The following is a 288,358-nucleotide window of genomic DNA, read 5'->3' as shown; positions in this document are numbered from 1 at the left end:
CTTCCCCAGGCCAGTCTATATTCAACTTTTCAACTACACTAGTGATCACCGCAAGCAGCTCTTTATATGCTTGAGAGCTGCTGTCGGTTTTTGGTGCAATGGCACCCTCTACCGACTCCTCGGAGTCAGCGAGGGTGTTTTGGCTTTCCATAGGGGAAGGAGGAGTTGCGACGCGAGTTCCATAGTCAGGCGGAGAGCCGGACCCGGAAAACAGAGCAAGAGATAGAGCAGATAGAGCTCGTCTCCGACTCCTCTTCCAGATCCATACGAGAACCCCAGGACCTTAGCCGGCTGGCTGCCTCGGCAGCGGCTGGCCCAGATCCGCGAGGCCCTGAAACCCAACTCCCTTCGGACAAGAAGAGCGAGCCAAGAGCGTAGCTGCCTAATTGTGAAATGTTCACAATGCTGACAGTCAGACCCCTTGAGGGCTGCTGTAGCATGCTCCATGCCAAAACACTTCACACAGAAAGCGTAACCATCTCCTCCCGTGATGAAACAGGAGCAAGGCGGAACACACTTTCTGAAATCTTTCTCACTCATTATTTCCCTCTCTTTCTTTTCTTTTTTCTAAAAAGGGATAGAAAAGTTTAGAGATTTTGAGAAAATATAGAGTAGAAATGAAGCATTTTTTTGTCACAGAAACAACAGACATGCAGTCTCGCTGAAGATAATAAGGCTGGCGGTGTCGTTCACAGGTGCCATATATATATCATGCGACGCGCTTAATTGCCACGTCACCTGATCATGGCAGACCTATAAGTAGAGGCATGATTTTACACAAGCTACAGATACTGGTCACGCACGCAAGGGCGCTCCCATACTGTTATTCTAAATGCAACATCGAAGTTCCCTTTGAAAGGGAACAAGCCAGAGCTAAAACATGAAACAAAGAAACAAGGCACTTGGGAAACACAGCTCGGACAGACAGACATCCATTTTCTGTACTGCTTATCAACATAGAAACTTAGAAACGCCACAATATAAATAGATAAACTAATAATGGTCTAACCGCATACAGGTGAACACAATGGACAACAAACCAATGAAAGGACAGGGGCAGAGACAGGACCAAAACCAAAACAAAGGCATATGTTAAAATAAACGAAAGCACATGGAAAATGAATGCTGTAAGCGCTTATAGTACTAAACCTCCTGATATCTCCAAATCTGGATACAATCTTGAAACACAAGATACATATATAAAATGGTGTACATGAGCTCTAGAAACACTTTTGGTGAAATTTATATAATGAGATACAAGTACATATAATTTTAAACAAATTCCAGTCAATATGTTAGTAGCAGAGATAACCAGCTAGCTGATAGAACTTATAATACATGCATTTTCTGTCTTCTCTGTCTATTTTCTTAGGATTCCAGCCAGACAAGCACCTCTCCCAATACATTATAGCATAACACCTGGTCCATGATCATCTTTTGCAACACTAGAAGATGATTGTCAAGTGTTATGAGCTAGGACACGGTGTAGAAATAACTGATTGGCTCACATATCTGGCATAACAAATGTGCATTGTTGACATAAACACGCCCTTGAGGGTTATCATTGAGGTTTCACATTTATATTGGCTAATTCCTTGTCTCTATGGCAGCCATAAATTTACTTCTGCTTTTTAATTAGTCTTACACATTTGATTGATTGTATTAATCATAAGATGTTTCACACATAATGACATGTCAACTGCCTAATACACATTTAATTGCCACAAATGAATGATTTGTTATTATTTGTTGTGGATAAAACGTGTTGGTCTGGTGTTTTAGTTAGTATTTAAATAATTTTTCTTTTTTTATATATTAAAGTGGGGTAATATAATATCTCAGAAACATCCACATCAACATCCTAGCCTGTAAGTAATGGGACAGGATTTTAAGCTTGTGTTTGAAATAGTGTTATATGTATTAGTTAAATAAGCTGTGAGTCAGATACATGGTTAGTAATTGATCAGCTTTCTGATTACTTCTGTTTATTTATATATAATTGCAGGAAAAATGTTTTTATTTATTTAATTGTTTTGTGCTTTAAGTGCACCATCCCTCTGCAGATATGTATTCCTTTCCATGATTTTTGATATTGGCATTAATTAATACACTTTAATTAAATCCATCCATGTTCTGTACCCTGCATGTATCCTACACAGGGTTGCAGGGAGCCTGGAGCCTATCCCCAGGGAGCTCAGGGAACAAGGTGAGGGACACCCTGGATGGGGTGCCAACACATCGCAGGGCACAATCACACACACACACACACACACAATGGGCTATACACACCCGTTCACATACTCCGGACAATTTAGAGATGCCAATTAGCCCATGTTTTTGGACTGCAGGAAGAAACCGGAGTATCCAGAGGAAATCCCAGAAGCACGGACAGAACAGGGTGGAGGCATGAATCAAACCCCCCAACCCTGGAGGTGCAAGGCAAACATGCTAACCACTTATCCACTGTGCCTCCTTACTGCGATTAAATCTCTAATCTTGACTAAGTTTTGTTCTGTGTGAAAGGCTATTGTTTTTTAATGTTTCTTGGTCCTGGTATTGAGGATGGCATTATTTGTGTTTTATTCAGTAAATAAGATAATGAATCTATTGTGGAATTCAGGTGTGTTCATACAGACATGTAAATATACAGTATCGTAATTAAATGAGAAAATCCACCATGAAATCCACCTTTTGTATATTTTTTTTTTTTGTTTATAATCAATATGTAATGAAAAGATTAAATTCTTTTCTTTGCATACCCCAGCATGGTAAGAGATTGGGGTCAGAGCAGAGAGTCAGCCATGTTACAATGCCCCTGGAGCAGAAAGGGTTAAGGGCCTTGCTCAAGGGCCCAACAGTGGCAGTTTGACAGCACTGGGGCTTGAACCCCCAACCTTCCTATCAGTAATGTTACGCCACGGCCAGCAGAGGGCACTGCGGTCCAACTGCTGACTGGTCACGTGACTCTTTTGTTTTCGTTCACTTCCCGCTTGGACACTGAGTTAGGTTTGAGCATGTCTCTGATTTGCCACAGGTGCCCATGGTTTGAGTTAATTAGGTTTGTTAGTTAAACCCCCGTGTGACTGTGCACACCGCGCAGTATTATAGTTGGTTTAGTTCGCCAAGTGAAGGAAGTATACCAGTATGTGCTAATGTGTAGCATGCTAGCGGTCGTAGCTAGGGGACCAGAGTGTGTAGAGTCAGTAGAGACCGTGCTCCCTGTGTTTGTTTATTTGTTTCTGGTTTAAGTAATAAAGACTGTGACCTGCACCTGCATCCGCCTCCAGTCTCGTTCCGTGACAAGTAACCCAGAGCCTTAACTGCCAAGCCACCACTGCCCCCATCTTGTGCTGTTAGTGGTGCCCTTGATAGCCCCATCTATACCAAACGCTTGTGATGCAGCAGTGCTTTAGTTCTTTATTCTTTGCAGCTCTCATCACCCCTTTACCTGTACACAACGCTCAAAGAGATCGGCTACCAAAACTTTAACTTTCATGCTAATACTTCCATCCTTGACCAACCCCACTGTGGTTGTCATCTCATAGATCGCTATTTAGCCAAACCACAGTGCAGCTTTACAAATGGTGAAGAAAGAGCTATTTGCACAATTCTGCATACATGACCTTATAGACAACAGGGGGTTAGTGTCCCACTGGGATAGGAGAGAGAGAGAGAGAGAGAGAGAGAGAGAGAGTACCGCTAAATTTGCTGCCTAAGGGTTCCAACTTGCAAACACTTTTCTGTTGCTCCACTTAGGAAACACATCGTCACTTATCATTATTACCATTGGTGTGTGAGTGTGTGTGTTAATGGGTGAATGAGAACCAGTGTAAACTGCTGTGGAACCACTAAGGTTAAAAAAACGCTATATAAGTGCATACCAACTATACAGCATCAATCAACAAATTACCAGTAGCTACTGTACATATAGCTCATGTGTTTGTAGATCAGTTAGACCACTTCTGGAAAAGTGCTGCCTAAATTTCAATCTATGTAATGTAAATATATCCCACTGAAAGGTGGTACCCATTTTAATTATATGTGATGTAGTTCGCTATAAAACATCTTCTTGGGTAATCGTTCATCAGACACGCTCACAACATGGCCAGCCCATCTTAGTTGTGCTTTGCAAAGCATGGTGTGGATGCTTGACATCTTGGACTGTAGAAAGACATTGGTGTGTGTAACTTTGTCCTGCCATCTTATCTTCAACAGTTTCCGCATACAGTTCAGGTGGAAGTGGTTCAGTTTTTTCTCATGGTGACTGTAGACAGTCCAGGTCTCAGAAGCATAGAGAACAGTGGACAGGACGACCGCCGAAGAGACTTTCAGTTTGGTATCAGTCTTGATGCCCCTTCGATTCCAAACATTAGATTGAAGCCTTCCAAATATTGCAGTGGCTCTACCGATTCTAGTGTTCACTTCCTCATCAATGTTTGCTGTCTTTGATAGGGTGCTGCTGAGGTATGTAAACCTGTTAATGTTATTGAGCTTCTGGTTCATGCAAAGTTCATGCATGCTGCCGAGAATAGATTCATGCATTGTTGCATGCCTGCTTGCGTTCCTGAGTTGAGGGCACAGTCATCAGCAAATAGGAAGTCATGAATGGTCTCCACTTGGACCTTGGTTTTGGTTCAAAACCTCCTCAGATTGAATAGCCTTTCATCAAAATGATAACGCAAGTCCATCCCGATATTATTATCTCTGAAGGCATCAATCAGCATGGCAGAAAACATAAGGTCATATGTCAAATGTCAAATGTCTTAGTAAGAGCCACAAATACAGTGTAGAGCTGGACATTCTGTTCTTGACACTTTTCTTGTAGATGTCTGGTGGCAAATATCATGTCAGCAGTACCTCGTTCCTTCCTGAAGCCACACTGACTTTCCGGCAAGAGGCCCTGGTCAAGGTGCTGTGTGAGTCTGCTGAGAAGTATTGTAGCGAGGACCTTTCCTGCAACACAGAGCAAAGTGATTTCTTTGTGGTTGTCACAAGATTGGTGATTTCCCTTACGCTTGTAGAGATGAATAATGGACACATCTTTGAAATCTTGGAGGATGCATTTCTGCTTCCTCGTCTCGCAGAACATCTTAGTAAGCTTCTTAATTAACTTGGTCCCACCAGATTTTTATATTTCTGCTGGAATGGAGTCAGCTGCAGGAGCCCTATGGTTGGAGAGCAGTTGAATGGCCTTTTGAGTCTCCAGTACTGTCGGGGGCAGTTGGGGGTTTATTGCCTCATCTTTGATTGAAGAGGGTCTGTTGAGGATATCAGCAAAGTGCTCTGCCCAACGTTGAAGGATTTTCTCCTTGTCAGTGAGCAAAATACTGCCATCTGGACTCAAGAGAGGGGCTGAACCAGATGCGATTGGGCTATACACAGCCCGAACGGCATTGTAGAAGTTCCTCATATCGTGGCTGTCGGCAAACGCCTGGATCTCATCGGCTTTCTGGCCCAGCCATGTGTCCTGCATCTTGTGTAGCTTCCTCTGTACAGTCTGACGTATCTTGGTGAAGGCAACTTTTTTAGCTGTAGACTTGGGGTCACGATTGTAGGCACAATGGAGACTGTGTTTTTCATCCAACAATGCCTTGATTTTGACACAGTTTTGGTCAAACCAGTATTGCGGTGATACCCAACAGGTCATGTGCAGTGGAGTACACCAGCTGTTTGAAGGCTGCACAGCTCGACTCTACATCAGCGTTTGTTCCAGTGGCTTCCAACTTACATGCCAATGCATCAGCAAGTGATTGTTGGATGCTGCTCTCGTTCAGTCTGGAAATGTTTAGGCACTTTGAGACCATGATGCCTTGTGGACGTCTGGTTGGCCGAATCCTGAGGTTCATCTTTGAGATGAGCAGTCTGTGGTGTGTCCAGCAGTTTGCGCCACACATAGTCTTGGCCACACGAACATCCTGTCTGTATTTCCTGCGGACTATTATGTAGTCAATTTGATGCCAGGGCTTTGAGCGGGGTTGCATCCAACTTGTTCTGTTGCGTTTTGGCAGGCGGAACACAGTGTTAGATATCAGGAGATCATCTGCTGCACATTTCCTCAAGAGCAGATGTTCATTGCTGTTACAGCTACCAATGCCATGTCTGCCGAACAGTCCATTCCACACCACATAATCAGTGACAATTCTGGTGTTGAAATCGCCTAAGATCAACTTGTCTGACTTTGGTATTGTAACAATAAGCTCTTCCAGGTCTTGGTAGAATTTGTCCTTGATGTCTTCTGGGTTCGTCATTGTTGGTGTGTAAGCACTAATGAGTGTGGCTTGCTTTTTCCCAAACAAGGGTATATTCAGCACCATCAGTTGGTCATTGGATAGCTTATTCAGCAGCTTTGTCTGCACAACAAATCCAACTCCCGACTTGCAGCCTTTGTCTGTTCTTCGCCCACTCCAGAAGAAGTTGTACGCTGATCCAACTTCAGTCAGCTGTCCTTCCTCTGCCATTCAGGTCTCACTTACGGCTGCTATATCAATCTTGTAGCGAGCAAGATCCTTCGCAATTAAGGCAGTTCTCCTTTCGGGTCTGTCAGCATCTCTATGATCCATGAGAGTGCGTGTGTTCCACGCTCCAAGAGTGAGTGGAATGTGTTTCGTGTTTCAACTGCATAAGTGAGATTCCCACCAACCGTGGTGAGCTGGTCAGGATTGGTGAAGCAGGCTTTTTTTAGGGCACCTTGTCTAGCCCTTTCCTCAGTCTATGGAGGTAAACAGCTCTATCCTAAAAAAAAGACTTCTCAGTCACTCAGGTGGCTGATGAAAACCACTGCCGCTTCAGATCAGTGGAAGATGATCCTATGGCATGAGCTGCCTACATGCAGGTTCACCACTGCGGCCGCCAGTGTATGCAGACCTGCTCTTTCACAGATAGCCCATCACTGCAGGACTTGGGTTGAGGGGATGGATGATGACATAGGCGACTTGCGAGTAAATTGAATTAAAGTGAGGAAGAGTTGCGCATCGTCAGCATCACTCTCTCATCCAGGCTCCATTGCTCCAGTGGCAAGACATGGTCAAGATGACTGGAACGGAAGGTGGTACTCATTTTAATTATATTACAGTATGTGTGAGTCACTGATAAGGTATTTATTTACTTTTTTATTTTCACGTCAAATCTTATTGAAACCCCTTGATATAGAGTCTTCTTTCATCTTAGTGAGCACTGGTAAGCACATCCAATGCACTGACACTAAATCAATAACTAATCACCTACAGTTGAGTCGTTTTTGGTTTTGGTTAACCTCAGAGTGAACCTTTTCAGAAACTTGTAATGCTGACAGGAGAAAAAATAGTCCTCCCCACCTTCCAGTTCAAGTGTTTTATAAAAAAGTTCCAGCTATATGCTGAACTAATGTGTGTGTGTGTGTGTGTGTGTGTGTGTGTGTGGGAGAGAGAGAGAATCTCCAGCTTACAGATACTAGAAAGAAAAAAAAAAAAAAACCCTCATAGTATCATGTGACTAAAGATAAACAGTCTGCTGTCATGGCAAATTTTAAAGCATATTAATCACACTTTAGGTTGAGGCTGTTCTATGAAAGATAATGACATTGAAAGCAAAGTTTCTGTTCGGAATTTGAAGTGCTGGTCACTGTGACCAGGAATGATTCGGTGTAGCAGACAAACGAGTATAATAAGTATAATATGTCAAAAGTTAATTACTTCTGCTGCAAAAAAAAATAAAATAAATAAAAACAATTTTTAGGGCTACAAGAATGACACCATTGTGTAAAATTAATTAACATTTAATGAAAGCTGTTTTTGCATACAGTCAACATTTAAATAAACATAAATAAAGTAGTCAACCGGCCTAGAACAAGAAAACTTTGATACATTATGAAATGTCTGCAAATAACATTTATTTAAATCTTTGTTTTAACTAGGTACCTTGCAACCCATATTCTCAAACGCATAACTTTTCTGGTTCCTGGACAAGGATCACATGTATCTTTGACCTCAACATGTTCCTCTCTCTCTCTCTCTCTCTCTCTCTCTCTCTCTCTCTCTCTCTCTCTCTCTCTCTCTCCTGCTCTCTCTCTCTCTCTCTCTCTCTCTCTCTCTCTCTCTCTCTCTCTCATTTATTTCGAAATTGATGCATGCAACACTTTCCAAAAAAGTTGGGACAGGGGCAATTTAGGACTAACAGAGATGTGTCAAGTTGAAATAAGAAGGTGATGTGAAACAGGTGTGGCAATTGTCTACAGTAATTATAGTATATAAGGAGCCTCCAGAAAAGTCCTAGTCCTTCAAGAGCAAGGATGGGCTGAGGCTCGCCAATCTGCCAACAGATGCGTCAGCAAATAATCCAACACTTTGAGAACAACTTTCCCCAAAGACAAATCAGTAGGATTTTTTTCAATTTCTACAGTGCACAAAATAATTAAAAGATGCAAGGAATCCAGTCAAATCTCAGTGCATAAAGGCAAAGCCAAACACCACTTCTGAAAGTGTGTGATCTCCGATCCCTCTGACTTCACTGTCTTGAAAACCATTATGATTCTGTAATGATTCTGACATGGGCTCTGGAATACTTTGGTAAACCTTTGTCTGTCAACACCATTCGCCATTGCATCCACAGATGCAAGTTAAGGCTTTACTATGCAAAGCAGAAACCATACATCAACACTGTCCAGAAGTGCCGCCGACTTCTCTAGGCTTGGTCTCATCTGAGATAGCACAGTGGAATCATGGTTTGTGGTCCAACAAGTCAACATTTAAAATAGTTTTTGGACAAAACAGCCGTTGTGTTCTCCGGGCCAAAGAGGAAAAGGACCATCCAAGATGTTATCAGCATCAGGTCCAAAAGCCAGCATCTGTCATGGTTTGAGGGTGTGTCAGTGCCCATGGCATGGGCAACTTACAAATCTGTGAGGGCACCATTAATGCAGAAAGAGATATTCACATTTTGCAGCAACACATGCTGCCATCCAGAGCAGGACTACACCAAACCACATTCTGACCAGATTACAAGCGCATGGTTGCGTAAGCAGAGAGTGCGGGTGCTAGCATGTCCTGGCTGCAGTCTTGACCTGTCTCCAACTGAGAATGTGTGGTGCATTATGAAATGTAAAATAAGGCAGTGAAGGCCCCATACAGTTGTGCAGCTGAAGAAATGCATAATGGATGAATGGGGGAAAATTATGTTTGATAAAGTTAACCAGCTGGTGTCTTCATTGCCAAAACGTTTATATGTGTGTGTGTGTATATATATATATATATATATATATATATATATATATATATATATATATATATATATATATATATACTACTGTTCATTGAGGGAACCATAAATGCCAACATGTACTGTGACATACTGAAGCAGAGCATGATAAGTATGCAGTATTCCAGCATGATAACGACCCCAAACACACCTCCAAGACGACCACTGCCTTGCTAAAGACGCTGAGGGTGAAGGTGATGGACTGGCCAAGCATGTCTCCTGACCTAAACCCTATTGAGCATCTGTGGGGCATCCTCAAACGGAAGGTGGAGGAGCACAATGTCTCTAATAACCACCAGCTCCGTGATATTGTAATGGAGTAGTGGAATAGGACTCCAGTGGCAACCTGTGAAGATCTGGTGAACTCTATACCCAAGGGGGTTAAGGCAGTGTTTGAAAATAATGGTGGCCACACAAAATATTGTCACTTTAGGCCCAATTTGGACATTTTCACTTAGGGGTGTACTCACTTTTGTTGCCAGCGGTTTAGACATTAATGGCTGTGTGTTGAGTTATTTTGAGGGGACAGCAAATTTACACTGTTACACAAGCTGTACACTCACTACTTTACATTGTAGCAAAGTGTCATTTCTTCAGTGTTGTCACATGAAAAGTTATAATGAAATATTTACAAAAATGTGAGGGGTGTACTCACTTTTGTGAGATACTGTATATGTATGTATGTATGTGTATATATATATATATATATATATATATATATATATATATATATATATATATATATACACTTGGCCACCTTCCAAGTTGTCATCGTCGACCTCTAGAGTACCCTGAGCCGCTGAACCCCCTGGGTTCAAATTTGAGGCCAAGCTTGAAGAAGGCTGTAAGACTTCCTCGACCACCACAAAATCTGGCTCAGAAGTCTCACGCCATACCACAGTGACAGGTGGTCTACCTAAGGGTGGTTTTATCTTACTCCTTGGCCTAGGAATGGGCACGGCACCCGGACCCATTTAACTGCCCCCCTCCAAAGGTTCCACCATGTAAGTAGTTCCTAACACATCTACAACCCTGTATAAAAGCAGACCCCAGAGATCTTGAATCTTATTCCGGCATGCAGGCCGATGGCACAAGTACACTAATTCTCCTACACCAACATGGGGACAAAAAGTTTTTTTTAATTCTGTCAGGTCACCCTCTCCTGAGCTTTTTGCTCTGAGTACTCCCTAGCCATTTCATGGGCGTACTTTAGTCTCTCTTGATGAACAGTCAACCAGTCCCGCCTCCCCTCTGAGACCTCCTCCCTACCCAACAACGCATCTATGGGCAGATGTGGCTGAACCTCAAAGAGTAAATAATAAGGAGAAAACCCTGTGGTGGCATGCGGAGTCACATTATAGGCGTGGACTACTTCGGGCAAGTACTCTGGCCAACAGCGTTTCTTTTCTGGAGACACTGTGCATAACAGGTTGTGCAGGGTTCGGATGTAGAGTTCACATTGGGCATTTCGCTGAGGCCTATAAGGAGTCGTACAAGTCTTTTTCACCCCATATGGTCTGCACAGTTCAGCAATAATCTCGCTTTCAAAGTTTCTGCCTTGATGCAGCCGTTCTGGGACTCCGTACTTCATAAACCACTCTTTCTACAAAAATTTTTCTGCAGTGTCTGCCTTCTGATCTTTTGTGGGAATGCCTGTGTGAATTTTGTAAACACATTGGTAACAACGAGAACATTTTCACGGCCGTCAGAAGCAGGCTCTAGGTCTGTGAAATCCACTGCAATCACCTCTAGAGGCCTGGAAGCTAGAAATGCTCTCACAGGGGCACGTACTTTGGGTTGAGGCATTTTTGTGAGGATGCAACGCTGGCAGTTCTTTACCCATTCCTCCACATCTTCATAAAGGCCAACCCAAAAACACCTCTGCTTCAGCAAACTCATGGTGTGTTCAATGCCCTGATGCCCCACACCATCGTGCACACTACTCAACACTTGTTCTTTCAAGCATTCTGGTAGCAACAGCTGCCAGCAGCCCCCATCAGAAGAGTCAGGTACAAGCCGATACAACAACCCTTCCCTTTCTCTTATGAGGTCCCAATGCTTCAAAAGACGCTTCACTGGCCCAGCTAAGGTCTTCCTTACCTGAAGAACTGGTCTTTTCTTACTATACCAAAACCTGCTGAATTCTCTGATAACTGGGTCATTTTTCTGAAACTCAACCAGCTGTTCTTTGGTATAACCGGGAAGCGTAGGAGTGTTACCTTGAACGTTAGTGATAGCTTCTTCACCAGCCTCAAATGCACTCACCTGCCTCAATCGACAACACTCAACACCTTTCAATGCAAGATCAGGTTCCAAGATTGCCCCTCTACTAACCACACTACAAATTGCTACACACTCATCTCAGTCAGCATCAGGATCAGGCTCAGGCTCCCCTGCAAACTCCTGCCTAGACAAAGCATCAGCGGCAGCGTTACTCCGGCCCGGCCTGTATTTCACTTCAAAATTAAAAACGGCTAGCTGCGCTGCCCATCTCTGTTCGATGGCTCCTAGTTTAGCAGTCTACAAGTGACAGAGAGGATTATTATCCGTGATCACTTCAAACCTAGACCCAAGTAAGTAGCCCCGAAATTTCTCGACTATGGCCCACTTAAGGGCCAGTAGCTCCAATTTCATTCTACTGTAGTTGCGGTCATTTCTCTCATCATTGCATAACCTCCTGCTTGCATATGCAATGACCCTCTTCTCATAACCTTGCATTTGGTACAGGATAGCTCCTAAACCATTCTGGCTTGCATTCATTTCAAGGATGAAAGGACAGGTAAAATCAGCAAACCCTAGTACAGGGGCTGTTGTAAGCTTCTCCTTCAACTGGTTGAATGCACTGTGACATTCAGATGACCAACGGGTAATAAAGTGGCGGTTACCTTTCATACACCTGCCTTCACGCAAGCAAGCATTCACCAGGTCATGCAAGGGTCCAGCAATCTTCAAGAAACCCTTGATAAACTTCCTATAGTAGCTACTCACCGCAATGACCTCAACTCTTTAACAGAATCAGGAGTCTTCCACTCACTGACAGCAGTGACCTTGATCGGATCAGGTGCAATCCCCTCTGCTGACACCTGATGAACAAGAAATCTTACCGCCTCCTGGAGAAAATGACATTTCCCCAGCTTGACCTTTAAACCGGTCTCAGCCAACCATTTCAACACCATCTCCAATCTTTCCAAGTGTTCCTCAAACGTCTGTGAGAACACCAGAATATCGTCCAAGTACACTATCAACACTTGAAAGATCAAATCACTCATGATGGCTTGCATGAGCCACTGAAAAGTAGATGGCCCGTTACATATCCTAAATGGCATCCTCTGATACTCAAATAAACCAAAAGGTGTAGTAAAAGCTGTCTTGGCCCTATCTCTCTCTCACCGCAATCTGATGGTACGCCAAGTCAGTGGTTGAAAAGGACTTAACTTCCCTGAGGGCATCAAAACTCTTGTCAATTCTGGGTAAAGGAAATGCATCACACCTCATTTAAGCATTGAGCTTCCTGTAATCCACACATAACCTTAGTGCGCCATCAGCTTTGCGCACTAGCACCATTGGAGAGGCTTAAGCACTGACACTCTCCTGAATAACACCCTTCTTCAACAACCTAGCAATGTGCTCTCTAACCTCCTGATACTGGTTAGGGGGAATTCTCCTGTATGGCTGGTTCACAGGTATGTCATCAGTCAGATGTATCTCATGTCAAACCTTGTCGGTATAACCCAAATCCTCGTCCTTTCAACTGGACCCGCTGTTCAGGCGTGCCTCCCATACTGACCTGGTCAAAAAGCAACTTGACCGGAGACTTAAAACCGTGATTTGCACCTATCGTGACCTGCTCTGTGTCTGCAGAAATCCTCTGAAACCTCACCTCCCAGGATGCATCCACACTGGAGCTGACTACCGCAGACAACACTCCCAGGCGGGCCCTAGGCTGAAGCCAAAGGTCTTCCTGTGACAGGTTAAGCACCCTTACTGGGCACACAGGTAGCTCAGACGTGACTAAAGTAGGCATTACAATCAAACTTTCTGGTAAAGGCGTATTCGCTGATTCTAATAACCATATAGAACCATTCCGCTTTCCTACTTCCACACTCAACCATAACTGTAGCTGCAGTCCAAGTAGGCACATGCTCCGCAGTCTTACCTGCGACTCGAGCAAAGGACACCCGTTTGACTAACTAAACTGACTGTGCCTGCTGGAAAGCTGTCCTCCTGTTTGAATCAAGTTGACCGTTTAAAGTGGTATCAAATTCAGCATATACTATCATATACTATCACACATGGTTACACACACACACACACACACTATATATATATATATATATATATATATATATATATATATATATATATATATATAGAGAGAGAGAGAGAGAGAGAGAGAGAGAGAGAGAGAGAGGGGATTCAACCGCATGGCCAACTATTAAAATAAAAGCAAAAGCATATGCAGGCAAGTCAGAGCCTGAACGCATCTAAAGGGTAATAATGACCACATCCTCACCAGTGAAGAACCCAAGAAGAAATAAAAGGACCACTAGCAATCCAAGCAAATGGATATGACAAATTATTGTTCTCACAAAATCCCCTGAGGAAGCTCAGCCTCTACCACTTCACTGAACCCTCAGCTGCTCTTGACACAGAGCTAGTGCATGTGAGCACCTAGAGAACAGTGCAACAACTCTTCACAGATCCAAAGCATGGTGAAAAGACACCTCTTGCATCTACTGTCATACTTCTACTTCACATTTCTTGCTGATAATACCCCCACTTGAGTGTATTAAGGGCGTAACATGATGCCACTATCTGTATCTGTTCAGTGCACCAAAATATATGTCTGTATTTGGATTTAAAACAGAAGTGAGTGTGCTCTAAATAGGATTTTGTTTTTATGTGAAACCTGGAAATAAACCCATTGATTCTGGGGAAGCACTTTTTTTTTATTTTCACTCACAAAATATAACCACAAACCTTTGAAAATCTTTCTATATAATGTAACTAAGTAAGCTAGGGAGTTATCTTTCAAAACAACATTGTCTTTCCCAAATCAGGGAACTGCTTTTTTTTATATATGTATAGTTGACAACAATAGCCACCTAATAATATTTGAGCAGATTTGCTTCAGTTGTTAGGTTTGTTAATTTCACAAAAGATCAGGAAAGTTTGTTGGACATGGTATCAGAATTTCCTACAAAGCTGGCATGCAGTGCTGCTGCTAAGGGGTCCAGATTTTCTAGAGTATAATTTATAAAAAGTGAAGAACTGTGAAAAACATACACAATGAATGTACAAGTATTTTTTTGTGATTAAATTGTTTTTTATGCTACCCTGTACCCAGTGCATGGTTTGCGTTGCCTATAAATAAAAGTATATTTCCTTTACAAATTTCATGTCAGTCAGTACAGTATAAAGGAGGTCTGTATAGTAGTGTTTAGCAGCAAACTACTGAATTTAGACAAAAACAAGAAAGTAGTAGTGAGCCTCGCATTCATTATCTATTGATTAGTAGACTCATGCATGACTGCAATGTAGGCCCATCTGAAAGTATTCCAATTTATTATTATTTAGTGGAGAAAGAATCTTTGACCCCACAGCTCTTGGCTAATGATACCACAAAAATATATTAATTTTGGGCCAGGACAGGTACCTTTGACCACACTATATATCACAAACATGAATTGGCAGGAAAAAAAAAAAAACAACTAACTTTTTTTTTAACCAAACACAAACCAACATGTATCCATGTTTTATACACCATATCTTTGAGTGTGCATTTCCATATGTCTGTTATCATCAAGTATTGGCAGCATGTCTAACCTGAAAAAATAAACTTCCTCTCACTTTAATTAGGAACAGCTGCTGCTGTCTGTCAGAGCAAATAATCTTTATAATGATTATGTGAATGTTATGCTACAGTATGGTTCCTTTTATTTTTGCTAGTAATGCACATTATTTATTTGGAAGATGTGTGCATGTGGGCTGTTGTGCAATAAAAGTCTTAATGTAAATGTTGCCTTGGGTATTGTACATAATATATTGCACATGCAAAAATAAATGCACTGCAAACATTGAATAAGCTGCAACATTTTTTTTTTTTTTGCAGTCCTTGTAGGAAACATATACAAACAGATGCTTTGTCCTCTTCATGACACACTGTGAATCTGTGTGAAGCTATCCTGGTTCCGTTATGGCTGCACCAGTCAGTTCAGTCCCTTTCTAACACATCTCTGTACTTTTCATTGTGATCATTAAAAAATATATTTCACAACTGAGGCTCAAAAGAAAGTGCTTACTAAATGCTGAATACATTTATCCGTGTTATGTGGTGGTCACACCATACTTGGCTCATTATTTGCCTCTTGTTCTACTTCTTTTCACTTCACACCACCAAGGCAGTTTCCTTCTGCCACTAATGGATATTTTCCATTTGTTCATTTTCTTCCTAAATACTAATAAACAAAGTCATCACCTTTTTGGATTTGTCATCATGTGTACCACCTATAAAAGGCCCCCACCATGTCCTGCATTTCCTTTTTCCCATTCTTGTCTTGATGAGCAGTTGAGTAGTACTTCAGTACAAGCAGTGGATTCAAGAAGTGTAATGCAATAATCCTTTGATTTTTGCTAATCTTTTTATTGTTAAATTCTGCAGCATCAGTTAGAGTGTGTAGAGTTGCACCATAGGTGATGGTTGAGGTGGATGAACAAGCTCTATTAGTATTCCACACCTTTTACCTCTAAGAGCTGCATACCGGTTGGGGTCACAATACTATACATGTGCAGTCAACACCATGGGATTGATTAATCCACAAGAAGGTGGTTCAGTTCATTATGAACACCTATAGAAGAGCAGAAGTTGATCTGTATTTTTGACAACAGACAGCCAAATCACCAACCAATGTGGTTGATTGACAGGACAGAGACATGGACTTTGGGCCAGGATGTACTGGTGCCCAATTGACCAAATCTTTTCCACCACTGACAGTAATAAGAATGAGACTGCGGTGCATTCAACAGATTATGCAACAAGTGTTGCTGTTATCCCCATTGTGGCTAAACAAACCCTGGTTCCAGCAGTTGTTGACATTACTATGGGGTTTATAATTCTCATTACCGAGTCAACTAGCAGCATCTCTTTCTAGGTCTACCTTAAAGTACATGGGGCAGGTTTGCTGACAGCACATAAACAGGACTAAACTTTTCTGAACTATGTCTCTAAAACAGTGCAAAACAGTGATACCACAGTGGGAGCTTGTGCAACTTGCTATATGAATCTATGGAAGATGCAGACATAAAGTGGCTGTTGTTTAAGGCATTTTTTTTTACTGTGGCCATTAGGTGAATTGTACGGGTTATTGGTGAAGACACAGTCTCTATAGGTCACACTCAGCTGTCCTACCAAAAATGTGGACACCTGACCATCACACTCAAATGTATTCCCCAAACTGTTGCCACAAAGTTGAAAGCACACAATTGTCTAGATCGTCTTTGTATGCTGTAGATTTAAGATTTCACTTCAGTGGAATTAAGATGCCCAAAACTGTTCCAGCATGACAATTCTGCTGTGCAGAAAATAAGCTCCATGAAGACATGGTTTGCCAAGGTTGGAAATGAAGAACTCCAGTGTCCTGCACAGAGCTCTGACCACAAGCCAGCTGAACACCTTTGGGATGAACCAGAAAACTGGCTGTGTGCCAGGCCTCCTCACCTGACATCAGTGAATGTGTAGAAATTCCCACATGTTCCAAAATCTAGTGGAAAGCCTTCTCACAAGAGTGAAGGATGTTATAGCAAGAAAGCGGGGAAAAGAATGTTCAACAAGCACATATAGGCTCGATGGTCAGGTGTCCACATACAGTACTTTTGGCCATGTAGTGTATCAAGGCCACAAAATGGGCCCAGTTGTACAGGGAAGGCTCTAAATTGCTATGTAGAAGTGACTGCCAGCAGTGGCTGTCATCAAACAACTATGTGTGTGTTTTTTGAATGCAACATAAAGTGGCTCAACTCTTTAAATTCAGGTAATTGAGTCCACTCTATATATTCAGGTAATTAGGCGGTTGTGCAGGCATACTTTAACACAGGTTAAGAGCTACCTTCTTCCATTAAATGCCATTACCTACTTGCAAACATTTGTGAGGTGGGACCATGGAGTTCACTGTATAACCTTGGCAGTTATTACAGACTAAATTTTGTTTTATTTCAAACCATGTGCTCTGTGGTGAGTTTGACATCCACACCTTCAACAGTATACATCATCAAGACTCTGAGTGATTCTTATCCTCAAAATATAATAAACAACAAATGAGAAATTCTTATCATCTATATAGAAGAGTACCTATCCATACAGAAGGAATTCTCACCCTCAATAAAAAGCAGTATTTACACTTTGAGTAATTCTGAATCTCACTAAAGAATGGCATTTGCACTATTTATGAATGCTATCTGATACTGTCTGGCAGATGTGTTATGTGAAGAATTAATACATATCCTCCAAGTGTTCTGAAAAAACTGCCCTGGCGGTTGGGAATGAATGTAACTAAGGTTTGTATAACTGTATGGAGGAACTATCTGGGTCACTCAAGTTAATGAGAATGGCCATAAGGGGTCCTTTTATACATGAAGTCATAGTCACTGTCATACGGTGATGACTTCATTAGTACTCAACAAAGAAATGTGCAAATAGTAAAACTTAAATTACAAAGGAAACCAAACTACCACACTCCACTCTGTCATAGAAACAGTTCATGTTCCATATTCCATTGGCCCATGATTCCAATGTTCATTTTCTGATCTAGTTAACTAACGTTGACCAGAGGTGGATTTACTCCAGTGCAAGTAAAACTACTTATAAAAATAATTACTCAAGTAACCCTTGTCCTGGGTGTCCCCCACCTTGTGCCCAGAGTTCCATGAGATAGGCTCCAGGCTTCTGTTGTGGATAAAAATGTCATAAAATAAACATGAGGGAGACCTAGTATCCAGTAAAGGGGAGAAGAAGAAAAGACGGGCACCAAGACACACAGAAACGGTATTAGGCGGATATTGACAAATTGGATTTACACTTTAAAGATCTTTAAGAGTACTACACTATAGTTTATTAGTCGAAGAGTCAAAAAGAAGTATAAGAGCTGAGGAGTGCTAACACACAGCGTACTAAGAGCAGAGGTGGGTAGAGTAGCCAAAAATTTTACTCAAATACAATAAAACTACTTATAAAAATAATTACTCAAATAACAGTAAAAGTAATAATGTTAATGATGACTTGAATAAGAGTAATAAAATATCCAATGTGAAGACTTGAGTAGAAAGTTACTAGTTACTTCGGATCTGGTGAAAATGAAGGGAAAATCCTAAATCTCAGACTACTGTACATGGAGAACTGTAAGTCACACCTTTCCTTGAAAGTCTGTCTTATATCCCAGCATATCCCAGTCTTTGTTGGGTACAATAACAAACAACTTTTTCTCACACACTCCAAAGAACAAAAATTTTCCCAGCAGTTGACTGTCTTTATTTTTACAACATATTAACAACAAAAACTTGTCAGCATCTGCATTTGAACAAGTGTGTGTAGAGAGAGAGTGTTTGTGTATGTTAGTATGTTAGTACATCAGACCACTGCAGCATTTCACGAGACTTCATTATATGTAATATAAAATAATGAATAAAACTATATATATATATATATATATATATATATATATATATATATATATATATATATATATATATATATATATATATTCATTCATTGACATTTAACAGTAACGGGGGAACACCACTGACTGTAGTGGAGTAAAAGTAAATTTCTGTGATTAAAAATGAACTTGAGTAAGTTTACAAGTATGGCCAGTTAAACCTACTCTTAAAAGAACATTTTTTTTTCAAATCAAGTAAATGTAATGAAGTAAATGTAGTGTTGATACCCACCACTGCTATGCAGTAATCGCTTATACATCCATCTATCCATCCATCCATCTTCTATACCGCTTACCTCTTCAGGGTCATGGGAAAACCTGGAGCCTATCCCAGGGAGCATCGGGCACAAGGCAGGGTACACCCTGGACAGGGTGTCCATCCAACGCAGGGCACAATCACATACACGCTCACACACCCATTCATACAGTACGGACACTTTGGACATGCCAATCAGCCTACCATGCATGTCTTTGGACTGGGGGAGGAAACCGGAGTACCCGGAGGAAACCCCTGCAGCACGGGGAGAACATGCAAACTCCACACACACAGGGCCACGGTGGGAATCGAACCCCTGGAGATGTGAGGCGAACGTGCTAACCACTAAGCCACCGGGAGCCCTCATTGCTTATACAGTATATTTTAAATTTATTTGGATGGAGATCTTTAAGAATCTAAAGCTAATGTTCCAATTATTGATTACAATTTTCACAAAAAGGCTGTGAAGGCTCATATTAGCAAGCAAAAATAGGTTATCTGGGACAGATACGATTAATGGGTTTGGTGAGTGAGGGTTCTGCAATATTCTTGCAACTGCTCCCTTTGAGCTATAGAGTTAATGCCTAATTGCATATACTGAAGATTCATACATAAATTCAATAAATAGTGTCACTATATAACTACTACTACACCTGTTTGTATGGTTATGTGCAGCCATATTTGTTCAAATCATAATGTATAAAAGTAAAACATGAAAATATTTGCAGAATATTTGTACAAGAATTCAATCTCAGGGGAGTAAACATGAACTTGAACATCACTCATATCCTTCTATTTGAGGTTGTACTAGAGTGAAGATCAGAGCAAGTCAACAGACAAAACATACAGTGCCACAAAGAAAATCTGAAGCACCAACAGGAAGCCTGAGGCACATTTGATAGTTGATGACAATGGAATAATGCAAAAATTCCCAACCCTGGTCCTAGACCCCCTGGAGGATATTTATAAGTTTATCCTGCTCCCAGCACACTTGAATCTAATCTAATCTAATCTAATCTATTGTAAACTAACCTATCAACTAATTTTCAGTCTGCCCTGAATTGAAGATAAAAGAGAACAAGGGCAAGGGGAATACAAGGACCAGGGATGGGAAGCTGTGGAATAATGGGTTGTCTTGGTTGTGAGGTGGTAAGTGGAGGGAATATGGTGGTCCACAATAGAAGCTAGAATTATCAGCCGGTAACACAAAGGATAGTAGTGTAACAAAAGCCTGGATGTAAGAAACTATATTAACAAACATACGCTGGCTTTCCAAAGTATTATGTTTGAATGTTTTTAAATACAGTACTTCTGTCCATTTAGTAAAATGGCTACCCCTTTTGATTTTGAACACAATTCGAAAATAATATCAAAATTCTCCACAGCTTTAATGTGCATAACCAGTATATTGAATCCTGGAGGTGAAATACAAAGGATTCAATTTCCATCGTAATAGCATCACATTGCTTCATCATCCTAATGTATATTGTGACATTTATTCCTTCAGAAAATCTCTCTCTCTCTCTCTCTCTCTCTCTCTCTCTCTCTCTCTCTCACTCACACACACACACACACACACACACACACACACACACACACACACACACTTTTCTTACGAAATTGGCTATGTGCTTGTGCTGCTTCTCAGGGTTTTCAGAAACACATTTATTAGATGCTGAGAATAGAGCAATTGGAGCCCTTTCAATCAAGTCCTTATAATGGCTTCCTCAAATATAACCAAGTTATTCAGCACACATATTTTAAACCAGTTCCATTCGAAATTTGTATTGATTTATGATATGACATTTTATACAAATTAAGTTTCAGGAAAAGCTACAGTAGGACGCTAAGCCAGCTCAACTGCAAAAACCTTAGCCATTTTTAATTTTAAATATAAGATTTCTTGTGGAAATTCTTGCAAATTTTCAGCCAGGTCACTGTTGATTCAGTTTTTGCTCCTAGAATTTTTTCCCCCCAGAATTACATGCTCAAATATACTCTATCTATGCTAAGATGGGGAAGACGAAAATAGATCATTACTGCTGGTAACAACTGTTTAGGTTATCTAAAGCAATTCAGTCATATCTTATGTCTATCATGGTTGAAAAGACCAACAAAGGGAACTTGTAATGAGAACTTGTAACTTGTAATAAAGTGTAATGAGAATCAACTTTTTGCCTTCTTTTTATAGACCAACAATTTTTCAAAGAGTACTTTCCATCAAGTGCCAAAGTAGCAAGCTTCTTGTTCAATACATTTTTTTAAAAAATTAAATATTATGCTTTTAGGATAATGCTTTCCATTTAAAGAATTGCACAAAAGCTTGGCCACATAATCCACTCTGTGCCATATTAAGGTGTAAAATTGAACTAGCAGAACTGCAACCTATCAGCACCTACAATCATGGCCTGCTTAAATAGTCCAATACAGAGACTCTGGTTTTAAAGCCTTGCTTTATTCCAGGCATTCTATCACTGCCTTGTTCTTTTTCTGCCATGTATTTTATACACCAATCAGCCATAACATTAAAACCACTGACAGGTAAAGTGAATAACATTGATTATCTCATCACAATGGCACCTGTGAAGGGGTGGTATAAGTTAGGCAGCAAGTGAACAGTCAGTTCTTGTGTTGGAAGCATCTAAAATGGGCAAGCCTAAGAATCTGACTGACTTTGACAAGGGCCAAGATAGAAAGGTGTCAGAACACACAGTGCATCACAGCTTGCTGCATATGCGGCTGTATAGCTGCAGACCAGTTAGAATGCCCATACTGATATCTGTCCACAACTAAAAGTGCTTACAATCAGCACGTGAACATCAGAATTGGACCACGGAGCCAGATACCACAACACAACTTTAGAGGTCTTGTGGAGTCCATGACTCAATGGTTCAGAGCAGCAAAAGGGGGACCTACACAATATTAGGCAGGTGGTTTTAATGTTATAGCTGATTGTTGCATATTGCCTTCTGATAGCCTTCCAGACTTCTGCTTATCTTCTTGTTTCTAGACATAGCTGTATTGATGGTCTTGCCCTGTCAACCTAATTTCTGGATGTAACAATCTGCAAGTGAGAGAGGGGAATGAACACACACTGACCCTGATCTTATGGACATTGAAAACAAGTAATGCATCTGCATTCCTGATCAGTTGCAGGGGCAGAACTGCCAGCAGCAAGCTGCAGTAGTCCAGTCTCAAAAGCACCAAAGCAGCCTATGTGGATAGAAATGCCCAGATCCTGTTGACTTTGTTAAAGAGAAATTTGCATGACTATGTCAGTTTAGTTATGTGAGGCGAGTTGTTCAGGACTACCCCAAAGTTGGGTGCAGAGATCAAAAGATATTGACATGGGGATGCAGGGATGTACAGCAGTTCAGTGTTTCTGAGTTTTTAGATTCAGCTGATGACAAATGTCTGCCATACATGCTAAGATCCCTTCAGAAACATGCATGTCTGAGTGTGGAAAGGAGAGGCTGAGTTGAGTATCATCAGCATATGTTCACTTCATTCTGCATGCAAATAAATTCTCATGCACAGATTATTATTTTGCATGTGTTAAGTTTTTTAGGGTCTGTGTGGTTTGGAAATAGAACATAAGATTTTCAATAAGTTGGGATTTTCTGAAAGAACAAAGAAGTGCAAGACAGTTTGTGTGTGTGTGTGTGTGTGTGTGTGTGTGAGTGTGTGAGTGTGTGTGTGTGATTTTGTTTTCCCTTAGGCTGGCTTCCTGAAAAAAACATTAACCAATAAGTTAGCTAATAAGGCAAATGCAGAAGTCTCACTTATCTAGCCCCATCAGCAAAAATGTTGATGACTGTTGCTTGAAGCTCATTTTTCTCAGCAAAGAATTACCCATGTGCAAGAAGCCTCTGAAAAAAAAAAAAGGAATAATCTGAAATCTCCTTCCATCATCACCATCACTGCACTGCTGCACTTTGGACAATAAACTTCCCACGCTGCAGGTGTGCTGACTTCATTTGCCATCCCCCCCCCCCCCCCCCCCCCCCCTGACATCACATAGCCACTGCAGAAATAGAAGAAGAAAACCAAATAAATCATAAATTCTTTTTAGCTCTGTCTGAATCAGCTCTGTACTGGTCATATATTTCAATAGCTTGTAAATTGGGCATTATTCTGGCATCATTCAGAAGAAAAACTAATAGCTTTTGCAGCCAGAAGTTGGGAAAGGGCTAGAGTAAGGTGTGATATCAGAACGTACTCAGCAGATAATGTAATACAAATTACATGCTATTTTCTGCCATTTTCTCTCCATTCTGTCCTTGGGCATTTGGCGAATTCTTAGATATCCATGCAAAAATATAAGGACTCAGCAGTCTTCAGTTTTAATAACACAGAAGTTCGACAGTCCCTAATGAGTCATATTCAATGCATATGAAAAAATTACAAGGAATCTCGTTTACACAGATGCAAAATTAATTTGTAATATGCAGACAGTTACAGATGGTGCAAACCACACACATACACACACACACATACACACACACATACACACACACACACAGGCATTGTTTGATGTTTTAATAAGCACCTGAGTGATTGCAGACTGAATTCCCTGTACGCCTGGGCAGAATTAGTTCATTAGTCACTCCATTTGATTTCTTCGTCCCCTTTTCACTAGAGAGAGAGAGAGAGAGAGAGAGAGAGAGAGAGAGAGAGAGAGAGAGAGAGAGAGAGAGTAAAAGACAGGGAGCGGGAGATAGAGAGAAGACACCTGTCACAAAACACTTAGCATTCAACTGTAATGCCAAGCTTATTTCCTTTTATTGTTCAGTACTTGATATTGGTGCTATGGTCACAAATGCTGTGATTACTTGCACACAAACCAAATCCTTCTAATGGTGTTCATTTAAATCATAGATGAGCTTGTTAATGAGGGTGTATGAATAAGGCCGTGGTCCATTCTGACACAATCATCACTATGACACTTACTGCAAAGGCTATGTGCTCCACATATCAGTGCTGGGGTTTAGATAAACCCTACAAATGTCTTCTGAGTACATTCTCCCCTCCAAGTCCCCTCTGTATCACTTCAAGATAATAATTCCTAATAACGATAATAAGAATTACTTACATTTATATAGCGCTTTTCTAGGCACTCAAAGCGCTTTATATAGTGGGGGGAGGAAATCTCCTCAACCACCACCAGTGTGTAGCATCCACCTGGATGATGCGACGGCAGCCATAGTGTGCCAGAACGCTCACCACACACCAGCTAATGGTGGAGAGGAAAGGGAAGTGATGTAGCCAATTCAGGGATGGGGATTAATAGGGGGCCATGATAGAGAAGGGCCAATGGGGGAATTTCACCAGGACACCGGGGTTATACACCAACTCTTTATAAGAGGTGTCCTGGGATTATTAATGTAAAAAAAACAAAAACAAAAAAATGTATGTGTATTAATTAAAATATGCATGTATGGCCAAAAAAAATCCAATCACAACCCCAACTATGTTTCGCTCTGTACCCATTCTGCATATTAAAATGCACATTAAAGTGCACCTCCAGCTGCCTTTTTTTCCCTATCAAACCCTTGTGTTCAAATGGCTGCTGGACATCTTGACGTAGTGAATGGGAAGGGCGGTCCTTCACAAAAAGACAAGTCATTTTATTTAGTTTTAGGAAGATGATGTACATATATGTCCAAAGGTTTGTGACACCTGACCATCACACCCATATGTGTTTGCTGAACATCCTATTCTAGATTTAGTCCCCCCCCCCCCCCCCATTGCTGTTATATTAACCTCTACTCTTCTCTACTCTAGTGAGCTCAGGCACTAATGTTGGGCGAGGAAACTGTTACAGAGTCAGCATTCCAGTTTATCCCAAAGGTGTTCAGTGGGGCTGAGGTCAGAGCTTCATGCATGCCACTTGAGTTCTTTAATCCAGCATTGGAAAACTATGTCTTCATGAAGCTTGCATTGTGCACAGGTGCAGTGTCATGCTGGAACAGGTTTGGGCATCTTAGTTAGAGTGAATGCCATACTGTATATCTTAATAAGAAGCAACATGGAGTTCACTGTGCATCTTTGCCAGATTTTATAAACTGAATGTTACTTCACTGCTATTTATGATCTGTGGAGCGTTTGACTAAACCTCACCATCAGTAGAATATAGTATTATGTTTAATTGGGGGTCAAAGTTCAAGCTTTATTCTGTAGAAAAAGCTACCAGGTGCATGATTTTCCTGCATAATTGGTCTACTTTTGAATATGTAAATCTGGTCACACAGATCTGGCAGGAAGATCTGTCAGGAACACATTCCTCAGTTTTCATCATATCTGTTAGATGAGTTCTGACTATGCAATTTGCTTTATGCAGTTTGATTAATAACTGGTGTTACTGAAAAGGCAGCTGCATACAGGGATGAAAGGTGGCAGCAAAACTACGACTGCTCTTTACAGGCCTCATCTTTCTGAAAGAAAATAGCCCATTATGTGTGGCCCTAGCTGTATTGTTGACACAAAGACTATTACAGAAAGCATACCTGTTTGCATCATGGTTTTCGTATCACTTTCATATCACCAGGGTAAAACTGTATTAAAAAAGCAATATTATTTTTTGCTTTACTGTATATACTGCTGTATTTCCTAAATACTACTGCATTTACTGTATTTACTATATATATATATATATATATATATATATATATATATATATATATATATATATATATATATATATATATATATATATATATATATATATTTAATATATAAACTGTAGTAAGAATACAAAGAACCCATTTTTTGTTTTCTTTACTGTAGCCTGCCAGTCATAACATAACATTGCTGCATATGGGCCACAGACCAGTCAGAGTGCCCATGTTGACCCCTGTCCACCTACAAAAGTGCCAACACCGGACATGTGAGCATCAGAACATGGAGCAATGGAAGAAGGTGACCTGGTCTGATGAATCATGTTTTCTTTTACATCATGTGGACAGCTAGGTATATGTGTGTTGCTTACCTGGGGAAGAGATGGCAACAGGATGCACTATGGTAAGAAGGCAAGCCGGCGAGTGTAGTTTGATGCTCTAGGAAATGTTCTTCTGGGAAACCTTGGGTCCTGGCATTCATGTGGATCTTACTTTGACACGTACCACCAAACTAAACATTGCTGCAGACCAAGTACACCTCTTCATGGCAGTGGTATTCCCTAATGGCAGTGGCCTCTTTCAGCAGGATAATGCACCTTGCCACACTACAAAAATTGTTCATGGTTTGAGGAAATTGTTCATGAATGATACGATCTGGCCTCCAAATTCCCCAATTCTCGATCCAATCGAGCATATTTAGGATGTGCTGGACAAACAAGTCAGATCCATGTATGCCCCACCTCACAACTTACAGGACTTACTAACATCTTGGTGCCAGATACCACAGCACACCTTCAGAGGTCTTGTGGAGTTTATACCTCAAAGGGTCAGAGTTGTTTTGGTGGCACAAGGGAGACCTACATAATATTAGGCAGGTGGTTTTAAAGTTATGGTTGATCGGTGTATAACTAATCACATTTTCCAGGTTTGACTGAACGCGCGGTTGAGTTAACTAGCTATAATATTTTTTAAAACCCAACTAATCCACAGGTGCATGAATTGGCTAATTCATTATTTCGACTTTTTTTAAGCTCTCTTCCTGGAACAGACCTATGCTCGCTAGTGAAAATAGCTTTTAGTCCTCCACATGCACTGTGTAAAAGGGATGCAGATAATTATGTGAACAGTGTTGCTCACATAACAGCTGTGTGTACATGCAGGCATATTTATGGGTCACGGGACTTTAGAATGCAGTTGGGCTTTGTGTCTTGACTCAGCATTCATGGGGTGCTTGATTCCTTCAGTATCTTAAAATAGTTTTAAAAAGCATATACTGTTTTTTTTTTTTTTTAATCATATGTTCTCTACCAAAGTACACCACTGTTGTGAAAAAAATATAAGGTTCTTCAGATTAATGTTACTGGCTCTGGGTTACTGATCAGGAGGTTGGGGTTCATGCCCCAGCTCTCCCATGCTACCACTGTTGGGCTCTTGAGCAAGGCCATTAACCCTATCTGCTCCAGTGGTGCCCAACTTCCAAGCAAGCTGGGATATGTGTAGAAAAGCATTTCACTATGTTGGAATGTATATGTGAAAAATAAAGGTTTCTGTTTTTTCTACTGTAAGTCATTGTGTAAGCATATAATTGAATTTATCATAATATGAATTATAAATGTAAAACAAAACTAATTTGCATTCAGTTTATACTAATTTGAATATGATGCAGAAAGATATTACTTTGGGCTGGGCCTTATCAAGGTCAAGGTAAATTTGGTTTCAGTCAGCCCTGCATAAAAAGTGCAGGAACATGGGTTGTTCAGTTCAGCTCCTTGTGGGACAAAGCCTAGAATGTGTGTACTGGTCAGCGATGCATGGCTAACCGGGGATACATCTGATATGCAGAGTGACCCACCCTAGTGACAGCTTCCCACAGTGTGTGTCTGATTAAGGTAGCTCATTGTGAGTGTGGATTCTTATCTGGACAGCTCAGAAGCCTGGAGGCAGTATACAGAAACTCATGTTTATTCTACTGACAGAGGGATGAGTTGAGCATGCACTGTGGTTCTAGTACTGAAATTACTTTATTTTCCTGAGGTGGTATAGGTCGTATTGAGCAGAACAAGCCATTGCTACATTGTATGCTTTCAGGAAGTATTTTCTAGTTTCCTGTTTACACAAGCCTGATAGAAGTCTGTGGTCAGAAGGTGGATGGTGAGTGAATGCTTGTGCGAGTGTGTGTGTGTGTGTGTGTGTGTGTGTGTGTGTGTGTGTGTCCAAATCACGAACAGTCCAAACATCTTCCAGTTTATCATTTAACAGTTAACAGTTCAGTTTAAGGCATTCATTTATATTGGTGTTTAGGCATCACTTTTTCATCCCTTCTCCCACCGTGGGACGGATTAAGGATGCCGGATTTTCTTTAGTTTTAGATATTCAATCACAAAAGCCATTAAAAATCTCATTTGGTATATGAAATCAATTCACCATGCCATATTCATTATTTATGATACATGGGTTCTAATTTACAGTTTCATTGAACAAAAGTGCAACAATACAATAATAAATTAAACACGTATTCATAATTCTCATATTTGCATTCTTTGTCTGTTATTACATGAGAGGCAATTGCAACTGGCGGTGATATTAGCTGGGAGGGCAAAGCGATCAATACAGTAGCTCAGCAATTAAACTTTTAAGGTCAACCAATACATTATATCCCAAGATCTCATTGCTGAATAATAATAATAATAATAATAATAATAATAATAATAATAATAATAATAATAATAATAAATCAATGTACAAAGTAACATGCAGTAGTGCATTACAGCTATAATAAACACGGAGGCAGTCGTGTTTTTTTTTTAAAGAAAACTTTCATCAACCCCTCACACTGAGCCTGATGAATGTGTAAATAATTCAAACAAATAAATAAGAAAAAAGGTAGATACAGTCATTAATACATTCATTCATTCATTCATTTTGCTTAAGTACCTTCTTTATCCCAATATGGGTCACGGTGGATATGGACCCCATATAAGGAATACTGGGCAGAAGGCAGGAACAAACCCTGGCTTGGATGTCAGTTAATTTGCAGGACATACAGTAGTTTATGAGATTTAAATATTATAGCTATACTACTAATAAATTAGTGCAACTAAATACATTTTTTATTGTCTGCTGAAAAGGATTTTACTGTATCCAGAAATTGTGTTAAATGTCAGAGTTTTATTTCAAAAGGCCAGTATCGCAATACAGCACACAAACGGCATGTAACACAGTGTGCAAACAATGCTTAACCTGTGACTGTCCACCATGTTGTCTAATCATATCTTTTACTTTATTGTAAGGCAGATTTGATTGGGACATCTCCAGAATGCAAGGAGGAAGGAGCAGCCATGGGACCCAGGCTTAAAGGTTGATAGCATCGTTACATTTATATTCAGAGAGAGAGAGAGAGAGAGAGGCCAAAGTAATTTCACACAGATTACACCCCACCCTCTGACACCCCTGTTGAACAAGACTGATAAATACAAAAGATTTGTTTCTATGTGCACAAAGGGAAATAATAACAAACTTATGAACAACCCTATAGATATCCCATGTACACAGAGAAAAAAAACAAGTTGTTAGGGAAGCTGTATTCAAGAGGCTTCATTTCATGAAGCAGAAGAGGCATTTAGGATTTCTAGCTTTCCCTGCTCCCGAACACACCTGATCCATCTTATGGCGAGCTGGACAATTAGCCCATTAGTTTAATCAGAAGTGTTTCAAGAAGAGAAAAAAAAAAAACTTCTGAGAAGCAGTCTTCACTTTTCTTACGAAGCCATAAATTTTCTCTACATGAACTAAATAATATGAAAAAATGGATAGATGGGGTCAAAGAGCCAAAGATAGATGGGGTCAAATTAAAGGCATTTGTTATTTTGTTTAACATTCATAGAAATATCCAAAATAAAAATGATCACTTGGCCTAAATTTGATAGGTTGTACCAGTGTTGGTCTAGCACATAAGGGGGAAGGGGGACAGAGTTAATTAACCCCTTAATTGTCATCCATCCATCTTCTACCTCTTACTCCTTTCCAAGGTCACGGGGAACCTGGAGCCTATCCCAGGGAGCATCGGGCACAACGCAGGGTACACCCTGGACAGGGTGCCAAGCCATCGCAGGGCACACTCACATACACATTCACACACCCATTCATGCACTACGGACACTTTGGACATGCCAATCAGCGTACCATGCATGTCTTTGGACTAGGGGAGGAAACCGGAGTACCCGGAGGAAACCTCCACAGCACGGGGAGAACATGCAAACTCTGCACATACATGGACCCGGCGGGACTCAAACCCCTTGGAGGTGTGAGGCGAACGTGCTAACCACTAAGACACCGTGCACCCTTCAAGTGTATTGTATATTTGGGAAATGCTAGGGGTGTCATTAATTTTCTCAATCTATGGCGTTACATTTTTGCATCAGGACTGTTTAAACTGATAGAACATGTGAGAAATACAATGATAATTAATCGTTTATACCGATGAAAAAAAAAGTTGGTATTTTAACTGCTACAAATAAAAAAATGTAAAATTTTCGAATAAATTAAACACAGTTCTAAAAATCTTTTTACACAAACTACAGGCACGTGTTGTACTTCAGTCTCTTCCAACTTCAGAATGTGTGGCCAGAGTGGGCAGTCACACTGACTCACAAAATCCCAGTGCCTGGCAAATTCACAAGGAGGTGGTTCAGCTCATTTGGAACACATATCTGTTTGTGAATAGTTACACAAAACATGGCCTTAGTATCACGAGCTTCCATCTCGGATTAATTCTTAATCCAGCTAAAACCTTTCAATTCTAAGGTCATAAACTTGCTATCCATTGCAGATAATTGAGAAAGCAGATGTTTTGGGCTCAGTTGGCCAAATCTACATGTGCATACTTTTCTGTTATGGATGAAACTGCAGTGTGTCTGACAGATTCTGCAACCAATGTTGTTGATAGCCCCATTCTGACTGAACAGGCCATGGTTGTGTTTGTTGTTAATGTTAGTAACAGGCCATTTATGTCCATCAGAGCAGACCTGCTGTTCCAGATGCAAGAGTCACTGGCACATCAGACCACACACCACACACTTCACAGAAGGTCAGGCACACTCTTATGAGTGTACGTACATGCTCCATATACATGGCAGTTGTAATTGGGCAAGTGAAAAAGTTTTCGGCTTTGGAATTTCTGAAACCTCTCTCTACTCTCTGTGTCTTTCTCTGGATCTACCGTAAAAGTCTACAGAACATCATCATCTGTACATCAGAGACTTTTTGATGGTATGGATGGTTTAATCTATTGGGTAAAGGAAGTGACTGTACAAGCATACCTGAATTCAGGAAAAGAGGCTAAATCTTCCATTAAACGGCATTTGATGCATTCTATGACTACTTCCAGCAGCTCTAAGAGGAGTGTCACATCACTTACAGACTTTTGTGAAGCAGAGATATGGAGCCTTCTTCAGACTGAATGGTGTTTCTTCATGCTCAATGTGCTCTGTGGTAAGTTTGAGTGATTTTCACCCTCACAAGAGTACAGTTCCAGGACAGTATGAACAATTTTTATTTTCAATAAAGACAGTTTGAACGATTGTTATCCTCAGTGAAGAACAATATCAACCCCTTCTGCATTTTTAACCTCAAAGGAGATGAATATCAGCCTTTTGAGAAATTCTTTATCCTCAATAGAGAGCAGTGTTGTTTTGATTCTCATCCTCAATTGTGATCACCACCTTGAATAATTATCATTCTCTACAAAGTACAGTATCTAAGCACTATTTATGAGCAGAGTTGGGTGTAATGCTACAAAGTAACATGCTATGGTAATCTAATTACTTTTTCTGATAACACAGTAATGTAACGCATTACATTTATTTATTTTCATTTAGCAGACGCTTTTATCCAAAGCGACTTGCAAAGGAAATACAAGCAAAAATGAGGAAATACTAGCAATAATACATTTATGTAATTTGATTACTGATGTCAATAAAATTACATTATTTGCATTGTAAATTTATTGTTAAGAAAGCAATATTAAATAAAATGCATTTTAAAATAAAACTTATTAACAAAACTTAGACTGGAAGTGTTGCGCCTCAACCGCAAAGTGGACGTCCACGAACATCCACTGATGAAGGCACAACTGATGTAGTGCTAGCAAACATAATCCACTATGTATAGAGACTTTTTGGACACCTTTTAGACATCTCCACAAAGGAAATACAAGTCTAGTTTTACTCTTTTAGACTCATAGACATCTCCACAAAGGAGACAATATTTTGGCACAAAGATGACAAATTTGCCTAATTGAGGGTTTTTGTTGTTTTTGTTGTTAGCTTATCTAACTGGTGCACTAACTACAGTGTGTTTCATGTTTCCCCCCTATGTTTCAATTTTTTATTAATTTATGGTTACGATAAATAAATAATATTCACTCTAATATTAGCGGCCTCTTTTATTCACACACTCTGCTGTTTGATATATTAGTGTAGTATGAGGGATTGTGAAGTAATGTAATACATTTACTTTATGTTAAATGACACCACAAAAAAATTTTTTATTTGTGGCGATCATAAATATTTACTTGCCACTATACTCTTTGCCTTCAGTGTTTGCTCTTTTTGTTGTGCTCACCTCCAAACCAGGGTAATAGTAGGGAAAAGTAGATGGTAGATGTTGTGTATCATTTTACTTTAAAAGGACCATTAATGAAAAATGCACTATAATGCACGCCTGTCTAGATTTCTGCAACTCTTGATTTGTGTATCCCTGCCTGTAAAGTGCTGCCATTAGTCATTCTGAAATTGGTATGTTTGACAAGAGTTCTACATGTTAAAATACATTTGTAGTTAATGGAAAATGTAGACACTTGTACTGTTAGTGTTGTGTGATTGAACTAATTCTCCCCTAAACTATAGAATACAAGGAAGGAAAGAAGGAAGGATTATTGTTCTGTATGTATGTATGTATGTATGTGTATATATATTCGTATTTTCTTCAGAAGTATTTCCTTCAGACCATTGTTATGATGAATGTGAGGTTCTTACACCTACACTGGTACAGTCAGAGGGAGTACTGCAAAAGCAGTGTTCTTTAAGGAATTATGTTCCTTAGGGAAACATGTCTACTACCAGATTTTGACATCAAGCTGAACATTATTGACCTGCTGGTGGACAGTAGCAGTAAGAAGAAAAGTGGCATGCATTGGCTGTAACTATATGTAAGTGAAAACCAAACACTATTATTAAGAATGGGCACATAATTCTGTGAAAACTCCTCAGGCATGCTTTCATATTCTAGAGCACATATTCTATAATGACTGTGAAACAGACATTGATGGTCTACCACCTATGTGACAGACTACGATTTCTGTGATATCATAATTGTCCCAACAAATTGTCCCACTCTAAACAAAAATAACTTTCAAAGTCAACTTTATTAATATAATGCACAGTGAAATTTGGAATTGAGTGCTACATACTTAAAATAAAAAAGACACTGATATTTAGTTAAGTGAAGACAAGAGACAACAAAAGTAAAATGCACAAAGATTATCCCTAGACGCATTGGACCACATTGATCAAGCTGGACACAAATGTAAATCATTTGTAGGAGCATTTATAGAAGAAATTTTATATCCATGAAAAGTCTATATTTTTGGAAAAAACAAAATCATAATCTACTTGTGCTCCCGAATGTGTGTAAATTGTGCTCCATTTTCATTTCAAACCATTGTCTTTTCACCTCACTTAACTTGCATTTAAATCAGTGTTGGGGGAGCTACTTTGAAACTACTCACAGTTTGAAGTAGCTAAGTTATAGTCAAGTTACCCTGTAAAAAAAAAGTAGTTAGCTATACCAGGGGTTCCCAAACTTTTCCAGGGCAAGGCCCCCCAAATGGAATTAACATTTGACCCCTTTTGCAAGATGTCTTTAAAACATAAAAAATACAGACCTCTGAATATACCCCCCCCCCTTTTTTTTAATGAATCATTATATCTTACGTCTTTACATTACATTACATTAGGAATTGATTGTGTGTGTGTGTGTGTGTGTGTGTGTGTGTGTGTGTGTGTGTGTGTGTGTGCGTGCTTGTTGAGAGTGAGAATTTATTTTTCACAACAAATTGCTGAGGCCCCCTGGGCGCCCCCTGGAGGCCCCCAGGGGGCCGCGGCCCGCACTTTGAAAACCACTTAGCTATCCTACAAGTAATTTAAAAAAGTAGCTAACTACATTGAAACTATACAATTTTTAGTGTGTCATGAATGTGAATCAGCTTATGAAAAACTATTAGTTTGCATAAAGAAATTAAACACAGTTTAAAAATAATTCAGAACAATTACGAATTTATAATGTGCTAATTAGGCTACTTATCAATTTAACATGACAATCATGTTCACTTCTATATGCGTTCTTAAATTTGTGCTTGAACTCTTGGACGTTGTATTATAATCTAAGTATTGGTCAAAGTATTTTAATGTTTGGTTTACAAAAATTACATATGAAGGTGTAAGATTTATTATTTGACTCCATGAGGTATATGAAAGTCGACAAATAAGGCCATTGGTTTACTCATTATCAGAATCAGTCGCCATCCACTGGTCCATCATGGATAATAAGGATGTGTGTCGAACTTGAATGATTGATAGTTCCGAACGGCCAATAATAATACATGCAACAATAAATTATTATTATGATTATTATTGTTATTATTATTATTATTATTATTATTATTATTATCATCATGTTTTTTTTAACACTGATTAATTAATGAATCATGGAAATAATAATAAATAATAAATAAGTTAAGACAGGAACTTTTTATCTTGCTGCTCCCTTAAATGAGATGTTAAGAAGTACAAACTCATAATATAGACTCAGAAAATAAAATAAATCTCTCAGCATGCACTGATAAACATTGAATTATTTTATTTTATTTTATTTGTAAGTAAATGTAAACATCAGAGATTAAACTCCAGAGCTAATTTGTTATGGTATTATCATTTACCCGCCACATACAGTACATCACGTAACAAACTGTGGTTGGTCACTTTACATGTCTATCAGATTGTCTCTTCCTGTCCATGAGGACTGTTAAAATTGGACAAAAAAACGTAACATTTGGTCATGCTCCATCGCTCCTATATATTTGGAAAAGCTACACTATATTTAAAGTAGCACAGCTACTGTCACACTACAGAAAAATGTAATTAAGTTAGTAGTATCGCGACACTATCTCTTGGTGAGTAGTCAGCTACTCACCAAGAGATTTTGCACTTTAAGTTGGTATTACATTGTTTGTTGTTGTTGTTGTTGTTGTTATTTATTTATTTTTTAAATAGGCTTCAATGTGAGTCAAAATAATTTTCACTTCTACCTTCGAGAAAGCCTATTTTTGCCTTTTGCTCATCATTTCTGCTGTGTGAGCTTTGCATTTTATGGAGTTTTGTGGGCATCACCAAATGTAAATCAGCTGTGCTGTGCATGCGTCTGGAATTTTCATGTGTTTGGTGTTCATCCACGTACACACGCAAATACAAAGAAAATAAGCTTTTGTAAATCCAGAATGAATTTTTAGCTTGGTTTGGCTTATGCAAACATTTACACACAACCTTTGTTTGTGTAAAGAATAGTCTGTGGAGGTAGTCTTTATAGCTTTGAATCCTTGTGCAAATCTAGTTCAAGTAGAGGGATAATACCACAAACAATCAAACAAACAAACAAAAAAAACATTAGAAATGGCCATAATACAGTAGTGCAAATGCACACAAAAGGTGCAAAAAGTAACTGGGTGGTGCAAAATGACTTATGTCCTGTTAGGTACAACAGACCACTAATAACAGTTATATGAGCTTATATTGCTTGATTCCTTGTGTGGAGAAGAGTTCAGCAGTCTCACCGTTTGGGTAAAGGTGTTTGATAGTATGTTTGCAGGCCGTGAGTGGTTCTGTAATGCTTTCCAGATGGCAGGGGGTACAGAGAGACCATGGTTTGGGTCAGCGTTATCCTTTATAATCCTCTGTGGCCTCTTCAGACCTCTCCTCTCTCCAATGCTTTTGATGTCTGTGATCGCAATACCAATGATGGTCTCAGAGGCTTTAATCACCCATTGCAAAGCCTTACGGTCACTAGCTGTGCAGTTGCCATGCCTGCAATGCTAGATATCCGGATGCTTTCTATAGCGGCTCTGTGAATTTTGTGAGAATGTGATGTGTCCTAGGGGAACTGTAGACCAAATCCACCTCTTTGGTCTAAAGTAAATACAGACAAGTATTAGTATTGGGGCTCAGGGCCCACAGAAACACAGAATGACAGAATAACTTAGGATGGACCAAGAGAAAAGATAGAAGCTGAATTCAAAATGTATTGTTATATGTGGCCTTTCTTCTCCTTTATATTACCAGAACAGTGGTATACTCTCTAACTCTTTGAAAGTGCCTATGGTGTGACTAGGCATAGTTTAATATGTGAATGTCAAACATACTTTAAGTCAATACAGTTTGTCATGGGTGAAAAATTATAGGTGCAATGGAAATGTCTGTAAAGAAGTAATATAGGAACACAAGGTTTGTTCAAGAAAATTGACATTTTTTACATACAGTATCACATCCAGTGGCTCAATGGTTAAAGGATCTGGATTACTGATCAGAAGGTCAGGAGTTCAAAACCCAGCACTGTCAAGCTACCACAGTTGGGCCCTTGGGAAAGGCCCTTAACCCTCCTTTGTATAAATCAGATAAATGTAAGTTGTTCTTGCCAAATGCCGTAAATGTATATCCCATTATATCTTGAAAATGAAACCAATAGGATTTAAGGGGCGTATTTACCTGAATAAGTAAATCTTCTTCAAACGTTTTATGAGCAATGGTTTTCAAAATCCCTAACAAACAACCCAGCAGTTAAAATTCACACTGAATGGATTCTTGAAGCGTCAACGAGAGTCATTTTCAGAAGAGGTGGGTACTCCTGGTAAAGCCTCATATACAGCGGCAGCTTGTGACCATAGATTTTGGTAGGGCAGGACATCATTAATAGTGGCATAGCCTCAAAATATTAGTCGAGAGGCCATCACACTTTATTTGTGCTATAGGCTACTATCTGGTGAGTTTTTAAAGTAACCCCATAACAGGCAGTTGATAACATATAGTCATCCAGCATACAGGCTAGCAGCCCATTTTAATACAAACATTTCTTCAATTGTATTCGATACAACAGGTGTATTTACATCAGGCACACACAGGGTTGCCAGGTTTCAGTACAATTTCCAGCAAATTTCCTCAAAAAACAACACACAAAAGATTTTGGGCATTCAAAAAGGCTTTTTCTCAGCCTTAGGAAAGACGGTCACCATGGTGCACACACATTTCTAATGTGTGGACATTATTCCACTACTCCACTCCATATCCCAGACAATCCTTTCATTAACTGTCCTGTTTAACTGGTCCTCCTCCAGTGAAAATGTTCACAGAGCACACATGGGGCTGCAATGGCACTTTTTTAACCTTAATGGTTCCAAAGCACTTTATACTTTTTTCACTCACTCACTCACACACACCAATGGTAGCAGAGCTGTCATGCAAGGCGCTAACTTGCCATCGGGAGCAACTTGGGGTTCAGTGTCTTGCCCAAGGACACTTCAGCATGTGGGCCGGGAATTGAACTGCCAACCCTACGATTAGTGGACAACTCACTCCATCACCTGAGCCACAGCTGCCCTCCTATTTCCTACCCCAATGGGTCCCTGTTAACACTTGTTGCCCACTACGTGCAATAATAATTCTACAGAGCTAAATCAGGCAGTCAGCATGCTGTAACACAACTGAACCTCTAGAAAGATGATCAAATCAATTGAATGCCAGCTTATATCTGTCAAATAGCAAAAGGTGATTCAATTCTTGGTACTAAAAAGAGGTAATTCAGCAAAATTTTAAATTTAGTTGTGAACGAGGATTTCATTATTTTAGAATAAAAAAATGTTGAATGGCAGATATACTGTATATGTTGGGGCTCTGTTGTTATGGATGAGCCACAACTGCTCACAATTACAACAGATTGCTGCTATCAACTTAAATGGAATGTTCTTGCCCATGATGCAAAGGTTACTATTTGAGGTTTAATGAGTGCAATAGAAGTTATTACATCTTCAAGGACTGAGTCGTGCTATGATGCTACTGTTTCTTCTGCCTCAACCTCATCCTACAGCTGTTCACAGTGGTGGCACATTATTGTACCTTATGGGGCAGCTGTGGCTCAGGTGGTAGAGTGGGTTGTCCACCATTCATAGGGTTGGTGATTCGATTCACGGTTCACATGACTCCACATGCCAAAGTGTCCTTGGGCAAGACACTGAACCCCAAGTTAGCACCTTGCATGCAACCATTGCTACCACTGGTGTGTGTGAGTGTGTGAATGAGAACCAGTGTAAAGTGCTTTGTAGAACCGCTAAGGTTAAAAAAGCACTATGTAAGTGCAGAGCATTACCTAGAACTGGAACATGTTATCAACTGTATGAGATTCTTCTACATCGTAATCAAGTGTTGCCATGTTCTTTCCCTCTTCCAAGTATTTGCTTTTTCTTCATTGCATTTTTTCCAAGATACCTTGTTTTGCAGCTCTACACCACCAAGATTTTAGGACCAACAATTTTAAGACACACCATATTTATATGTATGCAACCTAACATTTGAAAGCGATAATAGCTCATGACATGACGACAACTAATGGATATCATCTCCTGTATTTTTATTTGATTATTCTATAGCATACTGAAGTTGCAGCTAAAGTAACAATGAATATAATGAACTATTAAATGTGAAAGCAATTATAAGCTGAAGCAAAGTGAAAGCAATGAATGAACAAACCAAATAATAAATTTACTACATAGATATGTGCAGAAACTGGAACATTTTCTAGCACAAAGCTTCAGGCAGCATTAATGAAACTAATCATATAGAATGATGACATTTACTGCTCTTTATGCTGCCTAAAGGCATTGCAGTCCATATAACTATTTATGCTTCAATCTGAATTATTTTAAGAATGAATTTCATATACACTGAGTTGTCACTTTATTACATAAATCCAACATTTAGGTCCACTATATAGCTGTGTCACCCATCTGTGTCATGTCACAGCAAACCAGACTACAGTTCCCATCCTGCACTGTGGCCTACAAACATGGACATGGACTACACTTCCCACACACACACATGTTCACCTTCTCCAGACCACTAGTCAAACACACCTGTTCCCAATCACACGCACAATCACACCACACTTTAAAAGAGACTGCTCATTCACGATGTGTTTGTGAAGTAATATGTGCAGTTGCCATTGTCTCTGTCATTTAACAAGTGGTTACCTTGTATTTACTCCTGGTTTTCTTGTTTCTGGTTACTCGTCTTTGATTTTTGCCTTGCCTCGTTTATGCTTGTATGTTGATTGCCTGACTCCTGCCTGTTATTTCGACCATGCCTCTATCTTACAATTTGGATGTATCTGCATATCTCTCTTCAATAAAGCTCAACTGCGATTGCATCCATCCTAAACCTCATTTCGTGACAATGTGTCATTTGTCGCAATCTTTTTTCTTTTTATTTATTTATTTACTTTTTTGCTGTATTGCAACATCAAATTTAAGCATATCAGAATGGGTGACTCAATACAGAAAAAAATGACTCACTGCAGGAAAAACATTGATGTCCTCAGAATTATTTCAATATAAAAAAATCTAAAAATGGCTTATCAAGTATTCACTTAATAATATGAAGTATTCACCCCTCAATGTGTATAGTCTTTTTGCAGCAACTACAGCATTGCATTGTCTCAGATGTGTCTCTATGAGCTTTGCACATTTTGATCTTGGCATTTTTGTCCATTCCTCAATGCAAATTTTCTTCAACTCTGCCAAATTCTCTCCAAATTAGATGGAACTCTCCAAATTTGATGGAGAATATTAGTGGACAGCAGTTTTCAGGTCATGCTTCTGATTTTCAATGAATTATGTCTGGGCTTTGACATTCTTTTATTCCTGTCATGGCCCCCCAGGGACAATTTCTTGTTTGGCTTAGAGGGCACCCTGACTGCCATTGCAGAACTACTTCTTCTGTTGTCCCCCTCGATTTTGTGTCTAATCATACCCATGTGTTTGTTATTTTCCAAGCTTGATTAGTGCTCTATTTAAGTTCCTTGGTTTTTCTCTTCAGTTGCTTGGGCATTGCATCAAGTCAGGTTATGTTTGTGTTTCTGAGGGCTCACAGTTGTTATTGGTCAGTTTAATGCATGGTTTGTTTTTATTTAGTGCTTTCTTAGGGTTTTAGTAAGTTTCTGATAGCCCTGGGGGGAATTCCAGAAAGCAGCGTTAACTTACTGTCACATAAACCCTGAACTCTCAGTTGATTAACCCAAACCTTGCTTGCTCGGAGTATGTTGGCTCCAGAACACTGGTTAAGAGTTAGTTCAATCAATCTCCAAATGTTAACTTGGTGTTAATGCGTGGGCATGGTGAGTACATAAAGACATTATCAATGGATCGCTAATTTCAGGAGTCACCATGGAAACTCAGGGTGAAAAGCAAGCTGCATACTTCAGCGAAGCAGAGATAGAGGTTTTAATGTATGCTTATGAGGAATATAAGCCATTTATACAAAAAAGTAACACTGCTACATTGGATGGAGTTGGCTTGGAAGAAAGTCATGGATTGAGGAACTTATAAGTTTATAAATATCTGGAAAGTTTCCTTTCGTTATGATGCTAAATTAAACATTGATCCTATTAGACCCATTACACAACATTTAATAGATATGCCTTTTACTTTTAGCCCTCCATCAATTTCTTAACATTTTACTGCTAATAATATAATAGGCTTTATATTTTATCAGGTGCAATCCTTCTGGACCGATAAGAACTTGGAGCCAAGTCAAAATGAAAAAAGATTTCATAAACTTCCTAAAATGTAAACTAACTAATTGGCCCAACCTTCTATAATAACTTTTCTCTAGGTTCTATATATAGCCACAGGAAGAAGGCAGAGGTCCATAAAATTGGTGGGGGACCCACTCACTCTGGCTGAGGAGCTGGCACTGTCCCTTGATCAAAGGAGCAGTTCATCAGTCAGCTACCACATGACATAAATGGCATGGTAAAATGTATGTGCATCATATTAGTACTTTAGGACTTGTGGTGTGTGTGTGTGTGTGTGTGTGTGTGTGTGTGTTTTTTTTTAAATGTTTCCAGTGCTTTTAAGTGATTTATCCTTAAACAATCAAGATGACAAACTCTGCCATTATCTAAAAAAGGAATTTTAAAATGATTCTTAATTGGCAATGTTTAACTTGTGTATTATGCATGTTTATTTTACTTCATATGACATGTACTGTAATCTTAACTGTAGTACCCTTACAAGATGTTCAATATGTCTTTGCATATTGGGTGTAATTGTTTGAAAATGTACATGAGTTCATATTCTTACAGTTGCTGATGGACACACTGTATTAATTGACCCTCCTGCAACAGCATATCCCGCCACAGTTGAAAGTGATTATTGTCTTCAGATATTGTTTCTGTTTGCTAGACCAAACATCATTTGCAATTTGCACTGTAGAATGAAGTTGAAGAGCTTACCTCTGCTGTGATAGAGGTACAAAATGAAGATGCTGGGAGGCCCACAGTGGTTTAACATATAATGCATTCCTTTTTTTTTTTTTTTTTTTTTAAAAAGTGATTTATTAAAACTTTGTCATTGTCCCCTTAAAGATTATGGCAATTCCTGTACAGATGAGGTTCCATCTACCTCCACACTTTACACTGAATCTTTGCAGTGTAAAAAATGGTTTGCAGTTGTCCTGATAACTTTTTTGATCTGTGTATGTATTAGACATCTATAACATCAATTATATTGAATTATAATTCTGTCTTCCTGCAATGGAGCTGTATAAAGTCCATGTTTAAAGGCAAATTAGAAAAAGTGACATCGATGAACCTTGTACAGCTTCAAATAGAGGGGAAAAAAAAGGTGAACATAAAAAAGGCTAGGCTTGAAATTCAATTGTTGAAGCACTGGTTAAAGGTGGACACAATTTTTTTTGCCTACTGATTATTATTCTGTCAATTATTGTTGAATGGTAAAGCTATGAATTCAAATGTGTTTTTCAATTACTAAAAATAAAGGAACAATGAACCTCAACTGTTCACTTTGTGCATAAGTCATTTAATTAGAAATGATGTGGGCAGATCACATCTTGTAACACCCTGCAATCTCGTTGGTTCACTGGGGGTTCCTCTTGTCATCTTCATCAATGGTTCGTCATGGTTTATGGACGGGGAACTGCACAAAATTGTGTAGGAACCATTTGCGTGCAAGGTGTACTGTATGAATGGCCCTGCACACCGTTGCCTTTTCCACATGTTGCCCACATTACACAGAAACATTTGATATAATCCGTGCTTCCTCGTCCACTGGATCTTCTTCAAAAGTGCACGCTATGCTCTGTCAGCTCTCTGAAACAAACTAACCCTGGAACAACCTGCTCCAGAGCAGGATATGTTTGGCGAGTAAGTTGCTATTATAATTGCATACCCTGAAAGTTACCTCCGTTTTTGGAACCGAAAGTTGGGGTTATCCATTCACTCTGAGTAAACTTACCCAGGTAAGTCACATAACCTGCTTTCTGGAATACCTCTCTGGTATCTAGAATGTTTATTACTTGTTTGTTTTCCTGAACCTGTTCCTTGTGCCTGTCTTCAGTAAAAAGTTCTGCATATGCATCTGTCTCCCAGGACTCATTTAATGACTGAATGCTCCAGCCACTCATGGATGCAACAGAACTTCAGTGCTGGGTTGGGAGTGGATTTAGGCTCTTGAGGCGAGGCAGGGATACCTTAAAAGCCCATTCACCAACAGGAAAGACATTTTGGGGCAGTGGGATAGACTGGACTAGCAGAGGATTTGAGCTCTGAGCTGGAGGCTCTCCGCTACCATCCCACCCCTCCCCCATCCCCTCATCAGCTGAGGTAGTTGCTCAACTTCTGTGTTAACCTGGAGATGTCGCTCAGCTTCTGGGTTCCACTGAGGACATCGCTTGGCTTCCGTGTTCTACTGAGGATGTCGCGCTGCCTCAGTGTTCACTTGAGGACATCGATCTGATTCATGGTCCTGTTACGGTCATTACCCCCTTGCTCTTCCCAGCTCGCGTACTTGCCCTCCCACCCACCCCTATCGATAGCACAGCGCTGCTCCCTTGTTCAGCTGGGGAACTCACTCCTCTCCCTTGTTTGGCTGTGGATGTCATGCCGCCTCCTTGTTTTGTTGTCATCACTACCCTCTCTGGCCTCGGTGTGGTCGTCGCTCCCCATTCGGCCTTGCTATCATTGTTGCTCCCCCTCAGGCCTCACTGCGGTCTGGTGACTGGTGCGGTCAGGATTGGTGGCGTTTCAGGAGCCATGTCTTAAGAGGGGTGGGGGGTTCTGTTGTGGCACCAAGGACAATTCCATCAGGGCACCCTCACTGCCATTGCAAAACAACTTTTGTTGTCTCCCTCCATTTAGTGTCTAACCGTACCCATGTTTATTTTCCTTGCTTAATTAGTGCTCTATTTAAGTTCCCTGGTATTTCTCCTCAGTTGCTGGAGTATTGCACCATATATATCTATATATAACAGTGGTAATGATATTTTGATGTGCTTAGTGGACTGATAAATCAGATTTTTTTTAAAAAATATGTAAGGATGTGTATAGATAGGAAAAATAAAACAGGAAAAAAAAAAGATCTTGTAAACAATATACTGCATATTGTTACAAATATGTATTGTCATTTTGATGATTTTGATAGCTAATCAGTAATCACAATGTGTCACCTACAGTATACATTTTAAATATAATTATAAATAATTATATATTAGGGAAGTAAATGAATACAAATGCTTAATTTAGATTAAACAGATAAAGTTCTAAACACATATACAGAAATACAGATACAAACAGGAGGAATTATAACACCTTGGGTACACCTGGGTGACTAGAAACAGGAAATTGTTCAACCATGACTTCCTGTTTCATAGGGGTATAGAAATGAGGTAACACATAGACCAAGAAATATAGCTGTGATGCGCAGCAAAAGGTTGTTGAGCTTCACAAAATGAGAAGTGGCTATAAGAAAATAGTACAAGCATTGAAAATGCCCATTTCCACCATCAGGGCAATAATTAAGAAGTTCCAATCAACTGGAAATGTTATGAATCAACCTCAAATTGGACATGTGTCTATATTGTGTCAACGTACTGTGAAGAGGATGGTTTGAGTGGCCAAAAAATCTCCAAGGATCACAGCTGGAAAATTGCAGAAGTTAGTTGCCCCTTGGCATCAAAAAGTCTCCAAAACTGCAATGAAAATTCACATACATCACCACAAGTAGTTTGGCAAGGTTTAAAAAAAAAACACATCCACTCTCATCCAAAAACCGTCTTCAGTTTGCCAGACACTACTGGAACTTCAAATGGGATCAGGTTCTATGGTCAGATGAAACCAAAATAGAGTTTTTTGGCAAACAGAGAGAGGTAGTCATATGGAAAAGTACCTCATGCCCACAGTTAAATATGGTGGCGGCTCTTTACTGTTTGGGGATGTTTTTCTGCCAGAGGACCTGGACATTTTGTTAGGATTCATGACATCAAATGGGCCATGGTTGGATCTTCCAGTAGGACAATAATCCAAATCACACATCATATTCAATACAAAAATGGTTTACTGACCACAAAATCAAGGTCCTGCCATAGTCATCCCAATCCCCTGAGTTGAAACCCATAAAAAAACCTGTGGGGTGAACTGAAGGAGAGTCCACTAGCGTGGACCTCAAAATTTGAAGGATCTGGGCAGATTCTATATGGAAAAATGGTCTCAGATCCCTTGCCATGTATTCTCCAACCTCATCAGGCATTACAGGAGAAGACTCAGCTGTTATCTTGGTGGGAGGTAGCACAAAGTATTGACTAAAAGGGTGCCTATATTTAACACATTATTTTGGCACCTAAACCAGAAGAGTCAGGGAAAAGGCAATGAGAACACATGGAAAAAACACTATAAAGGAAGGAGATGAGGTAAAATTAGGAGTATGACAACAGCAGCTAAACCATTAAAGACTGAAAATGCAGAGTTTATATTGGGGCAATCTTTACGGAAAACATAAAACAGGTGTGAGTGATAAGGGAGGCACACAACAAGCTCATGTTATTTGTTGGGGCTGCTGGGAACTGTTGTTCATGGAGGCCATTTTGTAGACAAAACCAGCACCAATGTGGCATGGTTCTACTCTACGTGTACTGGATTCTCTTGGTCTAGCTGTAAATAGAATAAAAATATACATTATTTGCAAGGTTGAAAAACTAATTTTGTACAAAGTTTATCATTGTTAAGGTAAGACAGTAAAAATTGTTCCTTCAATTAAGCTTAGGCTATATGACTAGTAGAATAACGATGAGAAAGATCAGGCTTTACAATGAGGATTTACAACAAGCATATAATTATATCTGGAAAACATATGTTATTTGCTAAAAACAATTACAGCAAACAACAGTTTATTTTGAGGCATATTCTATCCCCACATTTTTTGCACAAAATGTTGCATCTTTTCTGAATTGGAAAAAACAAATGGTTCCCTGGCCAAAACCACCTCCTCAGAACTGTCAGCATCACAGGCCTCCTGTAGGGACCTCTTCTTGTCTTCCTCTTCAATCTCTGGATTCGAAATATGTAAAACCCAGATACATGTAAATGTGCAGTGTGGAAAAATACATTTCTAGTTCTCAGTAATGCAGTAACATTATAGCCATATAAGATCTTCAGTGATGTAAGCAATCAACAAAACCTATACTAAACTATAATAATAATAATAATTAATAATTTAATAAAAATAAATCATTTTTGGCAGCTTGTAAATAGAGATAGGGTACATTATTAAATGACAGAGAGCAGTTAATAACGTTCTTATTGTGCAGTTTATAAGATAAGATTCCAGAATTATAATAAGATTCAGTTTTTGTCTGTAGAATCAGATTTCCAAGTCAGTTATACATCATTTTGTCTTTGCTTCACTACCAATGACAAGTTTTCTATCTTCTATCTAAATATTTTTTCTATCTAAAGCTATTCATCCAGTCAATAATGTTAGATCGTGGTTGTCCAATCTTATCATCAAAGGGCTGGTGTGGATGCAGGTTTTCATTTCAACCAAGCAGAAGCTACACCGGAGACTATTGAAAGCAAATATCAACTGATTAAACATGTGTAATCAGGTGTGGCTCCTGGTTGATTGTTATGAAAACCTGCACCCATACCAGCCCTTCGCAGATAAGACTAGACACCCCTGTTCTAGATAGACAGGTTACCAGCTTATCAACAATGTTCCTTATGTTAAATGTTAGCAAGAATTATAACTTAGAATCAGTGACAAACATAGATTAAGACAACTACTTGCTGTGCTGTCTGCCATCTTTGTTTAAAATGTACACTTATATCTTCATCCCTGCACTGTAGTGACTTACAATGCAGGGATGTAGATTGTATATGGCAGTGCAGCGCTGCAATGGATGGTGTTGCTCTTTTCCCCTCGACTTCATAGTAGCATTTCTTCTTGATAGTGTCTGAGTCAGGTGACCTTCACTTCATTGTTCAGCATCTCATTTGAGTTCTGCTTCCATGAATCCTGGCCAAGTCAATGTCAAGTGGTTATGCTGGCTTTTATACTGTGTTTCAAGGGTGACTGCTGGTCTGTCTATGTAGCAACTTTCAACCCAGACCCAGAATTAAAATCTTCAGTTTGTTCTATTTCAGTCTGGAGAATCATTGTAAGAATTTTGGTATGGTACCACTTAGAAACCATAAAGATGGCTATGAATGTTCTTCCTTGGATAGACTTAGGACTTCAATTGCTATGAACAGTTTTGTCCCCATCATTGAACAGTTGATAACTTCAACACAATAGACTTTAAGTTAAAACTACTTAAATGGATTCAGAAATGAAACTCTGATGCTCATACTATTAAAGGTTCTCATAAGCTTATAAGTTCCTGTTTACACAATTAGCACTTTTTGACTATATAGTATATAGTTATAGAACAGAAATGTTCTATAACCGCACTATCCGGTGTCACCCAGATGAGGATGGATTCCCTTTTGAGTCTGGTTTGTCTCAAGGTGCTTTCCTCAGGGAGTTTTTCCTTGCCACTGTTGTCTCTGGCTTGCTTATTAAGGATAAATTTTGAAATCTAAAATTTATATCCAGAATTTATATACTTCAGTAAAGCTGCTTTGTGACAATGGCCATTGTTAAAAGCACTATACAAATAAAATTTTATTGAACTGAATGGTCCTCTACTGGTTAGTCTTCATGAGGCATTTCACACAGATTCAGTATTGTTGGTTGTGCAACACTGTGGGAAGCAGCAAAATAGGTAACTATCCTGTCATTTTACTGTCTATGCACTGCTTAAAATGTTTGTAATATTTAACCCTCCAATTCTTCCTTCTCTCCTGTAATGGAGAGCTGACACAATGATAACATTTTGTATTACACAACACTGATTTAAATGACAGACTTCTTACTTCCCACCTAACACCATGTACAGTACAATGTTATCATGTTTCTCATAAGTAAGTTTCAGTGAAACTAAAAGGACACCTGAGTTACAACTACACCTGCAAAGTGAAACAATTTTAACATCACAGGGGTCAATTGTACCAATAATTTAAGTGGTCAATACAACTTAGAAACTCTGTAAATTTACATGAATATCCAGAGAATTACTGTTATACCTTTCCGATTATGTGTGATATACCACTGAGAGTAGCTTGGAAAATATTATGTATTTACAAAAGATCATTGGACATTTATTATTCGCATGTGGAGAAGCACACACAGACCAATAGTGCTGAGTAATGGTGCAGAGTTCATAATTTCTTTTTGCTTTTTTCCCCATTTTTCCCCATTTCATTGTTTTTTAAATTTTATTTTACTGTACTATGATATATGGTTACTATGGTTTAACCATAATTCAAAAAAGAAAGTTTAAAGTTTAAGATATCTTCATACAGTATGATCTGTTTCAACTGCACTTTAATCATATGAGGGTGGGAATTAATGTCTGCCACTTTCCGGTCACCCTTCACTGCTCTTTCCCAAATGTTACAGTTGTGCCGCAGATCACAGACATGCCTTCTCAGAGTCTTGTAGTGTAACAGTTGTGTAGTGACAATGGCACACAACCGCACAAATTTCAGTTTTTTTAAATGCAAGAAAAAAAGCAGCAGCAGGGGGAGCAAGAAGGCTTGTTGCCATCACAGGTAACATAGATGGAGCCAAGTACAAGCAAATTATTGAGGAGTACCTATTCCAGTTAGCCAGAAATCTGCATTTTGGGTGAAAATATGCATTCCAACAGGACAACTAGCCAATGCACTTGGGGAAAATTATGAAGGAACGGCTTGGAAAAAAATAATGTCAAAGCCCAGACGTAATTCAATTGAAAATTAGAAACATGACCTGAAAATTGCTTTCCACTAATGAGTTGGAGAAAATTTGCATTGATGAATGAAAGAAAATGCCAAAACCAAAATGTGCAAAGACACATCTGAGACAACTCTGTGCTGTAATTGCTGCAAAAAGGACAATTCACACTGAGGAGTGAATATCTAATATTATTAAGTGAATACTTAATAAGCAGTTTTTAGATTTTTTAGATTGCAGTAATTCTGAGGGCATCTAGTGAGTCACGTCAAAAGGAGCAGGGAAAAATCCCATCCAGATATGCTTAAATTTGATGCTGCAATACAACAAAAAGAGAAATAATCATGGGGCAGGGCTTTGGGGGTGATTAATACTTTTTATAGGCACTGAATGTCACTCAGATTTACACTGAACAGAGGACACAGTGGTTTAGTGGTTAGCACGTTTGCCTCGCACCTCCAGGGATAGGGATTTGATTCCCACCTCTGCCCTGTGTGTGTGGAGTTTGCATGTTCTCACTGTGTTTCAGGGGTTTCCTCTGAGTACTCATGTTTCTTCCCCCGTCCAAAAACATGCGTTGTAGGATGATTGGCATTTCCAAATTGTCCGTGGTGTGTGAATGTGTGTGATTGTGCCCTCCAATGGATTGGCACCCCATCCAGGGTGTCCCCCTCATTGTGCCACTTGTTCCCTGGGATAGGCTCCAAGCTCTTGTGCAACCCTGTGTAGGATAAACAGGAAAATGGATGGATTTACCCTGAACTACCTATAATGTCTTCAAACGTAGAATTACCCCACTTCTCACTCATCATTTTCATGATTTGGTAAGCACCCACTAAAATTCTCATTCTCTGTATTTTCCTTAGTAAATGAATCTTAAGCCAAAATATACCATTTAAATAGTAGATACTTGATTCTCTTAACTCATACAATATATTTTTTTAGATGTTCATTTTATGCTTATATATTCAGACCAAACCAAGAACCCTGAATGTGTTAGAATGGCCCAGTCAAAACTTAGACCTCAGTTCGATCTGTGACAGGACATGAAAATTGCTGTTCACCAACGATGTTCATCCAATCTGATAGAGCTTGAGCAATTTTGCCAAGAAGAATGGGCAAAAATATCAGGATCCAGGTGTGCAAAGCTGACAGAGAAATCAGTCTCCACTCTGCTCCACTCACTCCCTCTTTTCATCACTCCATTTACAGTCCCTCACTCTATTAAAGTTAGATATTGTAAAAAGTACCAAAAAAAAAAACAAAAAAAAAAACAGACCAGTATCAGAAAATGGTTAGCCTTAGTGTATTGTAGAAAGCCCTGATGAAGGACAAAAGGACCTAAAGAGCAATTTCACGATTTTTTTTTTTAAACATGACTTTAATCACTTTTATTTTTATCCTTACTGAGTTTAAACAAAAGTAATGTTCTCTTACTAGTGCATTTTATTAAAAAGCTCAGGGTCTGCTATCAGACATGAGAATGCATTGCGATGTCAACTCATACTGCACACGGGGCTTATTTCATTCCCACAGTGTCAAAATGCATCTTTGCACTTGTCTATCTGACACAAACACATTTGTCTACCCCTTACTACTCCGAGAACACTGAAGATCAAGCTGCACAAATAGTTTTGCCTATAGTTTAAGAGGTCAAGAAATGGAAAAATTCTAACTGGTAAGCTATAAATAAAAAACAGAGAAAACAGTGGGGATTTTAAAATCTAATTTCTATTGCATTATTGACTACAAAGACAGCTGATGTATTTGTCTTCATTTAAGTTATTGCAAAGCCATGGGTTCTTAATTCATTGGGGGTTTTGTTGTTGTTGTTAATTTTATGTTTTTATAGTTTTCTATGTTTGCTTTGTCCTGAATGAGTCATACCTAACCCAGAAGTATGATTCGCCATAAAGTGTCAAGTAAAACTTCAAATACAGTGAACATCAACAACACAAGTAATTCTTCCAGAAATGGAGCCATAGTCTTTATGTGCAGGTCAAGCTTTTCAATTCATTTGCTTGTGGCTCATTTATTTTATGTGCTTATTCAGTAACTCATTCATTCAATTCACAATAACAATTTGAATTAATTCATGCATTGGTGAGTAAAGCTTCATTTGCTGTGCTTTCTCACAGTAGTAGTGAAATATACCACACAAATTGTTTGGATACCACTGGCATTATTTTGGCTGAATTGACTATACTTTCTTATTATAATACTTTGGAGAGGCATGTTGGCACAACAGAACTTTTTGTTCAGACAGCGGATGTACTTAACAGTCCATTATGCAAGTAGTCCACTGCCCATGTCTATTGGTACCTGGATTATCATTCTCCTCACAGTTTGGTTGTGTCTGAACCAAGCAGGCTAAGAAAGGATATCTGCAGGAGAGCAGGAACATTTCAATGCCACCGATGAGCATGTATAAATTCATTAATTCATTCAAGTTTTTACTCAGTTATTTACTCAGTTATACTGAGTTATTACTCAGACATCAGATTATAAAGATTTCTAGATTATTAAAATGCTGCTAAAATACTGGTAATGAAAGTGATGATGATGATGATTATTATTATTATTATTATTATTATTATTATTTTTATTAGGTCAAGCCCTGAAGGGGAGAAGGCATATCATTACAAAACTCAGTTTGTGTCTTTGGGACGATTCTCTGAAGGGACTCAGATTTGGCATAATGCTAAAATGATAATGCTATTTCTAAAAATGGTAATAGCTATTGATTCCTTTTGCCTACTCTCATGAGACTTGTCAAGATAGATTTGGTGGTTCATGCCGAGAACAATGATACCAGTTATGGTATGGTCAAGCAAACTTCCTGTCCACTATTTTTAAATGTTTTGAAAACATGCTTTTTCTAACCCCTCCTAGACCGTTTGTCTGATTTGCATGAATATTGGCTTGGATCATCTAGATGCACTCATGACAAAAAAAAAAAATTCACAGAATTTTGATAAACCGTACTGTTTTCGAATGGTGCTTCAACGAATTTGAAGAACGCACAAAATTGAACTTGAGGCTGTATCTCTACAACGCGTTGAGGGCTTGTGACGAAACTTGGTATGTGTTATCATCATTAGGCCCTGAGTTTAACTGCAAGGTTTCGGCACACTGTCCCCTACTAACCAGGAGTTAGCAAAAATGGATTTTTTGGCTTATAACTCTTGAACACTTACCTGCATGTAACCATCATGCCCAGATGCTACCTGAACCGTTTCAGAACAGCACCAGATACTGGACAAAATTTTTAAGAAGTAGCTATTTTTAGTTATTTTTAAAGTACATGTTTTCTTTAGGATTGAAAGTTGACTTTTTCTAACTCTTCATACACTGTTCATCGGACTCTAATGAAAAACATGTCACAAAGCTTCTTTTGCTGCTCATGGTGCCAATAATTGGCTTGACCCCGGTATTGCTGCTTGCAGTTATATGTATTATTATTATTATTATTATTATTATTATTATTATTATTATTATCATCATCATCATTTCAATTATGTGCCTTTCCAAATCATGTCCAATCAACTGAATTTACCACAGGTGGACTCCAATCAAGTTGTAGAAACATCTCAAGGATGATCAGTGGAAACAGGATGCACCTGAGCTCAATTTTGAGTGTCATGGCAAAAGCTGTGAATACTTATGTACATGTACTTTTTTGTTTTTTATTTTTAATAAATTTGCAAAGATTTAAAAAAAACTACTTTCACGTTGTCATTATGGGGTATTGATTGTAGAATTTTGAGGAAAATAATGAATTTAATCCCTTTTGGAATAAGGCTGTAACATAACAAAATGTGGAAAAAGTGAAGCGCTGTGAATACTTTCCGGATGCACTGTACATGAGCTCACAGACACTCACAGTCAATGTCGCACTATTCAAAAAGGGAGAGACACATGCTATCCCAACCAGCCAGAGAATAGGGCCACAATACAAAGATTTTTACTCATATAGCCCCCTCAAAACTATTGGAGTGGCATTAATTTGTTTGTGCCTGACACCAAAGACATTTGGTTTTGACATAAAAAGATAGAGAGTTTAGAGAGTTTGACATGCGATGAAAGTTTAGGATTTCAGCATTTATTTCCTGGTGTTTACATCTAGATGTGTTAAACAACATAAAACATAAAACCTTTTGTATCAGACCCCCCAATTTATAGGTGAGCAAAAGTATAGCACATAATAGTTGGTTGCATATCCCTTGCTTGCAATAACTGCATCAAGCCTGTGACACAGTGACATCACCAAACTGTTGGTTTCTTCTTTGTGATGCTTTTCCAGGCTTTTACTGCTGCCTCCTTCAGTTGTTGTTAGTTTTGGGGGGTTCTCCCATCAGTCTCCTCTTCCATCCCAACATAAGACACACTTACTGTATATTCACACACTATGGACAATTTAGAGATGCCAACCAGCATACAACCTGTGTCTTTGGACTGGGGGAGGAAACCAGAGTACCCATCAGAACACACGCACTCCACACACACAGGGCAGAGATGGGAATCAAACCCCCAACCATGGATGTGCGAGGCACACATATCTTATTAAAAATATTATAGCTTGTCCCATTAGGGCTATGAAATAGAATGGGAAAATTTTTCATGTCATTATATTTTCCCTTATTTTGAAAATAATATTTCTAATATTTAATGTGGTCAACATTGACAAGAGAGGTTTGGAAACGCCCCTCTTATTATTATATAAGCACAGAGGATATTAGTAATGGTACTATACAACATAGGCACACTGTTTGCACTTATAATTTGGGTTTGTTCAGCAGTTGCAGAGTTGTTCAGCAGTTGCAGAGTATTTCTAAATTAGACCAATTTTGCATAAAATCTGGCAAACCTATGTCTCACTGTCCTGTTTGCTTTTCTTCCACTAAGAATGCTTATAGGGTGAGCATAGGGCAGCATGATTCTGGTCCCAATGGGCTTCTATTAACCCTTGTTGTAGTTTTTGTCATTACGTGATCATTAGGTGCAAATAATAACGCTATGGTGTTAAATGGGGCAGTGATCTAGAAAGATGACCAAATCAAAAGAACATCAGCCTACAGTGAAATAGCAACATTATTTAAAATAACCATTGGTCACTCAGAAGAGGTTATCAGTAATTTTGCTAGTGACCCGAGGTATGTAATAGTATACATATATTATTCTGCACAACAACACTGAATCTCTCACGTCTCAATAAGTGCAATTCATCTTTATCACTAAAGGTGGGAATTTTTGATAAACAATGATGTAATGCGTCACTTATAATTAATTTTGACATAAAACAATCATTGTAAAACTTGACATGGCTCAGCCGTTTACTGCACAAGTACATAACATAATCAAATGTTAGCATTGTTGGTGGATATGATGATGAAGCTGTCAGCGAACAAAATATTGATTTTGACAATGATGAAAATGATGGTTTTGAGAGTAATGAATGGAATATTGTAAATATATAAATAAATATTGTATTGATTTTTATTTTTTTTATGGTGACTGAAATTATTTGATGGAAATGTTACAGTGCTTTGACTGTTTTAGTGCCTGAATTATCAGTCCATAATGTTCACATTGTATATTTATTGCATCTGTTAAATGTCAAATAAAATGTCAAAATATAATGAAATATGTGTTATTTTATTATTTTGTACTAGTTTTATATTATTGGTGCAGTTTAGAGATCCATCCGTGTTAGATAAACATTCCAGGGTAGCTATATGTAATAATAATTGGTGAAACATTTATGCATTTAAGGGTTAACAAATAGAGAGTCTTATTAGTTTTCAGGAACATAATGTAAAATCATAAAACAAAATTATTAAACTTTTTTTATTAAAATGAGAGAAAGATATTTCAGGATTTTTTCAAATTTGTTTTGCAACAGCAGGAAGCAGGCCGTTTGAAGTTGTTTTCTTAATGTCTAATAATTTGGACTATCAACAGGATCCAGCTTTTCCAGCTTCAGAAGCACTTTGTTTGCACAGCGGATGGATTTTACTGCAAAATGTCCAGTTTCACTAAAGATTTTGTGTGCATGCTGACAGACCCCCAACCTGCATTGTTATTAAAATGTTATGCATAGTATATTTTTTTTTAATGAAATTAAATAAACAGAAAGAGAGGGAGACAGTAAGAGAGTGACTGACAGATAGAGAGAGAGCATTAGGCGTCAGAAGTCCCCGTCAGCTTAATTAGGGCATGGCTGGCAGAACTGTCACACCCTGCAGTGCCATGAAGAAAACTGCAGTCCTTGACAATCTTCTCAACTTTCTTCCCTCCCTCCCTCTACCTAGACTCCCACAGAGCACATTTAAATATTGTACTGTACTTTTTGTTCCACCCCTGTTGATGACTTTACAGCCCATAGTCTGCTCTGATCTTTTTTCCTCCTCTGGCTTACATTCTGTCCTTTTCAGTGTCTTTTCAATGCACTTGAGTTTAAATTCTATGTGCAACACACCCATATCAGTCAAATAGCTTGGAAGGTTTATCCCTAATCTGAGTCTGAAGGGACAGTTACTTGTATTCAGAGACAAGCTTAGTTACACATGTGCTTAACTTGTTTTTTGGGAGTTCCATTCACATTATGCAAATCACCTGAGTGTGGTTCATGCCAGCATGGTTGCCAGACCTTTCTTAAGTATATATATTTGATGCGGGGTTTTTTTTCCAATAGTACTTAAACCACTGCCTTTAAATGCATGCACTTGCCTTTATCCCGAAAAAAAAATTATATAGTATAACATACAGTGTGATGGAAAAGTATTTGAATGATTTGTTCTGGTTTTGTGTATATCTCATATTAATTGTTTCAGAAATTAAAATAAAAACGAAGATAAAACAAAGATAACTGAGTAAACACAAAATACAGTTTTTAAATGATAATTATTTACTGAATCAAAAAAAGTTATCCAATACTACCTGGCCCTGTGTGAAAATGTATTTGCCCCTGTAGTTACTAATTTCCCAAATCCATGAAACTGCATTCATAATGGGGTTCAGTTGGACTAGACACAATTAGACCTGATTACTGCAAACCGTGTTCAATCAAATCAACACTTAAATAGAACTTTTTCAACAGCATGAAGTTGGTTAAAAGGTCTTATCCAGTAACACACTATGCCAAATTTGAAAGAAATGACAGAAATTATGAGGAAGAAGGTGACTGAAATACATCAGTCTGGGAAGGGTTACAAACCTATTTCAAAGGCCTCTCTTACATTAATCAAGTTCACTGTTCATGACTCCACTATCAGAAAAACACTTGGCCAAATGGCATCCATGGAAGAGTGGTGAGGTGAAAACCACTGCTAACCCAGAAGAACATTAAGGCTTGTTTGAATTTTGCCAAAACATGCCTTGATGATCCTCAAACTTTTTTGTAGAATGTTCTGTGGATTGATGAGTTGAAAGTGGAACTGTTTGGAAGACAGGGGTTCCATTACAACTGGCGTAACCCAAACACAGAAATCATACCTATGGTCAAGTATGGTGGTGGAAGTGTGATGGTGTGGGGATGCTTTGCTGCTTCAGGGCCTGGGCAACTTGCAATAATTGAGAAATTGGAAACATGAATTCTGCTCTCTACCAGAAAATAATAAAGGAGAACTTTCTGGTATTCAGTCGGTAAGTTGAAACTCAAGTGCAACTGGATTATGTAGCAAGACAATGATCCAAAGCATAGGAATAAGTCCTAGAAGTAAGTGAAAGACTTACTCCAGTTATCAGAAGCATTTGTTTGCAGCTATTGCTGCTAAAGGTGGCACAACCAGATTTTAAGTTTAAGGGGTGATAGGTGTTGGATAATTTTTTTGCTTTGATAAAATAAAATAAAAACTGTATTGTGTGTTTTCTCAGGTTGCCTTTGTTTTATGTTGTATTTTGTTTGAAGATCAAAAACTATTTAGTATGAGATATATAAAAGAAATCAGAGAAATTCACAGCACTGTAAAAACAAGAGCCAATTTAAAAATCCACCTAATGGCATGTTTCTGGAAGGCAGGAGGAAACCCATGCAGATATGGGGAGGTCAAAACATAAATTTCAGCATTATAAGTAATGTGTGGTTGTCACGATCTCGGCTGCAGATGGCGCTGTGGCGGCGACGTGCACGGAGAGCCGGAGGGCGCGCGTGCACGAACCAGAACGCTCGTGGATTGCGTATGAACCATGGAGACTTTGTTTACAATGGACACGTGCGTTTGTTTCTGTTCTGTCTCCTCCTTGTTTAGTAGTTTTGTGTTTAGTACCTCGATTATAGCTTTTCCAGTTTAGACTGTGAGCCCTGTTTGTTAAGTTCTGGTTGTAAATAAAGACATTCATCTGCAATTGCTTCCGCATCAAGTCTGTTACGTAAGAGAGGTTATACTGAATCAAACTGTCAGACAGTGGCAATGTACTAAATACTGCTCCTCGCTCTAGTTGCTATCATGCAAGAAAAATGGGCTTAAATCCAAGGTCAGAATCTCACATATTAGAGACATGCCTCTGTTTTACATAAACTCCACCACACATATGCAATTCTTGCACAAATGTCTGAATAGCGGTTAAGCTTGGAGTTATGTCTGAGGACAGAATAACATATACACAAAATTTCATGTATTAAATTCTCCTGTGTGTGTGACTCAAATTTGAATATGGCCTATACCATATGGAATGGTGGGAGGGGTGAAAAGAAAAGTTGGGTTTGAAAAAGGGTATACATAATTGAATAGTAATCAACCAGAACCTATACACAAATTGTACATATACTTACAAATTATAAGTAAATTACAATAGGGTTTTTTTTTTTTTTTGTAATCGCTTTTTGTAAATTTGCACAATTATTACCACATTCAATCATATTCCTGAGGATCAGGTTATTCTTTAGCTGATATATTATTACATATTTTGGCAAAGGCATTGTCTCTGACATTTCACAGATATTTAAATTTTAAGATAAAATACACGTTATAACATATATTTATAATATCCTAAAATTGTTTTAAAATTCTGAGAATTTCTGTGAATAACAGTGAAAGCATTACCTTTGTCAAAAGCAATCTCTCTCTTAATAGATCCCTTATAATTTCATTCCTTATACTCATCAAACACTGATTCTTTTTGGATTAGTGTAAAATGTGCAGTCATTGTGGATAAACAGAATATTTTATAAGTAAATTGAACTATATTGTATGAGTTTAGTTGCAATAGAAGTATGACATTACACAGAGTTCCATCAGTGTCATTATAGTCACCAACCTAACAATAACCAGTAAAAGAGCCATTCAGAGTTGACATGGACCAGGGCAAAAAGTCAATAGTATGCATAGGGAGCGGACTGGCCTATAAAATTATGTGATCTATTTCACTGAGTAAATGTGTGCAGCCAGGAAGAAATGCCACCTTGGCTAGTGCCTCTGTCTGGATATTCTTATGTGAATTGATTTGCTGGTCACAGATTATTGGAGACCCAAAAGAGTAACATGTAGGGTGTAGGGTCAGTTGTAACATCTCAATTCCTTATGTCTGTGGGAGATATATTTTTGTAAATTATTTTGTAATTCAGTAAATAACTTGTTAAGTAAAGAACTAGAAAGGCCTAATTTATTTATCTTATATTGAAATTGTATGTAAAACTTAAATAAAAATTAAATTCTTAATGGCTGATTATCTTCATACTCACATACATACAGTATGTTGATCACCAGTAATGTGCAAAGTCATTCCTGACCCATTCGTATGTAGTGATGCCCCAAAAAATCCATAAAAGTTTAAATGCACAGATACCTGGAGGCACAAAATGAACAATCAAGGCTGAATGGCAGAAGTGGAAGTTATTTTGACTCACTTCTATGCCACTAAAAATCTTTCATAATATATTATTAATAATAAAAATGAGTGCAACATTTTTCGTCATCTGAGGCTTTTATTTACAGCTGATGTCTATTAGCAGACAGACCAGCCTGTCCACCGTTTATACGGCACCATTTATGATTTATCATAATTGGATGATTAGTTTTATTTTACCTAATTGATGGATTTGTGTTGGCTCACTTTCCATATATATATTTTTATATTCTTTAATAAATTCCAAGAATATGAAATGACTTTTTTTCACAAAATGTTCTTGATGGTACTCTTAATCCCTGACCTAATGGACCTAGAGAGATTCCAAAGCACTTTTATAAGTTGCTCTGGATAAGGGCGTCTGCTAAATGCTGTAAATTAAAAAAATATAAGCAATTTAATCTTGGCAGTATATTACATATATAAAAGTGCAGTAATCCATGCAAATTATATGATTTGAAGTCGAACAAGTTGAAGTTTACATTAGTTAGCCTTCTTATGTATACATTCACACACACTGAGGAGCATGAGTAGGTTATGAACATTTTTCCGAATTTAAGGGATTTTCATAAATCCCTTAAATCCGGCTTGATAAATGAGGCCTAATGAAATACTTTCTTTGCTAAAACATATTCTTAAATGGCTGCAGAAATGTTGTGCACCGCATGACATGCAAATGAATAGCAACTGATATTGTCTTCATCCGTCTTCATCCTTCAGCCATTTTTCAAGTAAGTGGAATCTCTTTTATGAGAGATATCGTATTGTATTGAGATTTTAACACTAACTAAACAGTGATTATAACTGACTAATTTTGATTCCGTTCACATACAAAATGAAGACATAATTCAAAATGTTTTACAGATTAGCAAAATTACTCTCAGACTTCAAATCTGACTTTTCTTTTTTTTTCCCACTGTTCTTTTGCAGGCTTCTGATGCTAGGATGTTGCTGACCATGTGCAGAGTGAGTGTCCCCACTGTTGCTTATTGCTGATTGGAACAATTACACTGCATACACAATTATTAGGCAAGTCAGTATTATGATTTGATCATTATTTCTATGCATATTATCCAACTCTAAACCATATAAACCTGAATGCTAACTGGGTATAAGTATTTTCAGATGAAGTTTAATTGTTTAATGAGGCAGGGTGTGGCTTAAAGTGATTATCACTCTGTGTAAGGTGTGCATATTATTAGGCGGCTTCTCTACTTCAGGAAAATAGCCCATGAAGAGATTTAACTGTGTTAAGAGATTTAACAATGTTCTCTGTTAGACAGAATAAATCCCTTTGTGGGAGACTATTTGCTTTGCAACTTTGCAGATCTCATGCATGCACAAACAGATACATTATACACTAATGAAACATGAAAACATCATATGACTCCTTTAAGCTTGAAATATAAATATATGGAGAAACTCACCAACACCAAGTCACTACTAGCTAAAATGAGTTGTCTAGTTCAGTAAATTCTCAACTGGGTTATGGATACAAACTTCACACAGGGCTGACCATGATTTGTTATTTCACTAACATCCATGAGAAGATGAAAAAAATGCATTACCAGTTCGGAAGGAAAAAAAAGATCAAACTTCATCAGTCCTCAATCTATCTTCCACTTATAGTGTATCAGATTTCTTCACTCTCTCACTCCTGTTTGCTTTGTGTTCTCTCTCTCTCTCTCTCTCTCTCTCTCTCTCTCTCTCTCTCTCTCTCTCTCTGTGGCTATTTGTAGGAGTTAGACTTGTTTCATGCCTGAAGTTGGAGCATAATGACATTTAACATATCTGAGCTGGCATATGATGTATGCATACAAATTTCCTGCCAATTCTGTCTGACACCCCAACACAGCGCTGACTGTGAATTACTATTACAGAACTGTCAGAACAACTCACAACAGCTCAAGAACGTCAGATAATAAAAGTATATTTTAAGTATCTTTTCCTCCCCTGACATGATTATAATCCTCAATAATCATGTTTCTTTTATCCATTTTTATGCACTCTACCTTGAACACACACACACACACACACACACACACACACACACACACACACAGTTCCTCTAACTTTTCCAATAACATTAATACTTAGCCAATAACCCCCTCCTTCATATCACTCAAATGAATACAATAGTTGGAAATAATTCACCTACCACAACACTAGAAGCTATTGTTTGTTGCAAGAGATGATGTCTCAAGTTAAAAGGAAAGAACTTCCTCAAAGGTACCACAATTACATATCAAGTCTATATTATTTTCGGAGCATCAGATGGACCTCCAGCAGTTACTTTGTCATGCCACATTTGGATGGGGCCAGTGTATACTACGGACATCACCTTCACTAATTTATAAGCTTCTGCAGTATTTCTTCTGACTAATGAAGGCATACATTAATGCCATTTCTTCATTAGGACCTACATTCAAAATTATATATGGAAACCTGCATTTGACCAAAACCCTAAGATTATACTTACAGTGCCTTCCACTAATATTGGCACCCTTGGTAAATATGAGCAAAGAAGGCTGTGAAAAAACTATTTGTTCAGAATATTCACAAAAATACCCTGCTCTCATGGATATCAAACAATTGTAAACAAAACATCTGGGTTACGCATGTAAACCTGTTCCCTGAGAAGGGAACGAGACGTTGCATTTAGCATAACACTATGGGGAGCGCCCAGGCGAGTGACCGGCATCTGAAGCTTGTGTGAAATCATGCCTATTTCTAGGCCTGACTTGATCAGGTGATGTGGCAATTAAGCGCGTCGCGTAATATATATATGGCACCTGTGAACATGCCGTCAGCCTCTATTATCTAAAGTGAAGACACAATTCATAGGCCTACCCCGGTATGACAAAGCTATGCAATGTCTCGTTCCCTTCTCAGGGAACAGGGTAACCCAGACGTTCCCTTTCAAAGGGAACTCCATGTTGCGTTTAGCATAACACTATGGGAACGAAAATACCCACTCTGTCATACAGAGGGTACGGCCTGTTCAAAAAGACCCAAGTCCAAGGGTCACTGCAAGACACTCGAGCCCAGGGTGGAATGAATATCCAGGCGTAATATCAAATGAATGTGTGTGGCATAGACCACCATGCAACAGCACACACATCTTGTAAGGATACCCTGTTGGACAAAGCCTTCAAGGAGGCGACATTCCTAGTGGAATGAGCCCTTATGCCCAGAGGCGTAGCGAGACCACACGCCTCATAAGCGATAGAGATTGCTTCCACTATCCAATTAAAGATGGGCTGCTTTGACCCAGAATCACCTCTACTGTCGACGCCAAGCAGACCAGCAGCTACTCCGACTTACGCTACTGGCCGGAGAGGTGGACGTAAGTACAGAGAGCCCTTACTGGACACAGAAGGTGCATTCTCATTTGTTCCGGTGTGAGGAACAAAGGAGGGCAGAAAGCCTGCAACACCACAGGTTGTGCAGCAGATGTAGGCACTTTAGGAATATAATCTAGCCGAGGATACAGGAAGGCCTTGGCTCATCCAGGGGTAAAGTCAAGGCAGGAAAGGGCAACAGAGACAACTTGTAGATCTCCTACTCGCTTGAGAGATGTCAGGACCACCAGAAGAGCTACCTTTAGAGTCAGAACCTTCTCAGAGGCTGACTCTAAGGGCTCAAATGGGGCACCTGACAGACCTTCCAGGACCACAGAAATGTCCCAGGAAGGTATGCACGGCCTGCAGATGGGCCTCAGCCGCCTGACAAAATGCATAAACCTCAAAGTTAGAGGATGTTGCCCCACAGAGGCTCCATCAACAGGGGCATGGCTGGCCAAAATGGCAGCCATGTAAACCCTGATTGTAGAAGAAGCCCACCCCGCTGAGAAACATCCTTGTAAGAACTCCAGGACTGTAGCTATTGCGCAGTTCACTGGGTCTAGCTGGCATTCCTCACACCACAAAACAAAAAGCCGTCCCTCGAGCGCATACAATTTCCTTGTGGATGGTGCTCTAGGGTTCAACGTGACCAGAATCTATGAGCTGGTGCCCCTCAGGGGCCAGACCCACAGTTTCCATAGTTCTGGCCGATGGTGATAAATCAGCTATCTGACTTGAAACAGTAGATTCCTGTGGATGGGAATCTCCCAAGGAGTGCCATCTAGCAGGGATATTATCTCTGAGAACCATATTCAAGCTGGCCAATAAGGTGCTACTAGCAGCAGATGTAGACTGTCTTGGCAAACTCTCGCTAGAACTTGTGGGAGCAGGGTGATCGGGGGAAAAGCGTACAGATGTGACCTCGGCCACATGTGCACCATGGCGTCCAGCCCTGATTGTGCGGCAGGAGTGAGTGCAAACCACAGCGGGCAATGTGTTGTCTCCTCGGAGGTGAACACACGCAGTGCTGACAACTGTGGTGAGCACACCTCTGAACCGGGGGGTCGAGCTCTAAACTGGACCCGGTAACCCTTTTCTACGGTAGACAGAACCCATGGAGACACATTTGGCAGTAGTTTCCACACTACCAGACGGTCTTTTAGTGATGTTAACTATTCCACATTCGATTGGAGGTAAAGCATCAGATTTTCGTTGCCCTGTGACAGCTCGCTGACCAGAGAACACTGAAAGCTAGGGACAGCCTTGACTAGGAGAGGCCCTACAGTAGCACTGGGGGCTAACTGCCCTAACAACCTCATGTCCCGTGATACGTCCCTCCATGGCCCGTCAGGACTGCTCTTCTTTGACTGCTTGGCCTTTATGACCATTCTCAGATCAGGCCTAGTAGCAGGCTGCGACTGTGGCAGCCCAGTTCCCCTGGCTGTCTGCAGGGGTTGGTGGGCTGCCATAGTCGCCTTCTGTGTCTCCCTCGCACTAGCGCTGGCCCGGGCTCCACTCGTGGATGCCTAGGTGAACTCGACACAACAGGGAAGGAACTGGCTGAATTCCGCCATATGTCGAGCTCACTCAGCAGGTCTGCTTGGTAGGCCTGCAACACTGTCATTGTCTGCAGTGACCCACAAGCAAGACTACTACTGCATAGGCCTTGTCCACCTATGCCACGGAGGCTTGGATGGCAAAGTCGGCTCCCCTAATTACCTGTTGTCGATGGAGAGCGGTAGCTCGCAGGCACCTCTTCCACCTTTAGCATAGCTAAATAGCCAAGCTGTTCATTCCCCACAATGGCCGAATAATCCAACATCATGGGGTTATAAATATGGCTTATGCATGGTTTTCCCACAGAAGCCTTATATTTTGTCATGCACTTCAGGAAAAAAGGGGAGTTTTCTGCAGTGCGAGGGATTTACTTTCACTGGGGAGAAAAAAGCTCATCCAACCTTCAAGCAGCTCAGAGAGGAATTATTACTATTATTTTTGAGTGTGGTTTTTTTTTTTTGTATTTTTTTTTTTTTTGGCTTTCCATAGCGGATGGAGGAGTCGTGATGCAAGCTCCAAAATCCAGTAGAGAGCCGGACCCGGAAGAAAGAGCAAGAGATAGAGCAGCACTCGTCTCCGATTCCTCTTTCGGATCCATAAGAGATTCCCCGGACCTGAGATGGCTAGCTGCCTCGGCAGCGGATGGCCCAGAACCGCGAGGCTCTGAAACACAACTCGCAAGAGCGAGTTGCGAGCAGAGCTGCCTAATGTATGCGTTAAAATGCGCAGTCAGACAACTCTCGAGGGCTGCCATCCCCTAGGCACTTCACACAGAAAGTGTGCACTCCTCCCTGAGATGACACGGGAGCAAGGCGTAATATACTTCCTGAATTCTCTCACTCATATTTTCATCTCTCGCTCATTCTTTTTTTTCTGCTCTTTTATTTTAAGGCATAGAAAAGATAGAGAGGAAATATAGCATCTTTTTGTTTCTTTACACAAACAACCGACATGCAGTCTCACTGAAGATAATAAAGCTGTTCACGGTTCACAGGTGCCATATATATTTCACGTAACGCACTTAATTGCCAGGTTACCTGATCATGGAAGGCCTATAAATAGGTATGATTTTACACAAGCTTTAGATGCCGTTCGTGCACAAGGGCGCTCCCCATAGTGTTATGCTAAACGCAATGTGGAATTCTCTTTGAAAGGAACACGGGTTTCAAATGGGATCGGGTTCTATGATCAGATGAAAACAACATACAGCTTTTTGGCAATAAAAACCTTGAGGTGGTTTTGGTGCACACAGAGAGGTAGCCATATAGAAAAGTACCCCATGCGCATGGTTAAAAATATGATGGTGGCTCTTTAATGTTTTGGGGCAGTTTTTCTGCCATAAGACCTGGAAAAAAATTTTTAGGATACATGGCATCATGGACTTTCTCAAATATCAACAGATATTAAATGAAAATCTGACGGTCTCTGCCAGAAAGCTTAAAATGGGCCATGGTTGGATATTCCAGGAGGACAATGATCCAAACATACATCAGAATCAACACAAAAATGGTTTACTGACCACAGAATCAAGGTCCTGCCATAGCCATCCAGGTCCCCTGACTTGAAAGCCATAGAAAACATGTGGGGTGAACTGAAGAGGAGAGTCCACCAGCGTGGACCTTGAAATTTGACGGATCTGGCGAGTTTCTTTTGGAGGAATGGTCTCAGATCCTTTGCCATGTATTCTCCAACTTCATCAGGCATTATAGGAGAAGACTCAGAGCTGTTATCTTGGCAAAGGGGGGTAGTACAAAGTATTGACAAAAAGGGTGCCAATAATTGTTGCACACCTATATTTAACAAAGATTGTTTTTGGATAAACCTGTGTTTTGTTTGCAATTGTTTAATATCCATGAGAGCAGAGTGTTTTTATGATTTTTTTTTTCCGTTTACATTTATTTATTTAGCAGATGCTTTTATCCAAAGTGTCTTACAAATGAGTAAATACAAGCAAAGGCATATATCAAGTACCAAACAAGATTTTTAATTGAGTTCTAGAGAAACAAAGTGCACAGTGTAGAGGGGTAAGAGCCAGTGTAAGTGCATAATATATTATTATTATAAATTTTTATATATATAAGGGCGAAAGGGGCAAGTTAAGGGTTAGTTAAGTGGTCACAGAAGAGGTGCATCTTTAGCCATTTTTTTTTAAGACAGTGACAGATTCTGCTCTCCGGATTGAGGTTGGAAGTTCATTCCACCATTGAGGGACAGTCAGTTTGAAGTTTCTGGAGAGGGACCTCATACCTTGCTGAGTAGGCACTACCAGGCATCAGTCGTTAACCGATCGCAGGTGCATGAGGGAAAATAAACCTCAATAAGAGTGTTGAGGTAGGAGGGTGCTGTTCCAGACAAGGTCTTGTGTGTGAGCATCAAGGCCTTGAATTTGATGCGGGCAGCTACAGGAAGCCAGTGGAGGGAGATGAAGACAGGTGTGACATGGGTTATTTTGAGCTGGCTGAAGACAAGGTGTGTTACTGTATTCTGAATCATCTGAATGGTTTTGATGGAGCTGACTCGGAGGCCCCAGAGTCATGCGTTGCAATAGTTCAGTTTTCAGATAACAAGAACCTGGACTAGTAGTTGTGTAACCTGTTCAGTGATATAGGGTCTGATTTTCTTGCTGTTGTACAGAATGAACATACAGGATCATGCAGTTGTTGAAATGTGGTCTGTAAAGGTCAAGTTGTCATCAAAAGTCACCCCAAGGTTTCTGACTGTCCTGGTTGGCTTGAGTGTGGTTGAGCCAAGCTGTATGGTGAGGTTGTGGTTGATTTAGGGGCAAGCAAGAATGACAAGAAGCTCAGTTTTTGCCAAGTTGAGCTTAAGTTGGCATTCCCTCATCCAGTTTGAGGTGTCAGACAGGCAGGCGGAGATGCGTGCTAAGACAGATAATCAGGTTGGAATGACAAATACAGCTGGGTGTCATCAACATAGCAGTGATATGACAAGCCATGAGACTCAATCACAGGCCCCAGAGATATAGTATAAATAAAACAAAGTGCATAAATTATCCACAATGGGGAAAAATGCATAACATTTTAAATGCTGAAACAGTGGGAATCTCCCATCGAATAGATTTCCAAAACAGGTTAATTGCTTAGTACTTATATTTTTAAACTGTGAGTCTGTTGGGTCATATTGATATGTGGAACAGATGGCAGTGGGATGGAGGTGAGGAAATTGTCAAAGTTTAGGATTCTAAATAGTTTCATGACATTGATCTTCAGAATATTATTATTTATTAATGTGAAGAGAAAATATGGTTAATGAAATTGAGAGGACAGTCAGTGTAATCTTTGTTATCATCTCTTTCTCTCTGTGTGGAAAAAATATTAATGTCATCAAAAATAAGCATATACTTGCTTTTGTCCATATTTATTCTTAGCCTGCTTTCACAGCTACTAGTTAATACATGCTTTCTTGTGTGAAACCATCTTTTTTAATCGCTAATCATTTAACGGGCAGATAAACACTCTGGTCAGTGAGCAATAATAGCCCTATTACAGTATGTACACATGAGCAAATTGAAGTCAATGATTGCCTAGCTTTGCTTTGATCACCTTCTTTTGCTTGAAGAAAGTGGCACTTTATGGACTATGGATAAATGTGGCCTCATTAGAAGTTGAATTCACAAATACTTAGACAGATGTTCCACTCAGAACTCCAACATTTTTATTTTCCTACCTCACTGTTTGAGTTTAGTCAAACCAAAGAGAAGAGGAGCTCCTTATTCTCAATGGTTTGTCTTTCTGAGGCTGCATGGTTGAGGACAGCTTAGCACAGACAACATTAAACCGCAAATACAGAGTTATAAAGAAGATTAAACACCATAATCACATTTTACCTTAGTAGCATTTCAGGTATTTGGAATAGGTTAGTCTCATTTATTGGATTGAGGACCTCTGTGGATACAATAGAGTGAACCCATGTTTGTTGGAGGTGTTATACATGAACATATAAACTTTTACATCTTCTAGGTGAACATATATTCGTCAAAGATTATGAATGATCAGGCTCCTGATTAAAGTTTACTAGCATTACTGGTATACTGTACTTGGTAAAAGTTTGGAAATCATGCACAAAAGTATTTGATTGTGACCTTCCCCTCCTTTTCCCCTACATCTCTGTGTTCTGTCATTCAGACTAATCTCACCTGGGACTTCATGGTTCATAAACAAGCACAAAACTATTTCCCCTTAACACTGGCAGGAGGAGATATTGGGAAGCAGAGGGAGTGATGACAGATGCTCTGTCGAATGGTGCCAGACAGCAGAAGAGAGAGCATAACAGAATAAGGGTACCTTTCCTATCCTCAAATCACAAGACCCAGTCACTATTTATCCCTACTGTGTCACTGACTTCTACAAAAAACAAAGGAAACATGGTCTAGTTCAGACTGATTTTGAGTTTACAAAGGGCAGTCAATATATATGAATGACATGCCCATAGACCTACTACAATCTCCATCCTCCAAGTTTGTGTCCCTTGTGTATTTGATGCATCTCTTTTATAAGGCAAAAGCCTTATAAAAAATGGTTTATGTACACCTGTAATTGTCACGACATCTCTCAGTGGACGGCACCTCATCACCTGATGTGAAATCCCAGCAAGACTGGCCTGGATATCCAGCTATCATTGTCTGACTCTGACATTGTATGACATTGTTGGACTACTGCAGCTAGCTCCTGCTACCACCAGACCCCTGCAACTGATCTAGAATGCATCTGCATGGCTTTTGTTCAGTCTCCCTAAGTTCTCCCACATAAGCCTATTGTTGCATTCCCTCCACTGGTTCCCTGCAGCTGCCTACATCCAGTTTAAAACACTGATGCTTGCCTGCAAAGCTAAATATGGACACCTATCTACCTGCAATCACTCATCAAACCCTTGCCATGTTCACTTCTAACCACAAGCACAACTAAAGCCACCATCACTCAAAACACAAGAAGACATGCCTCAAGACTCATCTCTGTACTGGAACTCAGGTGATGGAATGAAATTCCCCTGGCTGTCCAAACAGCTGAGTCATTGGCTGTCTTCAAACAAAGACTGAAGACTTACCTGATCACTAACCTTTATGCTGTGTCTACACTCTTCTTTAAGTCACTCTGCTAAATGTTCTAAATGTAAATGTACCCACAATTCTCTCAGCAACCACAAGAGGGCATCTTCACCAGAGTTCTGAATACGCTGCACACCTATTTATATTTCAAACTGCCTGTTAGATAGGACTCGCTGCGAAGTCTTGCCACTGTATTTTAGTTGTGCATGTCTGAGCCTTGGATCTCTTGGAACTCTCTCCTTTGCATGACATGTTTTTGAACCTGCTTGAACTATTTGTTCCCTTTTGCCCCTATAGTGTTTGATCTTTTCCTGGATTATTCTACAATGAATCTGCCTTTCCTCTGATGTTCCTGTTTACTGGTAAACTGATTTTTGAACTGTTGGATTTTAGCTGCTACTTTTATTTATTTTATTTTTTTTTTTTAAACTCAGCAACTTTTTCCCCTGTACACTCTATTAAACTACATATTGCAATTTAACTTGAACTGACAATGAGCATTATGTCTTTTATTTCTACCAACCAGGCAGCCTAGAAATAAATTCTTCTGTCTGTCTTCTGTCTACTTCTATGTTTATAATTTGGCCTATTTATCAACAATACTCATCTCATTACTGCTAGATAGGAGGGTAAATGAAGAACATAAGCACTATTGAAGCCAATCACACTCAATTCCCCCATTCAATCACTGGCTCCAATTGTGTTTACCATTAAATAATAAATAACAACTGGCAGGCATGGAGCTCTGGGAAAATTGGATCAACTCTTGTGTGACTGCAAAATGGAAGCATTTTCTTTCTTCTATTGATTCTGGATTTGGATCCAGTTATGTGTTGGGCAGTAAACAGTCCATGAGGATCAAATAGGATTTCTGCATTTTAATAATTCCGGCACTTCTTTATGAAACGTTCAAATAGATGTATGTTAAAAGAAATGCTTTATACTCTCCATAAATAATATGGTCACTCAAATAACAATTTACCTACAGTACATGGAGCATTTATGTAAGTTAAAATTTATAGAGGCTTAAATATGAACAGATTCCCAAATATTGTGTTATGAAGAGTATTAAAAAGCGTATGTGGAAGTTAAACATGTTTGGGAAATAGTCTGAAGGTTCTGCCTCTTAAGCGATTTCCCGAATATTGATTTTCAAATTAATTTGCTGAGGGAATCTTTCCCCTTTCATTTGCTACTACGTTTTCTCCCACCACTTATTCTGTGCTTCTGCATTTGCTTGAGGGGGATGTTTTGTTGTTGTTTTTTAGAGCAAACAGATACAATTCCTCCTGGAGCTACCTTGGATCCTTCTTCAGGAAGTGACAGGAACATGCATCAAATAAAAAGACAACTCCCAATTTGAAGCGATCAAAACATTGTAAATATTTTAAACATGGCTCTGACTCTGACCTTATTCAGTAAGGTTGCGTTCAAGATGTTCAGCTACTGTCTCTGTCATTAACAGCAGTTTTATCTATCCGATAAGTTGCGCCTGGCACCTGTCTGATAGAGAATGTGGCATTAGAGGTGCACATCCAGACTGTACAAAAGGTTAGAGGTTTTATAGACAGCAAACCCTTGACTAAGGCATTAGAGATGCTAAGGCCTACCCATAGGACTATGACTTCTCACCTATTTGTGTGTCCAACACGTTTGTCCACTCACTGAGATGCTTGAAAATGAAATACGGCCTGAGATGACATGAGAGAGAAACTTTTAGAGGTTGATAAGCCTGTTGAAAGTGCTTTGGTTATAAGAGACTCTATTATACAATGTGAAATTGTGTAATAGGGCAGGACATTGCAGGTAATCTTAGGGTGCTTGCCAAGTGCTGGATTTCCTAGATATTTATTCATGTGGGTGCTAACAATTTATATCAATACAGTGCCCTCCACTAATATTGGCACCCTTGGTAAATATGAGAAAAGAAGGCTGTGGAAAATTGTCTTCATTGTTTAACCTTTTGATCATTTGTTCAGAAAATTCACAAAAATACTCAGCTCTCATGGATATCAAACAATTGCAAACAAAACACAGGTTTATCAAAAAAAATAAATAAATTGTTAAATATATAGGTATGCAACAATTATTGGCACCCCTTTAGTCAATACTTTGTACTACATCTTTTTGCCAAGATATCAGCTCGGAGTCTTCTCCTATAGTGTCTGATGAGGTTGGATAATACATGGCAAGGGATCTGAGACCGTTCCTCTATACAGGATCTCTTCAGATCCTTCATATTTTTATGTCCACACTAGTGGACTCTCCTCTTCAGCTCACCCAACAGGTTTTCTATGGGTTTCCAGTCAGGGGACTGGGATGGCCATGGCAGGACCTTGATTTTGTAGTCAGCAAAACATTTTTGTGTTGATTTTGATGTATGTTTTGGATCATTGTCCTGCTGGAAGACCCAACTATAGACCATTTTAAACTTTGAGGCATAGGCAGTCAGGTTTTCATTTAATATCTGTTGATATTTCATAGAGTCCATGATGCCATGTATCCTAACAAAATGTCCAGGTCCTCTGGCAACAAAACAGCCTAAAATATCAAAGAGGCACCACCATATTAACCATGGGCATGAGGTACTTTTCCATTTGGTTACCTCTCTGTGTTCACCAAAACCACCTATGAAAAACAGCTCTATTTTGGTTTCATCTGACTATATAACCCAATCCCCTTTGAAGCTCCAGTAGTGTCTGAACACGCTTGAGTTTGTTTTTAGATGAGCGCAGAGGATTTTGTTGTGAAACGCTTCCAACCAACTTGTGGTGATGTAGGTGACAGATTGTAGTTTTGGAGACTTTCTGGCCCCAAGACAAAACTTCTGCAATTCTCCAGCTGTGATCCTTGGAGATTTTTTGGCCACTTGAACCATACTCTTCACAGTGCGTTGAGACAATATAGACACACATCCAATTCCAGGTTGTTTCATAACATTTCCAGTTTACTGGAACTTCTTAATTATTGCCCTGATGGTGGCAATGGGCATTTTCAGTGCTTGTGCTATTTTTTTATAGCCACTTTCCATTTTGTGAAGCTCAACAACCTTGTGCCGCAAATCACGGCTATGTTCCGTGGTCTTACCCCATTGTTATGAATGACTAAGGGAATTTGGCCTATGTGTTATAGAATAATAAAAAATAATCTAATAAACTATCATTGATTTCAGATGCAATAGAGGCAACATTGAGGAACCTCATTATTGGAACATAAACTACAACTAACTCCATTCATTCCCCCTCTCAGAGGAGAATGGTATGAAATGCTTTTCCAAGACCTGCCATTTTGGAGATCTTCTGAACCAGTCATCTAGCCATCACAATTTGGCCCATGTCAGTGTCGCTAAGATCCTTACGCTTGCCCATTTTCCCTGCTTCCAACACTTCAACTTCAAGAACTGACTGTTCACTTGCTGCCTAATATATCACACCCCTTGATAGGGGCCACTGTAATGAGATTATCAGTGTTATTCACTTCACCTGTCAGTGGTTTTAATGTTATGACTGATCAGTGTATAATGTATTTCTGTGCAGTGTCATCACAGATTATGACTTTTTCACTTTAATTTAAAAATGTCAAATACAAAGGCACTACCTTCACAGTTTGCCTAGTATGTGACTCACTATACTTCCTTATGTTCAGTTCTGTAAAGAAAAATGTCAGAAAATTAAACTTATATTAGAAATCAAGAAAACATATCCTATCCTGATACCTCCTTGAATTCCTTCTGAAGGATGCACTGATTCTCTACCGAGTATCTGCATCAGGGCCAATATTAGAACAAAATCTTGGACCAGGATAAGATTTCTATTGTCTAATACAATCCAATGATGAATTTCATAGAGATTTCATTGCATCCTGCTTTCCTTACACCTCCTTTTCGAAGTGAATTTTCTAGTATAATTGTGGCACATGACAGGAACTGTTGAGCACAAAGGCAAATCTGTGGCTTACAGGAGATCAGGCATTCTCGTAGGCCTGAACTATCAGTGACATACAGACAAAAGATTGGAAGTTTGCCAAAGCTTGTCATGCCATCCCCAGTCAGACATTTAATGCAGCATTGTCGTCTGCCAGTTATGTTTTTTTATCAGTGTCCTTCCGCATTCATCCCTCCCATGGGCTCTTACTTTAAACAGATGATAATGAAACATTCTGGGTTTAAATCCAATCAAACATTATAACAGAGGAAGGATTTCTCCCATTCTACAGCTGGTATATCAGGATGTTCAGTCATTTTAATTCACCATCTTTCTACTTTATCCAGTGTTGAAAATTGCTCATGTTTTATTTGCTCTTAAGAACTTCACATGAACATGCATGCATTAGTCTGAGCATACATTTTCTTTCAACAAAATGGGGTACTGCTGTATTACTGTTTGAGATTGAAATGAGGGTGCAACCATTATCCTAAATGTGGCTGAGATACAATGTTAAGGATAAGAGGCAGGAAGGGAGATATTTTAACAAGCATGAGTACTGCAAATTTTGCAGTGAACTCCTACATCTCTTTAGAAAGCAATTTGGGAAGCTAAAATAGATTAAACAACCAGGAATGCAGGCTTAATTTATTTTAAGTTTATTGATAACACTTTACTGTAAGGTCCACAAATTAGCAATATATTAATACTTAAGTAATACTTTCATAATGAGGAATTACTACATGCACTTATACAATCCCAATTCCAAAAAAGTTGGAACGCTGTGTAAAATCTAAATAAATAAAAATAAAAACGGTATGAATTGATTGGCCAATCTCATGAACCCATATGTTATTCACAATAAAACATAGAAAACATATAAAATGTTTAAACTGAGGAAATGTAGCATTGTAAGAAAAAAAAAGAAGGTAATTTTGAATTTGATGGCCACAACACATCTCAGAAAAGTTGGGACAGGGGCAACAAAAGACTGGAAAAGTAAGTTACTACAAAGAAACAGCTGGAGGAACATTTGGCAACTAATTAGGTTAATTGGCAACAGGTCAGTAACATGACTGGGTATAAAAAGAGTATCTTAGAGAGGCAGAGTCAATCAGAAGTAAATATGGGATGGAATCTGGATGGAAGCATATGTTGCTCAAAACCTTTATATACCTTTCAGCATTGATGGTGACTTTCCAGATGTGCAAGCTGCCCATTCCAAAGGCACTAATGCACCCCCATACCATTAGAGATGCAGGCTTTTGAACTGAACACTGATAAAAAGCTGGATGGTCCCTCTCCTCTTCCATCTGTATTTATTTACATTAATTTAAATTTTACACAGCATCCCAACATTTTTGGAATGGTGGTTGTACTTAGCACATCAGTACATACAAAATACAAAATACAAAATGTATACATTAACAGCCAACCGAGTCATACTATATATTTATGAATAGCCATTAGTAATAGTAATAGTTAACATATTGTTAACACATAATATTAGTTAATATCATGACTTGTGCAGTATTACTAGAGATCATTTACATTGTCTTTTTGCGTGCAATCTAGATTAACTAAAACTTTACACTTTGTAAGTTCGCAAAGTCAACACCAAAAACAAATTGCTTTTCAATCACATGATCCTGATCAAACTTCTTTATGATTTATAATTCGTGAATTGGCATCACTGATGATGACTGAGGAGGTATACAGAAATGGATTATATGTTTCATACCACAGGTGAAAATTTTTAACAATATGCATATTTCAGTTTTATTTATATATATACTTTATATATATATATATATATATATATATATATATATATATATATATATATATATATATATATATATATAATATATATATATCCTTTGTTCGGATTTAATATAGAATTGAGTGTTCTGGCAAGAGTCTCAAACTTCAAGTATAGCCTACACTCACTGGCTATTTTATTAGGAATACGTCTACACCTGCTCATTCATGCAGTTAGTTCGCCTAAACTGGATAGCTGAAGATTGGAAATATATAACACCTTTTTTTTTTCAAGTCTTTAATCTTTAAGTTTCAGTGAAGCTGTGACTACTGTAGAACCGATTTCTGTTCTTGGCTAATTGGATCACATCCGTCTCAGTGTTCCTTGTGTGTGTGTGTGTTCTGAGATGGTTTTCTACTCAGCACATTTGTAAAGAGTGGTTATTTGAGTTATCATATCCTTCCTCTCAACTCAAACCATTCTTGTCTGACCTCTGTCATCAAGATGTTTCTTGCTACAGAACTTCAACTCTGGATGCTTTTTGCTTTTTGTGGAAACAGTCTAGAGACTGTTTTATGTGTAAACCGAAGAGATCAGCAATTCTGATATACTCAAAGCAACCTGTCTGGCACCAGTAACTGATATCACATTTTCCCCCATTCTGATGTTTGATGTAACTAAAGCTTTTAACCCGTATCTGCCTGATTTTACGCATTGTACTGCTGCCATCAGCTTTATTTGTTTCCATACAGACGTTTTATAATGTAAATGATCTTTATTAATATTGCCAGATGTCAGAATGTTAATAAACACAGTAAGTTAATAAGATGTTACTTAACTACTTAACTATTACTATTACTAATGGTTATCCATATAGTGTTTGACCATTATTTCATGATGCACTAAGGATTATTGAATGTATTAATTCATCATTATGAAAGCATTAGTTAAGCATTTGTAAATTGCATATTTGTGGACTTTATAGTAAAGTGTTGCCAGTTTTTTTTAAATCCAAAAATCAAAAACTACTAAAAAACCTACTGCATCTTTTCACAAGATTGCAAGGGCTATTCTGAATAGGGCTATAGAGAGTCACCAACAGCACCTGATCATCTGATAAATCATTCCCAACAAATCTTTATATTTGCAAATATTTATCCAAAGAGAGGGCACCAAGGAACAATAACTATATTACAGGTGTATCTCCACTTTCACATTTTAATATTAATCTCAGTCCAAACACCGGTATCGTCAGCATTCCATTAGTATCTTATTTCCACAATATGTAGCCGTTAGGAGTCATCCATGAGGCAATTTAATGAAACTGTGCTGTAATACTTTGTTGCAATTTAAGCATTTAGAACTTGGCCCATTATGTTTAATGGCAGGACTCAGTCCTCGGTATCTTGGCAAAGTGAGCTAACATGATGCATTATATTTTATACACAGAACCTGGGTCTGATTTTACAGCTAAGCATTTAGGAAAAAGAATAACATACTTTGCCATCTTTTTGCTATTTGCTATAGTGGTGAATTTACTGCAAAAGGAATAAAATATGCCAGCCTTCCAACTTAAGAGATCTTTTTTTACTCTAGATGGTCATGCTCAGATATATTTCTCTGATTAAAATGTGGTCCACATCAGCCAGAAAATGACATAGCACAGAAAGTTAAATCTTTTTTTTTTCTTTTACTTTTTTTGTAAGAATACTGAAGAAGACTGAACTATAAAATTTTAAATTGTGCCCACTGACTTAAACTACAGAGGCATATATATGTAGTTATCTGGGGAAATCAATTATACCTCAAAGCAAAAGGAAAATAAAATATTTATAACAATAAAGATTTTATTAAACTTATAGTACAGGGTGAGATTTGCTTTGTCAAATCAATACAAAATATCTCTCTTTTTTCACCTTAAAAAACTTTGAATAAAGAAAGCTTTAAAGATCTGTGTTTAGTATTTCAGAGCAGTCTGAAAGCAGAATGACCAGAGTGTATTTGTCTTTCAGTCCAGCTTGAATTGTACCATTTTATAGCTAATTTAGCCGTTCCAAGAAAAGTGTTGCACTACTCATTGTGCATGAAATGTCCGTTCTAAACTTCGGGATGTGGTGCACCAAATGCTCCAAACATTCATTAATAAAGTTGGTGATGCTTTTCATTCAAGTTGCCTATTTAACAAATTATTTAACATTAACAAAGTAAATAAGTTCAGTAAATATATTTAGAACATTTCTAAACAAGATGTAAGTAATTGTTTGATCAATTATTAATGATTATTTGTCAATGCAAGTGTATTTCTGGCATTAAATCCCCCCTCTCAACATGTGATGTGCTCTCAATTGTTTTGTTTATATTGATTATGTGCATTTTGTTTTGATTTTGAGAGTTGTCTCTGACTATCCTTTCATTGGAGTGTTACTCAATTGTGTCCATGTGTTATGTATTTAGTCTTTGATTAGGTTGTCTTTATATAACCTGTTGTGTCTTTGTCTAGTTACGAAGTCTTGTTCATTATTAAATGTTCATTACTGGACTGTGTTTGTTTCCTTTGTTCCTGGTTTCCATCTTTCTAGTTTTTCTGTATTTTGAAACATGCCTGATTTCTTGTGTTTGAATATTTATATTTCTGTGATGACCCTACCTGCATGTGTATTGATTCCTCCTAATCATATCCTGCCTCAACTCACCACACTTTACAATGTAAAGACCTTTTAAACAAAGAAAATGGTGCCCTACAATGGTCTGTCATCCATTCCCACCCAGGGTGTATTCCTGCCTTATACCCAGTGTTCCCAGGATAGACTCCGGATTAAATGTTTAACGAAAGTGAGTGAGTAAGGTTGAAGTTCATGGTTTATTAATGTTAACTAATGCAGTAAATGATTGTTAAGGGAAACATAATGTAAAGTGTTACCCATGTTTCTGTTCAAAAAGTACTATTTTATACAGTTGTGTTCATAAATTTACATACCCCTTGCAGAATCTGCAAAATGTTAATAATTATAAATAAATAAATAAACAGAGTGATCATTCAAATTGCATTTAGTTTTTTTTTTTAATTAGTTATGCCCTGAATAAGCTATTTCACATAACAGATGTTTACATATAGTCCACAAGACACAATAATAGTTGAAATTCACAAATGAACCAGTTCAAAAGTTTACATACACTTGATTCTTAATACTGTGTGTTGTTACCTGGATGATCAATGACTGTATTTTTTTTTATGTTTTATGATAGTTGTTCATGAGTCCCTTGTTTGTCTTGAGCAGTTAAACTGCCCACTGTTCTTCAGAAAAACTCCTGACAAAAATCCTACATTGGGTTCCTGAGTTAAACCTTAAAAAATGTGTTTTATTGCCTTTTATTTCATGTCATACTATACTAAAAACATGACTGTTTGCATGGGTAAGAAAATGAAACTACGGATTGCTGTAATACATCAGCATACGGCCTTAACTTCAGGATTAAGAAAGATAGCTCAATAAATTCAACTCAATATGGCCACAAAATTATAAGAACTGAACTAAAGTCTCCAAAGTGTGACAGATAAAACAGTTTGTGACAGATTTTATAATGATAGAATCCTTACTGACTAGCTTAGTTAAAAAAAAAAAACTCAGGTAAAGAGTACAGTGGCAGATGTTTAGAATTGGAGCTCAAATCCCATTGTTGTGAGAAATAAGAAGCTGAGAGTATCTCATACAAAAACCTATTCTCTCTTTGAAATGCTGAGCAAGCAATTACCAGAGCTAAGTGACTAGTAAGCCACCATATTGCATTACAATACACCATATTGCTGCTTATGCATGTGTAAAACCTATTTTCACACACACACACACACACACACACACACACACACACACACACACACACACACACACACACACACACACACACACACATACAGTCCATATATTTTTCATTTATAGCTAAGTAGTAGATGTGGCCTTGTTCTTTGATAAATTAATGTCTTAATCATGATACTTCTCACTCAGACATCTGAATGTACAACCCTTGGCAAACATTATGGAATCACCATACTTAGAGAATGTTCACCTTGCTTTTGAAAATTCGTAGCAAATAAACAAATCACAGATATGACATAAAACAAGTTTTGCTTTGTGAAATATACCTCAAACAAATTACATGAAATTATTTTCTTTAATGGCATTTTTTTTTCCAGATCAAGTAGAGCTAAATTAAATCACCTTGTGATAGACATTTCTAAAACAGATACAAGCACAAGTCTTAAAATGCAAATTAGTCTGCAGTTAAAAGAGAGTGCTTACAGACCATAACCTTGGACTTTTTGAAAGGAAACATGGCCCCAACAAGAGAGTTGTCAATTGAAATCGGCTGAATGAAATGGGTAGAGAAAAGGCTAATGCTGTAAATGTAAATGAGCCAAAGTCATCAGTTATTATTAAATAAGGACTAATTATGTATAGATGAAATATCCTCATCTTGTCTCATTTGCATATTTGTACAAACTTACATAAGCCAATTTGCATGAAAAGTTCAGCATGGTTAGAGCAACCAGGTGAAATTGCTCTTGAAAGTCAGAAATTATACAGAAACTGTAAAAAAAAAAAAATAAAAAAATAAAAAAAAAAACAAGACCTACTGAAATATACAGACTTGTGTGTGTATGCATAGGTGAAAGTGTAAACATAAAACCATCAATGGCTATTAGAATAAAAAAGATGAATGCGGTTACTAAAAAACAGCAAGGAGTGAGGAATGTAAGTCAGGAAAATTGGTGCTGAAAAGGGGATCAGCTCTGTTGGCATTTCAGTTCTAAATGAGACAAGCATCTCAATCTGCAATTCCGTGCAAACATGTGGAGCAGTGATGGCTTAAAAAAAAAAAAAAAAAACTACATGTAGTGCCCTATGTAGCCCTACGTACTTAATTATGTTATTACCTAATTAGAGAGTGGCAAATTCAGTTCAGGTATTAAAAATTAACTCATGTAATAACCTTCCAAACAGTATTTGCTTCACAATCTTTTGTCAAATTTTATTGATGACCTGTGGCATATGATTCTGAGGTACATTCCAGAAAAAAAAATATTATTATTACTATTATTATTACTATAAAATAGTCAAACATATTGTTTTGGGGACATTCTCAAAGCAGTCCTGAGTATGCTACAGTAAGGATTTTTAGACAGTGGACTAGTTGTTATCATCTTTTAAGAAAAATATTATAGCATACATTGTATTACAAAAATATTATACAGTATAATATTAAAGCAATAAGAACCCCCAGCCACACATGACAGATATTATTATTATTATTATTAGTAGTAGTAGTAGTAGTAGTAGTAATAGTAGTAGTAGTAGTAGTATTGTTGTTGTTGTTGTTGTTGTTGTTGTTGTTGTTGATCAATTATGCCTGTACATTCTATTTGCTCTCACATCCAAGTGGGGTCCATAAATCTGAGCCTATGAGTGAAAATTCTTCTGTTCTGCATTATTTTCTAACTTAATACAACATTTTTTTTTATTATGTTATCAGCAATATCTTGAATGAAAATTAGAATCTTAGACTTTTTTTTATTTCAGAATTTCTTAGTATTTGGCATGTCTCTCTTTTGCTTTAATGACAGCATGTATTCAAACTGGTATAGACTCCACAAGTTTGGAAACCTGACGATCCTGACAATGTTAGATCAAATCTTTCTGTGTCATCTGAACATGTGCTTCAACAGAAAAGATTAGACTCAAGGAAAAGCAATTTTTTTTAAACATATCACAAATAGTGACCTAGAAATCGTGCATAATATTGAATATTCAAGATATTGAGCATTTCCTTTCATTGTATTAAATATTCCAACATTCTAGGACTTTTATAATATATATATATATATATATATATATATATATATATATATATATATATATATATATATATATATATATATATATATATATATATATATATATCTTTTTTTATGGAAGAAAAATCCCAGATTTTCAGTCTCATCTCAGACTTTTGGATGCCATTGTATGTCTTTCTTCAAACTAGTAAAGTGTATGAAGCATTGGGAAAGTATGAAGAGGGTGAAGTCTTTTTCCACTTTTACTGTTTACTATTTTACCTTTACAGTTTTGCTCTTGACTCACCATTAGCCAAATTAGACAGATATGAGACAGCATCAAAACATGTTTGTATATGTATAAATATGTATAAACATATAATGTCCTGATCATACTCTTTCTTACAGGTGTATTAAAAAAACTAGTTTGAATCCAGAGTATTTTCTGTTTGTTATTCTGCTCTTTTATTCACCAGTCTCAAAATGTCAGTTCTAATTTTATTAGAGTGGTCTCCTCTGTAAAAGAAAGCTAGCTGTCAAAGATTTTATTTGAAGATTAACAGAAACTGTGTTTGAATTTGATTGCAAATGGCTTGTGTACCCCCATGAAAAAGGATGCATGAAAAGAAGAAGAATAAGTTTCTGCCATGATTAAAACAACTGCTACATAACATAACTCGTTATATAACAAAAAAGAGACTATGAGACTATGCCTGAGATACGACATAACAGTTTAGTTTACTGGAGTAGCAGATTAAGCTTAAATTTGCAGACATTTTTAGCATGAATGACTGAAGAGTCACAAGAAGGCTCCATTATCGGTGGTGACATGTGATCCCATTAGAGCAGAAAGCCAAGGTGCTACATTTTCTTTCCCATTCATGCTAGAGAATCTGGCACATAAAGTCAGCCCTCATCTCCCATCTCTTCTCCATTACCTGCATTGTCAGAGACGCACCAGCGTTGTTTGCTTCCCTTTCAAAATATTCTGCCTGATTGATGGACAGGTAGGGCAGAAGCGACAGAAGAAAAAAAAAATGCCTCATGTGCAGGAAAAGACAGAGAAAGCATAATATGCAAGTATACATATTGATGTCTATCAATAGGTACTGACATATTCCAATATTCATAAGGTATGTTTTTTTTGTGCGTCGTGGGTATGCCAGTTTCTTGGCGTAATTGCATCTGCTAGGTAATAAACTAAAATGACAAAGGCAGCACATATATCATGTCTGTATTTTCCCTCCATCGCTCCTTGTCTAATTCTAGACTCTCCCGTCCTCTCCATGCGCGAGAGTTTTCATATTTCATTAATGAAGAACTTGGAGATGGGAGGGACTCAGGGTTCCTCTAATGGCAAGAAATATCAAAGGAGTAATAAATCTTACACCATAGTTAGCTGAGGCGGTGAGAAAATAAATGCACATCTAACATGAAGACCAGAGTGGAAGCAAAGTGTAAAGAAGGACAAGACAGGTATATAGGCCAGAGGACAATGAGTGGGAGTGGGTGGGAGGACAGAGTCGGGAATACATTGGAGCTGCTGATGAAATATTGAGAATGAAGTCTTATATTAAATAAATAAATAAATAAATAAATAGCAATGTATGCTTGGTTACCATACATTACACGTGGCTCATCTGGGAGACAATTTCACTACAAGTTTTCTCCTAATGAAGACACTGTTCTAGAACTACAATTGATTTGAGAAAAGTGAAGCTCTGAAATCAATACAGAAACCCAATATCTGCAATTAGGAGGCTGTGCAGTCATTTCAGGTAAGGATGCTTGCAAGCATAGGTGCATAATGAAAATTCTGGCCTTTCTGACATCAAGTAGATTACTGTATTCATTAGAGTTTATAGATTAATGCTATATACAAAACTCATTTAGAGCAACATGTCCAGATTAAATAGACTGTTCAAAATTTTAAGAGCTATATTTTCAGTGTATTTATTTATTTATTTATTTATTTATTTATTTATTTATTTATTGCATGAATTTTCCCAAATTGCTATCTCACTTCAACTGAATACAATTAGAGTTCACTTGAAAGTATACTATGACCAACTCTCTCTATCAGGCAGTCTCAAATCAGTTGTTCTGCTGCACACCCGAGTACGATTGCCATGTTCTCACCAGCCCTAATGAACCGCACAGAGGGGGTAAACACACCAAAGTTTGATTCAACCTCATTAAAAGCTTTATAATATATTTGAAAATACCCTTAATTTCCATTCAAACATTTAGAGCATTATGTCATAAATACATTAATTTTATCATACGCTAATAAAAATAGGCTCATTCCGATTTTTTAGGTAAGCATCATACGGTGACAAAACAGACATAATTAGTACCATAAGTTTAGGTCACATTATAAAGGCCTCCAAAGGATGTGCCTAAAGCTGATTGATAAGTAGAAGGAGTATAGGTGAAAAGAGGGTGGTTTTGTGTAAAGAATATTTCCAATGGCAGACATGTGGAAACTATTCCATGTTTATGACAGCCTGGGAAAATCTGACAGATGCTGCTGCTGAATTTGGGCAAACATAGAAAAGATTTTTATTTTTATTTATTTATTTTTTTAATCCAGGTTTTCCCTTTTTTTCTAGTTTGACACCTCTACTTAGGAAATCATAAATATACACTCAAAATCCACTTTAGTAGGTACACCTGTACATTCATGTAATAATTCAATCAGCCAATCATGTGGCATCAGTGCAATTACGTAATAAATTAATTTATACATTACCTAATAAAATATGAGAAGTTTAGTGCACAGAATGAGCTGAATTAATGAGTGGTTATTTCAGCATCGATCTAAGAGTGAACAGAGATCTGTTGAGTGTATCAAGAGTGACTTTTACCTTGGGTGGTAAGACTAGAGAGACTGATATGGATGGTGCTGATGATAAAAATGATTACACATTTCCCATTGTAAATGTATAATACTTTATGAGGATGATTTTTTTTTTAAATTATAGTGTCACTAATGTGTTATATACCCATATGTAGTAGATTATGTAACATTTGTACAGGTGGGAGGGTTTTAAGAACCATGAATAATTCTCCAGGAAAGAAAAGAAATGTGCATCACAGTCTGTTGCATAGTCAAATGGACCAGCACTTGACCCCGTAAAACTAAAGTTTGGAGGAGGTTCAGAGTACAAGTGTTAATCCTCTGGTGCCAGCCAAGCAATCAATAATGGTTGCTATCAGGGCCTGCAGCATCGAAAGCTCAGCTGGCAGTCATCGGTTTAAATCGTCCTTCTTATTCATCTTAGTTAACAGTGATAGGATCTCGAGTGCTGAGCCAGTAGCTGGAGAACCTGCATGATATATCACTTATAACCGCATAATACGATTAAAGAATCAACAAGATTGGTGGGAATGGGGGATAATATCTAATTAATGCCTGTAATTGGTGAAAACACCAAGATGTCTGCTAAGGGAGCAGTGAGTGATTTTCCCCCATGGTTCACTTTATCAAGGATTTGAAAGAACTATGATGGTATTTGGTCCAGACCAGGTCTTGCACAGATAGAAAATAATGTTTTTGATCTATGGTAAGTTTGAGGAGTCAAAACAACTTGGAGTGTCCACACTGAAGTGGACATTGGGGTTCGCTCATACTGTTTCTAGGCAACAGAAGTGCATGTCTCTTATAACAGCCACAAATACCCATGCATGCCTGAACTTGATAGTGTCATATCCTCCCCTATGTCCCTCTATTTAGTTATTTTTTTCAATTGGTCAGTGTTCTCATTTTTCCCCTTTTGTCCTGTTTTAAAATTCCTTAAATTTATTTCAAGCTTATTGGACTGTCATCCAATGTGTCAAACGTATCCTTGTCTGGAGTCCTGTATGGACATAACAAGCTGTTGTATTGAATGATATACAGTATGCTTACATGTATCAAGCAAGCAATTTTTTTTTAAATTCACAAAAGTACACAAATCTGCCTCAATATGTGACATGATGTGTGTTCTGAGATGCTTTTCATCTTAGCACAGTTGTAAAAAGTGGTTATTTGATTAGATCCCAGTAAGTCAGCACTTTCTGAAATACATAATTCATAATAAATAAATAACTATGGCATGAATAACCATGCATCGGTAAGTCCATCCATCCATCCATCTTCTACCGCTTACTCCTTCTTCAGGGTCGCGTGGGAACCTGGAGCCTATTCCAGGGAGCATTAGGCACAAGGCGGAAACTGAAACTGAAACTGACATCCAGAAGACATAGTAAGATCAGGATCATTGTTCTTGTTTCAACAGTGCTTTGCAAGTGCTGATGTTTCACTAACAGTGAAATATGACATGAAACCATTTCTTTGTATGTCCATGGTTTGACCATAAAAAAACAGTGACTAACAGATACTACTGTGAGATAGAGCTTATGCTTACTTGCACAGAAGTGTTCTAATATGTACACAAAGGGGAAAAAAAGATTGCTGTTGTCAAATAAAACACAAGCAAAAATGTAGCTGTCAGGCGTGATGCATGAGTGGATTATGGGTGTTAACCTTTTCGTTTATTCATGAGGCCTACAGCATGCACAGTTTATTCACTGCCTACAGCTTCATGAAAAATTCAATAATAAAGGGCTTGCCAGAGCGAGGCTTCAAATGAGCACACAAGTCAGCACACATTCACGAAGTGGTCTCTCAGTTGTGAGAATCACATTTATTCACATAATGCGAAGACAAATGTAAGCCTATAATTGGCATGTCCACACGATAGAGAATATCAAAACATTCACAACATGTATTTGAATGCTAGAGAACGCTGCATTCAACTGACACTTTCATTCCACCCACCAACATTGCGACAGGTTGGCAGGATAACCCCTCTGCGGCTATCAAACCATTTCCTTCAGCTCTAATATCACAATGACACTGCTGTTAGCCTGGGGTTGCTCCCGAACTCACAAACACTCAAAGCCCTTGTCCGCAGTGACAGCTATTCAAAACAAAATCTCCAGTGGCAATTTAGGTAATTTCGAGCAATTTTCTTAGTGGTGTCATTATAGCTCTGCTTTGGGTTATGATGGTAATGTTGTTGCCAACACTCTGCATCTCCATTAAGACTTGTATCAAGGGCAAGTAGTATATTATATGCTATATATATATATATATATATATATATATATATATATATATATATATATATATATATATATATATATATATATATATTGCTGTACACTCCTAGGCTTGTTTGTGTAGTTTGTTCACATTATTCTGGCTGTTTTTTCCCCTTTGGTGTGTAACTCCTGCTATAACATAATTAATTCTCATTATTATGCCCTCCTTTAAGGAGCACTGAGCACTTCCTGCATTATTACCATACTGCAGTGAGAGAGGAGGGTAAGGAAGAGTAGAAGGATTGGTTGTGGGACAGCGTTCTCAATGTTTGTTCTGAGTAATTAGCCAGAGAAACATGGCGAATGATTTTGCAGAACTACATTCTTCAGCATTGTTTAACAGATGGTCTGTGGCTATGCTCAGAGGTCTGAATGAAGTGGAGAGAACATGCATTCGTGTGTGGAGAGAACATGCATTTGTGTGTTAAAAAATAATTAGTACCACTGGCTAGCGTGAGATAAGTTTGGTTCTAAAGGCATTCTTGCAGGGAAACATGAAATGTGAGAAGAAATGCTGACATAGGCAGGGAGCAGTCTATTATGGATATTTTTAAAATATACAGTATAAATGAAATATAACAGATGCTCATCTCTTTCCTCAAGTTAAGAAACAATAATGTATAATGCTGTTGGTACTTTAGGGCAAAAATCTGAAATTATGTCCTTAAATCTCCTAATATTGGGTGGCAAAGAGGTTACCATTGGTGCTTCACAGCATGGCCCATGGTTCAGTCCTGAATATCCTAGTATTTGCATGGAATATTTATTTTCATGATTGACATGCTCTTGCATAGGAATATAGACTGAAATATAGAGTGAATAAATTGTTGAAAGGATATGCTGTAGTGGCTAGATTAACTATAATGGTGTTCAACATGGAGACTCGGAGGCAGGGTGAGAATCCACGTGCAGAAGGTTTAATACAGATCAAAACAAACAGAATTAATTCACAATCCATATATCAGTGGTGGTTAAAATGGAGGTTAAAATGCTAGCGGTCAGAGTAATCAACGCCAGATGGTAATCCAAGAGACAAATCCAGGAAAAAGAGCAAAGGTCATACAAATGAACCCAATACTAAATAACAAAATGATTGGTAAGGCTTCATGCTGAACGAATGTCCATGAGCTGTTTGCATAATGGTGACCCTGGAGCATGACCTCGTTGGACAGAGAGGGGAGATGTCCTGAGTGCTTGTCACAGGTAGTTGATTTTGGCAGTTGATTTTTTTCCCATGATTTCAGGAATTAAAGCATAAAAATTAATAGGTGGTCAACATTGATTGATAGTTGTTCATCAATGACATTATGATGTTACCTTTAGTGTCTGTAGGGAAAAAAAGTATATGTATTATTATTACAAAAAATAGTCAGGGGTCCAAACAGAAATGCAATTTTATTGATTTAATAATGTACTGAAATAAAAATAAATAAAAAAAACATTAAACAACAGAAGAGCATGCCTCTGAGGAAGAAAAAGTTCCCTACTTCAATATAAGCCTTAAAACTATAATGGTTTAATTTTAGCTTCTCAAAAATTATTCGATTATATATTTCTTTATTAAAGTCCTTCAAGCCTTTGAATAATTATTGATTTTGTTATATTGTTATTCCACCTGCCCTTTCACTTTTAATGTATTAAATTAATATATAAATAAAAAGGCTTTATCTGAAAATAAATCAAACTAAATTAAATTTAAAAAAACGAAGAAGAAACGAAGCACAAACAAATGTGATTATTTGTGGTGAATTTTGAGCATGTGTGTGTGTGTGTGGGGGGGGGGGGGGTTAGAGGGGGGGGGGGCTTTGAACGACCTCAGAATGACCTGTAAATATTCTTTTAAAATCTAAAAAACCAAAGCAGCACAAACGAGTGAGACTATTTTGCTAACGTTTTGCATTGGGTACAGGGTCAACTTCATGCAGGTAAAAAAATATATATATACAGACAATCCAACCCCAGATGATGTAAACAACAAAATACAAAATAAGTATCATTCAATCTCTAAATGTTCAAAGAAACAATGATATTTTGACATCACTACTATGGGGACAGTCAAATGGTTAATATCCTGTGAATTAAATTAAACCTGTGAGCATACAGCAATATCTTACTCAGACATGTTAATTATGGTTGTAAAGACATTCCTGTAGAAATACATATTTTTTGGTTTTATGATTTTTCAATGTATACTGTATGTTTAATTGTTATCTTATCCATACTAAAATCCCCTCCCCCAATTTCCTAATTGGAGCATGTGCCCATCTCATATTAAAAATTATTAATAACATAAAACACATAATAATAATAAGAATAAGAATAAGAAGAAGAAGAAGAAGAAGAAGAAGAAGAAGAAGAATAGAAAATGGAGGCTTTAGGGCCGAAAACATAATAGGACGCCTCAGGTCAACAGTTTTGAATACAGGTTTAATGACATTTTGGTTGCAAATGTTTCTTCAAAACAATGAGCTCCACTTCAATAATAAAGCCTGGGCTTTCTGTTATATTTCACATTTAAATGATTAGACCTTGAATCTGAGCTGAATTTGTTAAAAGTAATTAAGTCACAAATATGAAAACTGTTGTGTCACCAATGTAGAATTAAACATCATAGTATAATTAATCAATATTGCATAAGCAAGAGTTATACTGAATATCAGCATGGCTGTAATTCGGTGTAGGCACAAAGCTGCAGGGTGAGTGCCATAGTTAATCACAGCCATGCTGATATTCAGTATAACCACACTTATGCTTGTGCGATACTGCTTTCATAAAACAGCTCAATAAACAACAAATTAATATAGTGTATGTGACTTTCGGACACAATGTGGCCAAATTGTCTGCTTAATTTTTGCTCCATGAACAGAAATAAATCCCACTTTCCCACTCACTTTATAGCATGTCTACGTTTATAGCTAGTTCATAATGATTTGTACACTCCTGTTAAAGGTGCTTCTGGTTGGGCTCCCTTCTTTCTTGGGTCATTCCATCTCTAGTGGTCCAATAATTGTAAAGTTGGTTGTTCGTCCGCTTTTTTTTTTTTTTTTTTTTGAGTGATTACCTTTATGTATTGTCATTTCAAAATCACCAAACTTGGTTTAACTGCGATGGCCATCTTTGTGTCAAGGCACACAACACATTTTGGTTATACAGCTGTTTACAGAAACCACAATATCTCAGGTCAGTATGGTCCTGACTCCTTGGAACAACAACTGACCTCTAGAGTACATTACAAGGTACGTGGACATTTAAACATTTTTGTACATTATTGTTCCTTAGACTTAGAACTTAAGTCCAAATATAATGCTAAAGATTGCACAGCATTCCACATTTAGGGTCAATTTATAATGGGAAGGGTTTGAGTCTCAGTCTTAATTTTTTTTAGGAGGCAGGGGAGAAAGTGCAATTGTTTTAAATTTCCCTCACTTACAGGTAATTTTCACAGAAATAAGTCCTCTATAGTAGCATTTTGCTATAAAAATTGTGACTTTGAGATTAGGGGTAACCTCTGCAGGATAGTGGACCTTGAGGGTGAGATTTGAAGAACCAGCCTGATCTATCATGTTGGTACAGGTGTACAGCTAGTATGCATGAATAGATTTTATCCAAATATGGAATTACAGTGATCAGTTGGGTGTTTTACAAGTGAACAGTGTCATAAACAGAGCTATGGGATGTTTCCCCAGTGATAAAAGCAGTAAGTGACTTCTGAGCTGTAATCAATTACTTTTGCTTTTATCACAGGAGAGACAACACCACACCTCTGTTTATGACACTGTTCATTCGTAAAACAACCAGCTGAACACTGCAATTCCATATTTGGACCCAATCTATTCACGCATACCAACTGTACATCTGTACCAACATGATAGCATTACCAGGGCAGTGGTTAAGATGTTGGACTACTGATCAGAAGGCTGTAAGTTCAAATCCCAGCACTGCCAAGCTTCCACTGCTGGGACCTTGTGCAAGGCCCTTAACCCTCAACTGCTCAGTTGTATGAATAAAATAAATGTAAGTCTCTCTGGATAAGGGTGTCTGCCAAATGCCATAGATGTAAATGATAGATCAGGGTTCACTCAAGGTCCGCTGTCCTGCAGAGTTTACCTCCAATCTCAAACTCACAACTCTTACACTTTAATGCTACTAGTGGAAAATAGGTGCTGTGCACATTTACACAGTGTCTCGGAATGTAATTCTGTTTAACAGTGAGGAAGAAATACAAAGCCCCCATGTCGGGTGAAGTGATTAACCATTGGCTTTGTTAAAACACAGCCTTGCCAATCAGGCTGTCCTTTATCTTCACAACTTCATCAGCATGTTATTGTTGCACAAACACGATGCTTTCTCTTCAAAGAAAAATTAGATGAATAATTAAAGATAATGAATACTTTCACTCTTGTTTTCCATGGTTATGGAGGGGCAATCTGAATTTGAGGCTTAAATGAATCATCACAAGTTCTGACTTGGGAAGTATCTAGAAGCAATGCATTATAAGTTTGAAGAATTTAAGTTTGCTGATGCATACACTTGCCAAATTCTGGTCATTAAAGTGTTGTTAAGGCTGTTTTTGTTTTTTAATTCCTTTTATGCATCAAGAGTAGGGTTATATACCAAGGTAGAAATTATAACACATGAAATGGTTTTATATTCAATGGTTTTCAGTGGTTCAATGGTTTTTTGCTGACTGATTTTTGATGACTCTTTATTTAGTTATTCAGTTCCTCGTGTTAAGTTTGAGAGGATCGTGCATGAACTAAAAGTTTCTCTCTGCATGTTAGTTACATGGACACTCAAAGGTTAGTTATTATTACTTTTTTTTCCCCCTCAACATCTGGAATGATACTTCATAGACAATTCAGTTGTTCTGGTACCTCAATAGCTTTTTTTTGTTTGTTTGTTTGTTTTTTGGGGGTGGGGTTATTTCTTATGTACATGTAAGGGCATAATACATAAGACAGTAGTATGCTTAGGACTAAAACTTTTGCCACTGCAGACTATGAATTGAGTAATATTCACTGAGTTGAGTAATTTTTTTTTTTTTAATGTTCACTTCTAAAGTCAGAATACACATGAATGAAAAAAGAAAACTTAATGAGAGTATGAACTTTTAATGTCCATATTACTAAATATTTGTGCCCATTATTAGGCTAATTTTATTTGATATTTTATTGTGGATATTTTATGTTTATTGTGTTAATTCTATGTTAAATATATAATGTAATAATCTATAAGCATGTGTGCTAGATTAGTGCACTGGTAATGTCCTTGGTGGAGTACACCAACAACTGGGGTTTGATCCTCAGCTCAGGGAGAGTTTAATTTTATTCAGGGAATTGATATATATGAACAAATCATGTGTGATGTACAAAAAATAAGTATGTTACTGTAACTGAATTGAATCATGTGGAAGCGATGTACGCATTTGAATTAAGTAAATTCAATGAGCTTTTTTTGTTTAATAGTGAAAATTTAAATCTAAGAAAGTGCAAAAATTTCCATTGGCAAGAAAGGACAAAATGTCATTCAGTGAACACTACTTTGAGGAAGGACATTCATATTTACACATACATATACGATTTGAATTTCTACACTGATAAAAAAAAAAATGCTCAATTATTGAACACTCTCAATTGAGCTGAGGCTTGAACCCCAAATGCTGGTATACTGCACCTAGCACATTACTGCTACTCTATTTTAGCACATATTGTACCTGTACAACGTGGCTCGATCATGCTTAATTTGTATAATTGAATCTTTGAAATTCGAAACTTTTTTAAATTAGGTTTAGCATAGGTTTTGATGAGAAATGTCATATTTTTATGTAAACCACACGTAACCATACATAATATTTTTTCTTAAATCTAACCAACCACACATTCCATTTCTTAGTGTACTATATGTTCAGCTAGAGTATGCTGTTCCATGTGCCACCTGGGGGTTATTGTTTGAAGCACAACAAATGAATTTAAATTCTAAGAAGCAAGCCTGCAAGGTGCCGCATGATCACATGTGATGAATCACGTGAAACTGCATGAAAAAAACGTGCATTCTTAAAAGCCACATCTGTATCTATCTACTAAAGGCATCCAATTCACCTATATAGTGTATTTTCCTTTTCTCTTGTATGCCCCCTGCTAGTGGATCATTTTATAAGTTGGAATGCCAAGGAAAAAACTGATAGACTTTCAAACACACTTTGCCTTCTTGCAAGAGACACATTCAAAACCAATGGATCATAATGTAATTCACAGGAAATGCCTGGACCAGATGTTCTACTCAAAAGTGCAAAGTTAGGCCAATAAACTTGATATGATGATCACTAAAAAGATTCTATTCTCTCCCTCATTTGTGCTGTCAAACCACTCATGCAGAAACCTTATTTTGTCTGCTACTTTGTATAACAACCCTGTTTTCTCATCCAATATTTATGCACCTAATTGGCACAATGCAAATTCTGTTGACAATCTAGTCACTCCTCTCTCACATCATAAATCTCATTATGGGTAGGGACTTTATCTGTGCTCTTCGTCCTAATTTAGATAATCCATCCTCCCACTCTCCTGGTATCTAAGCTCTTATTTACTTTCTGGACATACTGTATTATGTATGACCAGTTTGATGATTGGCAAATTTTCCATCCTAATACCATGCAGTATTCTGTTTTTCTCACCTGTACACCATTTCTACTCTCGTATTGATTATTTTTCCCTTTTTACACTGTGACTGCTTTTGTGGAAACATTGTTATTTCTGACCATGCTACTCTCTCATTGTCTCTCTAACCAAAAAGCCTGCTACACTGAAAACTTGGAGATTCTTCTCCCTTCTTCTTTCAGACAGAGTATTCTCTATCACTCGCTTGCCAGAGTGGTTTTCTGCACATCAATATTACCCCTAGCATATTCCCTTCGTCTATGAGAATCCCTTAAAGCTTATGTTCAAAGTCAAAGTCATGTTATATCTTCTTTCATCTTTTCAGAATCAGCAGCACAGACCTAGACTTTCTGAGACTGAAATTGAAATCCTGCAACCTTATACATTCCATGCCACCATGCCTGAGCCAGTGATTTTTTTAAACAGTGAAGTGCTCTTCATTCCGAATTTACTTTATTCTCTGCAAGACAGGCTGAGCACACACAGTACTCTCAGTTTAAAATGTAACTTTTGTGTCGGCCAATCAGAATGCAGGATTCACCTGTTAAAATTTTAGCCCTGACCCTTGACTAATCAGATGTCAACAAATGCTAAGCAGCATTTTAACAAGAATTTCTACCTTCCTCTATTCAGTGTATCAGTGTATGGGTTTTAAATGAAATCCTGATGTCTTGACCTATGTGAGTTCACCAGGGTTACCAGCGTTGAGAGGTGGGGCTGGGGGTTACAGTGTTTCCGCGGGTCCTTATAAGGCCTTAAAATGTCTTAAATTCCTTAATGTAAAAATAAGGCCTTAATTAGCATTACAATGTCTTAAATTCACATTTCAACGGTCTTAAAAATGCAACAGAACCAACACCATGAAGCAGATTTAGATTTTATTTTGGCGTGTTGCTGTTTGAAATGGTAAACCAGTGTGACTGTGTTGCACTCAGAGTGTGTGCGGCTCATCAGTGTTTTAGAGCGGCTCGGTTCACAGTAACTGCTGCTCCACACCAACTCCATCTCTGTCTGTGCTGTGAGTTTGAATCACTTTTAATGTGCATTTAGACACAACATGCGCCAGATTCACTTTGGTTTTACGTTAGCATAATCTCAAACATTTTTGTGGGCAGAGGTTTACAGAATTTCACCTGATTGGTAATGAGAAGTGAATAAAAAAACAACCTGTTGCAACAAAAAGGAGGTCTTCCTGTGGTTTACTGACAAAATAAAAGCCATAAGGTCTAACGCATAAAAGTGAATTAAATCAGAAATATATTACTATTGTTATATTACTATTTGTACCCCCAAATAAAAATGTATTATTATATCAGTGCAATAGTAATATTACAAAATAGCAAGGGGTTTTATATATATATATATATATATATATATTAATCACTACTTGTTACATTACACTGGCATTAAATTACAAACTAAAATATACTAGTAAACACTGCTTTGAGGGGGTTTCTAAAACAGCTGCTGAGGGAGTGATGGTAAATTTCACATCTTTTTCTCTTCTGACTGCCGTAATCCATTTCTCCATAGTTGTTTTTTTTCTTTTCCCCTCTCTTGGAATGTCATGGACAGGAAATACTGTTTTTTTTTCTTTCACTGTTGGAGCAAATGGTAATGCATTTTGCAGTTTTCTATGGTCTCCCATATACCTCTATAGAAGTTTACCCTGCTATAGTTTACTTAATGTAGATGTAGTGTACTTAACTTAGATGCATATGCATGAACACAATGAAGTGACGTGCAGGTCTTAAATTTTTTGCAAATGTCTTGAATATGCTACTAAAGAGTATTACATTTGAAGTGCTGATACCTGCAGATACCCTGGGTTATTGGGAACTAAATAGATAATAAAGTACTTCAGTTTGGAACGCTTAGGTAATGCATAGGTAGGCTAGCTACATCATCACATCAGATTATGAGCACTCTAGTCTGACATGAGAATCAAAGATCAAGAAAGATGGGGCATGATAGGACAGGGATGATCTTGCATTTCAGGTCAGGTGAGTAAAACAGTTACCTTTTGTTTTGTTTTGGGTTTTTTAAATAAATGAATGAACAAACATAAACAATATTTTCACTGTTCTGCCATATACTACCTATTTATTTTTATTTATTTATTTATTTATTTATTTATTTTATTTTATTTATTTATTTATTTATTTATTTATTTATTTTGGGGGGGGGGGGGGGGGGGGGGAGTTTCACGTCTTTTTGTGCTTATTCTTTTTTTTTTTTTTATGGGCTGGAAATTGTCCTGACACCTGGAAATCCTACAGTTCACATCCCTGGCTGCAGGAACGTGGATTAAAACTAATGATTTGTAATTATATCAGTCCTGATCCTATTTCCTGGTCATGTCTAGTGTCATTTTAACACATGTTTCATAATGAACATACATTAGGAAATAGCATTTACAGAATATGGTTTTATATTCTGCTGTATGTGAGGTGTGAGGACAGACAAAACAAGTAGAATGCCTTTATTTGACACATTCTTTACAGTACAGTAAAATTATTTTCTTTAGAGATCCCAACTTGTTAGTCAGAGTAACAGTGTCAGCTATGATACAACACCACTGCAGCAAATACTTTAGGGATAGGGGCCTTGCTCAAGGGTCCAATAGGAGCAGCTTGGCAGTGCCAATGCTTGAACCCCTGACCTTGTAGGCAATAACCCAGAACCTTAACTATTTAGCCACCACAATCACAGGAGCTAGACCTAAAAGGCAACTCCCTGTTTCCTAAAGTTCTCATCTCACCTTCTAGGATTTATTTTTAAAATACAGAATTCATCCAAGATAAGACAGATTAGTTCACTGTGCCTTATGTCTATAGCCACATTCAAATTCTAATCCTGAGAGATCTCCCCCATAAGGAGAATTGCTAACCAAGTACTGCTTTCTTCTCCTCCTCAAAAAAATAATGCTTGGTCCCCAGTTGGCTATCCTGCTCAGTGGTAACACGGTAAGTTGAAAGTTCCGCTCATGGGTATAAAGATTGCAGCTTCTAAATTCTGAGGGTTCAATCTGTCTCCCACATACTGCATTTGGGAGGCTTCCATCAATCTCCCACACTACTGCTTGGTGGAGACACGATTCCATCTGTCTCTATTGCCATTCCTCCTACATCCTACGCTTGCTTTGGGTCAGTTTATCCAGTGGTCTTCTAAGTTTTTCATTTATTTGTACTCTACCGTATTCTGTTAATTTCTGTGTATCACAAATGATGTAAATGTACATGCACTGTCAATACATGTGTATCTATGATGCCACTTATTCAAAATAACTATAATAATAGTCCAATATATTACAGCCTTCAGAACATTAAAAATAAAATCCCCATAAAATATTCAAGTAACAATGTAACATTGTTAGCTAAATCTAACATGATAAAAAAGAACTACTTGTGCCTATAGCACTGTATTTGTTTAATACTGCTTGTTTGAAAATTATACACTATAAATCTAGTGGAAGGCTTTTCACTAGATTTTGGAGCATGGCTGTGGGGATTTGTAATCATTCAGCCACAGGAGCATTAGTGAGGTCAGGCACTGATGTAGGGTGAGGAGGCCTGGGGTACAGTCAGTGTTCCAGTTCATCCCAAAGGTGTTCAGTGGGGTTGAGGTCAGGGTTCTGTGCAGGACACTTGAGTTCTTCCACTACAACCTTGGCAAACCATGTCTTCATGGATCTCACTTTGTGCACAGGGACATGCTGTCAAGCTAGAACAGGTTTGTTCCTCTGAGTTCCAGTGAAGGGAAATTGTAATGCTACAGCATAAAAATAATTGTGTGCTTTCACACAGTTTGGAGTAGAACCACATATGGGTATGATGGTCAGGTGTCTACATACTTTTGGGCATATAGCATGGTATTATGTTACTAAATATTACCATAAACTTAATAATGTCATAATATTAACAATAATTAGTCACTATGTTGGCCTTTTAAAATGTTGTATAGGGTAGGGTTAATAAATATTCTAAAGTCCAGTCTCAATTAATTTCTCAATGTAAATCTCGTCAAGATCAATGTCAATTTGGCAGCATTTGCCCTCAGCCAACCGCTGCATAATACAGAGCACCACTATTCCCCCTTCCTTGTTCTGAAAAATGACCATAGACGTTGTACCACAGACACCAGGTAGAGTGAGAAAGAACAAATTTGTATAATATTATGCATTGAATATTAAATTCCCAATTACCAAACAAACAATGACTAAATATATCAAATGAATGAATCGGGCAGTGAGTCATGGCACATGCCATCTTGCTCAAAACCTGACAGCGACTCATTTTACATAGAGTGCATTAATCAAAACCAATTTGGGGGCAGAACTAGCTTATGAATGGCTATTGGCAAAAAAAAAATAATAATAAAATAATTAAAAATTTGACAAAATAAAAATCCACAACAAATTTTTTGACCAGACATTCATATTGCTGATTTTCTTTTATCTTTGGTAGGAAATCCTGCACTCTTGGAACCCTTATATGAACTTTTATTCTAAATTATTTTAGCTTATTTAGGCTATTACAGTATAAAAGTGTACCGTATATCAATAATTTACAATGCAAATGAGTCATCCATTCACAAATATCTGCTATGAAAATGTAGGTACCACACTATAGTAAAGTAATTAATATGTTTACATATTGTTCCTTACAAAATTGGTTAACAAATCATGATTCCTATTTCATAAAGATGAAATATGATTTTATTACACCACTCAGTCTTTTTGGGTAAGAGTCTATCAGTGTGGCATATCTTGATTTGCAAATATTTTTCCACTCTTTTTTGCAACAACATTGTAGATCCATGAAATTGTAAGGGCATCTCCTGTGCACAGCCTGCTTCTGGTCACCCCACAGATTTTTTTCTTGGATTCAGGTCTAGGCTAGGCCATCCAAAAACATTTATTAAGCCATTCCTGTGTTGATTTGGATGTGTGGTTTGGGTCATTGTTATACAGAATGGTGAAATTCCTTTTCATCTTCAGCTTACTAGCAGACACCTGAATGTTTTGCACTAAAACTGACTGGTATTAGTAACTATTCATGATTCACTCCACCTTGATAAAAGCCCCAGTTCTGGCTGAAGAAAAGCAGCCCTAAAGTATGATGCAGCCACCACCATGGGTCTGGTGTTCTTTTGTTGATGTGCATTTTTTTTTTTTGCACCAAACACCTTTTGGAATTATAGAATTATTAGACATTTTTTAATTGGTTTCATCAGACCACACAACATTTTGCAACATGGGTTGGAGTGATTTAGTTGAGCTTGGATGATTTTTTGTGAGAAAAGGGCTTCTGTCTAGCCACCTTACCCCATAGCCCAGACATGTGAAGAATATGAGAGATTGTTGTCATATGCAGAGAGTAATCAGTACTTGTCAGATATTCCTACAGCTCCTTTAATGTTGCTGTTGGTCTCTTGGAAACCTCCCTAGTAAATGTCTGTCTGATATTTGGAGGGATCTCCTTTTCTTGCTAGTGTGACTGTGATGCTCCATTTTCTCCACTTGTTGATGATGGCCATCATGGTGTTACATGGTAAATACAACTTTTTAAATTTTTTTTTATACCCCTCTCCTGATCAATACCTTTCAACAATTGAGATACTGTACATGCTTTGTATAAGCTCTTTGCAGACCATGGCTTCGGCAGTCAGATGAAACTAAGAAAATCTGAAGAAAATCCTACAGAAACAGCTTCATTTGGGGTTATTCAGAATAATTTCATGGATGACAGCTGTATGATAATTAGTTTTGAACATGAGACTGAATGTGATTGGTTTGTTCTGTACACAGCTACATCGACAATTATAAAAGGGTGTGCACACTTATTCAACCATAACCATAACATTATTGTACCTTTTTTATTTTACTATTTTTCCCTAAAATGAGTGTTATTCACTTAATGTTTATGCGTTGTAATTTCACATTGACTGTGGGAAAAGTTCTGATATGATTTATATTGGTTTAATTTATTTACATAACAAAAATGTGCCATTTTAACAGGGGTATGTAGACTTTTTATATCCATTGTATAAAGGGGAGAAATAGAAATGTAGACACTGGAATGACAGGAAACCTGATATATGTAATATGACCACAAGATCAGCATTAACCTAATTAGAAAGCAATCATGAATTCAAGTTCACTTGGACTTAATGAAAATATAAACTGTGTATTTTTCAAAATCACTTTTAGTTGGATAAAAGTTTGAACTGTTATAAAGGTACAAGCAAGCAGCAGTAAATCTGATCATCCATTTTTAACTAATTCACCAAGGCAGCATTATCCCGACACCAATTAGAAAAGGCTCAATCAAACATGTCCATTTGCAATTGTATTTCCCTGACTACCTTTGGCAAAAATTATTGAATCATCACACTTAGAGGATGCTCACCCAGCTTTTTTACTTTGTAGCAAATAAACAAATCACAGATATGACACAAAACTATTTATGTTTAATAGCTGAACATACTTAAGCAAATTAAATTAAATAATTTTAATTAATGGCTTTTTTTTCCAGATTACATAGAGGAAAAAGATATGGAATCACCTTATAATTTGCATTTCTAAAACAAGTCTAAAAATGCAAATTAGTCCGCAGTTAAAAGAGAGTGCTTACTTAAAAGAGAGACCTTAAATGAGCTGTTGGACTTGGCTAATTGAAAGGAAACATTGCCAAAACAAGTGAGTTGTCACTTGAAACAATGGAAAGGATTATAAAACTCCTTCAAGAAGGAAATCGTACATGGAGTGTGGCAATAGATGCTGGTCTTTCCCAGTCAGCAGTGTCTAAAAGTTGTTGCAATTATAAACAAAATGGGAAGGTTATAAAAGGAAAACATACAGGTATACCAAAAGATGGCAAATGTCACAATAGAAAACAAAAGCAATATGCCTTTTAAAATAGAAAATGCACAGCAAAACAAATGAAAAACAAATGGGTGGAAACAGCAGTCAATGTTTGTGACAGAACTGTAAGATATCAGCTGAATGAAATGGGATTTACATACAGAAAAGCCAAATGAAAACCAGCACTAACAACTAAACAGAAGAAAACAAGGTTACGGTGGGTTAAAGAGAAGCAATCATGGAGTGTGTATGATTGGATGAAAGTGATCTGTATTGACCAAGGAGATGATGCTGGAACTTTTGTCTGGTGCCATTCTAATGAAACATATAAAGATGACTGCCTGAAGAAAACAATCAAACTTCCCCACTCATTTATGATATGGGGTCACATGTCAGGTAAAGGACCAGGGGAGACTTCAACAGTCAATGCACAGGGGTACACTGAAATTTTGGACACGTTTCTCATTCCATCAATAGAAAATAGGTTTGGTGATGAAGTCATTCTTCAGGATGATAATGCATCTGGCCACAGAGCAAAGAGTGTTAAAGACTTTCTTCAGGATAGCATATGAGCTCAAAGACATGGCCAGTAAACAGTCTGGATCTCAATCCGATTGAAAATTTATGGTGGTAATTTTTTTTTTTAAATTGATCCATGACAAGGCTCGATCCTGCAAAGCTGATCTATCAAATGCTTTTGAGAAAGTTGGAACCAGCTTGATGGAGAATGTTGTTTTTCATTAGTGAACTCCATGCCTCAAAGACAAAACGCCAGAGGAGAAGCAACAAATAACTAATTGTCTTTTTTTTTTGTTGTTGTTGTTGATAATTCCATAATTTTTTTTCTCAACACTGAGTGATTCCATATTTTTTTCCTGTACTTGATCTGGAAACATACCATTAATTAAAATTATTTCATTTTATTTGAGGTATGTTTCACAAAGCCAGAATGTTCAACTATTAAACAAAAATTGTTTTGTGTCATATCTGTGATTTCTTTATTTGCTACAAAAAAGTGTCGTAATTCCATAATTTTTGCCAGGGGTAGTATGAGTGTGCATATTTTTCCCAAATGCGTATTTGTGGTGTTTGCATTTTAGTGCTCCAACTCAGCCAAAAATAAAGCATCAATTACTTTTGCATTTTCCCTGTAGCTTTGCCAATCAGATACTGTAGGTGAGACTTTTGAAGGGACATTGCATGTTTCCGAGGGAGTGACATCTGAATAAAAAGTGCAGATAGCTGATAGTCCCACATTCTTCTCACTGCTGTCAGGTCTATATTTTTACCTGCTGTAATGGGCTACTTTTGGGTTGATTTTTTTTATTTATTTAACACAGGCAGGAGGTTCAGTCATGCAAAAAAATAAATAAAAAATAGGTACGCTGGATAGTTTACTCCACTAGTACAAAAAGTCTTTTCTATTATGCATTGTTATGTATTATTTTGTTCTGTTTGTGCCTTTCTTTGCTCCTACTTCTCTTTACTACATGTTTAGGATATGCCACAAGGGACCCAGATCCGACTTGGGGATTGGCAGATTGTGAACGACATCATAGCATTAGAAGAATAAAAAGGGAGAATTTTGGAGACAATGGCAGCATATTTGAGCCCATCCAGCTATACCCAAGCTTCGTTCTTTGACTATGCTTTGCACTGTATAATACAGAATTATGCTAGATTTTGCTAAATATTATATTTTTAAAAAATAATATTTACATTATTCATTATTTAGCTGCTCCTCACCTTGATGGCAATTCTTAAGCAGCAAGCTTCTTTTTCTAGATGTTTCATTACATTTGCATCAAAACAACAAATCTGGTGACTGGTCTTTTTGATATATGTCATGGCCTTGTTTTTATAGATGAACAAAAAGGCTCAGAACAGCATGTATGCATGTTGTGGTTATAACTACAATGTAGTGAACTGTCAGGTGACATGGTGGAAATATTAGAGGTATTCCAACTACAATAAATTGAATATGTAAAACAGAAACTGCTGATTATTTTTACTTTATCAGTTCATTGCATTGTGTGTCATTGAATTGGTTTAGTCATTCTCATAGCTATACTTCATTGATGCCAATAAATATAAATATTAAATCATAATAAAAGGCCATTTTAGAACACTGCCCTTTAAACTATATTTAGGAAAACTGTGTTTGATGCATCATCCATTTTGTACCACTTTCCCTAAGATACTTCCTTTACTGTCTTCCCACTCTGTCTCACCTCTGCAGGTCATGTTCTCAGAAAAGAATTTATTACACCATTGTGAGCTGTTAAAGCTCAATATAATGACCCATTGTGATGGAGGGGGAAAAATGCAAGGCCTGCACGGAAAGCAGACCTTTATTTATTAAAGGTAAATGCTACTGTAGATAGTCAAGCAAGCAACTTGAAGCAAATGAAATAAGGAGGTTGAAAATGGACAGATCAGTAGTTTATATATATATATATATATATATATATATATATATATATATATATATATATATATAAGTGTATACAAGTAGGCATTCTGATCATTACTGTTGCTTGTGTTACAAACGCAAGCTGTTGTTCAGTACAGAAGTTAATGATATGCATTGCTGTTGGGATGATTCAAACATTGTATTATTATTTTATTTACTGCAATACAGGTAACTACTGTATCAAGCACTAAGACAAAAGAGTGAGCAATGGACTGAGCATACAATCACATAATATCATGCTTTGAAGCCCTCTGGCATCACACCATGCTACATATTGCTCACTTTTCTTTTCTTTTCTTTTTTATTTTTTTACCATCATCACTAGTGGCACCATTATTTATTGAAAATGAATTTAAACAGTAACACTTTATTTTACAGTGCAGTACAGTCTCTTGCATTATATTCACCCATGTTGAAATTTTCCTGCATTTCATAGCATTACATTGTGGAACAGAAATTACTTATTTGGGATTATGTATCATAATAATTATGGGACCCATGGCACAGTAGTTAGCATTGCCATGTCACAGCTCCCAGTTTGATCCTGAGTTTCAGGTTACTGACTGTGTAGAGTGTCGCATGTTCTTCTCATGTCCATGTGGGTTTCTTCCAGGTTCTTCAGTTTCCTCCCACCTCCCAATCTGCATCCATATGGATTGGCTAAGATAAATTGCCCCTAGGTGTGAATGTGTGTGTGCACACACCTTGAGATGGACTGGCACTCCATACAGGGCATATTTCCACCTTGTGCCCAGTATTCCTAGGATGGGCTCCAGATCCACCATGGTCCTGACCAGGATAAAAAAATTCATAACTATTGATACAAATGAATTTGGATTATAAGTTATGAAGGACTTCATTTTTGTAGGCAGTTAGATATTACAAATTGGCATTCATAAAATTCATAATAAATTAAGGTAATATGCAAAGGAATGTGATTAATGGGTTTGGTAGTTGGGCAAAAAAAAAAAAAAAAGAACATGAGATTTGTAATTACTTGGAAAATGTAAATAAAAATGATTGACAAGTTATCATTTTTTAATTGCACTTCCTTAAAATGCACTTTGTCTCCTAAAAAAAAACTATTACTTAAGCATTTTCTACATTTTCAAACCTCTTATGTTATCATATGTTCAATCACAATTGCCATTCAAAAATGTAATGAAAGTAGCTTGTCTGTGAAATATGCTAATATATGTTGACAGTAATAATTCGCCTCCCTCCCTTTCTCCCACCCCTCTAAATTTGTCATACTCACAAGTCACCCTCTAACAAGCATTATGCAAATTTTCAGAAAGAGAATGAAGCAGCACAAACTGAAAGTGGGTATAACTTTTGTGCCAGTAACACTGACTTATTTCGACTAATTAAGGGAAGATGCTAATTAATTGAAGATGTTCTTCCCTTTCCACTTCCACTGCTGTCATTGTGCTTATCTTTTCTTTGTTTCACACATGTCAAAAGGTTCTCTGTATGCCTGCTGTTCTATATGTGTGCTCAGTCTAAAACCCAACCTCCCATCTGAAAGTTTTTAACTTCTCTTTTTCTATCTGTCAATCAACTGCTCAAATGTCAAGATTAAATTGCCATAAAATAAAATAATCCTGTCATTGTTGGGGTAAGAGAAAAACAGGCAGCATTCCATGTGATGAACAGTTGCTTGTTTTAGACAAGCAAAACAAGGGTGGGGGTTGTGGGGGGGGGGGGGGGGGTCACAGTGGCTTAAGCAGAAAGTATGCTTCACTTTTTACCCATATGGTAGGAACAGTGTACAGTACACATGACAAAAATTTCATCATCAGTGCATACTGTACGCACACCGCCCGATTTTTCTAACCACGCAATTTTTCTAGGTCGCACATGTGAATTAAATTCTTTTGAACTATTTAGTTGTTCCACAAGGTGCCAACAGTGGCCCGGGGTCATTGATTCTAAAGGAATAAACAGAAGAGATGGAAACGAGGGCAGGTTTGTAAATTCTAGCCTTAAAGTTTATAAGGATTTGTATATGGGTGCTAATCGTGGCGAGAGACTGCCCAAGCATTGTTCTTCATGTTGTTGTGATTCTTCTTTGTTGTCATCCTTCACACCAAAAGACCTGCTTTACTGCTCTGTACTGACTCTTGTAGGCCAGGAGGGGTAGTGCAATTTGTCATAATGCACATTTGTTCACCACCTGTGTAAGCATACGTGTCAAATGGGGTATAATTTGAAAAGCTAGAGTACGTGTAAAAAAAATTGTGCACTGCGTTCAACCAATTGCAGTGCACAATCACACACACATTCACACACTTCGGACAATTTGGATGTGCCAATCAGCAATTTGGACAAAAAGGCCCCTTATGATTCTGTGTAGGATAAGGTATGGAAATGGATGTATGGATGGATGATTTAATTAGGAAAACATTATTTATTCAATAGTATTTATAATAGTAAATATCAAAGTGGCCATCATCAACACTTCATTAAGATTTATGGATTACTCATTGCTTAAGAAACAAACAGGTAAGTAACATACTTTTTACTTCTGGAGTAAATTTTCACAATTTGTGAGAATGAACATTATGAGGACAACAAGTCTCTTTGGGTGAAAGTGGAAGCTTAAAAGAGACTGGAAACTGCTACATTTGCATTGTTAAGGTGATACATGTTTGTAGGCCAGGGATTTTCAAACTAGGGGTCGTGACCCCACATGGGGGCAAATTAACTTTAGAAATATAGAAGACAGATTTTGTGTGCTAATATTTTGAAATGTTACTGGGAGTCACACTCAAAGAAGCCACGTTTCATTAACATGAGCTATTTTAGTCTTTTTTCCACTATCCTAACACACTGCACTAGTGTAGTTCAGCAAAAAAGGACAAATTTCCCAATCCATCTACTGCTGCTGAACAAAGTAGCAGTGTTCCAAGAAGGCAGTAGTAGCTCAGTGGTTAAGATGTTGGGGTACTAGTAAGATAGTCATGAGTACAAATCCCACCATCGCCAAGCTACCACTGTTAGGCCCTTCAGAAAAGCCTTTAATCTTCAACTGCTCAGATGAATAAATGTAAGTCACTCTGGTCTGCCAAATGCCATAAATGTAAATTTGTCCCACATCACACAGGTATGTATTATTGAGTACTAATACTAATCGGGTTTCCTATTACAGTTAGTGTTTGAATTCTGAAAACCTCTCATGTCACTTTCTGTTTTGTGTACCAACCTTCTGGATTTTCTAGATTAGTAAATACATATGAAAGTAAGGTCAGAGTTTTCAATTTGAGACGCAACCCCTAACAACAGTCACAACGACATTGGAAAGTTGTAAACAGAAACAGGGCTTGTCTGTGTGTTTAATATTGCTGTGCATGAAATCGCTAAACATTTGACATTTTTTTTTATGTTTTGGCTCTGATTACTGCTGCTCATATTACCGCTGCTTCTGAACATGCATGCAAAATCACACATCAAGCATAAACATGTTGCGTCAGCCTGTATCATATACCACACTGGTGTGGATTTTCCTATAACCTCTCTCTACTGCACTGGTACTGTAAGTCAGTGCAGGGAATAGTTCCTTTTTTTCCTCTTTGGTTTTTGCTTGGGTTTTACAAAATATATGGTGGTCAAGGCATGGGGTCACAGAAAATTGGAGTCATTGCCCATAAACTAGGCCTTTGGCAGAAAAAATGAGAAAAGGAAAGTTATTACATGAATTTCTAATTATCTTTTCAAGTTTTGACATGCAGAAATTTAAAAGGCTATTTTGGGAACATTGTGCTCAATTAACAGCATCTCAGGCATCAGGCAGTGGTGGAGCATGTGTTCCTATTCCAAGCCATGTGAGACTACAATACAGGATCCTGTCATTTTGTGCTGAACATTTTACCAAAAATATTACCTGTGGTATTCAATGAGGTCACGCTTTTTTATTTTAATCCATGTAAAGGCTGACCTCAAGCATCATTCTGTAGGTTCTGAATGTGCAAAACCAACTCGTAAGATAGATGTAGTAACAGATGCATTTCTAACACTATTTGGTTGATGATCTGGTTTGGTTCCTGTTTTTGTTTTCTTTTGAGTAATTCAATTCCACTTCATTGTTTCCTTTTCATTTGTGTGATTCCTCATGCTTTTGGTTATGTTAGCAAAAATGAGCCATGAGGAAACAAAAAATGTTCTTTTTCTGCTGACTCCATCTGGAGAGTTAGTGATGTATTAATGGCATGGCTTCTGTATAAATTTACATTGCCAATGCTACAAAGCCACTAAGCCACTAACAAATGTCGCCACAACCACCCCCTAGCCCATCTGGCCATGCAGTCATGCAATCAATCAGTCAGTCAATCAATCATTCAATCAATGTTTATTTATAAAGCCCATTTAAATACAACCGAGGTCGACCAAAGTACTGTACAGTGAATAAAAGGAATAAATTAAGACAGAGAGAAAAGAAAAATAAAGACAAAATAAACAAACAATAAAGGTCATGAATATAAAAGACTCCAAAGTAATAATATAGTTAAGGGATGTTAAAAGCCAGGGAAATAAATGGAGCATGCCTGAAATAAAGAGGAAGTTATTCCAAAGTTTCAGACCAGCAGTAGCGAGGGCACAATCACCTTGATTTTTAAGTTTGGCTCTAGGGACGGTGAGTAGGTGATGGTCACATGATCTTAAGGTTCGAGAAGGAATACATATGGGAGCAATAAGTCAGTTAAGAATTGAGTTGCCAGATTATTGAAGGGTTTGTAGATAAATAATAAGATTTTAAAGTCAATGCTATACTTTACAGGGAGGCAGTGCAAGGAGATTAGAATGGGTATAATATGGTCAAATTTGCGCTTCCCTTTGAGAAGTTGACAGCTGCATTTTTTACTAGCTGCAGACGAGAAATGGAGGACTAAGAGACACCATAATACATCGAGCTACAGTAATCTAGCGGAGATGTTACAGCCATGGATTATTGTTTCAAAGTTCCTCGTGGATAAAAAGGGCTTAAATTTAGAAAGAAGGTGAAGGTGACTTAAAAACCACAGTTATCTGTTTGTCAAATTTTAGGTTGCAAATAGTACGCCCAGGTTTCTGGCACACTGCATATTATGAGGAAAGAAAGCATAGATTGTACTCAAAAATGCTGTTTTCCTTAGGGCCAAAGAAAAAGAGTCCAGCCTTCTTTTTGTTAAGGTTTAAGAAATTCCTTGAAAGACATAGTTTAAGTTCAAATAGGTAATCTAACAGTGGCTGAAGTGAGTTTTTATTGTTACGGTATAAGGGAAGATAGATTTGGGTATCGTTGGCATATAAATGAAAGGACACTCCACGGCTATCAAAAATAGAGACCAAGGGGAGCATATACAGGGAAAACAAATACTTGGGAAAAACAAGAGGTATGCTGGAATAAGAATGATGTCCCAGATGGACAGTTAACCACCTGTTTAACAAATAGGAGCGAAACCATTTTAATGCAGTGCCACGAAGACCCACACATGTCTCCAGGTGTATGTCATGGTCAACCAAATCAAATGCAGCGCTTAGATCTAAGAGGATCTAATAGCCATGGATTTCCCTGTATGAGTCATAAGAAGGATGTCATTTGAAACTCTTAAAAGAGCAGGTTCAGAGCTATATAACGGTTTAAAACCTGATTGGAAAACTTCATGGATAGAATTATTTGACAAGAAAGATTATTATTGAAGCAGTGTAACTTTCTCTGTGATTTATGAAATAAAAAGCAGATTTGAGAAAATTAGAGCGGGCTATAGGATCATTTGATCCTACGGTGACACTTTGGCATGTTTAAGACAAGAAGGAACAGTACCAGTGTATAAACACTTATTGATTATTAATAACAGACCCAGGCCAACCGCATCCATAATTTTTTTTTTAATAAATACGGTGGAATAATGTCCTGCGGACATGGTGTGGGCTTAAGATTATCAACATTTTCCTTACAGGAATGCAGACTAACAGGCTCAAACACAGACCATGTAGAGGAGTATAAAGGACCATCAGGTAAAATATATCCAGTATGAGATCTTATAGCCGTGATTTTATTTGTGAAGAACTTCCCAAAGCTTTCACAAAGAGATGTAGAAGTCTCAGGAAAGAGTTTTACAGGAGGATTTAACACAGAGTCAATGGTGGAATAAAGAAATTGAGGTTTCTGACAGTTTCTGGTAATCAGTTCAGAGAGGTATTTGCACTACGCTGCCTTAGCTGCCTCTGGAACATAGTGAGAGAATTTCTCATGATTTCATATGAAACCTGAAGCATGGCAAGAACATGCAATCTCTGTGAACAGGGCTGAGGCGGGAATTGAACCCCAACCCCAGAGGTGCAAGGCAAACGTTCCAACCATTATTTTTTACTTAATATTTCATTATTTCAGTATATTTATTGAATATTACCATAGTATTAGTATTTAAACTTAGTATTACCATATACTGTTTCCCAGATCGTAAGTAAGACAGAAGTTGCTTTAGTAGAATTCAGCTACACATATACAATATATGGCCAAAAGTATGTGGATACCTGACATCCAATTATAAAACTATGGGCGTTAATATGGAGTTAGTCCTCCCTTTGCTGTTATAACAGCTTCTGCTCAATTTTGGACAGTGGCTGTGGGGATTTGCAAGAGGTTGGGCATTGATGTTCAGCAAGAAGGCTTGGTGCAAAGATATTTCAAATTCATTCCAAAGGTGTTCAGTGGGGTTAAGGTCAGGGTTCTGTGCAGGCCACTCATGTTCTTGCACTCCAACCATGGTAAACCCTGTGTTTAGGGCTTTTGCTTTGTGCACAGGGGCACTGTCATGCTGTAACAGGTTTTGGATAGGACACATAGAGCATACAAAGACATCCTAGACAATTGGGTGTTTTCAACCATGTGGCATATGCGTCGGGTCAGGTGTTCACATACTTTTGGCCATAAAGTATACATTTAAACTTTGATCATTTACGTTCATTTTGACCTTTTGAATTTATGTAATTATAGCTTATGTTTGATTACTGTAAAGGGAATATTCAATAGATTTGTCATAGTAATCTCAAAATAATGAGATGCAGTAATATGTTGAAATAATGAGAAAACAGCATGGTAAGTCAAAATAATGATATCTTGAAATTATGTTATCAATCCACTATAAGGAAATACATTCTCCTCCAAAAGTACTTGAACAGCAAGGCCAATTATACTGTTTTCACTATACACTGAAGACATTTGGGTTTGAGATCAAAAGTTGAATATGAAACAGTAGATCAGAATTTCAGCTTTCATTTCCTGATATTTACATCTAGATGTGTTAAACAACTTAAAACATGGCATCTTTGGTGTCAGACCACCCAGTTTTTAGGCAAGCAAAAGTACAGGAATAGTCTGAAAGTAAATTAAAGTAAATTCCACTTAATATTTGATTGCATATCCCTTGCTCGCAATAACTACAAGAAGCTGGTGACCCACTGACATCACCAACCTGTTGCATTTTTATTTTGTGTTGTTTTTGCAGGCTGATACTGAATTTTTTTTCAGTTCTTTGTTTTAGGGGGTTTCATCCTTCAGTCTTCCCTTCAGGAGGTGAAATGCCTGGTGATTGACTTGGCCCATCTAAAACCTTTCAGTTTTTCCCCTTGATGAAGTCCGTTGACGTGTTGGCAGTGCTTTTTGGATCCTTGTCTTGCTGCATGATGAAGTTCCTCCCAATTAGATTGGATGCATTTCTCTGTAAATTGGAAGACAGATTATTTCTGTAGACTTCTGAATTCATTCTGCTGCTACCATCATGAATACCATGATCAATAAAGATTAATGAAGCAGTCATGTTCTAGAAGAAGTCATGCAAGCCCAAACCATGAAGCTACCTCCACCATGCTTGACTGATGAGCTTGTATGTTTTGGATCATGAGCAGATCCTTTTTTTCCCACACTTTGGCCTTTCCGTCACTTTGGTAGAGGTTAATCTTGGTTCCAGTACTTTTAAGGCTCATCTCTGTATTTCTTTACAATATGGTTTTCTGATTCTTACTGCTCATGAGTGGTTTGCACTCGAAGTTGAATGGTGGATTGCGATATCTTCACCCCTACCCTGTGAAGGATGTTGGTGATGTCACTAACTGATGTTTTTGAGATTTTCTTCACAGCTCTCACAATGATTCTGTCATCAACTGCTGTTGTTTTCCTTGGCCTGTTCCATGTCTGGAGGGTTCAAATAAAATGTGCCATGTTCTAAGTTGTTTAACAATCTGAAATTCTGATCCCTCGTCACATATTCATCTTTTGATCTCAAACCCAAATGTCTTCAGTTTATGTTGAAAACAATAGAATTGGATACTATAGAATAGAATAGAACTGTTTCAGTACTTTAGGTGGGGACTATATTAAGTCAAAATATCAACATAACGCTTTAACCTTTCAAACTTTCATACTATCATGTAGAAGATTCAGTTTAAATCTGTTTTATCTAGCAAAGATGGATTTTTTTTAAACTATGAAAAGGACAAAAAGAAGAAGAAATGAATTTTCAAAACACTGAAGAGCATCACTGAACAACCAACAATATAATTACATGATTAATGCTTACCCACTGTCTCTAACAAATGCTCCATATTGCTTTCTTCATGGTGCATTCATGCTGTGCTGAAACATTAAAATATTGCTATGCTCTGGTGACACATTAATAATTACCTCATGATATTACTGATTGTACTTACTAATCACGCTGCTATAACTTTGACAGTTTGTAGTATGAATATTTGTAACTACTTGTTAATCAATATTTTTTCAGTTTCACTGATTTGTGTAAGACTCTGTAAGTGTAACTGTATAATTTCCCTTGGGATCAATCTATCAAGGCTAATTTTTTGAGGGCTGGCAATCCTATAAATTAGTATCAGGGTATAACATTTAAAAAAAAAAGAGTCACTAAACATATGATGTGTAATTTATTTGATATTAATTGTTAGAGACAGCTATTTAAACTCCAATGAAATTTCACTTTAACTGGCACAGACTCTTGGACTCTGTGGAGTAGCAGACTGAATATCTCAGATGTGTCAAAGCCCACAGTGCTGTACAATGCTGCAAGTCTCAGCTAAGAGAGGAAAAGAACATAACAGAAGGAACCTCTGGGAAAAAGATCAGAGTGAGTGATAGAGGCAAAAAAGACTCGGAGCAATACTTCTAAAGGAAAACATGAAGATGGAGCAGCCTCTGCTTCTGCCCCAAACAGTTAAATAATTCACATTTAAAGGGGTACTTCAAAACATAGCCACCGCACTGATATTGATATTCATGAATAATTTTGGCACCATGGATTCTGGAGCATATTTTCTAATAGGATAAACTGGAGATGGACCACAGGGGAGGAATACTTAAATGTGTGCCAGAGGGGAATTGTGGTGTTGACTCCTTTGAAAGACTGACACAACTTCATTCCAGAGGTTTATGATTAGAACTAAAATGCACTAGGCACATGGAGAGAATTGCTAATGAACATCATGATGTGCCTTTTCATTCGTTCTGCAAAGAACAAGGTCAAAGAGTATATAGCCTGAGAAAATAAAGGTGTAATTCCTTTCTCACATAAAAAAGAATGACAGTGAGTTCTGCAGACCAAACATGACATTGCTTCAGTTACAGACTTGAATAGAGTTTAAGGGCATGCTCATATTTATGTTTTGGGATTTAAATACAATTAGAAACGCTATGGAATGACATTTGAGGCCAATAATAAGTACATATAATTAAACATTATTCCTTTAAAGTCCATAAAATATTTTTTGGAGGATGTCAGAGGGGACAGCATAATAATCATAGACAGTGCTTGTCTTGAGAACCTTTTTTTTTTTGCCTACCATATAAAACACACTTAAGTCAGTAAAACAGAAGCATCTCAGGGACAGAGTAGGAATCCATGTGCAAGAGGATTATTAAAGAATAAATGAGTGTCAAAACAGTCCAGGTCATAACACTTCAAATAGCAAATCTAAAATGTGATCAATATGTATTCAAGACACAAGGCAGTTTATGCCACAAGTTCCCTGGGATAGGCTCCAGGCTCCTCTGTGACACTGTGTAGGATCAGCGGTATGGAAAATGGGTGGATGGGTGGATACAAGGCAGTGTCCAAAAACCAGAGACCAGAACATATATCAAAATCAGTGGGCTAGGTAAAGGTAAGGCAAAGCAAGGTCAAACACAGAAAACATAGCCAGATAAACAACAGCTCAGAAAAAAACAAGATTGCAGGCAAACTGTAAGGCTTTGTATCAAAGCCAAGGTCCATGTGCTTGTATTCACAGTCAAACAGGAAACAAACAAGGTAAGCAAAGAAGATATTTGAAATTCTGTGGAGGGCACCCTCTGTTGAACTGGAGGGGAAATGCTCAAGCTGGATGTTAGTCAGCTTACCTTTTAAACCTTTGGAAAGTTTTCCTTACAGTACAGCAATCAAATTAACAAAACATATTGGTAGTAAATAGCAAATCATGTTTTCATGACCTTGTGGCTTCTGTTGTTGCACATTTAACTGTTGGAGATAATATAAAACAATATAATGCAAAATAACATTATGTTCTGGATCAAGTTCTTTTTTTATAATCAATATATTAGAATCATATTTGATATGTATTTAAATGCTTGTCACAAGCCTGGAGCCTATGCCAGGGAACTTGGAGCGCAAGGTGGGGGACGCCCCGGACAGGGTGCCAACCCATCGCAGGGCACAATCGCACACACATTCACACACTACGGACAATTTGGAACTGCAATCAGCCTCTAGTGCATGTCTTTGGACTGGGGGAGCAAACCAGACTACCTGGAGGAAATTCACGAAGCATGGGGAGAACATGCACACTCCACGCACACAGGGCATAGGCAGGAATCGAATCGAGGCAAACATGCTAACCACTAAGTGATCACATTCAACATTTTTATATCTCCCCATTTTCCATCTATCTATCTATCTATCTATCTATCTATCTACGTAGATGGTATTGAATACATTCATATACCATCTTTTTTAAGTGTCTAACTATCTATCTACGTAGAAGGTATTGAATAAATTCATAATCTGAATCAGCAACCCAGGAAATATATTTAAGCTTGTGCATAGCCCATCTCTGAATAGGAATAACTTTCCCCATGTAAATATTGACATAACATTTGGAATTAAATCACTGACTGACCACAAAAATCGATCAGCAATAAGAACCATAAATAGCATAGATAAGGGATACCCTGCATTCTCGTTTTCCATTTCAGAGTGACGCTGTGACTTTTTAGCCCCTTTCTACTCTAATAGAGAATATTCTTCCTCAAGGAATAAGGTGAGGGAAACTTTCAGAGAGGATGGCAGCTAATAACGATGAGGTGATCTAAGTGACCCAAACCATTCACTGGAAACTTTTAACTGTTTTTTTTTTTGTTTTTTTGTTTGTTTTTTTTTACATACGTTTAAAATGTCAAAACAGCTACATTTGCTGAGGTACAAATGAGCTTATGGTACATTTATATAATTTATTCACTGTGCCTAGAAAGAGACACTGATAGCCAGTGTTGCCAGGGTCATCTTTTGCAGGTGGCAAAGGCAAGTATTGGGGCTTCATTTTTCAGGATAGTTTAAAAATAGCCTATGGTCACCAAGATCTTTTTTTAAAGCAAATAATCGAAATGAAATCTTATCAATTTCCACAAAGGCTTTTCCAAACAAAGGGAAAGTGTAAGTGCAGACAATGTACAGAACCGTTTGTGTTGTAGTGGGGTCTATACAATACAAATGCTTTTTGTGTACATAGGCTAGCTACATCATCATACCGATGTTCAAATGGTGTAGCACTTTATTCTATGCATTTCTTCTGATTTACTGTCAGAATCGTCTAAGTATAGTGGAAAATATTTCAAAGATTGGCTGAGCGAAAAGGGGATTATGGAGTGGCTGTGCCAGGTGTATACCCGGTGATAAAAAGGCATACTGCAAGTCAGAAATGTATGTGTAGCACAGTGACTTTGTTTACCACATAGTAATTAAGAAACACAAAAAAATACATTACCCTTTTCCTGAATTTTTTGGGTTAGTATCAAGTCTTTTTGTGTGGTTTTTGAGAAGAAGTCAGGCTGTGAATTTTACAGAGACTTGTCATCCCTGCTGATAGCTGCTCTGTGCCTGTGTCAGAATCTGACATAAGGGTCAGTCAAATGAATGAAATTTTTTTTGGTCCTACATAGTTTTACCTTGTTATTTTCCATATACAATCTGGCACCAGCTGCTGCTTTGGCTATTAAAATGTGAGGAAAATCATATTGAGTGCCGAGTTCTGCAACAGTGGGGTCTCTCTCTCTCTCTCTCTCTCTCTCTCTCTCTCTCTCTCTCTCTCTCTCTCTCTCTTTTTCTATCAGATTAGGTCAAATGTGTCTCATTGTTATTTGTGTGAATCATATAGACCTTACCCAGCATAGCACTGCAAAGGAGATCACTACCCAAGGTAAGCACAGGAAGATCAGTGGATAAAGACTGTTAGAGAGTAAAGGGAAAGACTAAGAGATGCCACAAACAGGTATTACAATAATGTAGAAATGCTACATAATAAACCATGTACTGTTTTTTCAGCAATGTCTTTTGCATTTCCTCTACATAAAGAGACTCAAACTTTTTACAATATTCTAATAAATGTGTAAAGTATTGACGTATGGTGCTTTTACTTGCCAAAATACAGCATAATCAGTTCTTATGGTGACACTCTGGAACAGTATAATACATCACATCTCTCAAGTGTTATGATAGTGCCCTCACCGCAGTGCTAAAAAAGAATTGCACACGAGATGAATAGAAGGCACATTCTGCTCCTTTATGCTCATTAATCTCATCTGCATCCCAGCATAGAGACGAAGCTTCTCCAAATGCTCTGAGCTCACTGAGGCCTCTCTGAAACACACCTGGAGTGAAATCAGAGGGCTATATTCCCCCTTCAATTTCAGCTCATCTCCTCTAATAGTGTGCCAGAGCCACTTCAGAACCACAAGCCTGTACTTGATGGTAGTGGTCTCATGACAGATAAAGCTGGGGAGAGAATTACCAGCTCCCCGCTCTCCTCGCAGAAAGAGCCTCAGCAGGCTATAGCATGATGCATGTGAGATGAAATGGCACAAAAGGCAGATCACCATGGGAGTCTGTTCCCCTCATTGTCACTAATGAGAGGAGGAAGAGCCCAGCAAATCACTGAGTGCCTGCTATCATTGAGAGGATGTGAACTGGGACAGGCAAGGATGGATGAGGGATCCTTCCTTGCCTGTCCCAGTTCATATTCTCTCAGTGATAGCAGGCACACGGTGACTCAAAGGCTGGAATGGAGTGATTTAAGGGAGTAAGGTGTTAAGGGTCTCCAGAAGATGATCCATTAGACTAGATAGCAATGGTATAGAGGATGCATACATATATAGGGCAGATTATCTAAATAAAATTTTAGATTATCTAAAAAAAAACTCTTTAAAATGTGTCCTGCAGGAATTTACACTCCACACACAAGAAATGCATAAACTGTATAATTGTGATATTTTGAGCACATATAGAAATACTGGTTTTCCCTACAATATTATTCAAACATAAACTATTATTCAGACTGATAAGTTTACTGTGAACACTCAGTAAACTTCTCCAAATTCCCCTCTCTCTGTTCCCTTGTTAACACTTTCTTTCTTCCTGTGTTAACATCTTTAACTTTTCCCAACCAGGTACAGATAGATAAAGTCCCTCACCATTTGCTTCCCAATTAACATTTGCTCATATTCCTATGACTTCCTGAAAACCATATATGGAGTTGTTCTTGTCTGACATTGCCAAACAATAGTTAACTCATTGTCTCTGTTGTGTGTTAAGCATGATATACAAATGAGAGATCTTGCCATTTGAACTTTGTGTGTCTGTGTCTTATTTGGCGGTCTCTCCCAAGGCCTCGGTGTAGTAAGTGTGTAGTGGGGTGAGGGTGCCTTCTTTCTTGTGTACTTTCATTTTCTCTCTTCTTAAAATCACAACCTGAAGATTCACAAATCCTAACACAGACATATAAAGATTTCTTAAGTAGTGATTTTTTTGGTTAAAATAAAAAAGACATGAAAATAATCTGGACCTCTTAAATATTTGATATAGCCTCCCCTCAATATAATAACATCACTGAGCTTCTTCCTGTATTGTCTAATATTGTTGGAAGGCTTTTTTGACACATCTCCAAACTATTTTATATGTCTAGGTGTGTGCATTTGGAATTCAGATTGCAGATTTTCATTTCAAAGACTGAGACACCATTGCCAAACACTGACTTTTTGTTTCTGCAACAACCCAAATCTCAACAACTGCACGGTCCTGTAGGTTCATCCTGTACAACATCAAGAAAACCAGACCCTACCTCACTGAACAGGCTTCACAGATACTAGTCCAGGCTCTTGTTATATCAAAACTGGACTACTGCAACTCACTACTCTCGGGCCTCCCGGCCAGCTCCATCAAGCCCCTTCAAATGATTCAGAACGCAACAGCATGAATCGTCTTCAACCAGCCCAAGAGAACCCATGTCAAACCCCTCTTCATCTCCCTCCACTGGCTTCCTGTAGCCGCCCGCGTCAAATTCAAGGCCTTGATGCTCACCTACAAGACCTTGTCTGGAACAGCACCCTCCTACCTCAACTCCCTAGGTCAGTAAGTGATAAATCACAACCTAGGGATCTAGGGAGCTGATTGAGACACATTGGGCCATTGAGAACTGAATTTTTAAATAAAAAAAATAAATAAAAATAAAATTTAAGTTTTATATGTCATATAGATTTGTTAGCTTAATCACACCTAGAGGTTGGCTGAGAGTTCATCCACATTTTTTCAAGCTGGGGGGTTTTCTGAAAACATGACGTCACATCGTGTAAGGCAACGTAGTGAGCATCAGTGATCCCTGGTTTATGCAGTGCATTGTGAGATTTTTTAGGGAACGAATGTTCCAATGTACTGGAAGGATTATGCAAATTGAGACAGCCCTTAAAATGGCTGACTTCCTGATCAGTGCCCTGACAACTGAATTAGGGAGCTGACTGAGACACAGGGAGTAAGTATGCCATTCCTCATACCCAGAGACCATGGCCAGTGTTGCTCCATTGCATCTTGGCCATGGACAGCTGTGGCATCTTTGAGATTTGAACTCATTTTTTGACAACAGGGTGAGCATTTGACTGTTATGCCACTCATGAGCCTTTACAGTGTAATTTGACTTCCACTACAACAACAATGTGTGAGTCAAAGAGTCAAAGAACTCTTGCAGCATCCCTTTGTGTTACAATTGTAAAAAAATAAAAAATAAAAAATAAAAAATTAAAAAAATTTCATAGCATTTCTGAGGATGTGCAGAGGAAACAATGAGTTAGAGCATAAGGTCCCAACCCTGGCCCTGGAGTACTCCCTGTGCAGCACATTTTAGTGTTTTCCCTGCTCTAACACATCCACTTCAACTCAGGAAGGGCTTTTAATTAGCTGATTAGTTGAATCAAGTGTGTTGAGAGCAGGTGAAACATTAAAATATGCAGGACAATGGTACTCCAGAACCAAGGTTGGGAACATGTAGGTTAGCACAAGCAGGTGGGATGAAAGGATGAATTTGGTAATATGTAGAAAAAGTACATTTGTTTGTACATTGGTCTTTGTCAGCTTTGCATCACTGTCGGCTAGATCAGTGGATGACATTCTCTGATGTGAGATGCCCATCTGCTGAAGCTGATGGTATAGAAGAATTTATTTGATCAGGCTATGATTTAAATGTGTTTATTATGTAATCCATCAGGTCCAATCAGAAGTTAAAATAATCAGAGTGATAAGAAATGTTTTAATCTCTCAAAGGCCTAATAATTAATTTGAGCTTTATTTCAATCATGAAGAAAGTGACTTCATTTAAACATATTAAGCATATGATTATGTTGTGACAATGTATGGAAAATTTTAATCAAAGTATTATCCAATCATGTATAATTGATGTATAAGATATGAGAGTATTCATGTATATTAATCAAAGAAACCAAGACAAGCTGATGTAACTCCAGCTTGTTAGGAATCACTGAGCACACTTTCCTCATTCGCAGTTTGTATCTTTTTCTTCCTAGCTCATTAACTTGTTATGTATTCCTTAGCATGTATCCATTATAAGAGTGGGAAGTTAGATAAATACAGGATATGCATGTACTGATAAGGCCACCTTCCTTAGGGAGAATGCACCAATGTTCAAGTGCACGTGTGGAAGTTACTTTGCAAAAAGATCTCCTTCATACTCTTATCAAAACAGATGAATGGGCTGTTGAGAGTCTTTGTTTTTGCAGGGGTATAAAATAGTGTGTCAAGATGGGGTCGGTGACTAGTTTTGCAAACTGATTTGGCTCTTGCTACTATTGTAATGAAAGTCTCATTTCTTTTTGCCATCAAAAACCTTGAGACTCAGAAGTTTTTATTTTTTCTGAATAAGATTCCATGACACTGGTTGTGGACAGGCACCCTACATAGGCTAACAGCTTTTTCCAGTACATTATAGTAATCATATGGAGCAACAAATGTTAATAGCAAAACTAACTGGCTTCTACTGCTCTGTGAAAGACATTTGTATGTTTTACAAATTGGCTCACACGAGTACTCCCACTGTGTAATATACAACAATCCTTACATTTTTAGATGGGTACAGGATGATGTTCTACAGTACACTGGAAGCTAGAACTGCAAAATATATTAACTGAATCACCAAACATCCAGAGCAAGTTTTGGGTTTCAGATGAGATCATGAGGTATGACACTCAACAGGTGTTCCTGATCTTTTGGTAGTTGATTGCTCCATCTGCCACGCATCTTGTCTGCTGGATAAAAGCACAAGGAATGAGGGAAGAAGCCTTTCCAGCACCACACCCTTCACAAAAAGGCCAGCTCATTGATTATTTTTTCATCTATTGCTACCAGGTAGCTACTGGCCTTAGGGAGCAGGTAATTGCCAACTGTGGTGCAAGCACTGCTGCAGTTAGCTGAATCATGACCTCACTGACACTTCAATGATACTTCACTCTGAAACCTTTTGCAACTACCAAACACCACTACATTTAAAGTTCTTGAAGTAGCTTCATGTGGTGCAGTGACATTCAGTTCCAGCATCTACACAGGTTTGATTTCTGGCAAAGAAATTACAAAGCAGTCTGCTGTTCTAAATCTGCTAGAGCCTGGAGATGAAATTCTGGCAGACGAAGGCTTCCTCATTGAAAATATGCTGGCAGGTATTGGTGTAAGACTGATCATCCCACCATTCAAGCATGGCAAACAGTTCAGCAAAAAGGAATGTGAACAAACCGATTGCACATCTGAGAAAACTGGTGGAATGGGTGATAAGAAGAGTTACCAGGTAAATTAACAAAGAGGGTGTTGCTCTAGTGGTTAGTATGTGTCTAGTGTTTAGAAACCCCAACACTGCTGTGCCTGATGCACTTGTACCAGCATCCCTTTCCATTGGTGGGCATAAAAGGGATGGAGGAGGGGTGAATGGCGGATACATTGTACAGAGCTGCTGATGGGCTACAGTCAGTAATTGTACTCCAACAAAGGTAGGTGAACCTGATGAAATGGCAATTCAGTGTAGCACATACCATTTTTCCAAATAAAATCTGATCTGTTTTCCCCATACAAAATGGATTACTTTACATTTTAATTAGAATTACACGTCATTACAGTGTCTATTTTTGATTTCTTACACAAAATAAAAAGTGGTTTATTTATACATATTTGAACAAAAATATCAGTCATGAACTACAAACACTTAAATTACATAACCTCAATCATAGTTTATATCAGTTACAAAGACACACCACTTTAGAAAAGTCACTGTAAAATGGCTTTGAACCTGCCAAAAAATACCTGTGCCCTTCTTTTAGTTTAGCCTGACCTTTATAGAGTTTGATGAACCTCAGTAATGTTCATGAAGGGGTCATACACTCTGTACTCCATGTACTCTTCCATTTTGACTGGCTCCTAGATGTCACATGGTAACACTGTAAATGGCAATTTGAGAATCATTTCTCGAATATTCATTCTAACCCACTGATTCTAGGTCAAATCTCCTAGCACTTGTTTGCCTTGTGCTCCTGATCATTCTTGCTGCTAATGACTTCCCAGCTGAATTCCCAACTACATGACATACCTCTTGGTACCTGTTAGTAGTCAACCTTTTTTGGTGAATTTGTGCCTATACTGCATATTCCGACTGGAGTCTGGTGTCCTCTTCAATCTCCTCAGCTAAGATATGGAACACCTTTAAAGATTCTAAATAAAGGTCTTGATTGTGACTGGGAACAAATTTAAGGATACAATCAAAGGAATAACCAAAAGGTAGAAGAGGAAAATCTGCCGCACCAGCATCTAGAAGGCTATGTGTTACAGTGGCTACAGGAGATTTTTAATCTGTATTTAAAATAAATAAATAAATAATAAAACATGCACACAAATAATTTGGGCACACTTACATTTGGGTAACACTTACAAAAATACAATAAAATTATTATATTTCAAACTTTAAAATTAACACAACACATTAGGCCAGTCTCTCATCAGGATAAATGTTAAAAAGAGTGCTTTTGCCTTAACAATGAGCAGACCCACCAAGTGTGTATGGACCCCATTTATTAACAACACAACCTGTATACATTATTTACATATTTGAACACAGTGTGCTGTTTGGTAAAACAGTACAACCGACATGTGTTAACTCGTATCTCAGTTAACTAAAACTATAGCTAAAGTTCATGTTATCCCTTTATGAACAGCGTACAATAAGATAAAATGTAAATGAGAATTTGCATCAGCACTATTAATGGTTATGAAGTTATGAATATGAGTAAAGATAATGGCATATAGAACGTGTGAAATATGGTTGCTTTTGGGGTTTGCATCAGAAGAATGGATGATTCACACAATTAGTTATTTTCAAGTTTACAGTTAGGTCCATAAATATTTGGACATTGACAAAGTTACTGTAGAACATTGGTTTAATGTTCTTTGTTATATTCCAATCACATTAGTCCTAATGAGTGTCCATAGTTATGACATCTGTGGTAGCCCGGATGTATACAGAAGTATGCTTAACAGAAATCACATGTGATAAGCTACATCCTGCTACACAGTTCTCTAGTAAAGTGATTATACTATTCAAAAGTTCTGTTTATGTGTCCATCATTCAACATGGTGTTAGAAAGTGGTTCGTGGACAAAGTTCATCTTCGAGGATTAAGGCGATAGTCAAGTTTTCAACAAAAATACTTGTTACAAGAAAGTTTCTCTTCTCTGATCAGAAAATAGCAGAAGGCTTCTGAAGACCTGGCCCTCTAGTGTTTGATGGCTACACTAGTGAGAACTGGCATATATTCAAGCAAGAATACGATATATTTATAGCAGCCGCTCACTCAGACAAAGATGCCAGGGCAGTGGCATTTATACTTCTTAATTTGGCCGAGCAGGAGCGTGCGTTTGTGTAAGCACCAGCTGTATATGCGGGAGAACAAGAGCGAAGACGGACCACTGCAGAGGCTGAATCTAGAGAGGATCCGGAATGCTTAAAAAGAAAATTCAGTGAGTTAACCCACGAACAAACGTAACTATGGAATGACAAGTTTAATATGAGAAACTAGAAACCTGGTGAAACCATAGAAGCATACATGAGTGACTTAAGGAACAAAGCAAAGACGTGCAGATTTGATGAACTAACAGATGAACTCATAAGAGACAGACTCATGTGTGGCGTCACTAATGATGGCATGAGAAAAATTCTACTGAGAGACAGTGAATTAACACTAACCAAAGCAACAGACTTGTCAAATTCACAATCTGAATGATTTGCTGACAAATACTTTTGCAGTGCCTAAGCAAAGCAATACTAACATGGACTCCATTTACCACACGACAAAAACAAAAATGACACATGGATTCAAACAAAGGTCACACCCTGATCGCATAGCCTCTCAAATCATAGTAAATTGTAGCAGCTGTGGAGGCAAGCATGAGGCCAGAAAGGAAAAATGCATAGTTTATGGTCAGCAGTGCCATAAATGTAATAAATGGAACCACTTTAAAAAAAAAATGCTGTAAAACTACACAAAACACAAGCCAGATAGACAGAGAAAAGCAGTGAACCAGGGTAAACCAAAAGGAAACTCTACAGATAATTTAAATGAATCCTACTATGTGGATGGTATGTCAATTGCAAAGACTGCTGTACAAACAGTGAAGACAGGAACTCCACAAAAGATTGAGCTAATCTGCACAGTGCACATCAACGGACATTCAGTTGGCCTTAAAGTGGACACTGGAGCCTAATGCAATGGAATATCTAAAGCTTTATTAATGAAAGTAAAGAACAGAAGAATTAAGCTCATCAAAGAACACCAAGCTCATAGCCTACGGAGGTGAGGAAATCCCCATAGCATGTCTTGCCAAATTCACCTGACACTCATCAGAAAGGGTACACAAGCTCTCGTTCTATATGGTAAAGAGAAATGTGCAACCATTGATAAGGCCACCGGACTGTTTATAAATGAAACTCGTCTCATTTAACAGAGAAATTTACCACATGTCAGTAGATGAGGATTCAAGTTTTTCAAACCAAATTCATTCTGAATAGACCTTTTCACATATGAAATTGGTAGGCTTCCAGTAACATATTCAATGAAACTGGACCCAGCAGTGCACCCAGTTTTAAAACCTGTACGCAAAATCCCGGCAGCCATGCAGGAGAAAGTCAAAGTAGAACTACAAAGGATGATCCATGTAGGTGTCCATACTGCAGTCCAGAGCCCACTGAATGGGTATCATCAATGGTGGCCACCCACAAAAAGAATTCAGAGGAGATAAGGTTATGCATCGACCCAAGAGACCTCAGTAAGTTTCTTCTATGTCTGCACCACCCCATGTGTATGGTGGAAGAAGTTGCATCTCAAATGCCAAACTCCGCTGTCTTTTCTGCCTTAGATGCAAAAAGTTCTTTTCTTTTTGGTAGATTTCTTTTGATGATAAATCATCGATGCTGATGGCATTCATGTGGACTGCGAGATTCCGGTTTCTATGCATGCCATTTGCAATTAGCTCAGCCAGTGATGTGTTCGAGTGTCATGGAACAAATTTTTGCAGGCTATCCATGTGCTATTATAATGGACGATATTCTCATGGGAGGAAAGGATGTGAAAGAACATGATGAAAATCTCAAGAAAGTGCAAGATCGTGCACGGAAGATTAACCTCAAACTGAACCCTCTCAAATGTAAATTTCAGCTATCAGAGGTATGTTATGTAGGACATGTTTTCACAAGTGAAAGACTAAAGCCAGTCCCCTCAAAGATTAAGGCAATCGCAGAGATGAGAGTCCCAGAAAATGTCACAGCCCTATAACGCTTTCTATGGATGGTTAATTATCTTGGAAAATTCATTCCAAGTTTCAGCGACTTTTCAGCACCCTTAAGAGAGCTCACTCATGAAGATGTTTTTTGATTCTGGCTTAAACAAAATCAAGATGCATTTGAAAGAGCGCATCACAAGCCCACGGACACCGAGATACTATGACATCCAAAAGCCTGTTACGTTGATATGTGATGCTTCACAGTATGGACTTGGTGTGGCATGCCTTCAGCAAAATGCTCCTATAGCATATGCCTCACGCACCCTGATGCAACCAAGACACGATATGCTCAAATTGAGAAAGAGCTTCTCACAGTATTATTTACATGTGCTAAATGATTTTGTAATAAGTTATAAGAAGGGAAAACACATGTATCTGGCTGACACCCTTTTACATGCCCCATGAAGAACACAGAATTGCTTAGCAGTGAAAAAGCTGACTTGGAGGTAATGTTTGTAGAACACATTTCGTCATCGAGACTTGATGAGTTGAAAGAACATACATCCGAAGATGCAACATTCCAACAGCTATGCAGAATGATACACCAGGGCTGGCCAGACCGACAGGCAAAGCTTTCACTTGAACTCCAGCAGTAGTACCCATACCGAGATGAGCTCACAAGAAAAGATGGGATTGTCATGAAAGGCCCAAAAACTGTGATCCCCAAGTCATTCAGAAGGAATATATCACTATTCTTCACAGAGGACATCCTGGAGTAGAATGAATGAAACACAGAGCATGAGGTATAGTGTTTTGGCCTTCAATGAACAAGGACATTGAGAAAGAACACACTTCATGCTCTGTCTGCAATAGCATGAAATGACACCAACAAAAAGAACGACTAAAACTATATGATACTCCTGAACTCCCCTGGTTAATTGTTGCAACTGAGCTATTCAAATGGAATGGACAACAGTATCTGGTCTTAGTGGACTCATTCTCTGGCTGGTTTGAGATTGATCATCTTCGAAATCTGACATCCACTGCTATGATTACAAAGTTAAAGAGACACTTTTCAGTACATGGCTGTCCCCATAAACTGATCTCAGACAGTGGAACACAATTTTCTAGTCAGCAGTACATGGGATTTCATACAATGTAACAAGCAGTCCAGAATATCCGCAATCTAACGGACTAGCGGAGCGAGTAGTGCGTAGTGCAAAAGAATTGATAGAAAAATCTAAGAGAGATGGAACAGACATCTTTCTCAGTCTGCTCAATTTAAGAAACATGGCTCGTGATGGGTTTCTCGGATGAGCAAGGCTTCTGTCAAGGCAAACATGGACGGCACTCCCAATTAATACAAAGTTGTTGATCCCTTCTACCAGAAGTCATAACACAGTCAGAAAATGATTTGCACAGAAGCATTATCATCAGAAACTTTATTATGACAAACCCAGCAAGCCTATCCATCCACTGTTGAAAGGTAAAGTGGTCAGATTACAAACCCCTCAAGGGTACAACAACATGGGAACCATCAAAGACATCTGCAAGGAATGTAGAAAGATCATACCTGGTGGAATCAGAATGGAAGGTTTACAGAATGAATCAGACACATCCTGCCCGTTCCAGAAGCCATACCACTACAACATAATGAGTACGACCCTGCAGATCACCCAAGAATTTCTACACGAAGATGAGATCAACGTTTTCTTTCAGACCACACCAGTGCACAGGTGACCGATACTGACTAACATAAAGCTGGAGACTATTGCACCGGCCAAGGAATTAGGAAAAAAAGCTCTACGTGACTCGATCAAGCAGAATCTCGAAACCAAACCCAAAGTATATCCAGTGAACTGCTTAGTGATAGTAAAGCATTCGAAGGAGACTGTTAACTCGTTTAAAGTGAGATGTTTTGAGTTTCATTTTGTTCCTAAAATGTGACAGTTTGTCAATAGCATATTTGGTTATACATGTTTTGAATTTGAATTAATGTGGAATAATAATGCAATATGTGTTGTTATAAATGAGAGACTACTAAAGAAAAGGGATGTAGAACATTAGTTTAATGTTCTTTGTTATATTCCAATCGCATTTAGACCTAATGAGTGTCCGTAGTAATATGAAGTGCCATGAAAACTCATCAGAAAGATAACACAATAAATTGTGTGTGGCCAAATATTTCTTAAAAATTAGAACACACCGGTGAGTTCAGGAACACCAAAAGGCCTGAAAGAAAGAAAGCAACACTGTTGGATGACAGAACATTTCTTTCCTTGGTGAAGACTAAACCCTTCACAACAGTTGGCCATATCAAGAATGCCCTCCAGGAGGTAGGTGCACATCTGTGTCAAAGTCAACAATCAAGAACTGTCTTCACCAGAGTAAATACTTGGGGTTTACCACAGGATGTAAACCATTAGTTAGTTAGTTAGTTAGTTAGTTCCGTCCGCGCAGAGGGGCGCATCGGGCAACAAGCATTCGCCAGCGGGCTCGGTCGGAAGCGTCGATTTCCACATCTTCCCACTTGACATCGAGCGCTCGTAGATCTTCCATGAATGTTCATTTGAAATACGATCACGGTATGATACACCAAGTATTCTTCTCAAGCATCGTTGCTGAAACACATTCAGCTTGTGGATGACTGCCCTCGAGCTCTTCCAAGTTTCAGATGCATAGATGGCGGTTGGGATGATGATGCTATTAAACAGGCGAAGTTTGCTGTTGGTGTGGATAGTTCACCTAGCCCAAATCGGTTGTAGCTGTTGGAAGACTGCAAATGCTCTGCCGATTCTGCGATTGACATCCGCGTTAGTCCCACCATCCGCAGCCACAATGCTGCCAAGGTAGGTGAACTGTTTGACTTCTTCGATCAGCTGGTTGCTCACCGTGATCCGCACCGGCGTCATCCGGCCGACCGCCATGACGTTGGTCTTGTCAGTGCTGATCCGTAACCCAACTTTGGCTGCTTCGTGCTCCAGGCTAGTGGTCATCTCCTGTAAGACTTTCCCATTCTGCGCCAATAGCACAATATCGTCAGCGAATTCCAGGTCGGTCAGGCGTCCCTGGCCTGTCCACGGAATTCCAGACGCTGGCTGTGTTAGTGCTCGTCGCATGACGAAGTCCATCATCATGAGGAAAGAAAGAATGCAGCCCTGTCTGACTCCGGTCTCGATGGTGAAAAAGGCAGTATGACCTGTGTCCGTCCGGATGCAACAGCTAGAATCCTGATATAAGTTCTGGAAAATGGCGATAAACCGCTGTGGAATGCCATATAGCCGTGCGATGTTCCAAAGCGATTTCCGGTGGACGCTGTCAAACGCCTTCTTAAAGTCTATAAAGTTGACCAAGAAAAGATTTGTTCAGTGCACGACCGACCGCTTCTAAACCCGGCCTGTTCGTCCCGTAGAGCCTGATCGACTGCTCGCAGTATCCGTTTGAGGAGGACGAGACAAAATACCTTGCCTGGAACAGACAGAAGGGTGATGCCTCTCCAATTTGAAGCATCGCAGGCATACCGAGAACTCGACCGCAGGGTCAAGAGGAGTTGCCGAGCAGACAAGAAGGACTGGCTGGACCGGAAGGGCACTGAAGCACAAGTGGCTGCGGACCAGGGTGACAGCAGGACTCTGTTTCGTGTGGTCAAAGATCTCACTCGGGCCCGAAGCGGTTCCACTGGGCCGATAAGGGATACAACCGGCAGGATGCTAGTTAGCAAAGAAGAGCAGGACGCGCGTTGGGTGGAACATTTCAAAGACACCCTAAACCAGCTGGCTCCCGTAGCCACGCACGACTTTACAGTCTTTCCTCCTCCCTATGAGCTGGAAGTGGACATGAGCGACATCATGGATGCTGAGGTCGCTGCAGCGATTCGTCATCTGAAAAACAACAAAGCACCTGGTCTTGACCAAATCTCGGCAGAAATGCTGAAAGCGGGTGATGATGAAGTTGTACGGGTGCTCACTACGCTGCTCAATGACTGCTGGCACATGGAACGTGTCCCAAATGTAAACCAGTGGTAAACCTAAAAATAAAAAGCCCAGATTAGGGTTTGCCAAAAAAAAAAAAAAAAACACGTGTTAAAAAAGCATCCTATGGATAGATGACACCAGCTCATCTGTTGACCAACTTTTACCAAATGATGGGAAGAGGAGAGTATGGAGAAAGGAAGGAACTGATCATGATCCAAAGCATACTATGTCAAGAACAAGCAGGAAGTGAAGGCAGCTGCAGTAAAGGCCTGGCAGAGCATCACCAGGGAAGCAACCTGGTGTCTGGTGGAATGTTTATGGGTTTCAGACTGTAGGCAGTCATTGACTGCAAAGGGTTTGCAACCAATACTTGGTTGCAATACTTGGATTAAAAAGTGCTGCTACATGTTAAAGAGTGCTGTAATTCCTAATGATCATGGTTCACCCGATTTGGGTGCAAATACCATTAAATTAAAGCTGAAAGTCTGCTTTATTATGACTTTCCACTGCCAATATACTGTGATAGATAGCTATTTTGTTTAAAACACCAAAATCTTTGTAAATGTCCAGATATTTATGGACCTGAGAGTATATGTATTTTATTGCCATCGAATAATTCCCTATTTTCACATTCCCAGCTGTACATTGTTCAACAAATTAATTTACAGATTGTGATTACTACAAATTGTCTGCTTTTTGGTTGAATTGGTCAACTTCACATATAGAATGTATCTGAGCATTCACATAGCAACAGCCTCCTGAGATATCAGCTGCATCAGCAGCTCATTCAGGTAAGGTCAGCAGGGTTAAATTCAACAATCAGGGAGGCTTGATTGAGTTTCTTTTTCAAATTTACAACCAGATGGTCCTCAAGAGATCCAATCAAGCACCCTCACACAAACAGAAAACACAAATGGCTCAAAATTTTCACATCAGCAATCAATCAGGTTCAGTCTATTGAGAGCAGGAGCTGAAGTATCTTACCCTAGGAAGGGTGATTGGATATACACTTTTGACACAGGCACTATTATATGTGAACATTCCAGCACTTAGTTGCTCTTATCACATTTGCCTCTTAGAAATTGTGAGGGCAGGAGAAGAAAGAAAGTTGTAAAATGTTCTTCCCTATTAAAACCTCTATTAAAATGGCCCTGCATGTTATAAAAGTATAGCACCATCAGTGTTTATTCTACCACTGATTGACTAGGAAGGAGACCTCTGCAAATTATCAACCTGCCTGATTTTCTTTTTTTTTTCTTCTCTCCCTAGCCTGTCTCATTACTTTGCCAAGAAAGAATTTAAGCTGAGTTTATTGCCATTAGTTTAATATGTATTATTTCATGCATTTTCAAATGGACTTTTGGCCACAAATGTCAAGTAACATTATTACAAGCTAATGCTACAATTACTATCTCAGGAAGCAAAACCATGTAACTGCTTTGGGATTCTATAATAATAAAATGCTACACAGATGAAACTTAAATGCATCCATTTTCTGTACTGCTTATACTACACATGGTCGGGGGGAGACTGAAGCCTATCCCAGTGGACTCGGGGCACACCTTGGACAAGGTGCCAACCCATCACAGAGCAAAATCACTCACACTCTTGACAATTTAGAGGTTCCAATCAGCCTACAACGCATGCCTTCGAACTAGGGAGGAAACTGGAGTACCTAAAGGAAATCACCGAAGCACAGGGAGAACATGCAAACTCTGTGCACACAGGGCAGAGGAAGAAATCAAACCACCAACCCTGGATGCGTGAAGCAAATGCTAACAACTAAGCCACCATGCCCTGGAATTATACTTTTCCAAATTTACTAAGATTTATTCCATGTCTCGATTGGTTGAGGTGTTTTCCCAAGTTTCCTGAAGTAAATTTATGGGTTTGTTTTGGAAGTAGTCTTATGTCCTTTATTTAATTTTAAGCTAATGGTGAATAGTACTTTTAGGTACTTGTAGTGTTACATGAATTATACTGTCAGTATTGAACTCTGTTACCCTATTGCACTAATACTTCATAGTATGTGGTGCTATATTATCTATCTTCTGTATCTATCTATCTGTATTATCTATCAGCCTATAAGCCAAAATTAATATTTGAGTTTCTTATATACAGTAATAAATATATATCTTATATACAGTAATAAAATTTAGATGGAGGAAATTTTCATGTATTTTATCAGCAGTCAAAATTACCAGAATTAAGCAGAGTGCCATCTTTTTAACAAACGATCTAAATGAAGCAAGAGACAGCATTCTTCAGCTCCAGGTAAGATGGAGACAGACACAGTAATTCAGTTCACTGGAACCACTTTCAGTAGGCTTCTGTGAACAGATTGCCAGAGGCCTGCAATGAATGGCAGTGAAAAATATCAGTATAATCCCTGTATAGCTCATAATTCTCCCTACATATGCCTGTGGTTTTCTTCAGAATCCAGATTAGGGAAAATGACTGGTATTGGAAAATCACACATGTATTAAGCTTTTTGCTGTGGGTTTTAGGCTCATTTCTATGTGAAATATCTTGCGTGCTATATACAGACTGGTGTGCATGTCTAAACACACAGATTATGTTCTGTGCAGGCCAACATGCAAAATGTGCTTCTCTCTTTCATACATTAGCATTCCAGGGAGGGTCATGCAAAAAGTCGGAAGTCAGTGCAATAGAGCATAGAGACATTAGAAATTTGCACAAGTTTGAAGAAATAGTGGTGCTCAATTTTGTATGTAATTTTCTCATGCTAGTCATGCTGCTAGTCATAGCTTGTGTTGCCAGGGGCTTGGTTGTTTTGGTACCGCTTTTGAACTGTTGTGGTGTGTCACTTTGTCCATGTAATGTGTAACATGAAACTCTTGGTACTTATACAGTTGACTTCATAAATTTACATACACCTTGAAGAATCTGCAAAATGTTAATCATTTATATAATAATAATAATATAATAATAATAAATAAGAGGGATCATAATTTTTTATTTTTTTTTTTTTTAATTTAGCACTGTCCTGCTCAAATGTTTACATCCCCCTGGCACTTATTGTATCATGTTGCCTTCTTGAGCATCAGTGAGTGCTTGCACCTTTTGTAATAGTTGCGTACAAGTCCCTCAGTTGTCCTCAGTGTGAAAAGATGGATCTCAACATCTATACATCACTGCTGGAAAGGGGTCAAATATGCAGAAGATGTGGAAAATGCAAAGAATGTGCAGGACCTGGAGGATGTTCTGAAGAACAGTGCTAAGGACAAACAAGGGACTTATGAACGACTATCACAAAACATCCAGGTAACAACACATAGTATTAAGAATCAAGCGTATGTAAACTTTTGAACTGGTTCATTTGTCTAAATTTGGTTATTATTGTGTTTTGTGGACTATATGTAAACATCCGTGTGAAATACAGTGTCCTCCACTAATATTAGCACCCCTGGCAAATATGAGCAAAGAAGGCTGTGAAAATTTGTCTTTGTTGTTTAACCTTTTGATTTTTTGTTAAAAAAAATTCCACAAAAATACTCTGCTCTCATGGATATTAGACACAACACATGTTTATCAAAAAAATCTTTGTTATATATAGGTGTGCAACAATTATTGGCACACCTGTGAATTCATATGAGAAAACTATATTTGAAGCATATTCCCATTGATATTTTACATTTTTTAGTACACCTGGGTGACCACAAGGGAATAATTATGAAGTAACACATAGGCCAAATTCCCTTAGTCATTCATAACAATGGGTAAGACCAAGGAATATAGCTGTGATGTGCAGCAAAAGGTTGTTGAGCTTGACAAAATGGGAAGTGGCTATAAGAAATAGCACGAGCATTGAAAATGTTCATTTGCACCATCAGGGTAATCATTAAGAAGTTCCAGTCAACTGGAAATGTTATGAATCAACCTGGAATTGGACGTGTGTCTATGTTGACTCAACGCACTGTGAAGAGGATGGTTAGCGTGGCCAAAAAATCTCCAAGGATCACTGCTGGAGAATTGCAAAGGTTAGCTGTGACTTGGGGTCAGAAAGCCTCTAAAACTACAATCCAAAGTCAGCTACATCACCACAAATTGTTTGGACTGGTTCCAAGAAAAAAAAAACTTTCATCCAAAAACAAACTCAAGCATCTTCAGTTTGCCAGATACTACTAAAACTTCAAATGGGATTAGGTTCTATGGTCAGCTGAAACCAAAATAAAGCTTTCTGGCAAAAACACAGAGAGGTAGCCATATGGAAAAGTACCACATACCCATGGTTAAATATGGTGGTGGCTCTTTAATGTTTTGGGGCTGTTTTTCTGCGAGAGGACCTAGACATGTTGTTAGTATATATGGCATCATGGACTCTATGGAAAACTATAATGGAAAACCTGACTGCCTCTGCCAGAAAGCTTAAAATTGGCTGTGATTGATCTTCTAGCAGGACAGTGATCCAAAACATACATCAAAATAAACACAAATATGGTTTACTGACCACAAAATCAAGGTCCTGCCATGGCCATCCCAGTCCCCTGACTTGAAACCCATAGAAAACCCGTGGGGTGAACTGAAGAGGAGAGTCCAGTAGCATGGACCTTGAAATTTCAGGGATCTGCATAAATTCTGTAGGGAGGAATTGTCTCGGATCCCTTGTCATTTATTCTGCAACCTCATCAGGCATTATAGGAGAAAACACAGAGCTGTTATCTTGGCAAAGGGAGGTAGCATAAAGTATTGCCTAAAAGGGTGCCAATAATTGCTGCACACCTATATTTAACAAGGATTTTTTTTATAAACCTGTGTTGTAATTGCAATTGTTTGATATCCATGATTGCAGAGTATTTTTGTGAATTTTCTGAACAAAAGATCAAAAGGTTCAACAATAAAGACAATTTTTCACAGCCTTCTTTGCTCATATTTACCAAGGGTTCCATTATTAGTGGAGGGGATTTTAGCTTATTCGGGGCAGTACTAAATTAAAAACTAAATGCAATTTTTATGATCCCTCTTATTATAATTTTGTTATTATTAATAGTGTGCAGATACTGCAAGGTGTATATAAATGTATGACCTCAACTGCACATACTATTCATGTGAGACAGGAAAAGGACATAACAATTCCTTACCATTAAGAGTTACATCTGATTTTTGTCAGCAAACCACCAGCTTTTGAACTCATTTGTTTTGTATCTATCTTCTCCTTACTCCAGAGTCATGCTAAATTCAGCACAAATTAGCAGGCCCTCAACACAGGGTGACAGCTTCATTTGGTTATAATTACTTACACCACTCAGGTGCACCAGAGCCATTTGTCACTGACACTTTTGAATTACCACATTTGGTTCATTTGGCATTATATACCTTGTCCAGATTTTCTTTTCCCTTTTACTTAATATGGCCCACACACATATATGGTAGAGAGAGATATGCTTTATGGCAATGGTTTCCTAATGAACCACCTCTTGGACAAGATTATTAGGACTAGTGAGCCTGAATCACAATTATTTAGCTTTAAATAATTAGCCCTGTACCTAAATTCAGCATATGTGGGTGTAAAGTGTTAGAATGATAATTGAGAATACCTGAGATGAAGATGGACCTTGAAGATGGAGTGGTTTTGACTTGCAGGGAAAGTACAGTATCTCACAAAAGTGAGTACACCCCTCACATTTTTGTAAATATTTGATTATATCTTTTCATGTGACAACACTGAAGAAATGACAATTTGCTACAATGTAAAGTAGTGAGTGTACAGCTTGTGTAACAGTGTAAATTTGCTGTCCCCTCAAAATAACTCAACACACAGCCATTAATGTCTAAACCGCTGGCAACAAAAGTGAGTACACCCCTAAGTGAAAATGTCCAAATTGGGCCCAATTAGCCATTTTCCCTCCCGGTGTCATGTGACTTGTTAGTGTTACCAGGTCTCAGGTGTGAATGGGGAGCAGGTGTGTTAAATTTGGTGTCATCGCTCTCACACGTCCTCATACTGGTCACTGGACATTCAACCATGGCACCTCATGGCAAAGAACTCTCTGAGGATCTGAAAAAAAGAATTGTCTTTCTATATAAAGATGGCCTAGGCTATAAGAAGACTGCCAAGTCCCTGACACTGAGCTGCAGTATGGTGGCCAAGACCATACAGCGGTTTAACAGGACAGTTTCCACTCAGAACAGGCCTCACCATGGTCGACCAAAGAAGTTGAGTGCACTTGCTCAGTGTCATATCTAGAGGTTGTCTTTGGGAATTAGACGTATGAGTGCTGCCAGCATTGCTGCAGAGGTGGAAGGGGTGGGGGGTCAGCCTGTCAGTGCTCAGACCATACGCCGCACACTGCATCAAATTGGTTTGCATGGCTGTCATCCCAGAAGGAAGACTCTTCTAAAGATGATGCACAAGAAAGCCCGCAAACAGTTTGCTGAAGACAAGCAGATTAAGGACATGGATTACTGGAATCATGTCCTGTGGTCTGATGAGACCAAGATAAACTTATTTGGTTCAGATGGTGTCAAGCGTGTGTGGCGGCAACCAGGTGAGGAGTACAAAGACAAGTGTGTCTCTAGCATCCACCAGTTCCGTGGTTCCATGGAGGAGTGGAAGAGGACTCCTGGCAACCTGTGAAGCTCCTGGCAACCTGTGAAGCTCTGGTGAACTACATGCCCAAGAGGGTTAAGGCAGTGCTGGAAAATAATGGTGGCCACACAAAATATTGACACTTTGGGCCCAATTAGGACATTTTCACTTAGGGGGTGAACTCACTTTTGATGCCAGTGGTTTAGACATTAATGGCTGTGTGTTGAGTTATTTTGAGGGGACAGCAAATTTACACTGTTACACAAGCTGTACACTCATTACTTTACATTGTAGAAAAGTGTCATTTCTTCAGTGTTGTCACATAAAAAGATATAAACAAATATGTGAGGGGTGTACTCACTTATAGTGTATATTATAGAGAGCTTCTGCATATTTTTATATGTTTTGATTGCATTATCGCCACCATGTCAATTGCAGCATAAAAGATTTATATATATATATATATATATATATATATATATATATATATATATATATATATATATATATATTTATATATATATATATATATATATATATATATATTTATATATATATATATATATATATATTTATATTTTGCTTGGATAAAACTCACAGTCTTGGTTCATAGTCAATTTGTCTCTCTGCCATGCTGTCAGCTCCACAAAGCTTAAACAAGAAAAGCACATATGGATTAACAAGCTGCAAATAAAATATACACTTGTTGGCAATTTTATGAGGCCTATTATTTAGGTTACTTCAAATGTATGCAATTCTGACGGTAGCCCAACACTATTTGTCATGCTTTTCCACTGATATGCCATGGGACTCCATGGCTTTGAGTTGGCTTTCCCTCATTAGCATTGCTAGCATTATTAGCTTTGCTCACCATGTTGTTATCTCCACAAACTTGCTCTGTGTTGTTGCTTAGTAGTAGCACTTACCTGTCACACATGTCACCAGTTTCCCTCAGAGAATTTATTCCTTGCAACTGCAAGTATTTATTGCAAACTTATCAGTGGGCCAGTGGCTACATGTACTTAGCATTTTGAGTATTTTTTTCCCCACCTAGGCTGGGACACAAGGATTTTCTTGAGAGGGGTGCCCTATCAGGGATCCCAAAATACTAGCTTTTTCCCATATATTCTGTAGGTGTGTGCTTGCCATCTCATCACACCACAGCATAAAGGACAGCATATCTCTATGTTAACAGCACCTCCATCCACTAATTCCCAGCATAGGATCTCCAAATAGGACTCAAATGCTGATCTGCAATTATGATCTCTGTAAACTGCCTTTTCATTAGCAATTACTTTAGCAAAAACAGTGGGAGGACTGCCTGCCCTTGGAATGAGTTTTTCTTGGATTCGTTGATGGCCAAATGATGCCCAAGGTCATATCACTTATTTTTGTAAATGAATTGATTGACCTTACAGCATTTTATAAAGGCGACCCTGCAGAGCATACCTTGCTGTGCCAGGTACACATCTAGTCTGAGTAATGTATACCACAGTGTAATTCATGAGTAATTTGGCAAAATGGTTCCAGGCAAAGATGACAACATGGCAGCAATATTTATTGCTAATACTGTATAATGCATCACTTCTTGACTTTCTTGGGAGGTCTCAGCATGTCTGTGCGCACACATAAGGAGGTATTCAGGTGATTCTCATTGTCTCTGGTGGGTACCTGGGGTTCATAGTACCTCAGTTACTGTACATATGGTACTGGTGATCTCTTAGAGCAGAAGTATACAATCTTTTGCCCCTGCCAGTTTTTGAGAACTTGTGCCCCTGCAAATGGAGTAACCGCAGTGCTGGAGAACAAAGCAAACATACTGCGTTTAAAATTACAGTCCAACTATAATTACGATTATATATTTTTTTAGATTTGAAGTTAGATTTCAGACTTCATTGAAGATTTTGAAAAGTGAAAATTTCCAGCCTTTTTTTCTTTCAGACAAAAATCAGAAGTGCTCTTTTTTGGGCAAAATACTTGGGTGGAATGAATCTGTGAAAAACTGTTCCTTTCATTTCTGCTGTCATAGCATCGCTTTTATCCATTAGCCTAGTGGCAGCTTCCAAACAGTCTTGCAGTGATTAAGTTTTTTCTGCCTACAGCAATGATGCAGTCGATTATTTTGTCTTTTGTTGCTGTCCAGGATACATCAAGATGCTTTTGCATTCACATTACAAATATGTGTCCATATGTGTCCCCAGACCACTTCTGAATGTTTTTTTAATCATCGGATCACAATGCCTCTTCAAGACACATTTGACCCCATTTACACTTGTACCACTTGTGATCCAATCACACAGGACGTACAGTTGCAATCAAAATTATTCAACCCCCGACTGCAAATCAGGTTTACTGTCAAAATTTACAGACTTTCAGCTGTTTGCAATGAACAAATCAAACAAATGCAATTGAAATAGTTCAATACAACGAATGTGTTAAGTGGTTCCCCCAAATTCAACTGAAAATGCAACTTATAATGATTTCTCCAGTTACAAAATTATTCAACCCCTTCATGGCAAGCATCTTTAGTACTTACTAGAGCACTCTTTTGCTGTTATGGCCAAGATGCCTAGCCAGACACAAGCTTCTGGCAGTGTTTCTAAGGCATCTTAGCACATTCCTTATGAGCAATGGCTTCCAGCTACAAATGCCTTCTTCAAATCCCAGCAGAAATTTTCTATGGGGTTCAAGTCAGGTGACTGTAATTGCCCTGTAGAATCTTCCAGGACTTCTTGTGATCATTGTCCTGTTGGAAGGTCCAATTACACCCAAGCTTCAGCTTCCTCACAGACAACATGAAGTTTTTGAGCCCTGATTCTTCAATTAATCCATCTTGCCTTCCACACGCTGCAGGTTTCCAGTGCCAGAGGATGCAAAACAGCCCCAGAGCATCACCGAGCAACCACCATGCTTGACTGTGGACAGAGTGTTCTTTCTTCATTCTTCTTCCTCCAGACATACTGCTGATCCATCGTGCTAAAAAGTTTGCTCCACAGAACAGAATCCCAAATCTTCTTTGGCTTATTTATGATTTTGAGCCAGCTTTTCTTGTGCTTTTTGGTCAGTAGTGGGGTACGTCTTGGAATGCTGGCATGGAAACCTTCTGCATTTAGTATGCACCTTACTGTTCTCACTGAAACCTCAGTGCCTGTTGCCACCAAGTCTTGCTGCAGGTTTTTTGCAGTTATTCGAGGGTTTTTCGCAACCTGCCTTCTCAGAAATTTGGTTTCAGTCGTTGATAGCTTCCTTTTTCTGCCCTGTTCAGGTATTTCATTATTTTCTACCCCTAGCCAGTTCAGGTATTTCATGTGTTCCAGCTCAAGCACACCTGGTGCAACTAATGAAGCCCTTGATTAGTTGCATCAGGTGTGCTTGAGAAACACCTGTTTTTCATTTTTATGCTGTTGTGAGGGATTCTATTCATGGGGTTGAATAATTTTGTAACTGGAGAAATCATTATAAATTGCATTTTCAGTTGAATTTGGGGAAACTATTCGAAGCATTCATTTTGTTGAAGTATTTCAATTGCTTTTGTTTGACTTGTTCATTGTAAACAGATGAAAATCTGTAAATTTTGACAATTAACCTGATTTGCAATGGGGGTTGAAAAATTCTGATTGCAAGTGTATGTTAATACCAAGTGTGAATGGGGCCATTGAGCCATAAGTTGTTGTAACTGGTGTCATCAATACTACATGTACAGTTTAGGGCTTCCTTCATGGGTTATTTAGCATTGCGTACATCCAGTTTATCTATGGCTGCACTACACCGAACTTAACCTGCTGTTAATTAATTAATTAATTAATTAATTAATTCATGTTTTCCACACACATCAACTTGGCAGCACTTTGACACACAAGAAAAAAAAAAATACTGATGGAATGATGTGTTATGAACATAGTAAATGTGTTAATTCAAACTTAGAACATGATCTCATGAAAAATCAAAAACTCAGATGTCCTTGGTTTTTATTTGACTTTCTACAAGTTATCAGTTGCTGATTACAGTGGGGACTTTGGCACAATAAACTAATCACATATAATCAGGCCCCACGCAGATGTCTCTGACCCTACAAGGTCCTTTGAGAACAAATGTTTACTATAGTGCCATATCTAGTCAAATAAACAGCTAATTTAAATTACAAACATTAAAAAGGATAGAAATGCATTGAATGAGCAAGTTTGTAATGGCTTTTGCATCTTCCATGTGCTTAATAGGATGGTTGCAACTTCAGAAGAGCCATTAACAAAATGCCAGAGTATCTGCTGCTTACAATATAAGGATTTGTTCACCACAGGACAAGTATTCCATTAGTCACTTCATGTAAATCATTTTCTTGAAAGTAGGTATTTTTACTCTAATCTGTCTCCCCGGGATGAATAAAAACAATACATACAGCCACATATAGCAAATGCTACCTTAAAAATGTGGCAGCATAACAGCAGAGTGGTTCAAGCATCAGTTTATTTTCTATACTTCAATGTTAGTGACTATAGAATGTGACGTCGTGGTAGCTGGAACTCGCCACGGTCACACCCACTGAGTGGCAAAAAAAAACTGAGCAGCAGCATTAGTGTACAACGCGAATTCTGCGAAAACATAGAAAAAAAGCATCTAAAATGGGAAAAGACTGTTGTGCGATTGACTATGCTAACATATTCAACAAAAATTCAGAGCCATCTTTTCACAGAGTGCCAAAAAACCATTCACTCCATTTTTACTAAGTCGAGGAGTGTAAGTTCTTTTGGCACATGGTATTCATGTTGTACAACAATGAATAATTTGCTACATATTTCTTTTTAAACACTGCCTGTTTCCATTGATAAATAATGGGGACTCATTCGTTCACTGACTGTGTTTTACCATCACAAATATATGTAAGTAAGTGGAAGCAGTGTTAGTTACAAACAACCTAGGACTAGTTAGCTTACGGTTTACCAGATAAAATTATAGAATAAAATAAAGATGTTTGTACATACAGACAGAATGTTTCTTGGTGTTCTTGTCACTTTAATTTCTTCAATAACTCCCACCTTGAAATAGGACCAAGCGTCAAGGTTTTTGTCTGACTTCAGGCTTCAGGTACATATAAATATTTGGAAAACCGATTTCTGGCCACATGCCAATGACTATGGACACAGCTTCTTGGGCAAGTTGTAAGGGTCACTGTCGAGTCCAACTGCCTTTAATTTAAGCTGATAATTGTTAGTTATTCTAACATTTTCGCAGCTTCCCCTATTAAAACCAGCCATTTTGCTGGATGTTTTGCCACTCAGTTTGGCCGAGGGGGTGTGTCCCATAAAAATGTAAAATGTAAAAATGATATGTCATATTGGTGAGACAAAATCATTCGCTTGGCATTAAGAGACAACAACAACAATAATACATATCATTTTGCACAACGACTAGAATGTTTTATTATTGGTCCTTGGGTTTTTTGTGATTATAGTGTACTAATTTTTAATTGCTTTGATCTAAATGAAAGTTATATACATTGCATGTGCTTGTTTATAATCACAGTATATTAATCTGTGGAGATACACATAATCAGTGTTTTAATGACCTAAATAATGATGATAATTACTCCTTATCTCCTTTCTGCTCTTGGGCTGAAGCATTCTAAAATGACAATGGGACTTCCAAGGAGAAGATGTTCTTCATGAGTGGAAAATGAAGTAATTAGCAAGAAAATATTTGGATAGTTATAGAAGTTAGTTTATGTGTGAAACCATCATTGTCACACAATCAATACTCTAATAATGCAAGTAAATACATAGCTTCAAACTGTATATGCAGAATTCAGTGGAATAGATTAAGTCTATCACTCAGAAATGCAATCACTAGATCAATCATTGCCACATTGAAATGAAATCGCCCATGCTGACTCACAGCTAATACAACAGTGAAAGCACAAAAGGGCATTTGGATTTCATGAGCCACTGCTGCCTTTTCATATAAGACCTGTGTCATCTGCAGATACCAATTGGTTTTGCAATGTGTTGGCTGCTAATTAAGAGTATTTCATCTTTTTAATTTCATGGAAGGAAGCCAGTCATGACAACTAGAAATTAACATTGAATAAAAAAAAGTTACATGTGCAGACAGAGCCTAATTCATTATCTTGAGAAATGGCAATTAACTTTCAAACACCGAGAACCCCATGAAACTGCAATAAAATAGGCTGTGTGTTAGTGTATCTAATGCCATTTATCTACAGGCAATTCAAGCAGCAAGGAACAGAATTGATTATCTAAACCCCACCACCCATACCATTCAGTATGTTTTCACTATAGCCAAAAACAACAGGTTCAGAAGAAAAGAGATAGTACACACCACAAGAGCTCCAGCTCATTCTGCAGCTCACTGCACATTCTGCAGTTGATGGCATGCCTGAAATTCTTCTTTGATGTGCAGAGCTTTCAGAACAGTTGACAGCAGCTGACGGCTGACTTAGCAGAGGTGCCTGAGGTCCCCTGTGGAAGAAGAGATTTCCTCTGACACAAAGGCATCAGCTTACAGAAGAAAAGAAGAATAAAGACATAGCCTCTCTAACCATCAAACTGGCAGCCTGCCTCTCCTGGTTGGTGTTAAATTTATCTACCTTCATCCCCCTACTATTAGAGAAATATTTTGCCATAGGTCAGTCGGACTGGAAACAATCAGCTAGACACCTTTCAGTGCCTGTCTCTCTTCAAAAGCAGTCCATTTACTTGTGTAGCTAAATGTTTTAACAGTGTTTTTATTTATTTATTTATTTATTTATTTATTTATTTATTTATTTATTTGCAAGGACAGTCTACCTAGTATCCTAATAAATATTTCCTGGAAAATGCATAGTGTTAAAACTAAGTTTTGTGGAAACCTTTTGGAAAGAAAGTGAACAATGACAGTGAATTCTGGTGACATGGGCTCAGAAGTACTTGTAACAGCAAAGCCCAAAACTAGCTTGAATGACAAAAAAAATCCATGTAAATTTTAAGAGAATCAACATTAGACCCAATATGTACAGTACAGAACACGACATACTATTGTTCTTTTTTTAGGTCAATATTCAGCAGAGCTACAGTACGTCTCTCATGGCTCAGTTTAAACTTTCTAAGACATTGTTGTCCAATAATATCCGTAAAGGGCCGGTGTAGGTGCAGGTTTTCATTCCAACCAAGCAGAAGTTATCTGAGTCTATTAAAATCATATCTGAATCTATAGAGGGTATGCACGTGATGTCACAGTAGCCGGAACTCGCCACGGTTACACCCACTAAGTGACAAAAAGACTGAACGGCAGCATTAGTGTACAGAGTGAATTCCACGAAAACACAGAAAAATAAAATTGGAATATAAAATTGGAAAAGGCTATTGTGAGCTCGACTGTGCTAACAGATTCAACAAGAATTCTGAGCTATCGTTTTACAGAGTGCCAAAAAACCATTCACTCCTTTTTTATTAAGTGGAGCAGTGTAAGTGTAAGTTCTTTTCTCATGCGGTATTCATGTTGTACAATGATAAATAATTTGTACATATTTCTTTTTACATGCTGCCTATTACCACTGATGAATAATGGGGGCTCATTCATTCTCTGACTGTGTTTTACGTTCACAAATATATAATGTTAGTTAGTGGAAGCAGTGTTAGCTACAAACTAACTAGGACTAGCTAACTTACGGTCTACCAGAAAAAAATTATAGAATAAAACAAAGATATTTGTACATACATCCAGAATATTTATTGGTGTTCTTGTCACTTTAATTTCTCCAACAAATCCCGCCTTGAAGTAGGAACAAACGTCAAGGCTTTTGTATGACTTCAGGCTTCAGGTAGATATAAATGTCGGGAAAACCGTTTTCTGGCCACATGCCAATGTCCATGGACCACAGGTTCTTGGGCAAGTTGTAAGGGTCACTGTCGACTCCAACTGCTCTTAATTTAAGCTGATCATCGTTAGTTATACTAGCGTTTTCACAGCTTCCACTGTTAAACCAGCCATTTTGCTGGACGTTTTGCCACTCAGTCTGGCAAAGGGGGTGTGTTCTGGAGGGAAAGTGATGTCTATGCATATCCTCTATTAAAACCAAAATCAACTGATTAAACAGGTGGAACCTATGTGGAAAAAAATGTGTTTTCTGATTTGTTAATGTGTTTTCTGATTTGTTATTTTGTTTTCAAATTTGTGATTTGTTTTGCAATTCTTGGCCAACGTAGGAATCAGGTCTGGCTTCTGCTTGATTGGAATGAAAACCTGCACCCACACTAGTCCTTTGAGGGTAAGATTGGACACCCTTGTTCTAAGATAAACTTTTCAGTTCAACTCAAATGCAGATGGCAATTTAGTCTTTTAACAGATACAGGTTTAATAATCTTTACCAGAAATTAATGAATGTTAAAAATAGCTGTACTCCAGTTTGATTTCATGCCAGCCTGCACTGGCTTTGAATCAACCCTGCAACAGCAATTGACTTGCTGTTGAATGTGGACTCCCAGCTACCAGTCTCAGAGGTAAGTATGCTTGTTTGTTTTGATTCATGATCTCCTTATCAAGAAGTTCACAGTTACCAAGGATTGGTCCTGCTCCACATCAAGAGCCTGCACCAATTATGTGGCGCACTGCTCACACAGCGCTGAAGCAAGCAACAGTGGAAATACTTCACTAATCTTCTGGCCTGGTTCCCTGACCTGCTAGTCTGCTTTGCTGACCCACTGCCATATGAGTTCTTCCTTCCTCTGCTCATTTTCCTGACCTGTCAGTATGTAAATTTTCAGACCCTCTTGTCTGCTTCACTGGCTCAGCATTGGCTTTTGACTTTCTCTGCAACCCTGTGGAGCCTACAGTGAAGCCCACTTGTGTAACATCCAGTCTCTGAGACAAGCATGCATCCTATCCTGCTCCCAAATGTTACATTATTGTCAATCCTGAATTTACAGCTGCTACAATAATGTTTATGCTCCCATAAACTTCATCACATGGTCTCCAGTCAAGCATATATCCATACTCAAAGTCACACTACTCTCTTTAAATAATCTGGACTCTGAGTGTTACTTGGTAAATTCTTACACCACCATTGTGTCTGTTAAGATTCAAAGCTTTATCATCTGCCTGTCTTGCTTAGTATTTGGACCATAGCCTGTCTTCATTTTTCGTAAGGCTGTATCTAGTTTATATATCTAGTTTGCCATTCATCTGACCATTTGCCTCTCATTTCTGAATATTCTCTAGTCCTTTTGTCTGTTTGCTATGATGAGTTAAATAAAATATATTCCTTGGCAAAAAGAGAAGTGACTATTTGTTCTGTCCCCTCTGGCAGTGAGAGCATGATTCATCAAGAACGAGAGCCCATACAAATTGCTTACACAAAGGAAGCTCAACGATCTGGATGCACTAATGTGGTACAACACTCTGTACCTTTTTACTCAAACCATGTGATTTTGTCATGATCCAGCATTCAGACATCTTACAACTTTCAGCACTTTTCGAAACTGGGGTGGCCAGAAAGTTTATAAATGCTAACACAGCTCATCACTTTGGGATTCCTGTACATCCACTAATGGACACCATTCATGTCCAAGCATTGGGTGATCAGTGGATGAGTTGGTTATAAATTACCAAACTGCTGAGATACCCCTCCACACCAGTGCTCTGTACATAAAGAATATCCTTTCTGGTCATGGAATCCCCCCATGGAATAAACTCAGTGTATTCAGTCTACCCTGACCCCAACACTACAAACCAAGAATCGCATTGGAATGAAAAAGAAATCACAGCCTGGTCCCTCACTGTCATGTGAACTGCCTGCCTTGTCTCACCCAATAAATTTTGAGCCCTGAATGCTTATCTGAGTTAAATGAGGTGTTCAGTATATTCCAGTGCATGCATGGTACCTCCACAAAGACTTTATGACTGTCCCATTGACCTGCTTTCAGCCTGATTACACATTTTATGCGTTTTTTTTATTTGGAATTAATCACTGAATCACATTAAAGACTTGATGCATTTCTGAATAATGTTTTAGACATGGGTCTGATTTGCATCAAGCACAGCTGATAGGTGTTCATTTTAACCAGCATTCCACCACTGCTATATGAGAGCACATGTGCATTGTGTGTACAGAACATGGATGGTCACTACGCTACGCTACCGGTCTGGTATTAATTCTACATAGTGGGAAAATGTTGAGGAGTAGGCACTGTGAGCCATGTCAGTACTATTTTTTGGAAGTTTGTGCAAGCTGAATGAAATTCGGCAGGCCTTGAGTTTGAGACATATAGTCTACAACTATGCCAGTATCTGAAACAATTCTTGTTTAACACAATGCCATATCCCAGTTGGTGCAATTCACAGGTGTCTTCAGATGACATTTCACAAACTTTCTCTTTGCTTGTGTCATCTTTTCCAAAGTAGGCTGGCATGGACCTTTCAGGCTGGGATTTGGATTAGGAGTGGGCCTGTGGCGTCACTGCTTCAATCAAGTTCCTTTATCAGATGCTCAGGGTATGTGTTGTGCATAATTGTCTTTGCTACATTGACTTCAGCAGATTGTTCAGAAAGATGTCAAGAAATGCTGGAAAACATGTTCTATTTTTGCTCTTGTAAAAGACACTATAGTAGATTCAGACCATCAGACCATTACGTAAAGCATAAAAAGTGTTGTTAAATGAAACTGGTATCCTGTTCCAAGCAACAGATATCTTACAGCGGTTATTACTGTATCATAAATTAACCCTTTGTCTAGTACTTTAGTTGTGGTTGAGATAAATGCAAATGGGAAACGTTTTAATTCGAAAACAAATGTATACCTTTCAGAAGTACTGTACACCACACATATAATCTGTAACAAGATTGTATAATCAAAGATTAGCCTGTTATATCCAAGATTAGCTCTTAATATGTAGAGACATCTAGTCTGTCAAATGTATCTGGTTCATGTATTTCAGAAACTTGAACAAAAAAAAAAGTGAACTGGCTGGTAATCTTCATGCTTTTGATAAACAATATGCACTTATGCATGCTGTACATTGGTTATAGGCAACCCACACCTAAAACCAATCTAATGTGATTCTGTTCAGCTCCTCCTCCTCCTCCAAACCTTTCTCCCGAAGACATATCACAGTGATAGAACAACATCCTAGCTCTGATAGAAAAAAGATATCAGGGACTGTTTTATTGGCTCATCATGGTTTGCACTATTTAATTGGTGTCATATTGCTTTCTAATTTCAGATAAATTCATGACTTGCTTTTTAGTAGAATGATATGTGCCATTCTTTATTATGAAGATTGGACAGCATTATGCAAAGACAGAAATATTATACCTCAAAGCCTGTAAGCGAATGTGTGGTGCTTTGTGTGTTATGAGGTCTTGAAAAAAATTGTTTGAAAAATGAGTAGGGCTTATTGCCAGGAGTAAATGTCATTACTGTTACATTAGAAGCTGTGTGTGTTTGAGGGGGAGACAGAATGAGAGAATGGACAGTCTGATTAGCAAGAGGAAGTTTTCACACACTTGTGAGTGGCAACAGACTGGCAAAAGTAAAAAGAGTACATTTCATTTTAGTCATAGCTTTCACAAAGCTCTAAGTAAGCCAAAGTAATTGGCTGTATTTTTTACATTAATTGACAGTGGACGTGTCTACCTTAACTTGCAATAGAAGCAGGATTGAGCATGGCTAACCAGGATGTGTGGACACTGTGTTAATGTGTCAGGATGCAGTTGAGGATGCAAGTGCAGGTACTCAATGATTTTATTGATGGAAGCAAACAGGACAAAGACGTAATCCAAAATCGTAGTCAAAAACAGGCAAGGGTCAGTTGATTGTCAGACAACATAAACTAGGACAGACAGACGCAAACCATGAACAACAAAACTAGGTCAAGAGCATACACTTCACAATGAATTTTAATACTGAGAGTCCTTTTATATTGTGATTTTGGTGGTGCAGGTGATTGAGTCCAGGTGCTTGTAATCAGTAATCAGGAGAGTGTGAATGTGAGAACCTCTGGGTTTTGTAGTCCTCAGTGGCTATGTTTATAAGCCATGCTGAATTCTGGGAAGTGTAGTTAGACGCCAATTCTGGCGTCGACATGACATAATGCACTAATCATAAACTCACGTGCATTTTTGGCTTGGCACATGTGTGTTTATGTTGGAAATAATGAAACAAATTGAAACTAGTTTTTGTGCTTTGTGCATTGAGTGCTTTTCTTTGTGTGCAGTTCATGGGCAAACATGCCAATGCCACACATGGCCAAAACATTTGATATTGGTTTCATTTAATCATAACACATTATTGACAATTCCAGGAACAAATTAACTAAACTGTATTTTAACTGCACTCTAAAAAACACTGGGTTAAAAACAACCCAAATTGGGTTATTTTTTAGCCCAACGGGCTAAATTTTGGGCTAAACTAAGCCATCAAGTTTTGTTATAAATTTTAACCCAGCAAATGGGTTGTTTTTCAATCCAAAAGATAGGTTCATTTTAACAAAAATGCTGGGTTAATTTTATTTCATAAATGGGTTAATAATTTCAGGGTTATTTTTACCCTTTGAAAATGTCAAATATGCCACATTATAAACAAATATGTCAACATGGGATCTCCTTTATTTATACACAAGATAATGTTCATAAATGTATTGCTAGAGCTGCTAATGTGATGTTTATATTTAGACTTTGAACTAAATGACTCAAATAAGTTATATATTTAAGATTTAAACATCAGATTTTGATCAAAGGAGATGTTTAAAACCACCAAAAAACTAAGTAACCAACTTACGATCCAGTGGGCATTACAAACAAGTAAGCCAAAGCTATTGAACATAGCGGTGCATTTAGTTTCATGTAAACTGGACTGTTATTGCACATTTTTGCTTTTTCAAGTGTACAGTATTTGTTTTATGTATAAATATATTGATACAAACCTTCACTCAATCATGTGTTAATTTTTAACATACCTGCATGTCTAGTTTAGGACAACACATTTTGTGTTGCTTTCAACACAATCAGTGTGTTAGTAAATTTAACACACTGTGTGTTAAACATTTCCACACAAAGATGTGTTAACCCTTAAACACATACCTTGGGTCGTTAGCGACCCGGGACGTCATCCAGTACCCTCCTCCTCATTAATTTTTTCACAATAGACCTCCACCTTCTTAGTATTCTTCAATCTATTTATTATCAATAATATAACACGAAAAAAATATATAAAATTGTCAAATAAAATCTGTTTTATAATGACTTTATTGTAAAAAGGTTATAGGGTCACCACTGACCTGAGGTATGTAATAGCATAAGTATATTTTTCTGTGCAATAATAATGAATCTCTCATGGCTCAGTAAATGCCATTCACTTTTATTCTTCAAGGTGGGAATGTTTGGTAAAAAATGATGTGATGTGTCAAACATAAAAGAAATGTTACAAAACTTGACATCGCTCAGTGATTTACTGCAGAACACGTTTCAAATTAAATATTAGCATTATTTGATGGTGGATCTGATGATGAAGCTATCAGCAAACAATATATCGATTTTAATGATTATGAACATGATAGTAGCCTATTGAGAGTAACATATCGAATGATCCATATCCCAAATATGAGCCAGATGCTGAATTTACCAGGCGAAGTGCAGAATGATAGGTGATTTTAATTTTATGGTGACTGAAAAGATTGAATGAAAATGCTACAATACCATCACTATGATATATATATATATATATATATATATATATATATATATATATATATATATATATATATATATATATATATATATATATATATATATATATACTTCCAAATTGTGTAATTTTGGAAATGTGACCACCACTCCCGTAATGAACAAAATAGTGCTATAGACTCCCCAGGAAAATCTAGCTAGCTTATGAATATTTATTTTCCCACTTTTAGCACCTCACCGCCAATTTTTTTGCAAAATCTAATTAAATCAATCAACATTACAGAGACCCCAACCTAAACCCCATCCTCTCTTTTCGTCACGTTTACCTTGTGAAGAGCTTTTGGCCTCGACATTACTGATCTAGCTAAGTTCCGTTAGCCACTGACTGTCTGCATCTGTTAACCAGCATTAACATTCACCAAATACGTGAAGAAACACAGCCTTAACCCATCCTCCTAATGCTAATGACTACAGATTACCTTGTTCAAAACACTTGCTAAATGTAATTAACCTTAACCCATCTCTCTGTAGTACATCATGATAGAGCTCCCTGCCTAAATATCACAAACTCAGCCAGCATGCATTAACTCTAAATAGTGATGAACACTAACTTACCTATGGTCATTTCCTTTCCTCAGGACTCCGACTACGCTGTCACTATCAAAAGCTCAAAGCAACGAACATTCACTTTGGGGCGAGTTAAGATTTGGATGATGATGTCAGCACCACAGTCCACAAAGTGATTGAACAATAATTTAACATGCTGTGTTGGTCACTCTTGTGAAATTTATTTATTTTTAACACATTTATTGGATAATTTAATACAACATGTTAATTTATTCAAGGGCGTAGGTTTGGTCTCAATATTGGTAGGGACACCCACCCCAGAAAAAAAAGGACTGTTTAATGTTGACAACCAACTGGTTTATTAAAATATAACATCTATATTTACATTAAGATCTGTATTTGCATTTAAATACAAATTATACAAAACAACAGATCAAAGACTAAAAGAAAGTAAACTATGAAGTTACTTGTTAATGGAAAAGAGAAAAATGTTTTGCATCCAACATCAACATTCTTCATGATAGTCATTGGTGTCTATTTAAACAATCCAAACAGATGCCTACATCGGTCATTGACAGATACAAACTGTTGGCAAATATCTTTAAGATCTACTTGGTCAAGAGCCTCTTGATGTACATGGCATATAGCTACATTATTAATGTGCAATAAAAAAAAAACATGATTTTTAAATATTCATAAGAATGGAGATATCTGTTTTGTAAATGAACTTTTCATATAGGCCTATGTTTAATTGCAGTATCATTTTAAGACCTCACCTGAATCCCTGAAGGTCCAGCTGCTTCTCCCTCAACCTTCCCTATGGCATTACAGCTACTTGATTTGAGTTTCCTATGTGTAATAAAATTATTCATTGAGGAAGATACATAAACATATAGTTAAACTTTGGATCCCATTTATTCATTTGCTGAACATCCTAAAGACTGACTTTAATGCTGATGCCTCCCTACAATTCCAAAATATAATTCATAATTAGGACCTCACCTGAAACCCTGAAGATGCAGCTGTTTCATCCTGCTCTACTTCAACCTGCTGCTGCATTTCCTGCATACAAACTAATTCATTAAATGATGACATTTTCATGGGATTTCTAGACTAAAATTTAACTCAACATGATTTCATATATGCACCTATTTTATGTTCCAGCTAGCAACCTGCAAATGACAGAAGCCAGGGTTAGCCTGCTAATTAACGCTAGCTAACTCAGTTAACTAACATCAGTTGACATTACTTTCTAAAGTGCAAGGCTGGTGACGTTTGGTCGCTAACAGGTTATCATTTTAAATCAATGTGGCTACTGGACAGTTAGTTTACTACCTATTACTTACAGTTTTGGTGGGGAAAAAGCTCCTGATGTCTTGTCGTTTTTCTGGTGGCATGATATCTACAAAGTACAAAACGTGTTGGCATGGGAAAAAATACTTTATGTATGCTGTGCCATGCAGGCAATAGAGGAGAGGGAGTAAAGTCATCTGAAAGACTAAATTTTTTGCCCATGCTTGAGGTATGGACTGACAGCCTTGATAACTTAGTTAGCACTGTCAGCCGATCAGCCCTCGTCTCTGTGTCTGTACTCTACACTGGCAGTTCGATATTTGCACGTAAGGTGAGCCTTCAGATAGCCCCTCCCTTTCAGCCAATCAAATGCTAGCATGCCTAAATCCTGGAGCTTCTGGGAGAGTATGCTATGGAAGTTACATGACTTCACTCCAAAGATAATGCGAATGAGTTTGCGCAAATATTGGTAGGGACAATTCTGCCCTCCCAAAATATTGGTAGGGACATGTCCCTACCGTCCATATGCAAACCTACGCCCCTGAATTTATTGGATACTTTAACACAACATCTGTTGTAAGTAAGAACACAAAAAGTGTGTAGGATATCAACACATCCTTTCTGTGTGTGTTTTTCCAAATAAATCGAACAGTCTGTCTGTGTGAAAACTGCTACCTCCACCTGAAGCGAATTTAAACAGTCCACGCTGAGTTTATTTGACCGAGGCTTCGGTTGAGGCATTAGGGTGGGGGAGGGGTGCAGTGGAAATAACCCAGCCACTAACCCAATGGTTGGGTTACACAGTACTACCCAAAAACTACTCAAGACTGAGAAAATAACCCTATTAAATGACCCAAAAGACTCAACCCAGCATTTGGGTAGAAAAAATAACCCAGCATTTTTTTTTAGAGTGTGTGATTCTTTTAGGTTCTTCTCTGACTCCTCAGTGTGTAGGGTGACAAAAATATTAATTTACTCAATTTCTGTAAAATGTTCAATTATTCCACACTTTAGTGGTATTTTATTTTTTATTTATTTTATATAAAAATATTGAGGCTTGTGTTGGTTAACAACTATTGTGATGGATGAAAATTATTTTACATGCAACCTCATATCTATTACCCCTGGAAAATGGGACATGGTTTAAGACAGTTTCTGGAACAGACATTAATTTCAAAACTTGTATGATGTTTTTGACATGATGTTCAAAAATTAGGAATAAATTTCATTTCAAAATATGGGGATATAAACACTTTATCAGTTGTATTCATTAAAAATTAACAAGACACATGCATACACCAACAAACACCCATTTTGCTTCATTCAGCAAGCCCTAACTAGGGTGTACACCTAGCCAAATATATTCCCATCTCATCAGTCTCTCTCTGAATGTTTGCTGAGGCTGTGTGTGATGAATGGCTAAGTGGCTTTAGTTCAGCTCACTGATGGATGGTAGGTGAATATGATGATGTGCCATAGTTTCAAGCTCTTAGCCCACTCTAAGTTATAGCATTTTATTAGCTTTTAGCAATATCTCATTAATTTGTCATGTTGTCAAACATCTAAAAACTCACAATAAAAATTAAGAAAGGGAAAAGATCTTAGATGTGATAGAAAGCCTTATGCCAGGCCTGTTTTGAGCTGAAAGTAATGTGATTGCGTTCATTTGAGCAATGTATACCCTATTTATTCAGATGCAAGGCCCCTTTTCACTGAACAATAATTATCAGGAAAGTGCCAGGAAAGAAAGACTGAGTCTGAGAAACAGCACACCAAACACTAAATAAAACACAACGTTCCTGATAATAGTACCTTTCAACTGGTAGCTTCAATGACAGCCATCAAAAGAATTATTAGTTATTTTTATTATCCCTCCTGAGATGTGTGCAAACCTGGTGGCCAACTACAAGAAACGTCTGACCTCTGTGATTCCCAGCAAGGGTTTTGCCACCAAGTACTAAGTCATGTTTTGCAGAGGGGTCAAATACATATTTCCCTCATTAAAATGCAAATCAATTTATAACATTTTTGACATGCGTTTTTCTGGATTTTCTTGTTGTTATTCTGTCTCTCACTGTTCAAATAAATCTACCATTAAAATTATAGACTGATCATTTCTTCGTCAGTGGGCAAACGTACAAAATCAGCAGGGGATCAAATACTTTTTTCCCTTACTGTATATCAGTCAAACCCACCTAAAGTGATCAAATGGAAGTGCATGTTATGTTTTCATTCAACTTTATCAATCAGTTAGTGGCTTTGAACAAATGCTTTCCCTCTCGGTCTGTGTAATATTGTTCACGGTGACAACAATGCAAAAATGTTTAAGATCAGCTATTAAAAACAGGGGGGAAACTAACCAATGACCGACTAGAATGGAAAACTGTACTGAAAGTCAATACTGTACAATGTTTATGTAGATTCTTATTAATTAAAGTTCTTTTTACATTCATTCATTCATCTTCAGTAACCACTTTATTCTGGTCAGGGATATGGTGGATCCAGAGCCTATCCTGTGAAAACTGACCAGAGCCGGCATGCACCCTAGATGGGATGCTAGTCTGTTGCAAAAGATACATTCACATGTTTTTGGGAGATGGAAGGAAACTTCATTATTACTTCTACAAAAACATACATCCTGTAGACAATTGCTCATCTCAGCTCATTTCACTTGTGCTCAAAAACTGGACAAGACACCAAGCATGAATATAATTGTTTGTCTAAATATCTGACAACCGTCATGCTACTCAAAAATTAGCTGAAACTAACCTAAAAATATCGCCAAGAAAAAATAGAAATCACACACTACACCTCATAGCAGCAAATATGTGCTAGTAATATTAAACAACTCTAATGATAATTAACCCAGCAGCACACCGGTCACCGGCCAGTGCTTCACAAAGCTCTTTTCTGACCACATTGTGAAATTATTTGAATTTCCTTTACTTTCTCTTATGCTTAAAATTTGTTTTATTATTATTCTTTATGATAATTCTTATTATTTATGAGTGTTTTCTGTACCAGCGTGTTCTGACCTGATATGGCATGAAATAAGATATCTGGAGATAATGTTCGTAAGGCGATAGATAAGTGGTAGGTGACATGCTGTTATGTGAAGACCCTCTTATCATACAGTGAGCTAAGGCTCTCTGAACATGTTATCACATTAAGTAAATTAAAGTCACACAGTAGTTAACTAGCGTTATGTACATAGTGTCACAAATCGTGACGGAGCAGAGATAAGGCGGATGCAAGTGCAGGACAACAGTTGTTTATTTGTAGAGACAGGCAGACAGACAAATCCAAAACGTGATCCAAAACGTAATCCATAAACATGCAAGAGGTCAGGCGATTGGCAAACAGGCATACACGGGGCAAGGCAGGAATCTAGGTCGTTAAACAAAACAAGACACGAACTAAGGCGAGGGACTGGAAGCGGATAATCCAGCGCGAACTCGCTTACGCGAACTAAACTAACGCCGAACACTTACTTACTATTTACGATTTCTCAATCTTCCGCGTTGTGTGCTGGGAAGCTCGCGGTATATATGCGGACCTGATTAGCGTGTAAACTGCTATCAGCTGGGAGCAATACAGACCCATGTGAATTCCCAGCCAATGACGGAACAGGGAGGAGACATGACTAACATAAACAAAACACACGTGTCCCAATGTCACTACGGTCAACAGCGGAAAAGCAGGTGCTCGCGCATTCGCGCTTAGAGCACGCTGCTTCAAGGGGGAATCGTGACACACAGGGCGTAGAAATGCTTAAAATTTATTGGTTGGCAATATCACATCACTCAAAACCAGCTAGCAGGCCCAATCACAACACATGAAATTTTGGTTATTTTTGTCCTCACTCTGTATTTATGCCAAGTTCACTTTCTAGGGGAGGCTCAGATCTTGTAACACTGGACACAGAAAACCCTGAGGAGGAGATCACTGAAAGAACCAGTTCCAGATGTTAAGTTTAGAATTATAGTACATCATAGTGAAGCAGAGCTATAATAAATAAATAAATACATGTATTGAATTATTTCAGTAAGTTATACATAGTAATAACAAATAGTTGTATAAATGATTGTTATATATTATGACTGATATGTGACATTTTCAAGTAAAAATAAAAAATACACCTGCACAAAATATTGTGGCCTGTAGAGACTGCCCTGATGGATCACCACTGTTTAAAACCCCTGAAGAGTTCCTATTCACTCTAGCCCTCTGCTTTCTAGCAGTGGCAGAGTTAGAGCAGTGTAGCCCAGTGTGCTTTAGGGTGGAACCTTGCTCATTGCCATCGTTCATGGCCCTCTACAGAGCTTTTAGAGTCAGCCATTTCACTAGGCCGCAGGCATTCTCCTTTCTCCACTGGAAGTGATCTGACGCCTGAACTCCAAACCATTCTACAGCTGTATTAATGCCTTCTATCTACTCTCAACCTTTATCCTTCATTTTAATGGCTTTAGCTCTTCACAGAGTCAACTATATGGCATTAACTTTAGCATTAATGTGAATGTTTGAACAATTATCTATGGTGCATGACTTTGCTATATGACCCCTACTTTTTTGTGGCTGGGAGTGTGTTTTGTTCTAGAAAGTATTTTGGTACAGTTGATGACTTGTCGCATTTTTCATTTGGAATGTTTTAATAATTTACTGAAATCATGTTTTATGAATACAGATGACTATGCAATGGGATTAGCTGACTGCTAATGGGCTAAAAAAAAATGGCTTGAATGGGGGTACCCTGAAAACCACAGTAACTGTAGTCATGGACATCAGGCATTAGCATCTTACAGTGAGAATAAACAAGTATTCAGACACTTTTGTGTATGTTATTTAATATAACATACACATAGAATTCCAGTGCATACCTGTATATCCACTTCAAATTTACACACATAATGTCATTTGACTTTGTTTTTATAAATGTGAACAATTACATACTGTATGTTCATAAGCATAAACAAAGATATGTTTAAAAGATAAAAAAAAAAAGACAATACTGAGGGGGGCCGGCGGGGGTAGGAGTATTCAGACACCACAAATTAAAACATTAATACTTTGTTGCAAAGCCATTGTTGGCAATTACAGCTTTGAGACAACTACATAAAGAATTAATTGGCTTTGTGCAGCATTGTGGTTCAATTTTGGCCCATTCCTCTTGACTTCAATTCCCCACCATTACAAGGATGCCTCTGATGGCCTTGCAGTTTCAAAATTCTCCATACATTTTCAATAGGATTCAAATCAAAGACTTATTCAAGGCCATCTTGAGTTATTTTGGCTGCACATTTGGGTCCATTGTCTTGAGGAAACATTCATCTTCTCACTACTGTTTGCAGAGAAGCAGCCCTATATCACGATGCTCCCACCACCATGCTTCACTGTAGGTATAGCATTCTTGGGCTCACATGTGGCTTTCAGGTCATCCTGCAACTATTTTTCAGTGACTACCTGATTCTCTCTTACCTTCCTACATTGGGAAATCTTGTTGTTGTCGTTGTTGAATAATGTTTACCATGAGAACTTAATGAAACTCTTTCACCTTCACTATGATTGGGAAAGTTTTAGGTAATAATTAGCAATCAACAGCAATATCTTTTCTAATGACAATGAGCAATTTTCATAAGAACATTTTTGCAGCATTTATATCTAGAACATACTTTATTTTTAACCATGAGTATTTGCGGAGGAAGTATATTAAGTATCAAAAACAAAAGTGTTTGAATATTTATTTCCTCTCACTGTATAGCACAGTATAGCACAGTATTTGTATAGCACAAATTTTCCATTCAGGCTTTAGTCTTAATATTTAATGCAGTAGTTAAAATGTGTTCATTTATCTCACATAAAAGTCTACAAGCCCCATCTACATTTAGATACATAGACTTACTTACTGTATAATTTTAAAAACAAGCCACAGAAAAGAAAAACTTTGAGATAACACTTCAGAGCCAAACAGTACTATATTATAATCCAAGAGTTATTTCAGTTGATAGACACAACTGCCAGTAGGAATTGCCACACAATCATCAGCAAAATCATTTTTAAAGCTTTGGAAACGTAAACCATCTACACACGTACCTTAATGCTGCACTTTATCAAGAGAGACAAACAAGGGTTATGAGAGTTGCCAGATAAGCACAGTATCTAGCTCAGAAGCTTGAGCCATCAATTTTTTTCTCTTACTGAAAAAAAGCCCTGTTAATACTTGTATAGGAACTCATTCTCATTTCTGCAAAATGAGACACAACAAGCTACAGATGGTTGTCTGCCCTATCAACATTTTCATTTAAGCAACAAAGCCAAGCTGACAGCCATAACTTTGAACCAGATGGTCTTTCAAGATGTGCTCAAAGTGTCTGCATTGATGATCGTCTTTCTCAGACAGAGCAAGCAAGTATATGTCAATTCATATTATATCAGTTACTTGACGATGATGATACTGATGCTGGTTAAGTATCATACACTGCCTTAGAATCACCCTTATTATAAATATACTGTATCTATTGTCTTTATTATGGCTACTTTGGTGAATCAAGATAGTAGGGGAGCTTTGCAATCCATTCTCTCTATCTGCATCTGTTTAATGCTCCAAATATATGTACTGTATGTATATTTATATTTGAACCAGAACTTTGGCCTGACCTAAATTGGAAGGAATGTGAACCTGCCACTGTGCCCCAAGAAACACTGGGGGGGGGGACACAGGGCTGCTGCAAAAAAAAGTATTTTTTTATTTGCAAAACATAACCACAAATAGCAATTCAGAGAGCATAACTTTATTCAACTCCTGAACTTCTTACAGTACCGCAGCTACTGCAGAACCGCAGCTACGCAGCATTTATAATTGAAAGTCAAGATGCCCAGTGGGACTTTCTGCCAAGCTTTCTAATTATGACAGAGTAAGATAACTATCTTTCAAAACAATAAAGTCCCAAATCAGGAAACTATTGTTTATCATTGAGAACCATACACACTAAATTATATTTTATCAATAGTTTCTCATTAAGTATTTACTTTAGTTTTGGGGTTTGTTGCATTCCACCAAGATCAGAAAAGTTTGCTAGACATGTTATCAGAATTTTTAAAGAAGTTGGGATGCTAATCAAAATTTGATGCTTGTCAAAATTATATATCCATTATAATATTATGCCTGCATGATTTTCCGGTTAGATAGGTAGGTAGGTAGGTAGGTAGATAGGTAGGTAGATCGATAGATAGATAGAATGAATTAAGGGTCAGATTTAGTAGAAATTTGTGACCTCAGTATGGCAGTATTTAGGTCAGATATGTGCCTAACATTAATATGTGTATTTGTATAGAACACATTATCTGTTCATTCCACATAATGTTTTCTAATTCAAATATCTCTCTAGAAGATCATAACATCATTATGTTATACAATGTACATGCACCTAAATATTCATGCTGTATAATACCATATTCTTCACATTAAATGGCTTCTCTTATACTGCTGTGCTATACACCTGCTAGACTTCCTTGAATGATAACTTATCAGTAAACTTAGCTGAATTGTTGTTGTTGTTGTTTTTGTGGGGTTTGTTTTTGTTTTTGTTTTTTTTTTGTTGTTGTTGTTGTTTTTTTAGTTGTTGTAATGTAGCACGCGTTCACTCTAGGCTCAGTGTGTTCTATGAAAAAAATTCAGGTGAAACCTCTTTTAGTAGTTCATGCCAAAATTTTCCAATAGAGGTTCATGCACATGCACACAGCCCTGACAGCTGATTGCAGATATAGTAATATGTCAGCTAAAGGAAGCATAACAAATTGCAGAACATTCTCATCTCCTCCTTGTTTCCTCAAAATGGATGTTTTCACTACAGCATACCACACAACTATAATGCAGAAGATAAAAAGTGCATCAATAAAGTCTACCTTTTCAGCTCATTGGTCTCCCTTATTCTGAGATAACTTAACAAGGTCCATGCATTGCTCCCAACAATGATCCCTGTGTTCAGACCTGCAGCAGGCTAATGATGTGGTGTCCATTTGCTCCTACAAAAGATTGGCTAAAGTACTGTGTCATCCTTATCCACTTGTCTAGCCATACACAGATAAAATAAATATTCATCTCCTCCTGTTTATATTCTATATAAGATCAGCTCTCAGATATTTCTCCCTCCAGTCTTATCTGAATAAGCATTAAACAAGTTATATATATATAACCAGTCAACGGTTGGGACATACTGATTAAATGAATGCTTGTCATGATCTTATAGACATTTTGAACTAAAGCTGTACATATCTATGTTTTCACATATATTTAATTCCTGTTTGTTTTCAAAATGTTAATACTGTAGTTGATTCCTATGTACAAATTTACTTTTGAAGGTTAAGTTTTAAAAACCTACATTTTAGGGAGATTTTACCACATTTTCTCCTAGTTCTCCTAGTCATTTTTCATTTGTCAATTCCCACCTTTCACGTGACAGCTACTCACACTAAATCATAGGGAAGCTGAACACTTGAAGGAAAGCTCTAACTGCCCTCTTTTTTATACACAAGCTCAGAGATGCCCATGATTGGTTAGTGTCACTCTGATTTATAGGAGATGGAGTGATACCATCCCACCCACCCACCGAGACAGCATGCCTAGTTTTGCACTTATGGTCTCGCAATCTGCTGACAATACGGCTAACTCTTTTCTGTTGTACCACTCAGTAGTGCATAATATATTATTTTAAATGCACTAAATATCTTAAGCCAGCTTTGCACAGTGCTATTTTAAGCCTGATTTTGTTGTTGCAGGTAAAAATCACACATTGTAAAACAATCCTTACACAAAACTCATGAAACAGATACATACACAGTTGTAAAGAAAACATGCTAATAGAAAAGAAATAAATGCCCTTGTTACCTCACACTCACTTTGTTGAACAGAATGTAGCAATTTTCTAATTGCAGGTACCTCAGTGGTTAAGATGTTGGACTACTTATCAGAAGGGTATGAGTTCAAATTCCAGCACTGCCACGGCTGGGCCCTTGAGCAATGCCCTTAACCATCAACCGCTCGGTTGTATAAATGAGATAAATGTAACTTGCCCTGGATAAGGCCATCTGCCAAATGCCATAAATGTAAATGTTATGTCTGGTGTAGAATTCTATATATTCTTCTATAAGATTTTATTGGGATCGTCTTGTACAGTGTGACAAGTTACGATGATCAGCCATAACAGTGAAACCACAGACAAATGAAGTAAATAACATTGATTATCTAATTAAAATGGCACCTGTCAAGGGGTGGGATATAGTAGGCAGCAAGTGAACAGTCACTTCTCAAAGTTGATGTGTTGGAAGCAGGAAAAATGGGCAAGCATAAGGATCTAAGTCATTTTGACAAGAGCCAAACTGTGATGGCTAGATGACTAGGTCAGTGCTTCTCTAAATGCCAGGTCTTGTAGGATGTTCCTGGTATGCAGTGATTAGTACGTACCAAATGTGGACCTAGGTAGGAACTGGTGAAAAGGTCATGAGTGCCCAAGGCTCATTGATAGGGAGCAAAGGCAAGCCCGTCTGGTCCAATCCCCAAGAACAGCTACTGTAGCACAAATTGCTGAAAAAGTTCGTGCTGGCTATGATAGAAAGTTGTCAGAACGTACAGTGCATGTGAAGATTTATTCCAAGGAAAGTAAGAAAACAAAAGCCTTTATTACCACATATACAAGTAGAGTGAAATTCCTTTCCTTACATATTCTAGTTTGTTAGTTAAGCTGAGATCAGAGCATAAGGTCAGCCATGGTTTAACACCCCTGGAGCAGAGAGGGTTAGGGCCTTGCTCAAGGGTCAACAATGGCAACTTGGCAGTGCTGGGGCTTGAGCTTATGCCTTTCTGATCAATAGCGCAGTGCCTACCCATTGATTCACAAGCATCGGTGGTGGCTCCCTCATGATGCTGGTTGAGAGAATTAATGTACTTCTTATTTGTTGAAAATCTTTTTGTTACTTATTAATTCTACATGTTGGTTTTTCGTTTTAAAGTATTCCCAAATATTCTAGAATCTGGAAAAATGCATATGGTAATGTTTATACCTTACAGCTCTGAGATTTGATCCAGAAATCCAATTACTGTCTGTGCAGAGTTCCCAGTATTCTGTCAGTATTCATGTGGGTTTGAATGAGATAAGAGGTTACAGACAATGAATAAATGAATGAATAAAGGAAAGCCTTCTGTGAATATGAGTGAGTTCATACCTCAGACAGGTTCTTTATGTCTAAATATGAGTTAATCCTCCTACAAATCTCATATGGGCAAGAATTAGTCTAAGAAATCTTTCAGCAATATGTCAGTGCAGAATGAGACCTTGTGCCTTCCTCATTAGTCTCCAGAGCTTCTTTAAATGCTTATATTTAATCTCAGACTTTCTCTTAAGGGGTTTTAGCACAAAATTTGAGAAGTCAGTGAATCCTTAGTGACATTCTTAGTGAATACAATATTAAAACATTCTATATTTATCTGGAGATAAAGAATAGTTGATCTAATGTAAGCCTTGTTTTATGAATAGGAGTAGCTTCATTTTATTTTAATTATTCCAACTATATTGAGAGTAGAGTAGAACATCAACTACACAGTACACGTTCAAGCCACTTGAAAACAAAATGTACACATTTTTCCAGTAGAATACAACTGAAATGTCTGTGCGGAGTGTGCTGAGGTAATTTCCTGCCCATTCCGATCCGACACCCCTCACTGAGATTTAATTTTCTCAATCCCCTTAAGATAACATCTGAGGTTTTAGCACTGTAACCATATGTGAGGCAGTCTGGAAAAATCCAAGTTGCTAAAGTTGAATTCTGGAAAACAGCCAAAAAGATGAAAAAAAATATGTTTTTCTGACAATAATATATGTTGACATATTTACTTTAAGAAAATCCATCCATCCATCCATTTTCCATATGGCTTATCCTACACAGGGTCACCCTGGGCTGTGTGCCAACCCATTGCAGGGCAAAGTCACACATACAGTCATGTGAAAAAAAATAAGTACACCCCATAGAAAATGTTGACTTTTTTGACATATTTGGAGAAGCAAACAGTTGATCATCTTTGAAACAGTGCCTATTAATAAAGTTGAGATATTTGAACAAAACCACAAGGAAAATCAGCTTTTTTAATCATTTATTCAACAGAAGTATCAATAGATGTGATATTCTTTTGTGGGAAAAGTAAGTACAGCCTTGGCCTCAGAAGCTAGAAATAACTTCTTGTAGACATTTTGAATAATTGTCCACCAGGCTTGCTGGAATATTTGACCACTCTTCCCTGCAATATTCTTTGTTAAAAGTTGTTTAAGGGTTTTCTTGCAAATCCCATTTCAAATCCCACACAACATTTCAATGGGATTCAAATCCACTCTTCGACTAGGCCATTCCACAATCCTCTATTTCATCTTTTTGAGCCATTCCTTGGTGGATTTGCTAGTGTGCTTAGGATCATTACTTTGTTGAAAGGTCCACTTTCGGTTCAATTTCAACTTTCAGATGACCTCACATTATCTTCAAGCTCTCTTTGATATGATGCATGATATGATGAATTCATAGTTGCGTCAATGAATGCAAGCTGTCCAGTCCCTGAGGCAGTGAAGCAACCCCCAGAAGACCTGGTCTTTGCTTATATGTTCATTTGCAAACTGTAGTCTTGCAAAAGCTTTTTCCTGGCACACCTTCAATGCAGGTCAAATTTGTGCAATCTCTTTCTGATTGTAGAAGCATGTACTTCTACAATCAGAGTTGCAACCAACAGTTGTAAGACTTACTAGCAGATCCTGAATTTGCTTGGACGGCCAGTCCTGGACAAATTGGCAGTTATTTGAAATCTGTGCCACTTGTAGTTGGTTTTCCTTAAAGTGGAATGATGCATTTCAAATTATTTGAATTTGAATAATTCTGAAGGCCTTACAGAACTCTTTGCTTACAGAGATCTTGGCATGATGACACCACACACCCCAATAGCAAAGAGAACACCAGACACTAGCTATGAGAGGGATATAAATAAGACAGGTTCCACCTGCACTCCCTAAGCAGGTTCTAATCACTGGCACCCAATCTTGAACACCTAATTCTAATTTTACCGATTTGAAGGTGTGATAAATGTAGGGGTGTACTTACATTTTCCATGTGACTGATCTTTTTTTTAATTAATTTAAATAGTCGAAATTACTACAAAATGTCAATTTTATGTATCACCTTTATTAATAGGCACTGTTTCAAAGATGTTTTCTTGGTCAAATATGTCCAAAAAGCCAACAATGCCCATAGGGTGTACTTATTTTTTCACATGACTGTATTCAGAAAACCATTCACACACTATGGACAATTTGGAAACACCAATCAGCTTACAACGCATATCTTTGGACTCGGGGAGGAAACTGGACTACCCAGAGGAAACCTCCAAAGCATGGGAAGAACATGCAAACTCTGGCGCACATAGGGCGGAGGCACTTTAAGAGTACAGTATATGAATATATATTTACCAAAATGATGCAGAAATGCTGTTATATTTAGGTTATCTTTTAAGCTTTCTTTCTGCCTGCAAAGATCATGGCAGGTAAGGAGTCAGGTAAAAAAAAAAAAAACACACACACACACACACATGTGTGAAAACAGACAGTCTTCCATAAAAAATTTCCAAAACCTTGCTAGTTACGTGTGATTTCAGGTTTTTGGATAGTTCCATGTTATAGCAAATGTGAATTATTTCCAAGTGTAATCAAATACCAGCTGCCAAAATGTTCACGGTGCTCCTGCATTGTCATATGCTCATCAAAACAGAAAAGAACATGTACACACTCTATAAATAACAGTGCAATTGTTTTTAAAATGTTTAAATGATTATTTAGCCAGCAGAACTGAATGGATTAAATTAATCACTGATCATTTCTCCACTGAACTGTGATCAGTCAATGGAAGAGACAGTGATGAGGCTCTGATTCATCAAATGCCACAAGTGGCTTTTACCTCAGGTGATGAGACAGAGAGGGATGTCGATGAGGCTGATAATCAAAGTGAGAACTCATTTCACATTGTAAACTTATAATAAGAACCATTGTTTTTCCATAAGTAGATCATAAAAGCTATGATCTTTTAGAGGTAGATGGGGTGTCTTTCAGTGGAACTGGAAACAAACTTTGAGAGATGTACAAAAGGGAAACATATTTTAGTTGAGAAAAATATATAACTTTCAGAATTATAGTATAAAATATATGAGAGTAGAACACATTACACACTAGTCATTTAATATACAGAACCTTTTATGAGGAACAGTAAATGAGTCCATTGTGTTTAAGAGCCTTGTGAATAGAAACCTTCGCAAAGGTGGTATGATTAAACTATAATTTTAATTTTTTTAAACCTGTATTAAAATCCCTCGAAAAAAATTAGACTGCTAGAATAACATTTAATTTTATTCTTTCAGCAAATGCTATGACTTACAAGTGTGAGAATTCTGCATAGCCATTATTTACATACACATGTATCTTCTTAAAGATTTGTTATGCAACAGTTTTTGAGCTATTGGAGGTTTCCCTCAGCAACTGCTATATACTATAAAGTATACTGTATGTTTAAGTAACAGTCCCATGATTTTCTTATAACAGTTACATGACTATAGCTACTATATAGGACCTTATTTTACTAACTGTCCCTAATGCTAGAACTAATCTTGGCAAAAGGGCTTTTATGTACTCTGCTCAATCGGCTTGGAATGCCTTACAAGGTAGTTTAAAAATGGAAAAACGTGTTTTTAAGTCATTGATGAAAGCTTTTCAGATTGATTCCTTGTCCTTTCAATGTTCCTAACCAATGTTGTTAGGTTTTGATTGTACTTTTTGACTTTTTATTTGTTTTATGTTGTCTGTTTGTAACTGTGAAATGACTTGCTGCTGCGGATCTTGGCCAGAATGCTCTTTGAGATTTGTAATCTCAAGAACCTTTCCTGGTTAAATAAAGGTTAAATAAAAGAAAAAATATATAGTAATAATATGATAGTCAGCATGAAACTGTTATTTGGCAATGATGTACTTTGATATATATATATATATATATATATATATATATATATATATATATATATATATATATATATATATATATACATATATATATGTATATGTATATATATATATATATATATATATATACATATATATATGTATATGTATATATATATATATATATATATACATATATATATATATGTATATGTATATGTATATATATGTATATGTGTGTATATATATATATATATCAAAGTACATCATTGCCAAATAACAGTTTCATGCTGACTATCATATTATTACTATATATTTTTTCTTTTATTTAACCTTTATTTAACCAGGAAAGGTTCTTGAGATTACAAATGTATATGTATATATATGTATATGTGTGTATATATATATATATATATATATACACATATACATATATATACATATACATATATATATATATATGTATATGTATATATATATATATATATATATATATATATATATATATATATATATATATATATATATATATATATATATATATATAAAAACAGAGAACATGCGAAAACAGATTACTAAACACAAGAGAACAATGTCATAAAATGAAACAACAAACTAATCCAGTAGTAGCTAGCTAATAGATAACCAATGAACCCTTTTTTCCCCCTCCAAAACCATATGAAACTAAGTCACTTTTATTGATGGCTATAATGTAGTGTACTGTATGGCACTGCTTATCAATGACAAATAATCCATGAAAATTTATATGATTGGGTATTTTTATAGTTATCCTACTTTAATTACAAGTATGTACAATTGTTACTAGCTATATACAGTAGTTTATACTTACTGGCCCCTTTATCAGGTATAATGACAATGAGTCTTTATTGGTCACATATACAGTAGAACACAGTGAAATTGCTTTCTTTGCATACCCCAGCCTGTGAGGAAGCTGGGGTCAGAGCACAGGGTCAGCCATGATATGGAGCAGAGAGGGTTAAGGGCCTTAATCAAGGGCCCAACAGTGGCAGCTTGGCAGTGCTGGGGCTTGAACCCCTGACCTTCCGAGCAGTAACCCAAGCCTTAACCACTAAGCCACCACTGCCCAGTCAGGTATACTGACCTCTTTGAAGGAGGTCACTTTTCAGACTACTGACCAGGGATGCAACAATACCCTTTTTTCAAACCAAGTATGAGTACATTTTTTTTGGTATTCATTGATACAAAAACCAAAATTAGTAACCTATTAATAAGGGATGTCGCAAAACATTTTACTCACCTTTGTTTATGTTTCCTGCAAGTTCATGCACTTACGCTACTAGGCTCATGGTTTATGATGTTAGTTAGTTGCTTTTTATATGAAGTGCATTACTAGCTACATTAATTACCATGGATCAAGTACAGTTTCAGTGGAAAAGAATGAATTTCATTTCACTTCAGAAAAGTGCTTCGATACAGCTGTAAGTAATGTACATTTTTGCTTTCACTGCATCTGAATCCCTCGGCAATGACCAATAGCCATGGATCTTCAAGAACAACATACTGGATCTGATATTTTCACTCACCTAGACTTTTTTTTCTTGCCTAACCAACATTTGCTGTATTGTTGGTTGCTGGGCTTTATATTTAAGATGTTTTATTAAGTAACTTGGATTGTTGGAAGACAGTTTGCAGTCTGCTTTGCTTTGATTGCCATTATTAACCATGAAATATGTCCAGATCAATGTCATTTTGTGTCATGTGTTAATTCGTGAGGCAACTTTACACTAGACTCACAACACATGGTATCACATGATATTAGATGTTGGTAGCAGAGCATATTTTTACGAGTAAATGAGCATGGAATCGGTATCAATGTATCCCTACTAATGACTAATGAAATCTGGTGCTATGCACAGTTTGTTAGCCCCGCTACATCAGCCCCTCTACTACTACTGACCAAATCTTTATCTGGATACTGGATTATTCTCAGCTCAGCAGTGATATTGCATTGATAAAAACATCCCAACAACACTGATGCACCTGATACATTTGTACCACTGCACCACCATTAACATACCACTACCATGTCTGTAACACTGCTGTGCTGAGAGCTATCTACCACCCACATAACACTGGCTCAGAGATGATCCTATGCAGCTCAGTTCCGTTGATGTATGGGGGAGGAGGCACATTTTTTAGAAAGCTTGCCAGATAGATTCACAGGGCAACTGACTGACAGTAGAGGTGTGAAATGTGAGTGAATGGTCAGCTATGAAGTGTTCAGATCGTGAAGTTCATTATCATGTTCTTTTCTGTAGTAACTGCCTGAACACGGTCACAATGGTTTAAATTAGATAATTAGTTTGTGTATATTTTGGAAAATACCACTAACTAAATTTGCACACATTTCTCTAGTGATATGACATTGAGGAACTGTCAGTACTGCCATTTCTACCTCAGTATTTTTTTCCAGTGTTTCCAGGGGCATAGTAGTAGGGTTAATATCTAATTTGGAAAATAAATAAATAAATAAAATAGTTCAGGCCTGATATAAAGGACCAATGAGCTGAGTATATAATAACCAAGTGTTACTGACTGGTTATTTCTGGGTATTAGGCAATTTGAATAAAAGTGGTGACATATTAATGTCCATCCCAAGCAATCAATTCCAATATTCATAGCATGTCTCAGAAGGCAGACAGCGTGTGACATTTCAGAACCCAAGACACTGTGCTGTCTCTGGCTCCATGTGCTCCATGTAAAACAGAACCACTGTCCTTAGTAAAGTGGTGAATATGATGAATGTTTTAACTGTCGGGCACAAGGGTAGAGAGATATGACATTTTGTGGAGTTTTTTTTATGCAGCATAACAGCAGACTACTCAATCCATCCATCTTCTATACCGCTTTATCCTTTTCAAGTCACCGGTTGTTTTTACAGTGGGTTTTTATTTTTCATTCAGCATGTGTTCCGATTAATTTTAAACAAAAATATATTAGCACATTATCATGGATGTTGATATTATCAAGTACTGATATTAGTATGCACTTTTTTAAAGAAGATATGGATTTCACCATGGAATAAACTTGGAAGAATTCTCATGCTAGATTAGAAACTGTGATGTCTGCACTGTTTTTAAAAGGACCTCAGAATAGATGAGGCATCCAGAGCAAGAATGAGAATCATAACTTTAACTCAGAGAGCACATCTAAAATAACCTTTTCTTGTGCAACATTCACATTCTCACCTCCCTTTAAGCATTTTTTTTTTACCTCCACCTACACCAACAACTTTAGATGATGGTAAAGGTGTTTGTGTAGGTGGAGACAAAACTTCTCTTTAGAGAACATTCGGAGGCTTCCTGACCCATCCACGCATTCTTTCTTTCTTATTGTGCCCTCTTTTCTCCTTCGTTCACTCTGGCTTTCACCTTCTCATTAATGCACTGGCATGATTGGGACCCCATTTGTTGCTTGGCCCATGACACTTCCATTAAGATGGTGCCCCGATAGCCTGAAGACATTTAACACTTTGTTTACAGATGAATATCAGTACTGAGTCATTTTTTTTCTTGTTTAAATCCTTAAGATATTTTTATGTTTTATTTGATAAAGGAAAATAGAACTTGATGAGCAGACAATGATATCAATAGTATCATTTCTTATCTAAGCTGTGTGAACATGACTTCTCCACTCTATTATGACTCTATCTATACAATCTATACAATGTAGAGTTGAATTCTACATCAAACTACAACAATTTGCTGATAACATAATTTCCTCATAAATGTAAATAGCTAAGCTATTCACTGATACTGATCATAGATATCAAGTGTAATGAGCAACCTTAAATAATTCCCTAGTTTTCTATCAATTAGCTGGACACAGAATGGTTTGTACTGACATTCTATTTCAAAGAAAATAGAAGCCATTAATGTAGGAATCTGAAAAATGTTAAGGAGTTCAGATTACACAAATTGACCACGTTACATTTAAAATTCTATTCTGCAGTTGGGACGTTATCCCATCACCTATCATGAATTCTATAAATTATGACACATCTCAAACTCAAGGCCCGCAGGCCAAACACAGCCCACTGCCACATTTCATTCAGCCTGCGAATTCTTACATAAAATATTGAAATGGCCCATAGTACACTACTCAGTATTTTCACACGATATAGAAATAACACCAGACCAGTAGCCTAGTGACTGCCCATGAACAAGTGCATGGGCTCACATCTCACAGGGCTAAAATACTCATTAAAATAAACAGCTACAGTCATGTGAAAAAATAAGTACACCCCATGGACATTGTTGGCTTTTTTGACATATTTAGAGAAGCAAACATTTGATCCTCGTTGAAACAGTGCCTATTAATAAAGTTGATACACTCTATCAAATAAAATTGACATTTACGTTGACACCCCGACATTTATCACACCTTCAAATCCTTAAAATTATAATTAGTTTTTGAAGATTGGGTGCCAGTGATTAGAACCTGCTTAGGGAGTGCAGGTGGAACCGGTCTTATTTATACCCCTCTCATATCTAGTGTCTGGTGTTCCCTTGACTACTGAGGTGTGTGGTGTCATCATGCCAAGATCTAAAGAGGTCTGTAAGGCTTTCACAAAAAAAGGTTGTGTATGCTTATGAGCCTGGCAATGGATTTAAAAAGATCTCCATATTATCTTAAATACATAATTCTACTGTAAAGTGGTGCAGATTTCAAATGATTGCCAATTTGTCCGACAGCCAATTTGACAATCTGATGCAAAACGAAGCCTCCAAGAGCCCAAAAATTTTATCACAGGATCTGCTAGTAAGTCTTGCAACTGTTGGTGTCAAAGTGCATGCTTCTATAATCAGAAAGAGATTGCACAAATTTGACTTACATGGGAGCCATGCAAGGAAAAAGCCTTTGCTGTCTACACTAGAGCAAGACTACGGTTTGCCAATGAGCATATAGGCAAAGACCGGGCCTTTTGGAATAATGTGCTCTGGACAGACAAATCAAAGATAGAGTGGTTTGGCCACAGTAACAGCAGACATGTTTGGCACAGACCAAAGACAACTTTTTAGGAGAAGCACCTCATACCAACTGTGAAGCACGGTTGTGGAAATGTTATGGTTTGGGGTTGCTTCGCTGCCTCAGGGACTGGACAGCTAGCATTCATTGATTCAGATTTGAGTTCTGCATCATATAAGATAAGACAGTACTTTAATAATCCCCACATGAAGAAATTAGGGAATATCAAATATCAAAGAGTGCTTGAAGATAATGTGAGGCCGTCTGTTCAAAAGTTGAAGTTGAACTGAAAGTGGACCTTTCAACAGGAAAATGATCCTAAGCACACTAGCAAATCCACCAAGGAATGGCTCAAAATGAAGAAATGAGGGTTATGAAATGGCCTAGTCAATGCCCAAATTTGAATCCCATTGAAATGTTGTGTGGGATTTGAAATGGGCAGTACATGCAAGCAAATCCTCAAACATCTTGCTCACAAGTGCTCACAAATTCCAGCAAGCCAATGTCAGAGATTTGTGGACAGTTATGCAAAACATCTATAAGAAGTTATTTCTGCTAAAGGGGCAATACAAGCTTCTGAGGCCAAGGGTGTAATTACTTTTTCCATAGGAGAATATCATTTATTGATATTTCTGTTTAATAAACGGTTGTTAAAACTATTCTTCCTTGTGGTTTTGTTCAAGTATATCAACTTTATTAATAGGCACTGTTTCAAAGATGATCAAATGTTTGCTTGTCCACATATGTCAATTTCCATGGGTTGTACTTATTTTTTCCACATGACTGTACTGTATCTGCTGCATTTGATGCAAGTCAAACCAGTGTCTAAAAAAGATACAGAAACCTGTCAGGTGTGAGTGTGACTCAGTGCAAATCTTGACATGTATCATCCAGTGTAGAGACATATGAATATACTAAAAAAAAAAAAAAAGAGAGAGAGAGAGAGATGAGAGAGATGAGAGACTAAGGACAGGAGTGAGTTCTGTAAATATCTTTCTTAACATGTATAATTTTGTTATTTAGAAAACAGATATCTACTATGTAAAAAATGCATTAATCAGTATAACAAATGTTCTTATTTATTCTCTGATGTCTATAATTCACTGTTTCATAATTCTCTGGCATAGTGTATACTTACCGTACATACAGTACACTATTCACCTCATTGAACTTTTCCGCATATTGTAGTATTAAAACCTGGAATTGAATGGACTTAACTAAGTTTTTTTATTATTATTATTTGACTTGCACATTATGTGTAACATTTGGAGGTGCATTTTTTTATTCTGACACAAAGGTTATTAAACAAAAAAAAAAAAAAAAAACATTTGTTGGTTGCATAAATATTCACCCAGTTTTACTGCTCCATAGAGGAAAAAGACTAAAACTATGATTCCCATCAGTCACTGTACCTAGTCACATGTCTATTTCACCTAATTCACGTTTGGCTAATTAGAACTTGTGTGTATATATAGTTACGGTCTGCACTGCACGGATTGTCTTGCGTTGTTTGGTATTTTCTTCTGTATCAAGTTATTCTGGTCCTGGTTTCTTGTTTTGTGTTTTGTTTGCACCTCATTAAAACGTTTCAACTTAGATTCTGCATTTGCATCCATCTCAAACCTCATTACATGACAGAACGCAAGACCAAGAGGCTCTTTATGAAATGGAAAAAGGTGGGAGAAGGAGGGGAAATTCTCCCTAATTAAAGCCAATCGGGAATGTCTTGACATGATGTATGCCATCGGGTGGATATCAAAAAGGGGCCTTCCAACCAGGCTAGTACCATCTCCCACCCCCCCCACTGTGGATCTCGTCCAGCCTGCCGAGTTAACAGAGAACATCGCTCAGCCTCCCTGCTCGTTTGAGGATGCCGCTCAGCATCCCTGTTCAGCTGAGGACGCCACTCGGTCTCCTTCTTCAGCTGAAGGCGTTGCGCCACCTCCCGGTGCGGCCAAGAGCTCCGCTTTTCTTCCCTGCTTTGCCTTGGACATCACTACGCCAGGCTCCACTTTGGACATCGCTCTGAAATCCTGCTCAGCTGAGCATGTCATTCTGCCATCCTGCTCAGCTGAGGACTTCGCTCTGCCATGTTGCTCTGATGAGGATGTCGCTCTCCCTCCATGCTTCACTGAAGATGTCACTCCTTTTCTTTGCTTTGTGCTATATGTCACTCCCCCTTCCTGCTCCCTGGAGGACATCTCTCTGCCCTCATGCTTTGCAGAGAGCATGGCTCCTCCCTCTGGCCTCCTGGAGAAATTCACTCCCCCCTCTGTCCTCGTGGAGAACTTCACTCCCCCCTCAGACCTTGCTGAGAGCGTTACTCCCCCCTCTAGCTTCATGGTGAGCATCACTTCCCTTTTGGGCTCCGCCTTGAGCTTCGTTCTTCCTGCTGACTGCACAGTAGCCATTGCTTTCTTCTCACCATTGCTACAAAAAGCCCAGATTTGTGGAGATCAAATGATACTTGTGCACAAGTACTGTAATTGTGCACAACTGCACAAGTGAACTAATTCAACTAATCTGTGATGACTAATTGCACAATAACTAAATTAGCAGTGTATCTCCACACTTTAATATTATGACCTGTATAATCCAAATTAAGCCCATTTCAGATCCAGTTTTTTAACACTTCAAATTGGGAAAAAGTTCAAGGGGGTATATTTATGCAAGCTACTGTATTATAGTCATTTAGAACAGGCAAGAAAATCTTTTTTTTCTGTAATGTTATGAGAGGAGCCTTAAGTGGCAAATCCATCTACTTAGCCAATTTTGTGTATTCTCTCTCAATTGTAAGTTGCTTTGGACATATACATCTGGCAAACTGATTTAAGTCTAAATGATAAAGAACCTTGATATAAGCATAGCATAAGAGAGTTTATACAGTGGGGGAAATAAGTATTGAATGCGTCAACATCTTTTTCAGTAAATATATTTCCAATGAGGCTATTCACATGAAATTTTCACCAGACTTTGGTATTAACTCAAGAAATCCACACATATAAAGAAATCCAAACATTAAAGTCCATAAATGAAGTCAGGTGTAATAAAGCAAAATGACACAGGAAAAAAGTATTGAACATGATAAATGAAATTTATTTTATACTTAGTGGAGAAGCCTTTGTTTGTAATGACGGCTTCAAGACGCTTCCTGTATGAAGAAATTAATTGACCGCAGTATTCAGGTGTGATTTTGGCCCATTCTTCATATTGTCTTTAAATCTTGTTCAGTTGGATTCAAGTCAGGTGATTGACTGGGCCATTCTAACATCTTGATTTTTTTTCTGTGAAACCAATTGAGAGTTTCCTTTGCTGTATGCTTTGGATCATTATCCTGCTGGAAGGTCCACCCACATCTCATCTCCATCGTCCTGGTGGATGGCAGCAGATTCTTCTCAAGAATCTCCTGGTAAAGGGTTCTATTCATCGTTCCTTCAGTTATTTGAAGTCTGCCAGTACCATGAAAAACAGCCCCACACCATGATGATTCCACCTCCAAACTTCACTGTTACTATAGTGCTTTTAGGGTGATGTGCAGTGCTATTTCTTCTCCAAACATGGTGTGTAGTATGACAGCCAAAAAGTTTGCTCTCCTCTGACCAGACTACACTCTCAGTATTTCATAGGCTTGTCCAAATGAGTTGTAGCAAAGTCTAAATGAGCTTCGACATGCCTTTTCTTTAGTAATGGAGTCTTGCGGGGTGAGCGTGCATAGAGGCCATGGTGGTGGAGTGCATTGCCTATTGTTTTCTCTGGGACAATGGCACCTGCTCCCTTCAAGTGTTTCTGGAGCTCTTTTTGAGTGGTCCTTGGCTCATGGGCTACTCTTCTTACCATTCTTCTGACTCCCTGGTCAGAAATCATGCAAGGAGCTCCTGTGTGTAACCGGTTGATGACGGAGTGATGTTGCTTCCACTTGCAGATAATGGCCCTAATGGTGCTTACTGGAGGATTCAGAAGTTTTGAAATATGTCTGTATCTGATTCCATCAATATGTTTCAAAACAATTAGGTTGTGAAGCTTTTGTTAGAGCTCTTTGCTTTTACCCATCATGAGAAGATTCTTGTGTGACACCTTGGTAACGAAAAGCCTTTTTATATACCATCAATTTTCTAACCCAGCTGATATTAATTTGCACTGATAATTTGCACTTTCTAACTACTTACAGATTTCAGCTGGTTCCTTGCCTTACCTTTCCTTGCCTTACCTTTCCTTTCCTTATCTTTGTGTGTTCAATACTTTTTTCCTGTGTTATTCCACTTTATTACACATAACTTTATTTATGGACTTTAATGTTGTGAATTCTTTTTATTTCCGGATTTCTTGAGTTAATACTGATGTCTGATGAAAAAGTCACGTGAATAACCTCATTGTAAATATATTTACTGAAAAAAATGTTGATGTATTCAATATGTATTTCCCACACTGTAATTACTGATGCAATTCCTTGGAAGTCTCTGGGCAACCAGGTCAGATTATTCAAACCTCCAGCAGATTTAACAAGGACAGTCTGTAAGATTGTTCTTCCTCAGCCATGCTGTAGCTCAATTAGTTACTTACATACCAAACTCCAACCCCCTGATTCACCTTTATCTCTATCTAGCCTCTGCTTAACTGTTTGCAAGTATCCACTTAATAATCCATCATCTTGCACACCCCACACACTGACTCGCCTTTGCCACCTCCACTGTACACTTATTTAAAGATACTTTAAATGCTTATTAATGAGGCATCACATTGGAAGGCACCAAAACAGTAAACCTGATGTGGTGTTCTGCTGTTGTAGTCCATCCACCATAAGGCTCAACATGTTGTGCTTTGATGCGTTCCTCCTCACCATGTTTGTACAGAGTGGTTATTTGAGTTACCATAGACTTCCCATCGGCTCAAACCAGTCTAGCCATTCTTTTCAGGATGCTCTCATTAACAAGGTGCGTCTGCCCATAAAACGGCTACTCACTGGATTTTTTATTTTTTTTGCACCATTCTGTGTAAACTCTTGAGACTCGTGTGTGTAAAAATCCCAGTAGATCGTCCATCAATCCATTTTCTATACCGATTATTCTACTGGGTTGTAGGGAACCTGGAGATTATCCCAGGGAGCATCGAGCACAATGCGGGGTACACCCTGGTCATGGTACCAATCCATCACAGGGCACAATTACGTACACATTCCCACACCCATTCACATACTATGGACACATTTGGACATGCCAATCAGCCTACCATGCATGTCTTTGGACTGAGGGTGGAAATCGGAGTACCTGGAGGAAATCCCCACAACACAGGGAAAACATGCAAATGCCGCATACAGAGGGCAGTGGAGGGAATCGAACCCCCAACCCTGAAGGTGTGAGGCAAATGTGCTAACCACTATCCACCCTGTGCCCCCCACTGGATCAGCAATTTTGAAATACTTTAACTAGACCATCTGGCACCATTACCCATGCCAGAATTAAAGTCCCTGAGATCTCTGAGATTTTTTTCCCATTATTATGCTTGATGCGAATATTAACTCAAGTTCTTGACCTTTATCTGCCTGATAGTCGCAGGAAAGTGTAGGTGTAGTGTGGTTCATATTAAAGTGGCAGGTGAGTGTATAATTACAACAATGCTATGCATTCTTTTTACAAAATCCAAAAGCCAGCATCTGTCATGGTATGTCATGGAGTGTGTCAGTACCCATGGCATGGGTAACTTGCACATCTCTGAAGACGCTATTAATGCAGAAAGATATGTACACATTTTGGAGCAACATATGCCGCTATCCAGAGCAGGAAAACACCAAGCCACCTTCTGCCCAGGTTGCGTAAGCAGAGAATGCGGGTGCCTGCATGGCCTGCCTGCAGTCTTGACCTGTCTCCGACTGAGAATGTGTGGCGCATTATGAAGTGCAAAATAAGGCAATGAAGGCCCTGTACAGTTACGCAGCTGATTAAATGCATAATGGATGAATGGGGGGAAATTGGAGTGTGTTGCAGTCATCAGATTTGAAATGAGTTTATATTTTCAAAAATAAATTAAATTCACAACGTAAAACATCAAATAATGTGTTAATAATGAGTTTTCAATATAGTACAGGGTGAATTGAGTTTTCAAATGACTCTTTTTGATTGTTTTTTTTTCCATACTGTCCCAGCTTTTTTGGAATTGGAGTTGTACAAGCTGGGAGTGAGCTGAGTGGGTCTGAAAGAGCATGAGCCCTTGAGGTCAACGAGCTCCATTATTATAGAGTTTTGTACACAACGAGCTGCAGCCTACACATATTGTTGCAGTTAGCTAGTCTAATTGTGAAGGATGACTAGTGGTACAGCCTGCTGCTGTTAGTATAGGGTGAATTGTCATGAACAGCCCCTGCTCTTGGCATAGCTCACTCATATCCTGTTGCTCCAGCAACATCTGAATCTCTCTCCAAACACTCCTACACACTGTTCTTTAAGCACAAAAGGGTAACTTGTTTGGCATTAAATTTAACAAATTACACTAAACAAAATCCCCAACATTAATTAAACACTTATGGCATTTATGACTTTAAAAAGATTTAAGGCACATAAATGGGCCATAATTAGTTTTTAAAGTAAAGCTTTCAAGGTACACTACAAGAACCTTTCTAGGTAAAACATACATATTAAAGGTACAAAAAGTGTACGCTTGAGGGTACCACCCCAGTGACAAGGCAAGGTACAGTTCTGTATTCTTATTTCTGAGAGTATGCTCATGCAGATTAGTCAGTTTAACAAATATATACATATATAATTAGTTAACTCAACACCAGGTATGCTGAGTCAGGATTCTGCAGATTAATTAATTTTAAAAGCCCTCCTAAATTGACCCCTGAAAAGGTGATCAATATTGGCTTACAGCAAATGAAAATCACATAACATTTTTTTTTTCAGTATGAAAAATCACGATGGCAACAAACTCCTGATAGTTAATGCTCCTGTTCCAGTTCTCTAGCCTATTTGCAATGCTTAGACTAAAGAAATGTCATAATATGTTTTTTAATTTGTGTTCTTCATTTCCATAATCTTTGTTTATCTTATGCTAATAGGGAAGTAACCCTGGTGGTATGAAATACGGCAGCTAAGTAAAATAGAGTATTTAAATTTTATATATATATATATATATATATATATATATATATATATATATATATATATATATATATATATATATATATATATAAAATATATATAAAACAGAAAGAAAGATGAGGCCTGGTGTTTCCCTACCACCACCTTTCGCCCTAGAAGAGTAGAATAAACACATTTATGGAAAGTTGTCTGGGGGGTGGGAGTTTGTTGGGTTTGCTCATCAAAGCTGTCCTCCAGGGCACAGTTGCCTATATAAATGTCAAATAAATGCTAATTATGACTGAATAATAGCTGATTTATGTCCCAGAAAAACAATGAACATGTACAGAAATGCCAGACATATATTGTATGCTACATATCTTATATATGGTCTATGGCCTATGGCTAGTGCCTAATTATGACTGAAGAATAGCTGATTATTCACATGAGTGTAAACAGTAATAAATACATGCACTGGTCACATAATTAAGAACACCTGGACATTCGTGCAATTATCCAATTAGCCAATCATGTAGCAGCAACACAGTGTATAAAATGCTGAAGATACAGGTCAAGAGTACGAGTTATTGTTCACATCAAATACAGGAATGCAGGAAAATGTGATCTCGGTGAATTTGACTGTGGCATGTTTGTTGGTGTCAGACAGGCTGGTTTGAGTATTCTGATCTCTGCACAAGAGTCTCTAGAGTTTACACAGAATGGCACGAAAAACAAAAAACATCCAGTGAGCAGCAGTTCTGCAAGCAGAAACACACTGTTGATGAGAGAGGACAGAGGAGAATGGGAAAATTGATTCAAGCTGACAGGAAGGCTATGTTGACTCAAACTCAAATCTTATTACAGCCATGGTGAGCAGTTCATATAAAGCTTTGAGCAGTGAGAGATTGTTATGATGATGATTTCCTCATTGAATAATTAGAAGACTGAGCTGATGTACTGGTATTCCTAATAAAGTGGTCAGTGAGTGTATATCATATACAATTTTTGCTAAAATTCCACATACAATTATCTATAAGGCAAAGAAAAAAAACTATTGTTCAAAATTTTCACAAACATTAATTCTTAGCTTTTCTAATGCTGCCATTTTGCTGGTCAGTTTAAGAACATAAAAGGTCAAGCTAACCCAATCCTGATTTTGTCTAATCCCTGTATTTGGAATCAAATGCTTTAAATTTGGGTGCATTTGAATGTATGTTATACAATTAATTCACGGCTGCTTTCTGTACTCAGTTTTGCACAGTTCTACATAAGTAAAAATGGAGAAAAAAAGGTTTAAATGTGGTTTAATCAGTGTATGTTTAACGCTAAACATTGTTCTCTTCATCTCAGTGCCTTATACAATGCTGCCCTCAACTGGTGCTACTGAAGCACTCATTCAATATCTTTGGAGTGGGCAAATGCAGTCATGTTAATTCTCTTCCACCAGTCTTGTCTAGAATTTTTGCTAACATTACTTGAGTATAGTGTTCATAGGAATACATGCCACCTACATGAGCCCTTCATGTTTCTTATAGGGGTGAGCTCTCATAAATACTGCTTTCTTCAATATTCATTGTTAAATAAGTAAATATTTGTTGACATAATGCTGTTATGTGCTATGGCTTTTTCTGCGCTGACCTTCATTAGAATATTATGACAACTGACTCTTGTATGTCTGACTTATGTCAGCGATACAGCTAGTATTCAACCTGCTAAGGAAGGATAAAATGTGTGCTGTTATAACACAAGTATACTCCCACTCAGCAGAATATCCTTGTCCGCTCCACTTCTTATTCTCTGTAGAAACTTCACAGTGTTTGCCACTTCACACTGTTTGTTTCTATACAACTGGTGTAATGCAGTGTTGTGCATTGTCTCTTTGAAACTGCATGGGGTTCCACTAGGTATTACACTGATTTTCACCCACCTCCCAAAAACATATGCTAACCAGGATAAAGAGATTACTGTTGAATAAATTAAATTACATTCAATGTTAGTCATTATACAGTGTATACAGTGTAACCAAATGTGGTATAGCTAGCATCAGGTGTTAACATTTTAAGATTAAATAGTGAAATAAACTAACATAAAATAAAATAACAAAAAGATACCATTTGGTGAGAGCTAGCTGAGTAGCTTCTGCCATCTTGGAAGTACCACCCAAGATGGCAGAATTATATTACTAGCAGCAGCATTTATTTGTCACGTATATATTACAGCATAGTGAAAATCTTTTTTCGCATATCCCTGTTTGTTAGGAAGCTGGGGTCAGAGCACAAGGTCAGCCATGATACAGCACCCCTGGTAAGGTAAGGGCCTTGGTCAAGGACGCAACAGTGGCAGCTTGGCTGAGCTGGGGCTTGAACTCCTCAACCTTCTGATCAGTAACCCAGAGCCTTGACCATTGAGCCACCACTACCCTACTACAGTATGATTACGGACTACAATGGCATACTGAACGTCTGTTCATGCCAAATAAATAATGAAATAATGAAAATCTGAAAAATCCAATCCAGTCCAAATCATAACCTAGTGCTGTGTGACTCACATGGTATGCTGAAACCTTTCTGATGAGTTATCAAAAGCCACAAAAATGGAAGCTTGCATGTATCTCTTGCATGTATCAAGTCCTGTAATGTCCTTTAATAATTTACATTTACATTTATTCACTTAGCAGACGCTTTTATCCAAAGCGACTTACAAATGAGAAAAATACAAGCAAAGCGATATATCAAGCAGAGAACAATACAAGTAGTGCTGCCATACAAGAATACAATACAATAATACAAGAGCACAGTAAACAAAGCTACATACATGTAATGTCAATACATACTGTAGGAGAAAAAAATACACAGGACGGTACATGCTAACTAGACAAGTTATTTATCAAATATTGGATAAATAACACGGCATCTGAAAACGTTTACCATAAATGCACTGTTTTATATTGATATAAGCATATGAGTAGAAACCAGTGCAAATAATTGTATGTAATATGTACACTGTTGAGCAATTTAAATGGAAAAGCTGTCACATGTATGTAACATAAAGCATGTGATAAACTGGCAAGTGGGTGTTATATCGCCAAAACAGTGACACGTTTCCGCAAGCTATGGGTGTCCAGGCAAATGAGTGTGGAAAATCACTGGGGCTGTTAATTCACATAAGGAGACAAGTGTTTTGGCTCAAATGCCATTATCTGAGCCTGGTAAAAACATATACCAAAAACATTGGCACACAGGATCAGGAGGCATTAAAGGATTACGTTCTCCTGTTTGAGATGAGCGCAAAACATGTCATGTAACGGATAACTAAAAAAAACATTTTTTTAATTAAAAAAAGTCATCCAATCTGGGATATTTCTTATAATTGTTAACACTGACAACGCTGTGTGAAGTTAGAGGAGGGACACGGGGTTTAAGGTACCATTTTGGACTGGATCCATATGGAATTAGAGATTGCTTTGAGACAATGTCTGTAGCGCTCAAGGGAGTCTTGCTACCACTAGAGGGAGACATATCATTAGACGAGCTAGTTATTTAAGGGTCCACTTTATTAGAAACACCTGTACACCTGCTTATTCATGCGATTAACCCAATCAGCCAGCAAAACGGTGTATAAAATCAATAGCTAAAGTTATACTCCCATCAAATAGAATGCTTGTGGCATTTGATGTTGTTCTGAGATGCTTTTCTGTTCACCATGATTATAAAGGGTGGTTAGTTGAATTACTGTAGCTTACCTGTCAGCTCGAATCTGTCTGTCCATTCTCCTGACCTCGCTCAACAAGTCATTGCTGGCCACAGATCTTGCCACTCACAGGATGTTTTTCATACCATTCTGTGTAAACTCTACAGACTTTCGTGTGTGGAAAATCCCACATCAGCAGTTTATAAAACACATTTATCCCCATTCTGATATTTTTATTTGAAGCTATATCTGCATATTGTTATGCCTTGTGCTGCTGCCACATGATTGACTGATCAGATAATTGCATAAATGTGCATTTGTATGGGTTCCTAACAAATAGGTTGGTGAGTATATGCATATATAGAAATATTACTTTGAATTAACCTCTTTAAAAATATATTTAATTATATCTAAATATATAATTTAACACGAGAGAGGACTAGTTTGAGTTATTGGTGATCCTGCATTATAGCAGTGTGAATCTTAATTTCTTTATTAATTCTATTTTTCCCCATTTTTACAACCCAGGAACCCAAGTAGTCAACCTGCACAATCAAACCTGTAGCACTTAACACATTAGCAATCATTTTCTGGTGTGGATCATTAAGATTTGTTTTTTAAAAAAATTGTCAAAATCCTCTACAGTGAACACCACAGTATATAAATTAACATAGGGTGTTTCAGCCCATTTAGGGAAAAAAAAAAAAAGAAAAGAAAAATACCCATCTACTGAAGGGGACAGTAAATATCAGCAATGTCAAGTAGTAAGTCAGTACATACAGGCTTTAAGATTGTTGCACCCAAAATACTTGATTTTGCTGCAGAAAATTTGAAATAATTCTTAAAAACTGTAAGCTTCTCTGAATACTGCGGAGTTTACGTGGTTGTGTTGATTTCTGTGATCACAAAAGTCACTAAATGCTGGAAGGACTGCATAATGCATAGCAACTAAATCGAAGCTATCAATGTGTACCATCCTAATGCTGTTTAACTCAGGCCATGAGGAAACCTGGGTTTCAAAATTTCCCCATTCATTTCAGAGCAATTAAGGTTCTGAAAGAATACAATCACTACTGAAATTGCTCCAGAAGAAATTAAACATCAATAACCCCAGTACAAAGAGCTTGGTCTTGGAATGTTTTTTATTATTATTATAATTATTATTATTATTATTATTATTATTATTATTATTATTATTATTATTATTCCCCCCACTGGAGGTAACAGCCAAAAGATATTGCTCTTTTGCATTCTACCAATACAGTAGAGCCTTATCCCTTAAAGCCCACCCCCTAGTGAAAAATACAACAGTCTTGTGCCTATTCAAATTTAACCCTTAATCATCTTTGCATCAGGAAGACAAAACTGGCCACATGTTAAAAAAAGAAAAGAAAAAAAAAATAGGGTGGGGTTGCAGTTACATAGCATTACTAGCAGTGTCTGGAATAAAGCAAACCATGACAAACACCGGTGATCGAGAACCCATAGCTGCCCTTTATTTAAAAAAAAAAAAAATTAAAAACCCATTGTGCTACATAAGTGCGCAAACCGATTGAAATAAGCGTATCAAGAGTGCAGGCTGCATTAACAGATTGAGGACCTTAATGCATAACAGCAACATGCTTCCTTCAAAACGCCAAGACTACGGCCAATATCAAAAAGCGCATTAGAGAACAGCTAACAGAGCTCAGAGCCAACAAGTGAAAGTCACACGTATAAAAACAAAAAAAAAAAACAAATACAAACTATAGCTAAACACCAGAAAGTACAGGTGGAAGGATTCACTTATTTTCACACCCATCTGGGGGAAACACACAGTAAAGAAGCAAAAAAATCTTTGGGTTTATTTTTTTTTTAACAATAGATCAACTCAGCAGATCAACTCTCTGTCTCTTTGTTCTCCTTGTTTTTCCGGACCTCTTCCAGCTTCTTATCCTAAAACAGAAATACATTTAGCCAAATAAAACCAATTTAAAACTTTTTAAAAAATGAATAAAGCTAAAAAAAAAAAAAAAAAAAAAAAAAAAAAAAAAAAAAAAAAGATAAACTAGACTGTACCTTCTCTTTGAACTTCTCAGTCATGGCTGCCATTATTGCTGTACGCTTCTCTTTAGTGGCTTCCATTTTCTGATTAAGTTTCTCCTCCGCCATCTTGCTGAAGTGGTTGTTCTCCTCCAGAGCTTTCTGCTGTACCTCCTTTTCATGCTCACGCTTCTCAGCCAAGTGCTTCAGAAATTCAGCTTCATGGGACTGCAAAGGAGATAATCCACTTAGGGATTAACTTCAGGATTTGTACTTACATTAGTTACATTATTCTACATTAAGAGGCATGAACAGACCTAGAGGTGTTAAGACATGTTCAGATGGGTAGTGTGCAGTTTGTTCAAAGGAAGAGTTCACTTGTGGTACATACTAGGCTGCAAGTCAAAAATTATTCAACAGTTCACAAGCTGTAATGCAACACTGACATTTCTAGATATTGTCACTGTAGTAATGCTAGCAACACACTTTTTTTATTTTTAAAAATGGGGACAAAAATACATCAAGTCAATTAACAGGCTCTCATGTACAGTAGAAAGTCAGTCAAGTTCCATCATTTTATATTATTCTATATGGATATACATTTCCACCAAAAATATGTCTGCCAGAAAAGGCCAATATACACAGAGGTACCTCCAAGAAAGTCCTAGCGGAACTAGCATAACACTAGCGTACACAACGTGGCCAAAAGTATGTGGACACCAGCGTACTGAACAGCCCATTCCAAAACCATGGCCATTAATTATAAGTTTGGGGAAGACCCTCACATGGGTGTTATGGTCAGGTGTCCACATACTTTTAGCCACAGAGTGCACAGTATAATCGATAGACAGGATGGCTCAATGTAAAAAAAAAAAATAAATAAATAAAAAAAAAAAAAAAAAAAAAAAAAAAAAAAAAAAAAATTATGCATTAGATTAACTCTGGCAATTGGAATTTGCAGAAATATTTTAATTTAGGATTCATAAAGTAGTGGTCAACCACTACTTACAATCGGTTTTGCCGATCAATCGGCACTGGTAACCGGTTGCTGGAACTACCACTGCTTTAACTGAGTAAGAACAGCATAGGTGTCTCATATCGCTGCAGTCTCTAGATACTGACACCGCTAACAGATGTGGTTGTTTGAGATGTACCTTGCGCCTTTCTTCGGCTGCTTCCAGTTTCTTCTGGATTTCCTCCAGTGACCAATCCTTTTTCTTCTGAGGAGAGAGGGGGAAGTCTCCTTTTGCCTCTGGGGCAGGATCACGCAGAATGACCTCAAAGGCCTGCCCTGAGGCCCGCTTGTCCAGCTCCTTCACTTTAATATCTAAAAGCAAAGAATAAAAGAAATGCTAAAACAACATTTACAATGCTACAAAATGATACAGTCAAGTAAAGCAAAGCTAAGACGGAAGAAAATTCATCTCCTTACCACTAGCGGCCATTGTATCAGAAGATGGCTGAGATGAGACCTATACCTGAAGGGAAAGGGGAGGTAGATGACTTTAGGTGTACAGCACTTCTTGTGCCCTCCTGTGGCAACTTGAAGGATAGGCACTCTGAACAAAAATAAACAAAATGTAAAAAATAAAATAAAAACATGCACGTGTTCGTGGGATAGGTGTAAGTGGTTTATGAGTCAAGCTTTTAAACCCCCCAAACAGAACTTAGAGGGGGGGGAACTGAAACATGTGGATTCGCACACACAGAGAGAGTGAGAGAGAGAAAGAGAGAGAGAGAGAGAGAGAGAGAGAGGACGTGAGCTGCACTGAAATTTGGCGCGCATTGTGTGAAGGGGGGAGAGAAAAGAAAAAAGGCACACCGTCCTCGAGTGAAAAGGCGCGCTCGCTTACGTTTTCTTCCGCCCGAAAGTCACACACAAAAACACAGTGAAGAAAGTGAGAGCGCGCGCGCGGGCCATGCAGTGTCGGAGGAAAAATAAATAAATCGTACACGCGCGCAATTTGCAAGCACAAAATTCTCCTTAACTGGCGTGCATTATCTAATGAAAAAGTTTGTCGTATAATTAGTTGACAGTGCAACATGAGAAAAACACAAACACCACCAGGGAAGAGCCACATGGGGAACAGCTACAAACAAACAAAGAGCGTGATACAGACAGGCGGTGGCTCGCTCTCTCGCTCTCTCTCTCTCTCTCACACACACACACACACACACACAAGCTCTTGATCCCAGACAAGGTCAAGATCATCCTGAAAATAGCTTGTTGCATGGACATGAATTTGAGTCTACACAAAAGAACAGCCTCTGAACCGCAGGTTCAAGTGATAGTTTGCATCGAAATGCATAAACGCACGAATCAAACCAATCAAATGAGCACAATAAAGCACGTCCGCACTCTATAAATGTAGACCAAATCAGAAATTATCAGCTAGATAGGTACTGAAAAGATGTATAACTATACTATTTCCGAAATTATTTCAAAAAGATGCCTTCTGTGACCACAAAATGTCGGCTGACACAGAAATACAACAGAGGTTTGATTAACTCCGAGCAAACAAAAAGAGAGTAAGGTGCTGAATGGTAAACAAATATTTTGATTGTTTTATCCATGGTGAAAAAGGGTCCGAACTAGAAATCTCAGAATTCTAACAAAAAAAAGAGAAACAGTCCGACTAAAGGGCACAAAAGCTAAAAACGTGTTTATTTATACATGCTATCTATGCAGTGATGTAGTGCACTGCATGCATCCTACTATCGACTTCATAAACATAAAACAAGCCTCGATCAGACTCAGTATTTTAAAAATTAAAAATGCACAAACTTTTGTTTATTTAGTTAATCAATTTTCTTACTCTTCCACATGGGCACCCACCTTTTATGACCCTCACACTGTGCCTTTCGCGCCGACGTTTAGCTCCACACGACGTAAGTTAGTGCATATGAAGAGCAAATCTAATGTCGTCATCCCAGAGCATCTCTCTTATTGGCTACTTCTCTTTACGCCCCGGGCTTTTGGAAAGTGTAGTTCTTCAGCACCCCAGACAAGTCCAAACAAGACCAAAACAACCACCAAAGACCTCTATTGCAAGTATTACCGGCTCTTTTCAGGGGAAAGTAGCTAAGGCATGCTCATTTGCATATATCACAACGTGTTACATAAAGAAGGAAAACATAGAATAGAATAGTTAATAGTTTTGTTTTAAATAAGAACAGCTAATGGCAACACACACTAACTATGTATATTGTTGATAATGGATAGCTCACTGGGTTGGTTATCCTCACATATAGAAGATTTTTTTGATTAATTATGCCAATTGTAGTCATGTAATAATAATAATAATGACAATAAAGATAATAATAATAATAATAATAATAATAATAATAATAATAATTAATTTTTATATATATATATATATATATATATATATATATTTTTTTTTTTTTTTTTTTTTTTTTTTTTTAAGGTATTGGGAAAGTTGTTTATACAAAGTCAATAGTCATTTTCTTGATTTCTCTACATGTACATTTACTCAAATGAATTATTTCTACAGTAGCAGTACCTGCAGTGTTCTTGTTCCACCATGTGTGCATGTGAAACACACACACACACACACACACAGCACCCAGAGATGATGGGTCTGCCTTAGAGCATCTCACTAACAAGTTCCAACAGAGCAGACTTTTTGAGATCTTATATTTCAAGGATAGATGGATAGAAGAAGAGGTCAGTGAAGAGACAGAGTATTATTCCGGTATGTTGCAGATAACTGAAATTAAGTTAATAGATTTAAAATCAACCTTATGCTGTCTTATGAGTGTGTCCAGTCAGCAGCAAAAGTTTTGGAACAGCAAGGTCTTAACAGATAATCTAAAAGTAAATTAAAATAAATAACACTTAATATTTGGTTGCATATCCCTTGCTTGCAATAACTGCATCACGCCTGCGACTCACTGACATCACCAAATTGTTGCCTTTTTCTTTTGTGTTGCTTTTCCAGGCTTGTATTGCAGTTTCTTTTAGATGTTGTTTGTTTCCGGGGGTTCCTCCCTTCAGTCTCTTCTTCAGGAGGTGAAATACTGCTCAGTTGGGTTAAGGTCTGGTGATTGACACGGCCAGTATAAAACCTTCCACTTTACCCCCTGACGAAGTCTTTTGTTGAGTTGGCATTGTGTTTTGGTTCATTGTCTTGCTGAATGATGACATTCCTCCCAATTAGATCAGAGGCATTTCTCTGTATACTTGGCATATTGTTTTTGTGGACTTCTGAATTCATTCTGCTGCTACCATCATGAGTTACATCATCAATAAAGATTAGTGAGATTACTGTTCCAGAAGCAGCCATGCACGCTGTGAGGGAAATTACTCATTTTTACTTTGTAATAGTTTTGTTCTTGTTCTTTTTCTGTTCATCTGAGGATAACGCATAAGAAGTCCATGTCATGTCACTGAGATCAGTACAGAATGTTTATCTGCTTACAGAGACACAAACATGTTCTTCTGTTCAAGGTTTGTCTTTTGATTCTTTAAACAGTCAGTTTTACAGGGCACACCTGGGCAGCATGAAACACTTATCAGTCACATACACAAATATTTTTAATCGCTTGAAAAAATGGGTGGGTTCAAACAAAAGGTATCATGTTCTAAGTCGTTTAACACATAGATGTAAATATAAGGAAATGAAAGGTGATCTATTGTCTCATTCATCTTTTAATCTAAAATATAAGTTATTATATACAGTATAATAATAATAATAATAATAATTATTATTATTATTATTATTATTATTATTATTATTATTATTATTACTTAAACTTGATAAATTCTTTCAATAATTTTATTATCTTGAAAATTTGGCATGTGATATTTTGTTTATAATAATCTCCCTAAACTATAGAGATGCAAACTTTGCTCATCATTATTAAGCCATGCAGTTATTGTATGTGTTTTGGTGACAATAACACACATGGGTGGGTTTCTTTCAGTCTTGTGGGGTTTTGCAGACAATGTAAACCTTGTGCTTAATTTGAATGCACTGGTATTGATGCAACCTCTGCTTCCTGATCTAATATCATTCTTGCCATGTCTCTCTTAACTGTCTTAAGGTCTTTACATCTTTAAGGTTTAAATAACAGCTAATTTGATTGCTCCTGATGTACTCTCAGGTTGAGAGCAAGCAGAACAATATAAGATAGAATAAGATAGGATATAATATAAGATAAGATAGGATGTGGGGGGATGGTTCTTCTACCACTTGCTGAATCAGACTATGTTACCATCACATCATGCCTCTGAGACGATGATGTTATCAGCAAGACGGTGGGGCACTACTAAGAGGAAGACAAAAGGAAAACAGGAGGAGAGGATGGAGGAAATGAAAATGAATTGATCATGTGTAAATAAATGAATCGTGTGTAAAATCAACCACATGATTTTACATTTAAAAAAATAATGTATCATGTTAAAATAAATAAATAAATAAATAAATTAGTTAGAAAAATTGTTTAGTCATGTAAAAATCATGTGTAAAAATCATGTGGGAATAAATTAACCATGTGTACACTGCAGAAAAATGACATCTTAGCAAGTGGAAATACATTTTATTATAGTAAAAAAAAAAAAATAATAATAATAATAATAATAATAATAATAAAATAAAATTTTTAAAAAAGATAAGTGTTACAACCCGCTATCTTTGGGAGGGGAAGGTTTTTTTTTGTGTGTGTGTGCTGTGCCATAATTTGTGTGCAGGTCTGAACACCTTCCCAGAGTTTCCAATCTGCCCTAGCGTGCTTTGCTCCCGCCTTCCAGGATGACATCACTAAATGGCAGCCATATTTAAAGAGGAAGAGTGAGAATGGGTTGGGATGTTGGAGATGGTTTCATGTGTATTGGTGGGTTAGAGTGTGTTTGGTTGTGCTGCTTTATGCTATATTCCGACTACTGTCCTGGTTTTTGAGTTTGGTTGTCCCTGTATCTGTTTTTGTGCATTCTATAAGCCATGGTATATATGATTCACTTGGTTCACTGGTAGTAGGGGTGTGGCTGCCATTTGTTTTGGGATAGGGTTCCTTTGTCTGTTTTTTTTGCTTAGGTAGTTGGGGAAGTATCCTTGTATTTTCTTTATTTTCCTTTTTAGGTAAGCTAGCTACCTAATAATAGAATTCTTTTGCCTATTATTTTGGCCTTGGCCCACCCTAAAATTATGCCTGGTTTGGTTCCTTGTACAGTTATATGTATATAACTTTGTGTTATACTATACCACTACTTTTTAACACAAACCTGGTCAGTAGTGCACACATATACATAGGCGTAATTTCTAAGGAGTGTGTATAGATATGTTTGTAAATTGTCTCTTATTATTTACACTCTGTTGATCTCTCTGACTTCCCAACTTCAAGCATTTATACTAGGGATATTCATTTACTTAAAGTAATACAAAGAAGAATTGGGGTGGGGTTGCAGTTACACAGCAATACTAGCAGTGTCTGGAATAAAGCAAACCATGCCAAACACCAGTGACTGAGAACCCATAGCTGTCCTTTAAAAAATAAATAAATAAAAACCCATTGTGCTACATAAGTGCGCAAACCGATTGAAATGATAAGCATATCAAGAGTGCAGGCTGCATTAATAGAAACTTTGAGGACCTTAATGCATAACAGCAACATACTTCCTTCAAAACATTAAGACTATGGCCAATATCAAAAAGTGCATTAGAGAACAGCTAACAGCTCAGAGCCAACAAGTGAAAGTCACATTATTTTCATCAAATATTTGTTCTCCTTGTTTTTACAGACCTCTTCCAGCTTCTTCCCCTACAACAGAAATACATTTAGCCAAATAAAACCAATTTAAAACTTTTTAAAAAAGGAATAAAGCTAAAAACAGATAAACTAGACTGTACCTTCCCTTTGAACTTCTCAGTCATGGCTGCCATTATTGCTGTACGCTTCTCTTTAGTGGCTTCCATTTTCTGATTAAGTTTCTCCTCCGCCATCTTGCTGAAGTGGTTGTTCTCCTCCAGAGCTTTCTGCTGTACCTCCTTTTCATGCTCACGCTTCTCAGCCAAGTGCTTCAGAAATTCAGCTTCATGGGACTGCAAAGGAGATAATCCACTTCGGGATTAACTTCAGGATTTGTACTTACATTAGTTACATTATTCTACATTAAGAGGCATGAACAGACCTAGAGGTGTTAAGACATGTTCAGATGGGTAGTGTGCAGTTTGTTCAAAGGAAGAGTTCACTTGTGGTACATACTAGGCTGCAAGTCAAAAATTATTCAACAGTTCACAAGCTGTGATGCAACACTGACATTTCTAGATATTGTCACTGTAGTAATGCTAGCAACACACTTTTTTTATTTTTAAAAATGGGGACAAAAATACATCGTCAATTAACAGGCTCTCATGTACAGTAGAAAGTCAGTCAAGTTCCATCATTTTATATTATTCTATATGGATATACATTTCCACCAAAAATATGTCTGCCAGAAAAGGCCAATATACACAGAGGTTCCACCAAGAAAGTCCTAGCGGAACTAGCATAACACTAGCGTACACAACGTGGCCAAATGTATGTGGACACCAGAGTACTGAACAACCCATTCCAAAACCATGGCCATTAATTATAAGCTTGGGGAAGACCCTCACATAGGTGTTATGGTCAGGTGTCCACATACTTTTAGCCACAGAGTGCACAGTATAATCGATAGACAGGATGGCTCAATGTAAAAAAAAAAAAAAGAAAAAAAAACAAATTATGCATTAGATTAACTCTGGCAACCGGAATTTGCAGAAATATTTTAATTTAGGACTCATAAAGTAGTGGTCAACCGATTGATTGGTTTTGCCAATCAATCGGCACTGGTTGCTGGAACTATTGGTTATCTGCAAAAATAGTTTGCACAGTTTTTCCCCCTTGTGTCTGTTGTAGAAGCAGATGAGAAGGGTCTGCTGTCATTATACAGTATGAGAGCAGCCTCTGAGGCGAAATAAAAACCATTATTGACCAATTTTGTTGTGTTGTGTGTTTGTTTCTTTTTAGAGGTTTCAATTTTTTGTTATTTGGAGTGTTACTTTTTTGGCTCAGTTTGGATGGATCATCTACTTTAATATTTATTAAATGTTAGTATAGTAAATTTTTTTATATTCATTTTGTTTTCTACTGGCTCAACAGGGCTGGAGCTCATAAATTCACAACATAAATCTGACTTGGATTAAGTCAATGCAAAGCACAAATAACTGCTACAAGAAACAAATGCATCTTTCTTGTGCTGTGTCCTTTTCCCTTCAGTGAATTGGCCTTTTAGTTTAGTCTGACCACTGCTTTAACTGAGTAAGAACAGCATAGGTGTCTCATATCGCTGCAGTCTCTAGATACTGACACCGCTAACAGATGTGGTTGTTTGAGATGTACCTTGCGCCTTTCTTCAGCTGCTTCCAGTTTCTTCTGGATTTCCTCCAGTGACCAATCCTTTTTCTTCTGACGAGAGAAGGGGAAGTCTCCTTTTGCTTTTCGGGCAGGATCACGCAGAATGACCTCAAAGGCCTGCCCTGAGGCCCGTTTGTCCAGCTCCTTCACTTTAATATCTAAAAGCAAAGAATAAAAGAAATGCTAAAACAATATATTTACAATTCTACAAAATGGTACGGTCAAGTAAAGCAAAGACGGAAGAAAATTCATCTCCTTACCACTAGCGGCCATTGTATCAGAAGATGGCTGAGATGAGACCTACACCTGAAGGGAAAGGGGAGGTAGATGACTTTAGGTGTACAGCACTTCTTGTGCCCTCCTGTGGCAACTTGAAGGATAGGAACTCTGAACAAAAATAAACAAAAATTTAAAAATCCATGCATGCGTTTGTGAGAGTGGTTTATGATTCAAGTTTTTAAACACCCCCCCCACACACACCCCTTACAGAAGGGAAAACTGAAATTTGAGGATTAGCACACACAAAGACAGAGAGAGAGAGAGAGATAGAGAGAGAGAGAGATGACATGAAGTTTGCCGTATATTCAGTTGACAGTGCAACATGTGAAGACACACAAACACCACCAGGGAAGAGCCACATGGAGAACAGCTACAAACAAACAAAGAGAGAGAGACACAGACAGACAGACAGACATATATAGTTTCACATATATAGTAGTGGTTCAGCACAAGCGCTTCAGAGCGCTCTCATTATTCTATCCTGCTTTATTCTATCCTGTATTAACCATCTTTCTGTAATAAACCTTTTTACCTTCAGAGGACGAGTTTGCGAGTGTTGTCTAATTTCCACGACAATTTGGCATCCCTGGCTGGTCTGCGCGAGTCTTTTCAGCTTTTCTGGACAGCAAGCAAACCGGAGGACATCCGTGGGAAAGGTTTCACCCTGGAGTCCGTGTTAACACGCAGGTGGTTTTCCCTTTATTGTGCAGAGCGAAAGACCGATGCTGCCTTACCACTAACTGGTAGGAAATTAGAATTAGAATTAGAATTTATGAAGTCATAGTGTATTGCTGTCTGTATGGAAGGGAGTCAATGATATAAGAAATGCATGTATTACATTGAGAGAAGTATTACATGGAGCGATTTCTTAAAAGAAGTTCCAGGAACTTCGCCTCTGCAACGGCAGAGATATTGGTGTTTCTTAGATCACAGCTTCAAAACTAAGATAGGAAGAGTCTGCAAGGGTTGTCTAGTTTCCGCAACAACAGTAAAACAATAGTGCACACATATATGCATATACATATACATTATTTTCCCTCTTTGGCTGTTTCAATTGACAGTATCATTTCTACGGAGTGTACATAGACATGTTTGCAAATTGTCTCTTATCATTTACACTCTGTTGATCTCTACGACATCCCAACTTCAAGCATTTTTACTAGGGTAAAAAGAATTACAAAGTAATACAAAGAAGAATTGATGATTTTCCTAAAACAAAAATTCAGCCCAGAATGGAGCAAAAGCATGTTTTTTTTCATCTGACCAATTACATTGGTGCTAGAAAGTCTGCGAACCCTTTAGAATTTTCTATATTTCTGCATAAATATGACCTAAAACATCATCAGACTTTCACATAAGTCCTAAAAGTAGATAAAAAGAACCCAATTAAACAAATGGTTAAACAGGTTCTTATACTGGAATGCAGTGTTTTCCTTTCACCAAACATAACGCTTCTCATTTAAACCAAAACAGTCTTTTTGGGTCTCATCTTTCCACAAAATATTTTTCCAATAGCCTTCTGGCTTGGCCACGTGATCTTTAACAAACTGCAGATGGACAGCAATGTTCTTTTCGAGAGCAATTATGTTCTACTTGCAACACTGCCATGCACACCACTGTTGTTCAGTGTTCTCCTGATGGTGGACTCATGAACATCAACATTAGCCAATGTGACAGAGGTCTTTAGTTACTCAGAAGTTACCATGGGTTCCTTTGTGACCTCACGGACTATTACACGTCTTGCTCTTGGAGTGATCTTTGTTGGTTTTGTTTACCCTAACTCTTGGGGAGGGTAACAGTGGTTTAACAGTGAATTTCCTCTATTTGTACACAATCTGCCTGACTGTGTATTTTTGGAGCCCAAACTCTTTAGAGATGGTTTTGTAACCTTTTCCAGCCTGATGAGCACCAATAACTCTTTTTCTGAGGTCCTCAGAAATCTCCTTTGTTCATGCCATGATACCCTTCCACAAACATGTGTTGTGAAGATAAGACTTTGAGAGATCCCTGTTCTTTAAATAAGACAGAGTGCTTACTCACACCTGATTGATTCTAATTTCACCTTCAAATTAAACTACTAAAGCTAGAGGTTCACACACTTTTGCCACTCACAGATATGTAATATTGGGTCATTTTCCTCAACAAATAAATGACCAAGTATAATATTTTTGCCTCATTTGTTTAATTGAGTTCTCTTTGTCTACTTTTAGGACTTGTGTGAAAATATGAAGATGTTTTAGGTCATATTTCTGCAGAAAATTCTAAAGGGTTCATAAACTTTCAAGCACCACTCTACTTTGCCTCAAACTACTTGTAACTGCTCACTCTCTTGAACATACTACACCACTTCTTCCCTCTTTGGTTTGCCTTTTATGCTTTTCTTGCTTCATATGCCATGCTACATCACTGCTGGACTGCATGTTTTATGGAATGAATTAAGTAATGGTTTCCATATTAAAGTCCAAGGAAGGGCTATAAACTTTTAAACACGTTAACGGAAAAATCCACCCTGAACAACTTGTGTATTAATGTTTATCATTTACACAGACATTTACAATAAAAAAATGTAAGCAACACTAACTTTGTTGCATCAGAGAGCATGAGAAACAGACAGTATAATTATCATAGACTAGCGCAGTGGGGTTCGTCCAAATGCCTGCAGCAATAAAGCACAACTTTCTGATCTTTCTTTTGTTATTACTAGGGTCACCAAAATATCCTCCTTAAGCTTTAATAACAGCTTTGACATATGACACATCTCTTCATGAAATTTCAGAAGGTGTGTTTGAGATTCCATGGGTTTCTAAGTTAAGTCTTTGCAATTTCTTTTGACTGGTAGAATGTGATTTTCTCACATTCATACACTGCAATGACATCTTAGCAAGTGAAAATATATCATTATTAAACCTATTTCTGGACATTTTACTAATTTCAAGCTTGGAAAAGTAAAAAAAAATAGCAGATAATTTCATTGTAAACATTTATCTAGAAAGAAGTAAAGCCAGATTGGAATTAACAAAGAAATACAGAGATGAGCCACAAAAGTTCTTGAACCAAGATTAACCTTTACCAAAGTGATGGAAAGACGATCACATCACCAAGTGTGGAGAAAGAAAGTATCTGCTCGTGATCCAAAACATACAAGCTCATCAGTCATGCATGGTGGAGATAGTGTCATGGCTTGTGCTTGAATGGCAGCTTCTGGAACAGGCTCACTAATCTTTATTGACAATGTAACTCATGATGGTAGTAGCAGAATGAATTCAGAAGTTTACAGGAACATTTTGTCTACCAGTTTAGAGAGAAATGCAACCAAGTTAACCGGGAGGCACTTTATCATGCAGCAAGACAATGATCCAAAACACACTGCCAACTCAACAAAGGACTTTTTTTGGGGAAAAGTGGAAGGTCAAGTCAATCACCAGACCTTAACCCAATTGAGCATGCATGCAATGGCAAAGAATAAGAAAAGGAAGAAAAGTACAATCATACATAATTTCCTTCATATTTATTGATATTATATTCTGGGGAAATTAAAAGGTATGGTGGACTTGTTCCTCATGTTGACCATAAATGATAACAGTAGAAAGTATGACCTTTTTTTTCTGTGCATGTTCTTTGTCTCTGCTTTTATCAAATGGTTTCTTCCAGTAAATATGTAGGCTGAAAGGACAGGCCTCCATCTAGTGTTCAGAAAAGGGAAATTCCTTATTAGGTCACAAATATATGCAAACCATATTGTTTTTCAAAACCATAATAAACATGGTTATTTTAAAATTATGTCCCAGAATCCCTTCCCTGTAAACACTGGAATTAACCTCTAATACATGAATGTGCTGTTAAATTTATTTGCAGAGGCTCTCACATTACTATAAACACTTGAATTGCATCATCTTCAAACGTTTAAAAGTATTAAAATATCCACAATTGACTAGTGCAGCTGCTTTTTTTGCTCCTTGCTTTTTTGTGGTTGTCAGTTTTCTTTTGAGTATTTGACTCACTCATTCTGACACAAGGCTTATGTCATCTTTTAGTCCTCTTCAAGCCAATTCACACAAGGCAAGTTTCAAAAAGAGTTCATAAACTTCCATTTAAACAAACTTCAATCCACACCTTTTTCACTGACATGCACAAATAAACTCTAAAGAAATCCATTACAATAACATACGATACAGTTTGAACTGAATCAAACATGGCTTGTGTAAACTCTTCTTGTTTAATTGCTCTTAAAGTGACTGTATGAAAGGGGGTTTCAATGAAATCATACAATCTAGATCAGGACTGGTCAAACTTTGTGTAGCCAGGGATACCTTTGACAGGAAAGTAAATTCTATGGACCCCCACACTACAGACTTATTTCATGAAGATTATTTGATTATTTGTGTAGAATAATATTTTGTCTATTTATTAAAGTCATAGAGCTTTTTTGACTGAACATTCCACCAAGAAAATCTGTATCCTGTGTTTATATGTTTCTGTAAAGCTGCTTTGAGACAATGTCCATTGTTAAACGCACTATACAAATAAAATTGAATTGAATTGAGACTCAATGAAAACCCCTTTTATACAGTCACTTTATCGGCAATTAAAACAAGAAGTCAAGTTTACACCAGCCATGTTTGATTCAGGAAGCTCATATGTGATAGTAAGCAAAGAAATTACATGGAAAGACATGTGACACCATTTGAGGAAGGTGAAGGGGCAAAGGACTTTCTGAGTAAGATGTATTTTTGTATGATTAAACTATTTTTAAAATTCCCAGATTATTTACACATGGGTACTTCAGAAAGTCAGTACTCAGAGTTTGGGGACTTTGCCATAAAGTCATAAACAGATCCTTTTTACTTTCACAATGATCTACAGGCAAGAAAAAAAAAGGCATCATGCAAGGGTAAAAATCAACACATTTAGCAATAATAACACAAGGAACTATTTGACAGGCAAGCAATTATTTTGTAACAATTATTTTATTAACAGCACCAGTTTTCATTTGTATAAACAGTCCTGGTAACTGATTTGATTACAAAATGATCTATTTGCAATGACTACGAAGCAAACAAATCAATTATAAAATCTGTGCATTTATTATGGCTTAAATCTACCTAATAGGCAGAATCAGATTCACATACAGCAAGATAAATAGGCCTGTTCTTCATACATGGTTTACTGAGTTGTCTAGATCGGATTGTTCATGTCAGTTCTTCAAAGCTGTTGTTGGACTTGTTACCAAGACAACAAGTCCATAACTCAAATACAGAATACATTAAATTGCATGATGTATTTCTAAATATATTTCAGCATTTAATTCCTTCAATTAATTTTTAAAAATAGTAAAATGTCTTATCTTTAGTAAAGTCTAGTGATAGACTGGGGGGTTGGGGGCTTTACTGCCATTGCCACCAAAAGCATAATTGCAGGACTGTGCATGCATAATTTAAATGTGGTTTATATATCAGTCTGTTAAAAAAAAGGAGACTGATCTATGCCTACTTAAATTAAATTTTGCCAAAGATTTCTTTAGACGAGCGTAAATGATCCAACATCTGTTTATACTATTATATTAGTGAAAAAACTTGTAATAGCAATTTCGAGCCCTTAATAAATCTTGCACAAGACATGCACTTCTATATGATTTGTCTTAGCTAATAGTTAACTCACTGATCATGGTTTCAAGTCTCAATTTATCTGGAATATTTGCTGGAAGTGTGCAGTTATCTTAAACCATTCAAGGTGGCTATATTAAATCAGTTTCACAGGTGAATATAATTGGGTAAATAAATTGGGTTCAGAATTAACCGATTTGGAATGATCACAATTGGTAGATCTGGCATACTTTATTTCATTGAACGATATATGAAGAATATTATATAACTTAATATGAATTAATTTAGTGAGGAATCACAATAAATAATTAAGTCAAAAGAATCTTCATGTATAATCCCAAATTTGGGAGAGGAATTTTAACTGTTCATAAATGTTAATGTAAATTAAAACATTTGTTATCTGTATACAACTATGTACTTTATACACGGTGTCTGAAAAGGTAGGAACCAATGAGAGTAAAACTACATATACGTACTTAATTCAGTATTTATTATTTACAACATATGCTCTTTGACTTCATCCTTACATATTTTTTCAGTCACTATATCACGTTTTTTTTTGCAGATTTTGCTGAACATATTCGGATCAAAATATTTGCTCTACATATTTAGGGGCGAAGCACTGAAGGTACATAGGCACCCTTTAGTGATATGTTTTCTTCTTCTTCTTACTACTATACTTCTTATGGGAGTCTATGGCAGCCCATAGAATGCTTCTAATGCTTATTATGAAATTTGGCACAGTGATAAAGGACTCAGGTACCTTCACAGCAATTTTGGTTTACACCACTTAAGCCCTCTAGCGTCCTTCCACTTTCCTCTTCGGGTCAAGCTGAGTTGAACGGATACCATGATGCTCATTTCTGCCATTGAGAATATTTTTAAAAAGTTTTCTGTTCTTCTTCTCCTACAAACTTTGTTCCATCATCACCAACTTTGAATCACAGCATCGTAAGACCAACTTGAAAAAAAAGTTGCTTCTCAGATTTTTGATAGGATGTACGGTTAGTCCATAATGCTCAAAATGATTTTGACAATGAAGTCGCCAAACAGGTAAAGAGGGCATACCATATCAACGGTGTAATGTATATTGACCAAACCTTGTAGATGAGTACATGACCTTGTCCTAAGGGACTCCAAGAAGTTTTGTCTAAATCCCTTCTAGGGGGTCGCTATAATTCTAAGTTAGAAAATCTGCTCAAAATTTTTGAACTGCTTTGGGACAGAATGTGCTTGGTCCCTCAATTGCTGCTTGCAGCTATATTCGTTATTGTTTCCTTACTTTTTGGATACTCTGTATAATAGGTTTATTTGTAACATTACTGCCGTCTGAAGTCTGCTCTCATGTGTACAGAGGTCAGAATGACACGTTTGTGTAAGTGTCACAATTTGCCTGTCAGCCATACCATATCATGTCCTTACATGCAAGTGTTGCTTGTTGATATATGGGCTCAAACATGAATGGCAAGTTGGCTGAGAACTTTGCCCAAAAACAAATTACTGTCACCAAATGGAAAGATAAACACAGCAGAGCAACATGAGAATAGGCTGCAAAATCAGGGAATGTATGCATGCCTCCTTATCGCATGGGTCTTATCCATCTTTGCACTGGGTAATATTCAATTTTTTAACATGTTGAGGAAATCAGATCTCCAAACAGCAACATCATAATCAAAAAATATAAAAGTGTTCAGATTAATGAGTTCTTTTTAAGTGATGCTGAAGTTAACATCTGCAGTATGTAGTTTGTGTGAACAAGGGACACTGGTGAAATTGAGTGTTCCTGCCTCACATCCAGTATTCCCAGGATTGGCCCTTGATTAATTGCAACCTTGACCAGGATAAAATTACTAAAGACGAATGAATACATGAATTACTACTGTACGAACATAGAAATATACTAGAAATATACAGGATTCACCATCATGACATGTAGAATATGATTTTAAATAAAATTAACAGTGCATAGAAAGTGTGATCATGTAATCATGAATCAAGAGCGGCGTGATGCATGGAATTGAGTTTGACTTCTAATAATATGCCTCTGACACAGCTAGTATGGATTAAAATGCTAATTAAAATGCTGCTGCGAGTGTCACAACTCAGGCATTGGGGGGGAAAAAAGAAATGAGAAAAAAAAGAAAAAAAGACACTTTCTTTGGGGCACATCAAACTCAAGCCCATGTATCGTTGTTTTAAACGTCATCTATGTTTTTTGGTGGGTTTTTTTTGCTCTTGCACTAGGCTGATTCCACTCATTATTAAACATTTTTTGTAATTATTAAAAAGTAATTTTCTGTCTGAAAACAAAAGATATGTGTGCTCATAAATGATAATTGAATGCTGGAGTTGCCAAAAGAGAGCTTTCTCCTGGCAGTAACGCATATGGAAATACGGCTGAGACACATGACCGAGGACAGAGCTCATTATGCGATACATTCATTGTGAATATGGAAAAGCAGTGAGTAATCATACCCAAGAGCTTCCAAATGACATTATGTGCTGTCCATGATGTGCTCAGTCAAACAGTTGCTTTAATGCTGTTCTAGTGGCCTTTGCCAAAATGTTACAATGGCAAGTCAAATATGACAAATGACAAAGACAAATATTATGATAGACCTTGTTTAAATGCTCAACTGGATCTATCATTTCTACAATTATTTTCTTTCACATAATACACTAGACTCATATTAACAATGTCTATATCGTCCTCTCTAAAACAAATCATTCTGATTTGGCAGAGATAAAAGGGACATAACTTTTGCCAGTGTATTAGGGATACTTATAGTATTCAGAAGATTTACAAGAAAACATGGTGGTCTCCAGTTACCATTAATTCATTTTAAAAGTAAAAAATCTGATCATCTTGTCATTTTTCCACATACTGTTATATATACATATAAGACAACCCCATTCTCATACTGCACTATAGATTCCTCTGTTTTGGAACATCCTGAACTTTCCCAAATATTCTTCCTGCAAATACATTGACACCTAGGCCCAATCCCAGTAGCACAGCTACTGATAAATCATATTCCTGTGTCTTTCTTCTCCTACTCCTCTTATTCCTGTTACCGCAGGGCTTCTGCAGTGGAGACTGGGAGGTGTTTAGGATTCGTCCTTTCTCTCAGAGCTCTCTGCAGGCAGACAGGCCTCCTCTGACGTTGGTGACTGAACTCCTCCTGACCCATCTGCTAAAAGTGAGAGAGAGAGAGAGAGAGAGAGAGAGAGAGAGAGAGAGAGCGAGCGAGCGCATTACATTATTATATAATGGATTACATTACATCATTGTTAGGGTTTACCAATAATTACTCAATACTCTGTTCTGGTTATTTGTGGTGGGCCAACACCCTACCAAGACACTATGCTGGTGTAGCCTCAGCAAAAATCACTACTTAAAGAAGACAATGATGGTCAATTTTGAGTGAGCCAGAGTGAGCTTGTGTGCCTTAAAGGCTCACACTCCCAGCAATTTACAGACTGGCTAAGGATCTCTGCCTTTAAGCCCAGCACTGAGCCTCCAGCAGCTCCACACACTAAAACTTCACTTCAATCAACATTTGTTCAGATCATGATTTGTACCTCTTCCTTCATGAATACACTTCTCTCTTTCCCTGTCTACAACATTGTGCATTGTGCTAATAAAGATGGAAGTCAGTTTACAAGTGCAGATCACTGTTAACTAAATGTCCTGAGAAAGTTTGTTGAACTATAAAATGTGGAGAGAATGAAGCTCCCACTAAAGACTCTTGGTAGTAGTCAATGAATAGTACTGAAAAGGTAGGGAGGTGGTGGGTCCATTTTGAGAGTGAAGACCACAACCTCATGAAATGACATGAAGAGAGGGGAGAGGAAAGGAGGGACGAAAACCAATTTCTGCTAGAGATCCGTCTGTTAGATCCATGTGTGGAGAAAAAGGGACTGATGAAATGGTGTTGAGGACAGGTGGGTCAACATGGCCACAGGAGGTGGATACTGTACTTCTGCAATGGAATTGTTCCTGAGGGGGCCTAGAGGCAAGGACAAACTCATCTGGCCTGAGCTAGAAGGAAATAACCTTGGTTAAAAACCAAGGCTCAGCAGGGGGAGTCCATCATACTTTGGCTGGCACTGGAACCTGTCTTAATAATTAGTTTACTAGAAGTAAGTGTTTAGCAAGGATAACACTCTAATTGTAGTTGGGATAAGTATAGATTTATCTGCCAGTATGGCTCCCTTTGAGTGTGGGTAAAGAGGAAGGCTGGTCATGCTGGGTGGCTGATTGATGACTATGAATCAGGAGCTCGATATCAAACTGAGAAATTGGTGAGTGATGATGGCTGGAGAGCTCTAGATCTGATGAGTTTATTTTTAGTGGAATGAAAGTGTTTGCATTTGAGCAAGTCAGCACAAAGACCCATCCAATCACTGAGAGATGGGAATTTATATGAATTGAATTAAGATGAATCTGCAGCTTCAAAAGGGCTCTTTAGGGGAAAAAAACTCTGCAAAATTGTTGCAAATGTTAATTTTACAAACTGTACATCATCCAAACAACACACGCACTTCTATTAAGACTGACCTGTGAGAGACAGTTCAGTCAATTTCAGGGGGAGGTCAGATGGGTTAACCCCTGCTGGTGAGCCTAAAATGTCAGGCAGAGCATTGCGTCGTCCAGACCTTCCTGACGAGGCAAAGTCCAACACCGGCTGCACCTCGGTCATCTCACCTCTGCCTAGAGAGAGAGAGAGAGAGAAAGAGCAATAGAGAGGGAGTGAGAGAGCACACGAGTGAGAGAGAGTGAGAGAGAGAGCGAAAGAACAATTGCTCGAGTTATTCTTAGTATATTTAATGTATGTATTTACATGTACATACAGCAGTGCTCTTGTTCTGTACAAACACATCAATATTACCGTTCAATAACTTTTATTGTTATAGACCAAGCAACATGCCATAAAACAAAATGAAACAGAATGGCAATTAGATAAGGAAATTTGAATTGCTCTCAGATCCTAATGGGTGCTTTATTAAAGTCAGATGTTTTTAATCTCTGCCCATTTATGATTAGCATTAACACCATTAGTAAAGTGTTAGCTTTAACACTGTGTTTTTTGCCTATTTAATCTTTTTTTAATGGGTCAAAATTTTTGTCCTTGGTCAAAAAGTTCCATTATGCGTCATTCCGTATCAAGTGGTCCAAAGCAGATTCCTCAACTGCTTTTAATTTTCCTGATTTTTTCCTGATCACCTCTATTGGCATTGCAAAATCACCAGTTATTTCATTTTATTTTATATATATATTTTTATTTTAATTGGCTTAACCATGACGGCCATCTTTGCCTTATGGCATACAACAAATTTTGGTTATACAGCTGTTTATGGAAACCTCAATTAACTAATTCATCTGCTTCTTTTCTTACGGAAAAAAAAACAAACCCATCTATTATTTTAGAGTATTTTGGATTATGTTCCAGTGTACTCAAATGTAAAAGTTATAGATCATATTCTATGGCCTTTGTACTCATGAGAGCCCAACCCAGAGTTGTATAAGGTTTGCAATCATGTAATATATTTGAAAAGTTTCCAAAGAAACCTCTTGTATTTCTCATCCAGCAGAGGGAGTGTGTGTAATAAAGCCAGATCACAGGTTCTCTTTAAGACTGTTTCATTCCTGTGAAGAATGAAACAGGATATATTTCACTGTCTGTTCATGTATAGCCATTTTACTAGTGTGGGATAAAAGTGCCAAATGAATTGTTGTAAATGGAAATGAAACGTACTGTACATTACCTAAAGACACATACATATGCACAAATCTTTAAACAAAGCATGGAAAGACAGCTATTGTGAAAGTGTCTGTAGTCATGGAGACAGTGGGTATTAAGCCTTCAAAATGGAATGACTGAGAAGCATCAACATTCATGAAAATAATAATAATAGATTACTGTACCTAGTCTTTATTATAATGAATGATTTTGTGTACATCAACTTCATATACAAATCGTATTAACTACAGGTATTTGAAACCGCTTTCACACGAGCGGAAACTAAAGAAAGTGAGATAAAGTCAGGGAGAACTGCTGTTTCTATGGTAACAGATAAAAAATAACTTATGGCACCACCGTATTCTTTTTCATAATTCTCCCGTTTGTATCAACAAATCCTTTAAAAACGCATTGTTAAGATAAAGAAGCACTTTAAAAACAAATAACTGACACACATATGCTGAAAAACTTTCACACCTATGTGAGACATTAAGAACTTGTCATTTTTCTACTAATAGTAACGCTTAAAAATTTTTCTTTAGGTAAGAGATGAACAGCTTTTTGTGCTCTCCACTAAAATGTGTGATATGGTTACAAGATAAAGCTACTATAAATAAATAAATTTGATCCTGGGCTTGGGTTACTGTCTGTGTATCTGTTCTATCTGTTCATCCTTATTGACTATAAATACCATTTTTAAATCTCAGACAATGCATAACCCAACAGTTCAAACCAAACTGCTCACTTGCAGACAGAAGAGCTGGCGTATGTGTCCTATTTTTAGCCAAATGCTTGGGGCGTTCCAGGAAGCATAGCTCAGCTCCGCATGTCAGATCTTCTCTTTGTTTTGCCTGTCCAAGACAACAGACTGCAATTAGCATGCTGTTATTAGTCTACCGTTGTTTGGGTGACAGATCAGGGGCAAGGCGAGCGTTACGCTGTATCTGGGCTGTCTGTATGCTCTGAACCGATCTGTGTATCTTCTACTTACAACATTTCAGTCTGTTGATAAGTAAGTCAGACATTCAAGATAACTTCATCTGATTTCTGGAACACTGACTCTTTCAGTGGTCCAACAGTTATTTTGAAAATAACTAACCTTTAAACTACATATTTTAGGGCAATTATTTATCGGATGAATTCTTAATTCTTTGTTACATGTATATACAGTACATTTGAATTCCTTGAATCTGATTGATCAGAAGGCGTTGATTTATTTTCTATAATAGCAGTTCTGACAATAGTGAGTTGTCCTATAGCCAGCACAGGTTTATATTAATACTCATTCCAATCTGTTATTGTTTATTGTTTATAGTAACAGATTATTCACAGGAAATTGAATGGTATTTAAGAAAGAACCAATCTAATAGTTGATGATGAAGCATTCTGTAAGGTGTTGTTTATTTAACATATTTATGGAAGGAGTCTCCAGTGTAATGGTCCAGAAAGTCTTTAGGACAAAGCACTTTACACTTTCTGGTTTGAATGCAAGTACGAATGGTTTAAAATAGTGATGTCATTCATTAATAAATAAAAAATTGCAATCACTGGCAAATTGCTAGGGTATAAAAAGAATAAAATACATGCTGTTGTTGGAAAATAATCAACTTCAGGGTGATGGTTATTTTCCTATAACAGCACATCCCATTATGATTTAGTTCTTACTTAAGGACCTTTTAAAAATGGTTCTATACGGTACCAAAACAAAAGCAAAATTGCTGTTCTTTAATTGTCTGATGTCATGTCAGTGGCCAGAGCAGAACTGGACTTCATTACCCATCAGCCCCTTCACATAACATGAGATCATCTGCACCTGAGTCACATTAAATTTAATGAGCAGTAATATACAAGTTCTGACATTTGTGGCACTCCTTGTCTAACCTTTGTCGTGTTCACATCGTGTGTGTGTGTGTGTGTGTGTGTGTGTGTGTGTGTGTGTGTGTGTGTGTGTGTGTGTGTGTGTGTACCAAAAAAAAAAAAATGCTCAGACCAAAAAAAACATAATAATCCAGACCTTTGAGAGATTTCACGTAAATCGACCTACTTGATGTCAACCAGGTTACAAGAACACCTTTCCACACTACTAATCACACAGAGAGAAGTAAATTGTCTTTAACCTGGGCTAAACAACAGTCTGCATAGAAATTGTATTGAAAATTAAGAAATTAAAATGATATAAATGTTTAAACATTTATTGGACATATAATTTGGAGTTGAAATTAAATAATAAATATGCCCTTAAAATGGGCGCACGGTGACTTAGTGGTTAGCACGTTTGCCTCACACCTCCAGGGTGGGGGTTCAATTCCCGCCACTGCCCTGTGTGTGCAGAATTTGCATGTTCTCCCCGTGCTGCAGGGGTTTCCTTCACGTACTCCGGTTTCCTCCCCCAGTCCAAAGACATGCATGGTAGGCTGATTGGCATGTCCAAAGTGTCCATAGTGTGTGAATGGGTGTGTGAATGTGTATGTGATCATGCCCTGCCTTGTGCCCAATGCTCCCTGGGATAGGCTCCAGGTTCACCGTGACCCTGAAGGATAAGCAGTATAGAAAATGGATGGATGGATGACCTTCAAATCGGGTGAATGGTGAAGGAATTATAACACTTTATATACACTATCTCACAAAAGTGAGTACACTCCTCACATTTTTGTAAATATTTGATTATATCTTTTCATGTGACAACACTGAAGAAATGACACTTTGCTACAATGTAAAGTAGTGAGTGTATAGCTTGTGTGACAGTGTAAATTTGCTGTCTCCTCAAAATAACTCAACACACAGCCATTAATGTCTAAACTGCTGGCAACAAAAGTGAGAACACCCCTAAGTGAAAATGTCCAAATTGGGCCCAAAGTGTCAATATTTTGTGTGGCCACCATTATTTTCCAGCACTGCCTTAACCCTCTTGGGCATGGAGTTCACCAGAGCTTCACAGGTTGCCACTGGAGTCCTCTTCCACTCTTCCACGACGACATCACGGAGCTGGTGGATGTTAGAGACCTTGTGCTCCTCCACCTTCCGTTTGAGGATGCCCCACAGATGCGCAATAGGGTTTAGTCCATCACCTTCACCCTCAGCATCTTTAGCAAGGCAGTGGTTGTCTTGGAGGTGTGTTTGGGGTCGTTATCATGCTGGAATACTGCCCTGAGGCCCAGTCTCCAAAGGAAGGGATCATACTCTGCTTCAGTATGTCATAGTACATGTTGGCATTCATGTATCCCTCAATGAACTGTAGCTCCCCAGTGCCGGCAGCACTCATGCAGCCCCAGATCATGACACTCCTACCACCATGCTTGACTGTAGGCAAGACACACTTGTCTTTGTACTCCTCACCTGGTTGCCGCCACACACGCTTGACACCATCTGAGCCAAATAAGTTTATCTTGGTCTCATCAGACCACAGGACATGGTTCCAGTAATCCCTGTCCTTAGTCTGCTTGTCATCAGCAAACTGTTTGCAGGCTTTCTTGTGAATCATCTTTAGAAGGGGCTCCCTTCTGGGATGACAGCCATGCAGACTAATTTGATGCAGTGTGCAACATATGGTCTGAGCACTGACAGGCTGACCCCCACTCCTTCAACCTCTGCAGCAGTGCTGGCAGCACTCCTATGTCTATTTCCCAAAGACAACCTCTGGATATGACACTGAGCATGTGCACTCAACTTCTTTGGTCGACCATGGCGAGGCCTGTTCTGAGTGGAACCTGTCCTATTAAACCGCTGTATGGTCTTGGCCACCGTGCTGCAGCTCAGTGTCAGGGCCTTGGCAATCTTCTTATAGCCTAGGACATCTTTATGTAGAGCAACAATTCTTTTTTTCCAGATCCTCAGTGAGTTCTTTGCCATGAGGTGCCATGTTGAACTTCCAGTGACCAGTATGAGGGAGTGTTCCACATTCACACCTGAGACCTTGTAACACTAACAAGTCCCATGACATCAGGGAGGGAAAATGGCTAATTGGGTCCAATTTGGACATTTTCACTTAAGGGTCTACTCACTTTTGTTGCCAGCGGTTTAGACATTAATGGCTGTGTGCTGAGTTATTTTCAGGGGACAGCAAATTTACACTGTTACACAAGCTGTACACTCACTACTTTACATTGTAGCAAAGTGTCATTTCTTCAGTGTTGTCACATGAAAAGATATAATCAAATATTTACAAAAATGTGAGGACTGTACTCACTTTTGTGAGATACTGTATGTACCCCCCTCCCCCTTTTTTAAAGGACCAAAAAGTAATTGGACAAGCTAACAATTATACATTAAATAGTCATTTTTAATGCTTAGTTGCAAATCCTTTGCAGTCCATGACTGCCTAAAGTAATTCCTGACCTCACTGGTGCATTATTTTTCTTTATAAGAATTTACCAAATAGTTGGTAGTTGGGGTTTTTGCTATCTCTCTGATGGCTTTGATTTGATTTTTCAGCACAATAATGGCTTTCTTCACTGGCCGTGACAGCTCTTTGGACTTCATATTGAGAGTTAACTTCATATTGACCTTTTATCTGGTTAATTGTAAGTGAACTAATAAGGGAATAATACACACCTTTGCCATGGAACAGCTGAGCAGCCAACTGTCCAACTACATATAAAAAATGCTGCAATTCCTACACCATTCACACAATTTGGATGTAAATACCCTCATATTAAAGCTGATATACAATATACTGTTGTAGACAGCAAAAAACAAACAGTAACTTTGTAACTGTCCAAATATTTATGGACCCGACTGTACATCTATTTTTTTTTTAAGTCCATGTTGAGGGAGTTATGATTAATGTAATATAGTACCTCATTAATTAATTTAGCGAAACTAACTCTTAAAAACATCTTCAATTATACAGAAGTGTTGCTCACTATATGCAGCTTACAGCAGAGTTTCATAACTGGAGAGACAGTTTCAAGGTCAATATACTCTCATGACTAACTGATTCAGCTTACTGAGGCATTGATCATTAGTTGCAGAGCTGAAACCAGCTGGAGTTAGAAAACCTTGAAACTATTAGTAGTCGATGCCAAGAATTGGAGAGTTAAAGCAAGGTTGTGATAACTGAGAGAAGATTTTAACCAAAAAAAAGAAAAAAAAGAAATCTAATTCACATATAAGTAGACTTATTAATACAGTATAAACATCAATTGATGGGCTTCAACTCGTATAATTGGCATCAGTTACTGTAAATGTCTATACGGATTAAGTGTGTCCGGATTAAATAAAGTAGCTTATTTATTTTAATTGCACACACAAATTTAGTGAATATTTCATGAAACGTCGTTTCATACGAACAACTTGAAAGAAAGCAAATCGAGAAGACATCCTTAAGACAAATAAGACTGGCCATTTTAATTAGGACAAAAAAAGTTTGTGCTCTTTTGTAGGTTTCAGCTTTGTGAGCATTGTGGATGTTGTTAAATGTAAACCAGCTGTGCTGTGAACACACCTGGTAATTTAAGTGTGCAAGAAAATGGCTATTTACCTTCTATAAAACGGCCTGTAAATATAACCCCAGGTTAAACTAATCCTACGCGTATGCACTCTGTATTTTTTTAGGTAGTCGACTCATTTTCGACATTTAAGTCCAGTCACCAAACACCACTTTGACAGAGGGACATTTATCTCAAACTTCCCAAAAAATCTCCTCACAAATGGAATGATTATGCACCATTTGTTCAAACAGCGCTTGAAAACGTCATTCTCCCTAAACTGAAACTAAACAAAGTTTCAACTCTTATCCAGGTGCGGGTTTACTTTTGCTTCATCGGTGCCGTGTTGACTGATCGAACACCGAGGTGCAGCACCATGTTACATATGACGCACGTTACGTATGATTGCTGTGATGGGTTATCAGCACGTAAACAATGAAGACACACCCATCTCAGTCATTTGTACAGAAATCGCTTATCCCGTGCTAATTGATGATAAAGATCACAAACGTCTGTAGTAAATACTTTACAGCCATATGTCCTGGAAACTAATCCCGACCAAATAGGGCTTAAGAATAAAGAAAATCAGCATCACCGAAACTTCTGTAAACTGAAAAAACAAAACGCAAACATTTACAAACGATTTTACTAAGAGGCCCACTGCTTGCAAATGATTTCCAATAAACTTCTCTACTGATTATTCTAAAAGGAATATAAGCAATTCATCAAAACAATGTAACATAAGATGTATTCACACACACACACACACACACACACACACACACACACACACACACACAAACATTACTGGGAATTAAGTGCTTTCAATGTTACTAAATAAGAAATTAAGTGTAATTGTAATAAAAAAAAAGATTATACACATTTAGAGGTGTCCTTGAACACAACCCATAGCAGATTAGCATATTTACAGCCAGCAACAAAGGCCATCTGGTTTGGAGTGCTGGCACGACAGGGGCATAGAAAGCAGGGCAGCAGGCTTGCCCTGTGGCATGAACCACTTTCTTGTTACTGAATGAGAGAAGGAGAATCCACAACAGAAAATGTGCGAGAGCCATAGAGGGCACAAATCATTTCAATACTCATGACACTGGCATATAAAGGCATGAAGGCAACCACGCAATCATAATATTTTGGCATCTGCATAGGTCAGAGTAGGAAAGAAAGATTATTCCATTGTCTCTCACATGTGCTTAGATAAGGAGTCACCAAATCGTGGACCACAGTATAATATTTCACAGTAGAATATAGCACTCTGAGCCCTCCAAAAATACTGTTGAAGGTTCAAGGTTATCTTTATTGTCCCCGAGGGGAAAATCGTTGTAGAGTCAGCAGTAACCACACACAGCCCTTAGACTAACAATAATAAAAAGAAATAAAACAAACAACAATCAAATAAAACAAGAAAGTATTGCAATAATTACATCGTCAAAGTCGGGTTACATCATTTAGAGAACCAATGGCCCCTGGGACAAAAGAGTCTTTAAACCCATTTGTCCTACATGTTGGCAGATTGTATCTGAGGCCCGACAGAAGCAACTGAAAATCCTGAGGCAGGGGATGGCTGGAATCAGCCAGAATTGACCAGACCTTGTACAAATGAGTTAAATCATTCAAGGTCGTACCTGCAATTTTGCTGCACACCTTAACAATACTCTGCAATCTATTTTTGTTTTTGAAATCGAGTGACCTGAACCAACTAATAAAAGAAAACGTGAGGACAGATTCAATAAAACAAAAGTAAAACATTTTCATAAAAGTATTATCAACATTAAAACTTTGGAAGCCAGTCAGTGTAAGAAAAAAAATAATAAGGCGGTATTTCAGCAATTTTAAACCATAAACCACTGCAACTTTCTTAGCAGCTCCTCTGTTGCAGCTTATTGCAACCAATGACTAAAAATTTATGTCAATTATTTAGTCAAAATCAGCTCATAAAGAAAGGAAAGTGTTCTCACAGGCTTTTGTGGATTTAAAAATATATATATTTCATTCATCCACTCTGGACAACAAAAAAATAAAATGTTAAAAGACAACTGGACAGAGAATTATGCATTTATTCTCCTCTGCAAAACAGACATCTCATCTGTTCAGAGTCCATGACACTAGTCAATAGTCATAGTGTGTTCACAGTAGTGAGCAACATAGTGACAGGTGACATTCATTTCTATACACGGTGTCCCAAAAGTCTCCATGCACAGGCCAAATGTACACTTACACATACATTCTATATTTTATATATATATATTTATGTATATATATATATATATATATATATATATATATATATATATATATATATATATATATATATATATATATATATATATCAGATAGCCTTTAAGAATGCCTTTGATAAAAGAAGAACATATTGAAATCATTCTCATGGTTGGATCAGGAAGCTGTTGCAAGGTTGGTTGCAATAGACTAACAGGGAACATGGCAAGCACGCCACACACACGACATTGTTGCCAAACATACTAACAAATTAAAAAAGCCTGGAAGTGTTGCGGACCAACCGAGAAGAAGTAGACGTCCACAAACATCCACTGACAAAGACACAAGCCATGATCTCAGCAACGATGGCAACTGACACGCAAACTTTCCTCTATTTTCCCTACACTAACTTGAGCGCAGAAAACTTTAAAAAGTTTTTAAACTTCAAAAACCTTTTTTAGCACCAAACCAGTCACTTGTTACACCATCAATCACAGGTAGGACATTATTGACAACAAATTGAGAGAGTCGTTAAGGTCTGGTCTGCTGAGTTTCATGGCAGATGAAAATGACAGCCCTGGTGTCAACACACATCCCTCAGGCTAACATGGAACAAAATAACTAGTTAGACCAGAGCCTTAAGAACAAAGTATCATTAGCACTATTTGGAAAGGATTGATTAAATTCTCACAAGGACCTCTCTGGTCCTCAGATAATTGTAGTCCTGTCCGGATAGGTATGTCTGCGATTTTACAAGCAGATGCTGCCTCTTACATTGTGGGGGAAAAGGTTTTCTGACCACTGTTACTTGTCTTATTTACTTCCCTTAATTGTGAAAAAAGAAAGAAAGTAAAAGAAAACAAACTCCGTCAGAAGAGCAAAATCCCAAAGGTTATTAAAGGGCTTGTTATAATGTCAGCTACAGGTATAAAGTTACCTAGAATAAAGTTTTTCTAGAAATAAATGAATGTGCAGTTGTATCACAGTAGATTCCTTAATACTGCCAAATAAATTATCATGAACACACAAAACAATGTGACAGAAACTTGCCATCCTGTGTTAATTTAATTGCTGTGAGGACATGTTTTTTTTTTTTGTTTTTTTCACTGAGGACATGTGTAAAATGTTATCACAGACATTACCCAGCGATCCCGTCTGGCTATTGACAGCACCAACAGACAAGGACATCTACATCAAGAGACCTTAAGGGGCATGAACTAAAAAGTTATACCATGACATTATTGAAGAAACAGACTTGTGTAACAGCAAAGAGTGAAAGATAATAGTGGTTGTATGAGGTAGAAGGATGTTGAAAATACAGACTTCCTGTTACCCACAAGTTACAAAAACGACACACTTCAAGAATAGACTACCCCAAGTTCTCTATATGTGTGATATTTTTCAACACAAATTATTAATTATAAATTGATTTGCATTTTAATGAGGGAAATAAGTATTTGACCCCCTCTCAATCAGAAAGATTTCTGGCTCCCAGGTGTCTTTTATACAGGTAACGAGCTGAGAATAGGAGCACACTCTTAAAGGGAGTGCTCCTAATCTCAGCTTGTTACCTGTATAAAAGACACCTGTCCACAATAGCAATCAATCAATCAGATTCCAAACTCTCCACCATGGCCAAGACCAAAGAGCTCTCCAAGGATGTCAGGGACAAGATTGTAGACCTACACAAGTCTGGAATGGGCTACAAGACCATTGCCAAGCAGCTTGGTGAGAAGGTGACAACAGTTGGTGTGATTATTCGCAAATGGAAGAAACAAATACTTATTTCCCTCATTAAAATGCCAATCAATTTATAACATTTTTGACATGAGTTTTTCTGGATTTTTTTGTTGTTATTCTGTCTGTCACTGTTCAAATTAATCTACCATTAAAATTATAGAATGATCATTTCTTTGTCAGTGGGCAAACGTACAAAATCAGCAGGGGATCAAATACTTTTTTCCCCTCACTGTAAAGATGACTGTCTGAAGAAAACCATCAAACTTCCCCACTCATTTATGATATGGGGTCGCATGTCAGGTAAAGGACCGGGGAGACCTCAACAGTCAATGTACAGGTGTACACTTTTCTCATTCCATCGATAGAAAATAGGTTTGGTGATGATGAAGTCATTTTTCAGGATGGTAATGCATCTTACCCAAAACAAAAAGTGGTAAAGCTTTTCTTCAGGAAAGGCATATCAACTCAATGACATGGCCAGCAAACAGTCCAGATATCAATCTGACTGAAAATTTATGGTGGAAATGTTTACAAAAAGAAGAAGAAAAAAAAAACAGGTTCATGACAAGGCTCCATTCTGCAAAGTTGATCTGTCAAATGCTATTCAAAAAAGCTGGAACCAGCTTGATGGAGAACACAGTTTTTCATTAGTGAAGTCAATGCCTCAAAGAATTCAGGCTGTCATAAAAGTGAAAACTGTGTTTGGTATTGTTTTTTTTGTTGATGACTCCATAATTTTTTCCTCTACTTGCTCTGGAAAACAACATGACATTAATTAAAATTATTTCATTTAATTTGTTTGAGGTATGTTTCATGATCCCAGAATGTTCAGCTATTAAACAAACATTGTTTTGCAATCTGTAATTTTGTTTATTTGCTACAACGTTTAAAAAAAAAAAAAAAAAAAAGCTGAGTGAGCATCCTCTGAGTGTGGTGATTCCATAATTTTTGCCAGGGGTTGTAGTCTTATTATACAACCTTATTATATTAAACTCAGTCAAGGCAGTCATGTTAAAATCAAGACGTGAAACATATGAGCCAGTGTTCAGCACGTGTGTAATGTGCTGTAACATTCAAACACATGCTAATTTAACTACACACTATAAATGCCCTGTGCACGTGACTGTAAGAATTACAGGTGATGTATAGTACAGGGTACATATGTATAGGGTGTGTGCTGTGAAAGATTTTGCACTTACCGAGAGGTGAGCTTACAGTGTTCGAGCGAAGGAAAACGTCTCGGTTTGTGTTTTAATCAGTTATCATGTTGACCGAGAAACAAGCGCACAGTTTGTGTGAAATGTCTGACTGTGACTCCGGCACAAAATCCAGTCCGCTTTTCTAGTGTAGACTTTTCTAGTGTATCACGCATATCCACGCAAACTCACGCACAATTCGTAGACATTCTCAGACTGCAATTTCTTCATCAATGAAAACCTATAAAAATAAATAAATAAATTAAACCCGAAACAGGAATTAGCACTCGCGAGACTAAAGTGAGAAAAAGCATGCAATGTGTAAGCCATGCTCAGTCTGTCAGGGTTCAGGAATCATGACGCACGAGCCCCTCTACCCACCCCCGAAAAACCTCTAATGTATATAACGTTCACCTGAGTTTCAGGGGAAAGTAGTCCATGTTCAAACAGTCGCTAGAAGTTCCCAGATGACATCACAACCTACAAAAGACTTTCATCAGAATAGAAAACAATAGATTATAATAACCAGTGGTGGATAAATTACTAAAATAAAATAAAAAAGTAACCCACTGCAGATTACTAATTACTACTTTAAAATTGTAATTTGATTACATTAGTGATTACTGCATGTAAAAAGTACTCAGATTACTAATTACTTTACTTACACGTTACTATCAAACCTACAAAAATACACTACAAAGTGAAATTAAAAGTAATTTTAGCGTGCGTCAATATATGACATGATCCGAAAACGTTGGATTTATCATAAAACTTGCCTCGGGTGTTGTCTGTCTGATTGGTCTTGCATCTGTTCACTGAAGATATAAAATTACAGGTGGTCTTCTTTTACTGATGTTCAGAGACGTAGTGACAAACCACTCCAATTGGAGAATTATTCAGGGCTAAAGAGAAAATCTTTGGGGCAAAAAGTGATTTCTTTTAAAATGCATTTTACTTAATATTGTTTTCTTAACAATAAATTTGTAACGCAAGTGACATCATTTTATTGGCATCAGTAACTAATTAAATTGCATATTTTTTTATGTAATGCATTACATTACTACGTTCTCAGTTGCAAATGCATTGGTGGAAGAGTGGAGTAACATCTCACAGCAAGAACTGACAAACTGACTATTAATATTGGACCCCCCCTTTACAATTCTGTTTGTCAAATGTCTGTGAAACTTGTTCAGTTTATGTCTCAGTTGTTGAAAGTTTTTAAGTTAATATGTACACATGTTAAGAAATTTGCTGGAAATAAAAGCAGTTGAATATATATATATATATATATATATATATATATATATATATATATATATATATATATATATATATATATAGAATGGACCACCTCATGGACCTTTCTGAATCAGTGTAAGCGCATAAGGTCCATTCTGATTGGTCCATTTTAAATCTCTGAGAATTTCTGACCAATCACTGCCGCTTTGTTGAGTTTTACTTCATCTGTTGTTGAACGCGTGAACTTCCGTACTTTCGAGTTTTCCTGCTGTTTGACGCATTAAAAATGGGCGCTTGTATGGCTTTGTGCTCTCTGGCAAGCTGCGTAAGTAACTTTTAAAACACGTTTTTACTCGATACGCATACCCAGTGTCAGGTATTGTTCCGTGTGGATAGGTATTGATTTGATAAAGTTTGCTACTGTGTCACTAGCTCACTGTTTCCGGGTTCTCTTTAGTTACGTCAAATAATTTACGGCGAGATTTATTATTTTATTTGTATTTATTTGTATTTATTTGTATTTTTCAGTTTTTAAACACAATGTAGGCCTGGGTCAAGTCAGAAAAGGTGAAAATGTACCTAAATAAAGCTGGGTTGATGTTGGACGTTCGATATTCGCAGACATGCGGAAATTAAGGGACCGTCTTTGAAGTTACATACGACATTGTTTACACGTTTCTACCTTCAATAGCATTTGAAGGGAATGACTTACAGTCATATAACCAAGTGGAAAGTGTTCATGTAGGTGTCAGCTATAATGCACACCTCTTAGATTTTTTATATTTAATAAAATAAACTATTAAATCATAAATATTGCCATGTATTTTATTACTGCATGGGCTCATACACAAAATATGCCATAATTTAAAGCACAGTAGCATTTGAAGGGAATGATGTACAGTCACATATATAATCAAATAAACACACACACACACACTGTTCAATGTTTGAATGTTACATCTGAATTTATTAAGTGCGTAGCTTTCTTTGATTTGTAGCATGGCATATGACTGTGATGTAATTTCTCAAACAAATAAGGTATTCTTTGTTTTTGTTCAAGTCTACATCAGAAATCTCTGGTATGGCATTTCATGCTTTTCTAGGTTCTTGTAAATGTTTTTCATGTCACATGAGCGCAGTTGGTGAGAGATCTCGACTTTAGAGACAGAACACTTCCCATAGTGCATGTTGGCTGGATAACAATAAACATACTTGGCAAATTTATGAATAATATGGTGCTCTGAATCACTGTTGTACCATTTCTCCTGTAGGCATCTTGTCTGTGTGGCTCTGCTCCATGCCTGATATCAGGATGTTGCCCCTCCACTTTCAACTCCACCATCACTCGCCTGGCTTTCACCTTCTTCCTACTGCTTGGCACCCTCGTGTCCATCATCATGATACTGCCTGGAATGGAGACTCACCTGGAACAGGTACACACCCCTATTTATTCATAAGTAGACAGGGAGTTAAAGGTTAACTGTTAAATGAAAACTGGTTGAGGTAGGTTGTGGGGGCATAGATACTACTATGACTATAGTATACTATAATCATAATGATGTTAATTCATTCATCTTCAGTAACTGCTCCATACCTGTCAGGGTCATAGTAGACCCAGAGCCTATTCCAGGATCATTGGGTGTGAGGTGGGAATATAATAATTCCTTAGATTTATATAGCGCTTTTCTAGGCACTCAAAGCACTTTACATTGTATGAGGGGAAATCTCCTTCAACCACCACCAGTGTGTAGCATCCACCTGGATGATGCGACGGCAGCCATAGTGCGCCAGAACACTCACCACACACCAGACTGAATGCTAGTCCATCACAGGGCACCATGCGCACGGGCATTTACACACTCATTAATTCCTAGGGCAATTTTGCTTGGCCAGTTCACATACTGGAATGTTTTTGTGAGGTGGGAGAACACCTGAGAACAAGGAGGAAACCCATGGGGAGAACATGCACAGAAACTCAGCAGAGACAGTAACCCAAGGATCAAACAAGGGACCCTGGAGCTGTTATTATTATTATTATTATTATTATTATTATTATTATTATTAAATAGTTGGCAGAGAGGTGTATGCTTATCATTGTTTATAACTTTTTGTTTTATTTTTTAAAATTTTTTTAGGCTTTTAAAATAACTCAAGTAGAATTCAATGCCAGTGGTCCAGTCTAGTCCTTCTTGTTACTAAGGTTACATCTCCATTATTCTGCTTAAATTAAAAAAAATATATAATTTCTTCATGTTTTGACCTTCCATCCACACTGAAACAGAGTTTTTGTCTGGTGAAAACTGAGCTCTTTGAAAACGCTCTCCCAAGTGTATAAATTTGAAAATGCCATTTTCTCATTGTAGTGTGGACTTAGTTTTTGAATATCTCTGTTTCCTATGATATATTTTTAGTCATGTGGTGCAGTCATGTGACCCATTTAACTCGAAACAAACAAGACGGTGGACGATGGTGTACAGCGGGTGTTGAAAATGCCAGTGTAGACCGAGAACGTTTTAAAATGAAAATGCAGTGTTCAGATCTATCCGGACCAGTGTCTATCTGGACCTAATTTGGTATGCCTGAACTTCCCTTAAATATATTTAAAACAAAAAGGAAACTATTGAAGGAAAAAGTATTTTCAGACATTTGCCTTTGCTGTAACCTTGACCTTGTTTGGATCGATTAAAAAATCAAATCAGTTTATCTGCTGGGCTTCTACAATGGTAATTCCTGTGTATATATAAATCCTACAAACATTCAGCCATTCGTTTTTGAGATATCATGCTAACTGATAATCTCGGATGGGTGTACGAGCACATAAATGCATGCACTGAAAACATAAAAGCATACTGCCTGGATAAAAAGCCTTCAGCTGTGCCTTTTGTTTAATCCTGATCACCATTCATGCTCCACAGATACCTGGATTTTGTGAAAAAGGCATGTCCATACCTGGCTTTGAAGGAAAGGTAAATTGTGATGTTATTGTTGGTTATAAGTCTGTGTACAGGATGTGTTTCGCTTTGGCCTGCTTTTTCTTCCTGTTCTCCATCATCATGATCCGAGTGCGCAGCAGCAAAGACCCACGGGCCTCCATTCAGAACGGGTATGTTGCTCAATTTTAGTCTGGGTTGCACAAATTACACGTATATGTCAACACTAATTCATAAACAGTGTTCATTTGGAAAAAAAATTTATACCAGGACTTAATTGTATGATATGATTGGCACAAGCCAGTATATTACAATATTCAAGTATTCCAGTGCATTACAATTCAAATAATTCTACTGTCCTCTAATCATCAAGTTATTTATTTATTTATTCATTTATTTATTTATTTATTTAAAATGGATGTATTTGCATGCATTATTCCTTGCCAGCTCACGTGTGTTTGTGCATTGTGTGTCCTTCAGATTCTGGTTCTTTAAGTTCCTAATACTGGTTGGAATAACTGTAGGAGCATTCTTCATCCCAGATGGCACATTTAACAGCGGTGTGACTTTTTAAATTGTGAAATTCAGATTTTTATAATTGCCCAATTTTTAACCAGTGAGTAACAATGAATTCACACTCACATAAACAACAGAGTCTAACCTAGTTCCATGTGTTCTTGCAGTGTGGTACTATTTTGGTGCAGTTGGCTCCTTTATCTTCATCCTGATGCAGCTGATTTTGCTGGTGGACTTTGCTCACACGTGGAACCAGAGTTGGGTGGAAAAGGCAGAGAATGGTAACAGCAAGTGCTGGTATGCAGGTAGGATCACCCCAAAGTACTGGCTTGTCAGTTTGATGTTGCTTTCTGGTCCTATTGACAAACAATAGGCTGATGGTTAACATCACACAGATGTGGATGATCACATTTTATGTCCTTGTTCTTTCCAACCCCACCTTACTTATGAAGCTGATGCTTGACCAAGCCCCCATTGTCACATTACTGTCCCAGAAAAAAAAAACAGCTTTCACTTAACTCACAGGTCAAGGATTTCAGTACATCTCTTAGATGACTGCATGTGCTACTGCCAGCCATTACCACAGGTAATCACAATAGGCAGAGTACAAGGGTCATGAGGCCACTAGATTTTGTGAATGTGCTGTTGAAGCATTGTTAATTAGAGGGAACATAACAACAATTGTGCTGTCGTCTGGAGATGGTGAGTTTGAATCCTGATGATGGTACAGCCATCCATGGCTAGGACTCAAGAGCAAAACTGTCAATCAAAGTGACACCACCCAGTTTTGGGCATCTGTGAGCACATGTATGCAGAAGAGGCCAAATAGCGCTTTCCTCCAGGTGCCATGTGACACAGCATTTCAAAAAGATGGGATACTGGAGTCAGGGATCTGACCATAGTCAAGTCTAATGTCAAATAAAATGAGCCCTACCCATTCAAAATAGCAGTACATCAGCTTGGCATTGGATTTGTTTTGATTTTAGACACTGCGTTGACTTTTCCAGTGAGGCAGAAGTGGACCAACTCCTCTGTCATGGGAACTGCACCAGTTACTGTAAGACTTTCCTGTGGGATTTCCTGAGTACCCCAATGTCTAGCATAGCTTGGAGGTCTTCTTAAAAATCTGGGTTTATTTGTGTGTGTGTGTGTTTGGGCAACCACTCACGGAGGAGCTTTATGTGGTGTTCTGTGAAGTTACTGTGACCAACACCTCTGCTCTCTGAGATGGCGAGATTCACACAAGTAAATAAACGTGAACACTTGGATTGAATTGCGCATTTTTTGGGTTCTAAATTTACTCTAAATGTGGCAGTGGTCATTATAGTTGGAGTTTCCATTGAACTTATAATCACAAAGCATGTAAACAGATGATGCAGGCATATCTTGTGTCGTTATCAGTTCTGGAAAACTTAACACATTCTATATATTTAAAAAATGTTTGAAGGCACACCAGATTGTCTTAAATTTGATAGTTAACAACAAAAATGCATCAATTACACGTTTTCTTTGAAAAGTTAAATTAATTAAAAAATAATTGTTTAGACGTACAGAACTGCAATCTCTTTCAATTTGAACTCCTTCCAGTCTAGGATGTTTGCAGGACATAATCTGCATATAATCTTGAAAGAACTTCTTTGTAATACACTACATGACCAGTATATTCCCAACCTAACAAAACATAACAGTCCAGATATATTTTCTTGGACATATAATTTTGTTCTTTTGAGTTGAACATGCTGCGTAGTACATCATACTCAAAGCTGATTTATATATTCAGCAAATGACCAATGTGCAATGTGCACTTGTTTATGACAACTAGAATACATTTTTATTAGCATTTCAGAAGTAAAGTAATACCACCAGGCTGTACAAATATTAAGGAAATAATAAATAAATAAATAAGTGTTATTTTAACTAAAATGTCCTAAATGTGGCCAATTAATGTTTTAGTAATGAAGTAAAACCTTGTTCAGGGTGGTTAGATGTATGTATGTATGTATGTATGTATTTATTGATTTATGAAAAGCCATACAAAATCAAATATGATTAGTTTGTAACAATCTTCTGTAAAACTGATGCCTGAGAAATTGTTTGCTCTGATTTAACCCATGCATTGAAAAGGCATTAGACTTCTCTGATGTGTACTCTGTCGCCCCCTTGAGTGCAGAGGCATATAGTCACCAGAAAAACACTGTGACTGCAAGCTTGTAGAGATTGTCCTTTTCAGTTGTGTGAAGTATGCTTTTGGCCTTGGACTTTACAGGGGACCAGAGTGAATTGTCTGATCTTATTTGACTTACCTCTGGTCCCAGCTCCTTCCTTCTAAGGCCTGTCACGATGACTAATTTAATTGGACGATATATTGTCCCAGAAATAATTGCGATAAACAATATTATTGTCATTTTAAGACCATTTTATGCCACTGATATAATGGTAATACAACAGCATAGTTTTTGTCTTCTGACGAAAATATACTTTAAATTTTGTCAATATTTTGTTGTCATATTTACTCATTTTAGTCAATTTTACGCTGACAAAAATAACATTGAATTTTAGTCAGTGGCATTTTAGTTGATGAGAAAATGTGAAAAATAATATATAAAAATTTTATATATTAACTTCTGAAAACTTGATCTAATGAAATGACATTGTAAAGAGTACACTACTGTAATACAATATTGTGAGTTCTTTATTCTTTAGTTCTTCGTTGTCTGTGTTTTAGTGTGTCGTTACGGAAAGAGCGTGACTTACCAGTCTACCTAGCGCTTAACTTAAGTTCAGGTTCACTTCTGCATTGATGTCACTTTGTGCAGAAGCAAGTTGTAATGTTGTGTAAATGTCTGATTAATCTCATGTGTGTAGGATGCATTTGGGTGAGTTAATTAACCCGCTAGTTAAGCGCTTCAGTTTACCGCTGTTCATTCACGAATCAATCCCCAGCATTATTGACTATGACTGGATTATCTGAAACACTAGAACTATTCTTTCTAAATTTTCCTTCTTCAAAAAAACAATTTTCGTGCATTCCTTCCTGACAGTGTTTTCAGAGGACATGCAAGATGTTCCAGGGCTTCCACCCATACAGTAACTAAAACAAAGAGTTTCTTGTGTGCTTGCAAATAAACTTCTGAATCATATTTTTGAGGGGTTCACTAAATGATATGAATGCAGTCAGTGCCTTGTCAGTCAGCTTCCACAACACTCTGTTGCATAGCCCAGTAGGACTCCTATGAATGTGTGCTCTCGCATGCCCCTTCTAATTGTCCTATGAGGTCCATACAACTTCTTTCAAAGAGATTACAGTTATGGGAAGTGATTCATTTGGGTTGGCTGGAGGGTTCACAGGTTGACATTCACGGCATAACACACACCACCTGTGTACATCATTGCGAATACCCTGTCAATAGAAACGGGCCATTAGATGATTCACAGACCTATCCTTCCCTAAATGTCCAACCATGTGATTATATTGAGTCATATGGTAAACCATTTCCCAATGGGAACCAGCAGTTGGGAGATTTTTCCTTTATTATAACCTTCATCACACTGAGAAATATAGTTAAAAAAAATTGGCAGGTCTTATTGTTGTCACAGCGTTACAAACAATGATGTTCCTGTGTGTTTCTCTGCAGCTCTGTTGTCCTTTACATTTTTCCACTATGCATGCGCCTTTGCTGCAATGGTGATGTTTTACGTGTTCTACACACAGCCAGATGACTGCACTGAACACAAAGTTTTCATCAGCCTGAACTTTATCTTCTGCATCATAGTGTCTGTCGTCTCAATTCTCCCTAAAGTACAGGTAGAACTCTCTCTCTCCTAACCTCTTTGTCTCATAAAATGAACCTTTAACGTACAAAACGTATTTAAATACATTAGGAAAATAAACAATGGTGGGATGGGGTGGTGGTCAGACATGAAGCAGAGTTAGTCTTACCACCCCCAAAGAGAATTAATTTCCAATAACAGCACATCCTAGAAAAGTCTGTCCATCGAAAAGCTTTTTAGGTAGCAGTAGGTTAGTATGTTCTCTCTGCTGCTGTTAGTTTTGATATAATAGCCATATATTTGAGATATTATACAAATTTCATGTGGGTTTTTTTTCCCTCATGTGTGAACAGGAAGCTCAGCCTGGCTCAGGTCTGCTGCAGTCCTCTCTCATCTCTCTGTATACCATGTATCTCACCTGGTCTGCTATGAGCAACAACCCCAGTAAGTCACACTTGTACCCACTTATAACTACTTTGTTACATTTTATATGATATGTTCCCAAGGTTGAAACAAACACTTTGACAATAAGATCACTTTAAGCCCTGGAGGTGTTTTATTTACAAAGAAAACTGGGATCATGAAAAGGGATAGCCTTGGGGTAGGGATGCAGGGATTGGTGGGTTATTAGATCAGTGCTGGCTTATGATAGGCAAGATCAATTTTAGGGTTCAGATCGTGCAGGTCACTAATACAGGCTGCCATTCAGAAGTGCCTAAAGGTCATTAAGATCCTCAGATGCTCGTGTATTTTATGTACTTGGTTTTTTTTTTGTGTGTTTAGTTCATAAATATAGGATACCTAGATGCCGCTTGAGCCGCTGTTGCTGCCTGCTTGCATGCGTTAATGGTCCCATCACAATAGCAGTGAGAATGTAAGGCTGTGCAGCTCTGCCCTGATAAAACTGGCTGTAACTCGTTTTTATGTTTCACTAATGATGTACAAAATTTGTGAGCCTTTTTTTTTTTTTTTTTTTTTTTTTTTTTTTTTTTTGGACAAGTTTTGTAAGTCACCACCAAGAGAATAGCGTCTAATTTTCCAATATGTGTTTACGTCGCTAGCCGTGGTGCTGAACCCACAGTCGAGTCACTCTGTGTGTGGTGGTACCCCTACAGGAACTTACAGCATGTACTTCAAACTGAAGTACTGTACTGACTGTACTTTCAGAAGAGTTCGACATTGCTTGAACTGACGTCATCAGAAATCCTTATTATTTGTCTAAGGGCTCTAATCAACTGGATATGTGGAGTGTTGCTTTGTGGTGAATACAAAAAAGCATTTTGTACATTTATTACAAAGAAGGAAAGGATTATAAAAGCGAAATAACCACATTTGCGCCACAAATACAAACAGGAATTCTCTTGGTACACATGCTAATATCCGTTACTAAGCAGAGAGTAATGGTTGCTGGGTTTAGAGCTATTTTGGAGGTGCTGTAACTGGGCAGAGTAAATAAGAAGCTTCTTATTTGGGAATTGTTTAAACTTGGAGGCAGGTGCTGATATACAGGCATGCAGTTATTCCAGTGAAGAAAAATAACAGGCATATGAAGAGACAGTGGGTTGCAAATGAAAATTGCTTTATTGATTTATTTATGGATGAGTTTAAATTTCCAAATGTAATGGTTTAAATTTCTCACAAAGACCGGAAATGTAACCCCAGCCTGCTACAGCTGGTCACCAACAACCCCACCACCACGACTGCCCCGACCCCCACCATCCCCCCTGGGCAAGTCCAGTGGTGGGATGCACAAGGAATAGTGGGATTGCTCCTCTTCCTCTTTTGCACACTGTATGCCAGGTGAGCATTTTTTAGAAATTAATGCAAGTTTATTATTGAGTGTAATTTCTGGCCTTAAAACAACTGATGATACACTGCAAGCACAAAATGGCTGTGTATAAAATATAGCTGGCAACATAATATATAGAGGTATTATTTTTGTTGTTGTTGTTGTTGTTGTTGTTTAACCAAATTTTAACAAGAACTCTATCAAACACTTGTTCTCACTGGAGTTCTAGGTGCCTATGAAGAGTTGTTATAGTCGTTTAAACGTAGGGAGAAGACTGATAGCTGGTGTGTGGAAGAATAAAAAGGGGGATATATCAGTTCGCTAGAGGGAAGGTTGTCTTTTCTTTGCAAAATTCAGTTATTCATTAAAATACCTAATGAAGGGAAATTAACAGTTAAACCTTCAAACGGCAGCTCTTTGTTAGAAATGGGTATCAAAACTTTGTTCAGACTACAAAATAAAATTAGGCTTTAGACATTAGACCAATGTCATGGTCTCTATGGAGAGTAAAGTGCCATGTGCTTGTGTTTGTTTTGGTTTTTGCTCTAGTCCTACTTCTGCCCCTGCCCAGTCATTGGTTTGTTTTCCTATTGTGTGCACCTGTTTTTTGTTAGTTCTAGATTAATTTGTCCTGCTATTTCTTTGTTTGTTGGGAAGTCTTCTGTAATGTGCAGGTGAATGATGCAGGACACAAGTTTCAATGCTCTTGTGGGCAATCCAGGAATCATAGTAAGTTTCCTTAACTGGGGTCAAAACACTGGTTAAGGTCAAAACCAGGATGTAGGAAGCCTAAGCTTAGACTTCAAGATACATGTAATGCATGAGAGAATTTTTGACAAATGCCATGAGAACAGTAGTGTATACATAGACAAACTAATCAAGTCCTAACGCAAAACAGGTGCACACCATTGGGACAGTACTAGAACAAAAACCAAATCAAACATGAGCACATGGTGAAGGGGAAATCTGTGACAACCATAAAACCAAATGCCTCTTAAGATCAATCATCGGAAGTTTGAAACTGGAGGTTTTGTTGAGCACCTGATTAATGGAATCAGCATGGTTAGGACGTTTTCTTTTAAAATTAAATTTGTGTTTATTACTACACCCTTCAACACATTTCTCGCAGCATCCGGTCGTCTAATAACTCTCAGGTGAATAAGTTGATGCAGACGGAGGAGAGGCAGGAATTGGCGGTGGACAAGGATGCAGAAGTGGGGGATGATGGAGTGAAACGTGCTGTGGATAATGAAGAGGATGGAGTGACCTACAGTTACTCTTTCTTCCACTTCTGCCTTATCCTGGCTTCTCTTTACATCATGATGAACCTAACCAACTGGTATCAGTGAGTATCACATCCAGTCTGGGAATGGGTTTAAAGATGTTACTCTAAGTGTTTAGCTAAGAATAAGAACATTTTTAAAAAGCTCGTCTGTATTTTATGGACTCTAAGAATTGTTTTGCCCTCGAGTGGGTATTCTTATTCAATAAAGCGACATACGGTATAGTAAACAAAGAAGAAACCCCTTCTATGAGCAGATGTACATAAATATTACAAGATTTTGTAAATAAACACTTTACCCATAAGCCATAATGGCTTTACCCATAAGCGTATATTAGCTGCTTGTAGATCTAATCATAATTGAAACTATAACACACAATCTTTTTTGTTTATTAACACCATCAGCATATTTAGAATAGCTTCCATATGTAATGTAGGTTACAGTGGAGAATCAGATGCCCAGGGTGAAAAATTATGCCATTTTGCTTTCCACTGAGTAGTAGGTTATTTCACACTAAAACCTGGTTGCCTCTCCCAGGACGTTAAATCTTTGGTGTAAATGGAGCTTTCATCAAGGCAGTGATTCCAGACCTACATTCAGTTCTCCAGAAGCTTCAACAAATACTAACTGTGGATGTAGCAATGATTTTGAACCCGGTGTTTTTATGAAAATATGCCTTAAGTCCTATTCGGACGGGACTAGTTTTCCAGGGGGACGTTAGAGAAATTCATGTTTCACGGACGCACTTTGCGATTTTAATCCCGTCTGAATCTGCCAAGTCTGTGTTTTTCAAATTCCAGAGCAAATTGCCTTCTGTTTTTCGGCTAACTCTGTGATCCTCTGCGATATCCAATCCCATTAGAATGCGAATGTCTGTGATTGCCGATTAATATTTTCTCACACGGCTTTTCCTTGTGTGTTTTGGCCAATGTGAACTACCATAGAAGCTCTGATATGTGTGTTTTCTGCTTGCTGCGTGGGATGTAGATGTTTTTGGTACCCGGCAAAGAAATAAAAAAATAAAATCAACAGGAAGAACAAAATCATGTAAATTGTTAAGACTGGCCACTGTAATATCAATGTGAGGTGATTACTAACCTTCATTTCTGCACTCAATTTATATAACGTTTTAATTATGTAACTAATCACGTCTTTGTTTCAGTGGGTTTATTATAAGCAGCCAGTTCTATAAAATCGTGAATTTTAGCAGTGACAAGCAGACAAACAAGTGCTACTTATAAACTGAATGACGTGTAATTACTTCTTCATAGATGTACTGTACTTACAGGCATATAATTTTAAGGCTTGACAGAGTTTAAGTTAAAGATTTTAGCTTAGGAAAAACTATAGCACAGAAACACTAATATAACAAACAAAAAAAAATTTACCACACCACTTTAGGCTATGACTGAAAGAATTTTCTGACCCCTCAATTTGGAATGCTTACTCTGAAAGTTGGGAAGGTGTCCTCAACCCTGAGTTCAGCCTATGACATCATGTCAACATGGCCACTCAACAGTAAATAAAATAGCTTCTTCTTTAAATGAGTTTATAGTAGTATTTACTTTAGACCAATCAACATGGCTACATTCGACAGGTAAATCTATAACACTGACAAAACATGCTTTCATGAAGGCATCCTTGTTTATTCACCACGTTTTGAGCTCAGACTTCCCAGTTCCAAGTTGATGCAGCATAATTCGACCACAATGCAATGATGCATAGACACAGAAATAATTACTGAATACCTAAAAATACTTCAAAATGTAAAATCGTAACAAAGTTATATAAAGGTATGATTTTTAGCTGTTTCTCATTTTTCGTCTTTTATTTTTTGTTTGTGAAAGGCCTGACACGGATTACAAGTCGATGCAGAGCACTATGCCTGCAGTGTGGGTGAAGATCAGCTCGAGCTGGCTGGCCTTGGCGCTATACCTCTGGACTCTTGTGGCTCCTCTGATCCTCAGCAACCGAGACTTCAGCTAAACAGCAAAGAAATCATTCTACCACAGGTTCTTGTCCATTTGACCTTATCCATGTGGTTAAGTAAAACTTACACCTAGCATCTTTCTTGCTTTTAACAAGAATGTTTTTAGGAAGGAAATTCATAACTATACTATACCTGAATCAAACATATAATCTGATAAAAAAAATGTACACTACAGGCCTACTTTTTGATGAGAATCAACTGACAGGGTCATTTGGCTCAATATTAGCCGTATTGTGAGATTTCTTTCTAAGACAATGAGAATGCATCCAAAGCAGAATCCAAGGAAGTCAAAATCAATAAACTGATTTCCTCCCTTGCCTCAAATGTGCTGTCTAATATTCACTATACTCTGAGTTGTTTATTATTCAAATGTCTGTGAAGTGTTGAGAAAGACACTAAGCTTGTTATTATACAAAACAACCTGTAATTATAGCGTATATGATATGTAAGAGCTAAAACAATCATGCTGTAAACAGTGCAACTTTTCATTGTTTTCACTCTGCACAGTAATGTCAAATCAGACTTGCTGTATGGTGTTGGTAAAATCTTCCTCTGTTGATTTTTAAGAGATGTCTTTGTAGTACACATTGACCAAAGAAAAAGCAAGTGCTTTTATACTGAACTTTTGACTTTGAAGGAACTGTGTGTTTTAAACTGATTTTACTTGTATTTTGCACATTTTGTCTTGCAGAAAATATAATTAAAGCTTCTCACTGTGCATTTTTTTTCTTTTTTTTGGGGAAATGCACTGGGTTTCCTACAGTTGAGCTTCTGTTAGTTAAATCATACATATTAGGTGACCTGGGCTGTGTGTGTGTGCGCACCTGCCAGGATAATGATGAAGTTGTAGCCATGTGTGATTACACTACAGTAAGCTACACTATAATAGCAGGGTGTTTCCTTTCATCGTTCGGTCTTTGTCACATGACCATAGCAGCCCAGTTCAGAATCACAGAAAATCCCTACTTACTCATTCTCACTTACATGAAAACATGAAAATCTACTTGGCAAGAGCTGCTTTGGGGAATGTGATTTCCCCCTCATAAGCTTGGCATGGGCTGGGGTGAACACAAGACCCACATTCATAGCACTGTACTCCTTAGGAGAGATTAAGAGAGAGCAGGAAGATTGATGATCCCTTCTTGTACCTTTCTTTTTTTTTTTTAAGTTCTGATTGTAGTAGAGACTTTTCAAATGTCTACTTTGTAGGTTCATATGGAACACAAAATTTATCTTAGAATAGAGCATGTGATTAAATTCAAACTGATTTGATACATGCAGCCCTCGGTGTCTGACTATACGATAGTGACCATTCAGTATGTAACTCAAAATTTATTTATTTATTTGTTTTATTTTATTTATTTTTTTAAGATGTCAATTATGAAAAATGAACAACATGGATTTTTGTATTTGACACATTATTTACTCAATCAGCAAGAGAAACCTGCTCTAATATAAAGCCTGTTTTACATTGTGATTCTGGTTAATTTTTTGTTTTTTTATTATTTGTCAGTCGGCATCGCAATCGCAGAAATGAACGGCAATTTGCAATTTTCAAAATTTCTTCAGATTTGGCCCAAGATGTGTCATGTGACGTCATCACAGCATGCATTCAGCCAAAGCTTCTTCGGTTCACATGCGTCAAATGTGAGTACAGCTAAAAAGGTCTCATTTACCAACAAACATTTTGTGCAATTGCAATTTCACCAAGAAGTTTTCCACAAAAAAAACACAAGAAACTCAGCAAATTCCATTGTGTATTTTAGAAGAAAAGCCGCAGCAAAATCAAGCATTTTTGCCATCCTCATAATGGTGGTTTTTAAATGACTGTCTTACCAGTGGTCTCACACACTGAGATTTTAATTGATATTTTCTCGTTGACTGTCTTTAGTCGCGGTGCTAGTAAATCTGCCATCACGTTATGCGTTCTAAGATGACCGATATCAATTCCCGACCAAAGGCTGAAAATTGTATCGTGTAAAGCGAGCTTGTGAGTGCCTAGACCTATTCCAGTGTAGAATGTAATACAATAATGAAGCCACTGGGGGGATACTGTATGATACTGTAGCATCGTGTGCAAAACTGTTTTGAGTTGGCCTAATGGTGATAAAGCAGTTTTAAAGAGCACAAAATCCAGACCATCCGAATTCACTCGCACCCTTATGGACGTCTTGCTTAGATAACAAGAAGTGGAACAGAGCCATCAGAATGAATATGGGAAAAGGTTTAAATAATGTTCAATCGTAACACAACCCTTAACAGGCTGACCGATAAGCAACAGGTGGAAGAAATCCCATATTGCAGACAGAACTTTGAATGGTAGTGGCAGTGTGAGAGTAGTCAAAAGAGGAACACCTGAAAGACCGGTAGTTTCACTCAAAAAAAAATAAATATATGTATAGTACATGCAAACAGCAGCACACTGTTGAGGGACTTGATTTTTTCTGAGTAGCAGTAAAATATGAGTAGCAATTCCAGTTTAGAGGCAGGTTAAACTTAGCTATTTGTATTTTTATTTTGCTTGGTTCAGATTAATGATGATGCAGCAACTGTGGTAGAGAGAAAGATGCATTTAAATCCACAATTTTTTGCACATTACTTGTTTTTAATTTCAATTGGTTGTTCTTGTAACAGGGAGTTATCATTAGATTAGCACTAGAAGCAGGTGCGAAGAACAGGGGTTTGGGGCTGTGTGTGTTGAGGGGGTGGTTGACTGAAATAAAGCTTGATCCCCCCCCGAAGGATGTCAAAACGAGAGGGGCAGGGTCTGAATTTTCACATACTACTAAATTTTAATAGTGAAAAATAGTTTGCTTTGCTCAGTCTATCTGAAAAGAAAATGTAACTAAGTTTGACCACCCCAGAAATGGGTCATATTTTTGTGAATGCATGAGCTTGCCCAGTAGGCTAAATGCAGGAAATACCATGCAATCGTGCACTCAATCATCCGAATGCAATGAAGATACACAGAGATACCCTTTCAAAGTGTTTGAAAGACACTTTTTATTGGAAAATAAATGTCGTAATCTAAATATAGTTGTATCTCAAGCATAAATTTCATCAAAATTAAATGTTTATAGTGAAATGATTAAGATGAAGTTTTATTTTATTACGTCACTTTAAGTCTTGAGGATGAATGAAGCAAGCTGATAAAATACAGTTAATTAATAGCATACGACTGTGAATTTGAACAAGTAATTTACGACCATGTAAAAGTAAATTAGACCATATACGTTACTCACAGCATGTATCACAGCAATATAATTTTAACTGGTGCCCATTCTTGTGCATGTGTAAGGCTCCACTCACTGCTCCAGCGACAGTATCTAATAACGTGGTAGGATTTCCACGTGTTCCTGTCTTTTTGAAGTGATGGGAATATATTTAAATTTGTCATTCCAATTCTGCTTGACTCTCTCTTAAATTACATCTGACTCCAACTGTAAAAACCTCAGTGTTGTATTTATTTCTTAGTTATTCATATTTCGATACTTTTGATATTCTATACTTGATATAATTTATTTTATACAAAAATTGTGCTCGTTCATTCGGATTGCATGTGAAGTCTCACGCCGGTCGTGTGCGTGGATCTCATGGTCACAAACTTGCCAGTCTTGGGCATTAGCCAGAGGTAATTGACTAATACTATTTAGATGACCGTCCCATGCTTACCCTTTCCTAAATAGTACTTTATTAGTCCCCTTAGATAGTAACACTTAGTTATAGCAATGTTATCTCTAGTCAGAGGTCATGACCACTAAAATCTACAGAGACAGACCAATAATATCTAAGTAAAATTAGCTTTACAGTATCTCACAAAAGTGAGTACACCCCTCACATTTTTGTAAATATTTGATTATAACTTTTCATGTGACAACACTGAAGAAATGACACTTGAATACAATGTAAAGTAGTGAGTGTACAGCTTGTATAACAGTGTAAATTTGCTGTCCCCTCAAAATAACTCAACACACAGCCATTAATGTCTAAACCGCTGGCAACAAAAGTGAGTACACCCCTAAGTGAAAATGTCCAAATTGGGCCCAATTAGACATTTTCTCTCCCTGATGTCATGTGACTTGTTAGTGTTACAAGGTCTCAGGTGTGAATGGGGAGCAGGTGTGTTAAATTTGGTGTCATAGCTCTCACTCTCCCTCATACTGGTCACTGGAAGTTCAACATGGCACCTCATGGCAAAGAACTCTCTGAGGATCTGAAAAAAAGAATTGTTGCTCTACATAAAGATGTCCTAGGCTATAAGAAGATTTCCAAGACCTTGACACTGAGCTGCAGCACGGTGGCCAAGACCATACAGCGGTTTAACAGGACAGGTTCCACTCAGAACAGGCCTCGCCATGGTCGACCAAAGAAGTTGAGTGCTTCTCAGCATCCAGAGGTTGTCTTTGGGAAATAGACGTATGAGTGCTGCCAGCATTGCTGCAGAGGTTGAAGGGGTGGGGGGTCAGCCTGTCAGTTTGCTGAAGACAAGCAGACTAAGGACATGGATTACTGGAACCATGTCCTGTGGTCTGATGAGACCAAGATAAACTTATTTGGTTCAGATGGTGTCAAGCGTGTGTGGCGGCAACCAGGTGAGGAGTACAAAGACAAGTGTGTCTTGCCTACAGTCAAGCATGGTGGTGGAAGTGTCATTGTCTGGGGCCGCATGAGTGCTGCCGGCACTGGGGAGCTACAGTTCACTGAGGGAACCATGAATGCCAACATGTACTGTGACATACTGAAGCAGAGCATGATCCCCTCCCTTTGGAGACTGGGCCGCAGGGCAGTATTCCAGCATGATAACGACCCCAAACACACCTCCAAGACGACCACTGCCTTGCTAAAGATGCTGAGGGTAAAGGTGATGGACTGGCCAAGCATGCCTCAAAACAGCATCCTCAAACGGAAGGTGGAGGAGTACAAGGTCTCTAACATCCACCAATTCTGTGATGTCGTCATGGAGGCGTGGAAGAGGACTCCAATGGCAAACTGTGAAGCTCTGGTGAACTCCATGCCTAAGAGGGTTAAGGCAGTGCTGGAAAATAATGGTGGCCACACAAAATATTGACACTTTGGGCCCAGTTTGGACATTTTCACTTAGGGGTGTACTCACTTTTGTTGCCAGTGGTTTACAGATCATTGGCTGTGTGTTGTTATTTTGAGGGGATGGCAAATTTACACTGTTATACAAGCTGTACACTCACTACTTTACATTGTAGAAAAGTGTCATTTCTTCAATGTTGTCACATTAAAAGATATAATCAAATATTTACAAAAATGTGAGGGGTGTACTCACTTTTGTGAGATACTGTATATAATCATGCCATAGTTTCCTATGTACATGTTAACTAGAGTAAGATTACAATAACCAGAGGTTTAGACTTCTCCCTATTTAGACTTGGTCGATCAACTTTATGTTGTCCTAAACGGGTATTTCATATTGAGCCTGTACACTCTAAGTACACTTAACTTAATGCCAAATTGTTAGCCTGTACTAACCTGGTTGCAGAATTGCTCTAACAAGGACAATAATTTCAGAATAATTCAGAATATAATCAAGTCTAATTTACTTTACCAGGTATGAAAACATCAAAATCCAATACTACTATTGATAATAATAAGAAAGAATTACATGCAACATTACATTCCAATCAAATCCAAAACTTAATAATACAACATAAGAGAGACAACACTTAGATACCTGGTAGAGAAAAAACTACACACAGTGATCGTGTGGGAGATCTGTCTACAGATTCCCAGAATCTTTGGCCAGCTCTCCCCTAAATACCCAGATGCTCTGTGGGTCCACCAAAAGGTGCTGTTTGTGATTATAATTTGATGTCTGTGGAAGGATGTACCTAATTTACATACAGGAGGTAATTTGAGTGAGGGACCTTGTGAGGGTATGCATTTAACAGCATGTACTATTTTTATTTAAACTGCTGTTGAGGGAATGAGACCATATTTTCCAGTCACACTGAGACCTTTTGTAAAATACTGTATAGGTGACATCTTATGTAATGTATATAGACCTTGGGTGTGTTTAGGGTGATCTTGACACAGAGAAAGAAGAGTGTGAGGAGAGGTAGGAGGAAACAGTGTAGTGACAATTTCCTGGTCTCTTCTCAGCATGATGTACTATCTCAGGTGTGGATGCTAATTCTGTGGGAGAAAGATTGAGTATTTGTTCTCGAAGTAGTCCTTTGTCCTCAGAGAGTGGTTCTCTCTAGGTTCAGACATCTTGGCACCAGCCTTACATTCTCTCAATCATCCATTCACTGGTGAAATGGCTTGGAATCACTTCAATATAATTTTTGACATACTGAAATGGTGTATTATACAAAAACTGTGGTGTTTTTAAACATTCTTTTTGATCTTTCCTAAATTGTTTGATACCAATACCATCTGATTGTGTAAGACACAACGCTTTAGTCACGACTCATAAATGTTTTAACTGTATATGGTTTAGGTTGGTAATAAATTGAGACTTGATCCACTGACCTTTTCACGTATAAATAACAGACCTTTTTTGCACTCAGATTTCATTTAACACTGGTGAGAGAAAGGGAACAGACATAAGGCAGATTTTACTGGCAAGAAAAGACAAATTGAGGAGTAGTTCAGAAAGTACATACTACTTTACTTTTCTAAGGCATTCATTGCACTATTCATCCCATAAAGTTGAACAGCATTTTATGAATTATATCATTTAGAGTGTTGTGTTCCTACAGCAGAGAGGTTTACTGAAGTACGCATCTGCATTACACGTACCAGTTAATCTGGGCGAACTGAAAAAGCTGACCTCCCTGAAAGTTAATGTATAATTCACACACTGACTAGAGGAGAGAATCAGTAGAGTAACAAGATGTTAAATGTTAAGTTGTTCCTCACTGTTATGAATTAAAAAGTGTCTAATTATTTGTTATAGCTGTTCTCATTTATAAGCCAATTAACTTTTGTTGATTAATTTATATGAATCATTTACTATTAAAATATTAAGGATTTGTTTTAGCCTTTTTGTGTGTTTTTACAAAAAGAATTTTCCATGTTAACAGTAGGTATTTAAAGTCTTATTTCATTAAATTAGTAGTTTCAGGTTTTCAAATGCTGAAATTCTGATTGATTGCTTCTCATCAGCAATGAAACAGGTGTGTCACCTTTATCAGTAAGCCTTGCATATCAGGGATTATCTTTGTTTTTGTCTGCAGATTAAATATTAATGTTTTTGTAGTAGCTTGTAGTTCCACTTCCCAATATTTCCCCATCTGTGCAATTCCCTTTCCCTTACATGTCATCATGTATATCCCGCATCACTTCCTATGTCTATCTCAGTCTCGCTATCCATCTCTCACTCTGTGGAGGCCTGGTGGTGTCCCCCTCACACCCAGCAGGAATCAGCAGGCAAGTATAATTCTGTTATGTAACCATTGACTTTACTACAACATGGACCACAGTGGGGGGTGTTTGCCACTTGCATAAGGACTCTTGCCAGTTCGGGGACAGATAACACTGCAGGATATTTTGGAGCATGTTGTACCAAGTCTATTTGTGGTTTTATGAAAACATCTCCACCGGGAAAAGCTCAAAAAGGGAAACCCAAGCAGGACAGTTCCTATAACTACTTTCAAACACAACATAAGGACCATCATCACACTTAACTCCCCAGTTCCTATGACACTGAGGAATGGAATCATGGGAATTCAGGTGGAAAAACAGCACCCACACACCACGGTGATAGAAATAGTGCGTCTCAGTGGTGTTCATCACTTGATCAACAAAACGGCTGCCACATGAGGGACAGACTAAAGGGATCTTGCCATAAAAAGTAGAACTAGGGCTGTCACCAAATGTAGACCACTAATATGGTGATATTGATCATATCAGTGTAAAGATATCAATCTAGCAGACACCATTAACCAAAGAGAGACAAGTACAAGCCAAGCATACAATGAAAGCCAACTTTAATAGAAAGTGCTTTATGAATGTTTTCTTTTTCATGAACAATGCAATGATGCCCATCGATGTACAATAAGAAGCAAAGAATTACAGTATTTTGTAGAGCAAACCATCATGTATCATACAAAGATGGAGGGGTATTGCTTACAAAGGTGTCATGGAGGAGAGTCCAGGGAGATGCATGCACATGCGGAACACACCAGGGAAACAGACTCAAGCAATAGGAAACGCAAGGGAACCAGGACAACCAGAAACTCAGAAGACAAGGACACGCTAAACATGAACAAAAACAAACGTGAGACCCACAAACATAACCTGTCTTGAAGCAATGCTCCAGCAACTAAGGAGAAAAAACCAGGGAACTTAAATGGAGCACTAATCAAGCAGGGAAAATAACAAACACATGAGTATGGTTAGACAGGAAATGAGGGAGACAACAGAAGAAGTTCTGCAAGTACAGTCAGGGTACCCTCTAGTGGCCAAAGGTGGAATTGTCCCTCATGGGCATGACAAAAGGTCTTACTAAACTAACATGACTGATGAATGAGGGCACACGGTGGGTTAGTGGTTATCATGTTTGCCTCACACCTCCAGGGTTGGGGGTTCGATTCCCACTGTGTGTGTAGTTTGTGGAAACCCCTGTGCTGTGGGGGTTTCCTCCGGGTACTCTGGATTCCTCCCCCAGTCCAAAGACATGCATGGTAGGCTGATTGGTGTGTCCGTAGTGCATGAAAGGGTGCATGTGATTGTGCCCTGTGATGGTTTGGCACCCTGTCCAGGGTGTACCCTGCCTTGTACCTGATGCTCCCTGGTATCCCAGCTAACCTAGTTAGCGATCTACAATGGTGATGAAAGATTAAGTTTTGTGAGATGATCTGTTTGTGCAGGGTGTACAGATGAAGAGGTGAGAGAGCTGGATTATAGCATTCTCTTTAAACAGAGATAAAGCAAGGGTTAATCCCATTGTCACCACTATCAGCAAGTAGTTAAATGTCATTAATAACCAAATTAACAAAAGAGACTAAAGTAAAGAAATAGATCACTGTTGAGAAAAGAAGTTTAAACCAAAAAAAGGCAACTTAGAAGTTAATCATAAAATAAATATCACATATTGTAAATCAGTGAAAAGATGAACCATGAAATTAAGTCGATTTGGATTTTATAAAGTTAGTTACTACCCATTTTATATTAGATGTAGAATGAATTTACACATAAGTAGTTCATAGAAGAATTATGTTAGCTACTAATAAAATAACATTAATTCAGCCCATTGTGAATGAAAATAAAACTGCATGAAGATTTAACATTATTGGCTTACTGGTTTTCCTCTCTACTGATTTTTCCAATATTTCTAGATAGAAATAATCATATCATCACATAAGTGTCATCACAAACTCTTCCGTGCTCATGTTACATGTTTTGATTTGCAAACGGTTATAACATTACAATAAATATGCTGATATGCTGATATGACGTCGCCTGGTGACTTCTAGCCACTTTTTCTGCATGCATTAGATACTCTCTCCTGTTAAGAACAATAGCAACACTGTGCCCATAGTACATATTACCGCTCATATGGCTCATGGGGCACATAGTCAGACTAGTCATACACTAATAGTACAGCACTGATCATACAGCGAGACAGTACACACTACGATAACTGGATTGACCTTAAACACACTCGCGCGCGCACATTGGATTTTATAAAGTTAGTTACTACCCATTTTATATTAGATGTAGAATGAATTTACACATAAGTAGTTCATAGAAGAATTATGTTAGCTACTAATAAAATAACATTAATTCAGCCCATTGTGAATGAAAATAAAACTGCATGAAGATTTAACATTATTGGCTTACTGGTTTTCCTCTCTACTGATTTTTCCAATAGTCACTACTTATATAAGTCCAACTTAATCACTTTTTAACCAGGAATGTTGAAGGTCTTCATATACTTTCTGCATAACAAAATTTGCAAGGGTTAGAGGCTCACATACTCTGTGGTTTTGTTTTGGCTGTCGTGTAACGAATACTCCAATCACAGGCTTTGTCACGCAGCATGTTTTTCCACACAGTTCGCCCAGCTGCCATGTGCGCAACATGCCGATTGAAGCCTCCGCACAATGTCTGTGGTTGTTTGTTTTCTCTGCAATTATATCATATTGTTCTCCAAAGCCACACAAATGTTTCCACAAGAAGTACGGCCTTTAGCCACTCACATCATTGGCACTGCAAATCACATTTGGCTACACAGTGAGAGGTAATGTGCTAGATGTAATTGAAAACCACTCATTGGAGGATAAATTTGAATATAAATGAAATAAACATGTCAGATGACTTTATATAATTGATATGAACTATTAGCTATAAACCATAAACTATTAGGCATTTTGTGTTTTATCAGCCTCATATATGCTTTTCAATACATTTTACATTTCTAAATGTTTTCTGTGGAAAAAATACCATTGTTCCCAAAACCAATCACTGATCACCATCTTTTCCAACAACCAATCACTGATCCCCATTGTTTCTGACAACCAATCAATGATCACCATTGTTCCCAACAATCAATCACTGATCACCATTGTTTCCAACAACCAATCAATGATCACCATTGTTCCCCCAATCACTGATCCCCATTGTTCCAAAAACCAATCACTGATCACCATTGTTCCCCAAAAACCAATCAGTGGTCACCAATGTTCCCAACAACCTATCACTGGTCACCATTATTTGTTCCAGCCACACACTTTTTGGTTCTTCAGTTTAAACTATATTCTTGTTTATATTTCCAAGTAATTAAAAGCAAGGCATTCCTTCCAGAATGTTTTTCCCTTCATGTCTATTTCCTGAAATCTCACCACCACAGCTTCTTTTGTCCACATTCTAGATAGAAATAATCATATCATCACATAAGTGTCATCACAAACTCTTCCGTGCTCATGTTACATGTTTTGATTTGCAAACGGTTATAACATTACAATAAATATGCTGATATGCTGATATGACGTCGCCTGGTGACTTCTAGCCACTTTTTCTGCATGCATTAGATACTCTCTCCTGTTAAGAACAATAGCAACACTGTGCCCATAGTACATATTACCGCTCATAGGGCTCATGGGGCACATAGTCAGACTAGTCATACACTAATAGTACAGCACTGATCATACAGCGAGACAGTACACACTACGATAACTGGATTGACCTTAAACACACTCGCGCGCGCACATACGCGTGCGCACAACATCGCACTAAAAGCACTGACAGCCAGTGCACAGAGGGGGCGTGGTTTCCCCATGCTCTGAGTGAGATTGCAGCTCTGCTTACTGTGCCAATAAAGAAGACAGGAGGTGGGAGGCATGGCCGACCATCCGCTACAACTGCTTCTCCGGACTCTGACCTATATGCAATAATGCACAGGCATTGCGAGGCAAACAGGACATCTCCAGGTTGCACAGCTGCGCTTTCAGGTACTGCTTTTGAATTAGTGCTTCATGATTACTCTTAGTGTAAGGTGGCTCACACAATGTACTGCGGATAGTTCAGATCGGACAGTCCCGCATAGTAGGTACCGGAGGGACTCCTGTTATTTGCCCTGAATGCATGCTGCTTTATTCACATAACAGTTCACTCACTCAATTAGATTGCAGTGTTTGCGTTCAAGCGACTATTAAAGCATAACACTAGCACGAGCTTTTTTTTTTTTTTTTTTTTTTTTTTTTTTTTTTTTTGTGGGGGGGGGTAGTGATTGGGTTCATTGTGCAATCCAGAACTTCCTGAATGAAGCTGAGAGCCATCCTTAATCAGTTTGATGAATCTGGTTCTTTCTGATCATCAGCATTTTTTGGTAACAGTATCACAATGCTTAGAAGCGCGAGAACGGGTTGTTTGAAAACAAAGGATTATCACAGTCATTGAAGTTAAATGACTTAAACATTGCATCATGGTGTGCATGGAGTGAGATGTGGAAGATGATGCTGATGATGGTGGCTTCCCCCCCACCCCCTGGTAGGTGTTGCGGGATCCAGCCGCGGGGCACCATGGGGCTCCTCTCCGCATTGTTCGCGCGAGCCGAAATCATCAATAGCGTTACATAAGCGCGAGCGCGACTGGGGTTCGGTTAAAAAGCAGGGATTGATATATCGATACGGAAATATGGTTATGTCACGGCGTGCATTCAGTCTACTACATGCGTGTGCATCACTGTTTATTTTGCAGCGTCTTTGTTAGACTCGACACACTTTTCGTTGGTTAGATTTAGCTGAGAACAGAAATTAGAACTGCTTTCTTTCATGCTATCAATAATTTGTGTCTCTCAGTGCTGTGGATGTTATGATGTTTAATACTCATTCTTCAGTTGTACTAATACCCACTGGTTGTGTGTCCTTACAAGAAAAAGCTTACAGCCTATACTGATCCTTTGTACAGTAAAGGTACACACTGAAAAATAAAACACAACTTTGCCAGCTGGTTAAGTGATTTTCCAGGTTTCCTGACTGCACTAAATTGATCAATAAATAAATTTTCGAATGACCTCACTGTGGTTATCCAGAAACTGTTTCCATCTACCAGCACTCAGATAGCTTCCAGTATGACCAGCTTTGGCAACTGGCAGCTGAACAGACTAAGCTGGGAGGATGTTTTCTAGTGTAGGTTTAATATTGATGCTTAAGTCATGCTGCTTTGTTGACCGTGGTGTCCTTTATACGGTCCGTACAGGATTTCACAGAGGTTTTTTTGTGATTGTTGTGACCAAAAATGCTTGATTTTGCTGCAGATTTTATTTATTTATTTATTTATTTATTTTCAAATTTGTGATGCAACTTGCAGAGTTTTTCGTGCTTTTTTTTTTTTAAACTGCTTGAATCGGCAAAACTGCACTTGCATAAAATTGGGCTTTGGCTGAATGTGTGTTGCAATGATGACACTGCATCAGATTTGATGGCCCAAATCTGCATTAATTTTGAAAAACTGCAAGCTCCTCAGAATATTGCAAAGTTTGCTTGATTTTGTGTTAATTTCTGCGATTGCAAAATCGCAAAATCCTGGAGGGACTGATTATACCTAGGCTAGCACACAGTCGATAATGTTGGACAAACAATCCCTTGTAAAGGTACACTCTCGGAAGTCGTTGCTTCTGGGGTTGACACTTTTGTAGCTTTAATGTGTAACATTCAGCTGGAAGCATGGCTATAATTTACCTTTAAAAATAAATGATTTAAGGCAGGGGTTCCCAAACTTTTCCAGGGCAAGGCCCCCAAATGGCATTAACATTTGACCGAGGCCCCCCTTTTGCAAGATGACTTTAAAACACATTAAAAATACAGACTTCTGAATATAACCCCCTTTTTACGTTGATGTTTTGTCTGTTTAGCAATTAGAAAGTTAGGTATAGCAAATGTGATTTTGATATGTATTGTTACAAATAACATGCTATAGTAATGCATATATATAACAAATCATATATTTATTTTTCACACCAAATTGTTGAGGCCCCCCGGGTGCCCCCTGGCGGCCCCCACTTTGAAAACCACTGATTTAAGGTACCTTTTTAATTGGACCATAATTAGGCTTGTTTTTAGAGTAAGGATTTAAACGTACACTACATGCCCCTTTCTAGGTAAAAGATATACACTAAAGCTACAAAAGGCGTACGCTTGAGGGTACCACCTCAGTGACAAGGAAAGGTAAAGTTTAGTAGCTTTTTTTTCTGAGTGTAGAAAAGATACAAGTGCATGGTCAGGTCTAAAAGTTTCTTGGTTTTTCAGGATGAGTGTAAGCTGTCATCCAGAAGGAAAGGGAGACAGGGGGCAAATCAGGACAAATAAGGCACTAGTTCTGAAATTTTAGCAGAGGCTAACAGCAAGCTGAATGTGGTTGACATTTCTCGTTTCCAGACTGAGATGATTAGCATGGTGTCAGATTAAGGTGTGTGATTTTCCATTCTACAATATGGTGCTTTTATAATACGACATACTGATGATGATTATTACTGGATTACAAGGAACCAGTTGTCATACGAACATAAAGATATGCTACCTTTATGAACAATCATTGGTACAGTTTGTTTACAATATCTGGTAATAAATGAAGTGTACAAAAAAATCAGAATTTTCTACTTTGTTAGATTTGTGGTTGATATATTTTTATCGCTGATTTTATTTTACAATGACCTCATCTGGCTGACGCTTTCATCTAAAGTGACTTACAACTGACACAACTAAGCGGTTGAGGGGTTAAGAGTCTTGTTCAAGGACCCAACAGTTGCAGCTTGTTTTGTTTACATCCACTGCCAAAATCACAAGAAACATACATTGTTTGTATCAGGCGTTCAATTAATCTACTATGTGCTACCAAAAAATTAAAAGTGTAAAAGTCTGGCTGATATTTTACTTTCATATCAGTAATTCATGCATAAAGAAAAATTTTGTACTTTACTGATGCTCAGGTAAGCCAGTGTGAATAAGATCAACAGTAAATATCTTGATCTAAACTGAATATGCATTTATGTTTAACTTTGTGTATCATATGTGTCCTGGGAAGTCATGCAGCACACTAGGGAGTACTGTACATGGCACACTGCAAATTGAGACATACCAGATCGGTCACTCATCACTCACTTGTGCTGGCTCTAATACAGTATTGCACAGCATTAAAAGACAATGATGATGATGATGATGATGTGTTAAATGGAACCAACTGAGTCATTGCAGCCCATCTTCCTTTTATACAGCGGCATTCTTATTTGAATAACTGGTCTTATTTGTCTTAATTTATGGATTTATGTTCAATATTTCCTTAGTTAATGCCATTAGTATGAAATCACAGGGTATAAATGTGGAGTAACCTATTGTGATGTGTAAGAATTGAAGCAGATAAATCGCGGTTTATATTAGTTAGACTTATGCGTAAACTTACACACACTCAGGAGCAAACGTTTTTCCTGATGTTACAGGATGTACATGAATGCAATTTTTTTGTGTGAATATTAGCACGAATTGCTGAATAAATCTGTTCATATCCAGCTTGATACTGTATACGAGGCCCAATGTTAGCATATGATAAGAATTTTGCCCTGTAATGTTGAGCTGCCCTCAAATTTGTATTAAAAGGCTGCAGCTCCTTGTGCCACTCACATGGGAGATTACTATTTCAGATGTTCTCAGACCCACCCATTTAATAGCATTATCTGATGCACATGCTGTCTAATAACACGTGCTATTCAGTACATCCACACTAGAAGTCTCGTTTTGCAAGTCACTACAAGACATTCCAGCTTTGCTTAACATCTAACATGGCAGTTAAAATTTTTAGTTTTGGAGAGGCCATGTCTGTATTGGGAATTTCCCAGTGGCTTCCACAAAAGCCAGTGGCCATATTTGTCTCACGTTGTTTCGTCAGAGACCTCCCTATTACACTTCAGCTTTGTAAAAAAAAATCCTTTTTCAATGCCAGTCCTCAAATACATGACTTGTTATTGCATCCATCAAGCAAGAAAATATTGAATGTGAAGTTGGTGTGGTTTACTTTCCAGTTACAGGAATTCTACAAGCTAGTTGAATTTTCTACTAGATGAGAAGTTATAAAAAAGCAAATGCCACACCTCACCTGAATAAACACTTCCACTCCCTGACTTAAGCTCTTTCAGGTATTTCCCTCAATCAATCCCTCTTTACTCTTTTAAAGATGATTTCTTCCTAACTGTTTTGTGTACGTTGGCCCGTTAGTACTAAACACATTTACAAACCAAAAACACAATAGTAAATGAAGAGCACAACATCATTAACTCTAAGCAGAAAGGGTAGGCATTTATTAAATGTTACATGCTTATTGCTGATTGGTGACGGCCTGCGCCAGTCTGAGAGACCACAGAAAATGAAGAGAAGATGTTTACAGTAAGAGGAAATCTGAGCCTAAATGAATCTACTGATGCTTTAATTCGTACTTGATATACTTATAGCAAGGGTGGTTAATTCAGATACTGCTGCCAACCTTACAAGGCATTAATATGAATATGTGAAGAATTAAAACCCTTTGAAAAGGAAGCTGGGTTATTCAGAAAAGAATAATTACTCCACACTACAATAACATAACAAGTGTGTGATGTTTATTAAGGACCTACCCTTTCCGTTTTTGAGTTGATGTGTTTCCGGATTATTTCTTGTTTCTTGTTTGCGGTAATTTCTTATTTTTGCTGTTTTGTTTCGGGTTTGCTGCCAAATTTCCAAATTTGCTGATGTGTTTTTGGTTTTATTGTTGTGTTTTCTGATTTGCCGTTGTGTATCACCTCCATATTTGCTGTTGTGTTTTTTGGTTTGCTGTTGCATTTTTGGTTTCTTAACATGTTTTACACTTATGGGCCACCATATCTGTGCCTTCCAAAATATTTCTAGAGTTAAATTTAAGAGTTCAAAGATGATGCATCTCAATTTTAAGGCTATTTATTTATTTATTTATTTATTTATTTATTTATTTATTTTTGCAGATTGATGAGGATATAATGGAATTAATCCATTATAAACTAAGTCTATTATGTAACAAAATGAAGAAGAGTATTGGAGTTTGAAGTAAGGGTTTGAATAATTCTGAATGTATTATATGTATAGTTCTATAATCAATTTATGTTTTAGGAAACTGGCTAAAACTGCAAGATCACATTGCCACTACACCCACCCACCCACCCACCCACACAGAGACGCACGCATGCATGAGTGCATGCTCTCTCACACACACACACACACTCACACACACAAAAGATGAATATGTTGGGCTACAAACCTAACTTTAAAATAATTTAAATTGACCCATATTTCACAATGAAGAAAATGATATGGTAGAATGTGATCAGTGCAAAAAAATGACTTAAGGTATTTTCTCTTCTTTCTTAAAACTTGAAAAACAACAAAACATTTTCCTTTTAAAACACTTTTTGGATTATACTCACTTTGGCTTTTGGCCAGCACTGTAGTATTCATCACTGAAATTGTAACATGTTTCAATGGACATGAATTTGAATTTTTTATATCCTATGTCGGAAGTGTGTTCTTGTAATAGAACTATTTTTTGTTATGTAACCTACAATTACCACTCTGTAACATTATTAGAAACACTTCATAATAATCCTAAATATCTCAAACCCGACACTGATCTGTAACCATCATTCCCGTAACTCCGTGAAACCCAGTACCCCTCTTTGTTAAGTGTGTTCTGCCAGGATACGATTTAACTTACAGTGCCTTTTTGCTCTGAGGTACTTAAGACAATCCTTCTGTAATCACCCTTAAAGTCTTTGCCGTTAGCCCAGGGGAATAAAGCCTTGATTGTAAAACTGATAGGCCCTGAGCCCAAACGGCACTCTGATTGAGTGTCATCAGAGCCAGAATGGAGTTTGATTTCTGCACACTTAATATGAGTAATACGAGAACAACTCTGTGGGAATTAAATCCGTTCCATGCCAATAAATAAGAGTGTTTTAACTTTCAGGTCCAAATTTGCTGGTTTCTTTGGCACATATTAGAATGGTACTGGAGCTCTGAGATCATGACGCATCATGAAAACGCCACGATGAATTACAGACGGTGACTTTGCACAAGCTTAGAACTCTTTCCAGATTTTACAGCTGGTCCGTTTTAGGTTTCCAGTCCAGGTATAATGCAGCTGAGTAAGCTCACTGAAATCAAGTAGTAGAAATAATAAAAAAAAGTATTCATTCAACAACAACAACAACAGCAATACTACCACCAACAACAGCACTTTCTTTCAAGTCTCTGATCTTATTCTTCTTTGCCTACCAATATAGATTAGATAGATTCATTCATTCATTTACCTTCAGTAAATGCTTTATCCTGCTCAGGGTCATCCTGGATCCAGAGTTTATTCCAGGAAAATGGGACATGAGGCGAGAATGCACTTTAGATTGTTTTACACTTCAGATTTTTTTCATCGCCTCATCAAAAATATTTGTTACTTGTTGAGACAGCAGATCTGTTCAGAGAGGACGCAATAGTGGAAACATGCCAGCTATCCATCCCAGAGAAACTGAGACTTTGTGGCCTTATGAATTCTTGGGGAAGAAACAGTGTGGGAAGAAATGTGGGAAGAAACAGTGGTACAGGAGAAAAAGTGTACAGTATAGTAGATGGTGAGACCAGTCATGGGCCAGAGCATGCTGTTTCAGTAGGCTATTGTGGTACAGCCCCAGCAGATTAGTTACCCTCAGTGAGATTAACCATGGATAGGCCCACCTGAGGTGATCCCATATAAGGCGGAAAGAGCCACTCAGAATTCTGCTGCCCAGATGGTTGATGTAGCTGACGGTCGCAACATGGTCTGAGTGAACCAACATGTAATGATGTCTCAGAACCAGTAAAAAGAACTCAAGGTTCAAATGGACTGCCCTTAATTCTGGCTGGTTGATATGTTCTGATCTTACACCAGCTTTTTGACTACTTCATCGGGACAGCTGGAAGTGCAATTTTCAGCTTTTTTTTAAAAATTATTATTATTATTATATTTTCCAGTCCCTTTAGCTCTGACACTTATTTCCTTTGCTCATAGACAGAAAGTGCACACTCAGACATGGATTTTCTTTGCTCATGTTCGGAGAATTGTGCATGCAAACTAAAATTTATCTCACATCCTTGTGAACCTTGTTCTCAGGTTTGGTTCTCAGTATAATAGCACTGATAAAAGTTGTCAATCAAGGTTATAGGTTTTATGTGCTAATTTAAAAAAATGAAAACAAATGTCTGGTTTTGACACATGGTTACCGCAGCCTATTGGGAATATGTTTTTTTCTGTTTAAAATGCTCATTAATTTCTATCAAATTCTGTACTGGAAACTAGACACACAAACACACTTTCTAAGAGTTGTACATGCTATTGATTGCAGCCAGGAGGTTTTTGGTTGAGTTTCTCGTCATCTCTGTTGATTCACTGTTCGTGAAATTAGAGAACATATGTCTGGTGCCCCTCTGCGTTACATCACCTTGCTATCAAGCAGCATGATCTGCCATTACAGTTGTGCTGCTGGAAAAACAGAAAATCATTTGATTTCAGAAGCTCAACAGTCTTTTTTCTCCCAGACTTACAACTTCAGACTTACATTTCATAGGGCTAGTTGGTTGTAGAATTATATACCGTCTGTCAAGTTAAACCTGGAACAGAAAGTTGTATTAAAAAACACTGGGTACCGTATACCTGTTTTACAGCCAGCAAAGAAAAGCAGCTCTTACTGTGGTTGGAAACGATGACTTAAGTCCTGTTACTGGATGAACGGCACTGAACAATAGATCAGTGTTGCTTAATGCAGGCACTACACATTTCTACTCTTTTACAGTCCTCAAAACACCTTAAAAAGTATTTTGTTTTATTGTTTTCACGATTGCTTGCTTCAGGTGTACTGAAAAAACACAACAGGTCATGCATAGTGTTAGGCTTGAACCAATGTTTAACATAGTGAGCATTACGCCATTTAAAGTCAGTTCAATTACATCTGCTCCACTCAGTGTACTCAATGCCTTTCATGCATCATGGCTACTAATATACTGTTAGATACTGTTCTATTTTAAGTGTAATTTAAGTATATTTAAGTGTAAGATTTCTTATAAAATACCCAATATAGCATAGTGTAGTACAGTTAATACTGTAAAAATATTATATTTTATATTTACATATTGTCTAACAGTATAATACATTAATGTTGGCATAGGAACAGCTCATGGAGTTGTATGGCAAAAACTTAATGTAGTTTAAGCCTAATAATTAACAGATAAAACATTGGTTACCAAAGACATAATGTAGAATTGTTGATATGGCAAAGCTTTTAGGGAGGAAAACATTTAGGGTCAGTCTTTGTAACAATCTGGATGCTTGGCCCATGAAAATGCTCTTGCGGCATTAATTATGCATTAATTATTAATTATAGCATTTATTATTATTATTATTATTATTATTATTATTATTATTATTATTATTGCATTATTTCACATGTGGGATGGAGGCAGTTGGGTTGTCAGGTGTAACAGTGACTCTATCGCTATATTTTCTGGGATATAACAATACAGATCATGGCATGAAGTTTTCTTTCAAAGAAATGCATGCAATTTGTGTAACAATAAGTACATGTCAAAACAAGTTCATTTCAAATTTAATTCTCACAGTTTCAAATTCTCAGATCTTCATTCATTTTGTCCATTTCTCAACCATATTCCCTTCAGATTCCCTCATCCTTTGTTCAAATCCTGGGTACAAATAATGGGTAAAATTATGTTTAAAAGTTATAGTTGGTTCAAAGAGATTCTCCAGCATGAGACAGTAGAATCTTCTTCTATTTAAAATAAATAAATAAAAATAAATAATAGTCGATATTTCCTCTAACTCTTGTACAGAACTCCTTTTCCCAGTTTTACTTGTTTCAGCACCAATGCCCTCTGGAAAGAAGGTCATATGTTTTCCCCGAAGCTCACTAAGTGACCGTAAGGTTGTGTTTGGTCATTAAAAGAGGAACGAGATGGTCAGCCTTCTGTACAAGTTTTACTGGAAGTAAAATGACTCATGCATTATGAATGTTTGTTAAGGAGGTTAAGGGGTAGGGTTGAGTTTTCGTTAATTACAGCTTCCATGTGCTGCTTTGTTAGTGATGGAATTTTGAGTGGAGCCAGACTTGTGGTCTTCTTTTGGTCATCCCCTACAAGAACTGTCACAATAACACACTAGAACCAAGGATAGAAACAAACATAATGTTCAATGAGGACTCAACAAACGCTGGCTGTGTTGTTGACTATCTTAAGACAATGTTGTTTGAGTAGTTAATAACAGGTTTACCAGAAAACCCTTGCCACAGGGGACATGTGTGTATTTCAAGTTCTGTATGTGTACTGTGCCCGTGTGTGTGTGTGTGTGTGTGTCTGTGTGTGTGTGTGTGTGTGTGCGCGTGTGTTTATATTTTTGTGAGGACCAAATGTCAGAGCAAAGATAGGAATATCAACCTTGTGGGGACATTTGGTTGGTCCCGACAAGGAATACAGCATTTAAAAACAAAACAAAACAAAACAAAAAAACAACTGCTTTTAATTCAAATATTAAAATAGTAAAAAAAAATATTTTGGTACAAAGGTAAGGGTTAGATTTAGGTGTGACATATTATTAATTACAATAGCTGCACTAATAATTATAAGAAGGTCCTCACGAGGATAGTAAGAGAAACGTGTGTGTGTGTGTGTTTGTTTGAACTGCAGGGGTCCCTTCAGTTGCCTCAGTTCACAGCTCTTCCTATGACCACATGGGTGTTTCTCAGAATGAAGTTTTATTTGGAGGCATAGCCAAGCTCATGTTGCAGTAGTTAGGGTTCTAGGCAGCTCTGTGTGTGTCTGTGTGTGTGTGTCTATGAGCTAATGTTTTTGAGGTCATGTATACAGTATGTGCAATTTTGATAGATTTGGGTGTGGAATAGCTCCCCACTAGACAGCAGGTGGTTATTTTTACCCGCTTCAGTGGCCTGTCTGGATGCTCACAGCAAAATGAAAGACCCTCTTTGACTAAACATGTGCAGCATGTACGTGCATACATTCGGTCTCTCTCACACTGTCTCTCACACACATACATCAACTGTCATGCAAACACACTCACAGAGGCTAGTGTCATCATGTTTGATGCATGTTGATATGGATTCACCTCATTCTTTGTTCACTGGAAACATATGTCTCCTTTCAGTCCTAAAACCAGCAGGATATCCAGAACAACCTAGACAACAATGCTAAGAACCTTATTTGTCTGCGATTGTCTAGGTTGTGTGACATGACATGAAAGACATGGATGGTTTAAGTATTATGTACTGGATGAGTCACAATGACCCACTTGAAATGTATGTATGTATGTATGTATGTATTTATTTATTTTACAAAAAGTGGAACAGTGGATTTTCTTTTGCAGTAAAACTGTTATATTAAAAAAAAATAAAAAGACTGGTTTGCAAATATCAGTCAATATTGCCCGTGCTCTCTGGGCGGGAGGGATGGGACACTCTGTCTTCCGTGTCAATCACAGCGAGACTAGCCCATTGTAGGCATCTGTGAGCATACAGTATGTATGCAGAAGAAGGCGGATAGCGCTTTCCTGTTATATGTTATGTGAGTGTAAGTAGTCATTAGTCGCTGTTATATACATAGTCACCTGTGCATATTCACTTGCCCAAGTGCTATATGCCCTTTTCTGCATACATGAGCTCACAGATGCCCATGATCGACTAGTGTCACTGTGAATGACAGGATAGAGTGTTTATGCCATCAATAAAGAACATGGTTAATTTTGCTTCCATGACTTACAATGGATTGTCAATGACAGGGTGAAAGCTTTATTTTGTACACTAACCGGATGTTAGGTTAAAAATGAACAACAGAGTTTTTCCATAATTTTTGCTCTGTATTTTCCACACTGATTTATTCATAACACACAATTTTCACTCCATACACTACCATAATGGATTCTAAAAGAAGCAATCAAGATGTGATTGAAGTGTAGACTTTCAGCTTTAATTTTCACTGGCTCAAATGTAATTGGAGAAACTAACAATTATACATATTAGGATTATTTTTAATACTTGTAAGCAAATCCTTTGTAGTCAATAACTGTCTGTAATCTGGAACCCATAGACATCACCAAATGCTGAGTTTCCTCCCTTCAGATGCTTTGCCAGGCCTTTACTCCAGCTGCCTTCAGTTGCTTCTTGTTTGTAGGTCTTTCCCCCTTCAGTTTGTTTTCAGTAAGTGAAAAGCATGCTGAATTGGGTTGAGGTCAGGTGAATGACCCGGCCATTTAAGAACATTCAATTTATTTGCCTTAAGAAACTCTTTGATTGCTTTCAAGGTATATTTTGGGTTATTATCCATCAGTACTGTGAAGCGCCGTCCTCTCAATTTTGCAGCGTATGACTGAATCCAAGCAGAAAGTATATCTCTATGCACTTCAGAATGCATCCTGCTTCTTCTAATAGCAGTCACATCATCAACAAACATCAGTGACCCAGTTCCACTGGCAGCCATACATGCCCATGCCACAACACTTCCTCCACATGTTTGACAAATGATGTGGTACAAGTTAATCTTGGTTTCATCTGTCCAAAGAATCTTGTTTCAGAAATAGTCAGGCGTTTTTAGATGTTTTCTAGCAAAGTCTAATTTAATAGAAATCTGGCCTTTCTGTTCTTGAGTGTTACCAGTGGTTTGCATCTTGAGGTAAACCCCCTATATTTACATTTATGAAGGTGTCTCTGGATGATAGACTTTGACAATAATCATCCAGTGTGTTCTTGACTTGGCTAGATGCTGTGAAGGGGTTTTTCTTCACCAAGGAAAGAATTCTGCGATCATCCACTTTAGTTGTCTTCTGTGGTCTTCCAGGCCTTTTGGTGTTGCTGAGCTCACCAGTGCATTCCTTCTTTTTAAGAGTGTACCAAATTGTTGATTTGGCCACTCCTAAAGTATCTCTCTGATAGGTCTGTTTTGTTTTTTTCAGTCTAATGATGACCTCCTTCAGTTGCATCGAGACCTCTTTGGCCCGCATATTGAGAGTTCCCATGAAAAGCCACCAAATGCAAATTCAACACTTAGAATCAACCCCAGACCTTTTATCTCCTTAATTTATCATAAAATAATGAGAAAACAGGCCACAGTGGCCATGAAACTGCGTATCAATCAATTGTCCAATTACTTTTGAGCCTGTGATAATGGAGGGACTCTGTAAATAAACTGCTGTAATTCCTAAATGGTTAATGCACTATTTTTTTTTTAAAAAACCCATGAATTAAAGCTGAAAGACTACACTTTGATCTCCTCTTGATTGCTTCATTTCAAATCCATTGTCATGGTGTTCAGAGGCAAAATTGTGAAAATTGTGTCACTGTCCAAATACTTATAGACCCGACTGTACATCTACAATAAGGAGATCCCCAGGCTTGGGGAGGGTTTCTGTGTGTCGATTGGCATTTCAACATAATCTAGACATGACTGGTGGTCTAAATTGGGTAAGTTGGACATTCCTTGCATGTATGTACACTAAGTAGTGAAGGAACATGTGTGTTGACTATCATCTGAATGGTGTGTAGCATACTGACTGATGGTGAAGTCTCTGTATATTTACTCTGCACATATTGACCTAAATAATGATTGCTTCTCTGTTGAATTTTGCTTGGTGCCAAATGCTTCTTCGTCTAGCCACAGACTCTTTAAATCTGCACCTAAACGTATTTTTAGTTTGGATGAATCAAATGCAAGATTTGTTAATCAGAAAAAGGACCACACCAGTTAGTTAACACACCCGAGTCTCCTCACTTTGTTGCAGTGATTCAGATTTTCCCCATCTGGAGGAAGAGAATGTGTGAAAGAAGGGCAGTCCTTACTAAGCCGTTAACTCAGTTCACCCTCCTTGTGCACATGCACGTCCTCTTCAAAAAGTTGCTGATGGAAAAAAACATGGTGAGTGATGTCAGAGTGTTTGGGCTTCTTGCAGCTGGAGCATGGCACGTCTGGGAAGCCGGGCATTGAAATGTGGACGTTCTCCAGAGCCACTCTAACCAGAGCTCCCTTCCTTTTTTTTCCACCTGCGACCTGATTCTTTCTATCCTGCCTCTAACTGAGTACTGATGAAAGCAAGAACTGCATAGAGAAACAGCATTCAAAATGTTTTCGCTATGGAAAAAAGTACTGCAGCTTTCCTTATTTTTGTGAATGAACCTGCTGTGCGGTTGAAAGTAACATCATGCACACTAATGAGTCATGATATATCAAATCTAAAGCAATGTAGTAGAAATTTTATATTATTAGCATAATATTAGTGACTTAAATAGATCAAGAATGATCAGAGAACCTCCTCGTGAACAGCAGCATATCATTTCACCTGCAAGCTTGGTGTATTCAGACTGAAATCTCACCTTCTCTCCGCCTCGTAGCCGCACTGGCTCATTCATACATTTTCTCTCGATTTCATTCTGCCTTCTCTCTCTCTCTCTCTCTCTCTCTCTCTCTCTCTCTCTCTCTCTCTCGCGCTCTCTCTTACTCTCTATTACGTTTGTTCTCTCTCCTGCTCATTCAAAGCCTCACCGATCTGAGACTTTAACCAGGCTGGGAAGAAGAAAACCTGCTGTTTTCCTGGTAATAATACTGATAAATATTGATAATATTAGAGTTAGTGCGGCTGTCTTCACCTCACCTTCCTCTGTGGCTGATCTCATTGAGCTTGGTGCTGCATCATTCTTTGTTAGGCTGCTAGCACTTGAAGGATATTATGTTGATCTGTAGACCGCATGATTGTCCATTCTACTGAGTCACGGTACGTTTTGTGCATGTGGTGGTACAGTGTGCATCCGAAGTGTGTGATTTTGTCATGTGAGTGGTGTGTGTGTCAGCGAACAGGCAGCGAAAAAGATGAATGGACTGACTGTCTGGTTCACTCAGTCTCTCCTTCTTTCCTGCTCTCCTCACACTCCCGTTTGCTGAATGAGTCCTGGGGCGATGATGTTTGTCCGCTGCGCGTGCGTGTGTATGTGTGTGCGTGCCTGTGTTTATGTGTCTCTGTGTGTGTGTGTGTGTGAATTGAGATACTGTTTAATGTCAGCACAGGGGTTTTGCCTCCAGAGGAATCGACACTGGCATGCTGCTGATGAAGCTCTTACTGTCAAGTCAGTGCCTTGTTAATGTTGCATCTGTGATAAGCTACCAGAGCAGCAGAAAGAAAGGATGGCAGTCTGCAGTGCAGGAGGCAGAATTTGTTCTGTTTCTTTAGGAATGACATCAGTAAGAGCAACGCAGCCTCAGAGCTGCACTGTTTGTTAATAGCAAGGCGTTTTCACATTGTGTAACTGTTGTAGCTCACTTTTGTCTGGTCCTCATTTGCATTGCTAGAGGTTAAGAAGATGATTCTTTATAGAACATTACACCAACATATTATGTGTGCAAATGTATTATGCATTATGAAAGTACTGTTATATCTGAAAGGCTCAATTGACAGTATGAGTAATATAGTTTGTTTTCTGTTTTTCAACCGATTATTTCTTCTTAAATGGCTAGCACCACTCCAGGGTTTTGGTCAGATTTGGAAAGGAACACTTCTAATAGTTGTTGTATGTTGGTCATTTTATAGTTGAGGAAGATGAGGGAGTGAGAGAAGTGAAAGAGGGGTGGTGGTGGTGTTGGAGGGTGCTACATTCTCTCTGTGTAGTCAGCGAGGATGCTGTGAGATAAATTTAGCCCTCCAGCTCTGCTTCCATCTGCCACCGCATGGTTTAGGGCCGTTGCCATAGGAACAACCATTGGGTGCCCATTAGTGAAAGATAGAGGGAGAGAGATTGATGAGATTTCCAAAAAGCATTTAAGCACCATATTTTGTTTTTTTTTATTGATTAACCATATTGAACAACATATGTGGGTTTTTTAAATGCCATCATTTATTATGTATAGCTATGTTTATTTCTGCTTTGCAGAATCTATCATTTGTCTTTTGGGATTTAGTAACATTTAGTCTTGACCTTTCTAGAAAGTACACACAGGTCATTTGCTTTGTGATTATTGAACTTGTGTGGTTCATAGTTTTGTGTTGCATTCAGACACAGAAATTTTCGCATTTTGTTCAAAATAACTTTTATACCATCAACCCTATAAAAATTGTGATCCAGAACCTGTGATTTCTGTCTGCTGCCTTTACAATATGTACAGTATTCCATGACGACTAAAGCCTGTGCTGAGCAGACTAGCTATGAAGATTTTCATCTATTTCCACTGTGAGGCTTCATAACACATTTTGAGTCAGGTGATATTTTTGCCTCCTAATCAAGAACATGTGTGAAGAACAGTCATGCCTTCTGTTTTGCTTCCAACTTTCCACCTGCACAAATAGACCATCTCTTAAATATCCATCTATTTCTCTTTAGCAGTGCAATCCAAATAGTGTGCAGACATTATGTATACATTAAGCTATGACTTTTGGCTACTGGGCTACCAACAAATTCTGAACTTCAACATTTGGTAGCAAACAAAGATGTTTTTTTTTTGTGGGATATTTGAGTGTTATTTGATTTTATCTGTACCTTAAAATCCCTTATTCTGCCACCTGCCATACAAAAATAATATTGAATCTCAGATTAATATTTCATTACACGTCTCACTGACAACTATAACACCCATGACAGCGGGAGTTATAGTAAAAGAGTATAGGAAGGAGAAAGCATAACATTTCGACCACATTTGTCAGATTTTCAAAATGTTCTAGCTTCATCACACTCATGGCAAGCAACAAAACTAATGTAAAAGTGAAAAACTAATTTCGTGCACTACTGAATGCTGCCAGTTCTACCTATTGAGAACAACTATACTGATTACAATCTTATTGTATTGTAAGCAGACCACAATGGCAAAAGTGACATGTTTGGTGTTTGAAATTAGCTTCACTGTCCTCACATTCAACTGCTTACTATGACACTCATAGCACAAAGAAACTGACTGAGCTGAAGTGTAAAAGAAATTTCTCTGGTTGCGATAAATCAGGTAGCTGATGAAAGCAGATCTCTAATTCTGATCCTTAAAACTGCAATATAGTCCTGCAAAAATCAAACCCAGTTGGACACAAACAGAAAAAAAATGATAAAAAAAAACCTTTATATAATCAGTAGTGAGTTCACCAGAGAAGTTAGACATAATAGTATTCAAGATTAGTAAGGAACAACACACATACACACATTGTGTGGTTATTAAGAAAACAATCCATGCCACAGTGGTGATGGTCTGGAGTGTGTTATTCTGTTTATTCTGGAGTGATTTGCCAATGATTACTATGTTTAATTTACGACATCTTGTGCATTTCACACTTTATAGTTAGACTTAATGTTGTGGTACATCCACAAATCAAGTTAGTTCCGTTGATCACATACGTTATTATTATTATTACTACTATCAGGATACTAAGATGGCGGCGCACACAGTTGCTGCGGCTCACGGCTCTCCTTTTCAGTGCTCTTTTGACTTCAGGAAGCACAACACTGAGCTGGCCCCCCTTTTCATTAATGGTGAGTGTGTGGAGAGGGTCCACACCTTCCAGTTTCGTGGCGTCCTTATCTCTGCAGACATCTCCTGGACGGACAACATCACAGCGGTTATCAAGAAGGCTCAAACGTGGCTACACTTCCTGGGGGTTCTCAGGAAGTACAATCTGGACTCCAATCTGCTGCTGATCTTCTACCGGTCGTTCGTCGAGAGCCTGCTGACATACTGTATCACGGTGTGGTACGGTAGCTGCACCGCAGCAGACAGGGAGAGGCTTCAGAGAGTAGTAAGAGCAGCACAGAAGATCATTGGCTGCCCTCTCCCCTCCCTGATGGATATTTACACCTCCCGTTGCCTCAGCAGAGGAAAAACCATCATTAAGGACAGTTCTCACCCTGGCTTTGATCTGTTCAATCTGTTGCCCTCAGGGAGACGTTACAGGTGCATCAAAACAAGGACTAATAGATATAAGTATATTTTTTTCCCAAAAGCTATTACCATCCTAAACACATACATGTACTGAGTTCACAGCATATGTATATAGTGTCTCAAAACTGTGCATTTCATAGTACCTCCCCCATCCGCCCCAATATCTTGTTTATCTTGTTTATTTATCTTGTTATTTATCTTGTTTATTTATCTTGTTTATTTATCTGTTTATTTATCTTATTTATCTGTTTATTCTTCTTGTTTATTCTATGTACATGTTGGCACGGAACAAAAAAAAGGAGTGGCTCTTAATTTCATTGTACATGTGTATAGTGACAATAAAAGGCATTCATTCATTCATTCATTATAAGATGTTTTAGACAGTCGTTCCTTCACCAGCCGCTTCGTCTCGAAAAAACTTCACTACAGCAAAGATACTGTATATTTGTTCTTTATTAAACAAGAGGCTTTTAAAAATCCATTTAATATTAGTCTAGGATACTATAGAAATAATAACTATATAAGAACAGACAAATAATATAATGCAGGGTTGCCAACTTTCACGTATTTGGTGTGGACACACACTTTCAGGCTCTGTCTCACGCTCTCTCGCTGCCCAAATAAGTCTCATTCCAAATTAAATATCAAGTCAATGTAAAAATACAACATAGTCACAAATCTGCTCCTATGTGTGGGCTTTAATGAAGCCCCGCAACTTCTTGATCACATTTCTTCCTGCGCCAGAAAGTTTCCAAGACTGCTTATAATACATGACTTTGGGATTATTTTTTTTCTGAAGCCACTTGAAAAAATTCATGGGTTGTGGGGTTTTGGGCTTGTTTTAAAAATTATGTTGCTTGTTAGGAAAATCTCACTATCGACTTCATTTTTATTTTTTTATTTTTTTTTTTTTATACACATGTTCGCTATTTTCCCCAATGCACTGACACTGTCTACTCACAGCCTCACAATAATATCAGTTCTGTAGAGTATTTTGCCCTCCCACAATTATTACAGGTTATAACAAAAAACAAACAAACAAGCATAACATACTCATATACTCATATACTAATAGTAGTTATGGTTTTAATGCAGTTTCCGTTTCCATCTCTCCAATCAAATTCTGCTCGCAGGTGATCAGAGATCAGTGGATAATGCTTGTACTCCCTATAAGCTTTGTTGCCTTTTGATGATTTTTATTAAATAAATTGTTTCTTCGCTTTTCAAACAGTGAGTGGTTTCTGTTTAATATGTTGCAGGCTCATTTATTGAGTCTGTTTACATTGAGGCCGTAACAGGCTATAATAATATTGGGCTTGTTTTAGGCTTGTTTTTGAAGCAGCAATTGCTTCTTTGTCTCGCGAGAGTTGGCAACACTGGTTCAGACATTTTTGCGAAGCGTAAGTGTCTGTGCACACGTTATGTGCTTGACATGTCTAAAATAGCTATTATTGATTCATTCTTTACCGGAAATGTAGCCTGTGCCAGCCAGTTTTATTGTGATTTGAAAAACAATTGTGATCATTATGATTGCAGATGAGTATTCTAAAGTATTTTAAGACATAACAGTAAAGACATTAGAGAAGACAGGGATGATATTTTTAAAGTCCCCGTGAAGTGCCTTAAAACATGCAGCGTTATTTAATGTGTTGACAATGTCTTGTTTTCAATATGCATTCTTATTCAGTCTTTTGTCCTTGTGAACTTGTTCTCTGTCATTATCCTCTGCCGAAGTTCATTTCCAATACTCAAGAACGCAAATACCAGGGATGTATGAAATTACCTGGATGTGTTCTTGATATTGAGGATGCATATTGAGGATGCACCGCTTGAAATCCCGGAAGTTACTGCAGCAAAACAATAGCAGATGACCGAAGCCTGACCCATGCCTGTAGTTTTAACATCTTTTTAACTATAATAATACAAATAAATCAAAATATGCATCTACAAAGAATGATTTTGATTAGAGCTGCAACAACTAATCGATAATAATCGATAATGAAACTCGTTGTCAACGAATCTCATTATTGATTAGTTGGTCTGCGCATGGTAGTTTTACTCATTACGTCATTGTCAAGCGTGTGTGGCGGCAACCAGGTGAGGAATACAAAGACAAGTGTGTCTTGTCTACAGTCAAGCATGGTGGTGGGAGTGTCATGGTCTGGGGCTGCATGAGTGCTGCCGGCACTGGGGAGTTACAGTTCATTGAGGGAACCATGAATGCCAACATGTAATGTGACATACTGAAGCACAGCATGATCCCCTCCCTTCGGAGACTGGGCCGCAGGGCAGTATTCCAGCATGATAATGACCCCAAACACACCTCCAAGACGACCACTGCCTTGCTTACGAAGCTGAGGGTGAAGGTGATGGATTGGCCAAGCATGTCTCCAGACCTAAACCCTATTGAGCATCTGTGGGGCATTCTCAAATGGAAGGTAGAGTAGCACAAGGTCTCTAACATCCACCAGCTCCATGATGTCTTCATGGAGGAGTGGTAGAGGACTCCAGTGGCAACCTGTGAAGCTCTGGTGAACTCCATGCCCAAGAGGGTAAGTCAGTGCTGGAAAATAATAGTGGCCACACAAAATATTGACACTTTGGGCCCAATTTGGACATTTTCACTTAGGGGTGTACTCACTTTTGTTGGCAGCGGTTTAGACATTAATGGCTGTGTGTTGAGTTATTTTGAGGGGACAGCAAATTTACACTGTTACACTCAACTGTACACTCACTACTTTACACTGTAGCAAAGAGTCATTTCTTCAGTGTTGTCAAATGAAAAGATATAATCAAATACTTACAAAAATGTGAGGGGTGTACTCACTTTTGTGAGATACTGTATACATACATACATATATATATATATATATATATATATATATATATATATATATATATATATATATATATATATATTAGTTTATATTATATAAGTATTTAAATAAATAAAAAATAAAAATAAAACGTAATAAATAAGTATTTATGTATTACTTTTTATAGATGCAAAAAAAAAAAGCACAGGATTAAACTGCAGTCCTAAATGAATAATATATATTCTAGTGTGTGTCTGTGTGTATTGGGTTCTTTTCAGTCTTATATAATTGGACAAACAGTTATGTAAAGTTTTAGTCTGAAGTTTATATTTGTAAATATAAATAAATTAAATAAATAAAAGAACAAATGGAACTGAAAGTCTGCCCCCCCATCCAATCATTTAATCAAAAAAATAATTATGAAAAATAATCGTTAGTTGCAGCCCTAATTTTGATATATCAATTAGATTGAAATATATATGAGGTTGTTGACAAGTCCAATTGATCCCTCAGAAATATTTTAATTAAATTACACTAGCTTCCATCATGAGGTAATGGTCAACTCGTTAGCTTAGTTTTTAGTTAACTTGAATTCACAGTTGCAAACAGTGAGCTTACTACATTAAAACATTAATTTTGGTTAATTAGACAGTTAACAGTAAATCTATTAACCAGCTGAAACATATTACTTGGGGAGTACTGAAGAGATGAGGACCCTGTCCCACTGCTAGAAATGTGCTGGGACCTTTAACATTTTTACTGTTTTCTTAAGTTTCTGTTTTGTGTTCTCATGTTTCAGAGGGTTTCAGAGTATCCCTTAAGATCAGTGTTACAGAAGGTAATATATGAGGGGTTTTTTTTAGTTCCACTTATCTTGTGAATGTAAAACTAAAATAAGTAAAAGATTAATGATGTAATTATTAATGATAAAATTTGGGTTTTGTAAACAAAGTAAAATATCATATGGTTTTAAATTTAAGGTTTTGTAAAATTTTGTTGTCATGTCCATTTTAAAGTCAACCCTAAATGAGGTAGAGATAACAGATTTATAATTAAAAGGCAGTGTCCATATTTAATGGTCAGGTTTAAGCCATCTTGATTTGCATGGAGGATTGGATCCAACAATAATGGAGTTTCTTGTAAAATTATTATTAAAACATTTATCAAAAATGGAAAGACCATTTACTAAAATATCATTAAAATCTACAACTGAAAATTTGGTTAAAGTTGGTATGCCACTGGGGATAGCATTAAATATATACAGTATCTCACAAAAGTGAGTACACTCCTAACATTTTTATAAATATTTGATTATATCTTTTTGTGTGACAACACTGAAGAAATGACACTTTGCTACAATGTAAAGTAGTGAGTGTTCAGCTTGTATAACAGCTCAACTCAACACACAGCCATTAATGTCAAAACTGCTGGCAACAAAAGTGAATACACCCCTAAGTGAAAATGTCCAAATTGGGCCCAAAGTGTCAATATTTTGTGTGGCCACCATTATTTTCCAGCACTGACTTACCCTCTTGGGCATGGAGTTCACCAGAGGTTCACAGGTTGCCACTGGAGTCCTCTACCACTCCTCCATGACGACATCACTGAGCTGGTGGATGTTAGAGACCTTGTGCTCCTCCACCTTCCATTTGAGGATGCCCCACAGATGCTCAATAGGGTTTAGGTCTGGAGACATGCTTGGCCAATCCATCACCTTCACCCTCAGCTTCTTTAGCAAGGCAGTGGTCGTCTTGGAGGTGTTTTTGAGGTCGTTATCATGCTTGAATACTGCCCTGTGGCATCTGCTTCAATATGTCACAGTACATGTTGGCATTCATGGTTCCCTCAATGAACTGTAGCTCCCCAGTGCTGGCAGCACTCATGCAGCCCCAGACCATGACACTCCCACCACCATGCTTGACTGTAGGCAAGACACACTTGTCTTTGTACTCCTCACCTGGTTGCCACCACACAGGCTTGACACCATCTGAACCAAATAAGTTTATCTTGGTCTCATCAGACCACAGAACATGGTTCCAGTAATCCATGTCCTTAGTCTGCTTGTCTTCAGCAAACTGTTTGCGGGCTTTCTTGTGCATCATCTTTAGAAGAGGCTTCCTTCTGGGACAACAGCCTTGCAGACCAATTTGATGCAGTGTGCGACGTATGGTCTGAGCACTGACAGGCAGACCCACCACCCCTTCAACTTCTGCAGCAATGCTGGCAGCACTCATATGTCTATTTCCCAAAGACAACCTCTGGATATGACACTGAGCATGTGCACTCAACTTCTTTGGTCAACCATGGCGAGGCCTGTTCTGAGTGGAACCTGTCCTGTTAAACCGCTCTATGGTCTTGGCCACCATGCTGCAGCTCAGTGTCAGGGTCTTGGCAAACTTCTTATAGCCTAGGCCATCTTTATGTAGAGCAACAATTCTTTTTTTCAAATCCTCAGTGAGTTCTTTGCCATGAGGTGCCATGTTGAACTTCCAGTGACCAGTATGAGGGAGTGTGAGAGCGATGACACCAAATTTAACACAACTGCTCCCCATTCACACCTGAGACCTGGTAACACTAACAAGTCACATGACACCGGGGAGGGAAAATGGCTAATTGGGCCCAGTTTGGACATTTTCACTTAGGGGTATACTCACTTTTGTTGCCAGCAGTTTAGACATTAATGGCTGTGTGTTGAGTTATTTTGAGGGGACAGCAAATTTACACTGTTACACAAGCTATACACTCACTACTTTACATTGTAGCAAAGTGTCATTTCTTCAGTGTTGTCACATTAAAAGATATAATCAAATATTTACAAAAATGTGAGGGATGTACTTTTGTGAGATACTGTATATATCTTTTTTTTAAAAAATCATTTACAAGTGTATAATTGCCCATTCTCATCAATATGCTTGTTTACAATTAATATGTTATGCTGCAACCAATTCTCCATGTACGGTGACTTGTTGTTACAAGTAATGTTACCATTGTTCCAGATAAAACATCTATTGGGAGAGAAATTGTGCATGTACAAAAGTGACAAGTACAGCAGTGCTTGTTTGTGATAGCTGCACAAAGCCGTACTTTACAGTTAATACCATGGATTTTTATAATGTTGGGGGCAGAACCCTTCAGATTGTACAGAGCATTTAATTGGACAGAAAATCTGATGAGAAGTTAAAGTGTAGAATGTTGCCAACAAAATTGTTGATCCTTATTGGTGGTAGAGAGAGACTATGAATGCATATATCTTCTAAGTACACTTGTTTATAGGTAAACTTAAGGCAAACATATTCATACTAAAAACCTGCAAAGACAAGGGCATGGTGAGGAATAAATAGAAACAATCAAACAGAAAAAACTGATGTATGACATTATGCACATTTTACACAATAATTCTTATTTCCACACAGCAAAAAAGGTCATCTGATTCATAAATCTCACTCCAGCCAAGAAGCCAAAGCTGGCAACCCTGATAATGCTGTCATTCATGTTACAGCCAGAACTGAGCTGTCTGGCCTTCCGGCCAATCAGATTTGAGAATTCAACTGTGCTGTGGTAGATACAATAATTGACAAGGGATTTCACCCTTCATATTAGCTGGTGTTGTCATGATGATGTACAGGATTAACTCCTGTGAATCAGCCCTGTTATTTTAGCTAGCATTAGCCCTCTGAATTATGTTGCTAGCTTGCCAGCTGTTTAACATGAATTTTCATGATTTTCTTTTTTTTTTTAATCAACTGCTAGGCTGGAAACAAGGGACAAACTCTGTCACCCCCAAAAAGCTCATCCAGACATCTGTTGCCACCCAGTTTAGCGCCAAGACATCTTACTCTGGTAAGTCTTTAGACTGTAGTGATGTATATTTAGTTTAGCTCTTTGCTATAAAAACACCATCAGATGTACATGTAAACATGCTTGTTACTAAACAGCTAAGAGTTCTGTATTAGTAATGATTTTCTTAATATGTTGCTTTTTACTCTATCCTTATAGGGTGTTACTGTTATTGTTTACATATTAATTTACTGTACTAAAATATTTGATAATCAATACAAAACTGGTCCTTGGTTAAATTTGAAACAGATAAAACTAGTTACATGTAAATATGGTTCCCTGAGCCCCAGATGCCGTAATATGTGCATGCATACTGGTAGTTTCCAACAAAGTAGTAACTATGCAACAAAGCTGTAACATAAGGCACAGTATTTTCAATAAATACTGATTTATGATTATAAACAGTATTTCTCCAGAACCTTCAGGCCAAGTTCTGGCAGAGAATGACAAGGGTGTAACATAGAACCACAGTTCTGTATGTAAATAGCATTATATTTTAACCCTGAATCACCTGGATAAACAACAGTGTCATGAGGAACAGGACACGCCTTAGGACTAATCCGGTACTGCCCATTCAGCTACAACAGTATTAGTGAAGTTGGGAACTGCTGTCAGGTGAGGAGGTCTGGCATGCACATGCCATGTTCCAATTCATCCTAAAGGTTTTCTATTGGGGTGCAGTTCATGTGTGCTCCCAAACCATGTCTTCATGGACCTCACTTTGTGATGAAGGGCACTGTCCTGCTGAACAGGTTTAGTATTCTTAGTTCCAGTAACGGGAAAGCATAATGATACAGCATACAGAGACATTCTATGCAATCCTCCAACTTTGTGCCAAAAGTTACTGGAAGGCCCTCATTTCGGGGTCAATGTCAGGTATCAACATATTGTACTTTTGGCCATATAGTGTATTTACATGATCTACTATTTATTGTCTTTCTCTAATAACAGTAATGAAAAATTCAAATGCAACTAAATCAAGAAAGTTTGCCAGCAGACAAAAGATTTGAACACCAAGAATAATTTTCTTAGCTTCAGATACACTCACAGCATAACAAGTCCGGAATGCACTACTGGCACAGATTTGCATTACCAGCAGGATCCCATATGGTTCCACACCTTTCCACCCCTGCAGCAAAGCGTGGGCACCGGCACCAACTGGTTAGTGAGGAAAGATGCTTGGATCCTGTGTATATTAAAATGAAAATAGTGAGAAAACAAGAAATGTGGCTCTTAATGGGATAAATGGTTTGCAAATATAAACCTTCAGTTCTAAAAGTTAGGATGCCAGCAGAGTTGTGGGGAAATTTCAACATTAAAACTGTTACTGTGCACAATTTTTTCAGCAACTCTCTACTCCTTTACTGAAAAAAGAAAACAACAGGACATCTGCTGACCAGTTATTATTAGGGTGGTGGCCACTTTCAGCACAGCAGTGACACTGACATGATCATGATTTGGGTTGTGTGAGTGCATCAGATGCAACAGCAGTGCTGGAATTTGGAATCATCTTAATATCACTGCAGGGTTTACAATAGTCTGCCAAATATAAAAGGCCAGAGGATGAGAGAGGATGACACAAATGGTGCATGAAAAAAATAGCTCTAGTCCTCACTACTGGACATTGTAGAAGGTGGTTCACAAATTGTACTTAGCAACAGATGGGTTAGAATAAGTAAATTGTGACCTACACAGTGTCCCTTTAGAGGTGTACCTGATAACTACAGTATAAACATGGTTAGAGTACCTAAAAATGGAAACTGTATGTGTATGCATTTGTAGGTTTATTTATTATTATGTTCATAGACCATCTAATTTATTTCTATGTTTGTGGTATATTACAGAACGTCTATGGTGACACCATTTGAACGAAGAGGAGCTTTTGATGTTTATTCAGTCCAAGGACACCAATACCAAGAAAAACCTCTATGAAGGAGTGATTCTGATATTCCACATTATATGCAAATTACAAAAGACAGAAGAGGAGCAGCTTTTACAATCATGATCGAAAGTAGTTTACCATAGCATCACTTTTCATCATGAATTAAAGTTGATCAGTCATTCCAGGATCACTGAATTTCCATAGCTAGTGCTTAGAGGTCCCAGAAAACTATGTTCTTCATTGGCCATATAGTGTCTGTAATGAATCTACTTTATCTAAGGTTTATGAGGTAGTCTCCAGGTGTGGCATTCTAGCAGAGACCCTTTCCACATTTTATGGAGGTCTCACATAGACAGCTGAACACTGGGGAGCAGTCAGGAGGTCAAGAACACCTTCATGAACCTCAATATGAGTCTGGTCTCAATAACCCAAAACCAACCACAGCTCGCTCCCAGCAGCAGCATGGACCCTCTCATCCCAGACAGACAAAAAGACTTCGTCATGAGAGAAAGCGGCTCCGGCTTCAGAAAAGAAATGTTCAGGAAGCAGAAACTCTTGAGGGGGGCAAGTCAGAATGGGCTTCTAGAAGTTCTGAAGATATGGACATTTCTGATAAATGCCCTGAGACTTCAACTTCATCAGTGTCAATGCAACTTTCCATGGAGGCCCAAGAAAGCACACCAAAACAAAAACGCGAGCGTAAACCTCAAAAGCCAGGAAAGTATGTTTGCACCTACTGTGGCCGGGCATGTGCCAAGCCGAGTGTACTACAGAAACACATACGTTCCCACACTGGAGAAAGGCCTTACCCTTGTGCACCATGTGGTTTTTCCTTTAAGACTAAGAGTAACCTTTATAAGCACCGTAAGTCACACACACATAAGGTAAAAGCTGGTATGGCCTCAGGTAGACAAGGGCCTGGCATGAGTTGTCATGATGAGCCAGTTACAGAATCAGACGAAGACACTGGTCAGCTGTCTTCATCTATTACTCTTAAAAATCAAGAGATGGTATCCTCTCCAAGAAATTCTTGCACAGAAATAGCCCCCGAAGGGCAGTCACAGGGATTAGAATACTCTCATGCGGTCAAAAAGAGGCTAGCTATGCGGCTTAGCAAAGGACGACGAGCTCCTTTGGGCTCATCTGATGAGACCTCCTCATCATTTGGGCTAGGGAGCAAAGGCAGCACAGAATCAGGCTATTTCTCTCGCTCTGAGAGCACTGAAGTCTCTCAAGACAGTCTGCCAAACACAAGTGCCAAAAGTTATGCAGAGGTTATTCTTGGAAAATTTGGTCGTCTTGGCCATTTACAGAGAACAGTTCGTCAACAGGATGAACACTCTGCAGAACAAGAGGGGAGGAGCATCCCTTTCTCTGTGCCTAAAAAGCATGTGATCGATCACATCACCAAACTCATCACCATCAATGAAGCTGTTGTAGACACGAGCAAGATTGATAGTGTCAAACCCAGAAGGTTTTCTCTTTCTAGGAGGAGCAGCATTGAGTCATCTCTTTCTAAAGATACAATTCTTCGTAGAGCAAAAGAGATAGACATTAGTTCAAAAAGCAGTGGGTCCATCACTCTTGGTGTCCCTTGTGAGAAATTTCAACAGCACTCCAGTGTCAGTCAACCAGCTAATGCTTTGTCAGCTGGTCCTCTTTTAAGAAGTCACTCATTACCCTCAAATGCAAGCATTGAATCCACTGCTGCCTCAAAAAACTTTCGTCACAGCCAATCATTTGATGAACAACCAGCTCAGAACAGGCGGCATGGAATGCTAAGGCGCCAGCCTGCAATTGAATTACCCATTGGTGCTGAAATTACTACTGAGGAACAGCCCTGTTCCAGCTCACCATTTCATTCCTCAGTTTCCATGGTGTCTGAATCTAAGCAAAAACAGCTAGAACCATTTGAGTGTGAAGCATGTGGAGTTGCTTGCAACAACTGGGAAAAATATAAAACACATAAGAACCACCACTGCCCTGCCCAGCCATCTCACCCACTTGAAATTCCTGCATGTCAAGCTGAAGAGCATGGGACAATTCATAAAACTCGAATTGGTGGGTTAGCAGTGCGGAAAAGGAGAAAGGAAGAGAGTCTAGAACTTGACGATCCTGCCTTACCGTCAGCTGCCTTGTCATCTACCTTTACAACATCACAAGGATATATTGCAACATGTGTAAAGCCCACCGTAGAAGCTGTTGTGTCAATGCAGGCACACGAGAAGGAGAACACTCTAAAAGGAGTATCAGTAATACAACACACTAGTTTATTTAACAAACAAGAACCTTCGACTCACACTTACTTAAAGGAACAGACAACAAAGCCAAACTTCCGTAAGCTTGTTCGCCAACACAATGTTCAAATACCAGAAATTCGAGTAACAGAAGAAACAAATATTAACATGACAGTGCCACTCCATCAAGATGCATCTGAATATAAAGAGCCAAAAAAAGTTGAAGATTTCCAATGGCCCCAAAGAAGTTCATCACTGGCCCAGCTTCCCATTGAGAAGTTGCCACCAAAAAAGAAAAGACTTCGTCTTGCAGAGGCAACCCAGTCCTCTGGAGACTCAAGTTTTGAATCACTATCTGTACCTCATAGTCCAGATACTCACCGATATAGTCATTCCACATCACTTGAGGAATCTGTCAAAAGTGATGTTGACACAATGTCTAGAAGGTCAAGAGCTGCTCATACATTAACAATCTCAAGTACTCACCACCCTCACAGAGAAATGCAACGGTCTGCATCTGAGCAAGCACCACACATACCTCAGCAGACAAGCCCCATTGTTGAGACCAGAAGTAGGTCCTTTGATTACAGCTGTTTATCCCCTGATCGAACACCTGCAGGTTGGAGGGAAAGGCGCAAATGCCTCTTGATTAAACATTCCGCTGTAAGAGAGCCAGAGGAAGAAGATACACCACCAAAACCAATTCTTAGTGTTAATCCTCCATCTCCAAGTGCAAGCATTTCCCCTCGACACAGCCCGGACACATCTCATTCCTCTGTGCCTTCTTCATTCCGTAATGTGTCTTTAAGCAATACAGTGTGCCCCTCATTCTCTCATAAACCTGTTATACCTTTAACCGCAGTGACTCATACAGATGATCATACAGTCATGGAAAATCTGCACTGCCTGTCAGGTGCTGCAAGAGCTCATTACTACTCAGTGTCCTCAGGTCTTAAGCTTGAGATCCCCATAGAGGATGATGTTGGGCAGTCAAATGCCAGTTATCATCATTACCATCCCCATCTTGATATTACTCCAAGCCAAGAGCTTTTGAGACCTCCTGGGATGCAGAGAGTGCCTGTTCGCCTTTGTTCAGACTTACCTTCCAATGCCAATTCTGTTTACACTACTCTGTCACAGAAAATTGTTGCACCATCTCAGGATCCTGGCTGCTCTGGTTTAAGAGTAGAATCTATAGGATCTAGCTTTGATTTCAGAGATCAACCACCAGCAGCTGAGGGATCCAAATCCCCCAGTGCAGGGGGAAACAAAAGGGTGCTGTCCCCAACAAGCAGTGTGGAACTCACCCCTGATAGTCAACAACAGAAACGGGTGAAGGAACAGGAGGAGGACACAGACAATGCAAAGAGCAATACGAGTAGTTTAATTTCTAGCACAAAATCAGACTCTCAGTTGTGTAGTAAAAGTATTGGGGTCCCCAGAAACAAAGAAGAGACTTCATATACTTCTCTTGACACAAATCTTGCAATGAGCTGGTGCTATCTAAACTATGTCAAACCCAATCCATGTGTCCAAGATGACAACCAGAACTCAGTCTATTCTACTTGGTGCATAAGCACTCGGAATCCAAACCCTCCAGGGTTAACAAGCAAAGATGTACTCTCCCTAGTGTACTGCAAGCAAAGACGTACTTCTTTCACTTACACTACAGCAGCAATGCCTCCCTCTACAGTAGGAAAACCTGCAGCACCTGACACCAGGGATCGCAAGGAGGCTGAGGTAAATGTAGAAACTCCTGGATGAGCACTATGTATGAGAAGTATGAGAAAATATTAAAAGTATATACATACACTTTGTGGCCAAATGATTTGTGGACACATGACCTTAATACTCACATGTGCTTTTTTAACGAATTCCATTCCCCTTTGCTGTTATATTAACCTAAACTCTTCCAGGAAGGCTTTCCACTAGATTTTGGAGTGTGGCTGTGGTGATTTGCCTATTCAGCCACAAGAGCATTAGTGAGGTCAGGTAGTGATGTCGGATGAGGAGACCCCGGGCACAGCCGGCATTCCAATTCATCCCAAAGTTGTTCAATGTGTTTGAGCTCAGGGACTGTGTGCAGGCAAATTCAGTACTTCCAACTTTGTGGCAACAGTTTGAGAAAGGCCCACATATAGGTGTGGTGGTCAGGTGTCCACAAACATTTGGCCATATGTTGTATTATATGACCTTGATGGCTTGTTAAAAAAGGGTATGAAATGTTGTGTAGGAATATAGATCAGTATATTATTTATTTATTTATTTTAAAAAAGGAGACCCTACCACTTTCCCATGTTGATAGAGTGGTACACTCAAGGGTACATTTTGTACCTTTAGCATGCATCTTTGAATAATGAATAAAAAATGAATATAGTGTATATTTAAAATGATTTAAGGTACATAATTTGACCCCAAGGACCAATGTTGACCCTATATTTAGTATTTAGAGTAAAGTTTTAAAGTTACACTACATGCACCTTTCGAGGTAAAATATACTGTAGTTACTAAAGGTACAAAAGATGTACCTTTGTGGGTACATCTTTATTAGTGAAAAGGAAAGGAAGAGTTTAGTATGTTTTTAGGAGTGACTTACCTGATTCTTTAGAGTCACAATCACTTATAATACTTTCTGCAAAATGTTGAAAGTGAATTCCCTCATCTCTGTCTCCCTGGGCACCCGGAGCAGGGTTGGTGAACTTGCCCGTGTCTCTCTCGAGTATAGGTACATGCCATACAGCCCATAGACCCCACAGAGATCCAGAAAGCTGAGCTGAGAAAGACAGAAGAGACACCAAAGGAAGAGGGAGAAGAGGAAGCACAGTCTACCTCCAAATACAATGAGATCCTCCGGGTACAAATCTGTGAAGGAGGGTAAGACACACTTCCATTTTGAGATAGTTCAGCAATTATAATATTGGTGGATCTCTACTATAGCTAATATGCAAAATTTTAACATGGTTTCTAGGTCAGTCAGACAAACAGACAGATGAAAATATAAACTGATATTCTAAATAACTTGTAACACAACTGTAGAAAATGGATTTGTAATTGTTTTTATGCTTCCGCCACTAGGTGGACTTCTAAAAATGTGATATGTCAAACAAGAGTGGTTGACTGTTTAGAGGATTTGTGGCTCATGTACATTGTAATCTGCAGATAAACTTATTAGATTTTGGAATTGATCCAAACAGGATCAAGGTCACAGCAAGGACTAATGTCTGAAAGGACTAGACCTGTCAGTGGTGGTTCTATTGTGTTTTTATTTTATTTTTTTAAATAGAAATGCTGCAAATTGACAGGGTTTTTATTGTATATTAATTTGGTGATTCTGATTTTGATATCAGTGAGTCTGAATATCAAGATGTCTTGGAATTACATAGTTTGTATTGCTAAAATCAAGTGTTTCGGTATAACATTGCTTGAGTAGTATGTCATGATTTCATAGTACAGTAATTTTCAGAAGCCTTATGTCTTTTGTTGGAGTGTTTTTCCATATTATATAGTGCCTGCACTATGTACCTTGGTCATGTTTGTACTTTTTTCACCAGTATTTCAGTGCGCTGTGCTGTGTTGTTCTTGCCCCCTCTGCTGCAGGAGATTGCTTTGCTGTCAGAGCCAACACAGACCTTCTGTTACGTGGCTTGAGCCAGGAAACTACCTAGCCTGGCGTTTACTTCCTCTCTCCAGCAAACCTCGCAGAGCCAAACTGCATAAATGATTTTGGTCATTCAGCTCTGGACGGGGCGAGACACAGGCAGAAGGGCACAGCTGTATTTTTAGATAACATGCTAGATAGTTTTAATTTTTAGTTTTTAAAGAACTGATATGCAGTATTATGTAGAAATAACAGCACTAATGGAAGAAGTATGAAAGTAGATGATGAATGCTGGCGAATCTACTGATCACACTTGCTATTGCTTTTATTTAAATAATCTGCAAACATAGTCATTTATGCTGCTCCTGATTTTGTTGCTGAAAGCTGTTCCATGATGTAGGTGTTTGTGACTGTGCCCTTGAGGTTTATGCGTTTCACAGACAAATTGTCATGTCTGTGTATGAAAGCTGCCATCTGTGTCTTTCCCTCACAGTGAGTGCTTGCACAAAATATTCTCCACAGTGACTTGATCTCACAATTATTGCAGACGCTGTGAGGTTGACTCATCAATCAGCCAAGCAGCAGTCTGCTCATTTTTTTCTTGAGGTCATAAGAGCTGATAAGATACTCAAACATTTTTAATGCTCCAATATTTATTTTTTTGCTCACTGTGATGAGGAAGTGGGGGCACGGTGGCACATGTTTGCCTCGCACCTCCAGAGTTGGGGGTTTGATTCCTGCCTCTGCCCTGTGTGTGCAGAGTTTGCATGTTCTCCCCGTGCTTCAGGGGTTTCCTCCGGGTACTCCGATTTCGTCCCCCAGTCCAAAGACTTGTGTTGTAGGCTGATTTCCATTTCCAAATTGTCTGTAGTGTGTGAATGTGTGTGCGATTGTATGCTGCGATGGGTTGACCATCCAGGGTGTCCCCTGCCTCATTCTCTGAGTTCCCTGGGATAGGCTTCAGGCTCCTTGTGACCCTGTGTAGGATAAGCAGTACAGAAAATGGATGGTCAGGACATGTATCAGGACATGGTTGTTGTGCTGTTGTAGAGTTAAGCACATAATAGTTGATGTACAAAATAAGATAATGAAGGTGCTTGTTTCTCATAGGGTACACATAACTGTGTACCTTGTAGGGATGTAATCAAATGCGAATACATTATTTGGACTAAACAGATCCATCCATCCATTAACTTTCTGTACCGCTTATCCTACACAGGGTTGCAGGGAGCCTAGAGTCTATCCCAGGTGACCTGGGGCACAAAAAGGCGGGGAACACCCTGGACAGAGTGCCAACTCATCACAGGGCACAATCTCATACACCCATTGGAAGGAACAGATAATGGTTTTTACACAGATAGAAAAACAGATATGTGTAGGAGGTGGAAATAGCTTAGCTCCAAAATAAAACCATGGTTCTACCATAGAGCTGCCACAGGACAGATATATTGTATATGCGTTTGTCATTCTTTATCTTCACCTAGTGATAATCTTCTTGTAAACTCATAGGGGCATTATAATTAGTGCTGCTTAAAGGACACTGTTTATATTAGCAGCACAGTGTCCCAAGTCCATAGTAGATTCTGAAAGAGTGTCCAATGAATGTTTCTGATCTTCCTGTAATGTAACATCGCCAAAAAACAGAAGCAAATCTGATAATATATTATTAGGTGGCTATTGTTGTCAACCAAACACATTTTCCTGATTTTGGCAAGATTGAGTTGTTTCGAAAGGCGTTTTTTGTTCTTTTTAATGACAATTTAGTAGTTTTTCCTGAAGGCCTGGTTTTTTCTTAGTGTTTCTGATTCAGATCCATTCAAGTCTGAGTACAGACACAGATATTTGGGGCATTAAACAGATATAGATACAGATAGTGGCATTACATAACCAACCTAATGCCTTAGGTTCAATGCACAATTACATTAAGTCAGATGGGCCTTAATTTTTTTAAGGACTATTTTTCCCCTCAAATTAATATTTTAGATCCTTGGAATATCTTGTTTATTTGTATACCAATGACTTTGCCTAGTCTTTTCAGCTTTACTACATGGTAAACATTGATGTGCTTTTCAGAGCTTAAACCACTAAGTAAATAGCAGAATGACATAAAGCTAAAAGGTTTTTTAGTTTGCACACTGTTATCATTGTTATTAATAAGAACATTGGTGTAGTGGTCTTGTCCAGCAATTGGTAATATTTTCAGAGCAGCTGGTTTGAGGCAGGGTTTCCCTCCCTCTTAGTTGTTTGTGTTGGCATAGATACACTATGTAGACTCTGGGCAACAGTCCTGGCACCCCATGTTTAAGCTGGGAGGTGTGGGTGGTGAAGGGCTCGGAATGAGGGGGGCCTGGATTCGTGACATTATAAATGGTTCTCTGTTTGAGGTAAAGTGGTGGCCCCATTTTGGGACTCTCTGAACACACCCATGGGTGGACACCCAGTCAGAGTTTGTGTCCATGTGTCTGCATGTCTGTGTGTATGCATTTATAAGGAAGGTCTCAGCCAAATATACTGGTTTCCTTTTTTAAAATCAGATTTTAAAAGCAGTCTGTGCAGGTGCTATAGATCTGGAGTCAAATCTACCTTGAATGTGTACAAGACTGTACACAGTATGTCTTGCAGTGTCTATAATCCCTTACTTTCTATGTGTCTACACTGGTAGCGTTTCTAACAATATTATATTCCATTTTGTGAGGCCTTACTCACTAAAATTATGTCTTCTAAGTTAAATACTGTAGAAAAAGGGATGTCATTATGTGATCTACTTTTCTAAGAATCATTTACACAGATCCACAGTGTTATGATATCAGGTGCACAGTTGGCAGCTTTTAACCCCTGTTTCTGATAACCTCCATTTTGAGGAGTTCAATGGTTTGTGCAGGCATGGGTAGTCATGATACATTATACATTATCATTTTTCAGATCCAGTTATCAAAAGAAATGGATGACAATTAAAGTAAAAAGAAGACACAATATGTTTTATATATATATATATATATATATATATATATATATATATATATATATATATATATATACATATATATATATTTATATATATATATATATATATATATATGTTTTCCCCATGAATGTCCGATAAGTCTATTATTTTACACCAAAATGTTTCTAATAATTAATAATCCTCAATCAGGTTCTGCTGTTGTACTTGGCTGTAATGAATATCAGTTATCAGTTCACAGGTGCATACCACAAAACTAATTTCATACTCTAAAATTTTAAGTGACGCCAATACTACTGCGCAGCTGTCAGTACAAAATAACTTTCTGACTTACTGTATATTAGTGAAGAATGGTGTAATCTTGTTTAAAATATATAATTTGATATTATATAATTTAATTTGTTTCTATTAATCGTTCCTAACTGGTAATTTTGCTAGACCTTATTTCATGTCCAGTGTTTTAAATGACTGAAAATGTTCTTTTAGTTACAGGTCGAGTGAGGAGTATGTGTATGTGCGGGGACGTGGGAGAGGCCGTTACGTGTGTGAGGAGTGTGGGATCCGCTGTAAAAAGCCCAGCATGCTGCGGAAACACATCAGACTGCACACTGATGCTCGGCCCTACATCTGCCAGCACTGCAACTTCGCTTTCAAAACCAAAGGCAATCTTTTGAAGTCCATACCATTAGATTATAGCAACATCTCTTCTGCCACACTGCACTGCATGTATTATTAGTTGTATTAGTTGTGCCTGGGGCAGTAATCTGGTTGCTAATACTTCTGTACTTCTCCTCATATGCATTGTAGCCAAGTAACTGGAAGACGAGAAAGTCTACACTTGCACAAAATTTATTGGATAAACATTTTACATATGTATATATAGTGTTTCATCGTAATTTAAGGGTTTTTTGTGTAACAAAACACAATATGTCAATATGATTATGATTTTATTAAGTATTTTACTTATTTTTATATTAAACTCTACAGTTAATGAAATAAATACAAGCAAAAAAATACATTTGTTTGCATTTATTCAAAATTTGTCTTTGTTTACATAACTGTTTGTTATAACAATATATATAATGTCTTATTAAATATTAAATACAATGCAAAACACTGGATCACAGTAGACACTACCTCTAGGTGTACTTCTAACCCTCTGTATTTTTGCTATGCACTCTATAGGGAATCTAACCAAACATATGAAGTCAAAGGCTCATGGGAAGCGTTGTCCTGAGGGGACCACTCCTGGACCTGTGCTGAGTGAGCCAGACACAGAAGAAGGAGGTGCTTGCAAAACCACTATCTTTCACAATATGATAGCAAAATGTACAAAACCGATTAAGGAAAGAAAAAACGGAAATTCTGCTGTGCTTATTCCTGTAGGTGGTGCTGAGGAAAGTTTAATTGTGCCAGAGGTCACTGAGGAGCACCAGTTCTCAGATGCTGAGGACACGGATGAAGAAGAAGACAACAATGATCAAGCTGACGAGGAGACATCGCAATCCTCTACCTCATCCCTGAGGATATCTGTCTGTAATGAAGTTCCAGGATGTCAGTTAGATTCAGATCCTGCAGCCTTGGTGAAGACAAATGAGTCCAGACAGCTGAGTCCAAACACATCTTCATATGTCGAGACTACCACTGCAGCCAGGTCCTATTCTCCCATATGCAGTCTTTCTCCTGGCCTTCAGTTATCCCCTGTTCATCCATGCTCCCCACGACGGGACATGTCCCCTTTACGCTGTCTCTCTCCCCGGCTTAGCCTCTCTCCATCTCCCTGCCAGTCCTCTCTTTCCCCATCTACCCAACCTGTCTCACCTTTCTCGCTAAGACACCTGTCCCCGGTTCGAGCCATTTCTCCCATATGTCCAGTGTCTCCAAGCACTTCACAGAACTCCAGTTTCGGGGTCAGCACCTGCAGACACAAAGATTTAACAAAGTCTTCAACCAATACAGTCAATTCCAAGGGCAAGCTGGTGAGTTTTATTCCTGCTTGCTTATTTTGGCTTCTTGCCATTCCTATTATTTAACTGGGATAGCATGTGACATTCATCCAGGGACTACAGCTGGACTTTAACATGTTGAGTTCATTAATTATCTATTTCACTAAAGATCTACCTGAGATGATCTGTCAGTAATACCTGTAATAGAAATTAAAAAAAAATTGTTTTCAGTATACATTTAGTATCTTGTATCTTGATCCTTTTTTCAATAATCACTTTTTGTTTTGTTTTGTTCAACTTGTAGTCATTAAAATAGATAAATTTGACCCAAACAGTACATTGTTAATATTTTATTTAGGTTATCTTACTTTGCTCTGTATTGGCTTTAGCCAGCAAGGGTACATGGATAAAGAGATGTCCGTGTTTCCTTCTTTGCCCAAGTTTATTTTGCTCCCCATATAGTACGGCATGGTTTTTAAAATTTTTTTTTATTTGTGCACACAGCAATTTCTGGTCTACATAGCCAAATCTATCCAAACCAAACATTCCAAAACAAATATACTGATACCAAAAGTACATAGCCTGTTATTTTGGACTCACGCCTTTATTGAGAAAGCAGGCCATCACTATTTACATATAATTAATGCCAAACCCAAACACCTGCATGTTTAGCCTCTGTTAGTATGACAAAGTGGGTTTGGACTAGGGCTGTACTTGTGTTTCTAAGATTAAATTCATGGCATTACTTCACACATCTTTCCAGTTATAAATAATGTTCCCCTTACTTGAAATAAAGATGACAGCTCTTTTTAGTTCTATCAAAATAGCTGTGGTTAAGCAATAGCCTCCTGAAATATAGCGATTTGACTCACAAATGTGCTTCTGTTTGCCTTCCAAGGAGAAGACGAGTAGAGCTCAGAGAAGAGAGCATCAGGCCGAGCTGCTCTTCTTCAGGCATGGGAAGGCCAGGGAAGGCCAACGAGTGCTCAGTCACCTGCCTCTGCATTCCCAACCTCAGACTCCAAGCTCTAGCCTCAGCCTCATGATCCCCATAGGGGGAATCCAGATGGTTCAGATTCCTACAATCAGCTCAGGTCTGCACATGCACCGGTCAAAACTGAACCCCAGCACGACCCAGACAGCCTTAGATAAGCTGGGCAAGGAGGAAAAAACAAGTAAATCAAATGACTTAATACAATATGGGTCTGCCCCTGGAGGACAAAACCAGGAAACTGAAGAACCTGATGATAAAAAAAGTGACGCTCTGGGTGCACCCTTGACAACCTGGAAGTGTATATCTCAAAGAAAAGAGAGAAAGCGTCAGGAAAGAAAGCCCACACACATCCACAAAAGCACTACAATCAAGCATACCACACAGACGTCTACAGATAGTGACATGACACCCAAGAGCACTTGGAAGGAAAAGGCTTCTAAAGTATCAGAGAGATCTCTTGCCAAGAGAAGACTCTAATTCTTTCAGTGTCTGGGCTGGACCAAACCAAGATGAACCAAGATGGACGGAATCATCGAGCATCTCAACATAACATCTTACCACCAACATAGTACACATAGGAAACCTGACCATTTAGAAAACAAGATTCAGTGTAATTGTGTAGATATGTAGATGCAGCATATATCTGTATGTATATTGTTCTCTATCTGTATTCTAGACTCATTTCTATCTATAATTTATATACACTGTAAAAATGAAAAAAAGGTATGATTTATATTGATTTATATATGACCTTGTATGGCTTTGGAGTTTGTATTTTATGTGTTTGTATCATTTCTATATGCAGTTTCTCACTAGAATATGAAACTCAGCTAAATGGTTGTGTCCATCCAACATTTTTGATATACATTGTAAGCACGGTAGACTCCATACACACACACGGTATTTCTCAAATAACCAAAACCACTCAACTTGTCAGTATACTTTTAAAAAATAATTTTAATTAGTAGTATTGCTGGGTTACATATGAGAAGAGGTCTGTATAGTATTTTCTTACAGTGCTGTATTTGAATATGGAAAGTTCTTTCCCATGTATTCTGTTAATCAATCAATGGCAGAAAAGCTTTTAGTAACATGAAATGAGGTAATAAGATTATATGCATATACTATAAATATTTAAAGCGTATAGCATGGGTTTATTGTCAGCTGTGTTTTCTTTCTTTTTTTCCTGTTTGATTAGAGAAAATATGCAGATAATGTATCCTCTGACATGTTTACCTTTCTCATTGTCAGCAGAGCTATGATTGTATTTAAGCAGAGATTAACTGACTGGGCTACTCCTTTTTTTTTTTTTTTTTTTTTTTTTTTGGCTGATGGTGTTATGTGAACTTTATAGCACCAATGAGTGCCTCTATGAAGAGCTGTACAAAATACCTGCAGTTTAAAGTAGCTCATGTCACTTATACACACACAGGCACCAGACTGACAGCTAGCTATGCTTTTTAAAAACAAACAAACAAACAAACAAACAAACAAACAAAAACAATAGCTCTTGAGAATTGTTTCTAATACATATGGTTTTGCAAAGATCACTTGTGGTTGTTTAAATCACTGACTGATGACACATGACTGATAACTTTTTCGATTTAATATCTCATCATGTAGCTAGCCTGGATGAAATATTGGGTGCCTATAAACAGCAGCATTACTGGCAAAATTGGTAAGCAATAAAACCATTTCAAAAATATGTATTAAATTGGGTACTGTCTGAAATGTTCAATATTCCATTATTACTCAAAATGAAATAAAATAAAATATATATATATGAGAATTAACAAATTCTGTGTGTTTTTCTTTCTTCATGCTCCAGATGTCAGCATTGAGCCATGTAGCGCTTTGCTTTATAGGGAGACTGTAAGAGCTGTTTTTAATATGCTGAGTTTATTTCAAATGAGCTTTTCCTTTTATTGTTATTATTGTTGTTATTTTAAAATATAATCATGATAAAAAAAGGGAAGCTCCAAATACACTCTTGACGATCTGGAAATGTACTGTGTCTCAAAGAACAGAGAAGACATTTGGAAAGGAGCCACACCTGATTCCACCCGTTTAATCAGTTGATCTTGGCTTTCAGTAGTCTCAAGTGTGGTTCTGCTTCGTTAGAACGAAAACCCGCACCCACACCAACCCTTTGCTGATAAGATTGGACACCCCTGGTCTAACATCTCCAAAATTATACATGAGATGCACCATGCACTCACGGGCTACTTTATTAGGAACACCATACTGCATAGGACCCCCTTTGCTGTCAGAACAACCTCAGTTGTTCGTGGCATGGATTCCACAAGGTGTTGGAAACATTCCTTTGAAATTCTGGTACATGTTGATATGACTGCATTACATAATTGTTGCAGATTTTGCAGCTGCACATTCATGTTGCAATTATCCCATTTTACAGATCTGCTGACTGGAGAGGCCACTGAAGTACATTTAATATCAGATTCCTGGAACCACTTTGAGATCACTTTGTGGCATGGCACATTATCATGCTGGAAGTAGTCATTATAAGATGGGTAAATTGTGGCTATAAGGGGATGCATATGGTCAACAACAATATTCAAATAGACTGTGACTTTCAAATGGTGATTAATTGATATTAATGGGCAAAAAGTGTGCCAAAAAAACACATTCCTTACACCAGTACACCACCACCACCAGCCTGTTGACTGGGTCCCGATTCTTGACTGACAGGAGTGTTTTTCCGTTGTAACCCATCCTCCTCAAGGTTTGCTATATTGTGCTTTCTGAGATGCTTTTCAGCTCACCACAGCTGTAAAGAGTGGTTATTTGAATTATCAACATTCCTGTCAGTTGTTTTGGTAACTACTATGGCTTATGGATTATTTTTGTTTATCTCACCATTCGGTGTAAACTCTAAAGACTGTTGTGTGTACAAATACCTGGAGATCAGCACTTTCTGAAATATTCAAAACATACCATCTGGCACTAACAACCATGAGATGCATCAAGATGATATATATGTATATTGTATATTGTTCTCTATCTGTATTCTAGACTAATTTCTATCTATAATTTATATACACTGCAAAAATGTATGGTTTGTATTGATTTATATTTGACTTAGTACACACAATAATTCTCAAATAACCTTAACCACTCACCTCGTCAGTATACTTTTACATTGTCACCTGAAATTAAATTAAAATTTGAAGAATGAACAAATTCATTTTCTGTGCGCTAGATGTCAGTATTGGACCATGTATATAAAATAGTAATCTCTCATCACTTTAGAGGCAATATGTCCGAGCAGATTATGTGTTATTTTGTTTATAATGTTTTTTTTTTTAAATCTTACTATATTTTCTTCCATTTCTCTGTACAATTCAACAACAACAACAACAACAACAATAATAATAATAATAATAATAATAATAATAATAATAATTATTATTATTATTATTATTAGTAGTAGTAGTAGTAGTAGTAATCTCTTCTTCTTCTTCTTCTTCTTCTTCTTCTTCTTCTTCTTATTATTATTATTATTATTAATATTGTTGTCGCTGTTGATGTTGCTGCTGCTGGTGGTGTTATTTTTCTAAATCACTTTGTCTCAGTTTGAGTGATTATAGTACAGTACCCTAAGAGCTCCATAGATTATTTATTTTTATTTATTTAACTGTGAAAGTGGTGTTATTTTATTCATTAGCTTAGTTTACTATTATAACCCTGCCTATTATAACCTCTTTTGGAATCAAATTTGACTTCATTAAATCAAGTTGTACATCAGGTTAAATTCCTTAGTGATAATGCATCAGGTTCTGTAAATATCATCAGGTTCCTTAGAGATAATGACTAATAATATTTTAACCTCTTAAACTTTAACTATCAACTTTAAGTAAAGTATGACATTTCTGAAACTCATCTGATTAGGAGTCACTGTTCTTAGCATCTCTTTATTGATGACTGGTTTGTGTCCATCAACAGAAAACTGTACTCTGCTGACTGAAGAGATCTTATCTTTTTTTCATAATTTTGTCACTGTACACCACCAAAATGGATCTGAAATGAATCAATCATGATGTGATTGAATTGTAGACTTTCAGCTTTAATTCAAGGGGTTTAACAAAAATATTCCATTAACCATTTAGGAATTACAGCCAAAGGAGTCCTTCCATCAAAAGTAAATGGACAAACTAACATAACACTTTAAAAATAAATAAATAAATAAATAAATAAATAAAAAAACCTATATCTTTGACAGTTTAAAAGACTGAGCATGTTTTTTTTCTCTTTCTCTTTTTGCATGACCTCCCCACTCCACTGCTTTATCCCATGCAAAGCAAACATTTCAAAGCACACACAATGAATACATGCAAACTCCTATGAAGCACAGATGATGGCATTTTTTTTCTTCATATAATATAATATTAATATTGTACAGTATTGTTTGTATGTACAGAGTGATATGGAAATTAAGGCTAGGCATGGGCATGTGTAATAGAAATGTCTGTTAATTGACTATTACTCATAGCTCTGAGGCCAGATTTTTTTCAGGATTTTTTTTATTATTATGATTTATTTATTTATTGTTTTTGAAATTAGTAGATTTCTAATTACATATGTAATCACCTGGGGCATATACATTATTTCCCCCAATGTGTCTATAACATTTTATATTGTGTAATTTTATGCTAAGAAAAAGGCAATTACAATTAAGTGAATGTATACAAATATCCTTCACATATAGCAGAGCAGCTAATTCTGAGAACCTTCTTGTTTTTTTTCTTATTCACAACTAATCCTTTACAATGAATAACACAACAACTCTTCATACATGTTCTGACAGAAATGCCATGTTTTTGTTGCTGCTTTCTGCTGGCGACAAAAAATAATCTTTCCCCTCCAATTAAGATGTGCATGCCTCTCTTGCCAGTCATCATAGCCTCTCCCAAACTGAAGCAAAAAGGAGTGCACTCATTGTTGTTTTATTTGTCACCTAGCAAATCTCCATTTCACACATAATCTCTAGCCCCTATTGTACCCACCCTGCCGCTCCCCCTGCCCCCTGGAACACCGCCCTATTCGCCTACCCTTTGACATGGCCCTGTTGTTCAAAGTTGCTTCAGTGTTTCAGCATAACAGTGAATACATTTAAGAAACATGCAATTGAAAGAACATTTCATAAAAAAGACACACCCATGCCACCCCAATCTTGTGCAAATTGTTTATAATATAGCCTAGCCACAGTGTATGAAAAGTATGAGGTTCACTCAGTCACCACAAGTACACTAGATAGAACAAACATCCAATAGAAGCCCTGCAGGAAGAATTCTGAAAAGAATTACTGTATTAAAAAAATCTACAACACACTGACTCGTACACACAAGGAAGAATTGGGTTAATTTCCACTATCCAGAAATGTACAGAAAAAGCCACCAATTTCTAGATATACTAAAAGATGATCATTTTATGGTTCTGGAAACCCAATCGCTAAACCCTGAAAGAGTTTTTATATTAAAACAGATCACAGAGCCCAGGCCAGAACTGCTTTACACCCTAGTATAAATGCCAATTAGGTCATCAAAAAAAACTAAACAAAATATCTGTCTGGCAATGTGAAACTCCAGGTCTCTTTTTATAGGCTGTAATAGAGAATATGAATTGGCTGAGATATCACCTTACTGTCAGAGATAGAAAGCAGAGACAGATTTTGTAAAGATGTAAGATGTAATATACTAAATATTACAACATAACAAAATCCTCTCCTACCAAACATACTTTACCATCCTTTTTGTTATTTATGTCTCCTATTATTATTATTATTATTATTATTATTATTACTATGGTAGTAGTAATATAGTATAGTAGTAGTAGTGTTAATATTAGTATTGCTATTACTGTTATTGCTTTTTGTTAATATTTTCATTGATTTTCTGATGCTTGGGAAAAATTACTGTAACAATTAGCCTGGAAATTTCCTCTAATTAAAAAAACACTGAAAAACATTAAAAAAAAAAAAAAAAACATTAAAAAAAAAAACATGCACTTTTAAATTAGACACGAAGACCCACAGTTTGCCTCCAACCTCATAAGATCTGAGCCGTGATTTCTTGTACAGCTATTTTGTGTATGACCCTTTTGCCTTATTGTGTTTCTTGCCTTTTGCCTAGTCCTTGTTGTCCTGCTGCTACTTCTGATAATGTGTTTATATATATATATTTATATATATATATATATATATATATATATATATATATATATATATATATATATATATATATATATATATATATATGTATATTGTTTAATATTTTTAAATCTTTACTTAATCTTTGTGACTACTAATTGTACTGTGTATTTTTGATTTTATCTGCCCTCATCATGTTTGTTTTTTTTGGCTATGAACTTGGACTTTTATTCTGACTCTACCTGTGTCTTAATAAACTTTCCACATATAGATCATACAATTATGTTACAATTATATTAAAGCCAGTAAAGCCAGGTTTGTTTTATCCTCACAGAAAATGGGGGATACATGTTTTTTTACAGACAGTGGATACAAAAAGTCTGCACACCCCTGATTAAATGTCATGTTTTTGTGATGTAAAAAAAAAATTATGATAAATCAAGATAAATTATGTAAGATCATTTTCGACCATTAATGTGATGAAGCAGGTAAACAATTTAAGTGTAAAACAAATAGATGATTTAGAAAAGAAAAAGAAAAAACACAATAACCTGGCTGCTCCTGGAAGGCCCCAGAGTTTGTTGGAGTACATACCTAATCACACAATACTATGAAGAAGCTCTCAAAACAATTCCAGGACAAAGATCTATAAAAGTATCATTCAGGGTTTGGTTGTAAAACATACAACAAAGCACCATTAAATCCATTGCTTAAAAATGGAAAGAATATGACACAACCATATGTTTACTTAGATTAAGTCATCCACCAAACCTGCTGTGAGTGACCAGGAAGGAGGGCAATAGTCTATATTTGAAAGAAACCCAACACTAGTCATCACCCTGTGAACATGGTGGTGGTAGCATCATGCTGTGAGGATACTGTTCCCCAGCAGGGAATGGGAAACTGGTCAAGGTTGAGGGCAGGATTGAAGGAGCCAAATACATGGCAATAAAAGCAAGAAAACAGTTTCAGTCTTCAAGAGACTTGAGCCTTTAAAAAAAACACAATGACCCTAAGTATAATGCCAAAATTGCACTGAAGTGTAAAATGGCCCAGTCAAAGCCCAAAGTTCAATTCATTTTAGAATATATGGCAGGATTTTAAAGTTGCTGTTCACCAATGGTCTTCATCCAATCAGACAGAGCTTGAGCAATTCTGCTAAGAAAAAGGGCAAACATATGAGGATCCAGACACAGTATTCAAAGCTAATAGAACCATATCCCATGTACAGAAGATGTATAGCTGTATAGTAGTAGCAGACAAATGTGGCTCTCACAATGAGTATTGTGTTACATATAAAAGATTTTTTAAATTTTAATTTCACCTTATTTGTCTGTCTCTGTCTTGGACAGCCTCTTCAAAACATGTCAGTACTGGTTCTTTGTCATAATTGTCATCAACATAAGCAAAGCATCTAAAAGGTTAGGGGATTTCTCGATGATCCACATGGTACCTAATATCAGTATTTGTCATGAAGCTTTCCAAGTCTATCTGAAACCATCCTTTACTCTTGAAACATTCCTGACTAGCTCCACCCTGGGACACTCTCCTGATACTCAGTTTCACCTTGTAATGGAAGTTTCCTGTTTGCCTTATCCTGTTCCAGCCCTGCCCTCACCACTACTCACTCCTCCCAATCATTGTTGTCACTCTGTACGCAGGTAACTTCATTTATAATTCCAATTGCATTCAAGTTCAATTTAGACTGTCAGTCTATGATATTTTGGATATTTTATAGTGAGTTTATGTGTGCAGTAGATAGCACCTCTGACTCAAGATATACTCTGTTTAAGACTTTATTATCTATTTGTGTATTGAGGTTCCCTATGAGGAGAGCTGTTATAGGCACAGCAACAATTCTTCAGGTCATGCTACATGGAGCTCAACAAGACCAAGACATATTTTCTGTCTTTTTAAACTGCTTAGTTTAAGGACACCAAAAAGCTTTTCCTTCCTACAGTTTAAGGATCATCATTTTTGGAGAGAACTTTCTCTGATATAATTCCAGAAGAACTGCATCCATTTTAATAAAATTATGACAGTAATATATACTGAATAATGGCCCTGTTTTTGGTTTGGAGCAGGTTTCTTTTCTACCCAGCTCTTGTGGAGTCTAAATCTCTTCTACCATGATGATGTCTGAATATTTTGCTTTGCTATTTCAGCACTTACAGTGGTTCCTTTTTCTTCAGCTGCCATCTCTGCAGTGTCCCCAGTTCTGGATCATATTTTCCCTGTTTTGCCAGTTCCACTAGCTGCCATAATTGTGCTAATTAGTACATAGTCCTGTTTAGACTGTCTTGACCTTAGAACCCTGTTCCTTACATTATTTGTAAATGCAGCCTCTATAGCAGTTGTAGTCTGTTATCTGCTCCGGCCATTGTCACTACCCCAACATTTTCTGAATCCAATTAAAGACCAGTTCTCTGTCCTTATACCCCTTGACATTAGAGCCCCACCCATTATTCCTGAAAATACAACACAGTTCAGAGCCTGTCTTGTTTCCTGTTTGTTTTCATTTCACCCCTGTGTCTAATTTATTGCCTTTCTGGTTATGTTTATCTACAGTCTCTGTATGGCATGTTGTTAATATTTAGCATGCTAAACTATGTTTCCTAGTTCAGTGTGCTTCCTATTTTCATTGCTTTTGCCCTATTTCTGATAACACATGGGTACACCATATATATTGTGTTTTTTTGTTCTTTGTTTTGCATAATATTTTATGTCCTTGTTCTGAAAGTACACTGAAAGTACACAGAATGAATAATATATATGTTTCAAGGTTTTATTACTTGAGGCTGTTACATTAACCTTTTGATATGTCACCTTTTAACTTTTTTTTAAGTGATAGTCTTTCCATGATTAAAAGGTTATTTTTGTGTCATGAAAATAGTATGTCTAGAACACTACCTAATAAATTCAAATACATCTGAGTTTTAATTCTTCTCACAATAGGATTAATAAAGCCATTTTGCAACCAAAAATTAAGTCCACAACAAGTCCACATTTAACAAATTTGTATTTTATGATTCAGCTGCTCAAAATGTTCATCTATGCAGAATAAGTCAGCAAATCAATGATGATGCATCTGATGACACGCAAGTGAGTGTAGGTGCTGCCATTCATCAGGTGTGGAAGGTGTGGAAAGACAATCCTATGTAGGTGTTTCCTGGACCCAGTGGCTGCAGGCCAAGGCGGCGAGCAGAGACTTGGCCACAGATTCCAGCTCTTCTCAGGGGATCCCCAGATATCCGCAACCATTTAAGATGGTTCTTTTTCAATTCAGAGGAGCATCCCACACCATGGGCTTGGATTTAGAGATGCTGATTCACAGCTGCTTCACACTCAGCAATGAAGAATTTGACAGTGCGATAGAGGTCCACTTCAGATGGTGCCAAAAGAACAACAGGGATTTTACCTCTAGCTCTCCATACAGGACATCTTTCTAACATTGGCTACATCTTAATATTCTGCCCATGTAAACCACAAACAGGTGTGGGGATAACACACCTTGACAGGTGCCAACCTTAAATGATTTCAACTTTGCTTCTGGAACTGCTTTTGCTGCAGCTTCCCTCACCAGTAGTGATAGCCATCTAACTGAACTTCTTGCAGTACTTTGGAAGGTGGGAGTTAAATTTGTCTCTCACTGAAGCTTTTAAAAGATGCTCCTAAGCAACCCAGAAGGCTCTCCTGGGTTTAAGTGGTGATCAGTTGACAGATCTTCCCTTCAACTTACCCAAGTGTTAAAACATATTGCCTCATGTCTGATGCAACAATTGCAAAATCGATCACTGACGTTTAGCCCAAGGTTCTCTGGTACCAATTACATGTATGAAAAAACTTGCGTCCAAAGAAAGTGTTTTTAGTGACATTCTATGGCTTGCACAGAAGTCTAATTACTATAGATGTCATTGCTCAGGTTCAGACCTGGAAAGCCCTTCCTCAAAATCATACCTTCCTCCATACTTACCTCATAGAGGCAGTGCTCATGTCCTCCTAAAAAAGACTCCAATTTCAAGGCCCTCATCCTGGAACTGCTGCATTTCACCGCATCCGCTTATTACTTGTAGGAACTCTGGAGCAGGAGAAGGACCATCCTCCAATCAAGAAGGTACTTCTGCCCATACTCTATGTGGATGTAAGGCCAACTATATCTAGTCCATACCTTTCCATCTCACACATTAACTCAGTCTCTTTCCCCACCAGCAAAAGATATTCCACATTCCCAAGGCAGTCCTGGCAATCTGTTAATTAGGTTTGGCCCTACTGGGACCATTAAGCTTTCAGTCACATAACCCTGAGGTCTTGATCCACAGAGGATTTAAATCATATATAATAAATAATTATATATAGGTTATATATAGGTGGAACATGGAAGGTTGATACAATCATTATGGTTCTGTATTTCAGAATATATGTTAATTAAATTAATGGATGTATTGCAGTTCTAGTTCTTAAATGAAAGTTAGTCTTGTGATGTTACAGTAGAAGACTTGTGTCTATTGTCTAATGAAACAATATCTAATTCCTGTGTGTTAATGGGGCAGAAATGCAGGGTCATGCTTGAACTCTTCAAGGGCAGGGCAAAAAAAAAAAAAGAAAGAAAAAAAGAAAAGAAAAGAAAAAAAAAGGCAGCTCCAAATGTCTCCACACTTGAAAACAAATAAATAATTAAAAAGAAATCTATTGGTGTCAGTTGATTTCTTGCTAAATAATTAATTATAATGAATTGAATGGCTGACCTAATGGACTAAATCTAATTCCTAATTCTTAATTAGATTTCTTATTTGACAAATTTAGCCACATATTTTTAGCTTCATATCAGCAGTTAGTAATCTATTTCTTCATAGATGATATATTTTAGTTTTTAGCCACTTCGCATTGAGTGAGAACAAACTGTAAATGATCTGTTCATAATAGGTGTTTTAGCAAATAAATATGTACACACCTGGAGAAAGTAATCTGTCAACTGACACTTGTAAAAATTTTTCCAAAAATTACAAAAACACATACATTAGGGCTTACAAATAAGGAAAGTGACTCAAGATTCCTGTTGTTGAAGTGGGAATTACCATGAAACTCCCAGTGAGTCAGAATACCCACCATAGTTTCTTTTCATGTAGAAAACCGTTGGGTCCACCTGTTTATGCTGGAAATGATTGGTTGACATGACAAGAAAGGAGATTCATCAAAGACTGTCAAAATAACACTGAAAAAGCCTCAGTGTCACAGAAGGTGTAGCTCATGAGAAAAACAAATCAGTTTTAAGCATATATCTAGTATTAACAGAAGAATCAATCTCTGCTAGTGCATATTGTACAGTGTCCGAAAAGTCAGGAACAAATGGAAATAAAACTACATATACTTTAAAACCTAAAACTTTTAAAATTTAAAACATATGCTCTACATGTTGACTTTTATGCTCTACTGTATGCATTATTTCAGCCACTGTATCATGTTTTGGCAGATTTTGACATATTTCAAAATAATTATTGACTGATAATGTTCAACTATACAATATCCCTTGTTATTATGGTCAGTGTGAGTGAAACAATGAACAAGAACCGCTTGTTGCGTTTCCATCTAAATTAATACCTTGATATATAAAGGACAATATAGAATTTTACACTGTCCCAATCACTATTCCCAACCACTCATTTTCTAGAGATAATCATGAAATTTCAGGTAATCTGTTAAAGTTTTCCATGAATGCTTAGTCACTGTGAAAGGTGGCATTGCTAACAAGAAAATCCTAGCAGGTAAAATTCTACCTTATGAACCCTATCATTGGTTTATTGGTTGATTTATTGTTTAAACTTACACTTACCTGTAATCTGCATAAATGTTTGAATTTATAAGCAAACTACTGAGTGTGTACAAAATTAATGAATACTTGTCCAGTCTGCAGCATGGAACATGTCCATATTATGTTACACATAATAATAAACCTGTAATGAAAGTCAGTTTATTAACTGACTTAATATATTAATATAAATGTTTTGTTTTGCAATTTTATTACTGACATGAAAGGAAAATATCAAACACATAAAAAAACTAGATTTTTGTCTGCCCAAATAGCAACACAAATTACTTAATATACTAATGTAATAAAAAAAAAAAAAAAAAAACACCTTTCCAAACTGTACATCTAGTTTTCATTTCCCACATTTGGATCCAGTCTTTTTTTCTTAACATTCTTTAGACTAACACTGGGAAACCATCCCAATAGATAAGAAAAAAAGTCAGTTTCTGCCAGTTGTTCCTTTTCCTTCATTTTACCTTTAAAAAATTCCTTTACATAGCATTTCAAAATGTATACAAAAGTCAAACTGTCTGTGTACAAAAACACAGTGTGGAGGAAGTGAGGGCGATTTTTTTCAGACCAGGATAGAGCCCCATCCAACACTAGGTGAGAGGTAATCAAGGCAAAATAGCCAAAATTCCAAGAGGTTGCTTGTAAGGAACTTCTAAAAATTCCTCTTTGACCTTGTTTTAATGCCCATTGAGAGTAAGAGCTTGCCAGTTTGAGAGAAACAACCCTTGTGGTGTTTTTATTTTGGTGGACTGTAACTGCATTACAGCATCAGAAATCTTTGTCACAATTGTTTCCCTAAAATTTCCTAAGAGAAATATAAAGGAACAAATAAGAGACGAGATCTTTCTGAGATTAAAGAAGGCAAAACAGAGAAAAAGGTCACACTTAACAAGAAGGGGTTTGACCCCAACATTTCTTAATCAGAAGACAAATATGCCTCCACTACATCACCTAGGAAGTGTGTAAAGGACTTTTCCTGTCTTTTGTTGACTCTTTAGATTATTGAAAGAAGTTATTTTTCAGGTGAAAAGCTGTACAGCAAAATCAAGTTATATGATATTTGAATTAAAATATCTTTCCCAAATAAAATTTTAAATGATTGATTAAAGATATTCTTAACATAGAGCCCCTCCAAAAGTAATGGTGCAAGGCCAATTCTATTGATTTTGCTATACATTGAAGACATTTGGGTTTGACATCAAGAGAGAAATATGAGACCACAGATCAGAATTTCAGCTTTCATTTCCTCATATTTACATCTAGATGTGTTAAACAACTTAGTACATGGCACCTTTTGTTTGAACCCACCCATTTTTTCAAGTAAACAAAAACATTGGAACATGTGACTGATGTTTCTTGCTGCCCAGGTGTGCCCTGTTAAATCGACTGTTCTAGCTGTTCTGTTCTGTTCTAGCTCTGAATATCTACTCTAGGTTTTGCCTCTGAAAACTGCATTTGTTGTAGCTAAGAGGGAAAATCTATCATAGTCATTGTAGAAACATTGGGCATAGCCAATACAAGAATGTAAAATGTCCTGAAAAAGAAATTGACTGTTCTGTACTAACAACCAGACATGGAAAAGGTCAGTCAAGGAAAACAACAGCAGTTGATGACAGAACGAGAACAGAGAAGTGTGAAGAACAACCCCAAAATAACAGTCAGTGACATCAACAACCATTACAGGGCAGGGGTGAAGGTATCACAAACCACCATTCCAAGAAGTCTTCAAGTGCAGAAATATAGAGGCCATACCACAAGATGTGAACCACTCATCAGCAGTAAGAATAAGAAGGCCAGATTGGAATTCGCAAAGAATACAGAGATGAGCCACAAAAGTTCTGGAAACAAGACCATCCTTTATCAAAGTGATGGAAGGTGTGGAGAAAGAATGGATCTGCTTATGATCCAAAATATAGAAGCTCATCAGTCAAGCATGGTGGAGGAATCATGGCTTGGAAGCAAGGGATATGCAGCCAAATATTAAGTGTTATTAATTATTAACTATTAACTATTAAATGTTCAATTTAAGCACAAATTAATGGCTTACAGCAAGACAAAAGCTAAAACTCCACCACACCTGAATCCCCCCCCCCCCGACTTAATTCACTAATCATGTTTTTTGTTTTTATTTGATTTCATCCAACCTAAAGACTATCTGACCGACATAACTTTGTGCAAACTTTGTGCTGTATTCAGAATTAATTTATACATGTGAGGAGTTAATACTGAAATTGCTACATTGGTATTCAGACATCAGATGTAATTATGGACTTAAGCAGTACGTGGGAAATTGTGCAGGAAATTCATACACAAGGTGGAGCTTGCTGAAAACAGAGGTGTGCCTCAGTTATGTCCGATCTTGATCTTGAACTTTTGTGCAATGAGGACCAATACAAAATCCAGCACCACTGACAGCTTCATCTATCCACAACATGACGTGCTGAAATTTATGTTTTGAGCTACAAATACACTCAGAAAACTAAATATGTATCCCTGCAAAGTCCATTAAAAAGGTTGTTTTTATGTTCAGTTTGAAGGAGACAGCATGTTGCACTTACTTACAGTCAGCTGTAAGCATATCAGATAAGTGCTTAGGCAGCTTGTCCTTAAAACCATGGACATGCTTTCTTTACAGAAGTATGCAAATAATTAACAGAACATTGGAATTATTTGATAAATTTCACAACTATAAAAAATGTTCTCAATTTATGCTTGGTTTTCCTCCGAGTTCTCCAGTTTCCTCCCACTTCCTAAAACAGCTAGGTGGATTTGGCCATGCTAAAGTGCCCCTAGGTGTGAATGGGTGTGTATAGTGTCCTGCAAAAGGCTGGCATCTGATCTAGGGTGTATTCGTGCCTCACTCCCAATGTTACCAAGGTAGTCTCTGGATCCACCATGACCCTGAACATGGGTAAAACAGTCACTGAAGAAGAACTTAATGCATTTAATGTTAATAATCTGAAGAGGACACCCATAAAATCAACCAATTGCAAGCACCTGGGTAAACTAAATGTCAATATGTCAAAATGTCAACTGTATTGATGTCTAATCTTGTCAGTTTTGGGTATCACTTTGCCTGACAAAGGTTTTCTTCATGATCAGGTCTAGAGGCAACATGAGAGTGAATAACAAAACATGTTTAACATTTTTGACACACATTGCCAGTCAAAGGTTTTTGAACGCCTAAAGTTTCTAATCTTTTATTACAGTTGAATCACAATCATTGCTAAACTCATCAAATTAATTTATACAGAATAATGAAACCTAAATCACTCTAAGAACCTAATGGGAAACCTCGTAAGACTATAGAATACAATGCTCATGGACAATGCTAATATTAATGCTAAAACTTTTTTTTTTTTTTAAATGTGTGCTAGATGAGCCTAAACAGAAAAATAAAGGCATTGGACCCCCCCCCCCCCCCCCCCCACCCCTTATATTTAATCTACAATGTCAGCCATAACTTTAAAACCACTGACAAGTGAAGTGAACAACGTTGATTATCTCAGTACAGTGGTACCTCTCAAGGGGTGGGAAAATTTATTCAGCAAGTGAACAGTCAGTTC

The 288,358-nt window shown here is 37.8% G+C and overlaps 4 protein-coding genes and 1 long non-coding RNA gene across 8 annotated transcripts; 2 read left to right on the top strand and 3 right to left on the bottom strand.

The window, feature by feature from the left end:
* Positions 1–69,288: 69,288 nt before the first annotated feature.
* Positions 69,289–224,839, top strand: serinc2 (serine incorporator 2). 2 transcript variants are annotated; one of them, XM_053684012.1, is made up of 11 exons: positions 69,289–69,292; positions 212,120–212,167; positions 213,114–213,275; positions 214,758–214,945; positions 215,253–215,332; positions 215,456–215,593; positions 218,924–219,093; positions 219,413–219,503; positions 220,703–220,859; positions 221,978–222,193; positions 223,979–224,839. In XM_053684012.1, the coding sequence occupies exons 2-11, from the start codon at positions 212,129–212,131 to the stop codon at positions 224,115–224,117; spliced, it is 1,380 nt and encodes a 459-aa protein (XP_053539987.1). In that variant the 5' UTR covers positions 69,289–69,292; positions 212,120–212,128; the 3' UTR covers positions 224,118–224,839. The 2 variants fall into 2 exon arrangements, with proteins under 2 accessions (XP_053539987.1, XP_017337263.1); XM_017481774.3 differs by lacking the exon at positions 69,289–69,292 and having other exon boundaries at positions 212,034–212,167.
* Positions 179,433–182,919, bottom strand: stmn1 (stathmin). 2 transcript variants are annotated; one of them, XM_017480648.3, is made up of 5 exons: positions 182,820–182,919; positions 181,416–181,542; positions 181,138–181,310; positions 180,020–180,211; positions 179,433–179,896 (listed from the first exon to the last, which is right to left on the bottom strand). In XM_017480648.3, the coding sequence occupies exons 2-5, from the start codon at positions 181,426–181,428 to the stop codon at positions 179,840–179,842; spliced, it is 435 nt and encodes a 144-aa protein (XP_017336137.1). In that variant the 5' UTR covers positions 181,429–181,542; positions 182,820–182,919; the 3' UTR covers positions 179,433–179,839.
* LOC108272460 (stathmin-like) lies at positions 186,701–189,389 on the bottom strand. The gene is made up of 6 exons (XM_017480877.3): positions 189,192–189,389; positions 188,947–189,029; positions 188,641–188,767; positions 188,366–188,538; positions 186,853–187,044; positions 186,701–186,763 (listed from the first exon to the last, which is right to left on the bottom strand). The coding sequence occupies exons 3-6, from the start codon at positions 188,651–188,653 to the stop codon at positions 186,701–186,703; spliced, it is 441 nt and encodes a 146-aa protein (XP_017336366.1). The 5' UTR covers positions 188,654–188,767; positions 188,947–189,029; positions 189,192–189,389.
* Positions 197,371–211,005, bottom strand: LOC108272555 (uncharacterized). Its single transcript, XR_001814078.3, has 3 exons — positions 210,607–211,005; positions 198,824–198,976; positions 197,371–197,456 (listed from the first exon to the last, which is right to left on the bottom strand). It is a non-coding gene; the product is annotated as an uncharacterized LOC108272555 (long non-coding RNA).
* A 134-nt stretch (positions 224,840–224,973) lies between the features above and the next one.
* hivep3a (HIVEP zinc finger 3a) lies at positions 224,974–274,617 on the top strand. 2 transcript variants are annotated; one of them, XM_017481770.3, is made up of 8 exons: positions 224,974–225,768; positions 259,103–259,192; positions 261,034–265,048; positions 266,034–266,182; positions 270,355–270,530; positions 271,054–271,155; positions 271,255–271,847; positions 272,713–274,617. In XM_017481770.3, exons 3-8 carry the CDS (start codon positions 261,407–261,409, stop codon positions 273,283–273,285), a joined length of 5,235 nt encoding a protein of 1,744 aa, XP_017337259.1. In that variant the 5' UTR covers positions 224,974–225,768; positions 259,103–259,192; positions 261,034–261,406; the 3' UTR covers positions 273,286–274,617. The 2 variants fall into 2 exon arrangements, with proteins under 2 accessions (XP_017337259.1, XP_017337258.1); XM_017481769.3 differs by lacking the exon at positions 224,974–225,768 and adding an exon at positions 228,113–235,547.
* The last annotated feature ends 13,741 nt before the right edge of the window (positions 274,618–288,358 follow it).

The sequence above is a fragment of the Ictalurus punctatus genome, chromosome 12, assembly GCF_001660625.3.
Source record: "Ictalurus punctatus breed USDA103 chromosome 12, Coco_2.0, whole genome shotgun sequence".
Classification (NCBI taxonomy): Eukaryota; Metazoa; Chordata; class Actinopteri; order Siluriformes; family Ictaluridae; genus Ictalurus; species Ictalurus punctatus.
Note: the sequence above shows the minus strand (reverse complement) of the source record. Positions and strands in the feature narration are given on the sequence as shown.

What these genes read in the sequence shown, in the direction of transcription:
- serinc2 (XM_053684012.1), top strand. Translation starts at nt 212,129, where the DNA reads ATGGGCGCTTGTATGGCTTTGTGCTCTCTGGCAAGCTGC. An exon ending in TGTGCTCTCTGGCAAGCTGC is followed by an intron (nt 212,168 to 213,113) that starts GTAAGTAACTTT and finishes TTTCTCCTGTAG; the next exon opens with GCATCTTGTCTGTGTGGCTC. An exon ending in TGGAGACTCACCTGGAACAG is followed by an intron (nt 213,276 to 214,757) that starts GTACACACCCCT and finishes CATGCTCCACAG; the next exon opens with ATACCTGGATTTTGTGAAAA.
- LOC108272460 (XM_017480877.3), bottom strand. An exon ending in CAGCTGAAGAAAGGCGCAAG is followed by an intron (nt 187,045 to 188,365) that starts GTACATCTCAAA and finishes TCTCCTTTGCAG; the next exon opens with TCCCATGAAGCTGAATTTCT. An exon ending in CTGAGAAGTTCAAAGGGAAG is followed by an intron (nt 186,764 to 186,852) that starts GTACAGTCTAGT and finishes TTTCTGTTGTAG; the next exon opens with GGGAAGAAGCTGGAAGAGGT.
- hivep3a (XM_017481770.3), top strand. Translation starts at nt 261,407, where the DNA reads ATGGAGGTCTCACATAGACAGCTGAACACTGGGGAGCAGTCAGGAGGT. An exon ending in GCCAGACACAGAAGAAGGAG is followed by an intron (nt 271,156 to 271,254) that starts GTGCTTGCAAAA and finishes TTATTCCTGTAG; the next exon opens with GTGGTGCTGAGGAAAGTTTA. An exon ending in TCAATTCCAAGGGCAAGCTG is followed by an intron (nt 271,848 to 272,712) that starts GTGAGTTTTATT and finishes TTGCCTTCCAAG; the next exon opens with GAGAAGACGAGTAGAGCTCA.
- stmn1 (XM_017480648.3), bottom strand. An exon ending in CAGCCGAAGAAAGGCGCAAG is followed by an intron (nt 180,212 to 181,137) that starts GTACATCTCAAA and finishes TCTCCTTTGCAG; the next exon opens with TCCCATGAAGCTGAATTTCT. An exon ending in CTGAGAAGTTCAAAGAGAAG is followed by an intron (nt 179,897 to 180,019) that starts GTACAGTCTAGT and finishes TTTCTGTTTTAG; the next exon opens with GATAAGAAGCTGGAAGAGGT.